A 288358-nucleotide genomic window follows, 5' to 3' on the forward strand; every position below is an offset into this window, starting at 1 on the left:
TGTCCAGCTAATTGCCACACTTGAGCGAAAGCTTGGCCTCCTCACATCCATTTATTAGGCTATAATTGAAACTAAACTAATTCACTTCCCCAGCCTTGAGATCGTGATTGTAATTGTCACAAACAATTTGTCACTTTTAGTCGCCGGAGTCTGTCATCTTATCTTAATTTCAGTTTCGTCAGAGGTCACTCGGTGTTGGCGTTTGGGTGGTTTGAGACAATTGTGAAGCTGCAGCGGTTGCGTTTTTATTTCTTTCATTTGATCGGGAAATATGGAAATTACATAGCAAGACTGGGAACAAGATCACTGTTTTTTTTTTGTTTTTTTTTTTTTAAATAAGCACACTGTAGTGTTCCTCCTGATGCGTGATTACTGCGTGTCATGCGGTCCCCGCTGCTGCTTTCTGCCGTGGAGTGGGCGAGCCCTGTTAACAGGCATCGGATGAGGTGCGCTTGCGCAATCCCTCGGCGACCGCATACACGCTCGACAGAGACGCGCGGCTTTCTCAGTCCGCGCAGACGGTCGTTTGAAATCACCCCGGAAAGTGGCAACATAAGAAGGAATTAGTGTCACAAAATTGAGCAAAGTTGGATTTAAACCCATCATATTTGCTGGGAAACTTCTCGTTGTGCTCGGTTTAGAGACAAACACACACTCCGCTTGCCTGGAAGTCTCTGGACTACATCTGGGGAAATACTTGGACAAATTGTGTGCACCTCTGAATACCAAACGAGCTCCTTACGCATAGCCGCGAGCGCAATCAGGTAAACCAAACGATGATCAGATTTACGCGTGTCGAGTCTTCGCACCCCAACTTTGCGCTTCCGTCGCTACTTTATTTTACTGTTGTTTTGCAGGAGTTTTCGCCATGAATCAAACTGCAGGGGCGACAAACGCGTACCGCAGATGCTCCAAGGGAGGAAAGGTAAGGGAGACTTATCTGGAGAAGTTGGAATATGGTGTAAACGCGCAGATTCGTGCGTCCATGCATTGCGCAGGACGAGGAAGCGTGGCAGTGACACGTTTGGGGGGAAAAAAACAAAACATGTTGGGTTATTTTCGCAACTGTGTGCTTTGGAAACATTCTAAAACCACTGCGGATAGAATTTATGGCCGGGAATACTTGGTTTGATGAAAGTGAAATATGTTGGTGGACAGTTTAACAGGTTGAAAGGTTGTGGAAGCAAGAGTAAACACATTTGTTTATACACTGTATTTTTCTGTCTCCCAAAGCAAATGGGGGGTAAATAGATGATTGCAATTGAAGATGTCTCCCGCAGTAACTGAATAGTCACCTACTCATACCAGCTGTTTAACCAAGCTACATTATGAAGCTGTTGCTGAGTGGATGCAGTCAATGGGAAGGAGAAGAGGAGGTTTTGAGGATGGTGAGGCGATGCTGGAGAAGGTGGGAGGAAAGAGAAGAGGTGAAGGCATGGTAGAGGCTTTCCACTGAAACCATCAGAGGAGGAGGAAGAGGAGGGGGAGGAGGAGGAGCGGGCTCCTGTGTGCGGGGGCTGTTCCCATTCCCAACACATCTGGCTCTGTCAACATGTACAGTGTCAGTGGAGATGAACTGTGAAAGCTTATTTATAACCAACGACAGCTGACAACACGGAGCATCCCGAGCAGGCTTCCCGGTGTTTACAAATGTTGGTGTAATATTTGGAGCTGCCATGCAGTGGTGGGAAATGTGATTTTAGTCATAGAGGCGTTCAGGATCATCCAGCAAATGAGTTCTGATCGGCGTGAATGAGCACACACTGTGTTGCATTGTGTTGGTTAACAGTTTAATTGAGGCTGACAGATTTGTTTTCCTTCTCGCTGAGATGATGCAGGCCGTGATACTTCCCGCTGTGAATCAAGGGACTCGAGAATAAAGCATTTGAATCATAATCAGGCAGTGTGCCTGCAAAACCATGATTTATTATTTTTTTTTTAATCATGCATATTTAACAGCATTGCCAAAATTCAAAAGTTGGCTTTATAGATAGGATACACGAAAAGAAAAGTTAAAAAGATTTCATTTGTGTAAATATATTTATTTCATTAGTAGTTTCCAAACTGTTTTTGGCAGCTACTTCTGTCTCACATTGGAAAAGAAGGCAGCCAAGCGCTAATGTAATGCCTTTTGACGAGAGCAATTATGGACAAGGTCAAAAATGAAGTCTGAAATGGACGTAGCTGAAATGAATAAGCTGAGCTAAAAATAAAGAAAATAACTAAAACTAAGTTAACCACAAGTAACAGATATATGACACAAATGGTTCCAGTGGATACATGCAGAGGATAAGCGATTGATTTGGCAAGTTGGAGTTAAGGAGTTCTGAAAGAAATGGAGAAATAACTAGCTAGCTTAAAAAGTGAGCTAACACAAGTTAATAGAATAACTTGTACTACTGAAGCAGTTCAAATCACATGTAACAGGCCCCTCTAATAATTAATTAATTTTATGGATAAATGGCTAAAACAGTTTGGTCTAAATAGCTAAATGTCACAAAGATTAGCAAGGCAAAATGAATTGATGCAGTAAATGCTTGAATTAGACGTCTAAAGGTGATTAGTTAGCATTAAAATTAGTTAGCAGAAAACAGACAAAGAACTGAAAGAATTAGCTAAAACTGCAAATAACAAGGTATGCTATGGACAAAGGCCGAGCTAATGAATTAATATGATGCTAATGCGTTAAAATCTTTCTACAATGGTTAGTCAAAGCTACAGGATAAATGTTTATGTATACTGTATGGACTACACATCTAAAAGTAGTGGACAGACGACTACAATACTCTAGCTAAAATGAATATATCAGTGTCTAAAAGAGTTAGCAAAAACTAGCCGTAATAGGCTAACGTTTTGCTAAATGTGATTAGCCACGTGCACCAGTCGTGAAAAGTTATGGATTACAGCGAATAATGAATATACAGTTCATCTAAACATAGTAGTTATATGGCAAACGATGTTAGCGAATAGCATGGATACATTTTTCAAATAGGTAAATGTAATGTATGAACGACTAACAAGCTAAATATAATGGATATAGAGAATGGCAGGACAAGATTGCTGGACGGGTTAAGCGTCATAGATAAATGACTCGAAATGACAGATAATAAACTGGGTTTGTGAATAGAGAAGTGGAACATTGGCAGAAAAGTTACTGACAATAGGTTGAGTTGAAAATATATAGTGTTAAACAGCATGCGGGGTAAAAATGAGTGTGTAATGTGACGGTCAGGGTAGATGAAACCTATATGAGTTCATCACACAGATGGTTGGAAAACATGTCCATAACAGACCTTCCAGAAATAATATTTAATATATGATTTATTGATGGTTACGAGTATCTATACATCCTTTACTTTCTGTCCATAGTGTCTGTCATTCCAGCAGGTTGACATTGTCGTCCATGCAATATTTATGATGTCTTTTCTCTGAATGCTCGTTCTAATTCTGGGGGGTTTGATCTCCTCTCACTATCAACTTTGTGAAAGAAAATAGATTGAGACTAAACAGCTCTCCAGACATCCCTGTCCGTTTCTTTATCTCTCCTGTAGCCTCTCTTCGCTTTTAGCGGTCTGCAATTTCAATTATTTATTACTTTATTTATTTATTTCTTGTAGTATTTGTGCTGCAGAAAAAATTCTCTTGGATGAGTGGCTGGCCTCTCTGTGGAGTTGTTTCTATTTCCAGTCGCGTTGACAGTCGGCCACTGAGGCATTTCATCCCGGATTAATGACACTCTGATTAGGTCTGCATGTGTTCTGCCGGCCTCCCAACAGGATGAGCCTCACATGGCCATGGCCATCAGCTCGTGAAGAGATTTGACAGGTTTATAAACACCTCAAATGAACGGAGAGAAAAGTGCGCTGCGTCTTTGGATTATTTTGGGATCCTCGAGTATTCGGTCTTCACCTAAAAGGAGACTTCGAAACATTTAAACAACATAGTCCGCGGCCTATGCCGGTGCGTTTCTGTAAGCGGAACGGAGGCAGTGGGAGATCACAATGCGATATTTCCACAACAGCTTTATAGGTCTTTGATTGTGTTATCTGTAACGCCAACAGGATTCCTCGCCCTTCTTATCGCAGATCAGCAGCTTTTTTTCGAGGCTCAGGGAGAATCACAGAAAACGCGGAGAGCAGCCTCTGTGGACTGTCGCACAGTGCAGTGACATCTGGGAGATTTGTGGCAGCGACAAAGCCGCTCCTTGTAGTAGTCTTTCAGTAATATTAACTGTCATATGTTCTCATTTTTCACGCGAATGAATGATTGGCAAAACATCTCATGGCAAATGTAGGAAGTTCTCTTGCCGGAGTTGATCAGGGTTTAATCAGTCATGATTATACATTACTTTTACAATCCATATGTTTTTGCACTTCACGCTACTACTCACGCTGCCATTTAGGAGAAAGTTGAGGACCTAGCTCTGCTTATTCATTCCACCCACACACACATTTATCTTCCTGTAAGTCCAGGGATTCAAACCTGTGTTCGCTTCTTTAATCATAATGCCCCCATAAGGGCAACACCAGTACAAATGTTTTAAAGGGGTTGACTTTTCCTTTTAAGTGCACTTTGATATTAGAAAGGCAACATTTTTTTGCCTCCTGTAGTATGGCAATTCCAATGTGTATTTTCACTTTAAAAGAAATGAACTAGCACGTCACCGTTTATGAGCACATGATAGGTGCTGTCGTCACAGAGGTTGAGAATAAAATTTTTATGCTGTGAATGATGAGGTAAGATCGTCACTGTGTACTGCAGTTATGCCGTGATGCAGAATATACAAACAATCACTAGAGGGCAGTGTTGCACTACATTGCCAGAACTTAAAAGGCTGCCTTTCCTTTGTCTTGGTGGAATATTCACTCACAGAGCACTTTATTAGGAAGTGGAGAAGAAGTGTTCCTAATAAAATGTATTTTAGAACATATTAAATAATGCTTTGATGAGATTTTTTTTTCTTTTTTCCTTGCCAGGAGCATTTTCTTTGCATAATTTAGTTTTGCGCTTGTGTTTAATCCTTGTCTTTGGTTGAGCGTTTACAGGTTTTCCATTTTAATAATATGCACCAGTTACGCAATTTTTCGAAGATTTGACTTGAAGTAAAGTCGTATTTCATCTCGAGTTTTGGTGCTTTTGTGATTCTCACCGGTCTGAGATGATCTTTTTTTGGTCTCTGCAGTTCACAGTCATCCCGGTCACAGCAGGCTAGTTTGATTATCTTGGCCTTTGACAGCCCCGCGGCCCTGTGTGTGCACTAAATCCCAATTAGCTCCCCTCTCTCATTTTCTGGAGCTTTTGCGACAATCTCTGCATCAGCAAAGCCCAGACAAAAATCCCCCAATTCCTGTGATGACAGACTCGTAATGAGAATATGAAAGTTTAATTCGTGCAGGTCAGATGGGGACGCGGGGGAAAAAAAAAATAAAATAAACCGATTGTCTTATGCGGTGAATATGTATTAAAGTAGAAATGGATCGCTTGGCTGAATCTGAAAGTTTTGGACATTCGTGTTGGAGTTTCCTCAAGGGGCTATTCATGCATCTTATTCGACACATGGGATGTTTTAAGATAAATCTCTAATCACTGAGCTTGTGCGGCGCGCAGCTATTCTGAAAACGGGATTTTAACGGAGGTAAAGTGAAAGGTGTTCGGATCGAGGTTTGACTCCTTAATTACCGCAGCTTCGTTGGCCAACAGCAGGGCAAACACCGGCTGGAATGTGCCAAGTATTGATCCCTGTTCTCATTATGCTCGGGGTCCATTGTAATGCACAGTTATCACTCCTACTCCCTCGCCGGAGTCTATGGAAATCACGATTGATTTTTTTTTTTCCCCCTCCCCCTTCTTTTTCCAGCTTGGTAAACTGGCAGGAGAAAGCCCGTCTCAATCATCTTTGCACTTTGAATTCCTGTACTCGAGGCTCACCCGCTCGCCCGCTCATTAGCGCCGCAAATTTTTTCATTCTGCTGAGTCCGGAGCCGCACCGCCGGTCAAACCGAGCTCCTTCCTGTAACGTATACGGGCCCTTGCGAGCCTTTGCTTTTGATGATCCCTCTTTCATGCCGTCCTCCAGCGCGTAAAAGCTACCGTCTGGTAGCGATGTGATCAGGTTCGCCTTGGCCGTGTGTACAAGTGGTGGAAAAAAACAAAAAAAAAACAACCTACAAATCCACCTCTGCATTTGTACGGGAACTTCTTTAGGGTGCACACGAAGAAAAAGCATTTGGAGGCGCATCTGAGAGCCCTGCCTGTTTAAAATGAATAATGCAACACGCAGAGCGATGAGACTTTCTCACTTTTAACACCAGAAGGTGAAGTGTTTTTTTTTCTTTTTTTTTTTTTTCTTAAATGTGTTACAGATTGCTAATTCTGCTGCAGCGCCGTTTGTGTTTGTAACAACCCACTGGCGTGCGCGCTTAATCACCAGGTGCTGCCGAGGCGCTCCCCCCTGCCCGGGCTCGCGCACGGAGGAAATCCTTGATGAAATTGGAGCTTTATTAGAGTGTGTGAGGGTGCAAGCGGAGCCCGACGCTCGCGTGTTTGCGCATTCGAAGGCGACGCCGCGTCGGTGTCGCTCGGGTGCAACAACTCAGCTGTGGCTCTGTGTGATTTTTTTTGATTTTTTTTTTTCCTGGGGATGATTGACACCGCGGGGAGCGTAATTGCATGAGTCACCGAGACCTCCCGAGCCCTTTGAGTGAGCGCTTGGCTCTGCAAAACGCTGGGGTCATGACAGTCCATCTGGTGTTGTATCACAAGCAGTCAACAAGGCCCGACTAGACAAATGGTGCCACAGCAGTAAACAGCGGCCGCTGGTCGGAAGATGGACACTTCAGCCGTATCTGCAATCGCGCCGTGTGCCCCCTGGAGGCTTCGGCTCCCATCAAACCAGGCTCAACTCAAAGCACCTCCCGCTGCCAGACGCGTTCATTTCTGACGCCACTTTAACGCTCACGTATGCAAATGAGTCGCGCTTTAGTAAAATGTTGCAGTGAAGTGCAGGAGCCACGGGAGCCTTCAGGTTAAAGTTCGTGAGCGTCCACGCCGACGTCCCGCATCTCTCACCGAGCAGCTGCAAAAGGAGGCATCGGAGACCGTTGGATGAGTGATTTGTTAATGGCGAGACTTGAGCGGAGACGTCGCCTTATGAAGACTTCAGACGGAACGGAAGATTGTTTTTAGAGAAACGGTCATGACGCTTTGTGGGATTGGTAAAGCGATAGCCTGGCATCACTCTGCTGTTTAATAGAGACACAGCGGGACTTTTCATCCCATCATGCAATAACAGCAGGGTCCCAGTTACTCTAAATAAACCATCATTTTATTCTTCCTTTCTACCGATTTTCTGTTTTTCTCAAAGGGGAACGGAATATAAGATTCTCTTGTGTTGCCGGCGCGTTTGATCCTGCAGTTGTATCGTGTTGTGTTCTGAAAATTCAGGTGGAAAAACAAAGGCCACTTTCTGCTGCTGCCACGTTGTTTATTCTTATATATATCCTAAAACCCACGCAACAGTGCTCAGGGCGAACTTAGGTGTTGAATGGCCTCGGTCAGTTATCCTGAGAGATGTGTACAAACAGTTGTATATCATACCTCTTTATGTGTTCACTCTGCCGGCGTACCAGTGCTGCGGAGGGATTTCTACAATATCGTGCAAGGGATGCGGCGAAAGGAAATAAAGTCAGAATATAAATATTTATGGACTCACAAAATTGCATGCAAATGTTTTAACCCCGCCGTCGGAATGCATTACTTTAAATGCAATTTAATCAGGATGCTAAACCTCTAAAACAGCAAAGACACAATTGAACACGTTTGAAATTGCCTCTCGAAGGAAGCTTGACGCACATAGTGACATTTCTGTCTTCCAAAGACGTGTCACCTGTCACTGTTTCAACAGCTCAACTTGTACTCAACGAGTTCTGAGTGTCTTATTCCGGGATACCCATCTGCATATATCTTTTTTTTTTTTTTTTTAATTTTCCAGTCCCGTGTCGGTGTGTGCGCATCGGAAGCAGCTGTCGAACATCCTGTGAAGGGAACGGCAGACTTTCCTTACAGTACCTCATTAGTAGTTTGCGAAACACTAATTGCTGTGTTTTATACCGCGCTCCACGAGGTTTCCACTTCTTCTAACGCCTTATTTGCTGTTACACAGCTTTTACCAGTGAATTATGACTGTGCCGCGCTTCCTTGTGTTAAAGAAATATGTCAGATTTTTTAACTGTGTGTTAAGATGATGATGACGATGATGATTTGTTTTTGTTTTTTTTGAAGCGCAGTGTGATGTCTCTCTGGAAGTTGCCGATTCAAAAAAAGGGCAAAGTGGTGGAGCGTGAGGGAGCCGATTATGCCAAGGCATAAACCTGTCACTCCAAGCAACCGTGTTCCTTAATTATGTATAATTAATTGATATAATGATATATTAATTAAGTTTATACCTTGATATTGTTTAAACAGACGAGTTACATGAAAGTTCACCCCTGGTACAACTTTCATGAGTTGAGAAATTAGCTTCAGAAACCGAAATTAATGCTGAAAATGTTCACTTTTGCTGTGAATACTATTATTTCTCTCTGTATAACTCAGTCCAGCCTTTTTATACTCCTAAACAGACTCAAATGTCTATACATCTGATAATCTTTTAAGGAAAATGGAAAGAACTGAGCAAATAAAAGGTTAATTTACAGCATGCTAGATGTACAGATAATGTCTCCACACCTTCCTTCTGGAAAATATTCTAAAGTTGGATATGTTTCAGAGTTTTTGAAGTGTCCCGAGGATTTCCTCATCTATGTTTGCGTCCCCATAGGAATGAATGAACGTCGTTTGCGTCCCCATAGGATTGAATGAACCTTCATGCTTTAAGTATTACACCGGAAGGATGTGAGTGACGCTTTGATTGTGTTTGTTTTAAAAGAAAGTGGGTCATTTGTGGAGAAGCTGTTGTTGTAAAGCAACATTACAAATGCTACGGAGGTAGATTTGAAGATGTGCTCAGGACTTGGAACACACAACGTTTCAAGCTCCCGGATCCCGATGACGTGTCGCTTGGGCCAGTTGTGAAAAGTTTGCCCCACATTGACGTCGTGCAGTAATCATCCCCCTGAAACGCGTTGTAGATATTAACGCGTTTTAAACAAATGGAACCGATGGAAGTAAGGTCAGTGTGTGCAGCCGATTTGCTGCACTTCTGCCCATCATCCCAGTGGGAGCCATAACTGTGCCTCAGGCTTATTAAACACTGACAGTCTGAGCCTCTCCAGACCACAATAAGTGAAGTGAAATGTGTGCACTGGCTTTTTGAGGTTACTGTAGGGTCTGCTTCAGCGCGTATGTGTGTCCAGTGAGTTTAGTCGGACGTCTCTCATTGAATTATTTCGAACATTTTTAACATGAGGAGGAAACCTGTCTAACAAAAACAACCACACAAGCACATTAACAGGCCTGCCATTTGAAGATGAATCTGATTTCCTCCCCTGATCTATTCTTATTGATCAGTGGTTTGTTTTGATTCGTTTTTCGTTTTTACTTTCAGGGTTTTTTTTTGCAGTTTGAGTTAAAAGTTTTGTTTCTGCTAATCCTCGGTGTCTTCCTAAGGAGCCACCAGGGCTCTCTGCAAAGCCGCAGGACCTTTCCACATTACAGCGATTCCATAATTCCTCTTCTTCATTATCGTCCTAAGTGCGTTCCTGGGAATATTCAGGACTTTGAAATCCTCTCTCTATCCCTCTCCTAAGCTCTGCCTCTCAGCTTTAAACTCTTGAAGACTCGGCGTTAGCTCCCGGTTACCCATGCGTGTCTCCGCGCGCCGACAAACACCGAGCAACAAAAAAGCCTCCGGGTCAGATCCGTTAATTAGAACCACTTTCTTTGATTTCAGGTGAAGGTGCGTTGGCTCTGCGCGAGCTTCCAATGCGATCGTTTAAAACTCAGAGTTTTAAAAATGCGCTGCACTTTCCGGGAGTTTTAATTTCCAGGCTTGAACGCAAAGAAATGTCTTAAGGTTGTGGGTTATTTTATAAAATGCACTTGTTATCATGTAATACAAACCATCTGTGTAATAATGGAACAGATTTAGTGTCACTGCATGTGTTTAAATTGTCGGTTTAATAGTGCGGGGATTTTCATTACCACCTTTAAAAGCGAATTTAGGCCTTTTATATGCGCCGCACATAAATACTCTGGCATAGACAGTCATTTAGCCCTATTTGGCCTGATTTCTTGGCACGCTGCTGGCTTGGCCGTGACTTTACATATTGTTTTCTGAGCTCCGTCCTTGTCTCGCCGCATTTCCAATCTGCAGCCTTTATTGAAATGTATAGCGTGGCCCCCGCCACGGCCCATTTTCATATAACTGGCGGAGGCAATTTTACTGACTTATTGCGGAAAGCCGGTGTATAACCGATCGCGCCAGCCTCATCTGTCCCCGCGTCCCTGGCAGTTAAAACGAAATGATTTGTCGTGTTAACTGCAATGGCGCTCTACGTTGCCCTAAAACAAGACGCTGCTCCCTTTGACAATGAACACTCGCCGCCTGAACATAAACAAGAGTTTTATTGTGCTCCAGTCTGTGAGCTTCCAAATCAATGCTTTGTAAATCATCCTCGGGAGGCATGCAAACACAGATCCATTCTGCGTAGCCAAAACATCTATGGCCACACTGGCACATTAATACAGATGGATAAAGAGCGGCCGGCCCGATGCCGTGTACTGTCTGCCAATAATAATGAGTGCTTTTGTGGCAAAATGGCAGGCAGTCTGAGAGATAAGGGGATCAGTGAAGCCATCAAGCGTCATTTCAACTCAATTCTACACTTGAGCCGTCATTAAAGTGCAACAAAACCGCGATACCTTCTGATATTCCACAACTGCTGAACCTCACCTTGTTGCCTGTTTGTATTAGTTTCACTTAATGGGTTTTGTGCCTCCAGAGACGGCACAATCTAAAATGAGCAGCAAGCTGTAGACAACAACAGAAAGTGGGACAGATATGCAGGTGCAGCGTAGGAAAAAAAAAAAAAAGCCTACTCAGCCCTCTTCCTTACGGTTAGCCAGGTTTCGTGTTTGGCTGTGGACTAGCAGCGCGTACAAGTGTGCGGTCTGTTGCATTGATATTCCTCTGGAACCTGGTGCTTCAGGGATAAATCTTTGAGATTCATTAACTCTTTTCTTAATGAGTGCACGGTGGCACCGGTACTCTGGAGTTTAAAGTCACAGGCTTCCCCAGAGGACATTTATAATGTGATCTGTGATACTTTCTATAGCCCAGTTTTTTTTTTAAAACATTCGTCAATGAATGTGTTTCTAACGTATAATTGTGTCATGTTGGATGAATTAACGTGTCAAAAACACTGCGGTGATGTTATTTATAAAACTCCCAGTGAAGTGCTGTTTCATTACCAATCGTTAAAGCTAGGGAGGCCAACACAGTCCTGAGAATCCCAGCATGCTCTAATTGGTCAGCTCCAATGTGGTAAGCGGCTTTCATGGGATGCAAGCTTCCTACACGCCCCCTAGTGCAGCATGAGTCATCAGCGTTTTTTTAACATAGTTTTACAAGAAATTACAGGTACCATTAAGAACACCTGCTGCATTTTTTAATTTATTTTATTTTATTTTTTGTTATTTTTGAGCCAGTTATAGGTGACATACAGTGCAAAACGTCATATAAAATCACATGCAATTTTATTACACAGGGATCAAAACAATTTGATGCATGTTTTCCGGTGCCTTTGGGAAGTCCAAGGAAATTTGAGGAACTTACTTATTCGCTTTCTCGGTGAGACTTGGATGAGATGATCAACACCGAAGCCATGTCTGTAGAGAAAATGTAAGCTATGGGCACCATCGCTTTACTGCAGCTTAGCGCAAACACTGGCGGTGGGAAACCCCTAGTTCTGTCCAGAAGTAACAAAGTCTGCCTGCTATCTTAAATATGTTTTATCCTCATTCAACCAAAAGCTAAAATGAGTCTGTTGCAGCTTTGCAGGGGTTATGTGCAGAGCTAGAGTAAAATGTTTAAAAATGAAAGTCCTGCGATCCTCTCGCATTGACCTGAGACAAAGATGTTTAGGACTTCAGATGTGGGTCAAAAGACCAGTTCTCACAGATATTTTCATCTGAATTTGAAAAACATCAAACTTTTACTACACAGGTGTAAGGTGACTCTCATGTAGCCTTGTGGATATTTGCGCCGAGCGGAGGGTGTCATGCTGTTACTAGTGTACTGTTGCATCTGAACTGACCACATTGATGGAACTGTTCCATCTGCGCCCCCGATGTGTTTACTTCACTCCGTAATGCACGTACAATTTTTTTCCCCACCCAGCTTAATCAGGTTCTAGTTTGATGTATTATCTCGCACGTGGGAAGCATACCCATCACACGCGCACACAGTCTGCACTCAAGATCCAGCTTTACAGTGTTATTTACCAGACGGTTTCCAATTTTTCAGGCATGTACACACAGGCGGCGTGTGAAATGTGACACTAATTTGCATGCTGACAACGATTTCGAGTAAGATTACACTCATCTGATTGATGGCCACGCTGTTGCCCCAGAAACCACCTTGGGCGATGCGATACGACTGCCGTTATCAGACACTAAAGCATATTCCTGTAGTTAATCTTCCCAAATGGGCGTTCACAGGGCGATATCTGGCATCCACGGGCTTTGACTGGTAATGAAAGCCAGCCTTTCCCCCGTGGAATGTATGAATGCAGTTCATTTTGAAGCAGGAAAAAAGGGGGGTGACGGGAAGAAAGTTTCATTACTCACTGATACAGAGAAGAAACTGTACGATTTTAGCATATGGCTGCGCGATGAATACAATGCATTGATAAATCGCCGTGTCAGTTGGGCACATGATGGTGTGCTGAAACAAAAAGCAAAAGGGTAAATGAGAAAGAAATGGAGTCAAAAGGTATGCACACACCACTCCACTTACCAGCCCCCGTGTACTGTGGCCAAAACCAAAAAGAAGTAGATTCCTCAGTAATTTTGCTGTTGAAAATGTCGACTACACTGCACCTGACCTGACCTCAAACCCATCCAGCATCTTAGGATCTAGAAACTGATTATGTGGCCTTATCACCAAAATGCAGCGTGAGAACTATCAGTGCAAATCTTTGCAGGCAGTTTTCAGATTATTTGCACTGTAATAATACAGGGATGTCAATATTGGCCATGTGATGCACAAGCAAAATCCAGTTTTTCACATGGATTTGGGTTACATTATCCAGCTTTAAAATCTAGGCCAATCATTCACACCATATCTCGAGGTATACTGAATTCATCAAAAAAAGGGGGGAAAAGTGTTTTGAAAATCAGCGGCCTGCACTTTTCTGATGGATAAATGAGTGGCCCGTGCACATGCAGAGTACAGCCAACCCCACGGTGCCATCAGTCAGCCCTAATGGTTGTTAGCATTACTGAGTAACCAGGTCTGATCATTTTACAGTCTGTTGACAGTGGAGAGGGACAAACATATAAATGTTGATGAAGCCTAGATTCCAGGGAGAAGCTTTTTAGTGTGTGTGAAAATTGTGTTTTCCCCCACGTAGCCACTCACTGTGGCTAATGTGCCCACGGGATAGTGCACCGGAATAGCAGAAAAAACATAAATATGAATAATTTTCTTACACTTGTGATTGATACTGAAATGTCTGACTGACTAACTTACTATCAGGGGCAATAATTAAGTCTTTATTCCAAAGCCAGGAACTATTATCATAATTAAATACATTAGTGTGTGGGTCTCATTTTTTGTTGTTGTGCGTAATGTATGCTAACTTTAGCAGCTAACACCGTCCACATCCGCAATCCTTTAACATGATCACGTTACTAAAACCTATAAATATATACAAAAGCTAAGGAATTACATTTTTTTATATTTATTTCAGGGTGCTAATTTTCTTTTTTTTTTCTGTGACATGTAGCTTTAGCCTCCGACATTTAGCATTAGCATTGTGTACTGCATGTAGCCATGAAATTCATAATGAAATTCTAATAATAAGTTGTAAAAACATTAAAAAGTCAGCCACTAACTCTTTTCCGCAACACATGGTGCTAATAATAGCTTAATTAGCTAGTTAGCTAGCTGTTGCTACATCTGCATTCATGGTGCACCAAGCTAAAAATGTAAGAAATTAAAGTACCACCTTTTTAGAAATAACAGACGAATTATGAGTGTTAAATACTGTATGTTGTTTCGGTTGTAAACTTCTTAATCACATAAATGAGCCAGGGCCTAAGGAATGGGCCATTTTTTTTATTTATTAAAAGAGTAGTGACTGCATACAAATTTTCAGAGAATAATGCTGACCAGTCACAATGCAAATGTTTTTAACGTGGTAAAAGGTGTTATGTGTGAAGACCACGGACTGTTGAATCTCGTATGCGTGTATGTAAATCAAAGGAAAAGCAGAAAAGTCTTAACACCACGTATTGTCATTAAAATTCAAAATTAAAAGTGTTAATGCTGGTTGACATTGATTTTCCTTTCTCATACTTTCTCCCTGGCGCTCACATCCTTTTTGAATCGTTGGAGTGTGAGTAGCGGAGCTGGAGCCAGCTGCTGTGCTGTGGGAACTCATCATCCGTCCCTGAGCGGAGCCGAGCAGGTTAAAGTGATGAATCTGATCCAAGTTCCTGACAAACGCCTGCTGTTCAAGGCAACTGTTCCATTAATATTCAGATGTGCTTACTGGCTCCGTCATGTTGTGGAGGGAAGTAAAAGTCCCCTTAAGTTGGAAAGTAATTGCTGTAACTTTTTCCATTTTGTGCTGCCAACTGCTACTGAGAAGGGACTGCCTGCATGGTAATACTATAGTTTGCAATTCACCTTATGTCATGTTTTGGATTTGAACTGCTCAGATCTGAATTGTAAAAGACTCTGGCAGCACTTGCAGCACTTTTAAACAAGCTTCATAGTCGGCATAAAACCTCAAATTAGGACAGTAAAAGTACTTGCCACATTATATTTCTAGCGCTGTATGTGACGGTGATACCGCTAATAGGCCTCCTGCATAACGGCTGCAAGATTGATATGCACTTTACGTGCCTGCGCTCTTTTTTTCTTTTACAGCCCTCGAATTCATTAAGGATGCTAACAATCTGTCGCCCTAACATTCAGGGGCAGGGAAGGTCACCACAAGCCTCTTATCTACATTATGGAGGTCCCCACCAACGTGGAAGTGCACCCGGCGTTTTGGAGAGAAAGTCGTTTGAGATGCAAATCAGTTGATAGCGTATGCGCTGAAATCGTTGCTTCCTGCTGCTCGGTAATGGTTTTCAAACACAGCCGTCGCTGGCTCACTCATCACTCTTAACCTGTAGCTGAAATGAGTCACATTTGAACTCAGAAATCACCCTGAGCCGTGGACTTTTCCAGAGACTAATCATTAGCGCTAAACATTGTCTCTAAATGATACAGATCAGTTAAAGACAGTCCACTTGTATCAGGTCAGGGATTTAGCAGCCGTCTCGATTTCCTGGATTCAATTTAGTTTGAGGGCGATACCGCTGACAGTAATTTTATTCCTCTTTGAAGCAAGTCCAGTATCTCTCGGGCTGTCATTAAAACGGCAAAAGACAACAGTGACAGCAGTGTAGAGGATATCACCGTATCAAGTAATTAAGTTGATAATGAAACCATCGATTTTTTCCCGCGAAGGTCTCGGCGGAGTTTATTGTGCTGGATGACTGCCGTCACCAGAATGAAGCTTGTTCTCTGGACTCATTCCACTGGGGATCCAGGCCAATCAATCCTGGATTTGGGCAAGTTTTAATCACTTTTGTCTAAAAGGCTTCTCAGTTCGTCAAAGAGGATTGGCTCTTGGAAGGCACCCGGTCGCGAAAATACTGCAAGTTATACTGTAGACCCCACATGTTAAACTCGAGGCTTGCGGGCCAGATATGGCCTGTGGGACAATTGTATCTGGCCCACTAATACAAATCCCAGACTGCATTGCAATAGCTGAACTTTTGGCATGAGGCAGGTATGTCAGTCGGCTCCCCACAAAGCAGAACTAACACACTGCACAGAGAATGCATATCTTACATCCATATTATGTGTGTAGGCATTAGCATTCATCTTAACTGCGACTAGCAAGCAGAAAGGTTAACTGAATGGATAAATGGATGTATCAAAGCCCATTTGTAGGTCTATTAAGTAGATAGGCTTGTGCTCCATTAAACCCTCTAGTTTTATTTCCGTTTTCTCATTATGTGATGCCTGTGGCTACGGACAATATTTCTTCAACCGGAATAAAATCGATTAATCTGACTCGAAATTTCGACACAGCTGTTCAGATGGGCACTGATTAAAAATGATCTGATGAAATATGCGCGTGTTTACATGCCCCAAATCATCAGAACAGCACTTGTTTTGAACGGCCAAAGTGGTTGAGGCCAGTGTTCACCGTTTGATCTAATGGAAATATTGCAGATGATCTTTCTTTCCAAACATTGTCAACATCGGACACTTGTTGGAGCAACTGGTTGTTTTGTTAACGCCTGGTTTCATTATCTGATGTTGACCACATATTTATTAGAACCAAAGTTAAATGGTGTTTACATGGTGTTTACCTGGTTATTAGGAACTAATCTCTTCCTATTGAACAGATTATCAAAGGTTTACACCACCTTTATTATTCTGGTTGGAAAACTTGTGGCACATTTCAGACTAGTGGCTTTATTATGTATGTCAGTATGTCACCAGATATTACTTCATGTCTTGTTTGGTTGTTTAAAGTTTCAGTCATCTCCTGTTAAATTTAGATCTTCTAGGAAAAACAAGAGTGTTAACATATCTAAATTTATTTTGTGTTTCATCACAAGGTGGAGCTTTACCTCCAATTTTTTTTGGCCATCAGAACAAGCGACTAAATTCACATTTCAGGTTGAAAAGGTATCGACAACCTCCCCTCATACTTGACAATTTGTCCAGGATCAATCTGGTCTGAGATTGGAAGGTTGAATGTTGTGTATTGTTCAAACCTGCAGCAACTACATACAATATACCTTTAAAAAAAAAACAAAAAAACAAAAAAAAAACTCATCCGAGGGCTGTTGAAAGATGTCTATACAACTCTTAGGACCTCTCTGGTAAAGAACGTAAATATATACTGTGTATATATATATATATATATATATATATATATACATATATATATATAAACCTTACTTAACCTTACTTTCAGAATAATGTCCATTGAACAGTTCAAGACCAAAAATGTTCTTACATTTCTTGTGTTTGGTGGGAAGCAGCGCGGGAAGCAGCGTCCTCCATACGAAGTTCAGCAGAGAGCTAATTGTGTGCAGATTGAGGAAGGCAATAGCGACGTGACTAAACTGTGACAGCTTGTGTTTAGTTTAGCTTAATGTAGCCCTAAGCATTTGCCATAACCATACACTTTCCCCTTCCCCGCTGCTTTGTGTAGAAAGGAAGCGTTTTCACCGTGCATAATTATCCGCTTTCATTGCTCTAGTAAAATCAAACATTTGCTTCTTTTTATTATTATTATTATTATTTTTTTTTTGCATTCAGGTCTCCGTGTTCTTGTTTTTGCAATTTTTGCCTCCGAGCTGCAACGGCAAAACATTATAGATTTTCGATATTTGGTGCGCCATGCTTCAATGGTGTAATGCCATGGCGCTCGGCACTAAAAAACCGGGCAACAGCCATAAACACTCCAGCAGATTTCCTCTCCCCAGCAGAGCTCCCATGCAGCTCGGTGGCTTTGGCTCTTTGGCTGCAGTCTGCTCTGTGACAGTCGAATGCCTCTTGTGTGTATATTTGCGTGTTTGTGTGTGTGTGTGTGCGCGGAGCTCCGCGGCATAGTAGCACTTACCCGTCCCAGCCCAGCCATTTTCTGTGAGTCCTAACATCAGGCAGCTGCTGCATGCTTCTGCAGAGCCAACATTGTTGTTACAGATGTCCTTGGCCGGCGTACCTGTATGCGAGGAATTCCAGCGTGGTCCATTATGTCTCGTGGAGGGAATTAATAACATGGGGGAGCATGGGGGGGGGGGGATTAAATATGGCATTATGTGCTGTGTTGGATACATAAACTCTGATGAAGCATGGAGCTCATATTTACAGGTGTTCCTTAATTATGTGTCATGTTACCCTTTAAACACATTTTTTGACTGAACTCGTGGAGCATTCATAGAGGAAATCTGTTGGAGTGAAAAAAAAAAAAAAAAAATGCAGTAATGAAGCAGCGCAGCCAACTACCTGCCTTTGAAACTTCTGCGTTCTCCCTCTGTCAGCAACCCAGCTGGTGCCGAGGGAGCCTGATGCCCCCATTAGGTTGTTTTGACAGCCCTATCCACAGTAATTAATACCAGGCACTTTTAAATGAGATTTACATGAGACATGCCGTTTGCACTTACCAGTTGGGGAAGCCTGCTCTTAGGGAAGTGCCGGTGTGAGTTTAGGACACACTGCTCGGCGTCTGAATCATCGGCACACGGCATTTTATTCAACGCTCGGGTGTCGAGTCTAAATTCAGGATTTCAGAGTGATATTGATTTGTGAAGCTTCAGAGGGAGACAGACAGAAGGAAGGTAGCGTCCCCCTTGAAAGCTGAGGGAACATAGAAATACACAGGTGATTATTAGCTGAAATCTTTTCACATTACAGACTGGAAATACAAAATACTAATGACACAGGATGGTGCTGATCCGTACTAATAACATCTACGTAATTAGTTCCGTTATATCCACGTCTTTTGTTTTCAATAAAGGGAATCGATAAAGCAGATTGGTTCTGTATTCATTATCTCAGGGATCCATTAATGCCTCTATTTCAGATGCAACAAACAAGACACCTGCTCGAGTTTCGTCCCTTGACTTAGTGTCCACTACTCAAAGTCAACAGCACGGGGAGAAATGTTGAAATGTTCTGTTTGTGGGTTGCTAAGATGACACACTATCTCCTAAGATTTTATGTTGAAATGTAATTCTAAACCATTACATAACTGGTATATAATTTAGCACTTAAATGACATCTCATTCTTAATCCATAGGTTTTAACATGGTGTCGGCCCACCCTTTGCAGCTATAACAGAGTGTGTTTATGGGAATTTTTGTTCTTTCTCCTAGAAGTGCATTTGCGAGGTCACACACTGATGTTGGACAAGAAGGTCTGGCTCACAGTCTTCATCTAATTGATCCCAAAGGTGTTCTGTTGGGTTGAGGTCAGGACTCTGTGCAGGCCAGTCAAGTTCTTCCGCACCAAACTCACCCATCCATGTCTTCATGGACCTTGCTTTGCGCACTGGTGCACAGCTATGTTAGAACAGGAAGGGGCACCAACAGCACCAAACTGTTCCACAAGGTTGGGAGCATGAAATTGTCCAAAATCTCTTGGGATCCTGAAGCATTCAGAGTTCACCGAGCTCCTGAGAGTGACCCATTCCTTGACAAATGTTTGTAGAAGCAGCCTGCGTGATTTTATACACCTGCAGCCGTGGAAGTAATTGGAACACCTGAATTCAGGTATCTGGTGTAGGACTTGATTTGCACGAGTCAAAGGAGGAGCGTCTGTCCGGACAGACTTCTAGTGTCTCCAATGTTCTTTTCATAACACGTGCAAAGTGGTTCTGCCCGCTGTGGATTATTGAATCTGCTGTAAATATAACAGCATATTAAGCATTTCTTTTCACAGCTTTGATCTCGGCACTGTATACCAATCAATGGGAGAATAGGACCAAGGTAAAGCCACGTTATCAGCTTTGCTGCAGACGCCAATTCAAGCTTTCTTAGTCTCCTCAGATACTTTTTAGAACAAGTGTTTTCTTTGCTACTTCCGTGTTTCTGTCCCCACTGGAAACTAATTGCCTGACGTATATGCTATGTGGGACAAACATGCAGAAAGAATTAATTTATTCCAGCCACCGAGAAACGAACGGATCAAGTGTTTACGTGAGTGTTTACAGAAGCGGAGCTGATGCTTTAAGCCACTGAAGTGGACCACATTTGAGCTCTAATTTACCCGCCGATTACTTTGTCAGATGGAACATAGCGTGTGAGACAGGCTCCGGTTTTCTTAAAACTTGGAACATAATTAAGCACAAAGAACCGAGGAAAAACGTTTACCTTCCGGGTGGAACACCTGACCCGTTAAGGATTAGTTCCCATTTATACATTCAGCCCTCAATTAGACGACTTAATCTGACTGAAAACCCCTTCCAGTCCCACCAGTCCATTCTGAATGAGGTGGTTAATGAGGCATGAATGTGATTTAATATGTGTTTGTGTTCATGACGTGTGTGGGGGACTCGTATACGGCAACACATCACAACACAAACCGTAATATCTCCGGTATCTGTTTATGTGTATTTTGTGTCTCATGTGAAATACAAATGCATGCCACTTCCATTGTGTTACATTTTCTATCTGTTATCTCCTGACACTAAACTGTTTCCCCATTGTGGGATAAGTAACGGAATATCTCATCTCCACCAGATAAAGACAGGGACACGGTATCACCGAGACATTTCTTAACACAAGAAAGGATGGTAGAGTTCCACATTCTCAAAATAACTTAATTAAGTTATTAATAGTTAATAATTTAATCAAGCCACAACTACACAAAGTGTGATGGTCTCAGTTTTATGGCGTAGTTTAGGGAGTGTGTTAACTGTGCCTTCCAAAACTTCCAATGCAAGTAAAGGAACACATTTAAACAAGCTTAAAAAACGTTTTCTTTTGCCATAGCTGCCCCGTTAAGTCAAATTTATCTCCTGACACCCTTCAGAGCTCCACAGCCACGCAACAAATTGAAAGTATTTAATGACACTGCTGTGAATTTGGCTGAGTTCATCTAAGGGTAAGAAGCTGTTTTTTTTTTTTTTTTTAGAAAAAGGGGACTTAATATAAGGACAAAGACAACGGTGAAAGCACAAGACGGCAGGCAGTTCACTAAAGATCATCGCAGGCATCATTCTCTCTTATCTGTGACCTTTAAGATTCTACATGTCTTAGTTCAAAAGTTTGTCCTTCATGGACAAATGGGGAGTACGTAAACGGGAAGGAAGGAAACGCGGGACCTCGTTTTCAGTATCTGTTTTCCAAGCACGTGAATGTAAATGAAACCGCAGCTGATTGCAGCTGATCACAGCTGGACGGGCGCCAGTTTCTTCTGCAGACTGTCTCGCAGCCGCCGTCAGTTTTACGCGCTGTCCATCACATTTTTCCGTCTTTACAGCGGCTCGGACAACACACGCTCCGGCTGTCAATTCCCCAGTGGCGAACACGGGAGAGGGGGGATTTTCTGTTTCCTACATATTAAGAGAAAGAAAACGCATCTGCGTACCTCCCGGCCGCAGAAAAGCGTCGATCTAACACTTACTCATCTCCTATCTGCGTTCACGATGAATTTCCACTGCGAGATCTGCTGCCGTCTTGTGTGAAAGGACGGAGAGCCTCATCGAAATACATGATTTCAGCCGTACCCGCACACTGAGGACAGCACAGGTTTTTTTTTTTTTTTAATAATCAATCCGCGAGGTTGTAAGCCCACCCACTTATGAGCCGACTCTCTCCGTGAGGGTCTGGTTGGAAACTGGCGGGGACGTAGCGCAGACAGAAGCTGTCAAAAAAAGTCCACAAATTCAACCCTTCGGAAGCAGCTCGGGAGCCGGGGGAAAAGGGAGGAAACATGAAGGAGAAGAATCTGATTGAGACTGCAAAGATGCAGGGCAACATGATGGTAAGGTGGATTTTTGACTCGTGTGCGTTTAATGACGCCAGTTACGTGATTCTCGCTAATTAATTTAAAAAAAACAGGAAAAAAACAATTGCGCTTATCCACATGCGCTGGGACGCGCGTCCTTTGTAACCCTTTACCACTACCATGTGAGATTGTTTCTAACAGTGCACGCCCTTTTTCATTAATTTATTTATTTATTTGTTTTTTTATTTCACGTGTCCTTCCCTGCTTGCGTGTTGTCCCGATCCGGCCAGTTTGGATGTGAATCACCGGGAAAAGGAGTTGGAAAGTTTTGCTCCTGTTTTTATGGAGGCCATTCATAATGACTGCTGACTTTTGGCTTTTGTCGCCTTTGCCTGGTGAAGCTTCTGAGGGCAGAGGTAACCTTTTGCCCAAGGAGGGTCCTATTAATATTTTACTGCATCTAAAGCTGTGAGGTGCAGGATATATTACCCTGTCTGTCGTTCTGCTGGGAGCTTCAGGCAGCTGTGTGGATGTACGAGGTGTAGGGGGGGAGTGAATATCAAGTGTGCTTTGGGGCTCTCTCAGATATTAAGGCCACTATCATGCCTCTGAAAGGCTTTGATCCTTTAAATTGTGATTTTGGGAATATTATACTTCACTGTGCATCAATAGATTATTAAACTCCTCCTGCGGTGTTCTTTGTCCACGTATGACCCGATGGAATTCTCACCTGACCAAGTTTGGTCATTTTTTCCCTTAAATTTGCCCCCTTGATTGCTTTATTTATAGCTGACTCAGCTCTGCAAACACTCAGGGCCATTCGGGAAGATGTGGGACACAGCTGTGTGTGGAGTTCGACTTTTCCAAATGGTCCCTTCGCCGAAGACCGTTGTTTCCCTTCGCCGTGGCCTTATTTTGTGCGGAGTGTGTTCATCACTTTTAGCCCTGCCTCATGAAAGGTAAACAAGGGCTTATGATGGGGATTTTGGTCAATTTCCAAATCAGAAAGGCACTCGCTGAGAGAGGTGTTAAGTGTTCTTTATTTTCGTTGGTAATTGCACAGCAAACAGGAAAATAAATAAATAAATAAACTAATCAGAAGCGCTCTAATTAAAACAGGAAGCTACTGTTTTGCTCAAGATGATGTTCAGTGCATCTTGGCTAACTCAAAGGCTCCTGAAAGCCAGGTGTTTTGAGCTCTAGTCATTCCGTTAAGCCTTCTTTCACAGAGCGACACACGTCACGCGTTGTGATCTACAGGTGACGGCGACACGACACAGCGAGCTGCAGTATTCCAGCGTAGGCAGAGAAGAAATCGAAGGTCGGGCAGCGAACACGGATTTAAACGATTAAAAAGTGTCCCTGCAAACGGTTTATCAGGAAAGAAAGTTCAACACATTTGTCAGAAATCAAGGAAGCTGCCCAAAAGCAATTAGCAAGTACAAGCTATTAAAAGAAAAAAACAAAAAAAACACCTCTATTATCGATTCATGTCTGAAAAACTTCTTCTACATTTCTCATAAGAGTTTTGTCTAGAACACAACCAGGCCTCGCCGCTGCAGAAAAAAAACTCTCTCTTTATACTCCCACCTTTAATTTTCTGATATCGATTGTTGTTTCCATTAACCGTGTCCCTAAACTCACTCTTTGATTCATTGAGTCAAGAGTAAAATTCTTCAACGTCGAGCGAGGGTGCGATTTGCCAGGTAGCAACGTGAAAGTCATGTGACGGCAAAAGCAGGGCAACGCGCTGTGGCTTCAGCGTGACAGGTTTATTATACCAAGTGATTGTTTCCTGAACAATGAGCGCGTACTCACGGGACGGAGACAGACTGCAGAGCCCTCGGTGGGAAGTCCTCTCAATAACAGGGAGGAATCTGCACAGCGTGAGTTCTGACCACCGAACACGACAGTCAGCCATTGTTGCCGCCCATCGGGGATTCGGTCTGCGAGCGAAACAAGTAGTACTCGTAAATGGGCAGAAATACACCCCCAAGGTGTGACTACACAGGAAATTGCACCTAATCAAGTCAGCATCCAGATGCCTAAGGGGTAATGACAGCAAAGATGTTACCATGGGATACATAGGCCATTATCCCACTTGCGGTACAGTGCGTGGAGCTCCGGATGCCCTTGATGTCTGCAAATGTACGAGCTCCCGGTGAAAAGTGCGACAGCGCTCTGAAGCGGCCCGGACGCCCGCTCTCCAGCTTACACCGCGTTTCTGTCTTCTAATTGTTCTCCGACATGGCAAACACCAACTCCCCCCTCTTCTTCAAGGGCGCAGACGGCAGTGCCAGTGCTACTGAACAACTAATAATTTGTTTCTCCCGGCTGGAAAAAAAAGAAGAAGCAACGAAACGGGAGATTTATCTCTGCAAAAGCGAAGAGAGGCGTTCAAAAGGCTAACCAGGACCAGGGTCCTGTTGTCATGGTTGTATTTGAAGCTGTTTTGAGTTTTGAGTTAAAGTAAACACTGGCGCTCCTCCAGTGGGGATTTCCGTTGTCTCATTAGTGTGTCTGGCCGCATGATGTAAGAATCAGTTTATACCACTCTGACTCTTTAGAGGGATGCTGTTTTGTTTTTAGTTTTACGCTTCTGCCGCTCGGTAAAAGAATGATATTATAAGATACTGTGGATTATCTTGCAGTCCCGCTCCGGCGTGTCAGTGTTAACCTCTCTGCTTGTCAGGCTGTAAATAACACATGAAGTTACTTTAATGAGCTGGTTTGACCTTGGCTGTTCTATCAGTCTAAATCTGTTTACTACTGTAGTAGGTGTCCTTGTGTACTAGAGTGATTTTTTGGACGCCGTTATGCTGTGGCTTCCAAAATGGACGTCGGGAAGGTGAATGTTAAGATCGGCAAGATAATTAAAAGAATTACAAATCACATGTCGTTCTCAATTTTCCTCTAAAATTCAGTTTTTCGTGGGAGCCTGTGAATGTTGTTGTCTTTCCTTTTTTTACAAACTCAAAAGTTTGACTTTTTTTATCTACATGTTGTAATCGCTCTGTTCTTAATAAACCAAACAGGGTTAGAGTTAGGGTTAGCCCTAACCCTAACTTATCTAACCTTATCAACATGGTTGAATAAATGATAAATCTTCTTAAATGCAACACAACATTCCACTGGTAGCTATTTACAAGTGTCGGCCCGTTTCCGAGCCTTTCCGACCATAATTTTTTGTGGTGCGTCCCACAACATCCAGCTAGTCGGGTGTTGAGCCGGTTGATCACGTTCAGCCTGTGGCAGAACGAGTGTGAGAGGTCACTCTGACTGGCTGTACAGCTTTGCAAACCGGTGCACGAGAAGCAAAACAGATGGGACAAATGTGAGCAAACCACCAGGTCGAGAGGGAATGCACAAACTTCTCTGACGGCCTAAGGTGTTGTGTAGAGGGTGGTGGACAATGTTCATGGTGGGCCGGATTTTGTTGAAGGTCCTTGCCTGGGCCACCGATACCAGGGACTCCGGCTCTGCCCCTACCACAGAGCCCAGCCTGTGCATCAGTTTGTCCAGCTGTGAGGTGTCCTTCTTCTTAGTGCTGCCTCCCCAGTACGCCACAGCATAGAAGAGGGCACTGGTTACGATAGTCTGGTAAAACATGTCCAACAGCTTCCGGCAGATACTAAACGGCTTTAGCCTTCAATGGAAGTGGAGACAGCTCTGACCTTTTTTTGTATACTATCTTAGCCAACCAGTCCCAGTTTGTGGTCCAGCTGTAGACCCAGGTACTTATAGGTCTGAACCGACTCTGCACACTCCCTGTTGATAGCTACAGGCTGCAGGTGGAGCCTGGACCACCGGAAATCCATTACCATCTCCTAGGTTTTAACTGTATCGATCATTAGTTCTCTCCTCACCGTGAGACGGATTTTTTCACCAGATTCTTGTACTCCTGCTCTATTCCATCCTTGATACACCCCGCAATTGCAATGTGGTCTGAGAACTTCAGCCAGACAGTATGCTCTGTGTTGGAAATGACAAAGAAATACTGGGGCCACTTCACGGAGCGGTTGTCGGTGTCAATCATCACGATTTCACATCCTGTTTTTGTAGCAGAACAGAAATCATCCTTGAACATAATATATTTTGCTTCTACCGTAGTGTCTTAATTTGGCCAAATCCACTAACATATAGGACGTGTATTGATCTGCACTTTAGTGGCTTCACTTTTGAAGAGCTGTCATGGTGTCCACTCTTTTTACAGTCTATGCTGGTATGCTAGTTGGCCACTGGCTGTAATAAACAATCCTAATAATCTCAGCAGCACTGCATGCCAACTTTCATTACGTCATATTTAATGGCAAATGTCAAGATCAGATGTGTTAATAAAGTTGCGATACATTCTTTCAAGATTCTTCAGATAGTCTTAACCCTTAGTAATGTCAGTAGATGTAGACAAACTAATCGTGTGATGAATTTGTAGTTGTTGCCGCAGCAGTAATTCACAGAATAACCCTATAAAAACTCCCAGCGCCGACAAAGGCTGACTGCTGTAGCTGTTAAACAGCCAAAGATAAGATTATTCCTGGAGACAACAGTGATAAGCTCAGCGTACAGACTGTCACCTTTATTGAGGATCAGCCTAATGTGCTGCCCCGCTACTATTTTCCCCATAGCCCACGCTGGAAGCAGCTGTTTACACGCCGAATGCTGCTGTTCCGAGCAGCTGTTTAGCGCATTTGCAACCGCTTGGCCGATGGGTGCATTTTGATAGAGGACCACCGTGCGTGATTTGGTGCGCCGCTACACAGTTAATGCCTTTTCAATACAAACCTGATGGCCGCGGGCCAACTTGTAGGTGTTATGTCAATAGCTCACTTCGCTTGTTTTCATGCCCGGCTGTTTCAAACCACGTTGTTTGACCTCCTCCGCATGCACGTTGCGTTATTGATTGCTATGCAACGCCTGCTGCACCCAGCGCCGTGATTTTCCAGACATCTGCTATCTGTGCACTTGTTACCCGCTGTCTTATAGTGAGTGAGTCAGCATTACAATCACAGCCTGTTTGACACTGTTGTTGCTGCATTCTGAGGCATCTGAGGATATCAAACAGGGTCTGGAATAAGGGGATAGACATTGTAGTAGAGACATTCAGAAACAGCACAGTTATTTGGAAGAAGAACTCTGCCTGTTTGACTGCAACTTAAGATTGATTGAAATAATTGATAAAACATATTAATAATTAATGGTCAGTCTGTAAATTCTTAATAAAAAGTGAAACATCTCCTTGCATTTAATGATTTTTAAACAGCACAATCTTAAAAACCAGGAAAACGGAACTTCAAAATTAAACGATGTCACACTTAAGCACGTTTCACATTAATTATTCTGCACAATTATGATTATATAGCGTATATACTTAAGACGGATCTTAAACTTGTGCCAGAAAGCAAAGCTGCAAAGAGAATCCTCTTATTTTAAAATGATCGCTGGCTCCTCTCTGTCTTTTTTTTTCTTTTCTTTTTTTTCTCCAGCCAAATCAGAAATGCGGCAATCTGGCACTGAGAGACTTCATCTATAGTGACCTTTTATTCAGGCCACAGTTTTTTCGGCGGTGCCAGCGTAGTGCACAACAGCAGCATTTCATTAAACACACTGGAATCCATCATGCTGAGTGTTTCCCCTTTGGCTACATTTGTTTGTCGAGCAGTCAGCTGAGGCCGGCAGAAGGCTGGGGTTATCATCTTCTGCGGCGCAGTAACGGAAATCTTACGAGAAGAACAGCCTGTTTTATTTCGTCCCACGTCTCCGCCTTTAAAAACAGTCGTTTCGTTTTCCATTGTTTTTTTTGTAGTTTGTGTTGGACGTCGAAGAGAAAAGGTAAAGAATCTCAAAATGGCTGAAATTTGGCTTTGATGGAGCAGCCGATCAATACCAGTGATTCAAGGATCACTCAGCCTGGAGTTAAAATCCTGACTTTCAGAGCTCACTTTGGAGCTTGTGATGTGTTGCAGAACAAAAACAGCGACCTGCGCTGCTCAGCAATCAGAGGCTTTACTAAACGGTACTTCAACACAGTCAGCTCTCAAACGAAGAAAAGCAACGGCATTGCACCTCTTTCGGTTACAGCCTTTGTATTTTTTTTTAGATTTGCTAAAAATGTGTGACATATTTGTGATTACTTCAGCCAATTACAGGAAAACATGAGGCCAACTTTGTTTAGCTTACTGGCTAACACTGAGAAAACACATAGTCTGGTTCTACGGAGATGTATGTGTTTTGGTTATTTGTCATTTTTTAGTCATGTAATCTGTTTCCATCTGTACCCGGCTCCAGGCTACACCGTCGTTAGTTTCATATTAAACTGACATATGATTTGTATTCTTATTTGACACCGTGTCTACGCCGGGTGAGCAGCACATTAGCAGAGCAGCAGCAGCTTCAGTCCTCCATCTGTGGCCCCACAGGAGGCGTTCAGGCATGGCATCGAGGTGTAGGTCACCTGTGTTTTGGCAGTGCTCACAAACCAATCACTGTACAAACCTTTTTTAAAAAAAAAAAAAAAAAAAAAAAAAATGCAGGGAAAATAAGTTTTTAGAAACAAGTAGTTCATCCAGCTCGGACCTTTCTGGGTGGAGTTTGCATGTTCTCCCTGTGTCCCTGGGTTTTCCCCAGGTACTGCAGGTTTCCTCCCACCTCCAAAGACATGCTCATTAGGCTGATTGACCCTAAATTGATCCTTGGTGTGAGTGTGAATGGTTGTTTGTCTCTGCGTCAGCCCTGAGGACAGGCTGGCGTCCAGTCCAGGGCGTGCCCCGCCTCTCGGCCAATCACAGCTGGGATAGGCTCCAGCAACCCCCCGCGAACCCTAGCGCGGATAAGTGGTAGTAGAAGATGAGGTGAGATGAGATAAGTAGTTCGAGTAAAACTTCTGGACTGATGGAGATGGGCGACGACTCTTGTCAAGAAAGCGAATGACTATTCCTTTAAGTGGCTAAATCCCACAAACAGTACAAATCCTAGACGGCCATTACAAGTTAAAAATGTAAAAGTGATCCTGCTTTTATTGTATCCCGGGCTGTTTGCTCGTATAATACAACCTCTGAGGGGTTCACAGAGTGGGATCGATATCTCCTAGAGCACGACTGTCTGGTCTGTGTAGAGCATTCATGCATCTTGTGTGCACACAAATTGATGCTCTGCTGATTATTTTCTCAATTACTTATTGGTCTATGAAATATATCAACTAGCAAAATATCAAATATTGTAGCAGGCAAAGATGTTTTCGAATCTCCTGTTTGTTCCGACCAACAGTTAAAAACCCAAAGATGATTACATAACATGGACTATATACACTACAAACCGATCAGCCACATCATTAAAACCATTGACAGAAGAAGTAAACAACTTAGAACATCTTGTGACAATGGAATGTTCTGTTGGCAAACGTCTGGACCTGGCATTCGTATGGATGTTACTTAGACCACCCACCTAGACCAGGCACCCCCATAGGACCCAATGGCCCCCACTAACATGTCCATTCACTGATGAGTCACAACTGTTTTGGAGGCACAAGGGAGACCTACACAATATTAGGAAGGTGGTCATAATGTTACCTGATCAGTGTACATTAATGGTTAAATAATGACCATATATAATATATCGAGCCATCATTGTTACAGCTGTACGGTCCAGGACCTTTTTTGTGGAACAGGACCACTCTTCATGCAAGTATTCAAGTTTCCTATAGTTTAATGTGTCGGTTTTTGTAAAATCCTTGACAACAGGTACATAAAAATGACCATGCAGTAAAATTCTCTTTTGTTTTGGGGGAGTATTTACTCTTCATTGGAAGGCAGCAAGGCAGCCCAATTATTTCATCCTGCCTGTTAGAACAGCTCATAATAAATCATCTGGTTAGTTTGACGCCACCGGACATGGCGGTTTGTTTCAGTTTGTCTTACGCCGAGAGGAAACAATGTTTTATTTTGAAACTGCTGAAAAGACACAGCAGAAAATATCTGTTCAAAATGCAGCCGGGCTCACGGTTGCAGAAACCCGGTGTGTAACTTGCATCGTCGCTGCGTTTCTTTTAATCACACCGAGGAGTTAATTGGATATTTGGATATCACTGAGATATTGAGAAGCATTTTGTGCATACAGTTTATGTTGCCTCTGTCTGCCGCACCCCCTCCTCGGCCCCGGAGCAATCAATCACCACTTAGCCAGCCTACACCGCGCCGGGTGCTTCAGCTAAATAATGAGTATACAGTAGGGGAATATTTCATCCAGCCCACCCCTTCCATCCCTACATTGTTTGCATCTTGAGATTAAGGACCCGTGCTGTTAACGTCTGATTGCGGTGACGTTCCTCTTTTATGACGAGTATGGAGTAATTGGGCTTGCTCAAGTGGCCGTGTTGATTTCTTTCTCTTCTGTTTCTTGAGCAGTAATTCATCACAGTGAAACTGAGATAGCCTCGGTCTGCTCAGCGAGCGCTGATAAAGAATGCAAGTGACGCACAGTCTTTTCATCAAGTGCACTGATGAGATGAATCCAGCTGGAAACGTTACCTCTTATTGATTTCTATGATTTTCCTTGATTTGCGAGTGAGTCACAAAGGAGAAGGTTGATATATAGAATATTTTACAGGTTACACTTTTACTATAGGATCTATTAGGTATGCATATATGTAATCAAATCCCCTACAAAGCTTTGATTTTAATATGAAAATACATTTTCAATGCCACTGAATTGGAGTCTAATAATTATTAAGGATGGCAGAATGTCCTAGGGTAAAGAATTCAAAGTCTTTACATTATTTACATCCCCATATGTATAGCATGTGACCACACGATTGACCAAATGCACTATTAGCAAGTCAAACAGAGTCAAAAATCTATTTCAGATTTCAAAATTTCTCTTTTTATTTTTCCGTTTATGTATGTTTAAGAAATACTCTTATCAGCCCGATAAGGTCAGGAGCTCATATTAGCATGTGAGTTCAATGCCAATGCGCTGATGTTAGCAGGAACAGTGTTTACCATTTTAGTTTAGTGTACAGCTGACGTTACTTCGCAGGTATTTGCTCATTAACTGTCTGGCATTTTGGCTTGATGATGGCGCTAGTGGGGAAAAAGGATTTAGATCATGGCAATCCATCCAACAGTTGCCAGCCGAGACAATTTACTGTACCACAAATGTCAGCTTCATTGCAGCGCCAGAGGAAAAGTCAGGAGGATTTATCGTCCACATTTGACTTCAATCCATCGTGTAAAAATTATTTGACCGGCTGGTGATCCATAAAAAGCAGCCAGTCACAGCCTGATGATGTATTAGGGTTCATCAACACAGGACCATGAATTTAACTGTAACAACTCATAGATTAGTCTGGATTGAAGTGTGTGATTGGCCGACATAGAATAGCTGTGTCCCATCATGGAATTGCGCATTAAAGACATGCTACTTGCAGCAATGCATTTGAGACTTCTGCTACTGGATTACAGCTAAGAATTGGAGAAAACTGTCCTTCATCAAGGTTACATGGCATTAAACAACACAAAAAGCACAATGTTAGTCTGCACATGATGTGGTCTGTTGAGCTTTGTATATATGTACATCTTTGTTAATGCTACATTTAAATCTTTGTCTAATCTAGGAAGTGGTCTACACATTTATACACCAATCAGTCACAACATTAGAACCACTAATGGGAGAAGTAAATGACATTGACCGTCTTGTGTTAATACAATGTTCTACTGGGAAACTTTTGGAGCCATTTACCACCCACCTAGACCTGACCAGACACCGTGACCCATAGCAATGGCACTCCCCAGCGGGATGCAGCCTGACCGAGACAGTTTAGGAACAACTCAGAAAGCTTGAAAAACAGCACAAGGTGCTTACCTGGCCTCCAAATTCACTAGATCCCAGACTGATCAAGAATGTGTGTGATGCACTCCAGCAAGCCTGATCCATACAGACTCTTTCCGTCAACCTGTAGGACCCAAAAGCCCCCACCAACGCCGCCCAGACACCACAGGACACCCTCAGACGGCCCATGTCCATTCTCTGATGAGTCACAGCTGATTTGGAGGCACAAGAGAGACCTACACAATATTAGGAAAGTGGTCATAATGTTATAACGGAACCAACTGAGGCAGAAGGAGGGTGAGCATTCAGTGCTTGTCCTGTCACTGCCGGACATTTATGAGGAAATGCATTACGCATCAATTTTCTGCATTTTCTGACTTGCACAACATACTACGGCGAAGGGCATGAAGTTAGTCTTTACCTACACCTAGATTCAGCGCAGAGGTATAAATTCAGACGTAGTCACACACTAATACCAAGCTGGCACACACCAGTCAATTGGATTTTAGATGACTGAGTGGTCTTGAATGCATTGTCAAGCTTCCAATACAGAGAGTTCACTGCTGAGGTGCAGTAACTTTTACAAGAAGAGGGAGGGAAAGAGGAGATGCAGTCAGGACATTTGTGGAAGGCTCTTGCTTACATTTCAAAAACTTTGCTTATGCTGCATGTACAATACGGGTGTGACCAGAAATGCTCCAAGAGATACACGGAAAAAAAGGGAGACTATTTCAAAAGTTTCCTCGTATTTAAAGTGACGTCTGAGTTTTTCCCAAACAGTTCCTTCTGGCTGCTGCATTCCTAAATAACCTTCACAAAAAAAAAAATAAAAAATGAAGGTGAAGGTGAAGAAACAATGAGGGTGATGGATTAGCATCACTAGCAGGTTGCGGGTTCATTTTCATGCATTCCAGGGAAATGAAACTTAAACTGCCTGCGAGGAGGAAAATTAATTTTAAAGTAGATGCTACTCTTTAGAAAGTGGACAGCAATGACCGTGTATGCAATTTCTATATAATGGGGTAAAACCGCCACAATTAAAGAGTGCGATATCAGTTTGGACGTGGGTAGTGTTCAGATGACGCAACACAGAAACGGGGAGATTTAATCCAGAATTTTAATTATCCTGATCTTTAAATGAGAAATGCTCACGCAGTAGCCTGCATGAGGAGAGGTGAAATAATAAATGCAGCGTGTTGTAATAAGATGCTAATTTGGCAGTGTGATATGATACAGAAGTGGAGAAGTGGATCCCTTTCTCTCACTGTAATTATCCCGAAGCCCGGATTGTTAGTACAAAAGACAAGTCTTTAAGTCTGGCTCATGAACGCCCGTTTCCTCCCCTCGCAGAGCAACTTTGTCTTTGTGCTCAACGTTAATGATTTCCCTCAGTAACACTCGTTAAGACCCTGACATGATAAGCTGGTTTCCACCACTTACTCATGGCGTTGAGTGTAATTGCATTTCACGGGCGGACTGGGTGCGCAGAATGAGCAAGTGGACGCTTCGACAGCTCAATTTATCTAAAATCACTGCATCTCACCGCATCAGCGATACCATCTCGTACGCGCGCATGCCCTGATGTTTCAAATGCGTGCGGCGTTGCAAAACAAGGCGCTCGGCGGGACGCGCGCTAAGATGAATGACGGAAAGAGACAAAACGAGTCAGGGCCGGGCTGACAGACAGAGGGGCAGATGGAGATGGGGAGAATAAGGTACGGAGCCAAGTTTCTGACTTTCAGATTGGACCGCTCTGTCCAGGGAGTTTGGAGACCTATTAAAAACTGCGGGAAACCTTTGTGCCAAGATTAGCCACATTCTGTCAGACTGGGCACGTAGACGTCTCTGTCGTCGCCGGCTCTGACTGACTGGAATCAAAGGTAGCAGAACTGGCCAAGTTTATAACACTGATGACAAAACCGAGTGGAAATGAAATCTCGAACTCCTCGAGATGGAGTCTGTCTGGGAAATACGAGTTGACATTAACCTTCAAATGTCATTCAGCCTTTTTTTTTTTTCCTTTTCTTATTGCTTTTTGCTTTGAGCGGCCGACCTGTTTCATTCATTCATTTCATTTTGACTATTGACGGATCTGTCTTGATTGATCATTTGTTCTTTGAAATGTCAGAAGTAGTGGAACAGGAATAATGAGAGCAGTCAGAAATTCCGAAAGCCCAATCTTCAAATGTCTGGAACGTGAACCCCGAACTATTTAATTCATAGTGATATAAAGGGAGAGAGAGAGAACAAATCCTCACATCTGAGAAGCAAGAAACTCTCATCAGGGATTTAATTCATTGAGGATAATATGACCTTTATTTTTCTTTGTTTTCCTTCGGGCTAAATTGAAAGTTTAGTCATTTGCTCTTTAATTTGTGATACTGAGAGAGTATAATCCATCTTAACACAACGTATTGTGTGCAGAAGCCTCTTTAAAGACTGGCTGTGTGTTTACCAGTTCATGAGCTTTGTTCTTGAGAGGAGCTCTTTTCTGCTATAGGAGTCTTTTTTGTGGAAACCTAATGTTGCGCCTATAGAACCATTTTCTTTCCTCCTCCATTGCCGTTGGGAAAGCTTTGATAAATCTGTGCCATTTGATTCCTGGCAGCGGAAGTTGGGGAAACTGCCGGCTAGCATTCTGGGTAATGATGTACAACTCAGTCTAACAGGGTGCTTAGCTCGCCTCTCCAGCCTCCGTGCAGCGGGCAAGGCTTTGCCCGCGAACGTACACAAGGAATTCAATTAGCCTTTTCTCTTTTTTTTTTTTTTTTTTTTTTCCCAGCACGCTCTCAGAGTCGTGTCCATCTTGTAAGTAAGCAGCTTCTAATACATCAGACAGATGTCCGGCCTGCCTGTTACGCACTGTTGTTGTACTCCCTGTCGTGCGGCATAGGTGCCATAGGCGGTTCCCCGGTTAGAGTGGCTGTCTAATGAGATCATTAAAGCTAGCCAGACAGAAAATGAAAAAGCACCTGTTGTAGAGGGGAATGTTGTGTATTCCCTAAACATTAGAAGAATATTACCTCACGGCGCGCCGGGAGAACGCTCGAGAACCCTGCAAAATTAACTTCTGCGCATCCATGCCTCGTGCGACTGATACATTATTAATTATAACATGGATGTTAAGGATTCATTCGAATTAATTGGAGGGCTCCTGAATGCCTCACGGACTCCTGTTTCCTCCGCGCATTAGATGTAACACCGAGGGCACGGTCGTGCCGTGCATAGTTGAGCGGAAGCCACGGAGAGTTTGATTTCTGCAGACAAAGAAAACACGACGCGATGCCTTCGTCTCAGCCGTTCATTAGGAGCGAGAATCCGTAAAGACCTTCAAAACGTGGCGTTTGATGGGCACGGCCCGACACACACTTTTGCATTTGATAGCCCGCAGTTACACTCGCAGAAGCCGGAGTCGTGAAATGAAGCGAGGCGGAGCGCGGAGTCAAGATGAGGTGAAATGCCGCCTCGATGTAGGCAGATGCAATTCTTTCAAGGTTTATTATTTATCAGGTCTATTATATTGCTGCCAGACTCTGTAACTTTGCAAGGTTGAGGTTATCAAAACTCCGCAAGTAAGACTGCGAGTCTCTTTAATATGGTTTACGTGATTCACTGTATTCCAGAGCAGTGAACGGTGTAAAAAAAAAGAAAAGTAAACAAAATAAAAGCAGCACCGTGAGCTGATTCAACAGCAAACCATTTCACAAATTAAATTTGTTTTTAAGAAACAATGATCGGTACCAGGATGCAGGTGAAATACAGCATTACATTTCTGCTGCCACCTCCATAAACACTAATGCCTCAGACTGTACAGGCAGCTCACTGAAGCTGAATTAATGGATTACAGTAGCATCCTGGGTTCCTTTGCCAGTCCCGACTGATTGGGCAGATGCTCCCTGGCAGGTATCCACACCGGCAGTACATTATGGGCGTAGTGCATCACACTCATACAGGCACACATAGACCTAAAATACAGGTCCTACAGGACCATAATAAAGATTTAAAGCGTCTGCATTAGAGCTGAGCTGACTACCAATATTTTGAATCTGACTGCACCGGAAAAACGTTGGTACTGATCATATCTTTAAGGTGATTGGATCGATATTTAGTCAGCTATGGGCCCTCCTGCGGTCTTGTGAATTAGTGCATGTAAACTCCCTCTGTGAAACTAACAGAGAAGCTTGTTGGATATGACAGCTCACGGTTTTCCTTGTAACATACATTGATCAGAGACAGCATTAAAACCACTGACATTGATCATCTTTTTGATTGCTCCTGCTGGGAAGCGTTTTGACCTGGCATCCGTGTGGAATTTACTTGGACGTGTACCGCCTACCTAGACCAGACCAGGCACCCCTGCCCCATAGTGATGACACCCAACAACTCAAAAAAACTTGAAAAACGGCACAAGGTGTTGACCTGGCCTCCAAATTCACTAGATCCCAAACTGATCAAGTATCTGTGGGATGCACTGGAACAAGCCCTTCCCCTAAATGTCTGCCTGATTCATCTGTGTGTATCATGTTGTGAAAGGTTCTCTTTTACCTGTCACCTGTAAATAATTAGGGTGCTGAACAGAAAACCAAACAGAAAATTAATAAACTGAAAGGTTCATCCTATCCTCTCTCAAACTATCACAGTCTTCACTTGAACAATTCCATCTCTTATGTCTGTGGCCCTTCAAAAAGTTCAAAATGTTTGCAGACAATGTCTCATCTACACATTTTGGCTTGGGCTTTCTTCAAATGTCACAGTGCGAGGGAGGCTGGTCCCATTTAGGGACTCGCTTTGGTAAAATAACCAACGCGTGACCTTATCCAGATGTTAAACTGAATGTCTAAAATAGTAGATTTTCCTTGTGATTGTAGAGGAAAACATTACTTTCACCCATGTCTGTCAAGGTTTCCTTGAATTTCTAAATATGCTTCTTCTTCTTCTTCTCCTCCTTCTCCTTCTTCTTCTTCTTCTTCTCCCCCCATGCTTTTAAATCTCTTGTGGGGTTCTTGGGGCTCGTTGAGGTTGTTTGTCCTGTGGATTCTTTTGACCCATCTTTTAAAGCTGGATTAACACGTTTTTGTCCACTAGGTGGCAGTGTAATACGAATTAAACAATATAAGCTTTGTGAATCCAGGAGGCTACTGACTGAAAAATCAATGCCGTGAACTGATGGTGATTTTTAATCAATTTTGAGATTAAGACTTTTCTGAATGCCTTTAATCACGTCCGCAGTTTGTTTGTTTGAAAGTGTGTCCGACTTTTGTTTGTGACTCTGTCCACTGTGTCTTTGATTATAAACTAAAGCCGGACTCAGCAGCCTTTTTTGTCAGTATGTATTGATCGCGAGGGAAATACCTCGAGTGTGACACGGCCGATTTGTCATCAACAGCAGAGGTGCACACCCAATGCCACTATACAGGCCCAATTCATCACACTGCATTGACTCACCTCAGCTTCTTCCTGGCCATCAATTATAATCTTTGGTAAAGGCATCAGGGCAGTGCTCAGGTGATCCCTTTGTGTTCATCACGGAAGCATGGAAAGTCGTTTTAGCCGCTAGATATCGACTCATCTGTGTTTTAGTGCTTAACGTTTCTGGGGATATGAATTCGTTGAGAGTAACATGCAGCGCATCGAGTGCAGCGTCCACGTTATGATTCTTGCTAAATCCCATAATACAACATTCAGTATTCAACATTTAGACACTTCTCTTTCAGTGACATCTTCCTCATCCTGTACTTCTCCAAACCCATGGCATTTAAAAAATCCTTGTGAACAAGATAAAAAAAAAAAAAAAAAAGAATCTCCTGACTTGACTGATAGATTTGGGCCATAATGAGAAGGCTTTGACTCGCGGGCTGTCAGGTGAGAGTGTAACTCAGCGCCCCCTGGAGCTTCGGAAAGGTCAACGTGCCTCTTAATCAAACATCAGGCAAGCCAGCCCCACTGTCAGCCGAACGCCGCTGCTGCTCTCCCTGCTGAGTTTAAAGTTCACTCCCATCTGCTCCCTGGAACTTACCCTGAGCCACAAAATGGCGGCCGTTATGCTCTCGTAAAGCTGTCGCGAGCCGGATTTGATGGTCGCTTTTGGAGGGGGGCCTATTGATGAAGAGGCTTAATGCTTTGAAAATGAGCCCATCTCGGGCCACTGTACGTGCCGTGGCACAGGACAATAAAGCGTTCACGCTTAAGGAGGTTTTCTCTTTATTGACTTTCTGGATGTGCGCTTCACTTATAGGCTGTCGTTGCACATAAAAGATGAGCGGCGCAAACATGCGACGTACACAAGACTCAGCGCATCCTTTTATCCTGAAGCCTTGATATCAGCGCTGTGGTGGGTGGGTAGAGCTGCTTCGTGAATAACAAGGTATTTGGCTTCTTTTCTCTTCTGTAGCCAGGCTTCAAGACATGCTCGATAAAAGCATCCTTACCTTTTTTTTTCTTTAAAAAAAAAAAAAAAAATGAATCTAAGTGCCCCAGTCTAAAAGCATTTCACCTGTGAAACTGTGATGTCCCGTCTCGAACCAAACAGCCGCGTCGTCAGAAGTGCCTCTTTGAAAATCAAACCCGAAACGCTTGTCGGGGAAGTATCTCAACAGCCTCGACTTGAACACGTGGAGCTCATTACTCATTTATCTTCTGACACATTCTCCTCCGCCAGCGCAAACCTCCTTCTCAAAGAGTTTAAAAAAAAAAAAAAAATAGGAGTCCACTCCAGTTTTGAGTCCTTTCCAGACAGCGTTTAATATGAAGACAAGTCATTCTCCTACAAAGCCTTGGCTAGGAGAAATGATACATTACTTTGAGGCCTAATCAAGTTCGGTGTGGCTCATTGGTCCTCCGTGCGCCGCAGCACACTCAAGCACCACTATTTTCTGAAGGCAAATTGGTCGTGGGGATGATGTCCCTCTAATGATTGTTTCTAATGTAAAGCTAATGTAGTGGTGATCAAAGCTTGCCTCTGGAATTTAAATTGTGTGTGTGTGTGTGTGTGTGTGTGTGAGGTGGAGACGAGATGATAATTGCCTCTCAAAAGTTTACAGGAAAGTAATTAGGAGGAAAAAGTTAAAAACGCACAAATGTGTGGTGTATTAGCCGCGGTGACGACCGTGAGTGTACGGTGGGCAAACAGAAGCTTTTAACGCCTGATTCACTTTAAGCTCGTGCGGTATTAAGGACTAAAACGTATTGTTATAATCAATTTGAATAAATGAATGATAAATAAAGCGAAAAATAACGGCGGACGTGGAGCATGGATGACGATCGTCCTTAAAGTCCATTAATATTTTCACCAATTCATCCTCATTGTATGACGAGCAGTTTTTCACATGTCTTTTCTATAAAGACGTCTCCGTTCATAGAAGGGGAGACCACCAGAGCTGCATTAAATTCAAATCCCCGCCTATACACAAGGGATTCATAGGAAATGATGCAGCATGTACGTAAGCACGGATCTACGTAGTGGTCTGAACCGGTCTGAACCGGTTTAATCTCAGTTGCCACGCTGACAAAACCATGCACTTGTGTGACATCGTTCTGATGTTCTGGCAACTGAGTGGCTCGTGTCGGAGTTGCAGTTAACAGACGTTGAACAAGAGCTGCTTTTAAGGAAATCCATGCTATTCACAAAAGAGAGAAGACTTCTGAGCAGATGGTTTGTAAGAGACAGGAGGAGGAGGATTTTCTGTGTTTGTCTTTCCACTGAGACGTTAACAAGGAAATGTATTACAGATCAATCACAACTGTTGCTGCCTTATTGTGTAGTTACCTGTGGGTGAGCCAGGTGTAATTTTCAAGGTGGTCTATAATCGTCATTACAAAATATGCTGAAAGACAGCCATCAGAGGAGCCCCCTTCCTCAACAAACAACAAATATACTTGTCTTGCCTTAGATGTATCAGTTCAGTTCAATTCAATTTTACTTTTATAGCGTCAGTAACAATACAAATCAAGATGCTTTACAAAGTCTGTCCTGAAACCCCCGGAGAAAGCATGAAGTGACAGAAGGCAAGGAAAAAGAGTGCTCAGTGCATCGTCCTCCAACAGCCTGGGCCTTTCACAGCATAATTGAGGGATGGTTCAGTCCAGCCCTAACTTTAATCTTGATCAAAAAGTCTTAAAACGTCTTAAACCTGATTTTAAAAGTAGTTTGGGGCAGGATGCATAAAGCAGCATAATTTTTCAGCCACTTAACTGTTCCCTGTTGCTGCAAAACCTAATGCAAGGTTTGGCTGCTTGTGTTCTCAACACATAAAAAAACACTGTGGGGTGCACATGGCTCACATTAATACAAAACAAAACAAAACAATTATTCATGAATTAAAAAAAAAGAAAAAAAAGAAATTAATACAGGAGGGTAGAAGCTGCAATTAACTTCTGCGATGTACCAGAGATACCACTTGATTAATTATGCAGACATGTCACAACCTCTTGAATAGATTTCCATAACGTTAGCTGATGAGATGACTTGCATTTTTTTTTTTTTTTTTGCAGAGCTCTTTTAAACTTTTGCAATATTCAGATGGCAGCTTAAGTTATGCGTGTCTGCGTGTCTTTCTGAGTCAAAGTCGAAGTGACCAGCGCCGAGGACAGCGGCCATATTTCTCAGCTGGTGCTCTGGCTGCAGTGAAATGAGCCGGTGCCAAGTATTTCCAAACCTCCCTCCCTCTCTCTCCGAGTCCGTCTCTTGCCCTCATCTTGACCACATCCTTTCACTTTGTAAATAGCAGCTCTTACTCCTCTTTGCTCTCTCCCTCTCAGCCTGACTTTACTACTAACCACTTTGCGAACGCCGCTCTGAACTGTAGCACAATAAATCATGTGTAATCATGTAACCACAGATGCAGCGGCCACATTTTTTTAAATGGATGCGCGGCCCTTTACACTCGATACCCACTCCATGGCCAAGAGTGTGTGGATTCCCCTTGTTGTTTATAGCTTGGGCTTGGCCCCAATTCTAATTAGAGGACATCTGTCCAGAGACATGTCTTCCATTTTTTTTTTTTTTTTTTTTTTTATTGGTTCAGTCTCTGGTTTCCCCCTTTACTCAAAACATAATGAGAACAAATTTGGAAAAGCTGTTTGTATTTTTTAGCAAAAAATAAATAAAAAAGAAGGGAGAAAAAGTTGGAGTAGTTGTGCCCTCTGAAACACAGCACAGCACAGCTGGCTCTTCATAGATAAGCAGAGGTAAAAAAAGAACCACTCTTGATTTGTTAGTCATGTGACCACAATATCCGACAAACATGTTTTTTTTTAAAAAAACATTTAACAATCATTAGAGCAACTAGTTGTGCAGCCAATTTATAAGACAGCCCAGATGAAATAGCGAGTTAATCTACACAGCGAATTGCAATTAAAATAAATGAAAAATGTGGCACAATAAAATGAATCGTTATTGAAGTTTGATGGATTCGCTGGAGAAATGTCAGTGAAAAGTTTATTCCCGCAAACCAACATCTCGGGGAATATACCAAAAAAGAAAAAAAAAAAAAGACTCAACTAAACACAGACTCTATAAGAGCATAATGAACTGACTGTAGATGTATTTCTGTAATTATGGCATGCAAATGCTATGTATCTGTCAGCGGCTGCTGGGTTTTCGTATGCTAAACAGTCTTAGCACTTAACAGATGTCGAAATGTTTTCCCTTCGTCGTGATTAAATTAAAGTTTTGCATTTTCCGTGATAATGAAGAACCAACGTCAAGCCACCGTCCCATCCAGTGTATCATGGCTCTGTGGACATGCACTCAGCTCTTGCAACATCTATCATTATAAGAAGCGATGCTTTTATAACTAAATGTTCACTTTTGTGTACAGCTCACTAATTGCCCCCCCCCCCTCCTAGTTAGTCTGCGGCGTAATTACAGAATTAGCTCTCATCTCCGTGTAGATTTCACTTTAACTAAGGCGCTCATCGAAATTCACAATCCGGGAGCTGAGTTTCGGGTCTAAGTTTAGCAAAAATGTGTTCTCTGTGACAATTCCTGCGGCAGAGAAAGCCGCTCGGTCCCCGGGGAAATATCTCAATGTTTCTGCGGCGCTCCAGCTAAAACGACTACGCGTCCGCGGGACGTTCGCGCTCGGCCCCTCTTTGGCTCTGCTCTGAAATCCGGGCGGAGGTAATGGCGCCGAGGCAGATCCGTCACTGACATTTTTGCATGTCTGTCTCACACAGAAGGGAATACAAATGAATGCGGCCGTTCCCGTGAAGGCTGCGTTCGTGCCGCGGTGGCTGCCGTCTTGAGGAGTTGCTCTGACTGCGCCGGCTCTCAGTTGTCACCAGGGGGAAGCTTATGAGCCTTCGGTTTACTGTGCGTGTTTATTACTGAGATTTACATTAACACCTGGAGTGAAGGATTGTCACAACTCTGAAGCATTATATTGAAGCATTATATTCTGCGTTACGTTTATCCGAAGAGAGAGAAAGTGTGTTGAAGCTTGATTTAATGCTTTTGCTGATGCGTTCAGTTTGTATTTTCAACTATCGGCCATTAGGGCAACGGTTAGGAAAAGGGAGGATGATTTCAAACTGTCAGGTTTATCTTATTTGTAATGACCACGGGGGCCTTTCGTGGGCGGGTGAAATGCTCGCTGCTGTAAAGGCGAATGCATGAACAGAAAAAAAAACAAACAGGTGACGCTACGACGCCAAACTTTGTTAGGGCTTCGCAAACCCAGGCAAATACGCTTATGCCTTTATGGCCTGGTAAAGCCACAAATAGCGTGTCGGAAGTGCAAACTGAGCAGTTGCCCTTTATTGCTTTCAGTGGTGTTATGGTGCCTTTGAGTCTCCCTCCCGCTCCGCAATAAACGAGGAGCTGCTTGCTAACTCAGACCACGTTTACCTTTGGGGCCTGTGTGACTGAAATGCCCCTTTTATCTGGGAGGGATATGTCTGTCTCAATATCCCCATGGTGCTTATGGCACTGCACACACACTGGAGGAGGAGAGAAGAGATAGAAGGCTGTGCTTTCTGTTTGTCCACCATACCATATCCCTGTTCGTGTACCCTCACCCCTCTCCTAATCTCTGGGGGGAAAAGTGGAGAATGCAATCAGGACGCTGGGGGCATCTGGACCTGTCTACAAGGAAACAAGGGGATGGTTGACTGGCAACCCTCCTCTGCGACCCTCCCCCGCCTCTCCTTCTTTTTCCACTTGTACCTGTCAGCGGTGCAGTGGTTGAGTTCTCCGAGGTTCGCCGGTGCTCACACAATATCTCTTCATCCTTCGCCCCAGTGGAACCCGAGATCGAACCCACACGGCGGTTTGATATGCTAACACTTTTTGTGCTCGGCTCGGAAGTTTTGACATTGTCTAACTTACAGCAGGTCTTCCGAAACACACGCGGCGAGTTTGGAAGTCTGGCTGAGGATGATTTTAAAAAGAACGTGAAAACACAAGGACACGTCCGCTCGTGAATCTCTGACTTTCTAGGGCCTGGCTCTTGTTTGTTGTGCTAAAAATTTCCTATGAGACCAGGCCACATGCAAATGGTGAGTCATCGCATCCGAGGCAGATAGCAGAACACGTCAGACTGTGGTGTCAGCCCTGCATATTCAAAGCCTAATGCTTCTGTGTGGATTTAACAACTTCCATAAATCAGAAATTAGGAAGCTAGATCATAAAATATCTTAAGCCTCAGTAGAGCCATTATAGCTGCAAGTTGCAAGGTGAACCGAGGAAGTTTTTTGATTCCCCTATTTCTTAACTGGAAAAGCTCTGGCTCTCTTATTGCTGACGTTGCTCACTTATGTGAAAGCAAAGACTTGTCGTCTGTCATGTGCACGCCCGAAAACACCAAATGAAGTAGAAGGAGCTGAGACTGCCTTAGCAAAAGGTGGATACGCCGACGGAGGAACATCCATCATTATTCCTTGTGTAAGAGACGCAGAATGCGAAAAGGAAGTTTTAGTTATTTTATATTTTGACAGTTTATTGTGAAGCTTTCCATTCAGGATGAGGAGTGGTGATGATGGTCCTGAAAGGGTCGTAAGGTTTATGATTTGAGGTTGTGGTTACAGGGTGATTGGTGGAAAAAAAAATATATATATATCTTGGCATAAGCAGCAATGATGAGATTTTTAGATTTCAGCGAAGAAAGAAAGCAAAAGCTTGTTAGATTCATGGCGCTTCATTCACACATCACCATCATAGCAGCCAAACTAACAAGGTCATGCTTCAAATTTGAAATCCAATGCTGTGCAACATGTTTCTCTTCCACATTTTTTTAATCATCTTCCTGAAATCAGCTCAAAAAGGTCAGCGTTGACCAAAATGTCAAAGTAAAGTACTCCTTTCCTTCAATATAAGGTTCAAAGTAGTATTCATGATTAAGTGATTTTTTTAATGTTGCATGCTCTAATCAAATATATAATAAAATTTGAAATGGAAAAGATCTATCCAAATCTGGCCAGCTATCTGAATGGGAAGTTGTGTCAGGATAATAAACTGCTGTACAAACAGGAACTTTTTCCCCCATTGTTCTTGTTTGTAATCCTCTTTAAATTTGGATGAGATCCGTTTGTCTGGCCAGCCGGCGGCTCGACTGACGCTGTAGCCGAGCAGATGCAGGAAGCTACATCAGCAGGTACCGCGTCTGACAATGCTGTGGGAAATTACATTCTCCCTCCCGGTTCTCCTGTCATTTACCTTGAGACGCCGCGTGACGAGCCTTTACATTATTAAACATGGTGCACACGCTCAGCCATCTGTCACCATATTGGCCTCTGCTGCCTGTACTACCTGATTGGCTCAGGTTGTCATCAATCATACGCTCCTGAATTGGCCTGGCGTTCAGATCAATGGTCGCGCCGATGAGCGGCTCTGACCTTGGACTCATCCCTCCCGTTCAAACCAAACTCCATAGTGGCTGGAGGGAGGAATTCAATTTAAAAACTAACAGATGAGTATTTATGACTGCTGTAAAGTCCTCGACCTAAAGCATTAACTCTTTGCCCATCGCTGTCTCTCTTCAGCATGGCATGAAATTAACTATACACCAGTGAAGTAGGCTTTTCTCCCTCCAATTTCACTATTGACAAGCTGAGGCTAATGCACGAGGTGCTTTGGATTAATGTCTCAGTGTTTTGGATAAAACACTCTCTCATCTGTGTGAGCCGTTGTTTGTTGGTGTCAGTGAATCGCGTTGCCAGTCTGCACGAGGCAGAAGTTAGTTTTAAAGGGCAATTAGTCAAAAGGAACATCGGTTTCGGCCCATGGATTGTTTTACTGAAGGCAGCATTAACTTAATCTCTTTCTCTGTCTGCAGACTTCTCAGTGGATTAATATTTTGTCACTGCTGAGCTTCTTTGTTTGCTTAACGGGGGCTTAATCTTACGCTGAAGCTTTGAGAAATTGAGACTTTTTTGGGACTCTGTGTAGGTTTGAAATATTAGTATTGATTGTGGCCTTTAAAATCTCATATAGTGGAAAACCTTAATGGATAAAATATGCTGTAAGCTACACTGTAAAACTGCTGAAAATGTCAAAGGGTTCAAAATGAGCTGTGAACATTAGAACAAACTAGCGGTGGATGGATACTGTACTTCGGCATACAGGTTGAGGCTTTGCAAGTTTGTATTGTTCACCGTGTTCTCTCACTGTGCTGTAATTCATTGCTCTCAACAACCTTAGTGAACGTGGCGTGACGATGCATTGTGTAGGCATTGAAGGCACTGGTTTAAATCTTACCTCGCAGACAGATCCTTCTGTGTGCAGTTGGGGCAGTTTTGCTCCTCAGTTGCCCCTCTGACCTGTGGTGTCCCCCAGGGGTGAGTTCTGGGCCCTCTACGGTTCTCACTTTATATGCTACCCCTGGGGTCCACATTAAGGAAACATGGTATACCTTTCCATTGCTATGCTGATTATGTGCAGATGGACTTGCCATTAAAGGTCCCTTCTTTGGGAACCCTTCATGCCGTGTGCATTAAAACACGGATGGACTTAAATTTTGGATCTCATAGGATCGCAAAGAATCTTGTGATTGGTCTGATTGTTGAAGGTGTGCTTAAATTGGACAAGAAGGTAAGGTCAGTGGTTAAGGCTAGATTTTTTCCAGCTTCGCCTTCAATCTAAAGTCAAACTGTACCTGAAAAGGACTGATCTAGAACAAGTTATTCATGCCTTTATCACATCACACTTAGATTATTGCAACTCTCTGTACGTCAGCATTGGCCAATCTGCAGCTCGTCCAGTAGGCAGCAGCTCGTCTCCTAACCGGGACAAAGAAACAAAAACACATGGCACCAGTGCTTACCTCTTGTCACTGGCTCCCGGTTAGGTACACGATTGATTTTAAGATTATTTTATTTGATTTTAAATCTATGAATGGGTTGGCCCCAGAATACTTATCTCATTTTGTGAACATGCATCGTCCCTCTAGAGCCCTTAGGTATTTTATCCTGTTAAGCACTTTGGTTGGCATTGGCTTTTTAAATGTGCTATATAAATAAAAGTGACATTGACATTTGCTGTTTTTTAAATCAAACCCAACAACTACAGCACATTTTATGGCTAATTTAGCAAGCCAACGCTGACAATAGTATTGTGGCACATGTAGAAAAATAAAAAAACACCTTGTGTACACATGTGTTACAGTTGTATTTTGATTTGTCCGCCATTCAATATCTGCTGCCTTTCTGGCCATCATTTTCAAAACTGGTTCACGGCCATTGAGGGTGAGAAGTGCCCATTGTTTCACGTTCAATGTTTAAGCCGATGTAAGTTTGGCCATTCAGTATTTTGTTGATACGTTTAATTTAAAACCTCACATATCAATCTCATTGGGAAAAGACCCAGGTTCATAGGAGGTTTCTGTTTTGGGAGCCATGAATGTCTGTAGAATATTTTGTCCCACTCATATGCTTGATGTGGTGCATACGACATGTCCTCCATGAATATTTTTACAAGGGCAATGAGTAGGCCACAATAATGAGATATTTCAGTCTGGGCAAAATGACACAATTAATACATTATTTGTGGCCTTCTCCCGTCGTTTCCATCGATTTTCTGCTACCTTAATCCGGATTCTAAAACACAAAGCAATGTGGTGGTGTAAAAATCTTGTGTTAAAACAAATCAAAGTAAAAATAAGCTTTTATCTATTTTTAAAAAGCAGGTGAAAGGACGTCACAACCAAAAACTTAAAATGTTAATGTTTTCACTAAAACTAAAGTGGTATAGCGAATAGGCTTCATCTCCTGAAAGAGACTTTTGCTCTTCGGCTATGATCGAAGTGTTTCATGAGACTGGAGCCTCTTTTTTTTTTCTCTTTTTTACTGCTCAGCGCTGCGTAAAATGTAGGTTGAGCCTCTCTATATTGAGATGCTGCCCTGTGTTTGGGGATTTTGTCGCTTTCTGAAGTGTCAGTCATTGTCCTCAATGTATTAAAAAGGAAAAATTTCTTAGAGCGTTCCGCATCGTCTCCCCTTTAGAGTGCATTACTGACTCCGTTCTCCTCTAAAACGCCTCTGTGGTAATTGAGATGAGCCACAAGAGAGACGAAACTTGGAGCCGAGTCAAAACTTTTCATCTTTTATTCACAAGCCGTGACATGAACGGCATTTCAGACGTCTTCATCTTCTCGAGTCCTCCCTAAAGATTCCATTTCACTTTACTGTATCTCTCCATACTATGGACATGGTGTTATATCCTGATGGTCCTATTAATAACAGTTCCAGGAAAATATAACGGCAGCGAGTCATTCAGACATAGGTTTTATTATGAGCAATGGGGCAATTTGGCAGAGGAGCACGTGGGTGTTCAAAGAAGGCCCATCACTTATCTAAATAGCACAGAGTCATAGGCTGAATGTCACGTTATTAACTATGGCTGTAATACAAATTCAACTCAGAGGCCAGATTAAATTAGGGAAATGCTGAACTGCTTGCTAATCAAAAAAATGGAAAGCCATTTTGAAATGGATTCGTACTACATCACGGTCATTTTTCATCCACATAATTTCGAGCAATATGTTTTACTTCCTGTTTCATGCCAAATGATGCTTGGATTGAATCTGCCAGTTGGACATTTTGCCCTATTAAAAGCTTGCACCGCGCCTTAGTGTGCAAGTATTTTTTTTTAGTCATTTCACCACTTGAAATGGCTTTTTGGTTTTCACTTTAAGGTCCGTTTCTGCCCTTAAGCAGAGTGGTCTTACCTGGCTGGCTCCGGCTCCATCCAGCCTCATCCTCGCAGAAAATCTGTTGAAATTGCCTTCAGTGCTTCCTTAGACCTCGGGGGCTTTTCTTCATTTTGTCTCTTCACTCCTTTCTTGTAATCTAGGGGAATTGAAAAGTCGGTGCTCAATAATGGAATAAATGGGTTTTAAAGGGTTGAGGTGGAGAACAGTGTCCTTATCCTGGTATTAGTTAACAGCCCGGACACAATATCCGGCAACCGTGAACTCACCATTCCTCCGCTGATATATGTTCAGCTGTTTGTGTTGTATTTTATGTATTTTTTTCTTTTTTCCCCCGCTGGAACAGATATTCTGATGTTTCCCGTAGCACTGAACCAAATAATTAAAACACCTAATTGTGTTGTATTACGCCAGTGGAATTATTATGGCTCCAATTAAGCTCAGACACATAAATCTGACACTTGTGTATTGATCAAATGTTTTCTGATCCGCTCCATAAAAGACTGAGAGCCTTTCGGCAGCGGTTGATGCGCATTTGAGACGTTTCCCTTCACAGTTTGTTTATTCACCAGTATAATTTGATACGCAAACACATAATCTAACCAGGAACTCAATCGAGAAAGTTAATTTTGTTACTTCAGCTTCTATGATTGGAATCCAACTAATCACATGCTCTAGTGAGTCTGTAAAGTATGAAGTATAAGCAATTTAAATCCAAGCACTTGAATGTATGTTGAATGCGTCTTTCATGAAATGAAAGCATCTGATGTCAAGATGACAAATGTCCGGCCGCCATAGCTGCTGAAGAACCACACGAACCTGCTGAGCTTGAACATGATGTTGCTTAGTTGGTTTTACACCTTGATATATTCATATCCTATGTACCATAGCTTCCAAAGTGGTGATCAACGCATTTATTTACTTCAGCTGAGTAAAAGACTGTTTTTTTATTTCTGGGTTTTATGTACAATTTTGCCCCTCTTTTTTATGTTTATTTGATCATATTTTTCTAGGCTCCCCTATTCCCAGATCTCGTTTTTCTTGCAATCCACATTGCTCGACTGCTTTTGATGTCCTTGTGTCCTTGTACTGGAGTTTCTCCAGTATAAAAAAACACAGTTTAGAGTAAGTTCTTTTCTTTCATTTTTCAACAAAAGTTTAATTAACATCGGTTTAATTCAACAGAATACCAAATTGAATGACCTTCATTGCTTATCAGTCATAAAATAGTGCTTTCATATTGTAAATTAAGTCTCTCCAGAACGGCCCTGCAACACTGAATGAACAGAAGGAAAGGATCCGATACAAACAGCGATCGAGTTCCGCACTGCTATATTAGTCTACTATTAATGACCGTGTGGTGCATGGATACCATCTGAGAAGTCTTTGTTGAAAGCAGTTTGGAAAGGAGAGACATTTTCAAACAGATGTTAAACAAGTGAATAGACGTCCTGTCCTTCTAAGAAAGAATCTCCCATTAAATGCCACGCAGCTGTCCATAGCTGCCAGCGGCTTCTCATAGGATGCCCATTGGTTGGACTGCTGGGGTTTGGCCACAGGTGCAAAGACTGAAACCTTGCAAGATGGATTCTCTTGTGATCATGCAATTGCACGAGAATCTTGATGTCTTCCTCAAAGTAAGACAGTTTGGTCTACAGTCAGCTGTAGATTCCATACTTAGATGCTGTAGATTGTCCAGATAAAGGTCTATTTACTATATTCACCATCTAAGTTCATCATTTTGACCTGTGAGGATTTACTCCTGCTGTATTTTAAACTGATGATGGCACTTGATGGAGGACAAAGAACCTTTCTGAGTTTTGCTTCATCATAGTGGGCCACGATGTCTGCTTTGGGAGCTAGATGCATGAGAATGAGAATAATGTTGCAGAATGTTGTAGAAGCTCAACTCGTGGGCCGACCTACCGATCGACAATGCTTCAAATTTGGCAGCCTTACCTACATCTCCACACACCTAGAAGCGGCTGCACGAGTTGGCAGCAAATCTTGATGCCAACATCCAATTTTCATCATCAGTGATTCTAGATGGGCTTCACCGATCCAGTAACTTGGTTCAGTATGAGCACTAGGTGGGCTGGGTATTAATCCTTCAGGGGGAAATGGTTGTAAATCTGTATTAGCTGAATCGGTTTTCAAGTTGCTGTTGAGGCAAAAAAAAAAGTTGGACCGGTGCATCCCTTTTAATTGCTCTAATAGATTTGAAAAATAGGTTTCATTTAAGAGTGCGTGCTTCATAGCCGAATGAGCTGGCATACTTTTGTGTTCTTTTGTGTTCTTTTCTCTGTCTCCATAGTAACTAAACCAAAGAAAGGTCGCGTTACTTGCATTTTTGTTAGCTTTGCATTGTTGTTCATCAGTGGCAGCCGCCTTCTTGTCCCGGCTTTTTTCTTAGACTAAATGTTGTCGCCCTTGAACGTTTGCAAAGGTGGCACAAAATTGACCAAGCAGATTCAACGTGATAGAAAACTTTCTTAGAACTTTCTTATCACAAAAGTTTCTCCTGCCCCAGGTTAAACCGTTCAGCCTTTTCCAATCCCGACCCCGGTGCCACTCTTTCATTGCCTCTCATTTACTAGCTGTTGGCCCGGCCGGTGCTGGGCTAGTGTACAAACGGTTGTTCCACTTACCAATGCCGCAGCTATAAATCCTACATAAATTTAGATCGTTGGTCGTCCCGGGCAGCGGTGCTGGACCAATCTCCCGGAGAGGTGAGGATAATTCAGGATGTGCGATTCGGGGCACGAATATATCAGCGCCGCTTTATTACAGCCCATCAGAGGGGCTGATTAAATTGATCTGCAGATTTTTGGACGGCGGCAGACACGTCGTTTCGACGGGAGACCTGACCCGAAGGAGCAGCAACTTCTTTGTAAAGTTTGGTATTTAATAACCAGACCCATCCAATCAGCTTAGAACAACCTTTATGCGCGCGGTTGCCTCTGTTGCATTTCTGCTTTTTGTTTTAGCGGCACAGACGTGTTTGTTTCCCGTCTGTCCTTGTGTTTTCCCTCGCCCTCCTCTCCTCGGTCTTCTTTGTCTCTTTGCCCACCTGCCAACTCTAAGCAGACGCGCACACACACACACACACACACACACACACCTTCGCCTCACTAAAGCAGTGATGGAGATGTAAAGGACGCTGTTTGGCTGTGCTTGCTGGCAGCTGCCTCTCTCGCGGCCAGACCAACAGATTACATTTAAACCTCCAATTTAGTTCAGCTGCCGAACCCGTGAAGAAAAAAAAACACAAACAAACAAACAAAAAAAAAACCAGCCTGCCTCTTGTGGGGAAGAGCTTAGCGGGGAGGGAGGAAGGTAGGGATAAGACTGAAAATGAATCAGGGGAGGGAGAGAGTAGACAAACACGCACACACGCCCACACCGCATGTGTGCGCGCTACTACGAGTGAGAGTTTCGAGGAGACGACCTGTCTCGGGGAGACAAAGACTGATGGACCCTGTGAGGGAGCGGCGTCGATAAGAAAGATCGAGAGGCTGAGAAAAGTCAAAGAGGGATCGGCAGAGCACAGTAGAGGAAGAGGGTGAGTAAGGAGGGAAGCGCGACAGAGGAGCGAGCGAAAGCCGGGGAGCACACGTTCCCGAAGAGCCCGTCCTGGTGAATGGATCGCCGTGCATCAGACGGGATCCTCGCCGCCATGTGATTGATTGGCCGACGCGCGAGCGAGCTCGGAGCGTGCCAGTCAGCTGACAGGAGGGTCCTCGGGCTCGAGGGAAGGGGGCTCCTCTAACACACTCACTCTGGGTTAAGACGCCCCACTCTGTCGGCACTTGTCCAGAGGACTTTTTTCTTTTCTTTTCTTTTTCTTTTTTTTTCCCCCACCGAAGAGACGAAGAGCACAAGAAGAAGAAGAAGTGTTGGCTGAGGTTTCTGCTGTGAATTCAGTCATGTCAATGCTAATTGTCACCCAGAAGATCGATACCACCACCTCCAAGATGGTAAGCTTGAAGCTGCACTCAGACTGTAGTGTGCGTACTGAGGAGCTGTTGAGCTGGATCGTTGACCGAGACTGCGCCTCACCGTTTATCGGCATGTCTCGTCTTTACAGTAATTAGGCCTGTGTGTTTTGCATGAAACCGTCTCTACTCTATTGTGCTTTATTTTTTCAGTCCTCCTAATAAGAATCATATTTAAAAACATTTGCACGCATGACTCCCGCTTTAAAGAACATTTTGATCGTGTCTTGTCAGTGGACGTGAGTAGCCAGCCCGGATCAAACCGCAGGACCGAGAGTGTTGTATTGTCCGAGTGCTATCACCTGACAGCTGCGTTGTTGATGGCTAGCGCTGCCCCCCCCCACGGGCTCTCCTTCATAACTCACTCACCGTCTCTCAAGGCTTCTGGGCAAAGGTGGAAGTTAAATCTGGCTCCCCACCTGTCTCATAAAATCAGCCTCCCCTCCGATCCTCCCCCCATTCGACCCCTGGAAAGCTCATCAAAGTTTTGTCACATCAGTGGGTCTGATAGGACTTGGCTCGGGCCAGAGGTGAGTCATTTGGCGGCTGTGTTGGCTTGTTTGGGGAGGCGGACGGGCAGGGGAGAGGGTGGGGGTGGGGGGGCAACACACTTATCAAGTGGCCTTGGCTGCAGCGGCTTGTTGTGTGAGTGAGTGAGTTTCAGATTAGTTGGAGGATATACGAGCGAAATGTTTCAGGGTAGCGAGCTGGATAGCTGCACTCTAAAGATCAGTAGCTTAATCCTTGTGATGACTAAATACTGACAGGCCACGTGTAATAAAATTAAGGCGGCAATGAAGCAAGACTGAGCATCAGTGACATAAATTATGCAAATTAGCTACAGTAATGTACAGTTCTGAATAACAACGTTTGCATTTTTAAAGTCTCAAGTGATCAGATGACTTTATAGGTGAACATCTTGTACACTGAGCTTCATTTTAAGGTGCATGGCAACAAAGACAATGTGCAATAAAATAAAGTGACGCTTTTATCGAAGCAACTTAAAGATTTTTTGAAATTCCAGAAACCCTATACATGTGTGATTAAGAATCGCTGATCAGTATGTCCCATCTTTCTACAGCTGTCCTGGCTGGTTCCTGCACAGGTGGTGTGTCTTATTCCTGTGCAAGGACCAGTTCAAATGATTGTCCAACTATGTGCAACAATAGAGCAGCTCCTCTGTAATTCTCCTGGAGGGACTTTAGAGAAAACAGGTGCAATATAATTATTTATTTATTTATTTTTTAACTCCTAATTGATACTTAATTTTTAACTCTTAATAATTTAGACACTTGTGTAACGTGTTTTTTTTTTTACAATAGATTTGGCTGTAATTTTGCAATATTATCAGCCAGAGGTTGCTTAGAAAAACTGCAGTATACAGTTTACAACTGGTGAGAAAATCAACAAAGCAGATGTTTTTTTTTAATTATTTTTTTATGCAAGTTGGTAAAAAAGTTATATCAGTGCTTACATTCCAGTTTCACACTGAGTCATATCCACACGTTTCTCAACCTCAACCATGATCTCTCCCTGTCCTCTTAGCATTTGAATACTTTAGTCCCTGTACACCTCGTCAAACAGTCTCAACCAATACACTTTAGCACTGATGCACTGGATCCTTTTCTCTCATCCCTGGTGTCACAGAGCCCGGGGTCAGCCTTTTGATTCGTGCGGATCAGATGATTTAGGCCCGTCTGATGGGTTTGATGTGCCACATTTTAATGCAAAGTTCCCCTCGTACCTCCTCGGGCAGGCAGCACACAGCACCACTCCATGTAAAGATGTCTCATTTCCCAGCTAACGTGTCTAATTCCAAACGCCCTGTTACATTAAAATGGTTTCAGGCTCATGACCTATTATCCCTGATGGAAATTCCTCACTTTAAACACCAGGAATTCTTTACTTGCTACGTGAGAAGCTAGAGGTGAGTGCGCTGCAGAGCGTAGGAACCTTTCAATGGTATGTTGATGGAAATACAAATATTATTGGAAAACGCATTTCTGTGGTTTGAAGCCGATTGGTTCTGCAAAAAAAAAAAAAAAAACGTATGTATGAGGGGGGAAAAAATAGATTCACTATTGATTCTTTTTGAGACGACAGATGATTGACTGCAACACAAGGCAAGGGCTAAAATATGAATAAGTGATTTTCCCTGCGGACATTTGTCTCCTCTATGGCATTTAAGTCGTATTTCTCCTTAAATAAATCAATAATTCTTTTAAAGCCAAAGGTTTTCTATATTGTTTTTTTTTTTTGAAGCCATTCACACAACCTTTTCACTTTTGGAGCCAAAATAAAAAATATATATATATATAAAAAAAATGCATAGTGGAGAAATGACTAATGTGGAATTGAAGGTATTGACTTTTCGTGTGCTAATTGAAGCCGTGGCTAATGCATTCTGGCCAGTTCACTTGGCCTTGAGTCAAAACTGTGGCTGAAATCCGCTGGTAAAACAAATTAAAAAGCCATCAGATAATGACGGCAGGTTGCTGTAGTAATAGCAAAGCTTTTTTCACAGTCATGGATTCGAGCTGTACGTGTGTGGCAACTTTAAATGCCAGCAGGCCAGTGGGAGCAAGTTTGTGTGAACTTTTCATTCCTTCCACCCCCCTCTCTCTCAGTCTTTTGGTCCTTTGCTCCATTCATTCATTCATTCATTCATTTTCTGTCTTCTCTGCTCTTTGCTTCCCCCCCACCACAGGCTTGCCTTCTGCAAAACTCTCACGATTATAATTTGAAGACATCTGTGGGTGCAAATAAGCAGAGGGCTGGAGTGTGTGTGTCGTGCTGCAGTCAGCAGCGGTGGCAGCCAAGCAACAGCAAGAAAAAAAACAACAAAAAAAAAAAACGATCCGCGTAACAAATGAGGGAGCTGGACGCCTAAATTCTTAGTGTATTTTAATGCTTCTCATCTGATAACTCCCTAATGAAGCAATTGGTACAGCAGCAGCTAATTGGCTCATGCTAAACAGCCAAACATTGTTCAAATGCAATCTGCAAGCTTCAGGCTCGGAAATTAAAGCCAACGCAGGAGAGCCAAAGCCCGCACTTCTCTCCGATGACCACACGAGGAGTCAACACGGCAGAAATAAACATGTTTACAGCCTGGTGTGAAAAACTCTTTCGGTTTCTAGAGCTAATTTCGCCAGTTCATCAATCGTTGCGGTCCAAATAATTAATATTCTAGCGTGAATAGCAACGTTATTTGTCAGGCTGAATTTGGGGGTAGATATGAATAGAGACCTGAGTTTAAAGTTGTCAGTGCAGCTGAACACAAAAAGAATTTTTTTAAATTCACATATTTATCATCTATCTTCAACAAGTAAAAAAAAAAATCCGAAGTTTCTAATTGGTCGTGATTTGTACCATAAGCCCTACTCCAAAGTATCCAATAAAAATGGGGGAGCGGAGGTGTAATTTATACACTGTTTAACCTTTAGAGTTTATGTTAACAGCACATATATCAATGTGTGGATTTTAACAAGTTTAACAAGCAAAAATTGTGCCAAACTTCATGGTACTCCAACGAGCTCAGAGGCATGATGCTACCATGCTAATGTACAACAGTCTCACGTATTAGCCTGCTGACAGTGTCTCTGAAGGTAATGGGAATGTCACTAGTTTAACGGGATATGGAGACAAAACAAGCATTGGACAAGAATGAAGATGAAGTCATTGGATTAGTAGAACTCTTACAGCTCATCTCATGCAGTCATTGGTAAAAATAAGGTTGTTTTCTTAACAACAAAAAGGAAAAAAATCTGCAAAGATCCAGCATCCAGAGCCTTGTATCACCTTGTCGTTTTCAACTTAGGCTTTCCCGTGCCTTTTTTCAGTCCGTGCTACCGGATTTGTTGGGTTATTGCTGAGCCGCCAGAATGACAAATCAACCCTCCGCAAACAGACCTTTTCTACTTGGACCACCACCTCCACCACACGTGAAATTATTCCACAGGGCCTCCCTGGGAAATGGGATCCGAGCCAAGAGAGAAGCACGAGATAACTGAAACGCATTTATTTTTTTTCGCTTCCTTCCCTCCCAGCGTTGCATCTGCAATTGTGCCTCTTACACTTTATATATGCTTGATGTTTCACCCGTCGCTACGGCCCACGCCCTGCTCACAACTCCTGGCTCTCTCCAGCCCTCCTTCCTGCTCACACTGTCCCCCTAAATTTCCCTGGGACTTTATCTCGCCCGTTTCAAATAGGATTTCGACTCAATTTGCCATGCTTGGTGTCACTTTGCTGGTGAATTCCACAGTTGATAGAGACGCATCATAAAACTGCAGAATGAGCAAAATATGATTTGTCAAAACTTTCTCCTGACTCTTGTTATTTGTCACTCCCCGAGATGTGTTTCTCCTCCGTAATGCCCTGATTTGTGGTGAGGGATCGGCCCCCTGGCACCGGGCAGATGGTGGGTGTCGATCAAGGGGGGGGGCGATGCTGCTGGAGTGGTGCGCTGAGGTGGTTGCGCGGCGGCAAGTGACAGCACCTATTAATTTGGCCGTTTAATTTTAAGTCCAACAGCGTCAGGCTCCAGCACCTTCAATCTCCCCCTGTCATTCAAAGCAAGCCTCCAGCCACCAGCCACAAACACACACTTTCACGCGCATGCACTGAGGACGCACACAAAAAAAAAGCAGGCTTTTAATCTAAAGCCAGATCTTAGCCCGTACCGAGTACCCGGGAAGAAGCCTTTTAAATCAATCCCACGTATACCCCACCACGTTCACGCAGCGACATCTCTGCGATACTTGGAGACAGATGTCAGGGTGTGTAAAACGAGTGCAGCTGCAAATTGGGTTCTCTCATCACGAAGCAGAGGTCCAACGGACCCGAGCATCTCTGGTAATGGCCAGATTTATTTCCCCTCCCCCATTGTGAACCCGGTGATGGAAGGTGGAGCTTAATGACGGCGCTCCCAGTGAGGAACGGCCCACAGCAGAGAAATGTGACGCGGCGGTGTAAATTCTACGAGTTCTCGCTCACCTGAACCTTTGCTCCCGCTGTGACGGCCCCGCTCCCATCACAGCTTCCGGGGGGAGGATTTTCTTCTCCTCTTTTGACAAGGTGAACTTGTCCTTTGCCTCACACAAAGCTGGGGAAAACTTTCCGCCTCTCCTCTGTTTCAAGTTTACCAGCTGGGCGGATTACGCGAGCGCCATATGTGTGAGTGTAATCGCAGAGGCGGCGCCATATGAATCCCCTCGACTGAAGTTGCCAGTTTATTTATTCCTTTTAAGGTATCCGTTCACCTTCATTACAAAAGTTTTGGTTGGATCTGTCTTTGCTTCGAGAGTAAATTTGGCGCGAAACCGCTTTCTGTAAGTGCTGGCGGTGATATCTGGGGACTGTCAACTTTACAGCCACACGCAGTAAAAATGACCAGGGTCAGCTTTCCCTTTAAATCATGACCTTTTGAATTTTTTTAAACATTAATTCATCCGGCATCAAAGATATTGATCCTCTTGTTTAATTCATGTAACTTAAAGCTTGTCAGAATGATTGACTCCCTCCCTCGGCAGACATTAATTACTGTCTGGCAGCTCGAGATCTGCTGGGAGTACCGCGGGCTTTTGGAAACGCTGCGGCGGAAGTTGACCCGACCGCAGTCTTTAGCGTGAGCAGCTGCCCTCCCCGACCACCTTCCCTTTTACGGTGGAGGGAAACGGATATCGAGACCGCGGCCCTCCAGGGCAGCTCCAGTCCAGTACGCCAGAGGCGTGTGGCCCCGATAAGAACAGATCTCGCGTGGTTGCATGAAATGAGAAACTATCAATCATAAATGATGGAGGAGGCCGGGTGACAGAATGAAATTCAGCGAGCGGGTTTGAGTGAAAGCGCGGATAGCAGCTCGGAGACGCCTTATCCGGATGAAAATGAATGTCCGCTGTTGCTAATTTAGCCACGGTTTTTGTGCACTGGTTAGATTTATCTGGAAATAATATCTTTTTCAAACGTAGTGATTTGTTTCAGCATGCTGACTTCTGTTTTTGCTTCTTTCATCCGCTGTGAGGCTGATTGTTGGTTAGTCCTTCTCCCCCACCCCCCCAACACACACACCAAAGGCTGGGATTAAACCATGCAGTTCTGCCCTCTGCTGCCCAGATGCAGTCCTGACCGGCTTGCACCCTCCAACGTTTATCTCCTCATCCAGCAACAGGGCGGGCTAGGAATAATCTCATTAAATTCTTGCTATGTCGATATGATAATCTAATAAGGTAAAATGGGAGGAAGACCAGATGTAGGAAGCTTCTTAAAATCACTTTTTTGTTTTATTAATAATCGGGTTGAAGACGTTGCACACGCTCAGTCCACCTGAAAATACACTGCGTCAGTACCCTCAGGATTTTCTGCCGTTTGACAAATCCTGCTACCCAGGCTTTTTCTTCCTCTCTCTCTCTACTTAATCACATCACTACACTGCCTAAAAATTGAATTTTGTTTCTGGGTCCTCAGCCAGAGCCTGAGATAGATTTGATGAATTGAAACACATGGAGGCATTTTTTTTCTTTTTTTTTTTTCTTTTCTGTTATGAAACCTTCCTTGGAAATCAATGGCGCACCGTGTGCGTCCGTATATGCAGGTTTCGGAGCGGAGCTATCAAGTCATGCAGCGGTGCGGCGTGTTTCCAATCTGTTTTGGAAGTAACCTTAATTAAAAGATAAATCTGAACAGATGTGGCTTGCCTTGCTGCAGGTAGCCTGTGAATGTAAAAGAGCAGGATGTCTGCAGTTCATGCGGCTCCAAGCTTCTCCCAGAAGCGCCCCGTGCCTGCTCCTGGAGCTTGAGAGATATGTGGGCGGTGGTGAGTGGACGAGTTGTTCCGTGTCTTCGACCCGGCGAGGTACAAATCCCAGCGTGCTCTGTTTGTTAGCGACACAGACAGAGGTGATCTGTATCCTGTGAGGCTCCACAAAATCCAATCAGATGACAGATTCTGTGTCTGTTGTGTGTAAAATGACTCCTCCTGAGCTGTGACCGCAAGTAAAGCTTCACAATGCCAGCCAGGGACACGGAGAAGCATTGTGGTTTTGTTTGTTTGTTTGTTTTTAACTTCTCACTCATTTCTATATAAATTGCATAATTGTAAGGTCCTATTCACTTGAACTGTTTTGTCAAGCAAAAATTGCTAAAAATTCTGCGGATTCTGCAGATTTAATGTCTTTTTTTGTGTGATATGTGATAATAAAGTCTGTATCTTCTGTTAGACTATTAAAAAAACAACAAAATAACAATAAGCGGTGATAAACAATGGGCTCTTTGAAAAGTCTTTCTCTATTTTCTGGCCACTCTATTAAACAAAAAAGTAATAATAACTAGTTTGTTCCACATATGGACTATTTAGCTTCAGGGTTAAAATGCAACTTTGTCTCTATTTTATGCAAATTGACAAAATCAGTTTTAGTCCATCCAAACAACTTCACCAGTGACTCGCTTTATTAGTGAAAGAAAACAACCAATTCATTTTAAATGGCAAACTAACACGTTTAGTCACATGAAACCCAGAGGAGGCAAAATAAAACTGAGGATTACAATTCTGTTACGTCTTGCTCAGTGATGTCAGACAGATCAATCTTCTTATTTCATGCTCTCCGAGAACCAGGCTCGCTGAACATATGCCTGTCGCCACTGCGCTTCCCTCCACATGAGGGCACTCTTGCTCTCCGAATGGAGAGCCTGCAGATCCAAAGGCAAAGATAAGAAACTAACAGACACTTGAGCCCACTCTGTGTGCTAAGTCATGATAAGTTTCCGCCGCAAACCTCCGCTATCTGATGCGTAAAGGCTGTTCTGTGTCAGTCGTAGCTGTTTTGCACAGTAGCTGTTTTACATACTGTCAGGCAAAGAGCCATTAGTCCCTGAGCGTTTATCAGCGGCCACTTTCTTCTCCACCACGAGGGAGGGAAAGAGAAGCGGGATATCAGCCAGCTGAGGCGGTTTCTCCGTCATTCGGCTCTGGAGTGCTCCGTCCGGTCTCCTCTTATGCGCGCTCGTTTGTTTTTTTTTGCATCAGTTCGACATCAAGTTCAGAAAGTGTGGAAACTGTGTCGCTGCAGGATCGCTGAGAGCCGACCGGCGAGCCTGAAAGTACGTGTTGTGAATCCTGAACACAGCGAGGAGTGATTTTTTTTAATTTTTTTTCCCCACTTGAACTCGAGCATCGTCTAATCGAATTACTCCAGCTACTCCAGATTGACCTCCTCGAACTTTTCTTTTCTTTTTTTTCTTTTTTTTTGCATTTATTGACTAAGAAGAGAGCTTCCAAGTTATCCTTTCTGTATTCAGTCGACATGGCGTCACTGTATCAGCGGTTCACCGACAAGATCAACACAAACAAATCCTTTCCCAACCCTCCAGAGGCGAGCCATCTCCTCGGGCAAGGTGTGGAAGGGGAGAGGGCGGCGGAGAACCAGCGACCCCAGCTTCAGCATCAGTACCGCCGGCACTGCGAGGACGAGGATGTAAGAAACTGACGCTTACATGTACACGAAACCATTTAGAGGAGCGATACGTTATAACATGCAGCTCTGGGCAGAAGGGTATCTATTATAGATTGTCTACTTAATTCAGTTTTGCTTTTAATTACACCCCTCCCCCTTCGTTTTTTTTCTTTAATGGCAAACTTGCACAAACTCATGCGTCATCGCCTCAATTGGTTGACCTATCTGTCAATAAATGACGCGTCGGTTACGCCTCTTGAAAAGCAAATATACGCTCAGTGGCGCTGTCCGGTCACTTTATAGAGCTAACAAATGACACGCCGCTGTATTAGCACCACAGTCTCCTGTTAGATGACGGCTGACTACGTGCTACATTTACATGCGTAAAACGTCTACTCCGCCCTTAAGATTGGACACAGAGCTGCCGGTTTTAGGAGGCTCTGCGTGATTTCATTCCGCACGACTAACCGAGTACCGTGAATTTGCAAACGATGGCTCATTCTGCTTTCTCCGTATGATTTGTTAGTGGAAGGATTTTTTTTGAACACTTTGCTTCAGGGTCACCTCGGCTCTCTATAGAGGCGGAACTGTGAGCCGTGTTTGGTTGTTTAAAGCTCCTTCCTTAGACGGGGAACGGACCAATGGCGCTGTCCGTGGTGCTGAAACACTGACCACCCAGGCGCGGCTGTCGCTCTCCTTGGTCCTGCAGCATCACACAGACATAGCAGCTTTCCTGGCTCAATTTTTATTACTTTTTAAACTGCAGCTTTATGAAACACATTGGTTCTTACTTGTATACACATTTGAATTCATCTATATTTCTTGAAGTTTATGTGTAAACAGAAGGATTTCAAACTCTTCTCACATAGTACAGCTACCACTATATAAACAAATACTATGATAGTTCTATAAGATTTTCATAACTTGAAGACACGATAATCTAATATTGCAAGCTATACCAACTAAAAGTACAAGAGATCAATATTTTATTAAGCTTTTATGCAAAACCACAACCAAAAAACACCTGCTACTAAGATGCGATCTACCACGTCTAGATCCAGCCGCATACAGCAGCAACTCAACCCCGAACATGTTCGACTGCAATATATTCACTGAGAGACTTTCACCAACAGCTAAAAAGTTAATAAAAAGTTCCAGTGATTATTTATTTATTTTTTGTTGATGCTCCGTCTCCTTTTCTGCATTTTGTGCAGCAGCTCTCCCTGTTTTGGTTTTTCTGGGCTTTTTGTACGTTTCACTGGGAGTCTGTTGCAAAAGAAGCAATATAATATAGTAATAAGTAATACTTTCTAACAATAAGGAAGAGTTAAACTGCTTTTTTATCACTCTAAACTTAGCCTGTGTTTTACTTTCCATGAAATCGTCAGTTTTGAGTTGGCAAACACTTTTCCACCTACTTAAGCTCATTTGCTTTCAGTCAGTCACACCGAGGTGACTGATGAAGAAGCTGGATTTGACTGATCCTCCCGTTTGCAGTCTGAGCAACGATTTGTGCTTCATAGGTTCATGCAGATTCAGAAAAGATGAATTCATCTGGAGGTTGAATACCTTCTGTTGTCGCATTTTTGCTCTGTTGATGTTTAAAAGTGTAAAGTAAACATGCTGAGGTCATGCCTGGTTATTGAGTTTTGCTATATTATTACAGTGTTTTGTATATCTGTGTCTCAGGTATTTCCTGCTAGCAAGTGTGGTGCAACTCCAGTGCTGTAGTATGTAAGGTGCAGGAGGTAAAACACTGGTTGAGGTGCGCATGAATATAACATGAGGTTGATTTATCGACTGGTGGTCTTGTCTTTGTGTTTGTTGGCGCTGAGAACTCCTGAACATGATCTGAAATCAATACAAACAGTGATGTATAATCAATATTCATCAACCTAAGAGCATGGTGGAGGATACTGTGGAGAAGAAGAGTTGTGATTACAGGCCTGCAGTGATTATCACGGGACAAAGACATGATGGTGAAATCCCGCTCTCGTTATTTTCATTGATGCAGTTTTTTAGGCGTCCTTTTTAAGATGCCCACCCATACGCTGTTTCTGTAACCTGCTCTTATCCCGTCCAGGGCTCATTTTTAATGTCAGTCTAAGCTTTGGCATCGCTCCAGCTGTGTGGGGCTTTAATGAGCGAGCGTGTTTGAGGTGACATTTACATCACGCTGTGCGGAAGAGAAGTTGAGCCCGCTGGGATGAGGAGCTCATGCAGGCGCTCGGCCTCCCTGCAGCGCCACCGCGCAGGCCCTCTCTGCCACTTCACCGCCGCCGCCGCCTTCTCCTCGGGTGTCGATCCATCGCCGCGCACCTGTGTCACCTTAATTCTGGGCTGAGAGAACGAGTAGGGATTTACGGTCTCTCTGAAGAACACTTGCTATTGATGAATACCTCCGCTCCCCATGTCGAAAGGGGCTCATTCGGATGGAGATCCAATAGTGGGAGAAGTATTCACGCCCTTGAGGGGTAAAAGTACCGATGCTGCCTAAAAGCTGAAAGTCCTACATTCAACATTTAAACCATCGACCCACTTCTCACCTTTCTCATTGAAGAATAGGTTTTAAGTTTTTCACTTTTAAAGCATGTCCTTATGAACAGACTTTTAGACTCGTGTCCCTCATTTGTTCCAGATTGTTCTAAAGTTAAGGCTGAATCCATAGGTGACCGTTCTTTTGCCGCCAGCGCTCCTCAGCTTTGGAACAACCTGCCCGAGGAGATAAGGCCGGCAGAATCACTGACTTCTTTTAAATCTTTTCTTCTGACTTATTTTTATAAATTGAAATGAGGTCATCTTAACACTGCTCCGATTTCTTTTACTTATAGTTCTTCATATTGAGCATTTTGTTGCCTTGTTTTAACTTAAAGGCCAAACAAAAGCCAGACTACGTTAAGTTGAAGTTGAGATAATGTCGAAGCAATTTGTATAGTTAATTTCTAAAGGTTAGGCTCTGGAATAAATCATGATAAATAAAATGTATTAAGAGCAAAACGCAGCAACAGTTATCAAGTAATTGCTGCACTGCTTGCACTAATGTGTTGGTGTGTAAGTAGCATTTAATGTTGGAAGCTTTAGATGTTTAATCCAGTGGTTGCAAACTTAGGGCTCAGGGTCCCTTCAAAGGGTCACAGGGTAAATCTGGAGGTCATGAACTCATTAACGAAAAAGAAAACATTTTTTGTAAAGTACTCGATTTGCGTTTAACAGTTATTTAAATGTAAGCATCTGAGAGCTCTAGAAAATTGGGTTTCTTTGATTGGGAAGGTCGGGAACCGCTGGATTGGTATTATAAAATGTCAAATCTTAGTCTGAGTTTCTAAAAATACGCCGGGGATTAAACTAGAGACATTTTCCTTTTGAACTGTGGTGAAGAAGTGGTATGAAGAAGCTTAAAACGGAAATAAAGACTCGCGTAGACCTCATAACTAAACCGTATTTGAGAGGTAATGTACTATCAGAGCTTTAGCTGTAGTGGGCTGCAGCCAAAGCAGAGACAGACAGACAGATAGATAATGTACATAGAGCCCATATATATGGATTTATTACAGAAGTTAAACTCATTATCATGTGAAACTGCGGACACAAATCAGCACAAAGGAATGACAACAATTATCTTAAGTTATTACACACTAGTTTAAACTTCCACTCATATTTTATGCTACTGATCAGTTCAGACGGAGGAATCATTCCTCATTAAATAAACAATGAATTAAAAAAAAAGTGATTATCACATTTGTTTGGTGCGAGCTCGACTTATTCTCCATTGTGGGCTAAATCCTTCTCTGTCAATATGTTTGATAGGGATCTCAGTCTGAAATCCTCTCTGATGATGATGATGGTTCTGGCTCGACAGCTCATTACAATCTAATCAAACATGTTTTGTTTTTTCTACATGCTTTGTTGTCTGCACACACACACACACTGGGCGCTGCCTCTCATTCGTTGTTGTTGAAGTCCCACTGCCAGCTTATGTGCAGACTTCACTGGCAACATTATCAAGGGCACCAGAATAACAGTGTGATCCATCAGAACAGACTGGCCTGATCAGAAGGAGAGATGTGGTGTAAGCTATTTATTATGCGTTCAATAGGAAAATAAATTCACTGATTGGTTCCTTCGGTTGGAACAAATCCATGCTTTCTGAGCATGTTTTTCTCATATGGGGTAAATATCAGGTTATGACTTGGAGAAACACAGAGGTAGTAAAACAATGAGTGGTTGGAACAAGTGTTTGAAAAGGTGAACAATGTGGACAGTTGCCAATCACTTTGTCAATAAAGTTCTATTCTGACTTAAATGTTGGGGAATGTGAACATATATATATATATACAGTACTGTGCAAAAGTTTTAGGCAGATCTGGAAAAACATAAACTAAGACTGCTTTAAAAAAATAAATAATGATGCTTATTTTAATCAATTTACAAAATCATGGCAAAGTGAGGGAACAAAAGAAAAAATCTAAGTCTCATCAATATTTGGTGTTGCTACCCTTCAAACCACCATCAGTCCTTATAGGTGCACTTGCTCAAAGTTGGGGATTTTGTAGGATCGTAGACACAGTGGTCGGCCAAGGAAAGTCGGTACAGCAGATGAAAAACACAGCATATTTCCCTGTGAAATCGGAAGATGTCCAGCAGAGCCATCAGCTCAGAACTGGGAGGAACCAGTGGGATTTATGTACACTCATCTACTGTCTGGATACATCTGGCCAGAAGTGGTATTCATGGAAGAGTTGCAGCCAAAAATCTATACCTCTGACACGGAAACAAGGCCAAGAGACTAAACTATGCACGAAAACGCAGGAGCTGGGGTGCAGAAAAATGGCAGCAGGTTCTCTGGACTGATGAGTCCAAATCTGACTGTAGCAAAAGGCAGTTTGTGACAAACAGGCAACGGTGAAGCATTGTGGGGCTCCATTTCCGGAGATGGAGTTGTGGATTTGGTCAGGATGGATTAATGGTGTCCTCAATGCTAATAAATACAGGCAGATACTTATCCATCTTGCGATACCATCAGAAAGGCGTATGATTGGCCCCAAATTTATTCTGCGGCATGACAGAGCCCCCAAACATATAGCCAAGAACTATCTTCAGCGTGACGAAGAACAAGATGTCCTGGAAGTGACGGCACGGCCCCCACACATCATTGAGTGTGTCTGGGATTACATGAAGAGGCAGAAGGATTTGAGGAAGCCTACATCCACAGAAGATCTGTGGTTAGTTCTCCAAGGTGTTCAGAACAACCTACCAGCCCAGTTCCTTCAAACACTGTGTGTAAGTGGACCTAGAAGAACTGATGCTGTCTGGAAGGCAAAGGGTGGTCACCAAATATTAAGTTTTTGCTAACCCCGAAACACAAACATTTTACTTGTCCATTTGTTTATTCAGGAAAATGAGCCAATATTATATATCTGTACGCTGAAAATGAAAATGCACTGAAGCAAGCAGTTTAATGCGAAGAGCCTAAAGCAGTTCTGTACTGAGACGTTTGGGCTGAAGTTCGTCTAAGCAATTACCGAAAACTTTTACACGAGTGGTCAGTGTCACACCACATACTGACACACTTAATCAACTCACAGATATGTAAAAATGATTGATTTGAAATTGGAATATCTGATCAAACTGAGTTAGGCTGTGTTGAAGCGCTAATGTCTATGCTAACCTAATAGTTGTAAAGTACATTTATGAGGGGTCTCGTATGGTGATGGTTTCCACTTGAGCTTTTACGTTCCCCAAAAAGCTACATGCAGCCTTGGAGCTCAGCCGTCATTAAATGAACATCCTCCATGAAGGCATTTAAACCAGCAAAAAGACGGACAAACAGCAGAGCTGGATCTTCACTCCCGGCATCAAAGCCCCGTCCCTGTGGCGTGATTTTGTTTTTCCTCCACAGACTCCATTACAAGAGTAAACATCTCTGTTTTGTGTGTCTGCCACGATCAGCACATTCGTAACGAGACTCCGGAGATATCTGGCCGGCGTTCAGACCCCTAGCACAGAGGGGCAAATATTTTGGTGTGTTGCTGTGGTGTGTGTGTGTGCGGTTCAAGTCACGTAGCCCCACTTCTTTTTTTCTTTTCCCTCCACTTTCCCCAACTCATCTCTCTTGTTCTGCCTTCTAATGGCTCTTTGCCCGCACTCTGCATTAAGACGCATGAGAGAGAAAAAAAAAACAAATCCACAGGCACGCATTAATCCACACACCCCGTTTCTCTCCCTTTGTATCATCTCTCAGTAAAACGCACACGCACAAACAAAAAGAGGATATTTTTCCGGGTATGGATTATGAGACAGCCATGGCCCGAATGCCCTTTTAATAAGCTGGCTCAATATCAGATTCAGTTTACGATAACACAAATAATAATCGTGAACAGTGGAAATAAAGCTGTAAAGATACAGTATATCACAGAATACGCTTTCATATCTTTCTTGTTTTCTTTTTTTTTTTCTTTTTTCACTGGGTCAGCAAATGTGGAGGTTATTTTGGAGTATAATAGGGCTCTGAATAAGTCATGGGACCTCACTGCCAGATAAAATCCACAGTTTCCTATTACATTATACAGCATTGTGCTTATAATTTGAATGTATTTTTTTTTTTTTTTCATCGCTCTCAGGAGACAACACAGTGGTGGCTAGTTTTGCTATCTAACGCAAGAACCGCCTTTTCAATGCACCGAGAGGACGCCTCACACAGCAGCAACTCTGCGTCGTGTTGATGCATAATTTATAACTTAATTTTTCTGCTCTGATTGCAATGACCAACGACAATTAAGGTGTGTATTATTCTGAACAGTTTGCACACTGGAGACATGAGTCACTTAGAGATTTATCGTCATGGTAAACTACTGGCAGTACCATGAAGTACCAGTTTAATTACTGGAGTCAGTATTGGGTCCATTTGCTAAACTGAGAGAGGACAATATGTCTTCGATCTAATAAACTAGAGATTCTCACTTAAGAAACTTACAGAAATGTGAAATAAAATGATCTGATACCATATTATGTATGTGTTTTGTGACCAGAAAGGTGCCTTTTGGGCATCACATCTGTCAGAAATATAACAGTGTGTTATATACGATGTTTTTCCCCAATTATGGGTTGATAGAACATGACCAAGAATTTTTTAACATCACTGCTCACATGGAGTCTACCTTTTGTTGTCAAAGACTTGTTTGAGCAACTTGCTGTTTCGCTGCCTCAATTTTTCAGTTGCCGCTGAAAAATGCTCACGGTACAGTGTTGTTAGGTTCTGATATTTCTCTATTGATCAGATCTTCCTCTAGTCACACTTTCTAACACACTTCCCTGGTTCCCAGAGGTTGGATCCTGCTGTGACTGCCTGGATTTCTTCTTTAACCCTGAAGCTCTTTGTTTAGTATTTCATTTCCCTGCTAAATGGTCATCCCATGAGCCCCAGCTGCACACACACTGAGCATCACAGGGTCACAGTTTAACCCACTGCAGCCTCAACCAATTTTAGCCACGCATGTTCTTGTGCATTTCCTTGTAGTTTCCTTGTAGACTTTGTTTATTGGAAGAAAAAGTGATGAAAGGAAACCGGTTCATTATCATCCTGTTATAAGCTGAAAAGAAGAGAAATAGTCTATATGTAAAGTGCCAGACTGGCAAAACATTATGACCACCGAGGAGTAAATAACATTTACAGTGTTCTGTTGGGAAACCTTTGGACCTGGCATTCATGTGGATGTACTTAGACATGTACCACCCACCTAGACCAGACCAGCACTGACACTCCTTGGTGGCAGCAGCCATCCCCAGCAGGATGCAGCCTGACACAGGCCCACACACAAAAAGGGTTTAGGAACAACTGAAATAACACGGAGATCAGCACAAGGTGTTGACCTGGCCTCCAAATTCACTAGATACCAAACCTTTAAAGTATCTGTGGGATGCACTGGAACAAGTCTGACCCACAGAGGCCCCACCCTTCAAGCCATAGCACCCAAAGCCCCCCACTAACAACTTTCTGGTGCCAGACACCACAGGACACCCTCTGGAGACCTAAACAATACTAGGGAGAGGGTTATAATGTTATGCCCGATGTATGTATGTATGTGTCATGTGTTGAATAGTAATGAATTGTTCATCTTAGTGCAGCAGTAGTGTGTAAATGCATGTAAAAAATATCTACTGCCCGTTTTCTTCCCGTTATTAGTTTAGAATCACCTGCAGCCGCTTGTTTTACTGTATCTGATTTGAGAAGCTGTGCGTCTCTGGGTTTACTTTATTTGGTGTGGATTAGTGAGAAGAACAGAGTCGTCACGTGATTCATATCCGGACATCTGCGTGCGCGTGTTTAATGCACGTTTGTGCAAGTAGTTGCGAATGGTGAGCGCTTTTCATATCCCCTATTCACCAATCAGAGAGCGGCCGATGTAATCTTGTCTCTCGTCGACGAGCTTGATTACTGTCTTTGTCTAAATATCCAGTGACGAGCGCCTTTGACCTCCGGCGCTGTTTCCTCGCCTCTCTCGTTTCTCCTACGGCACATCAACAAATTCTCCAACGCTTTGCGCTGATCAAACATGACACGCTCACATGTGCACCATTATTCCCCGGCGATGAATTATGCAGCCAGTGGGGTGTGAAATGGCAGTATGGTTTATTTATCGTCGGCGAGCCGGAGCCAACCAAATGACGAGCACGTCGGGCGGAAGGGCGAGCTGCGAGTGGCTAAGTTGGCAGCCTCACTCGAAGACCAATCACGGTGCACACAGGGAGGTCAGGAGATTAGGTGGAACTCACTTCATATTCCCTCAGCCATCCCTTCGAGTCTCTAACGGCCAGTAAATATGTAATTTTTGAAACAGGACGCCGTTTCTGCACTCTGCCCCATCGCCGTTAGGCTTTTGTCTCATCTAGTTGAGCCTTTGTTTTGCAGGAATGGAAAAGAAAAATATCTACTTCTCGGCAAACAGAGGAAGCGGAGTATAGATAGCTCAGAAAAAGGCTATTCATCAATACCGAGGTGGCACCGCGTGTCTCACTGTCCACGTCTGCAACTCTCCAATCGGTGGCGCGTTCCTCTTTGTGTTGCCGCCGCGCGTCTGGCAGCTCGCTGACGATAACAGATGGTGGGCATTAATAACTTCATCTCGGCGTAAAATGAATTCATATCCGGCCTCTTCACGAGGCATTCTCAGTGCGGAGGAGAGGCAGGGAGGAGGCGGAAGAGGAGGAGGAGGAGGAGGAGGACGGGTTGAGGCACTCGCCAAAATGTTCCTCTGCCGGGGTTTGAGCAGGACTCCTTTCGCCGCGATCCATCTCCCTGACACGTACACGCGGCGCCGCACAAGTGCGAGGCCTTAAGAGCTGCGCCGCGTTTCAGTTTTATGGGTCAGGGAGCCAGAGCGCTGATTTAGTTTAATTTAATGACTGGACGCGGTGTTTCTTAGATTAGGGAGGAAACAGCAGCGAAGCAAAAAAAAAAAAAAAAAAAAAACTGCTGAAAATAACAATCATGTGATTTACATGAGAGGCATCAAACGCATCTTGTCTATGTCGTGATGGGTGCTCTTGTTTTGGAGGAGTTTGCGAAGTGATTTTGTTGCCGTACGTGGTTTAAATTTAGCCTTGTGTGTTGTTTAGTTCTGCAGGTTTTTTCAGTCTTTAGATGTGACCCTTTTATATGCTTATTTTTTTTTCTTTAACTATAAAATTGGACATAAAAGTCACTTTTATGTGATTTGACACAGACTAAAGTTGCAACTTTGATTTTGTCAAACACACTAAAAATAGACTTTTATACACCTTTTATATGTTTTCTGTCAAACACTTTGTTGTCACGTGGCTGTGAGTATATGTCCATATCTCTCAGCCTTGTGAGGGGGAAAAAAAAAAAAACGTAATTTGAAGTGCCCCTGTTGCGCCACTAGAGGCTGTCCTGTTCCTGTCTCAGAGTTTGTCATCTTCCGAGGCTGAAACACGCCGTATATATATATCGTTCAGGAGGTTGAATCTGCGGGGGCTGAAGGCCAGTCATACAAAGTGAGGTTAAATCAATGATGGCGAGGATGAGAGATGATGAAACGAAGGTGCAGAGGCAGGGGGACAGAGGGAGGAAGGGTAAGACAAGATGAAGCATTAGCCTCTAAGACGACGGGACAGACGGAGAGGTCCTTAGGATAATACATTATTTAATGAAAGATGAATGGCGTTTTCTTCGAGTCGGGCTGGAGGCCTGGTCAATACAGCTGGACTTATCCACACGACTCCCTGCCTTGTGATCGTCCGTGTTCCCCACAGCATTTGGTTGTGGGCGGGTTCACAGAAGCTAACCGTCTCTTCAAATCTCAGCCAAGTTGAAAAAGAAAAAAAACTGATTATCAAAGGAGCGCAGATGCAACATTCTCCGCTGCCGGTAGCAGCCGTAGTAGCACGCGCATGAAAAATTGAGCAGTGTCGGTACTTTGCTCATGAAAAATGAAGAGTGGTAGACATCACGATCACATGCATCACAATCAGTTTAACTTTTAAAAGATGGATCTCGAAGCTCGTCCCAGAGCTTCGTTCGCCTCCGGTTGTAGTGGTTCGATTCTCTCCTGGAGCAAGAGCGTCGCGTCGTCTAATTGATGCTGCTTTGAATTTTGTTTATTTTATCAGATTTGTTAATACCATTTAGGAGCAGAAGCACTACTTCATGAGTGTGTATTCAAAGCTGCTTTCCATCGACGGTCCCTCGGTGGGCCTCGGTAAGCAGTCATTAAAACACATATCACCACACATACATATTACAAGGACTTAAACTGTTGGGTATGTTTTAAACTGCCAGGTAGTGAATTCCACAGGGTCGGTCCTTTTAATTAAAAAAAATGCAGCTCCTGCAAAGGAAGTCTCACAGCGCCTCATTCTGCGGTTTAATTTTGATATACAGTGTTTCAGACGTTAATGGAGTGTGTTCGAGTCGACTTATATTAAAAGAAAAAAAAAAAGGTAGATAGTGGAGATACTAAAATATAAGGTTGGAGTATTTCATTAAACTGTCAAGCTCCCGGAACTTAATGAGTTTAAAGAAATAGTTGCACTTCAGATTAAAAAAAAAAAAAAAGACACGTACATAACAGCGATTTTTTTCCCCCCCGCTGCGCAAATGGACGGATGTCACCGCAATTACAACGCTCACTGCAGAGGTGATTACACAGAACTGCTGAAAGGTATTCTGGGAAATCAGAAATTGCTAATAGACTTTGATGTGGAGCCGAAAAACCATTGTCCGGTTTAATTGATTCATCGCCGGCAGGAAATTAATTGTTCTATGACTGTGCGGGGTCTTTTTAAGAAAGCAAAAGGCGCCAACAGCTCTAACTGACAAACAGCGTCATGGACAGAATGATTTATAATAACTGGCAGAACAGTTTTTAAAGTAATGGTTCGTTTTGCAGAAAAAGTTCTCCCGAAATATGGGTGTTATAGCTGTTTTAAATGGCCCTTACAAAATCAACAGAGATGGGGTTTACGGCTCTTTGAGGGGATCTTGTGGATCTGTTCCTTTCGACAGACTGGGTCACTGTACCACCAATGCTAAGACGTTCTGCTCAATCCTGCGCTTTCTCAACCATCTGCCTCAAATGACGCATGTCCTCCCTCTTCTTCATGCACTCCTATTTGAAACAAATAAGGCAAAAGGAACGTCTCAAAACTGCGGATTGAATCGGTTCCCATCATTCGTTTTAAAGAGATGGTTTAGGATAAATGTCTGGATTGTTCTGTATCTGATAATAATGAGTGTGGCACACGAGCGGATCATCGTAGCACGTGACGCGCTATGGAGGGCAGAGCCTCCCTGTAGGTAATGACAGGTGACAGAGACACGGGTTTGTGTGTCCGACCCAACCACCCGCAACTCAACAAAGTCTTTTCGCAGAATAATAGAACACTTCACCGTACCAAACTTCGCTCTTTCAGTCGCAACCACCCCGCCAGGCGTTTCCGTCTCAAGCGCTTTCAACCGCCCCGAAAACCCCGAGTGCCGAAATCTCGGGAGCCGCCTTGACGCTCTTGTTCTTTGAGGTGGAAGCGGAGAGGAGAGGGGCCGCGGCTCGCCTCGCAGTTCAGAGGCGGCTTGGGAGCAGGATAATGGCGCGCCTGTGATTGTCGGGCCGCCCGGAGGTGCGCGCGGCGGCTGCGCGTCGAGCTCGTGATTGACAGACGTGCGACTGTGCATTATTGATGTGGGCCGTGTGAAGAAACAAAGTGCAGAGATCTTACAGGGAAGGATCTTAACTGTCACTGCGGAGGGAATAAAATGCCAGAGGAGAAATGTCAAAGCAGAAACACTGCGGGGCTACAGTTGTGTTCTGCACATTTTATTTTTGTACATACGATCGAAACGTGTGCGAAACAGCGTTTCCTCCAAATGAACCCATTGTTGTCGTCGTTGTTCTCGCTTTGTTGCGCCGCCATAAACAAGGTTATTACTTCCAGCCCTTTATGTTTTGAGCATAATTGCTGCCCTCCATCATTCATGTATTCCTCGTGCGCGTGCTGTATAACAAATACAAATTTCAGCAATTACACTTCATAAAGATCTAAATTACCCTCATCTGCTGCTGCGGATTTTGGAGCTCGTGGCATTTTGAAGCATGGCCTTGTTTTTTTTCCTCGTACGGCTGCCAGGCAAGTACCCGGAAATAACAGCCGCCGCCCTGGAGGTAAAGTAAGGGTGCTTGAGCTCAGAAATAATACCGCCATCATTCAATCAAATTTAACAACAGCGTCTCTCCTCCTGCGCTTGTTCAGACGACGCTCTGCTACCGACACACAGCGCTGGTTAACAAACGCCGGTTATATTTATCCTTTGATACGTTACTGAGTCGGGGTTGCTTCCAGAGCTCTTCACAAACTGGAATTGCCTTCCTTTCCTTTCCACTGACCTGTTCAGGGCTCCTGAATAGAGCCCAGTCACCTTATCACCGCCACAGCCTCTTCCTCCCTCCTTCGATCTATTTCCTCCCTTTCTCCTCCCCGCCGCCTCTTTTGACCCGGCGCGCCGCCGGATTGTGTCGGCCGACTCGAGTGGAACGTCGCATCAGCAGGCTGGCCTTTTGTCTGAGACGTGGGCTCGGGTCGCGGCCGCGTAGCCCGATCTGAAATGAGTCGCATTGACTGGAATGTCTGTGTTTAGCTGGATGAGTTGAAGCCGGGTGGATACGTTCAAGTTCACGTACGCTACATCTTCAGTACCGTGGCCCTCAGCTGATGTTCTTATGAAGTTATTTATCTGAAATTCTATTTGACACAATGCTTATTTATTTATTTAACTGTAGCGTTGCCATTTCCCAAGTAGCACAGTAAGATTAGACGACAAAGGACAAAGTGAGAATGCACCTCACATTCTGTCACTTCCCTTTGACTGCAGACACTCGCTATCAGTGTGGGACGCTGTGTATTCTTTCTGCGGCGAGATGAGGAGTAAAGTTTCCATCATAAAAGTCATTTTTCCTCTGTTTCACGGAGTTAAAGAGAGATGTGTAGAGACGGCAGCGGAGACAATGTCACAGCTGTAGATAAAATCCAAACAACATAAATGGGGTAAGGCAACCTTGCCCATTTTTATTTTTGTTTTTCCAGCACTTTTAAAAATTGTGGACTTAAAGGACACATGGATGGGGCAGATTTAGGTTTTGTGAAGGGGAAGTGCATTTTAAAACTACATGTTTGATTTGCACATTTTCTCTGACCTCTGAGGCGGGTGTTTTTGTTTATAGGTTGTACAATTTAAGCCATCGACTGTACTGCACACATTATTATTATCTGATGTTAACTTTCTCAAATGGGTTTTAACCAAACGCTAAGACTCCCAGTCCGGACTCCCTCCGTACACACTTCCAGTAAAGTGGTGATAAGAGGCTGTTTAATGTCCATGAAAATCAGCGATGATTGATGGGAGTATCTCGTACAGCCTTGTAATACCAGTGAGTCCCAGCTTCTAATTTATTCCACCATGGTCTCATAACAAATCAGAAGTGTTTTTTATTTATTTATTTTTTTGCATTTTTTTTCCACGTACATCTACATCTACGAAGGACTAATGACAGGCTAACACATGTTCTTATTTGACGACAGAAAGAGCGGGTGAATTGTTAAAGTTGAAGCAAAGGCTAGCACAGTTCATACACTGGGAACATTTAAAGGTTCATCTCGGTTACCTACGCAGTCAGAGCCTCAAACTTCCACTGAGCTGATCTCTTGGGCAAATCTCTTGAGGACCGGGCTTGAGGCTGGTTCAGTTCAGGTCGCAGCTATTTGCATCTTTTACTTATTTCCCATTCTCTCGTTTTTCCACCGTTCCAAATGTGCAAAAACTGTGTGATAAATAGCTCATTTTAATTGGTAAAGAATTGCATGCAAATGACCCACCAGTGACTAACACTGTATATAATGATGCTGCGGGGAAGATTTGAAATCTGATCCCTCCAAATGCTTCGCTCAGTGGTTTGACTAATCAAGGATGTCTGAGGAAACAAAACAACAAAGTATGGTTCCAGGTCAGGTTTAAATGTACACTGACAAATTGCATCTGAATATAGTTTCATTTAGTGCCAGTAAGGCTTAAATTTGAGTAATTTAATGTTGTGTGATGAAGCAGCTTACAGCATTACTCTCTCAAAGGAAACAGTACGAGGGTCTCTTTCCCCCCATAGGCGCAGACTCAGTGATTCATTTCACATTTGCAGTGATCATAGATCAAGATGTTACACGCCCTCTTATCAGAAGTAGTTATTTTTTCCTCTAAAGTTTCATCTCTCTGTGTGTTCACGGCCCTTCACTATTAATATCATAAGAGCTCTCCGCTCATCTTCTGTCACATACGGGGAGCATCTGTTCCTCACCGTTGCCCACACCTGCCAGTTCCAGTTCTCAACTCACGCCCGCACATGCACGTGACGTCCAGGCAGCCGTGGGTTCGCAGCGTGACTTAAGTCTGTGACAAATGACCTCAGCTCTTTTTTTTTATTTGTTTTGAATCCATACGGCCATTACGGGACATCGCGAGGTCGTGACTCTGCTCGCGATAAATGCTCCTTTCTGTACACGTGTGAGGAATTGCTCTGAGATATGAACCGAGGGAATGGATAAGATTTTTTTTATATTATTTTTTTTTTTTTTTTAACCGAGAATATTGCTTTTCTGTGGCCCGGACGAGACGTCTGCACTTAGAGCGAAGCTGCCTGGGGATGAAAAAAAAAACAACAACCAAAAAAAAAAAAAAAAAACGAATTTATTTGAACAATAGAAATAGAAAATAAAGTGATGGAATGGTGGACATTATTGTGAAATGAGTTCATTTTCGACAAATAGCTCCTGGATGCTGTTAGTGGAAAGACTGAAGAGCAGAGGATGTCTGAGGGTTCATGGACTGTATGGATTTGAAAAGCAATAGAAGGAGTGCTGCATTAAAAAACAGCGTACAGTGTCCAGAAACAGGCGTTATCCTTCTTGGCATAACTGCTCCCCAACGAAGATAACCAGTCTACAACGAATCTGAATCATTTATAACGCTACAAAACACCAAAACTATTCCTTTCTCAAACCCTGTGCGTTATTATTATTTGTCATTAAGCGACATATTTCAGCAACAAAGTACAGACAACTTGTAACCAACTAAATTGAATTCAGTTCATTGTAAAAAATGTATGTTTTCGGCGCATGGCATCATTGTAAAGAATATCCAGGAGGTAACATTAGGGAGATAAGAGCTGCCGTTCTCCTGCGCTTTAAGGAGCAGTGCTCTAAAAAGGTCACGATATTGCGTTTAAATGCTTATCCGTGAAGCATGTGAGGTCTGCAGATGAGGTGGTAATTAACTTGTTACAGCATCCTGTGTGTGTGTGTGTGTGTGTGTGCGTGCGTGTGTGTGGTACCAGGGTCGCCAGGGGGTTGAGGATTTGTAAATGAGCTTTGTGCAGCCTGGTTCTGCAGGAGTCATTACTCTGCCGACGCTCCCATGTGACGGGCGTTAGGCTTGTGTCAGCACAATTTCCAAAGCAACACGGCATGAAACACGCGGGAACGCTGAGGCACATGTGTGTGCAAAGTGCGGTGCGGTGCGGTGCACGCGGCTCACGTACCCTTGCTTTGTGTTTTGCCTTGCGGACACGGCTCCCTCTTCACTTCTGATTTGACCAGAAACAACAGGCAAAATATTCCGCTTTCTGAGCGCTGTGCTACCTCAGGACCTTCTGTGTGTTGCTGTTTGTCTTGCCTATCAGGATGAAGGGTACAACTCGCCTCCCACTCCTCTCTACCCCAGAGGGTTTCTCTCCCCGAGGGCCTCTAAGCTGTGCATTCACTAGACCTCTAACGTGCCTCTGGGCCTTTCAAAAGTGTCACTTTGTCATGGTTTCCCATTCGTTTCCCCCTCTCTTCTCTTATTGTGTGTCCTTCCCAGCCTCCCTCTCGCTGAGCCCCTATCTTTATTTCCACTTTCTCTTTTTCTCTCACTTCTCCTGTGAAGAAGACAGGCAGTGCCCTCCCCAGCACCCCCCTCCTCTTCATGCGGTAGTTTGTCTTTTTGGCTCCATCTGATCCATTAGTAATACATTTCAGGGGTTGTCAGCCATGCAGCAGGTACAGAATGCAGCCTGCACGGTTTATCTGTCACCGTCTGTCAGTCCTGTGCTGACCGGTGAAGGCCTTGGATGTGGCTGCAACAGTGGTTGGGCAATGTGTGAATTATACACACTGTATACTGTAATGCTGTAGGGTCCAATATGTCAATGTGAAGAAGACGGAAAGGGCTTGTGTTGTGGGGTTGGTCTGAGAAACAGTGTGCTGAGGATGCAATGTATATTTTGCAGATACTTTTATGTGTGTTAGTCAAAATGTTGCACTTAACACACCTAAAAAAAAAAAAAAAAAAAAAAAAAGACAACCAACTGGCACATGCACCAATCAGTTAAACCGTTAAAACCACTGAGATGAGAAGTAAATAACATTGACCATCTTGTGACAATAAGATGTTCTCCAGGGAAAAAACAGCAAAAGGTGTTGATCTAGCCTCAAAAAATTACCAGATCCCAAACTGATCAAGTATCTGTGGGATGCACTGGAACCAGCCTTGATCCACAGAGAACTATCCTCTTAACCTGTGGGACCCAATGGCCTGATTAACAACATTTTGACACCACAGGACACCCTCAAAAGGACCATGTCCATTCTCCAATCAGTCACAACTGTTTTGGAGGTACCAGGATGACCTACACAATGTTAGGAAGGTGGCCATAATGTTATGCCTGATTGGTGTACGTTCTGTGTCTACCTGAAGAGAAATAACTCTTTGCAGACGACAGTAGTTTGTGGGACATATTGCAAAAACTAGGGTCAGACAACACAACCGAAACTGGCCAATTGTCAGCTTGGTGTCTCACAACCTTTAGTCTTGTGTCTACTTATTTATGCCTCTCTTTCTGGTAGATGCGCTGGCTTCTGAGTTCAGTTACAGTAGCAGTACATAGTCCCGCTGGTTTCTGCACAGAGTGCCAGAGAACCAGTTTTCCCCAACCTTTCTTGAGCCATTTCAGATGTTTTACGTTAGAAAAATCTCCCGGCACGCCACCAAATAAAACTGCCACAAAAAGTATAAATAATGAAATGATGATCATCTGCTCACAATTTATTCACAATTTATTTACTCGCTGTGAAATCCGGGCCTGTTTAGTTAAACACAAAGCTGACGTGCTCACAGGAATTGAAGAAAGACAAACACAATGATCTTCCTCGGTGGCTCTGGGTCTCTCTTTCTGTAGTTTTTACGGCAGTCATGCTTGAAAAACCCCCGACTTATTTCCAGGCAGGTAGTATTATTATCTCCGCTACGGTGTGTGGCTGTTTTAATTTGCAGATGACTTCAGCAACGTGGTGGCTGGCTTTGAGAGCTCTCTCGTTCATCTCTGTGGCTTCCCTCAGTAAAGCTGCATGTTTCCCAGTATTCTGTAAGTATTCTGTGTTTTTGTTTTGAAGCACTCAGTTGGTTCCCCTGGTAAAAATGAATCCAATTACAATCCAGCTGTATTGTCTTTTTTTTTTTTTTTGCTTTCTTCTGACCACTACTCAAGCTAGGACCTTCATCTAGGTCAGAATTTTCTTCAGGACCCAGTTCAAATTGTGTACTTTTTCTTGTCAAGTATTTATCCTCGGTCTCACTCGAAGCATCGTGGTTTATTCTGTTGTTGAATGGTGGCAGATAGACAGGTTAATTATCTACCTTCTGCCATCTAGTGGAAGAGTATTTAATTTTTCTGACTATATGTCACCGGCATAGACGAACAAAAAATAATTATTTATGGAAAATAAATAATAATTTTCCGACAAATTAAGTGAAATTGGATAATTGCCCGCCGCTCCAAAACCCAGTTTTGTTTTTGTAAGAGAAAACTTAATTTCATAAGCAATCGGACCTATAATTTTCCACCCAGAGCTTTCTCCGCAACAGCCTCACATCGTCTGCTAATGTCAGCCACAGGTTGCTGCAGCTGACAATGCCGAGCCTTTTAAATGACTTAATGGCCCCTCTCCACTCACTGCTGCTGTTATAATGCATTTTAGAATGCCAGAGATATACAGCGCGTGATGGTGCCCTTAAAGCAGCGGGCGCATAAAGGCAAACTCAATGAGCCATTATCTTGTAATTGTGGCCTGAGTGGCTCCTGTTCAGCAGAAATGACATAGCCTCGCTTTAAGGTTTCACTCGACGGGGGAACAGCTGCTCTGCATCGAAAGCAGCCACTGTTTTTTAACCATATGCGCTAAATAAATGCTTTTAACACACATGAAAAAAAAAAAAATGTCTGTGTGGGGTTTCAGTCCCTTTGACACCCGCTATTCTCAGGTTCTTGGTGTGCAGAGTCTTGTGAAGCTTTAGATTCCAGGTTGTAATCCTGACTGAGTCAATTTAACACACAGCTTATTATACATCACAGTTAGCAAAAGGTTGGCATTCTGTCATTTTCAGTTTTGCATTTGTTGTGCTTCCCAAAACAACTGCCGCTATGCTCCACAGACCAGCATTAGCATAACTTGTTTTGTGGTGCAATTTTAAGAGACGGTGTTTTTTTTACAGACATGAGCCAAAGAGCAGGTTTCCACGCTCTCTGACTGTGACGGCCTTTGCAGTGACAGGGGACATAAATGTGAATTTTCTTTGTTATTGCTGCCGAGCGTGTTATCGCCATTAGCCTCGTGGACCAGAAGAGGCTCAAATCCAATTTAATCAAACACGACAGCAATAGATATTTGATGTTCATACCCTTCAAAACTGACAATCTAAGGTTAATGTTTAATAATAACCGATACGGTTTTAAATGTATGAGTGGGCAGGGGCATGCAAATTGTTCTCATGTGGGCAAATATTGCAATTGTGCACCGTCGACACACTCGTACATCTACGCAATGTTTCTTTAATGTCTCTCATTGGTTAATACAGCTGTCTGTGAAGGTTCTCAGTCATTCAGGCCTTGGTAATCCATAAAGCGGTTTTGTAGAGATTAGGGCTGCATAATTCTGGAAAAAAGGTGAATCGTGTTTTTTTTTTTGCTTAGATTTGAGATCACGATTCTTTGTCATGATTTTTTTTACAAAATGTTTATTGGACTGATGAACTTTAACAAAAAAAAACATTCAAATGGTCATTCAAGTAGAGAATAAAATTGAGATTTCCTTAGAATGCAGAGCTTAAGTTTTTGGTTCGGTTCGGGTCTGTGGGTGACTCTCGCCACGACCACCTGGAGTTTCTTTGCCATCCATTTAATTCTCCTTACCGCTGACTTCTCTCTGCTTCTCTCCTTCACTGTTTCCTCTCAACTGCAGACTAGACTTCCTCCATTGATGGAGTCGCGTGTGTAAAAACGCTTTACCATAGGTCGAGGGAGGAGTCAGCGGCAGCGCTGCCTTTAGGGGCGCTTGAAAAAATCCGGGAAGAAATGGGAGCATCTGTTTGTGATGCCGCTCGTGAAATAAAATGTTTGAGATTCGTTGTGTTTCGAGATGAGATCACGTGTATGTGAGAATCGAGATCCCGATTTTTTAACAATTTATTGTGCAGCCCTAGTAGAGATTCAAAACTCTATAAGTCAAGTTGTCTTTCTTTTCTGGGTTAATACAGCTGTGAAGCCCTTACTAGAGGAAACATCTCCTGGGTTCGTTTCAAGCAAAAAAGAAGTCTTGCCTCTTGTCCGTGCAATTTAACGACGACTTCAATGGACATCAGAAGAGGATTTATCACATTTTACTAGTCCTGTCATTGTGAGAAATGAGGTCCTGACAAGGCTTATTATTGACAGTCAGCTGAGATTAATCATGTCTGCGCGCATTTGGACTCAAATTGGTGACACGACGGAACCAAAGTTTAATACCGAAATGAACGGTTTTATGCAGATTTTATCTGTTACTTGAGGTTAAGGAGGTTTTGATGGTAAAGAGCTTGGCTGTTTATTGTTGTGTGAAATGTACAGTACATGCTGAGTGTGTGCGCTTGTGGTATATGGTAAAGCTAAACACCAACGTGGTAGAGCTATGCTCTGTGAACGTGCAGGGAAGAGCAGTGGCCTTAGAATCTAAGTATAGGAAACCTAATTGTTTCTAATTCTGCACAGCTGCATGTTTTCAGAGCTCCCACTTTACAGACACGTACTCCCAGCTGCAGGCTTCTGATCTCAAATCAGCCACTTACCTGCCGACGCACCCCGCTATGCTGTAGCTCTAATGGCTGAATAAACAGTTTAGCACTGATGCGACTCCCAGTCGCATCTCACACAGAGGTGTTGAATTACCTGCATTCAACCTCCACCACCTTCCTACACTCCCGCTGCATCTGTATCTCCACACTTTTCACCCATTAGCCTAAGTCCTCCAACCGCATCGGTTCTCCGATAAGCTAAATGTAAATAAGTTAAGTTGATGTTTATGAGGATTCACCTGACGTATGGTTGCCTCCAAGCAGAGAGCGAAAGCTAATCTTGGCTGTGGCTGTCTCCAGCCTCCATTAGGGCGCGTTAATGTGCGGGCCGTGCACCTCTGGAGACAGGCGGACTGGGGGTTGTTTTTGTTTGCGTGCAGTTGCTCGGAAGTACAGCAGTGTAATGGCCCAGGGTGTGGCAGCGGCATCATAAGCGGGAAAAAAAGGCTGGTGCGCTGTCAAATCAGACAGCGGCTGGCCGGTGGAGCGGACGTTCCCAGCGGTGAAGCAAGTGGCAAGATTAGCAGGCAGAGAGGAACTAACTAGCTGCCCGGGGCTGCTTCAGTATGATGTTCGAACATCAACTGGGGACATCGCTGGGTCTTCGCAGGAAGCCCTCCAGGGTGGAGACTGCCAAGAGATTCTGGAGGGTGAGTCCAATTTTAATGGAAGGAAAGGGGATTGTACTGGTGTCTAAAATACGCTGCACACGGCACGGAGAGCATTTACCCTGTTAACGAATATAAAGTGCGTGACTGTTAAAGAGCTTTTTGAGAGTGACTGCAGACAAAGCTCCAAGTAGAAGAACTTGAGAAGCACATCTGCAGTTCATGCTTTGAATGGGATTAAAAGACATTCGTGAATGTGCCCTTGTCTTACGTATTCATCTCTTTGGTGTGATTTAAAAGGGGAAGGACAGGTTACTGGTGTTTCTGAGAAATATAGTACCGCTCTAGGTGTTCCTTAAATATCTCTAAAGTCCACTTTAAAAGGCTTTGTTGTTGTCTAGAGCGCCGTCCCAGCTCAGTGATAAAGATGCGCCCTTATCGCTTTCAGTGAATCAGTCTAATGAGCCTCTTAAACACTGTTAAACTTCTGGTCTCGGGGAAAAGAAAAGTTTCCCGAAGAGAAGCCAGGCTCAAAGTTTGTCCATGTCTTTAAAGGTTACACCAGGAGATGTGAGAACCTAATGAAACCCGTTGCTGTCTGGAGTTTGGGCTAAAATGCTACAGGGTGTGTTGGACGCCCGGTGGAACCAGTCAATATTGCATTCCCCCGAGGACGGTGGCTTTAAAAGGGTACAGACAGACTCTGGCTGCTCAAAGTCGGGCGCTGAATACTGATACGCGCAGTTTAGTCGGCGCAGCTGGGCGGCTCCCCGGAATGAAATCGGAAGTTAAATCGGGAGTGTGTCTTGATCCTCATCATCTCCCTCCCTTTGCTTTCTTTTTCTTTCAGCCCGCATCAATCTTTCCGTCTTCCAACACCCAGGAGCTTTCCCTTCACTTTAATCTCGATCAGTCATCGTGTGCTCAAGCTAAACTCTCTCCATCTCACACTGTCGACCTTTACTCCCTGCTGTTTGATTTGCACTGTGTAGTGCTCCACCGCACTTGGCTCCACTCTGTTGAGTGTCAATCAGGACAGGTCAGGACAGACGGCAGACTCTGCACTCTCGCCCAGACCTCTTTAGCACCTCTCAGGTCTGCATTACTCACATTCTTGCAACTTTCGGATTTGAAGCGGACGCTTTTGGGATCTCGTGGAATGGTCATATATGCCCCCACAACCTCCTGATGCTGTGCAGGAAACTCTTGGCCGACAACAAATTTCGTCTTTCGCCTAAATCAAAAAGTTATTCAAGGGCAAAAAAAAAAACAAAAAACAAAAAAAACAAAACACAAAATCACATTGAAAACTTGATAAATAAAATAAAAGGCTACTACACATGTGGCTTCTCGCGTTACGCTCCAGTAAACAGCCAGTAGGCTAACAGGGAAAACCCAAGACTCTTGAAGGACACAGCAAAGACCAAAATATATTTGCATTCAAGAGTGGGTCCACCTGTTGTTTTTACAGACTGAGCTCACTAAAAATTCTTACTTCGCTGTCTCTTGCAATCCTTGCATCTTGCATAAGAATGCAAAGGGATGATTATATTCCATTACAAATCTCACCTGTCGTAGATTTTTTTTATTTTCCCATTTAAAATGTCCTCTTAAAGTTACACTGATCTTTTTTTTTAATATTAATAAGAGATTATATGACTGTATGCAATTGTGACATTGTTTGTTTGGTTGTAGGAACAAATCCAGACAATTAACTCTCAGTTTTCTTTTGTTTTTTTGTTTTTTTTTAGCAGCTTTCGTGTTACTGGTTTGATATTCTGGCCCACGACTCTTGTTCGTGTTCTCTCTCACTCTCAAGTGTGTTTCCAACCAAAGAGCTGACATTAAACTACTGAACCCTTTGCCAAAACCAAAGAGGTGGTGATGGTCCAGAGTTAGCAGATCAATTTGATCTGATTTAGATCAGAAAAATCTAAATCGAAAATTATTGAAAAACCATATTTGATTGCAAGCAACAGATTATCTGCTCATCTCTTATTCTTGTCGTGACACGTCGCTCTCCCACAGTCGTCCTCTTCACAACTAAAGTGAAATATTAAATCCTGAGGTGTTTTTCTTTTCTTTTTTTCTTTTAATGTGAAAGTTTCTGAAATGGCTGCATGGATTCAGACAAGGGACCTCGCATCTCGTGAGCCTCTTTGTCAGAAAACAAATGTTCGGGAGTAGGAGACAAGTCGATTCAGGGCTGTCAAGATTCCTGCACACCCCTTAGAGCAATTGCTGTGCTCCAGTCAAACGCTGTTTAGTGTTTGTCTTATGACAATTTGCTTTGGTTGTACACGAAGTTTTCAAGGCAACACTCAAGTCATTCTCGGGTCAGCCCAGTTTTCTTTTTCCTCTTCGGCAAAAGTTTGCAGGCTTCGTCCTCTGTTTTAAATATTTTTCTGCAGTTTGCAGTAGTTCTCCCTAAGACTTTTTGACTAAACTAAAATAGAAGACTTCATTTTGTCCCGTGCGTCAGATTTGTGGGGGTATTTTCATAAGTTCTGCAGCCTTGAAGATGTCAGCATGAAAGTCTGTCTTGATACCGTTCCCGTGCAGGGCGGTTGGATGCGCTGTCCTGTAAAAAAGAAGGTCACGTTTAGTTTTCACTAGCTAATCCGTGTCGATCAAGAGGTAAATAAACACACACCGAGCAGAACTTTACTTTTTCACATTGAATTAAAATACTCTTTGCATGGCCTTTGTCCAGGCAGAAATTAAGGTCTTCTTAGAAAACCTGAAGAGCTAAAACAGATTTGTTTTCTAATTTGTCCTTGATGTGTTTTGCTACATTTTCCACTTAAGCCCTCGCTGCAAATCAAAAGTCAACACCCCTTCCCTTTTGAGCTCGCTTCCTGCTTTATATTTGATTTTTGATTATTTTCCATTCGAGCAGTGGCCTTGGAAGAGGAACAAGAGCTGAATTTAAGCTTGTGGAACACAGATCAGAGTTCACTTGGCAATGTTCCCACCGACTTTGGTGAACTCAACTGCGGGAGCAGAAACTCTCCGGAGTTCAAAAAGTCCAGCCCAAACTTGCTGAATGACGTGCGATCTGTCAGCGTGGCATGAGAGTGCCCATGTACGCCAAGTGAAGGGGAAGTTGTGCTCTGTCAACATGTTCTGGGAGTCACTTAAATGTAGCACCAGATCTCAGAGCCTCTCTCCTACAGGAGATGAGCTCCCTCTAAGCTCTACTGAAGCCCAGCGTGATTTCTAGGGTTGATAATTACAAAAATAAAACGACCACCTTTTCTTCTCTGCAGGAAACTATATTTCTTTCTGTATTCGTTACATGATCCAACATACACTTGATTTGCAATTCCAACTTGTTTTTCACCACTTTCCTCCCCAGATGTATGCATTTTATGCAAGGCGGCTCCTTGTAATTTGACTGAAGCAGAGCACCTTGTACCCCGTCTTGTCTTCTTCTTTCATCAGCTCATACAACAGGAACAATGCGTTTTCCCTCATTTATCAACGCCTCCCCTCCACTCCACCCCCTCTTTCCTCCTCACTTTCCTCCTTCTCTCTTTCATAACCCCCCCCCCATCTCTTGTTGGAGCTGACAGGTAGGCATTGTGCGTCTGATTGCGGGGAGTCTGTGGCAAAAATAAATAAATAACTATGAAAAAAAAAAAGAATTCAGTGTGTCTCGGGTTTTCCTGCGCAGGAGAACATAGTAACGGCTGCAAAATGGAAGCATGTGTACCACTGCGTGGTTATAAAACTCTCGCTGAAATGAATACAATGATTATTCAATCACTCGAACAGTCAAACTGCAGAAAATTAGCAGTTGTTTAATTGGGAAATTGATTACTCGTTTAATGAGGCGCTTCACAGATTTTGCGCACAATCAGTTTACAGATCAAGTGAGTGGTGCTGAGCTTGATTCTCACGACAAGTGAGCTAAAATACTAAACACGGCTTGTTCCCGCTTCTTAAAAATGCCAGAATGTTTCTTTATTTTGTAATTATATGTATTGACTTTTTTTCAACCCGTGTAGCTCTAATCAAGAATGGGATGAATCATTTATTCGTCTGTGCATTTCTCTGAATTAAGCATAGCTGCGTGTGTACCTCACCAGCAACAGAGCATTACTATATAAAGCTACATTACCACACTTACAGCGAAAGCATCCATCATGCTTTAGCTGTTAAGGGATGTTGTTGTCCTTTTTCCTCCATTGAGCCAGAAGGCCATAACTCAGCTGATATCAGACTGAGAATTAATGTGCACAAGTAATTTATGACCCACTTAGACAGGGTGCTTTACAGCTTCATACAGTATTTATACACATTGTATATTAAATCTCACTCTCAGGATGTGGTCAGATAAGGAAAGCCACAGTGGATATTGATGGAGCTATAATGAGGAGGCAGAGCTTTTAAGACTCCATCATTGGCAGCACTGTTGGAATGTGTCATTTTTTTTTTTTTTTTTAAATAACTTGACTCAAACTCTCCTCTGAAACTACATCTACCGCATATATTTTTTACTATTTCCCATGAATTAGAGTAATGAACACGGTGGAGACTAACAAAGACCAATGTGGTAGTTTTTGTGGAGCTTATAAGATAGGTAGGGTATAGAGGAGGAAATCAAAACCTAATTGGCCTCACAAAACTGGAGAAAGGAGTTGTTACCTGAATTCCAATGAGTCAGATTATAGGCTTAGTTCAGCCATTTATTTATTTAATGTTTGTTTTCATAGCAGCAAGGCCACACTACAGCATTTATAACCTAATTTAAAATGTCAGCCCATAGATGGACCTGTAGAATACGTGGAACTACATTTTTACGATACTGCGATTTTAAACTCACTGATTTGAGTTTAAAATCTTTCCAGTCAGGAGCAAGTTTTAAGTTCGACGGGGTGAGAAGTCGATCCGATAAACAGAAAGAGCAATAGGTTTACACCTTAAAGTTCTTGTTGTTGGTCTGTGATGTTAGATGAACCACGAGGTCACCAGCTATGTTTACGTGAACAATATTTATTTAATTCGACTGAAATTCTGATTCTGGAGTTTCCAGCTTATAGATGATTAGATGAGAACTCCTTTGATGTATTATAAATTTAACAGAAATATAACAGAAAAAGAAGATTATGACCACGACCGGCCCCGTCACCAGACGTTTACCCCACATGGGGCAAAAATCTGTCAAAAAAAATGTGTCTGTTTCAACTAGAGATAAACAGTCAGATCAATCATTTATGTGGTTAGTTCAGCTTTTTATTTCATCCAATTGATTGAACTTTCAGTTGTTTACATCACTACTCTCCTCCGACTCTGATCAAACGTTCTGTCTGATCATCCCGGTCTGTTCTGATTGAACATGAGAATTTTTATTCTGGTGGCATTTCTCTGCTGAAGACTGATATTGCAGTGTCAGATGTTAGATGAGGTGGATGTCTGAGTGAAAAATAGGATCAGTGCAACCCCTTTATTATTCATGAGCAGGAGACTCTGGTCACTGTGAAGAAATTTATTAGAGGGCAACTCCTCCAACCTTTTAAGCAGAGCTCAGTACTCTCTCGGGCCGCGACTCTCGTCTCAATATCCTTCCAGCAAAATGGGATCTTGGCTTTGTGTCTTTATGCAAACTGCAGGTGATAAGCGGCGTTACTCGGGGCTAATTTGTTAGAACATTTGTGGTGGTTTTTTTTTTCTGACTACTAGCTACACCAAAATTGCTTTTCACAATCTAGGTCTTTTGCTCATCATCCCCAATCTGAAGAGAAATCCTCTAACAGAGTTTAAGAAACAAGGTCATCACACAACCTTGATATAAAATAGAAAATTTAGATAGTTCTGCTATAAAACTGGAAAGTGTTCATCTTTTAACAGAGTTAAAATGAAAAACCAGTATAATGTACTCTACTGATTATTGGCATGTTTAGTTACTAGTTGGGTAAAAATATTAAAAAGTTGAGTCTTTTCTTGCCCGACCAACAGTAAGAAATTCAAAGATATCGAGTTTCAAGAAAAGGTCTATAACCTTGTTTAGGTTATAGACCTCTTCATGGCCTACGTCACTGTAACGTCAAAACAGGAAAGTTTGAGGTGAACACTGTCACTTTTAACCCTGAAACTGTTGTCTTGCTGTATATTTGGCTGCCAAAATCAAAAAATCAACAGCACTAACTTGGAAGTTTTATCACACACCAGCCATTGTCAGTCGTAGACAGCGTTGGTTTGGCTTTGCTGATTAAAAGAAAGGATACTTCATATCAGTTAAGATTAATATGTAATGCATCATCAGTTTAAGCCTGGAAAACATTACGGGTTAGAAAAAATTGTGAATGAAATCCCGTTAAGTTGATTATTATTTAAGAGATTCTTGTTACATGTTAAAGCTGGCAGCTAACTGCTAGGTAGCACAACGTTAGTTACGTGTTTCAGCGGTGTCCAAGCAGAAGTTGCATTTGCTACGTTCCACAGTGACTCCGCTTAGTTCTTGTAATATCTTTGTTGGAGAGGTTTCAGTTGATAAAGACAGACCAGACTTTGTCCCCTTTGTGTCCTCCTTTGGTCAAATCGTCCATCAAGTGAGTGAGAGTGTAGGGGTCGGTGATTATAGTCCCATCAGTCAGAGTCAACTTTTTAAAATAACGCTCACGGTCTCAGGGGAGTGAGTGTATTGTATATTCCCTAAAGTATACGTTTCTCTCGTCCATTCTTGCCAAAACAGTCTCTTAAAATATGCTAACCGCTGTTTACAGGCTCTAATGTTAGAGACTTTTTGCCTCCAGTTAAGCCCCGCCCCTCAAAATACGTCACATTGTTTATCGCTCATTCTTTTACTATTTGCTGAACGCATGAACCCAGAGGTTCCATAGTCTGTCTCCTTATGTCCTTGTCAAGGCTTCTTCTATTTAACTAATGCTCAGGGGCTTTTATGCCTCCATGTCATGTTATCTTTTCTGGCCGTCCTTCGGTCCCGTTGTTGTGACTGTAATATTTCAAAAACGCCTGAAAGGCTTCAAATTTGGTACATTCATCTGTTTGGTTTGGCAAAGGACACACTGATTCAAATTCTGTGGCCAAAGGGGAAAGTTGAAGCTCAGGAAAGACATGTTTTTGGCCTTATCTGAAAATATCATGCACCAATTGGCAAAATTAAAAATAAATGTCTTAACAGAGTGAAATGATGTTTTATTTTTATTTTTTCCAGCAGTTCAAAGAATAGTTTTATTGTGGCACAATGCTCTTGCCATTTTTCAAGACTATAACAGGAACAGAAAGGGAAGATTTCTTTAGATACTGAACTGTATCTCCAGTGCTGCCTGGTTGAAGACGTGTTTGAAGTGTCTATATTTAAGAATCTGTAGATTGTTCATCCATTTTCGTAGCATAGTTTGTTGTCATGGCTACAACATCAGAATCTTCTTTATTTGGCAGCTTGACGAGTCGCTCGACTACTACGACCTCACGGCAGTGATTGTACTCGCTGAAGGAGCTGAAATGTACTACAGCTTATGAAATAAAAGATGTTTCATTATCCTCGAGGTGTTCCGTGCTCATATAATTTATTGGCCTTTTTTTTCCCTGAAACACTAATGAGATTTTTTTTTCATGGACATGCAATGAAAATGATGAGCTCGATGTCTCCTTTTTGTACACTCATCACGTCATTTAAAAAAAAAAAATACATTAACTTCGCTGAGTGCCCTTCTGTGATCACAGCGTTCTCATCAGTGCGTTATTGTGTATTCGTAAAGCGCACACACAGCAAGAACGGCTCTGGATGTAGACATCATAAATTGATGAATACTTCCCAATTCTGCTGTTATGTTCTCATTAGACTCTGTGCATCAGCACAGATTTCAAGGATCTAGACCACAGCAATCAGTGTAGATTAGGAGATTTAGCAAATGCATAGTTAATATTTAATGAAGACTGAAGAACACATTGGTTTTATGCTCATCTAAAGCTCTGGCCCGCTGTAGTGCCCTGCCACACTAAGAATAAAATCCCCTCTTTGTATGCATGGCCTGGCTAACTTACAACAGAGACCTTTTATGTTGTAATCAAATATTTATATTATAATGGTTTAGATGACAAGGCTCCTTTCTTTCTGCAATGTTAATGGCGCATTTGTCTGGTTCCAGGCCTCTGTTACATTCGAACTGGACAAGCTGTTGAAAGTTAGAGAACACATTGTGAGACGGAGAACGACACTCCGAAATGTCTAGTTTACAGTAGCAACATGGTGCCTTGACGGGGACAATATTATGAAAGGGATTTAGAGGAGCGCTGGTAAACAGCGCTCGCTGTCCTGGTCTCTTTAAAAACAACAAAGCTTTTCCTTTTTTTTTTTTAAATGCGCCAGCTCCTCGTGTCAAATCCCCATCATCAAATGTTGGCGTCCTCTGAAGTGCAGTGTTTGATACAGATAGAAGCAATGCGGGGGCTTTTTTTGGAACGCACCCCGAGGGGTCCTCTTGAGTAAAAACACATATATGCAAGAGTTTTTACATCATCTGAATTGGATTAAAGAAAGGGCTTCTCTTTGTAGTATGAATTAGACGACAGCAGCTGAAAGTACTCATGTCCGAACGCTCATTTTCCGTGGGAAAAAAAAAAACTGTTGTTCTATAAAAAGAGATCATTCGAGCTACAGGCTATGATATGGATAAACATGATAAAATGTTTTTAAAAAATGGTTAGAATAGAATAGAAAACCTTTATTTGTCCCACAGTGGGGAAATTGCAGTTTGCAACAGCATACATAGTGCAGAAAAGTAACAAGAATAAAGAGTGGACTGTGTAAAAGATAAATAATAAGATTTAAAAATAAAGTAGAATAGAATAAACATTATGCAAGTATTGGCATATATACAAAAAGTAATTGGATTGTAACAAAAAGTGAAAAGTAAGTAAGTCAAAAAACTGTTTGAGTACCTTCTGACACTGTGACTTTTAAAAGCTTTGACCCAGAGCTGAGAAGTTTTCTATCGCGACTTTTAACAGTTTACACTTTTGTGTATGCGAAAAGAATCCAAGACTACTTGCTTAAGAAAACCTCATTCAAATGCACAATGGAACATTTATTAATGCAAATGAGGAAAAAAAATGTAATCTCATGAGAAAAGTTGGAGGATTCCAGTTATTCACGCTTCCACCCCAAACAACGCTGTTCACGCAGCATCAATGCCTGCGTTGGTTTAATACATGTCAAACAGGCTTCAGACAAAACGAGACCAATTTTCGTAGCGGGCGGATGATTATTATTATTTTTATTTTAGCAGTCTGCTCAAATAGCAAAAGTGTTTCTAACGAGTAGAACTCGCACGGGTTACAAAACGGTGGAAGGAAATTGTGTGATCCTGTTGGACCAATTTGCTCAAGTGAGAATGTGATTGAGGAAATTGCATCTTTAAAGGTTTCGAGAGAGGATAACCTCCCATAAAACCCTTAAATGGACGTTTAAAAAATGTCTTCTGGGCTGTTATTGACATCTGCAAGCCATGACATGCTGTATATATATGTGTGTGTGTGTGTGTGTGGTGTGTATATATATGTATATATGTAGTGTATATAGATAGATCTCTATGGCACCTTTGAGCCGAAGGCATTCGGTATTGAATGCTGACTTTACTGCGGCAGATAACGGCAAAAATAGTGAAGGCCGACAGATGTAAAGGTTGATGAAACTGCTGCAAGGTGATAAGGCGGAAACCTCAGATAGTCCGTATCAAACTAACAGAATGAAGATAGATACTTTATTCACCCAGTTTGTGATGTAAGCTGCCACGCTTAATGGAAAGAGGAGACGAATGTAACACGTTCGCTTTTAATGTCGATCGCTCTCCCGGTCGAAATGAACTCCGCATGATGCAAATGTTTTAGATGGGATTTCTTAATTTAGGTTTTCCTTTATGTCATGTGTTGTCACATTATAGCGCCGGGAATAAGGTCGCTTTGACCTCCTCTATCCTGAGAACTGAGCGCATGAAGAATCAGTCGTCCTCCGAGACCTAATCCACTGCCTCTGTTTACTCGAGGAATCTATTTCCCCTCTGATCCTCTGGCACAGCTGCCGCCTGACTGTCGAGGGTATGATATGTACGATTGGCCCACAGCCTCCCAACAGCGTCATTATGCATTCCCTCTTTGGCACCAGTGGCTAATAATGATTTCCCTTCTACTGCGGCTTTCCATTCGTTTTACGGCGAGTGGAGAGAGAGAGGGAGAGGGAGAGGGTGGTGAACTTCCAGTCTTAGTGGTGTCACTGCGGATTCCAAACCTACGATTGGCACCAGTTGCCGGAGGGTATTTTTCTTGATTACAATATCACAGCTGCCTAATGCCTTTTTCATAATTACATCAATGATGAGTTGCTGTTGTCATGCCAAGCAGGAAAGAAGTCTCTCCAGCAAAGCTCTGGGTGAATAGTTTCTCTGGCTCGTATGTCGGAACAGGTATTTTTGTCTCAGTGATGTAAACAGATGCCGTGAGACAATAGGCACATACATAGAAAAGGCCGTTAGCGCCCCCCGCTACACAGCAGGAGAAAGAGTAAAAGACATTGTAGTCACTGAGTGTCTCTGTTGATGCTCTTTGTGGTCAGATTAAATCTGTTTGTAGTTGTTTTTATCCCATTGTTTGCTCATATTTGAATATACTGCATGGGTTTGAATGAAGAATCTTTCAAGTTGTTTTAACTCGACTATACTTAACACTCGTGTCATTGTTTACTTACTTTTGAATCACTGTGGTTGCTTGGATTGTTTGTTGAAGTCTATACGTGGTTGTGTTCATTTCACAGTCATTTTGAGTGTCTCTATAATTGATTCACGTCTCTTTTCGGTCACTTTACAGACACTTTGAGTTTCTTTATCGTCGATTTTGCATCTCTTTTGTACGTACATTTGTCCCGATGTTTCCTTGTTTTTGAATCGTTGTGGCTCCTTGGAGGGTCTTCGCAGTTGAGTGAGTCTCTCCGTGGTTGTTTTGTGTCTCCTTGGGTGTTTTAAATCTCTTCGTCAGTTGCAATCTCGACTGTATTGATGTTCGCCCCTTTCATTTTCTTTATTCTCAAATCCACGTGGGATTTTTTTGTGGCTGTTTTGAGTCTCTCTGGTTGTTTCTGAGTGACTTTGCAATCAGTTTGAATCTCTTTATAGCCGGCTTGCATCCCTTCTGTACGTGCTTTTGTCTAACGTTATTTTTTTATGTATTATTTTGTGAATCTATGTGGCTCCTTAGAGACGTTGTTTATTTTATGGTGCTTCTTCATCGGTTTGACTCCTCCACATGAGGTGCTGAGACTTCTGACAGCTCGGCCACTTGCCTGTGATAATAGGTCAAGTTAAAGTGTTCCTGTCTTTGCTCAAAACCTGCTCATCTCCCTCTGGCCCTCCCGCCCTCCCTTTGGATTCGCAGAATATCAAGAACTGTAATTTAATGTTGGGATCCGGTGGTAATACTGTGCACTTCATAAGTTCATATTTCATTCATCGTTTGGATTGATCAGAGGAAGAAATAGAAACAGTGATTGAGTATAATTAGAGCATCGCTGTTACATGAAATCTAAAGCCTTTATCTAATAAATAATACACAAGAGCAGAGTAATCGTCTCCATCTCTTCTCCAACCTTTGTTCTGTTTGTCTAGGGAAAGTATGTTTCGCATCGGAAGGCTTGTCTGTCCTCCCGAGACGACGGCGCCTGCACTCCAACAGCTTGTATTGCTGCTCAGCAGGAAGTGGCGGAGTCTCACAGGTCCTCATTGACACTTTGATCAGCCAACCATGCGCTGTTTTGATTTCCCTTTGATTTGACAGTCTGGGTGCACTGTTTCCCCCCAAGAAGCGTAACTCGCTCGCTGACACGCGCCCGTGCATTGGTATTTCCAGACTGTCATTCTTGGGCGACGGCAGGCGGAGGCGTCCAAACGCAGCTCAAGTTGTCATTTTTGTTTCAAACACCACTTTCTCATTTATGACCATCATTTCTTCCCCCCTGAAAGCTCAGACCTGAGCGACGGTGATATGTGAACCACACCGCGGCGTCCTGTCAGCACACCAGACACGCACCGTGAGAGCTGGTAGGAAAAAAAACAACAAAACGTCTTCAATGGATTCTGAGTCTGTGGTGTTAATTAAATTGGAGGCAGATTGCCGACTTTTCTACCCCTGTTTGCGAAACACGAATCTGACATATTTTCACTTGGCCCTGTTCCACCAAGGAAATGCTCCGAGAGAACCCAGCCTATTTATCTTGTGTTGCATCTGCGAGAGCATGAATGTGGACTTGGAGCTTTGTCCTGGAGGGAGAAGCGGATGGTTTAGTAATTCAGTGTAGAAAAAAAGCACAGTTTGCTGTAAAATGTGTTGACCTACGCTTTTATCTTAGAATGTTTGTGGCTCCTCTTTGGATGGCCACCTGGACACGGGTCTCCTGGAGGTGTCCCGTGGCATCTGGTGATGGCAGTTTGGGATCTAGTGAATTTGGAGGCCAGGTCAACAACTTTTGAGTTTTTTTTTGAGTTGTTCCTAAACCATTTTTCTTTTAGGCTACATCTAGCTGAGGATGGCTGCTACCATCAAGGTGTGTCATTGCTATGGGGTGGCAGTGCCTGGTCTGGTTTAGGTGTGGTCTACATGTCTAAGTAACATCCACAAGAATTCCAGGTCGAGACGGCCGATGACAACATTATGACCTCCTCTCAGTGGTCATAATGTCTGATCGGTGTACGTATTTAAAACTTCAGCATACGTTCATTCTTAACACAAAAACATTCTGGTTTGACTGAACTATGAAAGGTGTTGGAAATGTTTTTCATCGGTTTCTGCAGTGACAGAATCACTGGTGCTGATTTTACTCTTTGGTACAACCGAGTTCTCACTGGTTGAAAATACCACCGCGTATCCAATGAATTAATTTGGTTCGTTTTAAAATATTAGTCATAAAAGTTAACTAATCGAATTTGTAAACTCACCGTTTGTTTTGTCTCCGTGATTCAATGTGAAAAACGAGAGATCTGAGAGAAGTTTGTAAAACCAAAGGATTGCTTTATCTGTCTCACTTACATTTTTATAGATCTTCCGATGAACCATAAACTGTCTTTATCCTAATTGAAATGTCTTCCCATGGATTCACATAATTTTATATTAGCTTTTAAATCCAGGTTAATGGTGTATTGGCTGCAGGATGCCTCCTTTCTTCCCCCCCGCCTTTCTTGTTATCTTTCGTTCTTTCCTCTGCCTCCTGATGTCAGACTTTGTTCCTGTCCTTTACCGGCTCGCCCTCCGCTCCGCAGAGCTCTGCCTGCCAGGCCTGATATTTGTCGCAGAATGCATTTGCTCACGAATCCGTTTCAAGTAAATTAGTTAGGCAGGTTTTGCCCCGGCCAATCGGAAATCCTTCTGCAGCTCGTGTCCCTTGCTGGGGAACAGTAGAAGGTCAAGTCATCCACCCCGGGCGATCGAGCAGCTGGCCTGTTGCTTGATAAGAGAACGAGAGAGAGGCAGAGAGAGAGCTGGCTTCTAGCGGTCAGAGATTCTCTTTCCTTTACCACCTCCCCTGTGCTCTCCTGCTGCAAACAAAGCAGGTCGTTATGTTCAGTTGTATTGGGCATCTATTCACCAATTAACCTTCACAGCTTACATGCTGTCGCGTAAATCTTTGAACAACTACTTCAGGGAGCAATGGCAATTGACCCGAACGTTTTTGAACCCCATTCGTCATGATCTATCTATTGGAATGCTACCGCTAGCAGTAGAAACACACACATTAGAAGACGTAACCATGACGACCAAGTGTCTCAACTTAAAATAGTTACTTTGTGACTTCGTAGGTGTTTCATCTTATGCCTCAGAAACAGTTGTGCTCTCGTAAGAGAATGGACACGGGTCTTCTGAGGGCGTCCTGTGGTGGCAACAGGATGTTGTTAGTGTTGGGGCCTTTGGGTCTTGTGGGTTGTGCTGTTATCATGTTTTTTTGACTTGTTCCTAATGTTTTTTTGTGTGAGTGTGCCTGCTGGGGATGGCTGCTGCCATCGAGGAGTGTCATTGCTACCGGGGTTGAGGGGGTGGGGGTGGGGGGGTCTGGTCTGGTCTAGGTGGGTGGTACACGTCTAAGTAAAATCCACATGAATGTCAGGTCCAGAAGTTTCTCAGCGGGACATTGAATTGTCAGAAGATAGTCAACATTATTTACTTCTCCTCTCAGTGGTCCTGATGTTGTGGTGAATCTTTTGTACTTCTTTATGATTCTGATTAGTGATTCCAACATAAATGTTTACGCTTAATAAAAAGAAGTGTTAAATGCCCAAAAAACTTCAATCAGAATAAACTTTGAACTTTTGATGTGGAGGCAAGTGGTTCTGCTCACTGTGCACCGTTAAATTTTCCAATAATATAACAAAAAGAAGTGTTTTTTTTCCCTTCAACGTCATTGGCAACACACAATACAACAAGATGACAAAATATGAACTTAGATTTTCAGCACTACTGCCCAACTCTGCTTTGGGTTGGTTCATTTTTTCATTCGCTTGTTTCAATAATTGGTTGTGTTACTGCCTTCATGTTCCCTGCTGGAAACTCGTCACCCGATGTTTACTCTAAGGAACGTGCACAGAAAGAATGGATCTATCCCAGTCAGAAAGAAATGAGAATCTAAACTAAGTGTTTCGTGATTGTTTGGTGCAAATCAGATCAAATGTTTACGCCACCCCTCTCAATCTGGCTGAAAACTCTGTCCCATCAGACCTGTAGGATTTGATTGAGGTGGTTGCATGAAGCGTTTGTTATTGTGACTGAGCTATTATTCTGATTATAACTGGAATATATAAATAACAAAAAAAATCAATTAAAAAGACCTGTTGAAAAACAAATCCTGTTATTTCCTGTCTTTTAAGAACCTCCCGAAATGGCCCCTACCTGGTTAGGATTTATTCCTACGCTCTGGTGTGTCACGGAGCAGCATTGGTATGTATAGCAACAGCCAGCTTTGTCTTTCTCTGTTCCGCGTTTGATTTTTGTGCCAGGCCTCCTATAAATTTGCCAAAACAAAAGTCTCGCTGCAAGGAATGAGTCAGACATCAAACACAGACATTTTCTTTCAGAGGCTTTTCCATTGGATTTCACCCCGAATGTCTGAATGTAAACTCATCACAGCGAGTGTATTTATTTTTATTTCTTTGCCCGAAATTGGTTTTCAGCAAATCTGCTTATAGGCGCTGGTCTGCACTGGTATTCAGTTCGGGGTCAGCGGAGAGCGCTCCGCGGAAAATGTCATTTTGGGTACGCACGCGCTCGCAAATTGTTCTGAGCCTTCTGCACTTTATAATCAACTCAATTCAGGGAAAATAAAAAATAAATCCTCGTTATTAAAATCCACGTCATTACTGATACGCTGTGCGGGATTTGACATTGAATCAGAAAAGCTCGATAAAGGGGGTGATTTTGATAACCAATCTCCGCTGTCGGGGTTATTTGGTCTGCCTTTGTCAGGCTCTGCTCTCATCACCCAGTTGCTTATCTTCTGTCTTAGGAGACGAGAAGTTTTAATGAGTTATTTTATTGCCTGCTTCGAGGAAGTATCCCCCCGCTGGAAATCTCACCTTTTAATATTTCGAATCATCCTCACCTCATCCCCACACAAAAGAATACTCCTTGGGCATAAGCTGCATATCTGGAGCACCTTTACTTCTGTAATTACTTCTTGAATCAACTTGTGATCTGAGCCGATCTTTCCCATCTCCAAAGCTTCAGACGGAGGCGCTGACGTCTAAAATTAACGGTATAGATCCGTATTGACTCCTGGCTTTGGGATGCGGACGGGAATGTGTTTGCCGACTTCACTTTGAGGCCTCTCTCTAGTTGTCTGACGCATTATTTTCAAGTGAAATAACAAGGCACATCCGTTAAATCACGGTGAGCTCGGTTTTTGTCTGTTGCGCTACTCGGAGGGATGCGTCAAGTAGGATATGGGCACCAGCAGCGCCTATAAAAGAGGATCCAATTACAGTGTTACCCCCCTCTGGGCATTACTAAGTCCCCCTTCTTCTTTTAGCATCCATTGTAGCGTACTTTTTATTTGTCTCTTCGCAGCACTGGTATATGTCTGTATTATCCGTCACCATTTCATTGTGGCACATGTCCATAAAGTTTCAAATTTCCCCTGTGGCGCAACTGTCAAAAGCCTCTCTGCATAACCGTCTTTTCTTCGTCTGGCTCAGTTAGAGAGCACCCCACCAAGTTCCACCTCTTTGTCGGCGCCGCCACGCACCGCCAGGGCCTATTAGCAACCCAAGGGCACGGCCAGCGCGGGCACAGAGGCTCCGGCGCGGCAGTGACAAATTCACAACAAAGCTTTTCTGTGAGGAATGAAACTACCGTGGAGGTTGAAGGAATGAGAGGCGAGTGGGACCGGGCGAGGGAAGGGGAGAAAAAATAAAAAAGAGAGAGAGAGAGAGGGGGACCTGGTGTGATGAAAGGACATGTGGCCCTCTGTGACAAATGTTCCCCCGGCTCGTGATTTATCATGGTCTAGAGACTGAGGGAGCAGCATCGGCGGTGGAGCCAGCTCAACCAGTGCAGTTGTGGATAATACAAATGACTTCCCAAGAAAAAAAAAAGAAAAGTATTATTGTGATTTTGCATGCGTTTCATTTTTCTGAGCCACTACTACGCAAACTGTACTTTAAGGCCATAAAGAGGTCCTTTAACATTGGTCACTCTTAACCATAAAGCCCATAAGTCACTTTGGAGCATTATCTTAATACCCCCGTTGAATGAAGCAGTTGTTTACACGATTAGGACTCACTGTTCTATTTCTCATTCAGGCAGAAGAACTAAACTGCTGAGCCGCACATTTTGGTGGCTCTTGTTTATTGAATAAGCCTTAACAGAGCACACTGCCAGAAAGCCGGACCCGCGTGTAATTAAGAATCAGGTTGTGCATTTGTGTTTAGACTCACATGTAAACACTCAAGTGTGCTCGTTATGTGAGGGAAAAATGTGCCGATTTCAGTTCTAAGCCATTTCTGCCTGGTGATCCCTAAAAATGAAGCGATTTATTTGCAACTGTTTTCTTATTTGAATTATTAGGGGTTGGGCTGCATCTGTCCAGTCACTTGAAAAGGGGAAAGAGTCCAGTGGAAATACGTATTTTTTTTCCCCCCTGCAAGACTAGATGTTGGTATCTCATCGTTCCACTTTTGAGACAAGTCTCTGCTGTCTGGTCATGTAAGTACCAGCATCTTCTGAATTATTAACCGGGCCCCTTTTTTCCATAGTTGCCATTTTTAATATTTCTCTACTGATCCGAGTAAAAATGCCTCATGTGACCACTTAAATCAGAACAACCTGAAGGTCTTAACCCGTTTAATCCCACTGGCAACAATAGTTGCTGCTTTTTGGAAGCTCTTGAAGTGTTAGTTTGACTTTGGATAGCTAATTAAAGTTTTAAAATGAAAGAATACGGTGTCTCCTATAACTTATATCAATATCATGTAACTAGTATTAATGGTCACATCACTTGGCCTCTTTACTTACAGTGTGCACTTATTTTGCAGGGGGGGGAAAAAAAATGTATCCAAATACTGACTATTAGACAGATCAGGCCTGACACCAACACGGCAATTTTGCTGAAAGAGCTTTCGACAACTCGACAACATCCACGTGGCCTGGATGTTAATATGTCACCATTATTAGCTTGACACCTAGAAGCGATCCATGTTTCACTTTATTCTATAACTAAGTAAAACCTCTGCCAACAGAAATACTCCCTTGAAACTGAAAGACCACAGAAAATAGTTGACAGTTGAAACCAATATTTTGGTTTTGATTTACAGTGTTAAGGTCAAGAGGTCAAACTGAAATTGAGACGTTATTTAAATGAATATATAATATAGGCATCTTCTCGTTTGCATTTCACGAAGATAAACGTTAAACTCTTTAGCATTAACATCCACTCTGGGCAGTTTGGTGAAATCACGCTACATATGGAAGTTTTCATGGTTGCAGTTATAATCTGAGCTTTGTGCATGTCTCTAAAAATCTAATGCCAATCTAATAAATAAATTATGACATGACACTTCCAAACAATTTGCTTAGGTGTTTATGGGCGGGGCAGCACCTGCAGTAAACATCTGGAGACATGACATGAGCTTCCAGGCAGGACAGAAACATGGAGGTAGCAAAACAACCCGTTGTTCAAACTTGAAGATGAACAAAGCTGGAACTGATTAATAATGAGGTCCATCTCGGACATGTTTTTTGATGAAGTTGGGGAAAGAAAAGTTTTTCTTTTACTGTTCTGGTAGAGTCCCTGTTTCCATAAAACCACATTGACACCAATGTTATATTCTGATTGATGTTTTGGGGTATGAAATTGTGATTACGTTCTTTCTGTGTCCATGTAAACTATTCAGTTGGATCTCAGAATCATTTCACTTTCATGCATTGTGAGAAATGCGCCTTTGTTGTACAAACCTCCTCGTAGCCGGCTTTGACCGGCCATACGTTTACTCACGAGCCACGCTGTTGTGCCTTAGTTACACGCTCAAATCTTAATTTTATATTAAATGGAGAGAAAGACATGTAGATCCCTTGATTGAAAGGTGTCAGTCCTAAGAGCATGCTCATTCAAGAGGGTCATGTTGTACTGTTTAGTCTGCGGCGTTATCATGGGGAACGAGATGTTCCCACTTGACATGACAGAAAATTGTCATCCCGCTGTCCTGTTTCACACTCAATTTATATAATTTTCAATAAAAAAAAGTAGGTTTCAGTGGTGAAAATAAATTTATTATGACCACCTGCCCCATATTTTATGTCAAAACAGTTCTGACTCATGAGAGAATGGACACGAGTCTTCTGAGTGTCCTGTGGTGTCTTGTAACAGAATATTGTTAGTGGAGGCTTTTGGCCCTATGGGTTGAGGCATCTGTGGATCTAGTGAATTTGAAGTCAACACCTTGTGCTTTTTTTTTCTTTTTTTCCCCCCTAAACCCTGGGGGCTGCATCCTGCTGTGTCGTTGCTATGGGGTTGGGGCGCCAGGTCTGGTCTAGGTGGGTGGTACATTTGGTAAAGTCCAAAAGTATCCCAGCAGAACATTGTATAGTCCCAAGATGATCAGTGTTATCTATTTCACCTGTCAGTGGTCATAATGTTACGTTTGATCGGTGTAGATTGCGTGGTGCTGCCATCACATATGTCAGCATCAGCAGATTTTTTTAAAAAAAAAATACCCCTCTACCTTCGATAAAAGCTCAGTAATGGGATTTTCGAAATGAAGATTACCGCGGTGTTTGGAACATCCAACCTTGAACAATTGTCCCTATGAGAGCCGGGGCTGTTTTAAAAGTTCACCGAATATCGATTGCTGCACTATGCAGTTAATTCATCGATTAAAATATCCTGTTGAATTATTTCGTACATCATCTCTGCCTCGCTTTAAGTGGCTAAGTCATGTGCACGATCGCCTGTGTTATTCAAATAGTTACCTTCCCTCACCTTATGAAAGCTGCCATCATACAAGAGTGACACTTTTCCGGTCTTGTCAACTCATAATAAAGACCGGACCCTGATGACATTTGATGCCTTTTCAACATCATTTTCTCATGGCTGCAGCTCTCGCCATTTCCTGGACAAGCGGAAGATGCCCATTGTGCTGGTATTTTTCTCTCTGGGTTCCCACTTCCCCTTGAAAGGAGTCCTGGATGTGGCGGTGAAATGCACCGTCGGAGCTGTCCGTTAAGTGGTGCTGAAATCTATTTCGGCGCAGCGAGGCTTTTCGACGGTGTCTGGATCAGTATCGGGTGCTCTCCTTTCGTCCGACGCCGAGATGCGTTGCAGTGTGCCGGCCTTTTAGCGGGGACCCTAAATGTGTCAGCAGGTGGTGTTTTGAAAGTGGGACATCGTTGTGGTGTGAGTCCTCGGAAGAAGTGACACGCCACTGAATCAGCCTATTGTCATGTGAGGAAAGAGCATGTGAGACAGTGATTTTAATCGCATTTTGCTTTGATTGCATTGTTTTAAAGTTTCCCCTAAAAATGTATAGTTTCTGCGTTTGGGATATGTGCTGCACGAAACAAAAAGTCATTTCTTTTCCATCACTGACATTTTTCAAAGGGTAATTTCAACAAGCTATTCACAGTCGGATCAGTTTTTGAAGCATATTATGCGATTCACAACACAAAGAACTGACAAAAAAGCAATCCCGAGCAAACCTCATTTAATGCATGAAGCAGTTCCCGTTGTCATGACAATGGAGCCTTTCAAAAACAAGATGATGTTCATGCGGTACCTGTTAAGAATATGTCATTAGCATTTATTAGCTCTGGGAAAAAAACAGGATTGTGAAGTGGGCAACGAGGAGCGAAACTTTAGGATACGAACACAAAGAAGAATTAAGACTGTGTGCCAAGGAAAAAAAAACACACACCTCAAGTGTGTGTTTGAAGACATCAGCGGACCTGATTGGCTTCTGCTTCTTAAATTTAAGGTTCCAGAGGGTAGAAGATGAATACACGGAGTATGGTAACAAGGAACAGGGTGAAAACTCATTCACCGCTACAAATACGCCCAGTGCCGGAGACAGAGGCCTGGTTGTAGAATCCGGCTCTGTTGACATTTCACGGCTGAGTGGTGTGAAGGCTGATGAGTCACACCTGGCATAAAGTGCTGTATGCCGCCAAGAGGAGAAACTACATCCTGATGCACCCGCTCTCAGTCAGGATGATGGTTCGGAGCTGTATTTACGCAAGGACCTCACAAAGACTTTTTCGCAGGGAGAGTGAGCAGGAGGGAAAGATGGAAAAGCAATTACCTTTCCCCTCCCTCAGATATCCCAGTGCTTGCTGTCGTGTGTCAGACAAATAAGCGCGGAAAAATTGAGGCGCCCGGTCGCATGACGCACCACCTGCTGGGAAGCCGAGCCTCGGAGAGTGAATCTCAGACCTCTGGTCTCGCTCTCTGTCAGTGCCAGAGTAATCACTTAGCTGCAGCATGCTCGACCTCTCTCTCCGGGGTGATATTGGTCTTATTTTGTGAGCAAACTCCCTTCATCATATACAAGATTTTTCCATATCAGAATGCACTCCCCAGAGAAAGAACACTGGAGCCCGCAAGGAAACAGATACTTCCCCAAAACATTTAATCAAAACCAGTCATGGCGTGTTACAGTGCTGAGCAACTTTTGTTTTTGTGCCATTCCATTACACTTGGCTATTCCACAGAATGACGACTGGGCCCGTTGAAGGGTTTGATATAGGAATTAAAGTAACGCTGATAGATGGTTTTGGCCATTTGCAATGACAGAATATGTTCTGGGACAGTGAAGCTGGCTATAACTCAGAAAATACATTTTTTTTAGATTCCATTTTCTCTACAAATGGGTGTGCAGGGACACATTTTATAGATGGACGTGTGCGTGCATAAACTTAAGACCCATCAAGGGGACTGTATGTGCGTGTGCGCGCAGGCGCCGGAGAAAAACAACACAATATGCTCGGTTCTCTGAGAATATACCGCGCTGCTGCGCTCATTCCGTGTGCGATTTCTCGCTCCGGAGAGTTTCAACAAGAGAGTTGATCAAAAAACACACCAGATTTTCATGTAATGTGCATGATCCTCCTCGCACCCAGTGGTGTTAACGGGGATTTAATGCTTTAGTTCCCCAAATATCTCAATTAAAAAAAGCTGTACAAGTGGAGCACTCCAGGAAACGCTGTTTGCTTAAAGGCCTCGGACAGACTTTGCTTTGGTTTCTGCTTCTGAAATCAAATTAAAGGAAGAAAACAGAAGATGAATTCAATCTGCGAAACGATTTCTGGTGGCTTTGCAGACAGGCTGCCCTAGCATCTCCTCGTCTTATTTTCAAGCCTCCAGTTCTCCTGTTTGTTCATATTCTTTTATTTTATTTTTATTTTTTAAATCATGTATGTGTAATAAGCTCTGCAGACCTGGTGCGTCGTCCAGTAAATCTCTTTGTTGCATTGAAGCAACCTAAATATAAAATGTACAGGGTTAATTGGAAATCCCTCTTTAACGAAAGCAATTATTTTTATCTATATAATCATAATCAAGCACTAACCACAATTTTGTTTCCATTAATTGTGGAGCTACAATCAGTACCAACATATAACTCATCGAGTGTATAGGATTTTAAGATTGTGGCAAGTATTGATTGTGGTGAAGTTTTAATTAGGCAAAAGCGCTCGCAGTTCATTGGGTTTTCCTGTTAACTCGGCATTGGCAGTGAAACGATGAGGCACAAGTGAGTGGATGACTTCATTTGTTTTGGCAGGTTGGCACTGCCAGTCAGTTAATTCCCAACTTTCTAGGCATGTGTATTTAAGCAGGGCCACCCTGGGGGGCATTCATCACTGCCGCCTCTTGTCCATTTGTCAGCATCAGACGTGAGGTCGGTACACTCACTCTGCAACACGGCCGCCGTGAGGTAGTTATTCTGTGTTCTTGGCTGCGGCGGCCTGACCACACAGCATCCGTCACCAGCCAATGAGGCTTTGGCCGAAAGTGTCCGTCATTAGTCGGGAGCTGATTGATTGGCTGTTGAGAAGTTGTTTCGGTTTCATACATCATCCTCTTGATGGTAAGCGCAGGCTGAGTTGGGGAAGAATGTGTTTTGGAGCCACAAGTGGACGGTTCTGGGTGGCTTTCGTTTTTTTTTTTTTTCGTGTTTCAAAATTTGCTGCACAACCGTTAGGTGTTGTGTGACGTATTTGAAAGGCAGACAAATACATTTTGAAGGACCAGGAAGTTGATTTCTTAATTAATATCATGTAGAAAGTAGAACTTAATGCAATACAGCCAATGTGTTGCCAGTGCATCCATAGTCAGTACATGCTTCAACATGGCCAGAGGAATAATGGCCTGTGTTTTGATTGGCTGGCTGGTCCACCACTATGGTCCGGACTGACATATTTCAAATATGAATCACAACTATTTCTTAGGTCCTGTTATGTTGGACTGTTTTTTAATGAAATGTCAGAACACTAATTTTTTCCTTGCACTTTGGTCTAGTAATAGTTTGTGTTGCCACTCCCATTGCTAGGGTTAAACAATCCTATATTCTACACAGCTGATTTCATAATGTAGGCGCAGTTGGTTGAACCAGCAATAAATCCAGAGATGTTGATCTCCAATGAGTCTCCAGTTGATACATTGTAGAATTTAGAGTTATTGCCAAAAAGCTAGGAACTCACTAATGAGGGGTGTTCTGATTGCTGTGCTGCCCAATTTCCCACGGGTGAAACAAATTACCTGTGTTACTTCATCACAGAGGCTTTGTGGATGAACAAGGACAAACTTCTTTTACTCCCATTATTTTAATATTAATAGGTCAGCGATTCCTACTAACTGTACAGTTATTCATAGCCTCCTCTGACCTGTGTTATGTAAAGAATATATTGTAGTGGTCTTCTTTGCAGGCTACTAACAGACTCTGGACTCAACCTTCTAATTTATAGACTTAAACAAATCTAAGTGAGTTGTCATACTGCTTTGCTATTGCTAACTAGTAAATGTAAATATTTCACAACAGAACAGAAGCAGAAGTTCTAGTAGTACACCTCTAAACTGAGACTGAGGTTATTACACCAACTTGAAACTGAAGGGACATGATGGAAGCTGGACCAGTGTCTTGCATGTCCTATGAGGTCGGAGTGGACATATCATAATTTGACATTTGGCTCATGTATAAACTAATGTAATTCTAGTGCTGTGCTGTTTTGTTGCACCACTATTTTACTCCAAAGTCTTGTGGACTTTAGCTTTTATTTTTTAAACAAATATGATCAAATGTGTCAGTCAGTCTATCACAAAGCTAAGTAAGCAAAGTGCCACTGCTTGGTGCCAAGCTGTCTGTCAAGCAACGCTGAAAAACATATTGATAATTTATTAATCTGGAGGCTCTGGACAGTAAAACAGTGTGTCTGGGTAGGACACCTCTGGACACCAGCTTTGGGAATGAATGACTGAAGATCTTGCGCATTGTGTTTTAGGAAAATTAAACATACTCTATTTACTTGACATAGTTTCTTTGGGTTGGTCATAACCTTCTGTTACTGTTTTGTTTTGTACCACTATTTTATATTAAAGTCTATGGAAAAACAAGGATCAAGGATGTGTCGATGCCATGCAATAAAAAGCTAGGTCAGTTGTCAGTGGGACAGTGGTACTGCCACCTAGTACAGTATTTGTAAAGCAGGCAGATGACGTGGTAACTTGCGTATGAATGCAGATGTTGGGTTAAGATACCCCAGACATCAAACGGTGCTTTATTGGTTTACAGTAGCCACCACCACATTTACAGCACAGACAAATCCTTTTCCCTGAAGACTTCTGAAAGTCGTTCATGCGAATGCAGAGAAAACCGAAACCCATTGAAAGTGAGTTAGAAAACCACATCTTGGCGCAAAACAACAAAAAGATATCTCATTCAAGGGTATCTGAAAGTGGATTTCTCCTTCGAGGCTGACTCTTTTTTTTTTTTTTTTAAGAGCAGGCTGTTTTCTGCCTGTTGTGCTCTGTTGGTCACATGAAGCCCCGTTGCAGATATTCATTTGGGATTGGAAGGTAATTGACTTCACCCGGTTGCCACCTGATTTTAATTAACAGTGCAGCACATTCGGGCTCAAACCTGCAATATAAAGATTCAAACTGGTGACTATGGTATTAATTAACATTAAGTACATCTCGGAGCAAATCACAGCAAGTCATTTCCTGTCGGTGTTTAATGGGGATTGTACAACGCCTCTTGCAGTCGTAATTAATTGAACAAGCTCTCGAGAAGAACTTTGGTTCTTATCGTGAAATGTAGACAACACGAGAGGCTTTACTGCAGTTCAAACTTTTTTTTTTTTTTTTTTTTTTTGTTGCTGTTTCAGTCTCACAGATGTTAAAACCTCCAGCAGGCTGAACTTTATTAAAATTAGTTTTAGTTTTTTTTTTCTTCTTCTTTTTTTCGCCAGGCTACTTACGAAACCCACTTTACTGCAACTACTTCATCCTCTGGCTCATAGCTTTTTACAACCACTCATGTCTTAAACATAATTTCAACATACCCACCACTCAGTGTTATTACCCCACTGCTCCTCTATGAGCCTAATATTTAATCCTGGTACATTACATTCAACCTACTTGGTGTTTCGGTTCCATTACTGATGCGTCCGTGCAGCAAAGCACTGGAGTTTCGTTTCTATAATTACTGCCTGAAAACTAGGTAATTTCTACTCTCATAGATTGCCAACTTTAACCACAACACTGCCTTTGAAATAATAAAAAAAATATATGTTGCTTAATGACATGGGGCTTTCTTTGGTAACATAAATACCCACGCGATTCAGCGTGTGATTAAAATGGTTCGTGTTAGGATGTCCTTGTTGTTCCCAATGAATATTTCATGAACTTGTGTTCCTCGCGAGTTCACTATTAAAATTTCAGTGCTTAATTCCGGAGTACATGTTTAATTGCTACCATTCGCCTGTTTGGCTGAGGGTATATGTATATGTGTGTGCGCGCCCGTGGAATATTAAATGTCTCACGCAGAGTCCCGCATCCACCGTTTAAAGAAGAGATGCGCGCCTCTCTCTCTTCCCCCCCCCCCCCCCCTCTCCCTCTCCCCCTCCTGTCTCCACCTCCTCTCTTTTTTCTTCTCCCTTGGAGAATCTTTTGCCTTTCCTCATCTTCAGCAGCGCGTCCTTCCACCACTTGTTATTTCACACCTTGTTCGCCACTAACGTATAGCCTGTGGGCGCCGTGAACAGACCTTTATTCTTTTGCCCATTGGTTCTCTCCCGCTGCTGCTGCCGCCGCTGCTTCTGCTGCTGCTGCTGCACCGGTGTATCTTTCCGTATTTGCATTTTCTCCTCCATTCTTCCTCCTGCCGGGGAAACAACAGTTTCTCTCAGCTTTGGGGGAAATCATGACCACCGCGAAGGAAGGCAATGCACCGACGAAAACGGCTCATCAGCAAGAACAGGTAGAGCTTCTCTCTTACATGCCCCTCGCATATTAATTTCACCATTAACCTGTGTCACCCCGCTCTGGTTGTCCAGCGCTGAATGATGTTCGCAGGAGACGCTGCGGTGACTTTTTTTTTTTTTTTTTTATTATGACCGATTCAAACGGTGCGTTTTGGGGGAAAATGTTAACACGTTCGCACTAGGCGTTTGCACTCACGAGTCATTTGGAAGTCACAGCTCTCTGTCCATCACGACTGTGGGATTTTAAAGCGTGCTCTAGTCTTCGTCGTCGTCATCATCATCATCATCGTTGTTATTATTAGGAGGTCATAATTATCTGGTCACTTTACGCACGGGAGACGGCGGGCGGTTTTCTCATCCGGCGCGCTTCACCTTGCAGCAGGACGCGCAGATCTGTTCAATTAAGCCAACTTGAATCAGACTGTGCGTGTGGAAAGGCCTGCGAAAGTGCGATTGGCGATCATATCAACAGTTTCCTGCGCATTTAGATGAGAACGCAGCGGACGTTGTTTCCGAGTTTTCAGCCGGCGACCTTATTACATGTGCGGAGTTACTCCAGTATGAAGGATGGGGACACTGTTGCATTTTGCTGTGGTGCAGGGCAGCTCTTCTCTGTTTCATTCCCAACCTCCATCAGTCAGCTGGTAATGATGGAGCATCTCTTGACCAGACTGCGTAGAATAACCAACTAATGAACAGTTGAATTTTGAGCATGAATATTTAAAACGATGCTAATGTCAAGGTTAACATATAATACACCTCCTCCTACAGTGCAGATCCAGCAGATTGGAACAATAACTCAATCACGAACCACCTTCTATATGGTTCCCCCTCATTGAAATGTCACTTAACATTTTTTACTAACTGTACCCTGAAATTAAAAATGCACCAATTTCGCAAATATTTTTTTTTAAAAGCACAATCAGGACTCTGACCTGACTGAGTATGACGGCCAATTTCTTCTGTTATCCAATTAGGATTTGATTTTCAAACACGAAACTCATTTCAGTTGAGAATAAAGTTTTGTTTTTGTTTTCAAATTCCTGAATTACGCCGCTTCATGTCTCCGTAGTCAGCACATCAAGACATCTGTCAGTGCCACCCTCCACCTGTGCGCTGCACCTGTCCAGAAATGACAGAAAAGGTGAGAGGGACACTTGGCTTTATCTTGCCAGGCAGACAATCATCCCCTGCTGTGATTTAGCAGCAGACTGTCCGTCAAACTCTCTGAGGGACCCAGAGGACCACTAGTCACACCCTGCACATGCATCGCAGACCGCACAGCCCTAACTAAACCACCACAGAGCTGATCATAGATTGTGCTGAAGTGATTAATTAGTCAACATACATATAATAATGAAGTAATCATTTGTCATTACTGGAAGTTTTCTGGCGGCAGCTTCTCAATGGTAAAGATTACAGTTTATGGCTTTTTACACCATTTCTCGCCATCTCTGCAGGAGCTTTATTAAGCTTAACAGCAGCAAGACCTCGGCCCTGCTCATCAGCTCCAAATCCACACCTCACCTCAGCCCCACCCATCATCACCATCGACGGATTCCCTGCACCCTTTTCCCCCCATGTCGAAATCCTCAGTGTCATTCTGTACAGTGCCCTCTCATTTGCTCATCATATTTAAAAAAACATCCACCTCTGCCCGTCACTGTCCCGATCCACCGCTGAAATCCCGGTCCATTAATTCATCACACCCCGTATAGATCACTGTAGCGCTCTCCTCGGCGGCCTTCCCACCAAACTCATCAACAGACGACAAATCACCCGGAACTCTGGCGCCCGGGGTCATCACCCGCACCAAATCATCTGAGCACATCACCCCTGTTCACATCTCACTCCACTGGTTCCCTGTACAATACCACATCCAATACAAGAACCTAAATTCCAACCCGCAAAGCCCTCCGCAATCTGGCCCCAGCTTACCTGTGTGACCTACCCCAGGCGTCCACCCTCCCCCCGTTGCACCCTTCGCTCAACATCTGCTACTACTCCCTCTGCAACTCGCTCCCCGCTCACATGCGTCAGTCAGACTCCTTCTCATCATTCAAATCACAAATAACTCAAACCTCATCTATTCAAACTGTCTTACTCGCTATAATTGAACCCCGCTTCTTGCCCTGCATTGCCCTCCCTGTCCACTGTTTGTTGTTTTTGTGTGTTGTTTTAAAATGATTTTATTCTTTGTAAGACGACCTTGGGAGAAATTAAATGGCACCACAAAAATAAATTTTATTATCATCATTTATATTTGTATTGTATTTTGCAGAATAATTGGAATTTACTGAAAAAGATCAGCCTAGCCAATAAATGCTAAGCAATTGCAGCCTTAATGTCAGCTTTTTCTTTTTAGCTCAGTGGCTGCGCTTGTGTATTCATGATCTTTGCCGAACGGCTTAGTTTTTAGGCTACTAAAATAGTATTTACCATCAGCACAAAGTGACCTTTTTCTGTAATTACTGGGAAGATTAGAGACCTGGTGATGCTAGAACATCAGTAGATAGTTAATGGTGGCTGTCAGTGGATTTTCCTGAGGCGTGAAGCTCCAGCAAAGTGAAAAATTGCTTCAGCCACATTAGGCTGTAAAACCTGCAATGTAACAAAGACATGCATGTCTGCACACGGGGGCCCCCGCGCGCGTTGCATCCAGGCACACAAACATACACCGGCCGCTGTGATTACGTGAGGTCCTGCTGTGGCCTGCTGATTGATGGTCTGCTCGCAGGGCTTATGGACCAGGGACAGAGGACGGAGATAGAGGGCAGCTCCCTGGAGATAGCAGCAACAGCTCTCCAGTAATCAAGTAGCTGCAGCACACTGAGAGCGTCACATCACTAACCCTCATTACGGCGACAAGGTGCCGGATCTGAAGGTGTGAGGGGTCGAGTTGAGGGAGATGAGGTAATGCATTTGTAGACAGAAGACACTTTGGGCTCATATGAGGCTGTTGACAAAATACACTTATCTTTGGGTCATTGCAAAGAAAGGGCTGTACCGCTGGAGTGCTGCAATTGGGAGTCTGAAGGTAGCGACGCCATCAAAGAGGCGAGGAAATCCGACTGTACTGCCTCAAGGCGCCTGTGTCTGGACCAAAACTTTGCGCTTGAACACATCGCAGAGACTAAAGCCAGCTGACACGTGCAGTGCTTTCTGTGCCTGCGTGGAAGCAAACGGGTCTGTGCAGCAGCAGGTGGCGGTAATCTGTATTTGTCAATCACAATGGATAACTGGAAAAGCTGCTGTTAGGAAAAGGGCTATGAACTGTACTGTGGAGCTGGCCTCTTCTGGATATCGTTGGTTATTTGCTCTGCAGTTCATTTATCATAGATGGCCGTATCGTTGTGACAGTCTTTGTGATTCAAAGAGACCGTGGTCCAACTAGTGGCAACGGTGTTGGACCCACCAGTTACCCACCATTATGGATTCTTCACTAACAAAAATAACTATTAACGATATGATATTCAGGGATCCAGGGAAGAACATGTTTTAAATCTCTAATTTCATGAACTTGCTGGCTTAACATACATGTGCCGTGAGCAGTTTAACCGATGTCTCATTTTCCAAGTTCCGATTCCTCAGTTATTTCGTCACATTGTGGCACAGTGTGGCTTTAAAGCGTGAACACGGCACCGAGCTTTTAATGGGTACGAGACAACAGAGAAGACGCCTCAGCCATTCGGCCCAATAACAAACCTTTTCAGAGCGTCTTTTTCCGCTCTCTTGGTAACCGGCAAACCTTGGAAACCTTTAGTGAGAAAAGCAAGCTTCGGGCAGAGGAACTGTGGGAAACGGAAAAATAAAATGTGCCCTGTTAAAATTCAATTTGTAGCCTCTCGTAGTAGCAGAGCAATAAAGGATTTGGACGGGAGGAATTCAAAGCGAGAACCTCAGATCATGCCATTGCGGCAGCTTGAGTAACAGCCTGAGCGGAGCAGCCTGCGGGGGTTCTTGAAGAGAAATACAACCAACGGCCAAAGACAGAGAGAGAGTCACAGAGTTGGTCAAAATGCTGGAACTCACTTGTTATTCACTCTATAGCTTTGTGTTGGTACCATGTCATTAAAAAAAAAAAAAAAAAGTTCTCTTTGCATTTGTGATTCATGAATGCCACTGAAAGAGGAGTAGCTATTATCAGCCCGCTGAGCTGTTTGCTGGCAGGTGACTGGGGGTGGCTCTTGTTATTATATGTACCAGATGATGCATGTGACTGTCTGTGAGCGCAGTGCAGAGTTTTGCTATTTTGAGTTAAAGAGAAAAACACTGTGCAAGAAAAAGTCCTCGTAAATTTGTTCGGGGCTTATAATGTGTTTCCTCCGAGGAAAGATACCCACGTAGTAACCCGATAGCACCCAATGTCACATTAAGGTTTCTGAGCGTGTGCTTTTGTCAGATATTGATAAAATGTTGTTTATTTGACATGGAGCCCATCTGCCTCCAGCTGATAAATTCAAGCAAAAGATTTGATGTTCACTTGAAAGTCAAACCGAAATATCGACAGGAGGAAGTTGAGAAGGGGAAGGCGGTCTTTTTAGGGTGGGGGAAAAGTTTAAATAACAACCGACTGACGACAGGAGTCTGCGTGCTTTCTGTTTCACTCAGCTCGCTGCGGTGGAGCTGCCACCTCAGTGGCCTGCTGATAAATAGCTTGAGTGATAAGTGCTTAAACAGATGTTAATTAAAGAAGCAACAAGACACACAGTGGGGCCGCGGTGGCATCGTCTGCGCGCCACCTGCTTTGGCTTTTGTGTTTTAGCGGGAACGTGCCTCTTGTATACAGTTTCAGCGGTTTATCTGTACATAAAGTGACACTGTTCACCAGAGCTTACAAGCCCGGTTGTAAAAGTCACAGGTTGAACAGATGAGACAGATTGTAATGAATACGACAAAGTAACTTAATTTTAATGCACTTGTGATAATTAGTGGAATCATTTGTTTAAGAGGTGTTGTGAGATCCAAAGTGAAGGATGCTAATGTAGCTTATTAGCTGTGTTTTTTTCATTTATTTTTACCTTCTGTTGGAGTTTAAACTGCTCCACGCAAGAGAAATGGTTTCCAGACAGTTAAGGGGCTTAGGTCTCATAAATGACTGAGTTAATCACCTTCTGCAGAGAAAACCAATTCAGAAGAGCGTCCTTGTGCTATGTTTGCCATATGGCCCAGCAAGGTACCGAAAGTCACACCGATATACTAAACAGAAACAGTAGATGCTGTCTGTCTCTGTCATGTCACGTGAATGACAAAGGGGAGGTTTAACTGAAGCTGTAAAAACAGAAGAAAAACACCGAGACAAATTCAGCAGAGATGACGGGGACAGGTACTTGGCCAAGTTGGTCGCTATAAATGATATCGATCCGTTCGACCTGAGAGCAAACAGCTGGAGCTCTGACGCAGAACTGCTGCCTCCAGCTTCTTCCCTGGACATCACAAACTATCTGGTGTATGGCATAAGTGCTTATACTTTGGAGGAGTTTACAAATTATAAAATGCTTGCTTCTCAAATGACTGGGTGCAGGATCTGATCTCATTTTGACCTGATGTGAAAACATGTCTGTGTCATAAACCAGAGAGTAAGGGCTACGAAAGGTGATACAGATCATCAGTTTGCACTACTGTTATACATAGTTGTTCTCTAAATCTCACTTTCATTTGATTTATATCCACTGTTGGCCTGTCAGCATGTTGAAAAACAGTATTCAATAACACCAAAGTTATGTAAACTGTTATATACTTTATTGTTAAAGCAGTTTCAAATGCATTAAAAACTCAAACATTGCAGTTGCACTGTACAAAGCCAGACAATTCACTTCACATGTTCATTTACTATTCTGCACACTTTGTGTACAAGGTTTTTCATCTGTGTGTGGAATTTTCTCTGTGAAGAATAAAGTTTGAATCAAGTTTCTTGATTCAGATGTCATACCTTTAAACTGTAGCTGGGCACTGGTTTGTGAGCTGTTTTTTCTAGTTTCCTCCACGTCTCTAAATGGCGCTAATGAGCCAAAATGCACTATAGCTCTACGAGTGCGACGTCACTAGACGATAGTCGAACAAGGAATGACAGCACAAGGGACAGGATGTTGTAGCTCAGATATTGGCTATAGAGGAAGCCCTGAAATGTAAGGCTAAAGCTTCATTCATTCTTCTGCATCAGATCTGTGGTGTAGGTATGCTGTATCCCGACATGTACCTCCCGAGAAATTAACTTCACGTTGTGGCGATGCAGACCACAACAATTGCGATTGATCCGAATTGCCTTTCATTGTTCGCATCTCTTAATGATCGAGCACAGTAATTCCCGCTCCTTCGGCCTCCTGCACAGCATCTATTCTGATGTCTTGTCTCCCTCTCTTCTGCACTGCAGTTATTTCAGTAAAACTGGCTGTTGTTCTACATTTATTAGCTCCCGCGTCAACACGAGCCACTCGGTTCCGTTTGCAATTGTTGGAGACACCAAAAACCCCCTTGACACAGCTGACAAGCCACAGATTAGCTTTTTATTAGCTTAATTGCACAAGCACACGAGTGTAAGTGCTTGCTTACTCACATAGGCTCTGAGTAGATCAGGTTCAGAAGCGTGAATGTAGTTGAGGGAAGACCCTGGACCACCGCCTTATTCCCTCAGAGTGAGAAGCAAAAATGTAAAAGACAAAACCTTCATCGATCTCAAAGGGTGCACTTTTTCCCATATGTATGAGCTTCTACTTTATGTATTTCCTCTGCATAATTTAAATTTTTGCTCCATTTGCCAGGTCCCAGTAACTTCCTACTCAGATTGACCCACGAGAGCACATTTCCTTCAGAGACCAGACTCTTTTTTTGTCATTCTTTCCTCACTTACAGATAAATTTCTCCCGTTGCTCCGCAGCTGACACGACATCTTATGTCTTCCACTGTCTTTGCCTTTGCGTCTTCCTTCTGTGTAGCCACATTTTAATGAGAGCGATAAACAGAACCACCAGCGTAGAACCGGAAAAACAAAGAGCGATCGGATTTTTCACTTTTGGAACGCTAATAGATAATAGGCCAATTCCTCCTGTTTCCCGAGTGCCTCGACAGATAAGAGGGATTGGGAGATGGATTTCGAAAGAGAATTGGGTGCCCCTAATGTTTGCGCCATAGTTCATCTTGAGGGCAATTATTAACAATTGAGCCGTGATGCTGAGGTCTGAAGTGGAGATTAGCGCTAAGATTGCCAGGCGGCCGCAGACAGTGATTCATCACGATTGTTGTCATGATTCAAATGTTCTCCGGCGTAATGGCTTATAACGCACGGGGGGAGAGGTGGGGTGGGGCGCTTTAATGCGCCAATAAATATTCAGTGTTTGGAGCAACGGTCAAACTAAATGTCATGACAATCCTCCGTCTCGCTAATAGTCGGCGTAGACATCAGGTGTGTGTGCGCGTCTGTCGGCGCGTGCCTGGCGCTTTTCGCGAAAGCACCTCAGGAGGAGTTTTCAAATAGAGTGCAAAACCGCCTCATTTAGGAAAAGGTCAGCAATTTTATTTTCCTGTCAGTTGTTTAAAAAAAGTATCCGCATCATTGTTGCATTCTAATTGCGACTCTGAGCGAAGGGAGCCGGCATGGGATATGCATATAGACTCCCAGTCATGTTTTCATAAAGGAGGGAACTCACCAGGAATGCTAAGCCCTAGCTTTTCTTTCCTCTACCTCTTGTATTCAAGCGAAAATGGGGTAAATAAGATAAATGCATCTAGAATAATTTATCTTTCTGAGTTAGAAATCTCCGTAGCTTGGTGCCTTTCGCATGCACGGTGAGAATGGTCTGATTAATCACGCTTCTTTCTGCCTGTCAGGGGTGCACCAGCCCGGACGCGCGTGTGCGCGTACAGCACGCGGCGTGTAAGTTAACACATCTTTGTATTCTCGTCCTCGTTTGCGCGGGTTTATCTGCACCCAGCCCCAGTCCGTTTCGAGCTGTGTTTTCTGGCCTTATCGAGCGGCTGTAATTAGGGGCCCAGAGCCGTGGAGCAGGGAGGCGATCAGGAGCCGCCATGTTCCACCGAGCCCCTAATTGAAACGCTGAGCGGTTCCAGGTTCACCGTCGGCCCCCCTCGGGTCCCGCTGTTGTCTCGTCGCCACCTCCACGCCGGTGACAAACATTCAGAAGAGCGAGTGCGAGTCACGAACGATAAGCGGGTAATTGCCTGTAGGCTCGGATGCGAATTAGGAGAAGCTTTTGCTCCGGCTTCATTGGACATGCTGCCAGGGGTTGTTTGTGCCAATGTCGGGGGAAGTGTGACAGCTCAAAGTGATACACACACAGCTGGGGAGAGCGCGGAATGTCATTAGCTTTGTCTTATTCGAGCTCCGGTTTCTGACGCCGGCCGTAACGTTCGGCACAGTTCGTTTCTGCAGAGTTGTCATTTTCCCCTTAAAAAATGTACTCTGACGAACAACAAATACTTCTACGCTTGCCTCAGCGATGCAAATTGCCCGATGAGGCAGCACATAGAGCCACTCAGTAGCCTGCAGGGGACTAAAGAGGCTGTGCCCAGATCTTGGCATCTGGGTGCGCAGCCAGGCGCACACCGAGGAGAAATGAGTTTGCTTTTCAAAGCCTGGGCCGGTCTTCCTACCACTGTTCCTGCTGACATTTATCGCCCGGGACCTTTAGTGTTATTGTTATGGCTGCAATAATTCTTGCCTCCGGGGAATACTGATGGTGCTCCAGATTGACCAGCTCGAGGATTTTAATGTGACAGCTCATCGCATTATAGTAGCGGTAGCGTGAAAGTAGGCGGCTTGATGCAGTATCATCTTTCTCTACTTGAAAAGCATGCATCCCCGTCATCCGTCTGGTAGTCAGGTTGTCAGCTTCTATTTCCTGACATTCATCCCACTCCTGCTTTCTCCTTCTATATAAAAAAAAAGGGTGAAAGGGAATCGGTCAGAGGTAGAAAGGTCAACCACTTGCTGAGTTTCTCCGCTCAAAGTATTGCCAGCCATTACATGTCTCCTCAGCGGTGCTTAGTGCCCATGTCTGAAATGCTGACTTTCATCGTGACATTTGCTGGGCATGCTCCAAATGCCCGGCGGTAGCCTAGTTTCTATGGAGATGCTGTAGCTCAATATGCGGCGCCTGCACAAAGAACACACACACAGATTAAATCAGACAAAGTGCGCGGGCATAAAGAATATTGGTCATTAATTGCGGTGCCATCTTGTTTACGGTTTTTCTTTGTTAACTAGCGGCTGAAATTGAATCAAATGCTCAGCTAATGTGCATCTCGTCCAAATGAGCATGCAGCCCTAATTTAGGAGTGTGCTAGCAAATGAGCGCGCAACTTTGTTCGAACATCAAACACCCCGGGAAGCGTGATTGGGGCTTTTGATTTGGCCATTGTTCTCTTGATACGAAAATGGTGGTTCATCTGCACTTTGACAGAATTGGCGTTCCATGCAGGGTGCTAATTACTCCAGAAAGTCTGTCCCCGCACACATTTGATGTGTTTTCATAATCATTCAGTCCCTGGAAATTTAATTTATGGCTTAATGGAATGTGCATGTAGACAAGCTGATTACAGTTTGTGCTACACCATGGAGTTTGCTTGTTTGTTGCTGCAAATTATAAATATATAAAAGAAAAGCCTAGTCAAGTAATCACCCCGACAAGATTTATTGTTCATGTGCATCATGCAGCCGTGTAGAGATGCTACAAGATTGTAAGTGGCATTTGCACAGCAGGAGGGAATATACCATCTTTAACGTTTTGGAGATTAGAAGTCCACACAGTCTTCTGGTTTTGCACTCTGAAGTTTATTATCTCATTTCAGTGATCCTCAGGGTGCTGTCAATTGCCTCTGAATTATATATGCTCTACCCCTGCTTATATCAGTGAAATACGGGTTTCCCCCCCCACTCAGTCATTTGCTATCTTTTTAGAGAAGAAGAAAAATTACACTCCTGGGTAATCTGTGACTGTGAATGAAGCTTAGAAAGCTCTTCAATGAATTTTTCATCTCTCATTTATTATCACTTGTCACTGACCCTCGAGTTGGCTTCAGGTCAGGAGGATATCAGAATTAGCGGTAATTGTTGCACTTGACCGATTTCACTACTAGCAGAGAACACTTGCGTTTTGAAGATACAGGCCTCTTTTTGAAAGATTGCATTCTTTAATAGCAAAAAAATCTCACTCACTCAGTGAATGCTGACTGGACCGGGTCTGTTTTTAAGGTGAACTTTAGTGATTACCAATGTCCTTCGCGTTAAGTTAAGCCTTAACCCCAAACCTAACCCGATAAAAATGGCCGAAGAGCTTTCAAACACAGTTCCTCAACGGTTTTGACACCCAACGACTTGCATTATTCAACGGCTGTTTGTTGCTGCACCAAGCAGAGCACATATGTACCATTGACTGCTATGCGCTGATCAATAGATACAAGGGATCAGGTCAGGCGTTGAAAGGAGAATTTAGAATTTTAGAATTTCTTGAAGCATGTAAACCAAGTTTGAAACTGGCATCCAATCCAAAGTCCAAACTCTAGACCTATTTATGTTTCTACAGAGATGCACAATTATACGTGATATTCATGTTACATTTATTCAGCATTTTTAGAGGATGATTACAAGTTATGTAATCGAGCTACAGATATTCTGAAAATGGCATCCACTTTGCTTTGATCCCAGCTGAAAGAGCGGCCTAAATTTGCTATATCTGAAAGAACATTAAGGGTTAAGTTTCTTTCTCTCTGACCTCCAGTGGTTTGACCTTCTCACTGCAGTGTTTGGGTGTGTGGGATATTTCAACCAGAGATGGCTGTGAAACACTGCTTTTCAGCCTGCTGATGAATTACTCTTAGCAGGCAGTTTAATCATCACTTCATTTTAGTGGAGTCTGATGAATGTTGTTGGAAGGTAATTTAAATTTCAGTGGATAAAATTTAGGTTTTACAGAGTCATTTGACTTTCTGTCCGGTGTATTTGACGCAACTCGCTGCATAGATTGATCACAGTCCGCTGTCGATGTGGTCTTTAATTTTTATGTTTTGGAGGCAACACAACAACTTGTTTGGGGGTAAGATTTGGATTGGGGGCACACGCTTGCTAGAGAGCAATTGGCTTCAATAAATGAAAGCTCTGATGTGTTTTTGCCAAGGGGGAACAAAGGAACACGTTGAAAATCAATTTCATCACACTGAGAACCTTTATGCCGATGTCTGCTTTGTGACAACAGAATGCATTAGAGAGCATTAGTGAATTAAGACCATTGAACAGCAGCTTTCCACCGTGCGTTCACACGCACAAAGAGGCCATGGCAACGATTTTCAATGGATCTTCAAAACACGTGGTCTCTCGTGGTGCTGCGGCTTGAGTTAGTGTTTATATGTTTTTACCAAAGCCAGACGGTTATGAGTCGGTGTAAAAATGTTTCTGTAACCGGTTCTGTAAGGAGAGCAGCGCGCAAGAGCGATGGCATCGCAACAAGCTACAGAGCATGAGTCATAACTGTTTATGCCCAGATTAAATGATATCATTCTGTCGCGGTGCCAGAGGGAACTATGGAGCATAACAATTTTGCAAAAAACTCTGGCAAAACATTATGTCCGGACCGCAGTGATAAAGTCTTCTTGTTCATCTGTCTATTTCTCTTGGCGCCCGCTAGCATGGCTTCAAAGCTATCTGTGACAAGCAGGTTCCACGACGTAAACAAAACAAAATACGATTTCATCTCTTCATCCTGTCTTCATGTTTTAAGGCGAGTCTGAATAGGAGGCATACTGAAAGCCTTATTGATGTTTCCTCTAATGTACTGAAGTGCCATTCTAACCTGCATATGAAAGTCTAAGCCCTTTCTCCTCAACATTAAATTCTGATGAAACTAATGAGGGGTGTTTTTTTTTTTTTTTAAATGAGAACAACATGTTGTGCATCTTACAGGTATGCAAAGAGAAGCTCCCTTTTCAGTTACTGACTTTGCAACCGGAGTTGTTTCAGACCTTGCGCTTCAGTCGTACCACCGAGAAGCTCGGTCACAGCACGAGAAAGTTTCGCTCGCAAGCCCGTGTAACTCTCACTTCACTGTGCCGCTCAAACTTGAGATGAACCCGCAGACAACCAGAGGTCCATTTTAATAGTGTTCCACTTACTGCAGCAGTTGTAGAGAAGCAAACCGCTTTATATCCAAAACTGCAGAGTGTACTACATGGCTGAACAATTCATTCTGTGACAGTTTGTGCTGAACAGCGGTGCGAACTGTTTTGGCCGCTTCTCTGAAATGAAGCAATGCAACAGAAGCAATATATGTTATGACCTTATCAGGTTTCCGAGCCATATTGCAGCTTACGCTAACCCGCAAATGTACCCAGGCTGCTCTGTGCGCTCTCATTTGATGATAAGCCCCCACAGTGCAGAAAGTCAGACTCCCTCAGTCCACACCACATATCAGAACAGGGTCACCACTATGCTGCCTTAGGATTCTTATTGGACAATAATAGTGTCTGAGATACCCAGCAGGTGGCTGAATAAACCCTCTAATAGAGCAATTATTCTCAAACAAAAGGTCACCTCAGGCATGACGACAGGCCCGGAAATCAATAAAGCTCCCAATTACAACCCAAGCACCGGGCCTATATTTGGTCTCCAGCTGCCTGCTCTCCAGGAGAAGATCGGGTTTCAAGGCATCCCCACTCCTTCACTATGTCTTTGAGATTAAGTTACCAAATTTTATTTAAGGAGTCTTTGCTTTGCCTTTTTTTTAAAAACGCATAATTTGCTTCTGAAGTGATCCCCTTGACAGCTGATGCCCAGGGAGCCGTGTGGCCTTCCCTTTTCTTAGCTCACATAAAAGATTTTAAGTCTACAAGAGGAAAGTCAAATCCCTCTGAGTAGTGAAGGATGCTGCTAAAACTTAAATAAATTTGCATCCCGCAGTGCCTTAAACAAGTTTGTACTTAAAGGACCAGTGTGAAGAACTTAATGCCACCTAGAGCCGAGGTTGGAGATTGCATTCAAGGGAATACTCTCTAAAATGTGGTGGACTTTATTCCATTTACTTTAATGGATCTCCTAACATCTTACACTATGTTCCATTAAAACTGATGTTAAAGCACATTATTGAAAGTAGATTATATGTGTTTGAACATCACAGTATGTTTGATTTTGAGCTTCTGGAAGTAATGTAGTAATGTGCCCTCCCCTCATGCTGAAGCAGCATTGATTTTGAGAATGGTTTGTGGGCTGGCTGATTGACCAAGCTGTTAGAGTTAAGAGCAAGCCTTTTTATTCAAGATCATGACCAGACTAAATTGGAAGACATGCCCTCTTACTCAAGCATATGTCAGTCATTAAAATGGCAGCCCATCACCCCGACATCTCACTTCAGCCTGAGCTTTCTCTGAGTACCAAACTAAATATTTAGTTTCAGACGTTCTTCTGTATCAGTACCCTTCTATAAATGTTCACTGTGCACCTAATGTCCTACTGTTTCACGATCCCTCCCTCAGTGATCTGGCAGAGGCATATTCTGTCTTTACCATGTTCCTCTGAGCCAACGAGTTTGACAGCTGGTTGACAACCTTCCAATAAGTATTTAGAGAGTCTGTGTGCAAGCAAAAAGCAGCAGAATGGATTTATAAGTTCATATTTTGTCATATCACTCATAACAATGTGTATTAATTTCGCAGTGGTGCTTAGAAGTGTCAAATGCTTCAGTCCTTTATTGCTACCCGCTCACTTACTTCATCAGTTTTTATAGCGGGCAGTATCTTTTACAACCTCTGTGTCCTTTGGAGCAGCAACTACTTAATGAAAACGAAAAAGTTTGGAGTATTTAAACACGAATAGATGTCTGATTGACTAATTTAGTCTGTGCACTGCAGAACCTTTGTATAAAACTGTAAAAATGTTTCATAATACTAAAGATTATCAAGAAACAAGTTTTTTTTCTGACTATTAATGAATCAAAAAGTTGCTCCAACCCAGGTTTTAATTATATCATCTTCATAGTAACTGCATCTACATATAACCGTGTTACTATGTAAGATTGAAGAGTGCCATGGAGTGTGGCTTAATTAGCTGACAAATCGACTAACAGCAATATAACATCAATGGCTTTACCGCAAAGTAATTGACATACACTATTGACTCCGGTGCAATTCTGCATGAACAAAAATCTTGTTAACCATTTATTTGTTTATTTATTTTCTGCGCGCATTGACATTGGCAATACGCATGGGTGCATGCAATCCCGGCTGTCTTCGATGTAATTGAACGTCATGCGCAAAAACTCTCTCAGACTCCCTCTCGCTGTTCACTCCTCTCGAGTTCTTAACAAGTGTGTTAGATTTCTGAAAGTGCGTCCTTGATGTATTTTTCTGGTTTTTGCTGCAGAGGCATTTCTCCCACGGATTCCCTCCTTTTATATATATATATATATATATATATATATACTATCCACTGTGTTTGAGAAAATAAAAAGGATTTAAGGAGATAATGAGTCACTGTTAAGAAGCTTCTAATTATTGTTGACCTGACCCAAAGCTTCTTTGTGTTCCTGTCGCCTGATGTTTATCCCATGTGGGCAAAACAAGGGCAGAACGAACGGATTTATTCCAGCCATCCAAGAGAAGCAATTCCCCCAAGTGTTTGCATGGTTACAAAGCGACAGTAATATTTTCCTGTTGTATTTCCAAAGGTTTACACCACCCCTCTTGTTTTCTGACGATGGTTATCCCAAATGGGCTAATATTTAGATTATTCCAGTTATTAGTGGAATATTGGCATCCATTTAAACACAGCATGTCAATGAGTGGTGAATGACCGACGTTAGGGGCACAGAAGTAGTGTGTCCAGGGATCAACTGTCCATCAAGAAGTAGTGCCGACATTTATCTTCCCCAGAGTAGTCCGTTTCCATTGTGAATGCTAAGCTAGGCTAATCGCCTCCCATCTCCGGCTTTGAAAATACGGAACACAGTGGTATTAGCGTTATCTAACTCTCAAAGAGCTTAGGACTAATTGTTTTTTCGGGTGCCGAAGCGTCCTCCGAGCCCACCTCCACTTATTGATGGACACATTACATTCATTATAAGGACAGCCGGTGCGGCCTCTCCTTTCAGATTTGATGCACACGCAGAGGCTAACACACACAATTTCTCCTCTGCCCGACACTTTAGCCGCAGACATACTTCGACCTCTCCTTCCACTGCTGACAGCAGAGCAAACCGCTCCCTGCTTGTCAGAGAAAAGAGCACTTTCTCTGCGCTATTTTCAGGTGAAGCAGCCGCACCGAGGTGGACGCGAGATGGAGGAAGAAAGGAAGGAGGGCGGCGAATGTGTGTTTTACTTTATTAAAAAATCTATTCAGCAATGGCAGTGTTTCTGCCTGGTGATATTAAATTTAAAAAATGCTGCATCACGCAATTTGCGGGGCTTTATTGATATTTTATTTGTGTGCGACTTCGGTTTTGGAATACATATTGTTTAATGGCAAATTATGCCATCGATCCACCTTCAAATGGAATCCACCTAAGATGGGGAGCAAAATTAAAGGGAGGCTGAATTCGGAGCACACGCACATGCACACGAGCGAATGTGGTAGCGCAGACTGGGCTCTCCGGATCTGGTCAGGCCCCGCTTCCTCGCTGACAATCCTCAACCCTCACCATCAGGGTTCATTTGCCACAGCCCGCTGACGGCGGCTTTGTTCATCTCCTCGATTGCCCCCGAATTGTCCGTTCAGGATCGCAGATTGGTTCACTGGTGGTTCTTGTTGTTTGAGAATGCTCCTTATTCCGGCGCATTCTCCTCATCAGCAGTTGTCTGAATTGAAATGTCAAGCCTTGCGTCGGAAAAGACAATGTGAAGAGAGTCAGCGGAGGAGCATAAGCTGAATTGATGGGGATGGTTGAGCCGTTGAGACCATTTTATTGTAATAGTGTTTGTAATTATCTTCAGCGTGAGCATGCAATCAGTGAAGGAAATGGCCTTGTTATTGTCCTGCGCGGTGAGGCTTCTACCGCGTCCGTCTCCGCATGCAAACTGCGCATATAGTCAGGATTTTACACTGTGGAGAAAGTTTCCTGCATGTTTTATACCGTCTTTACCTTCGTGTCGTTCTTTCAACGCATGCACCAATTCTGCTGCATGCTAAACTTTTTTATATGCATGAAGAAAAGCAGCAGTCTGAAGATTAAAAGCACGCTGCTGTCTTGCAGATTAATAGAAAGACTGGGTTTGACCTGACCTGAAATAAATTAACATTCATTCATACAAAAACACTAGTTGTCTTTCCTCTTTTTTTTTTGAAGGCCCAAGTATTAAATACCTTCAGTACAAAAACTTGAAGCCAAGGCAGAGTTTAGTGCTCTGCCGTAAAATTAAAATTGAAAGATACAAAATTCCAACCGTGTCTTCTTTCACAGAAAGTGCCATCAGCCTTTCATGTTCTAAACTTGGCTATTAGTTTGGGGCTTCATGAAAGAGGTGAGGGACAGATAGAACAAAGTTTTACTGCTTTTGGATAGCAAAATAAAAAATAAAAAACCTATTCCATTCACTTCTGCATGAATTGACCAGTTTTAATATATTTTAAATTAGTTTCTTAATTGCAGTCCAGTACAGAACACCAAAGCTTAGCTGCTGGTTCTCTACTGAGTAGACATATACTACACATATATAGAGCAGAGTCTACTCTATATATGTGTAGTGATTTCTAACCTTATTTTAACCTTTATTTGACCACAGAGGATTGACACTGACTGTAACACTCCCCCGGCTCTTTAGCCAGGGTCTGATTAACATTCACACTGCTGCACACATTTTACACCCGGGAACTGACCGATTTCGCGTGCAGTTTTACAGGCCGAGGTCGAAATGTACTGAGCAGCACGGCCGAGGGCGCCAGGGGTTAAATGCCTCGCCCTCTTACTTTTGTCGCTGCACTTCTTGAAGGTGAGGAGGTCGTTTTTAATTTACTGTCTGGAGTCTGGAGTTGGAGGCAGCAAACTGTTTGTGTGCTGGTATGGGACCTTTTCTTATATTGCCATTTGATAAAAACACACCTGCCTGCACAGCCCCCAAGAGGCAGGGGGAAACAGCTCTGCGATTTACTAGTATTTCTGGGTTCACGTTCACGTTGAATGCCGTCATTTTGTAATGAATGCTTATTGTTATTGCTTTTAACGGAGACCTTCCCACAAGTGTGTGTTTTGCTAATGTTTTGCTAATTGTGGCTTTCAAAAAGTGTAGAAACAGCCAAAGGTTTGTCATTTCAGCCCCTCGGGTGTCCCCATGATATGTTCTTGTTCCTGTTCCTACTCAAACAACCAAATGGGTCGATTTGCTGTTCATCCAACAATAAATATCAGTACGTGTGGGTGCCTTAGATGTCGGGTCATCAAATGTGTGTAATTACCAAGACACGGCCACCAAGACGACATTCTTAAAAGCAGCTGCACTCACATGTGAGCGTTTTCATGCTCTTCCACTGGTCTCCTGAGAATATATTCTTTGCTCGTTCCATATTATGGCACCTTACTAATTGGCTTCATCCAAGCAAACTTAGCATATGCTTCTGTACCTCCTGTAGAAATGGCGCATTATCACTAAACTTCGTCTCGTTTCTCTTCATCTTGATATGGCGGCATGCTTGTATCGACCCTTTACACGGCCGTGCTACATTTTCGCAGCGGAAAGTACGGCGTCAAGGTGGCTAGTCAGCGGAGCAATCTCTCTACTGTGAGTCTGACAAGGTGCTCCACTAGATTTAACAAGACTAATTAGACTATTTGGCAAAGTGCAACACTGTGACCCCGGAAATCACATAACATAGACGTAGGTTGGCGTTTTCTGCCGCATTGGTTGAGACGGTCTGCTGGTGTACTTTGACCCCTCAGTGGAAAATATTGATGGAGTAATGACATTCTAACTGCAGGTGTAGATAACCAACACAAGGACCTACACCACTTTCGCTGCTCTGTTGTAGTAACAGAAGCTTATGCTCTCTCCCTTTAGGTGGAGACATTTTAAGGTTACTGGGGGTTTTATGTTTCATACTCACAGTGGCTTTGCATTGCGTGTGTTATGTTGCAGAAAGACCTGATAAGAGTCAACTTATCAGGGGAACAGTCCTTCAGACATTTTGTATGTTTGCTTTGAAGCAGCACTTCTAGATGTAAGTGCAATACTGTACACGAAATTCTCCTCAGGGAAAATTGTCTTTTGGTTATCGTTATTTATTCAACAAAAACATCAAAACCTGAAGGCTTATTTTTTTAGATGTGGATGAAATTTCTATTCCCTCTGTACAAAATGCCTCTCGTTGGAAAGCTAATTCTAACCCCCCACAATGTTTTAATGGAAATATCTAACCCTCCATTTCCTTCTTATTTACCCATTCCTTGATGGATTTGTCAGTGTGCCTTTCATCGTTATTGAACAGTCCACTTACTTTCAGCTTCTGGAGAAATTGCCTCACATCATCTTCCAGGGTCTTTATGATTTGATGCATAATTTCTAGTTGAATCAATGAGAGCAGGTTGTCTAGTCTTGGAGCCAGCATTTGCTTCACCGTGCTTCACAGTCAGTTTGAGGTTCTTCTGAGTGAAAAGTTAATTTCGTCCAAAACTGATTGTAGCATAGAACTTTTGGACCATACGCTTACTAACCCATAGCTGACATGACTCAAGCAAGCAGGGTACCTTACATGGTCACTTACTACTACTCACTTACTTGGATGACAAGACAAGATGTAGAAAACAAACTATGGACAAAAATGGATGGCACATGAAGTTGATTTGACAGACTCATGCTCATTGACATCAACAGTTGCAGAATTGCCTGCAGATCTTCGGGGTTCTTGGAATCTCCTTTTTGCTTCAGATGCTCTTGGGCTGAATTTACTGGGGCAAAGACTCATTATCACATCTGCTCCACTTCTTGGTGATTTTCTTGACATGAATTATTCATTTAATCCTTTTAAACCCCATAGCATAGTCACAGACTAACTTTTGTTTCCGAGGTCCTTAGACACAGGCCTCTTTAAATCTGGGCACGATGACACCACACACAGAGAAGCTTAAATAAGACGACTTCCATTTATCACTCTCTGAGGAGCTGATCTTTGTCACCTTATCTCCAACCCATGATTCTGATTTTACAGAGTTTAAGGTGTGTTAATAAAAAAAAAGGACCTCTTTTTATCTCTTTTATCTTTTACGGTTTTATTGCAGGAAGAGAGAAGGCAAGAGATGGCGAGAGACTCAGAGTCTGCTGCGTCTCTGACTTTTAAAGAGAATTAGCAGTACTTATAGGTTCATCTAAACAGAGGAAGTGCAAGGTTCAACAGTGCCATATATGGAACTGTTTTTCACTTGAGATGTTAATCAAATCCCCCTATCGTGTCTATCTTGACATTTATGGCAGGCGCATGGAAGCCATCCCGCATTCCAAGTGTACCCTCCTCTGTAGGTTCCCACACAAGTATACTTATCTAAAAGAGAATACAAAGGATGTATGGGATGATTTCAGACTCTTCTGAAAGAGGATCAGATGTGTCGTAAAAAGCCAACCGTTTCCATCGTTACGTACTTCTTTTTTCACATGGCTGTAGTTATGAAGTTATACTCTATAACTTTTCACCTTGTCGCAGCAGTGAGTGCGCTGGTAGTCGCCCTCTCCTCCCTCTCAGATGGTCAAGTTCATGCTCCGACAACTCAAATAGCTGGCAACCTTCAAACAGCATGAGTCCTTACACAGAGGAAGCCAGCATCTATTAAACCTCCACAGATGCTGAGCAGTTCTGGCCGGTGATTTTTATATTTTTTGTTTTCGCTGCAGCCACCGAGGGCTTTTTGCTTACACACCGTAGTAAAGCTGGTGTCAGGCTTGATGCTGTTGCTTCAGCTATATAGCTACATCGGACTGCTACACTTACTGAACAATCTGAAGAGTAAACACACAAAGCTCAGCTCAGCTCTTTAATCTCATGTTCTTAGACAATGATCTTTTCTCTCCGAGCTGCTATAAAGGTCCTCGATAAAACAAAACACGTTTATTTAAGTTCAAATATTTAAAGTCAGCATACATATTGAATGCGGAGTCACGTCAAATATGAGAAATGGTTGTCCTGTTCAGCCCTTCAGATTAATCTCTTTTACAATACCTGTGAATCCAGCAGTGGTTAATCTCATCTCATCTCATCTTCTACTACTGCTTATCCTCACTAGGGTCAGGGGGGGTTGCTGGAGCCCATCCCAGCTGTCATCGGGCGAAAGGCGGGGTACACCCTGGACAGGTCGCATGTCGGATGCAATTTTTTACTTGAAGCAAATCTTTATTAAATCGTGATTAAATCGCAAAAGCAATTGAGCATGTGGCCCACTGAGTAAAGCACTGCATTGTTATGATTGATTATGATGATATTATTATAATTACAAACTGGCTGTCTGAGTTGACATGCCCAGAGACAATGCTGTATAGAGGGTCATCAATCTGGAAGTCACACACGGACAGAAGTAGATCGTCAAAAATGGTGAGTCATTGCCGTCTTTTTGGCTGTACCAATCCGACAGACTGTGAAGAACATTTGGAATTTTATAGATTGCCAAAAGTTATTACAAATCAGGGAGAACAATGCCTCTAGATCCTGGTTTAGCTTCGCCAACCACAAGCACCTCTTTTCCTCCAGCAGCCTATTAAATTCCAGATGTTTCTTACGGTCTGCCTGATTGGTACAGCCAGAAACGTGGCAATAATTCACCATTTTTGACTACTTTGTTTGCTTTTCTGAGTGCCTCCAACGTTGTGACTAACGGATTCATGATGTACCGTGAAAACCCTCCATTACCCAGTGGCTAATATGAACACAGAAAGAAAAATGACCAGAGAGTAGCCAGTGAGTTGAGAGTTTGCAGGTAATGTCAGCTGAACATTTCCTACTGCTTCACATTAAAATCACTGATTAAATCTGAGTGGACTACGGCCAATTTAGAATAGCCAATTAACCTAACAAGTAGGGTGGAGGGTGGGAGGAACCCAGAGAGAACCCGGGCAGACACAGGGAGAACATGCAAACTCCACCCAGAAAGGCCCCAATCGGCCGATGGAGTCGAACCCAGAACCTTCTTGCCGTGAGGCATCAGTGCTAACCACCACAACCACAACCACAAGTAAAACTGAGGAATTTTAGAGAGAAGGAAGCTTCTCATCTAAGGTTTTGATTTGATTTAGGTGGTGATGATGTGGAGGTGGGAACTGAAATGACGGCTCAATGACAGCAGAGACAGAGAGAGAGAGAATACTTTTAAATGTGACAGCTTACGAGTTACTGGTTCAGGTGTGAGTAAGTGATTGGCTGAAGACAGGTATGAGTTGGTGGAGCTCAGGGACCCTGTGAAACTGACTTAGGTGGGGTGCGCACAAATATAATCTTCCTGACTGAAGCCTCGCTAAGTATCTTCTGACAACAGTTTAAAATATGAGTGATGGAGCGACCACAGTAGCTGGTTTGAAAAACCACCAAATGAAATAATTTTTTCTAGTGATATTTGAGAGGTTTTTTCGAAGTGTAGGTATTTCCACCTGTTTTTTATTTTCGATATTTAGGTTTTGCGCATTTCCAGCATTCCTGAGCTGTTAAATGAAGAGCTGCAGACAACAGGCTGCACACCTCCAACTAAGAAGACAGGGAAACATCTCCTTTCACTGTCTCCTGTTGTTAGCCGGCTGCACCTCACACACGATGATGGGAAAAGGCCTAATTATTGCTTGACACAGTATGTTTTGTTGCCCCCAGAATTATATAACCACATTTGGTATCATCATTATTAACTACAGATGTTGCCCAATCAACCAAAATGCTGAATAGCTCTGTGCCTTCAATATTTAAGTAACAACAACAACAACACAAAAAATGACACGTATCTTCTAAGATGTAATTTCAGATGATTATCAGGTTAGTGTTGCAGCGTTAGTGGCGTGTGTCATCTGAAGAACGTCTGATATTGTTTGTGAAAGCCGCGTATCGGTTTCAAGGGAGCGAGCCTAACCTTGTGCTCCTATTATTTGCTGCTTGCTAATTGCTCATTGTGGTTGTTATGGCAAGCGATGACGCAAGCACGAAGCTTTAAACGACAGCAGCCATGAAAGAATTTGACACTTGCGACATTGTTGCATTGTGCGAGTGACTCACCGGTTCAAATGCGCGCAGGTCACATGTCGTACATGCAACGTGATACTTGTATACGTGCATTGATACCGTGTTCAGTGTACAAGGTCACTACTCCAAGTCCGATATTACAGTAAAATGACACAAGCGAGCATTAACCACTAATTATTAATACATATAGTGCTTTAAAACCTGTTAAATCATTCAGTGGCCACTCATACAGTATATGCAAAGCATGCACCCTTTCTTCCATTTTCATCTGAATTGAACTAACAGTTGAGTTGCGGTAATAACAACAGGTGGCCAGATAGAGGGTAAGCGGTGAATTATTTTTGCACTTTGGCAAAGTTACCATGGGAACGCATCAAGAGGCCGCTGCGTACACACGCTCCAATACCCCGGGGAATTCATCTAGGATTTTGATATATCATTCTGAATGTTTTTTTTCTTCTTCTTATTGGAGTCCTCTGGGTCTGTGTGGAGAACTTGCTGAGTGCAGCCGCCGGGGTGCTGTTGTGTTCATAATACATGAAAATGCCCGTCAATGTCCTGCTCCTCCTGTCTCATGGCGCATGCTTTTGTAGGTGGAGAAGCTGCTCCAAGCCATTGATTTTTTTCTTTTTTGCGCAAACCAGGTGATTTTATATATTTATTTTTGGAAAACACGTGAAGGCTGCTCGTAAGTATGGGCCATTTTTCATCGTGAGAGCACTTCAGCCAAACATTACCCCAATGAAAGAGGCCGATGGTCCATTCTTTCTACATAAATGTTCATATTTTGGCAGAGAAAGTGATGAAAAAAAAAAACAGCAGCGGGCCAGAATACATTAGCCTCGGTAAACATCAACAGGAGCTGCAGCCTCTTTTTATTAGACCCCCGCGCCTCGAAGCATTGGGCTGTGTGGCATTTTATTTCCAGGAACGGAGCGCGTCTGCTGGTGCATATTGTTTCCGTGATGGCAATTTATTTTGCCAGAGTGGCACGACAAGAGTGCGTTATGGAATGGAGGCTGATAGATAAGAACAATGGGAAAGATACTTTTCAATTCTTAATGTTCCTGGGAGATGCAGCGCACGCTAGCGCTGCCACTTGGCCGCAGTGAATACCAATGGCTGTGGGTGTGGGCTGAGGGGACACGCTGTGCTCTGCAGTGAAATCTTCCCACCCGACTTTCTCTCCTCTCTTCCCTTTCTCTGCTGTCTGTATTCTCCCCGGCTCTCCTTCGGCACAGATGACTTTCTAGGTGGTGTGCAGCTGGGAAGTTTCCATGCAAAACACTTAAGTGAGCCTGAGCAGCAAACCTGCATCTCATAAAACTCAAGTAGCTACAGAGTGTTAACTGATCTTTATGCTCTGGGTAGTTTGAGTGGCATATCTGTCTGTAAGGTTGTTTGCTTTGTTCTTAGCCGAAAAGACAAACTAGCGAGTGACAGATAGGAGAGTACACAATAACAATATGACATGAAACTTTAACTTAGCTGGCTGCTCAGGCTGGCTCGCTTGCAGGGCTGTGGATGTGGAGAGTGAAATGTGACAAGCATCTTCTGCTGGTGGTGGTGGTGGTGGTGGTGGTCTTGCACGTTAACCTATGTCACCTGTCAGCAGCCTGAGAACATTTTTGAAAGGGTACCAAAATGTCTTCGAGATAAAGGAGGCTAGGCGAAGGCAGTTTCTCATTGTACGGCAGCCGACTTCATCCATTCAGACTTTTAAATGTGTAGTCATCCATTCAGACCACACTGAAACACTCATAGTTTCAGTCAAATATGACATATGAAACTGTTTCAAATTGTAGCCGTTGTATACAAATTTTTGCAGGAGATAAAATTTAAATCTTTAATACTTTGTCCCCACCCGCCCCCTTCACTTGGGACTTGGGTGTTTCTTTTTCTTTGTCCTCTCCTAATGTTCCTGCTCTTTCCCCTGATAGATTTGTTTTGTTCTCGCAGCCCTGGGATGACCTGCTCCGGTTTTATTTAGAGCTCCATTGAACGCAACTGCTCCGAATGCAGCTGCCGCACTCGGGAACCACTCCAAGCCTTTTTACGTGATTAATGAAAATGAATGAAGCGACGTCTCACCTAAAAACAGCTTTTGAGCCGGTCGCTCAATCGCGTCTGGTCCAGAGAAAACGAGGGGGCTGCCTCCTGAGGCGCTGTGAATTCCTAAACCCGTTCAAGTTAAAGCTTAGAGCCTGCGCCGTAATACCCATATTTTTTAAATATCTAAAACTAGCCGTAACATCTAAAATTGCAGAATTGGTGTCTGTATCCAAATACATATGAAGCTCACTATATTTATCCCCATTTTCTAAAACTAGTCTTAATTTCACATAATGGGGAAAGCTGTATTGCAGTTCACTCTTTGCCACAATTTATAAACCTAATTTTGAGTATTTAAAAAGAAATACCTGAGTGAATTACTCGCATAATTATCACATGGGTCTTAAAAGCACTTACAGATGTTACATTTAGCTAAAAGCACTTGTTGCCTTCATGCGACAGAAGCAGCAGTCAGGAATAGCTGGTGGAAAGGTGCTAAAGGACTGTTATGCTCTTTATTTTTGTATGTCCCAACGGCTAATTGATAAGGACTCTGCCTACCTAATGGCCTGTATAAATATCCTACTTAAGTCTTTAATCCGCTCTGTAAAATGCCCCGATAAAGGCCCCCCGCGAGTGTGGACTCTTCCAGCAGTTCACTTAGCCAAGATATTTTTCACATTCGGTTTCCTTTGCTAAGTGTGCTCCCAGATGGTCGGTGACATAGTAACGGCACACTCTTTGTACAGCGGAGATGAAGTTGACATAAGAATAACCCACTAATTAAGTCCAGAAGCAGAAATTATATGTACACTCGGTTCCAAAGAATCTGTTAAATTAACTCTTTAGAGTGAACAAACAGAGGCTGGGAGTAGAACCCATTCACATTTAATGTAATTTAACACTTGAGATTAGATTTCTGAAGTGTTTAAACTGTGGAAGGAGTTCTATTGACTTGAAACTACTGCTGCTTATTTTAGAGTTTGTCACTGACGAGATATGCGTACTTGGTTATGGCTCCAGATACTTGGTTAATGATATGCGGGAATGTTTCCCAGCGCTACCTTTGAATAGGCATCAATGAGGCGGTGTGAGCTTCAAAAAGGGATGACCGTACGAGCGTGGTTTTTTTGTACCTGCAGAGTAGCAGATCTCTTGCCTCCACCAGAAGTCATTCATCTTCGGTGTGAGTTTGTACCTCTGCTGAAGTTAAAGGGACGTAGGTAAATCTTTCATTCTGCAAATCCACAGAAACATCTGTGGGAACGTTTCATCTCCCTTGACAGACGCCTAGACGCAAACAGCATTGGGGAAAAAGTGATGAAATGAGGGTGAAACTCCGAGTGATTTTTTTTTTTTTTTATTGTTTCCTAAAGAAGACTTTTGTCTCTAGACTGACAGATAGAAATTTGCCCTTGTGCATTATATATGCGAGGCCAGACGGAAACTGTCTTCCCTCCCTCGTGTGCTTGCCTCATTGCTTGTGTAGTCGTGTCATAATGCGTGTTAGCCATGCAGAAGATCTATAGCTATAGGGATAAATACCCCATTCATTCTTATTCTGTTTCCATAGTGACCAAGGAAAATAATTCAGAATGGATGTGATTGCTATTGTCAGCACAATGTACTTGCATGTTAAGAGGGAAGCTGCATCAGAAACCATGTGTAGAGTATGATCAGTTATTATGATCAGTGGATGAATGGCTTCTGTTCGGGAATATTTTAAACCACAGCTGGTTTTTAGGTGTTACATGTCATAAGAACCCACGGGCTTGTTTCCATATTGTCACAGCAGCCCCATCCCACATTCACCGACTTGTCCTGCAGCAACAGTGGTTATTCCGTGTTATTTTACAGAGATGTGATTTAGTGCAAACTCCGCAGAGAGGGTCAGCTGGCAACGGCGCCCTCCCAGCATCTCTCTAATGGACTGGAAGAGATTCACTCGCGAATCAAACAAACCAGGCGGAAGAATCTCGAGAGCAACATGCGCTCGCACACGCGCGGTGACCAGTTTGAAATTAGTTCTCCTGTCGTGCCGAACAAACAAGACGGGCTTGTTTATTTGCGGCCTTATCGCCGCACCTCGCTGCACGGCGGCGACAAGGCTGTCACAGTGTGTTTCGGGTGTAGCTCTGAATATTCTGGTGAAGCGCAGAGCTGCAGAGGCGCGCTCGGTTTTGGAACCTTTTCATTCAAAGATTAAAAGCCCGATGGAGAGACGGAGAAAATCCGTCTGCGCTCAAAACCGGTTAGACAATAGGGGGAGGATTTGAACCTGAGATTAATCTGCTCGCATTTTTGCAAAAATGAACTCTGTTTGAGGAGGATGAAAGAAGCACGGGTTCTAAATCCCTCCGTTTGAGATGTGGATCTCAGCTCTGCGCTGCTAAAATGAGCTCAACTGATTTTTAGGCACTTTCTGTGTGTTTGTAGAGAGACGTTTTCGGTTTGTGGAGTTAAATGCAGTATCACAAATTAGACTTGGATCCACAAGGGAAATTGCTTGGTCACAGTAGCTTAGTTGCACATGTTACTCCATTCGCGATTGCTCTGATCATAAGTATCTATGGTTGCGTCTATGTGGACAACGTGACTGAGGTCATTATGATCAGAGATTCTTACTTGACGACTGAGACAGACCCACGTTTTCAGTATTGCAGCCCACATTCATTTTGTTTCCATTCACTTTGTCATAACTTGTTCGAACAATTCATTGTTTAAAACCTTTCACACCGTTAAACAATACGTTTCCAAAAAAACAAACCTTTGGCTGTTCTGTTTTGCTTGCTACTATGACCAAGCAATTTCCCTTGTGGATCATTAAAGTCTAATATGTGATACTGCCTTCCTTTCACAAACCAAAAATTTCTCTCTACAAACACAAAGAAAGTGTGCAAACAAAAATCAAACAAAAAAACCTTTGGCTGTTCTGTTTTGCTACTTGCATGTTTCAGTCCCTCCTCGAAACTCATTCATTCCGTTATTCATCAGATCAAATGTATACAATATTATAAGCATATAGTTATAGTGGTGCTCAGCTATCCACGCCCAGGATTAGATGCTGGGGAGGAGGCTGTGGAGGTGTGAAGACTGCAGCTACTGGCGAGCAACGCGAAATCCAACCGCTCAAGGGGAACGGGGGATCGCGACAAAAGAGTGTAACGGTGTGCTGAACTGAAAAGGCTTATCAGGGTGTCAAAGTGATAATTTAGTTAATATTTTCCTGTTGAATGGATTATCAAAGGTTTACACAACCACTCTCAGTCTGATCTGAAAACGGGTGCTGATGCCGATGTGGATTCCTCTGATTTCATCTAAGTTCTTCTTGTTCTTGTGAAAATCTGTTGTTGTCGTTGTCGTTCATGCCTTAAACATTTTTTCAATGGCACGCGATCTACCCACGCTACCTCCTCGACCTACCGTTCAATTTCGATCTGCGTATTGAGCGCCCATAACAGTAGCTTTTACTGAAATCACTTCAGCAGCAACAGAAGACATAGAAGACATCTGAGCAGATGGTGTATGAGCCTGACCAAAGGAAAACTTTGTGCTCGTCTGGCCATTGAGTTACAAGACCAAGGCAAGGCATTTCAGACCAATCACAGCCGCCATGGTCCCGTCTGGGGAATGCATGGCAGGTTAAGGCGTAGGGTTTGGAACTATGTCATCGATGTGATGCAGTGCTGTAACTTATGCTTTACTCTCTCTGGGCTGAATAAACACTGATCTGCTCTTCAGATCTAAACACGACAGGCACTGAGGACTAGAACACACCGGCATGTTGTTTTTATCCGAGTTAGGACCAGGATCCCACCACTGTGCTGAATCCCATACTTCTTTACTCCGTGTCATGTTTTGGTCACGCTTTAAGCCTTCCTGTCAGTGAAGTCTCCCGCAGCCTCGCTATATTTTATTTATTTACTCTTCCCTGCTCCTCTCTGATGTCTGACTCCTTTGCTGCCCGTTTCAAACCTCACTTCGCTCCCTCCCTTTCTGCCCGTCGCTTGCAATCACCTCGACATTACTTTGGCGCAAAAGGTCTGACTAATTAGTCCCGTCATTATTATAATTACAGATCACAGAGGCATGATCGCGAAGGTTGGGCAAGGTTTTGGGCCCGTGTCTGCACCGTGGTCTGCACCCTACTTGCACCGAATAAGTGATTATCATTATTCCCTCCAAGCCCAGTAATAGCGGAGAGGTGACATAAATTCTTGGTGAGGTTTCTGTCCTTGCTCTTTGTGGCTCGTTTGTGTGTGGTCATTGATTAGCATGCTTCACCTTGAGCAAGTTCCAACTGTATGCAAGAATACTGCATCTGATCTTAAGCTTTGCATAGTTCCCAATGTCAGAATGTTCCCGCAGGTATATGCACGAAATGCTGTGGGACTCATTAGTCATTTTAGTCGCAATTGCTGTTCTGCAAACTTGCAGAATTTCTCCAGTGTGTATATTTCAGTTTGTTTTACAGGAGTAGAGAAGAACATTTACCCCCACCGGGCTGTTCTTCCTCTTGGTGCTTATCTCTGACGGCTAAAGTCAAAAGGGCATTCATTTTTAATAAAAAGTTTTCGTCTTCGTCAATTCCAATGTATATTTATTTTACCTGGAAATGAGCTGTCTGAGAGAGACAGTGGCATTTAATACTTCGCTGAGCAGCTACCATCATTCTTGTGTAACTGATAAGAAAATTGCACGGATGTTTAGATGAGCCCTTTACCTTCACCAAATCATTTTTTATTTTTTTTTTTTTTCGCACAGCATGAGTCATCCCGTGGCCCTTCCAGACAGAGATCTGCTTTAGCTCAAGTCGGCCTACAGTCTGGACTCCTGAAAATACACTCATGCAGATAAGTGGGCTAAATTTAAGATGCCAAGATGGAATCGTTCCCAGCTTTTGATTGTGTGATTTGCATTCGCACTGAGCGCATCATCAACTGTCACTTCTCAGCAATGCGTGGGGATTAGTCCTCTCTTTTAGTGTGAATTGCACAGATTAGCCGCTACGTCTTCGCATAACGCTATTGCATCCAAGTGGTTGCTGTCTGTAGATCAGCCACACAGTCCCGCACTGTATCGACCCTAACAATCAGCAGTGACATGCCACTCTTGTAAAATCTCCAACAGGTTTGTGATTCGATTGTACTACGGAGTTGGTCCAGCACAGAATTATGCAAAGTAAAAATCAAACTGCAGACCGTCGCCTTCGGTGGATCTCCAGAAACATCCGCACTCGTGGCTGTTGTTCATGCTCTAGATCTTTTTATTGCAGCGATCAACCCACCACGATATCTGAGGAAATTTCCCTCAAAAGAGTTTTTTTTGCTTTTCATATGTGATGAAAGATTAGAAACTTTCCTACCAAATATAACTGTACAAATATGAATTATTCTGTCTATCTTTGGCATAAGTGTCTCCGACCAGATCTTCAAGTGGGGTTAAGTCTTACGTAGCCCACGTCTACTTCTTATTTTCCAATCATTTATTGTCGATCTACTGTAGAAGGTTTGTTGTGGATTTCAAGCCGTGGGATCGTTCAGGTTTTAGTCACTAGTTAGTTGGTATTCTAAAGTTCATGCCGAACAAAATCAAGACTGGAGTTAGGCTTCCAGTGCTCCATGAATGTTTTATATAGATAACCTTAGCGGACGGTGAGTTGAGGCAGGTCTGATGTTTCAATTCTCATGTAACTCTTACGTTTGAATTGTGAGCATAAAAGAAAGAAATGTGTGATTATATGGCTAATGAAACGACACATAAAACGCGCGGGAGACAGATTCCCGATAACAATTTTAGACTGAGCTGAGCTTCAAACTGCTATATCACGTTCGTCAATTCTATTTCAATTTGTTTTCGTGCCCCCGATAGATTTTGGACGAGTCCTTCAAGGTTTTTCGCTCCCAATCACAACAACAAATCATTCAAAATTTACTACATGATCTGATTTGTCTCATATCAATATCTAGAGCTATGTGTAATGTCTCTGATGGACAGATGAAAATATTTAATGTAACGGCTCCACCATACATGCTTTCATACATACTTTCCTAATATTGAATAATCTGGAAGAGTGTGTCTGTGTACGAGAGCATCGAGGAAAGTGGAACCTCTCCACAAGTCCATCATATTTAAGCTCTCCAGTCTCACTAAATGAGAGTGAATTGCCTTCCTTCTGCACGTCTGTCAGATGCAACATTCATATTAAAAATGTGAAAAGCCTCAAAGTTTTTAAGGACCTTTTCCATCCCGTCTTTGCTCGGGGTGTCCTTCCTCATGGCCGCCTCACAGCCACGCGGCTAACTGACTGGTTCCTGGTTTTAATGAACGCTGGTAATGGGCAGCCTGGTAAATAGCCCTGATTGCTCTTATCTCGTGGGCTAATGATGTCTTGGGCTCTTTTCAATTAAGATGCGAGCGAGGTCACTAAAAGGTTTGCTTCATAGCTCAGCCATTCAGCTTCATTAAAGCCTTAGCGTGTATTCATTAACGCCGCCGCCACAGGTCCCCGAAGCACATGCTCGCCTTCGCTCTTTTCATCCTCCATAAACTAATTAAGAACTTATTAATCCTCCACTAACAGTTTAGGCTTTGGACGCTTTCTGCAGAGTCCCACTTGGTTGTGGTTCTGGCAGCGGTTGCCTGGTCTTAAAAGTCACACAATGAGCTGCACAATGGATTTTCCTCTTTATTTTCTCAAGTGTCTCAGCTTCCTAACCGAATCTGAAATATCTCATAAAGGTGTTCACACGTTTTTGTTGCATTTTATATATATATATATATATATATATATATATTTCTTTCAATAAATGTAATCTTTTAGTGTTTGTGAAAGGTTTTTGCAGGTATTTCACCGGGCATGAACAAGAAGTAGCCTGATGCTGCAGCCGCACAGTCGCTCCTGCGTGGCGCATCCTACGGAGACGCTTTGTCGAGCTGCACATTCAGAGTTTCACTGAGAACAGTGTTAACTTCAGTTGTTTCTGGATTTGTGGGTCAAAACAACAACAACAAAAAAGAAAAGAAGTGAAAAGCCGCCTCAAGGTTGCTCATAACTCAGAGTGGTTTTGCCAACCGCAAAGCTTCTCCCTGCGCTGTTGTCAAGCATGCAATTCACCAATGTGTCGCCGGCTCCATTTTTATCTGTCACATTCGTTTGCGTGTGATGGCCGCTGATGCTCGGCTCATTAAGGATTCTCCCCCTCCTCTTCCTGCTGCTGCTGCTGCTATCGTGTCTCCTTGAGAGGGAGGCTGTGATTCTGTCTCACGTTCGTCCTTGACTTGCACCCCCGTCCTCTTCTCTTTTTGCCATCTACACAACCTCTGATTCCCCCTCTCGCTTCAGATGATACCTAAAGTCAATATCTTCAGTTTCAGTAATTTTGCCCTCCTTTATTTCCTTGTAAATTGTCCTCCGATTTACTCCCCCGATAGTCTCTCCACTGACCATTTCTTTTCCCTCTGTCACTCTCCAGGAGCTGGTGGGCAGTAACCCTCCGCAGAGGAACTGGAAGGGAATAGCGATCGCCCTCCTTGTCATTCTGGTCATCTGCTCGCTGATCGTCACCTCCGTCATCCTGTTGACACCAGGTACACGCAGCAGAACAGGGGTGGGCGGGGCCACCACACCGCACGGCGCCCTGTTTACACAGACATTACCATGCGCAGACGTGCCCGTTAAGTTCCACAATCAGTCTCAGGCAGTCCAGAGAATCCGACGCCTCGATCCCATGCGGTGTCGCCCACAGTAATGTTTCGGTTAACATCCGTCCACGCGGGCGCGTTTTAGTGAAGGTCGGCGAACCTCACTGAAGTCAGCCAGCGGAACATTTCTTTCGTCATAAAAACTCCCCGCATGTCTCCTTCACTTTGCTCCCGCACGCGTTTTTGGACTCCTGTGTTTCCCTTCGTTATTTTAAGGAAGCCGCGTTGCAGTGCCGAGTTAAAGTGACTTTCAAAATTTCTGCTTGCAGATTTAGATTAAAGTTTAATCGATAGGCCATCTGTTTATATTCAGGCTCATAAAGCTCCTTGATACGGTTTTATGCACTGCCAGAGTCGAATCAGTCAATGCAACTGTCAGTGTATGTGCACTATAATTCAGTTACAAAGACACTAATCACTGTGCCCTTGTTTATGATCTCCTCTCTCGCAGCAAATTTACAGGTAATATTTCCTGCATGGGGGCGTGTGGCAAAGAAGGGTCAGCGATTTTAAGAGAAACTCAATGATGGGCGTTTCTAAATTATCTTTAGAGCCGTAGACAGGTGCCGAAGCAAAAACACCACGTCGGTGTAATGGCGGGCGTCAAGGCAACGAGGCCTGACTCCTCTCGTCACGTCCTGACTGCGTCCTCTTCCTATCCCGCGGCTTTTGTTATGGACTTGGATGAACTCGGGCTTCATGTGCCGCTTCCAAACAAGGTTGGGCCAGCGGGAGTCGGGCAGGGGAGCGGAGGCCGAGCAGGTGGCGCCTCCATCAGCCCGCGCCTCGCCCTAATCTGTCCCCCTCCCTGCGTCGACTTTGTGCGCTCGAGCGGAAACTGCTGCTCCGAGTCTTGACACAAGCCAGGTCGTTTTACGCCACTCTGTGTCCGGGAGCAGACCGCCCCAATAAACCTGAAAGAAGACAGCGGACATTTCGGAGGCGTTTGGATATTAAAATACAATCTGGCCTCGTTAAATGCGGTTCTGGAGGAAGCTGTGCTTTAATTAGGCGTCTTGAGGAGCTGAGCTTCAAGATGTTGCAGCTTTGTGCATCATTCCTCAAGGATGATGGGCTTTTTTTTGTGCAAAAAGTTTATTTTGCTCCTCCTTGTTGTTATGACGTTTGGGATCGACAGTTAATTGAATCCCTGGATTCTGAAAAGTTTATTTCTAAAAGTAAAAAATATTCTTTGAAACGGAGGGTTCAGACCACAAAACATGACTAGTGCTCACTTGGAATTTACATTTCTCTATTGCAGTTGTTTGTACTTTTGATGAAGCGCTGCGTTCCACATTTACCCTCCGTTACTCCTCTTACAAACCATAAATCTGTTCAGCCACACCCTCCGTCCTCCTAAAATCCCTTTCCAAAAAAAAAAAAAAAAAAACAGTTATTGTGTTATTAGCAGACCCTAGTTTTGTATTTTTAGATATACCATTATCTGGGTAGCTGACAGTTGTGGCTTTACAGCAGGTCATTTGCCAGAGACTCTGCCAGGGGAACCCATGAGGAAGGTTGTGCTCAAACAGCGTGCACAGGTTTACCCCGCTCCCAAATCCATCCGGGGAGGCTTTCCAGGAGACTGGATGCTTTTATAGTTGCTTATTACATTTAAGATGTTCTGCAGTAACATGTGGTTGCAAGGACATCAGTATTCTCCAGGCAGCGCTGTGATCGGAAACACACACACACACCTTCCTGTCATCAGGTTTTTAATGAGGCCGCATCTGACAGTTTTTGTGCACTATTACAATCAACCAGACATTTAAGCTTTGAGCCTCTCTTCAGAGTCTCAACCCCTTTATGTTCAGGTGGTCTTGTAGCGTATCCCCTTTTTTACGAGTTTCAGTACCTTATGCAAAATGATGCTTCACATTTAATAGTTTAAGTCATAAAAAATATTGGATTTCACTTGCTAAAGAACATCAACATCTACTCATTTCCTGTTAACAAAAAGAAAAACAGCTCTGGGGTTTAACTTTCAAATTACATGAGTTCATATTTCATTTCACACATTGCTGATGATCTTCATGGATAGATATGGATGTGTAGAACTCATTGTCTCTGCCTCTGAAGATGAATTAATCCCTTTAGAAAATAGAAGGCCTTGATTCTCCGTTGCCGTTGTCACTGCTATTGTTTACTTAGCCGCTGTAAATCAGTCGAGGAATATTTTCCTGCTCTGTTTGAATAAGATGAATTTATCACATGGCGCTGTGTCTGTCATTTCATTTTCAAGCCATTTTTTAAGAGAACAATCTAAGTTATTCAAGATATGTTAAACTCTAAACTGACTAAAGGCAGAGTAAAGTAGAAATAATGTTAGTTTCAAACAACCGCCTACTGCTTTTAAGAATTTTAGGACTAGACAAAAACACGTAGTAGGAAGGAAGCTTTTTTTTCCCCCTTGAGTCCAATTCTTTAAGTGCTTTAAGGAGGATTTTCCTGCTAAAATGTTAAATCCAGTAGTCTTTCAGAACAACTTATTTGACTCTAATTACACTTCAAAGAGCAACATTTGCGAACGCGGCCCGCTCTGAGCGGCTCACTGCAGCGGTGCAGCCCGTGTGAGGAGTTACGAGACGGCGGGCTGTTTCCACTCATTTCGGAGGGTTTCGTTGATGGATGTTCCCCTCCCAGACAGGCCGGCCAGTTTCTAACTGTACCTGACAACCACTTTGTTCTCACACACACATGCGCACGGTCGGCACACAAGCACACCGGCAGAGACTTTTCTGCCTCTGACAAGTCGAATCTGCTGTAACCGATAGCTCCATATTGCTAAGAGGTTGCTCTGTTTCCCGCGTCGGTACAACTAGGTCAGATGTTCGCTGTTGGCATCTCGGTATTCCTCAGACTGAGGGGTGTCAGTCTCGCTGACAGAGTGACAACTGACTGGGGCTGTGGGAGGATCGCACGCTGTATTAATTTGGTGACTGAAAGCGAGCAGTCACAGAGATTACTGCGAGATGCTCAAATTACACCCTCACAGCCAACAAAATGTGGCATAACATATTAAAGCATTTAATGGTTAGCGCCGACGCCTCACAGCGAGGAGGTACTAGGTTCCAAACCCACTGTGGATGGCAGGGGACGGGCGGTGAGTGTGAATGGGTGTTTGTCTTCCTGTGTTAGACCCTGTGGTGACCCTTTGTCTTGTCCAGTGACTGCTGGGATGGGCTCCAGCTCTCCCACAACCCTCTAGAGGGAGGGTGGTAGGGGTAGGTCATGTGCCGTTCAAAACAAATGTTTTAAATGTTAGTTTGTCATTTATAAATGATCTAATGAAATTCTTTGGAGGAGATCAGGCTTTCGTTTGTTTATTACTTTGCTTTTAATGTGGTAGAGGTTAAACGGAGTCTCAAAATGCTTGAGTTTGCTTATAAAAACACATTATTTGCAAGTTTGCCTTTTGCCCGTGTTGCTAAAATCCACAAACCCAAACACTGGTCATGTCCGGAACGATAAATGCATCTGAGGGTGAACACATTTTGGTTTCTGCCTACCCAAACTCGCTCTCTGCATTCTCTCTTTTTCTGATTTTTGTCTGATTTACCAGCGTTAGACTTCCAGACTTTTACCCGGAGATCTGTGCGATCAGGAGGTAAAGAGCACACCTCTGAATTTTTGTCAGCGGTGATCAGAAATTTGGACGTTGACAAAATCTTCGTTTCCAGTCGGAGCTGTTCAGCCTGCATTATTTATTATTATTATTATTTTTTTAAACTTCTCCAAGCGAAACCTCTAACAACAGACAGAGAAGTTTTCACAGATGCCCACAGTGGCAGAAAACTCCACTCTAGTTGTGAGACTTGACAGAGTTAGACTGAAGGCTGTCGAACCGGTGAGATGAACAATGCATACACGCTTATCAGAGCTGCAGGTTTTCCTCGCAGGTATTACGCCACGTGTAATCATTTGGATAATTGTTCATGTGGTTTATGACATGAGGATACAGTGCATATAAAAAGTGTAACCGTTAAAGCAAAGATAAATCATCTTATTTGTTTTTAAAAAATTTTCCTGAAACAAATTCCAGTAAAAAGATTTTAAAAAACGTAAACATGTGAAAATTCCACAGGGGAACCTGAAGAGGGTCATGCATGCATGTGGATTGTGTTTTTGCAAGTGTGTGGAAATATTCCCAAGTCAAGAGGTGCTGATCTTATTCAATTGATTGTTTGCTGGAAGAAAATCAATGAATGCTTCAGCTAAGTATTAGTTCAGGACTGTGCACTCATGCAGTTAGAATATTCTACATTTTCTTATAGCTTGTTGTGGTTTTTATAATCATTATGTGGGTTGTATCTTTTAAAGTAAATGTGCAGTGGTTCTGATTTTTTTTTAACATTATAAACATCTGCAAATTTGTATATTTAATCTTTTTGTATCAGCTTCCTTAAGATGATGCAGACACAAATATCTTACCCGGATACGTATCATTGCCCAAGAAAATTCCCTCTTTTGCACAAGTCATGTGTAGAGCTAATTTGCCCAGTTTCCAGTGCTGAATGTATAATTGTATCTCGAGTAACTTCCACAATCAGCCCCCGATTAGATGGCATTAGCTTTAATTTAGCAGTCAGCACTGAATTCTTGCTGTATGAGGTTTTTTTTTCTTATTATCAAATGTGAGGTTCAGTGTTCAAATTCCCTCTGCTATTCTTTGCATTGAAAAAAAGAGGTTGTGCCACATTAGCATATAAACTGCTCATTTGAGCTGACCCTGCTGGGACTGACAGTTTTTTCTTTTTCTTTTTTTTTCAGAAATATTCAGTGTTTCTGCCAATGATCACAGCGCTCTGTGAGGGCCAGATAAAGACATACTTAACTACAGAGAATGGATTTGTCTTTAAGGGATTGAGCCATGAAATAGAAATTTAAATTTAAATGTAAACTTTGACATGTGTAACTTTGTTCTCCTAATGGTCGACTCCGTGTTCAGTGCTGAAACCTAGCTGTCATAACTGATTATGAATTCAGTCTTTAGCCCCTCTAAACCTCGCCATCTGACGGGAGGCAGCAACTTATGTGCACGACTATGTTCCTCCCGCAGCCTATACACAGTCTGGTGACTCGGATAATGACACTCAGAACTTAACTGATGCACCAAGCAGATGCCTTCAAAGGTGTTTTCTTCCCCCACGATGAAATCGAGGAGGAACTGAGGAATCAGTTGGTGTCCGTCCATCTGTTCGGCGCAATATGCCACACACAGCACAGCAAAAGTTTGGAGAATGATGCAAGTCATTACTGGGTTCTCCTAATACTGTATACATAAAAATCCCCTTGACTGGTGATAAATGGGATCTCAGTTTGTCATTTAGGAATTTTGGCAAAAATAAATTAATTTTGATTTTGAATTATTTAGGGCAATGGATGAGTTGAGGTTAGACTTTTTTTCATAATTGAGGTGGCATATAAGAATTTAAGAGGCAACACATGCAGTAAAGTACTGCTTGGTACAAAACTAGTGTTTGATATATTCCCCTTTATTACAGTATATTTTATTCTTATTATTATTTAAATCACATCTGAAACTCTGCCCTCAAAACCCATCTGTTTAGCCAGGCTTTTTGCTCATAGTCAGCCAGTCTTCACATTCTCAGTTAGCTCACCCTGTGCTGTTCATCCTATCCGTTTTGTCCAATTTTTTTCTAATTTGTCTTCCCTTTTTCTTCTAAAGCGTCCTTGGGTGTCTAGAAAGGCGCTATATAAATCTAATTTACTATTATTATTATTATGATGATTGTTATTATTTAACTGCAGCAGTCTGAAATTGTTCCAGTCATGGATAGTCTGCTCATAACACAGATAAGTGCCCCGTGAAGAGGAGCTGCAGGTCTTTGTATCACGGAAATGTCCAATTTCTAGAAAGTTACTCGCCAAAGCTATTCTGTGATGATTTCTTTCTATCCTTAGAAGACATAGCTGGTGTTATTTTTGGTCTAATGTTGAGTGAGAAGGCTATAATCAAAAAACAACCAATCTAACAATGAGGTGTAATCAAATAAGGCATAGGTCACAAAGTCTTTGGTTGATTAGACATTTTTATGTATTTTTTTTTTTTTAATTTCCCCCACAAGTTTAAATTTATTTAAATACACATTAACATAGACCCAACATATTTTAGTAAAGAGATGAGGGATTGCTTAATATAGAACAAAAAATGATGCTAATAATGTATATTATATTATATAGCATATATTATATTATATAGCACCAGGCCGAGTTTAATATAGAACACATATAGTAGGTAGGAGGTCCCTACTTTTCATCAGTTTGGGGGTCCTTGGCCTGAAAAACCTTGAAGACCACTGAAATAAGGCATTTGTCCACAGTCCAATAAAACTGCTTGATTCTTGGTACATGCCTCTGGCAACTTTACGTCCTCTCTGTAGGCTGCAGGTTTCTCTGCTTTTGGAGCAGCATTTTTCTTTATGAGAAAATGCTTTGGTGTTGGATTTCATGTCTTGAATTTGGTGGGCGTAGTTCTATCATTTTATGCTTCAATGGGATAAATGTATTACATCAAGGTCTTGCATAATTTATACTTTTTAGGTTGGCAAAACTAACAAATGGCCAGTTATTTATTATTATTAACTGCTGATGATGACTGAAATACTTCATTCAGATATTCTCTGCCAGACTGAAAGGTCTCTGCCAATGACCTATGCCTCTGGCTTGGGGGGTCTATCAGGGCCAGGATGCGGGAAACTGTTGTTTCATTTTCAGCCTGAAACTATAACCAGACAGAGCTCCTCTTGCTCCGTCTCTGTGCTGTGTGTAATGCGCATGTGCTGCTGCTGGCTGGTAGTGTTGGGTAGCACTTGGTTTCCTGGCGACGCCAAGTCACGTGGCGGTACAACAAATATGGGACAGGTGGAAGACGAGCAAAGTGAGCTTTATCTGCTCTGTGACAGCTAGTAATGGGCAGAACAGCTCTGTATTTGGTGTCGTTTATAGACTAATATTTTAGCCCAGCACAGCAAATATATACAGTTTGTGTGTTGATAAGCAGTGGAATTCAGCCAAACATTTCAGTGTGTGATGCTAGTGAGCAGTGAGGACACTTTTAACACACTCACTCCTTTGAGAACAATAGAACTGTTGTGTCTGGGCTATTTTGATGCCACAATCAGCCACAAAGGAGAGGATTACCTATTCACGGCTTATGTAGTTTATGGACACAGAGTTAACAATCCACTCAGTCGGACCTTATCAGCGAGGATGTATCTAGAGAGGGGAGTAGATGAGGTAAAATTCAACACCAGTCATCTGCAAGCCTCTGGTGAGCATGGTACTCAAAGAACTGAACCTGTCAAATTTGAGTTAAAGGATGATGCTGTACCATATGCTGTTCACACTGCACACCGTGTGCTGTTTCCCATGCTGCCGAAAGTCAAAGATTAACTAAAAAGGATGGGGAACAACGGCAGTATCAAGCAGATAATACAACACACTGAACGGTGTGCACCCATGGTTCCAGCTCTCAAAAGGAACTCGGCCAAATCCAGGATCTGTGTAGATCTGACAAAACTGAACAAGTCAGTAAAAAGGGAGCACTACATCCTGCCGACCCCCGATGAGATAACAGCCAAGCTGAGTGGAGCAACAGTATTTTCCTGTCCCGATGCTGCCAGCGGATTCTGGCAAATTTCATTACATCCAGACAGTTGCAGACTAACAACGTTTATAACACCATTTGGCAGGTACTGTTTTAACTGACTACCTTTTGGCGTAACAAGTGCACAGGAGATCTTTCAGCTGAAGATGTTGGCATATTCATTGATGACATCTTAGTCTATGGGACCTCCATGATGCCCAGCTGGAAAGTGACAGGTGTTTGAGGGCTTCAGGTCAAGGTGTCAGCGTCGTCTTGTCCCGAAGTCCACAAATCTACACGAAGCAAAAGACTGACACACATAGTGATGTGGAATCCCAGCATCTCCTAGCAGAATGGAGAACGACAGAGCAGCCACAGCAGTGACCTGCAGGCTGTCATCAAACTCATAAGAAGCAGATGGCCAGAATATCATGGAAATGTGCCACTGAACATCCGAGCATACATGAAGGTGAAAAATCTATCACAGGCTAATTGTTTGCTCATTCATGGGAAAAGTTATTCCACAGTCACTAAGATCTGAGGTCTTCAAAAAAAGACATGATGGGACATCAGGGTCTAACTAAGTGTAGAGAGAGGGTGAAATCATCAGTTTGGTGGCCGAGACGTTCGACAAAACTCAAAAACACATATATATCGTGCCATACTTGCCAAGAACAAAAGCGTGCCCAGCAAAAGGAGAGGCTTATCTCTACGTCTCTGCTTGATTGTCCATAGAAAAAATTAGGCCTTGATCCCTGTCACACAACAAAAACACCTGCCTCATTGTATTTGGCTACTACTCACAGCTCCTCGAGGTGCTACACTTCCATCCACTACCAGTACTGAGGTCATTCAGAGACTTAAGGCAACCTTTTCAAGGTTTAGGATCCCAAATCAGGTGGTGAGCAACAATGACCCTTAAATCTCCAGCACAGAAGTCCAAGAGCTGGAAAGACGGCTTGATTTCAGTCATATCACGTCTAGTCCTCACCATCCTCAAGGAAACAGTCATGCAAAAGCAGTACAGACTGCAGAGAGAATCCTCTGTCAGGACGATCCACTAATGGCCTTGATGTGCTACAGATCAAATCCCCGTGCCAGTACGGGAGTCAGTCCAGCAGAACTCTTAATGGGGAGGAAAATTAGAACAACACTCCCTACACTGGGGAAGAATCTTCAACCCAAATGGCCTAAAAAAAAAAAAGATGCTAGTGAGAAGACAAAACAAGTCTCCTTTATAATCTCTATCGTGGAGGCAGACCTCTACCACTGCTATGACCAGAAGATGTGGTCTTCACCAAACTGGATCAATTAATCATTATATCTTTAATATTGAAGTGCCTTGGTTGAGTTTATGAGTGACATAAATGTTGCAATATGTTGAAAACCCTAATGATGTGCCGCATACTGCCTACTGCCGTTGGCTAGTTAGGTAGCTGGTGTCTTGTTGGTTGCTACCTGGTAGCTGACTGCTAGCCTCAGTTGGACTGGGCTTCTGAATGTGTTTTGCCTGGGATCCTGCTCAAGGGATTGTAACATCTAATCCTGTGTAATAATGAATGATAAGACTTCAGACAGAGAAATTGCATTTTGAACTAGACTAGACATGATTACAGTTTACTGCAAGTTAAGTTTGTTTACGTGATTATTTCAGTTGCAGGGGAAATGTTTACAGGGTAATATCTGGGAAACAAACACGTGTTGTAAGGCCCCTCCTGGCTTCTTGCTGACAGCTTCCAACTAGATCAGCTCGTGCTGAAATTTGTAGCAGCGTATTTCTGTTTCATTTAACATGTAATAAAACATTAATGTTTTGCTGGTGGAAACAAAGCTAGTCTGCAGTACAAGCGAGCTGCAGGACGGAGTTTCAAGACGGATTTCTAGATGTGGAGACTAGAAATCCAAGCTGAAACACTATTTTCCAAGAATCATTTACCTTCGTTGCTTGTAGAAGAGCAAGTGATGTAGAAGTAAGAGTAAGGGAGTAGCGGTGCAGCAGATAGGACAGGACGGATGTTGATGTTGGTTCAGTGATCTATGTTCTGGCAGAATGATTCAGTGTCTTAGAATGTAGATTTGCCAAACGTTTTCTGAATCAGTCAGCGTTCACTATATATTAGAGCTCATAACCACATAAAGGCATCATGTATATGGGCTTAAAGCAAGACATATTTCAGATGCGTGCAGTGACATTTAAAGTTCCATTTCCCTGCAACTGAAGGTACGTATAGATACGGTGAAACCCCCCCGCTGACTCAGACGTAGGAAAAAGCACTGACCAAGCTGAGAGACAATTTTTTGTCTGTACCGCTGCCGGCTGTGTATATGGCCCTTTGATTGCTCAGTCCTGGAGTTTCATTTACAACCGAACAGCAAGTCATCCCACCTTACCAATCTTCAAACTCACCTAAAAGCTTTTTTTTTATTATTATTATTATTCTTGGATTCAGAATGCATACAGCAGCGTCTCATAATGGTCTTCCAGCTCGAGCTAAACCCAGCGAGGTGGACAGCTTCAAAAGAAGCACTTGTTAGCTCTCACTTTTCTGGCATACGAAGGTCATATTTTACCAGAAGATTCAGCTGAAAAATGTACTCACTCGTCTTTTGTTGCCATGGCTTTCTCTGTCCTCTCTGCAATCACTGTCTATAGCCTGATCCATGGCTTTTAGCCTAGCGTGCACCGCAGCTGAGCGTGATTGTGTTTTCTTTTCTGCGTATTCTGCTTGAGGGTAAATGTAGTGACCTAAGAAAAACGTACTTGCAGCCAAAAATGTTACCTCATACTGAATGACAGAAGCAGCATGAACAGAAGGCTTAGCAGGGGGATTAATCGTCAGACATTATAAAGACTGTCCTGTAGCCAAATATTAGAGCTTTGATCCCCATAGCAACCAATCAGTCCAACAAGTGTTTTGGCAAAGGTTTGTTGTGCAGCACACGGAATCTCTCAAACCGTGCTGTGACCCACTTTTGACTTAAACTCAAATGAAACTTTTGAATGAGAAAATGACGAAGCTCAACATATGCTCCTTTTTTATCCTCCCACCATGTGCAAGGAGGTGATATGAGTCACATTATGGAGCAAGAGATGGTATGACGAGCATTGAGGGATGAAATTAAGCTGAAGCGAATTGCAGGAGGCATCTGCCATAAATACGGACATCTGGTTTGATTATCAGAAGCAGCACAAGTCTTAATCAAAGGCCTGAGGGAGTGAACGCCCCGTCTTTGCCATTACATTTCTTTTTTCCCCCGTCTCTTTCTTCGACGAGCCCTCTATTCTTTGAAAGGTGAACAGCCGGCAGGAAAAGTTGTTAAGATGCAGTCAGAGATCAAGATGTGTCAAAACGACATTATATATTCTCTCTCTTCTCTCTCTCCTCTATAGCAGTAGCAATACCTACTTTGTGTTCCTTGTACTTTCTGTTTTCACAAATTGTTTATGAGATATGGTACAGTTCTGCCCCCATCTACAGCATTTATGAGGTTATTTTTTATTGGTTGGTTGCGGTTTAGTCGCGGTTTAGCCGTCGTGACCGGCCGACCAGTTCTCATGCATCATATTCAGACGCTCTAAAGATGACGCCATCATTTGTGCACTTTGTTCTGGATCACTCAGAGAGCACAGGAGCGGAGTATCCCAGCCCACTCAGACTCAGAGATTCAATCATGATTCATGCTTAAGCATTCTTACGTTTAAGCGTTGTTCAGTGCAGTCGCCTCCAGCCCCTCTCTCACACATGATTGCAGAAATCACTGAATTATTGCACTTTTGCACTTCTTGTTTGGTTCATTAATTTGATGCATTTTACTGTCTTAAGATGCTCGCTGTATTTTGCAGTGCCAGCATGCATGTGGATTCATGTTTAGTTGACGCTGTGGTTGTTTCCTCTGCAGGTGAGGACGACCGTCTGGCTCTCAAGGGCAAGGTGACAGTCGGAGACCTCTTTAGAAAAGACTTCAAGGTCCATGATCCCAACGCCAAATGGATAAGCAGTAAGTATTTGTCTTCAGCGTGAGACTACCATCCACTAAAGCAGACAAAAACAAATAGTTTAGTCGTTTTTTGATGCGGAAATTGGCTCCTTATCATGGCAAAGAAGGGGGACGTTTGTGTTTCCCAGTCTGGGTAGCTCTCATTCACTTATATAGTTTAGATATACTGAGTCTTGTCAATAGAAACCAACAGGATTTATGTCTGTTTTGGAGGCACAAGGGAGACCTATACAATATTAGGAATAATGTGTTCAAGCGTCATAATATTATGCCTGATCGGTGTATATTAAACCACTGCTTTCCTCAAAATTACTCAAAATTATACAAATGATCTGTTCTGACACCATCAAAAACCCTGGAGAGGGTTATATAAAGACAAATATGAGAGTGCTTCAGAACGCCTCATTAAACAATTTTGAACTGTTCATAAATGCTAATTAATAACAGTGATGTATGATTTCAGCTTCTGTATCTATATTATCGGCAGTAATGATACATTTCTGCTTTTGTCGACTTGGCAAATGATGAATAATCAGCGTAAATACCAGTTCAGACGGCAAATGTCAGATTTGCTGGAGTGATCCGTCTTGTTTGTTTCTGGTAAATCACACTGGCAATCGTGTGCGCTCCCGTTGTCTGACATTCCTCCAAACAATTAATTCCACGTGCTTCGATAGCTGCCCAATTACCTGTAACTCCTGTTACTCCTCGTTCCTTTTTGATAAGTAGCAGAGATTGGCAGCCGCTACTGTTTATTCAATTCATCACCACCAATTTTCAAACGCTCGCTTTTTTTTTTAATAGCAAGAGTGTGCAAGCATATACGCTGCGAGCGCCTTGGGGACCCAATGAGAGAAAATTATATACTTTGCTTTGTATCAAAACGGTGCCTTGAAGCAGCTATGTGTGTCCCGGTGTGGCATTTGAAGAGAATGATCACAGCTTCGATATGTGAGGGATTTGTACAGCTGAAGGTTTAATGAGGTGGATTTTGTCTTCTCTCGTGCCCGGCGAGGCTGTCTCCTCCAATCACAACATCTAAGATGGCTCCCAGGAAGAACACAGCTGTTACATCTTCTCTCGAATCCTGAAATTGCAAAGCCTTCTCCCCCAGTGATCGGCAGTAATTAGAAAGCTGAAAAGCCATATATATCACAGTAGGGAAAAGAAGATGCCGTTCGTCGGCCTGAGTCATTTTCAGTGCCCTGTGTCACTCTTTCGGTTTTAGCCCCTGCATCCCAGATGTGCTCAAGTATGAGGCTCATGTGGCTGATTTGTTGTGACCCAAAGGTTGGAGATAGATTTATCATGCTTGAATGAGCCCTGATGAACATCACAAACTGCTGTGGTACTGTACACATCTGGAAGCAAACATCTGTTCCCAGCGACGCGTCGTGCTGTGATTAGAAACACATTCACGAGAGGAGAGGAGAAGCTGAATTATGTAAGACCACTGTGATTTCTGAAAATTAATACTGCACATTTTGAGCTTGAAACAAAAATATTTCATTAAAAATTAGAGGGTTAATTAAAGATAGACAAAGAAAAGAGAGGCACCGTGGAGAAAGGAGCCTTCTTAGGATTCATACATGCGGCAATCACCGCAAAACATGAAACCAGAAAACAATCTGCTCTTTCTTCTCCTCCTCCTTTTTTTGTGCTATTGACAGTCCATCGTTGATCCCGAGGTATTTTTAGTGTATCATTAGATTCGGCTCAGAAGGAGGGGAGAAAGAGGAGGAGAGATCTGATTATTTTGTCTTCATTCAATGCATGCCATTTTACTAGACCCGGCTCTCGGCCAGCATGTACGCTTTTCAGGACTGTCTCTAGGATTTGCAATAATAGCTTCCCTGGTTGGAGGCTGAAATTGAATTTTTTTTAAACCTAATTTGGCTCAGTTTTATGTTTTCTCTATCCCATCCTGACTTCATCTATCAATCAATTCCCCGCAGAGAGACTGAATATAACCTCGGCAATCCCTAATGATCATGTATTAGATTATTTTTTTTCTGCAAGCCCGAATTGCTTCCTTGTATCTTGTCCAAGAGTATCAGCTTTAATATACATTGTGCTTGAGCATCATTAGGGTGCTTTTATCTGCTTTTCAAAGAAGACGCTGAGATTGGGATTCCTGCCTGTGCTGCCAATGGATCATCGTTTTGAAGCTCTGCTTAAATTCGGTGCAACTTGAATGTTGTATTTGTGCTGTATTTTGAAGTTCGCCGCTGATTTGCTGCTAAATAGGGAGAAGTCAGAAATAACTCCCCAGGTTTTAGACTTGAAGCAGCCCCAAGTGTGGCGTTGTTTCAGGTAGAAAAAAGTCCATAGAATACTGTACAGGAAGGCCGGTGTTATAAACGTATCTTTGAGGACTTGTAAGATGCAAATCCCCTATTAAGCAAGGATTGTTCACTCAGACTCTTTTAAATTTGCAAAGCTCCGGCAGATGTTGATGAAGCTAACATTTTCGCTGGCCAGCCGCAACGCTCTTCCTGGTGTTGTCTTTGTTGTCATCTACTACTGTGCTGTCGCAGCGGGGTGCCCCAGCTCTGTTGTTTGCTCAAAAACACAACTGTGTTTCCAAGCGAAAACATGGCAGACAGGAAAATTATTATCTGAACTGTCTGCGGTAAACATCCATTACATTCTCCAGACCGACTACCTGGTTTTATCTTTGACCCGCTGTATTTATTGTTGAGTTTTCCTCTGCACTCGGGAAACGTTTCAGACACTTTCAGACTTTCTCACTTCCGCTTTTGCGGTTTAAAATGCGTCTGAGTGGCCCAAATTACAACTTGACTCATCATCTCACAACAGTTTTATTGGATCTTTAGACTTTGTTGTTCCCGTATTCTGCGCTGAAACAGTGTGCGAAGCTATAAACATTTACTGGCATACATTTCCTGGGATATAATTATAGGTACGGATACACCAAACTGAGGGTGTATCAAACTGATGTTGCCTCACTTCGCTTGTGCCCTGACCAAAAACGTTGCGCTTGAGCACGTGATAAAACCTACGGTCAACTGGCCCACGCGTGTCTGCGCATGTGAGAAAGAAAATAACGTTTCATACCATCAGACAGCAGAATAGAATAGAATATAGAAATACTTCATTCATCTCCCGGGGGAAATTCGACTGTCCACAAACATACACATACATCAACATAATACGCCAACAAAATCAACAGTGCAAAAGGAAAGGAAGACTGGAAATATGTATAAGACTGTATTAACATGTAAAACTATGTACAGTTGGCCAATTTACATTTTTACAAGTCCCTTTGAGTTCCTTTGAGTAGTCTTTGTTTTTCCTGAAGAAATACTATTAGCTAGGAGGCTAGGAAGCTAAGACCAACTGCAAACCATCATAGAGTACTGCCTCGTACGTGATCATGTCATGAAAATACTTGTGTATATGAATTTGAATTTGTCCTCGTCTTGTGTGTCAGGGCCATAATGCCGACTCTATAAACTCTTCATTAGTACTGTAATCATGTTCTGAAACCATCACTACACACTGATGAGGCAAGATATCAAAACCACTGGCAAGAGAAGTTAATAAAGCTGGCTGTCTTGTGACAATGCAGTGTTATTATTGGGAAACATTTGGACCTGACATTTGTGTGGAGGTTAGTTTAGGAACAACAAAACAGGAAAAGCAGCACAAGGTGTTGACCCGGCCTCCATATTCAGTAGATCCCAAACTGATCAAATATCTGTGCAGATTGGTAGACTGCCGTGCTTCTCCCTGGTTAGGTAACTGCACAATTAGCATCAGACACATCTGATACCTCACGTGTGGTTTCTTATTCCTCCATCGAAAAATCCTACAGAGCCAGAATCAACGTCATTCTCACACCACCAAGGTGAAGTCATCCCTGCGGGACACGTTGTGGGCGCTCCCAGCAGCTGTTTGCCATTTTAATGGCCCCGTTCCTCTTGTTTGCCGCTTTAGGATGCCTCTTGTCTCGATGATGTTTGTTAAATATGGTGAAGGGGGAGCCATTTGTAAAGCGGTCGACTGTGCAAAAGTGTTATCAGCGTGACTTTGAGAGGGACTTGTGACTGTGATTTAGATATGAGTGAAGGACATGATGTTTGTTTTGTCAGTGTGCGGGCGCTTATGTATGCAGGGAATTACCTTGTTCCTGAGTGATGCACAGCCTCTCATCTCTAATGTTTATGCAAAGGACTCACTTTGGAGAAGATTAGCCAGTTGTCCCGCTCCTTTATTGTCTTTTCATAGCTCTGCTCTCGCGGCGCAGCATGAGTAATGATGTGAACGTCATTTGTTAATGGAGTTCTGCAAAGGGTCTTTTTCTTACCAATGAGACATATCAAATTAGCATGTTTCCTCACTGTAAGTATCCAGTGTTCGTTCTTTGTCACAGACAATCAACTTTTCTAAAAATCATAACATCACATGAAGCAGCAGGTGCAAATATTCCCTTTAGGGATGTCCCAGTTTTCCTGCAGTAATGTCAGATTCTTAATCTGAGAGGACGACATGGCACTCGCTGAAATCTTTCTGTCCCTTTCTGCCTCCCGAACATAGTCTTGACAACTAATCTTTTGACAGAAACAAGCTGTAAAATGTTCTGATGTTGTTCAGCGTTTTAATATCCGGGGGGAAAGTGGGATGTGGAAACAGACTTTGGAATTTATACAGTCGCTTCAGTGCATCTCATGACAAATACATCAGTCTCTTAGCTCCTTAGCTGCTAACGTCAAGGCACCGTTTGAAGAGCTGGATGTCATCTTTGATCCAAATCTTAAGGAACAACAAAATTAAAAATACAGCTGTTCCGGTTTTGGTTGGTCCAACTTAAGAAGCTTGTTAAATTTAGCGTCTTCTGTGACACAGATACGTGCTTTTATGATTCTTATCTTGACTTGTGCGTTGTGTAACTTCCTTTCAAGACAGAGGCAGTGACAGGTTCATGGTGTGCGAAATTCTCAAAAGCTTTTTTTCAGAGCTTCAACTCATTAGACAGCCTCACCTTCATTTGATGAACGGTGTAGAAGAACTCAGATATTTATTTACTATTTTCTTATGTTCTAACGTTCAGAATCAGTATTTTGAATTGATCTGTTGATGGGCCTCAACGTTCAATGTCAGTCATGATGAAACCTTTGGATTTATTAGGTAGTGCAGGAGCTTTTAAGTTCTAGGCTCCATGCTTATAGTAGTGTATGTTTCTCGTTTGATCAAATAGTGAAACCCATTTCGCTCCACCAGCTTCACGCAAGTTTCTTGTAACAGTTTCATCTTGGACTTTAATGGTGAGGTTGATTAGCATGCTAGCTAATTATGGTAATTCTGCATGGAGTTGCCGTCAGATGTTCACTGACTCCACGGGGCCACTTGTGGCTTTATTCCCAGCCTTGTTAAGTGGAAAACGTCACCTGAGTTTGACGTGCTTGCTAGCATGTTATAATTTAGTTGTAGGGTTTCCTTCCTTGCATTAAGATACCTGAAATCAACCTCCATGGTTGTCAGCGACAACAGTTGCCTAGCAGCAATTGATGTTGTCATTTGAGCGGCAAACATTTTGTGTAACTGGTAGCTGACCAGTTCTTTTAGAACGTGGCACGATGCAATCTCTTGCTGTTGAACCAAAGGTGACAAAATCATTCTCAGCCACTCCAGTTCTCTATTGACTATTTAAAACAAAAGACGTCAATGATGACCACCCAGTTAACACGTTGGCTCTATCAGTTAATGCTTACAGCTCATTATCCTTTTTTTTTTTTTTAGATGTTCCCATTCGACTAAATCAATTTAACAGTTTTCGCATGATTCTCCTCCGTTTAAAAACAAAACACTTTTTTTTTTTTTTTTTTTTACCCTTAAGTCCCACAGCAGAACAGTAATGAGCAAATCTGCCTGAGAAGAACCTATTGTGTTGTCTGTTTCTGGCTGCAGAGATGAGAGAAGACAGAAGTGGTGTTAATTAACAACAGGAGTACACCCCCCCCCACACACACACCTACACACATAATATACTTCAATGGGAATGTAAGCATACAAGTACACACATTGGAGGTTTATTTTGGTCTCCTATGCAGCACCTACAACTAATGCTACTTTCCTTATTCAGAGTCTTTTCTCTGTTTTGTCTGTTTGGAAGAAGAATACGCAGCAAACAGGCTACATCATGGCGTCTTTCTGCGTTAAGTGCCACATGTTAAGACAGTCACCACTCTTTTGGCGCTATATATCCACGAGCATTTCTTCTGCTTAAGTATGAAATTCCTTTTGCAAAAGATATTCACATGCAGTCTGTGAAATGGGCTTACAGTCCTCACAATTCACTTTAGCTCTGTTATCATTGGGGATTTTTAGCTTAACTGTGTTTGTTTGTGCTGCAAGCTTTCGCTCGCGGCAAGAGGCCAGTTGGCTAATACTGTTGCTGTGATAATTTACAAACACGTTGGTTTAATTTTTTTTTTTCCTGAATCCATGTGCAAATATTGTATGATTTTGTTTGCAAATTATGAATAATTACTGCAGACTGTTTACATATAGTGCGTATTTGAACAGTATGGTAAATCAGAGAGCTTGGATTAAAGTGAGCCCGATCACTGCTGTGGTGACTATTGTCGTAATTATTCTCAGTTCATCTTCTATAACCCTCTAGAGGGTCACGGTAGGGGCTGGACGGTCATGGGACTGGAGCTGTCATCCCAGCTGTCATCGGGCGAGAGGCGGGGTACACCTCACGTTCGCAGGGCGAATACAGAGATAGACAACCATTCGCACTCAAAGTCACTCCTACACTCAATTAAGAATTAAGAATCACCAGTTAACCTAAGGAGCGTGTCTTTGGACAGTTTGAGGAAGCCAGTTTAACCTAATCTCCTATTTTTTATTGGTATAATTGTTATTTTACGGGCTCTAGACGCCAATGATTTTAATTACTTTGAGATTGTGCACGTTTTTGTCTTTTGAAGTGCTGTGATTTGTTTTGCGACTCAAACAGCAACAGCGGTTATGGCTTCGCGAGGAGAGGAGAGTGTGAACAGCTGGGAGACACAGATGAAATGACCGTCACCTCACAGGCAGTGAGGTAAATCAATAACGCTGAGGTTTTAAGCCAGTTAATGGAAGGGTTCTGAGGACACTTGCATGCTCCCTAGGGAGTCGTCTGGGAGGGAATGTGGAGATGGATGAGAAGTGGGAGAGTTGATAGACAGCTAAAGATGTGGTCTGATGGCAGCACGGTGGCACAGTTAGTTGCACCTCAGCAAGAAGGTCGAATCCCTTGATTCTCAGGGCCTTTCTTTGTGGAGTTTACATGTTCTCCCATGTTGACCCAGGACAGGTCAGGTTAGCCATCCCAGCATCCCACCATGTAATTTCATTGTGCAGTAACTGTACTTAATTTACTTACAGTTCTGGGGGATAGTGTAGAGAGATTGTTGTTCTTTATTTATATATATTTTTAAGGAACTACATTTTTGTGTGTGTGTCTGTGTCTGTGTCAGGCTACATCCTGCTGGGGATGACTGCTCCCATCAAAGAGTGTTATTGCTATGGGGTGGTGGTGCCTGGTCTGGTGTGGGTAGGTGATACATGTCTAAGTAACATCCACACAAATGCCAGGTCCAAAAGTTTCCCATGTTGTGGCTGACCGGTATAGTTTTCTCTTTTAAAAGCCCTTTCCAGTCAATTATATGTTTTCTTCTTCTCCAAACCTTTTGCTACTGAAAAATTAAACCAACGTGGAACTGGCAAAAACTCCCAGCTAGTTCCAAAAATTTAAAAAAAGAAGATCGAATCCCATGGATGTAGAGGTTAAAATCTTACAGCTGATATAAACATTTCGTGCACAATTAAGGGTCGCTTTGGGTGACAGGTGGCTGTCTCGATCATTCCAGCTCTTTGCCAATTTTTCAATTAGTCAGGAATTAGGTAGAGTCAAGCGGAGCCAAGATGGCGACGGCTAGAGCTACCGTACTGAGACTGAAATCTGCTCTTCAGAAAACCTGTGGGTGATATCATGTACAGTCAATGAGACACATTATCTAAGTACTATAGTATTTATATGCTGTAATGTGTGGAGGATCTCTAAGGTCCGTATTTTGCCTGGAGTGAATTAAGGAAGCCAAAGTAAATTGAATAATGAGAGGCAAAAACTGTATTTTTAAGTTAAACAGCGTGAAGCAGAAATTGTATGACAGATATTTCTCCAAGCCTTAATGGTGAATTAAGATGCCGACCAGTCGCTGAGTAATGAAGCCAGCAGGCAGCACTGATTGGCGTTCCTGATAAACAGAAGTGACTTCCACTGTGAAAACCGGCCAGAAGCAGGTTGACTGCAACCCTGGGTGGTTTCATGTTTTGTCAGCAAGTTCACACTCTGGATTTTTTGCTCATTTGTTTGCTCTGCCACTCATTTATTAGCATGCTCATTTATTAAGTCCGTCAGAAATAGAAATTCCTCAATACAGCTTTGCAACATTAATAAAGAATACCCTTGTCTATTATAGGGAACTCCCTTTGTAGAGCCATGCAGAGGAGAAAAAAAAGCAATGTATAGGAAGGGATTTTTAACCCCTATTGAATTTTATTAACCTATATTTTACTGCACATCTTAGCCAATGGATGGCAAAGATGTAAGTCTGTATTACTGTGCTGTGGATTTTATTTAGTCATTGACAGACTATAATTCTCTCCGGCAGCTTCTGTCAGTTTCATGAAACCAGTCATCATCTGTAGCTTTGGGCATAGACGACTGACCTGGAACCGACAAGAAAAATCCCATTTCATCCAGAACTTAACATCGCAACCGTGGCTCACCTCGTGGCTAATAATACACCCTACAGAAAATGCCCAGTTTAATTGCCGCAGTGTATTTTGTATCACATGGTGGTGTATTATGTGTAGAGGCCACGGTTCGAGGTTAGAGTCATTAAAGCAGTATGTCTGCTGTGATGTACAAGTTATTTCTCTCTTACCTGCTTCTATTATTTTCATACTCAAGATGAGAGGTTTCTGATTGTTGACATTTTCTGCCTGATGAGCCGAAAGAAATAAAACAACACGAGTATTTGGGGTCAAGGGTATTTTCTTTTTCTTCCCGAGATCAACTCTTAGAACATTTTTCACGAGATGCCTGTTAAGATAAGTGTAAGAGCCTTTGTGTAAAAGGGTTGAGTGGGAATGTACAGAGAGCACTGCAAAGACACAAGAATAAACAAGATGGTCAAAAGTCAATTACGCTGCACTTGAAGGTAATTTAACTTTAAGAATGAAGTATTATTAACTGGTCTTTTGCACCGTTTGGTCTTTCTAATTGACTTGTCATATTGCACACGGGGTGTAAGGCTTGGTTGACGCAGTTCTGAAGTACTGAAAAATGGAGAGGTGAGCTATGTACAATGGTTTGTACGTCTTCCTAGCTTCCTAGCACCATCCAAAGACATGCTCATTAGGTGAACTACTGCTTTCAAATTGGCCGTAAGTCTGAGCGTGGTTGTCCGTTTCTCTTTGTTAGCCTTGTGATGGACTTGGAACCTGTCTAGTTTGTACCCCGCATCTCGCCCAGCGACAGCTGGGATAGGTGCCAGCCCCGAACCAACCTCTAGCGTTTACAAAAAATGAATGAATGACTAGTATTAGAATATAATACAGACTACTACCACCTGTTTGAATGCAGATATATTTATTTTCATGCAGGCTTAGACCACATGTGCCAGTGGTGGTTCAGACACAGGCAACGTGAGGCAATGTTATTGGTAACTCCTTGACTTTGGTTCTCCGACATCTAGGTCATACTATATCCGAAACAAGGGCAACAGGACTTGTTGAGTTCCATATTCCCACTCATCCAAGTAGCTTCTTCAGTTCCGAAGGACCAGTGGGGAGTTTAAATAGGAACATCTGTGGGTGTTGCCCTTCGAAAACTGGCATGACTGCCGTCAACATACAGAGTTTCTCCAGGAAAAGACAGATGGTCTCTAAGAGCAGTAAAAGAAGCCATCTAGATATAAGAACACAGTCTCAGCATCTGTCCCCAAGAAGTTCCCACCATGAAACTGGAGTACCTGACGGAAAATGGGTCATTAAGGGTACTATTCATTAGAGAGAGAAAGCAGAATCAAAACAGATTCCTCTACCTACAGTACCTTAACTTAAATACCTGGTCATTAACAGACTCTAGTCATGCAATTTTCAAACACTGCTATTTAAAACCCCATTTCCAACCAGTCTTTCAGAACTGAAGAAACTACTTGGATGAAATGTCTTCAAGAAACTGTTCGTGTACGTTGTTTCAGCTTGTTTGGTCGCGTCCTTGCTGTTACTTAGGCAGAAAATTAACACTATTAACACTATTTGAGACCTACTTTCTGATGCAGATATAGTCTACCATATATTGTGTAGGACAGAGGATTGACAAACCATTAACACACAACATGGTGTTTCGGGATGGGCTGAATTAAGTTTGATTGGCAGCAGTTCAAACTTGGGCTTGTTCACAACAGTCGATTGCTTAGAGACCGTAACACGTTTGTAACACTGTAAATCTATGCCATCAAAGGTTGGGTGTGTCAGAAAGGAAAACTAGAGAATGGGAATGAGCGGGTAGATCAAGGATGAGCTGAAAATCTACTGCATGGTGAAGAAAAAAAAAACACTTAGAACTGCACGGGGAGTCAAGAGTGCTCTCCTTGATGTGCATGTTTTTCTCCCAACGATCAAGATTTCATAATGATAACATCAAGGCATTGCCCCCAGATGCAAACCAAACCAGAAAGGCCAGGTTGCAGTTTTCAAAACTCATGGAACCCAGTAGAGTTGTGAAACAAAGTTATACAGGGCCACCACCACCAGTCAAAAGTTTGGACACACTTTCTTATTCAGTTCAATGAGAAAGTGTGTCCAAACTTTGGACTCATGAAAGCGTAATCGGCTTCTATAACATGACGGAGAGTGTAGAGGAAAAACAAGAACACTCGTCACCTGTCAAACATGGCTCCTTCTACAATGACAATATGTCTTCAACTCAATTTAAACAATTCTCTATAGAGAATCCAACTCTACTGTTTACACGGATACTGAATAAAATCATCAGAATACAGTTTCTTTTGACATGTGCAAAGAGTTCTGCCAGCAGTAGACCGTCAGATCTGACAGAAATATAACAGAAGGTTTGTTTTCCCAACTTTCTTGACAACACTGAATTCATTCAATATAAAATGATGACAATGTGGATGCACGTTGCCCAACAACTTTGCTACCCTCATTGCCTGTCTGTCTGTCTTTTAAAGTCATCCCAATGTTAACACTGCGTTCAACAATCTCAGGAAAGAATGAATTTATTCCAACCAGAGAGAAACAGCTCATCAGTCGAGTGTTTACACAGTTATTAGCTCCTAATATTTTCCTACTGAACGGATTATCAAAGATTAACTCCACCACCTTCTCAATCTGTTACTTCAGATCAGGCAAATCTGTTCTGACTGAGGTGGACCCATGAGGCATTTAGTGAACGTCCATGTAAACACAGCCATAGACGGCAGGATTATTCCAAATAATTAGATATGACGGTTTTGTTTGTGTTTCTATCCAGCTGCACATTTGGTCACTTATCACGTACGCATTGTTTTTCTGTGATGCTAAAATCCACTCAAATAAAACCTATTAATTTGTTTCAGACTGAATATTCTGATGATCCACTGCAGTGACACCTTCCACAGTGAATGACTATTCCCCAAATATACAGAATATACATCTGTGATAGGAGGGCCATAAAGATAATACACACACAGTTGTGAGCCCCCCCTCCCTCCCTTCTGCTGCCTCCCTGGAGTGAGGTTGGGTTAGGGCTGCGCCCAGGGCAGGAGGCTGTATTAATAAGACATACTGCCATGGAAGGGTATAGATCACAGGAGAAAACAGGGCCCTGGGCTAATGCACAAGAGAAGGTGGAAGGGAAAGCAGGAGAGAAAGCGAGTGGAAGAGAAAGTTAGAAAAAGAGACGCTGTATGGAAGACATAATGCCTAGGGTACTATGCAAGAGCAGATGGCTCCATGTCTTTGAAAGAGCAGAAAACAAAGAGGTGCAGAGGTGAAGGATGGGTAATAAGGTCTAAAATGATGAAATCAGCAGGAGACGTTCTATAAGGGCAGTGGTGGATGGATTTGAGTTGAGAGATCCGTGGTATATCTGAGGCGTCTTGAGGCGTGTGGTTAAAGGAGAAGATCAGTGATTTGGTGGGGAATAAAGATGAAAAGGTTTGCCTCAAAAATATGCAGGCACCTGAGTCGAAACCAGAGCCCAACTGTGAAACGTGAAGTTAGCAAAATAAAAACCAAGCCGACCCTCTGACTGTATTGTCTCCTGCAATTACCATATCATCTGCAAAAGTAGAGCATTTATCAAGACGCCATGCAGAGTCAAACTAAAATAATGACTCATAGTGGGGGAAAAAAAGAGCACCCTTTTATTTATCACCATGATTTCCATGAAGGAGTCCATTCTATACCCTTGTTAGTATGCGGATGGTTTTTAACAAGGAGACAAAAGCTGTTGAGGGGGCGTTTGGGTTTGCCAATCGAAAAAATGTCTGAAACTGCTCTCCGAAGCACGTTCTGAATTAAAGCCATTGTGATGGTAATTTTGTCACCTCTAATGGACAATTAGATATGCTAGCAGATAGAGAGCACTCTGCATAACAATCTCTGGGTTCTAATTACCTCGCCAAATGGCGTGGTTGCTCGTGCGCCTATGGATCACTAAAGCAATAAGACAGGCGAGCGCAGATAGATTGAAGGTGAAAAGGGGCAGTTGCTGTATTAAACTTATCCGTCCCCGATAAAGGCCTGATGGATGAGGAGCTGTTTGAACTTTTCATATATCTGTCAAATAATAGCTCCCTTCAGGGTTTCCTGAACTCACCACCAGTAGCTTTTGTGTTCGGGCACATTGCAAGCCGCATCTTTTTCTCTGGATTCAAACAGATCCGACTCCAGAACGAGTTTGTTTTTAGTTTGGGTTAATGTTGCTCTCATACTGGGGCACCATGAAAAATAATGTAAAGATGGATTAAATGCTCCAAAAAAGATTCAGACTGCACGAGCACCCACTTTCCTTTCTCAGTTCAGAGTTGAGAGAAACAACATTGAAGTTGTTTTCCGTAAATCAGATTTTATCAGTATTTTTTGAGTGTGAAACTCTTCAGCTCAAACATAATGACTGATAACTGAGTGCTTTTTGGGCCAAACTTGAACTCTGATTATTGTTAATGAGTCATGACTATTAAATGGTGCTGAAGTGACCACCACTTGTCACCCTAGCACTAGCAATTAAAATGGTTTTATTGCAGCTGAATGGCCCCAGTTGGCATTGAACCTAATAATACATTTGAAAAAGCTTCTTTTTCTTCCCCCCACAAACATTTCATGTGAGAAGGCACATGCAGTCCAGTCTTTAGTGTTACAACCAATAAAGTTTGACTAATTGTTGTAGCCAGAATAGTGATCATTTAACATAAAATTCTGCAGCTTTGCTCCCTAAACCCTGCTTCATTTCCCATTCATGTTTAGGTCATTAAATGACCTGTTGACAAAAATTGCACTATTTTTCCAAACAGGATGAAAACCACATGCTCATAAGTCTCCCATAAATCTTGCTTTTATTCTCTTGTCTCACCGAGCTACATTTGTTCTCCTTATATTGAGCGGTCAGCGGTCACCTTTTTTCTTTGTAATTACTTTAATTGTTGCTGTCTTGTATTCAGTTGTAAAAAAATAAAAAAAATAAAAAAAGATATTCAAATATCTCTTCCCTCTGTCATCTTCTTTCTGTTTCTTCACTTTTCCTTTTACAGGTAATGAGCTTTTGTACCGCAATCGAGATGGGAATGTCGTCAAGTTCAATTTTGACACTAATGAGGAAACCATCTTGGTGCATAACAAGAAATTCGTAAGTCTGTTGCCGTCTCCACTTCTCTTTCTGTTTCTGCTTTCAGGCTCTCGCAAGACTGCGGGGCTAACCATGGCTGCCCCCTGAATTAGATTAAAACTTTTCTTACTGTCTCAGCGTATCAAGGCCCCCCCCACCCCCAACCCCACCCAAGGCTCTATTTTTTAAGCTTAATCAAATGATCCGTTATTACTATGAAAAGTGAGCTGCATATCTAACACTTGGGACTTGGGTTATGTGGGGGGAAGATGAAGATGTAGCAACTGTAGCGCTGCGACAGCTTGGTTGACGACACACAACATTATGTCCGCCATCAAATCGCCAAGCCCCAGTGCAAAGATGAACGCAACTCCCATTTGCTCCAGGCGCCAAGCAATCTGTCAAACGCAGCCATTTAAGGGAGAGTTTAATGAAAATATACCACACATGGTTAGACGTCTCCTCTTTTTTTTTTTGTCTGTTTTTGTTCTTACGTCTCCCTTTTGTTCTCAGGAAATGTACAAAGCCAGCAAGTATGAGGTGTCTCCTGACATGAAGCATGTGCTGCTGGCCTACAACGTTGCACCGGTGAGCTTCTCATTTGTTTGCTTGTTTTTTGAATTAGCAAACTGACAGCCAAATATGTCAGTCGCCTCTGCCAGGGTTGGGTAGAGGCTTGTAGAGGAGCAGAGGCAGGAAGGGAAGGAGGGAGGCAGGGAAGGGAAGGGAAAGTAATCATGGCGGGGTGTGAAGGCCTGTCGCACACCACTGCCTGTCAGCGGTGGTGGCGGGGGCTAGCACAGCGGAGCGGAACTGTAGCGAGGGAGGCAGAAACACAAACAAACCCGTCAGCGCTACACAGGCTCTCAGGGAGGGAGATGAGATCGACAGCTAGAACAGGAAGTATTGGCTGGGAATTTATCATTTCTCTGCAGCTCTAAAATAAAGAGCCCCACGACTACACCCTGCAGCAGCATCATGTGCATCAAAGCATTCCACCTCCTATTATGGGTGCTTCAGATACATTGGATCATTTGGCTGGCCAATGTCTGTGTGTTTACCCTATTCTGCCTCACCACTGCAGATAGAATGTGTTGTTAGCGTGAGAAGGAGGCTGGTAGATGCATAACCTTGTGTTATTGCCTGAGATGAATAGAAAATATTACGACACACTGGAGGGTGTTGGACTGCATGTGTTTGCATTTATTATCCATGCAAACCTCCATCACCTTGGCTGGCTCGCTGTAACAGGGCACAGTCCCACATTCGCACGAGCACACTCACACGCACTTCATTATGTTACATGCAGTTTGGTTATAGTGTGTTCATTTAACACAATATTTGCAACCCCTCCTTTGAATGCATCTCTAGCGGGCAGTGACTTCACTTACTTTTCTGCATTATTCATAAATACTCAAAGTGATGTATGCAGAACGTAGGAACATGCGAAACCATTTTATATCTTGCTCATATCTTTTTAAGATAATAGGGTTATGTGCAAGATCATTTTATATTTTAAAGGTTCGGTATCCTTTCCCGGTTGTAATTAATCTGCATTTTTGCTAATCTGTCCGTCTCTGCGGGTCTGCAGCTTAGTAATGACTGATAGTCAACATATTTATGAGCCGCGTTCAAATTTCATGCACGCATTGTTGCCTGACAACAAACAGAAAAATAAGCAAATCAGAACAAGTAAATCAGGGAATTAGACTCCATGCTGGCCACAAGCCATCCTTAATTTACAGCACTAAGAAAGATCCTCGGCAGTTTCTGGTGAAATAGGAAGAGAGCTTAACCTGTTCCACTGGTGATTTAATACCATCCGGAAAACTCCTCTCTGGCTGAAAGTTTTAAAAGAAAAGGAAATGTCATGTTGTATTTCATGGATTCTACAGAGAGATATTGAAGACTCATGTATGGTTCTGAGTCGGTGACGCTAAGCGTAGATGAAAAAGTGATTGTTTAATAGCTGGAGCCTGAATGGGAAATGAATGAGAGAACAAACATGAGAGAAACAGAAACTATGGATGATTAGAAATTCCATAATATGTCCAGCAGTAGAGGCAAAGACCAATAAGGAAAAATGAAAAACTTCTGTTTCCGTAAAGAATGGACAGCATTTTTTAATGCTTTCAGTTTGTTGATGACCTGAAGAATGGACCGGTCAAACCCCAGCTCTTTCAAATGGCTGCTGATATTCAAATAAATTAATGTGTCCTGCACAGTGCCCGATATCTACCACTGAATCTCCTCTTCTCCTCGGATGCAGAGCAGCTTGCGGATCTCACGGTCTTGCCAGTGCTTTGCAATGATCTGTTTAAAAAAAAAAAGTGTGCCAGATAGTTATACAAGCTGTATATAAACACAGTCGCACATGCTTTCCCCGATAGGTGCAATTTCCCGAACATGTAGTAGGGCTAATTCACCTGTGCGCTTCCATCAGCGGCCATGTGACAACACATTTGATTTGTTTGACTGAAAAAATGGAGATCTCATGTCTCAAAACTCTGTTTTTGAGCTGCTCGCAGCCCTGGAGCTTCTACAATGACACAGTCTGACAGGCCGTCCAGTGACAAAATCAGAATGTGACAGATCCTGTTCACATCGAAGCCAACCTGAGCTAATAATGAACAGACATCGGACGAAAAACAGTGTCACATCGGACAGAAAACCTGGGTCAACGCTGGTTTTCTGTCCAGTGTTAAAGGGGCTAAAGATAAAGACAGATAATCCCTGTGTGATGTCACTCGCAGGCTTCATGAAGATGGTTTTGAAGCTCACTGTGGTGGCTCCAGCCAGCGTAATCTTGGTAGTGTCTGCTCTTCCTAACTCCTGTAATTGAAAAATGGTCAAAAAGGTGGAACGTGAATGGAGGTGAAGCACTCAAAACAATAACACCACAGCCACACCCTAAATTTAGGCATACCTTTAAGTCTTAGTATATTTGAAGTGAATTGATGTGACTGCAGGATTTAGCTCCAGAGGCCAAAATTTATTTTTGCACCAGGCTGTTAAGCTGGACGTTTTTTTTTTTTTAACATGGAGGGGGGATTTATTTGCTTTTAGAATTTGCTTTTAGAGCCACCCTCAAGTGGCCATTGGATTAACTTCAACTGTGTGTTGGTTTCATTTTTAAGCCCGGGCGGTTGCCACTTGAAGTAGATTTGTGTTCTAAAATGTGTGTTATTTGTTGTGATGTGAAAAGGACCAATGACATGGGACAATGTGGCTTTTAGAGACCAACTACCAACACAGTTCAAAGCTAAATGTCATATCCTTTCATGTTTTCACTGAGCCTACCAAAAAAATCACAAATTAAAATGTATTTTATGTTCCTACACTGTCTTTCAGGTGTACCAGTATTCGTACACGGCCTTCTACATCATCTGCAGTCTGGAAACTCCGTGAGTAGGCGTTGTTCCATTCACTCATTCATTTCATTTCGGTTTATCTTCCCAAAATATCTCCCCTGACCTTTCTCACCTTACCCGGGAATCTGCAGGCAGCTTATTTACACCTGTTCTCTCAGCTATCTCCCGCGATTCACCTCTGACATTATCTGCAGTGTATCCTTCCAAACTTCAACAAAAGCTGTCTGTGAAGTTGAAAGGGGTATCTGCTAATCTGTGGCCTCAAAGGGCTGCCAGCGTTGTCACGGGACATGCAGATGTTATCCTCGCCTACCTCTGTCCTGTGAGTTCGCCTTGCGTCAACAGACTCTTCAGCGGAAACAGTGAGAAGCTAAATTACAGAGAAGAGGTCAGAGTCACTGTAGAATTAAATACTGGTAAAAGTGCTTTGCCATTTGTCTAGCCAGTGATCTTGTTTACAGTCTGTGGCCGCTGTCTTGTGTTTTGGTGTTGAAAATACCAGGAGAAAGACACAAGAATGAACCCTTGTGTAAGTGTCATTTATTTTCTTGAAAGTATGAAGTGTCTAGGAGTAATCATACATGTACTCCACATTTCTAAAAAAATAAAATAATTAAAAAAATGACAGCCATGACATGCATTTGCAAAATAGTAATCAGGCATTTTAACATGTGGCTAAAATGCCTCTGCAACCAAAGCCTAGTAAATGCACTTTTCTCCCTTTTACTAGACTTCTACACCACTACAACATGTCTCTATTTTCAGCGACTCCCATGTTTAAATCCATCTACGTGCTGCCACCCAGTGGTGACTTCCTACAGAGCGCCTCAGCTATGACCTCATTCATCCTCAACCCCAGACAAAGACATAGAGGCAGTGGCACCTCTAATTCTGCTGCCTGCACTGCGCAGCACTTTTCCCAATAAGGAGAGGTGACACTGTTATAGAGCGCTGGTATTTATGGATACACTTAAACCTTTGTTCTCAGAGGTTCGGGACTTGTCCCCGTGCTGCTGCAGCGCCAGAAACAGACAGGCAATGTGTTTGTGTTTATCTGATAGTGTTGTTCTTTCTGTCTTGTGCTTCCCCACCCTAGGGAGACGTGGAACCTGAACCCTCCAGAGGTGCGAAATGCTCAGCTGCAGTATGCAGGCTGGGGACCCCAGGATCAGCAACTGGTAAGTGTGGACGATATCCAGCTGGCCAGTGATGTTTCATATACAAAGTGGAAACTTGTCCTTTATGTGGAAAAAAGCAGAAAATGAATTAAGCCTACACACAAACAAAGCAGTATACGATGTCATTGACTCCCTGTTTGTAACTTAAACAACTGAGGGAATCGATTGGTTTTGAAGGTGTGCTTTAGTCAGAAGGATATTGGCGACCCAAGAGGGGGAGCTGGAAAGTGATGAATGGCATTGAAGGGTCCTCTTTTTGTCCTTGTTTAAACTTGCATTAATTGATTTTTTTATGGTCCTGTGTGGCTATAAAAACAACACCAGCAGATTATCACCTTATGCAATTATAATGGCAAGAATGCAGCCATATGCCATATGGCTTATTTATATCACGGGGAGACCTGAAACTTTAGTACCTATTAGCTGTTCTGTCTCCATGTGACGAATTTGCAATTTATTCACCTTTAGAAAATCTCTGACTATTGACTAAATGTTCTGCTGTATCCAGTAAAAGTTGCAAAACACTGTGTGTCTCTTGGGAAAGGGCTTTTAGAAAACCTTAAAAGATCTGGAGGAGACGCTGGGGGACAGCAGTTTCAGCACCTTTATACACACCAAGTAATGTTTAAATCAGGAAAAAAACAAACAAAAAAAAAAAACACTGGCTTGGTATGGTTGCCTGTGAGGGGGGAAAACAATTGAAGCTTTGTGGAAACGCTGTTACAGCATTTCATAGTTTTCTTGAACTGAGCTTAGAAGACGAAGAAGAAACACAATGGCAACGACAATGCATTTCAAATATAAGGAAGCTGGTTCAGAAAGACAAGCAGTTCATCATTTTTCTCTTCTGTGGTTGACTTTGTGATGTGCGCAGAGATAGCGTTATGGCTGACTTCCATTATTCACATGCTCTGGTGGCTGTTCATTTGTCCATTTTATGTGATAGATTTACCAGTGATTGATGAACAGCCTGATAAATACGACATGGTTACGTAACAGTGAGTGATTTTACATGATCACTCGGATCACCTCAGTGCACCGTTGCTTTTCCTATTTGACCGGTGCACAATAGATTATAGGTTTCTGATGGCTACTGAGCACACACCAGTGTCCTTCACGAGTGAGTAAAACAAAGTTCTCAGCTGCATTCTGAGATTTCTTCGAAATGGGCCAAGCCTTCTGGGCCCATCGTGACAATTTCACTTCTGAGAATTTGGCTCCAAAATTGGGACACAAATAATCTTTATCTTTCAGAGGCGGCGGTTTCCTCAAAATCATTAATAAGGTGCAAGTTGGAGTACTCGAAAAAAACAGTACGCGCAAATAGTTGCATCCTTCAGGGTAAAAATCATCACACGAGTCACTGAAATTTCCCAGTAAACAAATTTCAAATTAGACACGAGAAGCGGCGCCCCTTCTCAGCTCTTCGGAATCACTTTCCGTCTCCATCATCACACAATCAAACTTGTCAGAGCATTAATGAGCTTCAGTGCGCCGGTTTGCGGGCCAGTCAGATTGTAAGTGATTACTTCCTGCAGCACAATGCTATTAATTACCTGTTATCTCGTCAGTGGATTAATTAACACAGTTGCTAGATTGATATGGCCTCAAGTTTTCCACCATCAGTCACTGAGGTAGTTTTACTTCGAGCAGGCGTGTTACGTTAGCCTAAAACGGAGCAGCTGGTTTCCCTGAAGGTTCACATGTTCTCTGTCAAAGAAGGTGAAGTGAGTCCGTTCCTTAAAACATGCTAACGCAGACTCCAAGCCAAGGCATGTGTTGTCATATGTACACTGCTAACACGTATAATTCATCACACCTGCCATCTCCTTCCCACGTCCCTTATGCACTTGATTAATTGTCTTTTATTTCCTCACGGAGAGCCCTCACATACATGCACAAACACAGCTGTTCAGCCACATGCTAAGCCACATGTTAGGCTAAAAAGTCAGTGTAGTGCGATGAATATGTGACATCGTATTTTCACAGCGGCACTGTGGAAAGCAAATCCCCCACTGAATGGAAGAGTTTCTTCTTTTTGCTTCCAGCAGGCGGCTAATCTTCAACACATGGCTGACGCATATTCACACGAGTTGGGACGCTTAGCCCAGGAGGCCCAGCCCTTGTATTACATTGGAGAGACTTGTGTGATGTTTAAAGTGACAGGGAAACTGTTGCACAAACTTTGACCTAATCACTTAGGAGTACAATGCTCAGTCTTTGCTCTTACACTCTGCCTAATTCTACATTGTCTTATAATTTTAGGTTTATGTTGGCCACTTGGGGATTAAACTGTTGTAAAGTAACACCGCACATCCTGCATTTTAAGGGGCTCAAGGGGGAGGTCCTGAAACCAGTCTCCAGTCTGGATGCAAAATCCCTTGGAGCTACATTTCCCACAATGCATCCTCCTTTCCCAACTCTTCCTCCATGTTTCACATCCACCTCTCTGAACCCGTTTTCAGGTGCAAAAATGACAATTTGCACCCTATTAACCACGCCGGGAGCACAGCCGCGCCGTGGTTAGCACCGTTTCCCTCACGGCATGAAGTTTCTGCGTTCAGAGTTGCCGAGGCGTCTGAGAACATGCAGCCGATGTTTCCACGCAGTCAGTCAAGTCATTTATTTAGTGGGAAAAACAAACTGTCTCAGGACACTTGACAGCATACAAGTGCGCTCACTGGGAAATGCATTTCCTTGTATGTTTGCGCCCATAAACATAGCAAATAAAGCTGATTTGATTTTGATGTGATTTGATCCACTTATGTGGGTTTTGTCTGGGTGCTCTGGCTTCCTAAATGTCCCACTGTCCAAAGACAGATTCTGATCCGGATTTAGTTTATTTGCGATTTGCAGAATTAACACAGGGCTGACAGTGCAAGGTGGATGAGGGAACTGGTCAGCTCAGACGTAAAGACCAAGAGCAAAAACTAAACAACAGTATAATACTAAACTTTCAGATAAGTTATGTGTTCAGGATCCAGAGTCTGGTAGAAACTGTCCTTCAGTCTTTTAGTGCATGTAGCCAACTTCCTATACTGTCTGAATGTTAGTCTAATTGGTGATTCTAAAATGGCCAAAGTGCCTCTGAGTGTAAGTGGTTGTTTGGCAGCCTGTCCAGGGTGTACCCCCCTCTATCGCCAAAGCCACCCTTAAGCAAATGACAAGCTGAAACGCAAACACCAGCTCATACTTCTACCTAAACTGCCTAAACTGCACCACTGTTTAACAGTTGCGCACTTTTGTCAACGTGCCGGTAATCTCAGCTGAAGCGGTGCTCGTTCACTGTGCCAAACAAACCTCCAGAGTCTGTATGATTCTCTCCAAATCTTCTCGCCGACCTCCGTCCCTGGCGGAGTCGTACCTTTCTTCGTAGATCTAGGCCAGGTCTTCTGTCTGTGCTCTGGCCTAGATTAGCTTCTATACAGGGACTCCATCTGCGACCGAAGAGACACCGAAAGCACATGGGCCCGCCGCCCGCGTCTCCTTGAGAGAAACTAATTGTGACAGAGGCTGTGTTACTTTTGAAAAGATGCTGCGTTTGCTGGAGAAACTTGTACCGAGCAAATTTGTCACTGTGTACTAAATGTCACATGGCTGAGACCCAGTGTAAAGCAAAAATAATGCTGTAGTAAATTCCTAATGATGGTAGAGGAGTTCTTTTTTTGTGTGTGTGGCTTATGCCCCTTCTCACACTGAGAAGAAAAACTTCAACATTCAGCAATCGTAGACAGCTATGAGTTCCTGCTGTGCGCGGTTTCATCATTTGAGTGCTCGCAGTGAATATTTGTTGGAGGAGTGTTCACAAACCGATACCATGATACCTGCTTGAGGCCAAGAGATTCTGTAATCCTTGAGATAACAGAGTGAGCCTTTTTTTCTGTAATAGCCTGGGATTGATTTCAGCGTGGCATTAAGGCTATAACATTTTAAAATTCCTGCCCTGAGAGTGTCCCCGCCCTACCCCGCTCACCGTGGGTACTGATGATCTATTATTCTCTGTAATGAAAGAGTTGACCTTCAGTTATCTTGAAAGCCCGGAAGGCCTGGGGAGGGGAGCGTCAAAGTCAAAATCCAGTCCCGACGTTTGCCATCTTATCAGAAACTGAAAAGACTTATTTTTTTTCCCCCCTTTCTGTAGCTTTAACAAAAGCGCTGGTTTCCCTCTAATCAGAAAGTTCCAATGTGAATGTTTGTCCTGATCTCTTGTGTGTGTGTTCTGACTAGAAGGCTGATCTCGCCAGTGATATCATGACTCCTGTCTTTCCCAGTTCTCCCACCTCTTATGTTGCGTTCCACTTAAACTACAACACTCAAGTTTTCTGGTGCATGTGTTTTTAAGAATATCCAGAACAGATTATTAATTTTAAACAAATGCCCTGTATGAACGGTGCCTGTTCGAATCAGCTACACTCAGATGTCCTAAAGACAGGCAGGGATTCACTGTCAAGGCCCTCCAGTAAGACGGCAGGGATTGTCTCAGGTGTTTTGGCATTCCTTGATTTGATTTCAGCGTATTTTGTCTCTTTGTTGTTCTTATAGATCTTCATTTTTGAGAACAACATCTACTATCGGTCTAAGGTTGAGAGCCGCTCCATTCGCCTGGTCTCCACCGGCAAAGAGAATGTCATCTTCAACGGGCTCAGTGATTGGCTGTATGAAGGTAAGAAACACTGGCATTGAAGTTGGACATTTTTAGAGTTTTTTGTGAAATATCTGTCTGTTGGATGTGTAACCAAAACCAAGACATGGAGTCATGCTAAGCAAAGCTAACTCCACTTAAAAAAATACGACCTCTCTCTTCTACTTAGACCAACTTTTATTCAACCTAAGTACACAAAAACCTCTTGCATACCCACAGAGACGTTAATTAAGAAATTAGAATCCAACAGAGGCGAGCATAGGTCACCCACTGCTGCTTTAAAACTCATAAAAGAAAGACTTCAGGATGTTACTATTCCTGGCCAAGAAATAGCCCTATAAAACTTTAGTTTTCATATGGAATAAAGTTTCAGATATTTTGTCCCTGCCTGATTTGCCCACACACTTATAAGCGATTTAAGAACATCACAGAATTTTGGGGGCGCCAAAAAAAATTCAAAACATGATTTTGATAAAGAAGTCAGACAGTTGCTGTGTTTCCATTAGCCCTACAAATGCGCAAAACCCAAATATCGTACTGGTAGTTGAAACACCTACATTCTGAAACACCTCTCAAATATCACTAAAACACTTTCACGCTCTCATGAGGTGGTTTTTCAGACGTATCGGTTTAACAGTTAACAGTTTAACACAAAAGTGCAATGGAAACACTTTTCCCGCAATTCCCCATCACCAGCGTCACTTGAGGTGACCCAGGGGGTCATGTGACCAGTTCTTTTAGAGTCCATTTCCTCAAAGTGAAGTCTCGCAAAGATGGGACTTGACGGGAGTTACAGTTCATTCGCAAAACACCTTTCAATGGAAACACGTGCAAAGCGCAATTGTACTTTATTGTTATTTCAGAAACATCACTTTTATTTTGCGAAAAAGCTAGTGATTGACATTTTACCATTATTCTTGTGAGCAACTGTCTTCTGATTTCATGTTCCACATGGCATGGATCTTTGAATATCAGTATACAGTGAAACGAGAAGTTGGACGCGTGTAGCCTGTCCACTGCAGCTGTTCATCTAACAGCTCACTGCGGCTGCTCGTCCTTCTTGTCACCAAGTTAATCTGCTCTCAGGAAGGACAACACTGTCAGTTGTCACATTTCTGACGATGATAGTGGTAATCACTACATTCCCTGATAAAACACAGCGCGTTTGCTTTATGATTGAATTCAGCAGTTATACATGTGAAATGCTGCAAGAAGTGTTCAGTTTGCATCAACAGAACTCATAAATATGATGACAATTTACCATTCAGGATTCACATCCAGATATCTATTCATAGAGATTACATTAGCAATAACGAAACACAGCTTTTTCTTTGTGATGTTGCCACAGGCACACTTTCATAATATTACAAATGCAGCATGTACTGCTATGCATTCATTAGGCTCAGTAACCAGCGTGTTAGCTCATTTGCTGATAGATATTGATTTAACATAATAATCTTCGAGACTGCCACTTTAAACAACTTGACGCTAAATCGATTTTCTCATCTTACTCTCAGCCGACGAAGTGCGTAGCGCATATAGGCTGATGGATACGGAAAACATGCGCCCTCTTCCTGTCCTGTCACTTCTCCCCCGTCCCATCACTCTAATTTGAGCAATCTGAGAGTAAAAACATGAGGTGGTACGACTCCCCAGTGTCTGAAACTACATTAGCATTTTAATATGTACCACTTGGTTACCTGCAGGTAAATTAAAGCTGGATACTCTGTCACGTTTCTTTACATAGCCCTGAAAATGAATGAATGTTCTGCATGGGCTGATTTGCATTCATTGAGCGGAGGTGAACACTGAGATACAGATGTCACAGCGCTCTCCAAGCGTCAACACCACCGATCAAAGCTCACCTGTGTGCCTGACAGCGTAAACCGGGACGGGGACTGTGTTAGCATTCAGCCAATGAATTTATATCTGCTGCAATGGGCGCTCCCTCTGCTCCAGTGGAACGGCGTTTTAATAACAGCGAGAGGGAGACGGGAAGCAGCAGATGCAGAGATAGCAGATAAAGAGACGCGCCCCCGAATCCTCGAATAACCCTAAGAAATGTCTGTTTGACAATGTAAACGGCTGCCACCTTTGAGTCCTCCGAGATGCTTTGACATACACACGTTATCTGAGGTCACCAGGGCTTCGGGACAAGAGCTGCAGAATGTTTTTTTTTTTTTTTTATTTACTCCCGCAGCTCCGCTTATCTCTGCATTAACCAGGCTGAAATTTAAAACCATGTCCAACAATTCTAAGGCGCTCAAACATTAATCAGAGCCTTACCGCAGCGTCTGACCCCCTGACTCATATTTATTAGCTGCTGAAGGCCTGGTAATTTATGCTCATCATTTATTGACCACATGAATCTTTGCAATCACGGAGAGATAAAACACAGGTTCGGCTCGGTAATGCTGAAATAAAAGTGAATCATAGAACAATAGAAGTGCGTTTTGTGCTTCAAGTAGAAGAACAGCAGAGCTACATCACACACTTCAAGTGGCTGTAAAAATGTTTACTGATGAAAAAAAAACTGTATAAATATGGACAACGTCACATTTTTTTGTGTGGGGTAAACATTCAGTGACAACTTTTAAAATTCCATTCTTCTTTTCTGTTGTTTCGGGCCAGGTATACATACTGTATATATCCTAGTATTTTATCTTGTGTCCATGCAAACAGTTATATTGTCATCTCTAATCAGAAAGATTTCTGATAGACCGTGGTAAACGTGGACCTCACCGCTGCTCTCGTGGCCAAATGAAACCAAATCTCCACAACCAGGGTCCAAAATCTGGTGCAAAGCTCATGCCCTCAGGAAGGCGTTTTAAAGCTCCACCTAGGAAAACAAATCGTTATTTCAGATCTTTTATCCCCTCTGCTATTAGACTTTTAAATCTAAATCCGTCCATGTGGGAATGAACCCCTGATTTCTTATCCAAGCACTTTTAATACATACTTTTAATGAGTACTTTTTACGATATTGTTCATTTTCTGTTAACACACCTAGCGGTTGTGCGTTCTTGGGAGACGTACGTGCATGTAATCTCTGATAGTGTTAGTGTGGTTTGTGTTATTATTGTTGCATGTTGAGTGTTGGTTGCCGTCTATGTAGGCATGGGCACTGCTTATTTCTTTAAAACTGAATTGCCTTTGGGGCAAATGAAACCTGAAAGCCTGAAACCAGAAGAGTGTAGACGGTAGAATAATGCCCCTGGTTATAGGCGTTTAACAGTCACTGTGACTTCTATGTGTGTGCCAATGTTGCTAATTTAATTTTAGCTGGGTTTATGTCTTTACTTTTATCAACGCTCCAAAGGTCCTTTACACTCCTATTTGTGATAAAACCCCAACTGAATACGTAGGCCTGTAAACAGATTTGACCTTAGCCAAGTGGTGATGCATGCATCTGCAGGGGAGCTCAGGAGCAGTGCCAGGTTGTGTAATGTTTACATTCATCAGAGTGAGCGTGAGTCTGAAGATTTTCCATGCTAATGACTCAGGCTCTCCTCTGGCCAAGGTCAAGCTGAGACTCAGGTTCGGCGCCGAGGAGAAATGAGGTCTTAAGCTCTGCCTGTCACTGTGCGGCAGATTTCGAGCCGAAGGGTGAAAGGTTGGCGAATAATCTCCCAGGCTTGAATATCCTCTGGCTCGCACCGCCGTGTTAATCTGGGAATGTGCGTGTTTGCGGAACAGAAAGAAAGAGATGGGAGAAAGGAGGAAAAATAAAAACAAAATAAATAAATAAAAATGAGGAGACGCAGCCAAGAGCCCTATCGGCGGTTTGTGTACAGTCCAAAACGCCTCAGGAGAGTCTCGAGTGCTCTGTCATCTGTCTCCTGTCTGATTATTGAGGCTGCGCTGATACCGACACGTCCTGCAGTGTGACGCGGCCCGAGGAAACAGCTGTTTATTGGGCTCTGGCGCGCTGAGATAAAAACCCGGCGCCGCTTTGATTCGAGTCGCGCTCAGCCCCATAGATATTTGGCTTGATGACGGTTTGGAGAGGCTTGTTCGCGGGGTTGTTTGTGTTTATCGCTCTGTTTGTGTCGGGGCCTGCGGGCCACGGGGTAACCACATAATCAACACTTGTGCACTGCAAAAGGAGAGATTAATAAACGGGAATGAAAATGTTGGTTTTAGTGTGGTGTGAATACAAGCTGGGGCCGATGATAGAAGGACTTTTGTGGAACTTTCTTGGTGAATCAGAGACGTGCTATGTGTGGATTATCACACAAACATAGGAGAGGGGAAGTCGGTATCTTTCAGCCCTCTCAGCACAAGGGTAACTGGCGTGTGGGATAAGCATACACAACCGTGATGGACTGGAAGTGAAATCGTGTCATTTTGAGCATGGCTGGCTAGTTAAAAGACTAGATCGGACCAATCAGGCGCAAGACAGGAGAAGTGACCCATCTTGTGATGATCCAATATTCATATAATATTCTGCTGGGGAATTTTTGGTTCTGGCATTCGTGTGGATGTTAGGATGTTACTTGGACATGTACCACCCAACTAGACCACCCAAGGACACCCTCAGAAGGCCCATGTCCATTCCCTGATGAGTCCCAACTGTTTTAAAGGAAGCAAGACATGAAGTCCTACACAGTATTAAGCAGGTGGCCACAATGTTATGCCTAAGAGGCAGGTTTTTTTTATGTCACAAGGATTTAATTTGTGCGAAAACACCACTTTAGGAGCAGTCCTGGAACAAGATTCAATGCAGATGGATACAAATACACTGTGTCACGTACATTTAAGCGCGGTGGCAGTCAACGTGGGAGGGAGCGCAGAAGAGGCTGCTGTTTCTAGAGGGGGTAAAAAAATAAAGAAATAAATCCCGCGGCTTGTGTTTCCCAGGATGCAGTGGTGTCTTTCATCGCCGTGACAGTCGTGACAATATGTCAAAACAAACCCCTGTTCCTCTAACTTCAGCGCAGTGTCTCGCTCACTTCTTCCTGACAAAAAAAAAAACAGCATATTCTTGCAGGTTATCGTCTGTATTCTAAGAAAAAGCTGCATCCGCTACTATAGCTACAGCTCTTTCTAATGGGGAACAACGGGTTTCGCTAAATTAAACTTCTTTACGGGCAAAACAAAAAACAAAAAAGACCCCCTGAAACTGATGTAGGTTGATGCAACCAGAGCCTCTTCTATATCCATAAAACTCACTAGCACTGTCTTTCATATTTAAAAGCAGTCACCTCTGCTGCCTAAATGGAACAGAAATATGAAATACGCATGGTTCAAAATATAAAAGTAGGTTTTGTCCTTTAGTTATTAACATCTGTAAATGAATCCTTCACTCTGCGGCATTACTGTTATTGTTACTCCTTTTTTTTCTCTGCTTAGACGGTGGAATAACAATTTCCTCCTGCGTCATCTAAGAACCTTTTCACAAACTTTAGATGAGGATTTTTTATTTAGACGCTCAGTAAAATCTCACCTCTCCGTCATGTGCCTCTCTGCTAATGCTTAATTATCACTTGCACTGTATTCACAGCCGACGCAGCGCTAACTCTACTGTATTTATAGTAGCAGCTGTTTGACGTGCTTTTTGTGACGCTTTGCTCGTCCTGTTTGCCTCTCAGCGAGAGACTGATGAGCGTGCGTCAAGTTTCACATTAAATGGGATTTGGCTAAATGATACGTTTTCAAAAATCTGTTAACGGGGCCTTTATTTGCCCGGGGACAGCTCTCCGAAGGCTTCATTCTTACTGGCACTAGTTAGTGGGCTGCGGGATTGATGCGAACGTTGCTCCCGATAAAACGACACCACCGGATTATAAATGACAAGAAAAGAAGAGGAAAGTAGGTGGGTTAAAATCTTAGAATTAGTAGTCTGGTCTGAAAGGTTGACAGTTGAAAGAATAAAAGCCACATTTCTGAATCTCCTGCACAGCTGTTGGACTTCAAAGTTTTATCATGAGTCAATTCTGCCCCCTGTTGGAAGCATGGGGTGGGGTTTTTTATGTTTTTGTTTTTGTTTTCTGTAGGCCTTAATCTTCTTCTAAATAGATTCACAGTGCTATTATTATACTTGACATATAACTAATATTTGCAGGAACTTATCTTTGCATTTCGTTAATAGTTACAAGTAAACTAAATGCAACCTGGAACGTTTCATTTATTTTTTTCTCATTAGTCTCCCTGAATCTGTCACCTGGTGCTCATTATTTCCCACTGGCCACTTGACTCATGGTATCTCATGCATTAACAATGGCCTCCACTCAGTGAATAATGTAGCCTGCACAGCAGGACGGAGAACACGGGACGAAGAGATGAGCGCCCGACAGCTCACCTTGGGAATCACCTCAATGAGAGAAAAAAAAAAAAAAAAGGAAAGGGACACCGTCTCATTACTTAAGAAAGAAAGTGAGAGTTAGCTCATTAAAAGTGGGTCGCTTACACCTTCTTCTCCCATGATTGCTTTCCCTTTCTCCTTTGTTTCCGCGCTCATATTAGGACACATCTAGAAACTTTCTCCTTGACTAGCCAAGGTGACTCGGCGTCCCAGAGTGGATCCGACAGCCCGGCGGTTCCACTCCACGCGTTTTTTTTTAAGCTGCCACCGGCAAAATCAGCAGGCGGCAGTGGAAACCGGCCATGCAGGAAATCATTATTTTATTCTTTTGGTTTTTCTTCCGTCCTTTTGGAGATGCTCTTTAATGCCGCGCTGCTCATTATCAGACAGGGAGATCCAATCATTCCCCACTGAGCGCTACCAGCAGGGTGCGAGCGGACTCACCGAGAACGCTGAGAGAGCAAAGACTAAGTGGACTAAGTGCGGCCATTAGCCCCGTTTCTTCTCTCGTCGCTTAAACAAAGACGTCTTTAATTATTAAACAGTGTCCAGCGTCGGAAAGAATTGCGCGAGAGAACAAAAGCACATCAGCATCTGTACCGAGAGTGTTTGACAAATGACGCTGCATATCAAGTATTTCCACAGAGCGTGCACAGTTAATGAAAATGCTAATTGGTAGTCGATGTCTGTTAATTCCCCACAGCCGGCACCCAGTCTCAGAGATAAACAGCATTAATGAAAATTTAATTGCAAAAGTAGAAACAAATGTAGCTGGCGGCAGGCTGCAACAATGAGCCGAGCGGTTTCGGATGCCGTCTGCGTTGTCGCCACAGACTTAATAATGGAGTAAGATTGTCAAGGCTATGCTTCACGGTGTCAGAAAGTTCCCTCAGCGAGATTTTGTTTGCATAATTCCTTCATGAGTCACGGTGTGTTGACAGGAGCGTTTGTTGTTCGCGCCGCGACGGAGACGGAGGACCCGGGCCGCCCTCGTCCCCCCGTTGTTTTTCCGTCTGCCTGTCGAACACGAGCGCGTGTGATTGCCGCATTATTTTATCCAGACTCACCTGCGCACAGAAGGACACAAGGGAACCCTCCAGGTCAAAAGTCTGAAATGAGTTTGCAGCTGAAAGTGGCGGACGCGGGCAGTAACGACCCACAAACTCAAGTTCTCTGCCGGGTTGCGCGGCGCCGCTGTGAGAAATTGCTTTTTGGTTCATTTCTAGAAACCGCGGCTCCACGAGTTCTATTTTTGGTCGTTGCGTTGCTGCGCTGGGATTAAAAGCCGTAGTAATTTCTGACCTCAGCATTTGGTACTACGTGTGGTTTTGTGTGTAGGTTTAAGAGAAAGAGACAGAGTGAGTGAGAAAGCAGGGAGGGGAGTGCTTGGTATTTCACTCCAGCTTTGCCAGATTAGGGAGGTTTGTATCCATTTAGGCGGGATTCACACCTTAAAAAGCTGAGAGACAAAAGGATCATCCAGCTGAATTCCCACCTTTCTGATGCAGTTTCAACACAAACATTAAAAAAACATGAAGATGATGCAGCACTGTTACATTAAAAGGCATTTCTTCTTTCTGTAGTACATAGTGTTTTGCCAGTTGAGTGTCTATTGCTTGGGAAGGTTCGGAAATCCCAGTGTCTAAGTAACATCCACGTGAACGCCAATTCCCAGCAGAACATTGTACTGCCACAGGATAATCAATGTTATTTACTTCTCCTGTCACTGGTTTTAATGTCATACCTGATCTGTATCTTTGACTTTCGGATTTAAAAATGAAATCAAATGTGCAGGAATTTCAATTAAAACAACAGTGTATCTCATAGCTGTGGTGGAGTGAAGACTCTCACCTCCTCTAGCTACTTCACTGGCACAACTTGTGGGTTTTTCAAAATGAGTATATTATATCACGTTTGATTTCAATGAATTATGCATGTTTTACTATGTCTCTAAGCGCCTAATAATAAGCTGCTGCACTGCACTGTGTCCGTCTGTATTGGCTGCGGCTCAGACACATACTGTCATCCACTTTGATCTCCTTGTAGACATTATCAGACTCTTGTGTGTCTGTGTCAGGCTGCAATACCTGCTGGGGGTGGCTGCTGCCATCAGCATTGCTCTGGGCTGGGGGTGCCGGGTCTGGTCTAGTTGGGTGGTACGTGTCTAAGTAATATCCCCATGAATGAATGCCAGGTCTAAAAGTTTCCCAGCAGAACACAGTATTGTCACAAGATGATTAATGTTATTTACTGCTCCTGTCATAATGTTGTGCTCGGTCAGTGTGTTTCACCAGAACACGTGTTTAATTCTACAAAGGGTTTGATGTTGTCCGCTTGCAGCTATGTGTCCTTGCTGATTGTGATTAATGGCTGTTTTGTTCTCTCTCTTCTCCAGAGGAGATTTTCCAGTCCCACATTGCCCACTGGTGGTCTCCAGATGGAGCCAGGTTAGCATACGCCACCATCAACGACACTCTGGTGCCCAAGATGGAGCTGCCAATGTTTACAGGCACTGCGTACCCAATGGGGAAAGAGTACCATTACCCTAAGGTACACGTGTATTTATTTAGGTACACTGTTCTGATACATTTGGAATGGTTTTAATTGTGTTTCCACAAGGCAACAACTTCTCTAACATAAAGTTTCCTATGAAGAAATTGGATTTCGTTTTTCATTTCACGTAGCTCGGTTTTCTCCATTTACTTCCCTTCCTGTCCAGGCTGGTGAGGAAAACCCGGTCATCACTCTGTATGTCGTGAACCTTAACGGCCCCCTGCACACCATCGAGATGAGGAGACCCGACGATCCAAGAATAGGGTGAGTCGGTCTCTCAGGCAAACGATGCACGTCTTACTTGTGATGGATTTGGCCCTGATTTATGTGTAAAATAAAGTTGATGTTTAATATATTTAGAAAAAAAATGGTCGTCCTTTGATGCGGCACCTACAGATGTGGATGATATAGTATGAATATATAGTGACGCTGCAGCCGAAACAGCTCTGTCTTTCATTCCTCTGTCCAAAACGCCTTTGGCAAACTGTGCTCAGATCTTTCCAAAGGCTTTTCTTGGTATCCAGGTCGCATTTGTCCAATTTCTTTCTGACTGAAGACACAGAACTTTGACACCAACGGTTACAATCACCTGCGGATCTTGTAATGAAAGCCGATGGGCCTTGGAGACGTCTTATTTGTTCCGTTGTTGGGTTGATTAAGTGGCCAGTTGTTGACAAAAATCGGCCATTGTTTGAAGTCATCATCCACTTCTTGATTATTCCTCTGCACAGCGGAATGATTTCTTTCAACTAATGTGGAAACAATTTGGGGATCTGATCTTTCAATTATGTTTTTTTTTTAACGAATGCTGCTGTCATTATGCAAATCCTGCAATGGGACTAAATACTATTTATCTGTTGATAGTTGAACTTAACACAGCCCTGTGTCCAGCTCCACAAAGTTTAATGCCTCCATTTAGTCTGTTCAAATATACGCACTGTGCATACGTCCATTTTTTATTCTTTCCTCCATGTCCTTCTTCATATGCTGCTCCAATATTTCCATTTCTCTGCTAGATATAATTAACGTCTCACCCTCATCTAGTTAATGTTAGATAATTTGCAATTAGCAAATGTAAGTATTTTACACATTTTTTTTTACCTTTTTCATTTACTTTTATCTCCCTGAGCCAGTCATTTGCTCATAATCCACAGACACAGAGCTTCATGAACCAAGCTAACCGCTGAATCCGTTCTCTGTGTTTGTCAGTGAGTACTACGTGACCATGGTGAAATGGGCCACCACCACCAAACTGGCCATCAACTGGCTGAACAGAGCTCAGAACATCTCCATACTGACGCTGTGTGAGGCCACTACAGGAGTGTGCACTAAGGTATGTCTGTTGCCGTTGCACATTATAGAGGACGTGCTGAGCGTATCAAAGCCCGGTCTCCATGTGCCGACTGTCAAACTGTTTTCACAGAAACACGAGGATGAAAGTGAGGGCTGGCTTCACAGGCAGGTGAGAGTGGCAACACACATCTAAATTATATCTGGAGTGCACCGTTAAGGCTTTGAATTATTTTCCTTTGTAGTCGTCATTAAGTTATAATCACTGTTTACTTGCAGGAATTATAGATCAGTGTAGCGCGATAATTAACAGTTGTAGACTTCTGTGCTGTCTTTTGTAAACCACAATCATTTTTCTACTATTTGATCGCCACTTGTTAAGATAAAATGTAACTATCCTATTCTGTTTCTTCAGAATGAGAAACCCCTGTTTTCCAAAGATGGTCTGAAGCTGTTCTTCACGCGGGCCATTCCTCAAGGAGGCAGGGGCAAGTTCTTCCACATCTCCATGTCCATCTCCCAGGTGAGAGGAGATTTATGTGCATGTAGTTTGCATGGCTTGGTGGAACATTTTATGCATCCAAATCTGCATTAATTTTGACTAATTTTGACATTTGACTTACAGTTAAAAATAAATATTATTCCGCCGCTTCTGTCCTCCCAAAGCCCAACACCAGCACAGACACGCTGCAGTCCATCACGTCTGGAGACTGGGATGTCACTCAAGTCCTGGCCTACAACGAGGACAGCCAGTTGATGTGAGTATGCACAGACCATCATTACCAACAGTCAAAACACCCAACAGTGTTACACTAACTAGTACCCATTTACATTTAGTCTAAGTAAGAATGTTCTTTTTGCTAAACAGCAACAATCCCAGCACAGACATCCAGACCATAATTAGGTCATTTAAAATTTTCAGCACATATTAAATGTGATCTATACCTCCTTTCTAGCATCAGTGTTATATTCTCAAACTGTCAGTGCGTTTACATGCAGAGCTTAATCGAGCTATGCTTTCTGACTACAGTCCTTGTCCCAGTTTACATGCAACAGAGAAAATCGAATAGCTCACGCGAACATGTTCTCCTCCTCCACACTAGGTGGTGATATGTGTCTTGTTAATACCATGTTAATACCATGTTAATACAATCCGTTTTCCGGTTGATCTGTTACATCATATAATAAACAAGAGTCGTTCATGGGGCAGACCGGCATTTCAAACAACAACCATAGGGATAATAGTACATTTTTTAATCTCATACGTGATGTTCGCGCTACTTCTGGTGCAGATAAGATGCGCACTATCCTTCAGACGGTTCTTCTACCGACTCTGTTTACCTTCTTCTTCTGCAATCTGCTTTCTTGGATGTTTTTGTTCCGGGATCACACGCCAGCCGTATACATGCAGAAAATAGCATGTATACTCATCCCCATTTCATCTCACTCCCACAGTTCAGGCCACGAAGCAACTGGGAACACGAGTTTCACTTGTACACACCTTAATCAGAACACACAGGTGTGTACATATAGGAGTTCACTCTTTAGTTCTCAGAGTTGTAACCGTTCAAAAAACCCAAAAACCTCTTCACCTGCAGAGTGGATAAATTGTTGTAGTTCTGTCCTAAAATAATTCATCCCACTTTTTTAACCCCATCATTCATTTATGAAACATCTATTCTGACTGTGAGGTCAGTGCTTGTGCGTTCCAGGTATTTTATTTCCACTCCCCAAGCTGACCAGGGAACCACCATCTACCAAGTTCACAGAAAAAAGAAGAGCAAACATAGTCTGTGTTGTTTTTGTGCAACTGTGCTTCACTGATAGAGGTTACAGGTTTCTTTCTTACGTCGATACAGATACTTTTTGAGCACCGAAGACGGTCCAAAGCGGAGACATCTGTACAGGTATTGATTCTAATCCCATAGTAGTTGCTGTCTTTAATTCAAATGAAAACGTTAATGTGAATGTGTTTGTCTCTGTAGCGCTGACACCTTTGGATCATTTAACCGCCGCTGCCTGTCGTGCGCCTTGTCCGACAGCTGTGGCTACATCAGCGGCTCCTTCAGCCACAACATGAGCTACTTCCTGCTCAGCTGCCGAGGTAGCTAACACGGCATCTCTGACCGCTCGCTATCCATTTCACAAAGACACATGGGAGTCTGTTGTAGAGTGTTCGTGCACAAAGTCAGAGAGGGTGTATCCAAGGACACCGGCTACTACTGTGACGGCACAGCACGCTATCTGCTAAATGGTCAGCTAAGACGCACACAATTAGGAAGCTGTTAATAATAACCCTTTAAAGAAAAAAGTGAGGATCATAAATGCATGAGCGCACATGCAACACAGTATGTGTATATAGGTCGCATACGATTTAGTTTTTCTGAAGGTTTCAGGGGTGCCTAAGATTTAGAATGTGGATGAGTTGATAATGCCAACAAAAGGCTACAGATCTGAAAACGAAAGTTTCACCTTTTAACCATGCACGCTGAGCCAATTAACAAATATATATATATTTTTTAATCTGTATTTTTAAAAAAGGCGCTCATGTACTTTGGTTCATGAGTGGGAATGGTTGTGCTATGTTTTAATCTAGACAGTGTGGAGACATTCACGCGATGATCTAAGGCATAGGTCTTCAACAGGGGATCTGCACCCCCTTCGGACGTACTGCAGGGGGGTCTCAAAATCTTTGGTTGATAAGACATTTGTTACATATATTTTTTCCCCCCACAAATTTAAATTTCTTTAAATGTAGATTAACATGAATCCAACATATTAGTTAAGGGATAAGGGATAGCTTAATATTGAATGCAAAATGATAATAGTAATGTATATTTATGAATAGCACTAGGCCAAGTTTAATGTAGAACACATATCATAGGTAGGGAGTCCCTACTTAATCTCTCCTTCAGTTTGGGGTCCTTGGCCTGAAAAATGTTGAAGATCCCTTATCTAAGAGACGATCTAGTGACGTTTCAGTACATTTATCAACAACTGTAAAGGAAACAAAGCCATTCATGAAAACTGTCGCACTGGGAGCCACTGTAGGAAGCTACGATAGGAGTGATGTGTCAGTCAGGCATAATGCAAACACAACTAAATTTTAAGATCTATTATTGGAAATCTAAGGCACAGAAAGGCGGAGCTATGTTGCAAATAATAATTTAGCAGCAAACCAGAGGTTTACCGCTGTAGTCCCTGCCGCCCACTGAATGTAAAGGTTTTACCGGCTTAACACTTCTTGTTTTACCGTTGCTATGGTTGCACTAACTTTTTTTTTTTTTTTTACCCCCACATCAGTTTAATTTTTTGCACAGCTGTGGAAGGAGAATTGTGCTAATCATCTTCAATACTCCATTAAAAGTTTCCCAAGGAAAACACATTAGGAGCAAAATTTTTTTAAAGTATTATAAGTGAAACCAGTAATTAGACTATGCACAATGACCCCTATCAGTGCTGTATTACATTATTGGCTCATTACCATTGAAGCAGAAACCTCTAAGTACTACATTAAGGGTATAATTAGTCGTGGCACAGTTTATTTGAAATGCTTGATTCGCTGTCAGGTAGTTGAACCTTTATCAGGTTTTAGATGCTGATCATCGGTTTTGCGTTGGGAAATGTTAATTTGATAAGTAACTGAGTCGCCTTCATGAAATGTATTACAGCTAAAACACCATAAAAAGGAAAGAAAGTAAAGAACAATTGCAGTGCGGTAGAGTGAAGTAAATGTATCTTTTTATGCATTCGCAGGTAGAATCGTTTAAAACCAAAAAACAGACCCAGTTCTTGGATCTCATCGCAACGTCGCAAAGCTTCTCCGCACCGACAAACCAGGAAGTTGAACTTCTCCTTCCACCTTTGATCCGTTTCTGCTGCGCTGAGCATGAAAATAGCAAAAGATCGGCCAGAGCGCTTGTCAAGATCAGAGAAATATCAAAATGCCACGGCACAGTCGCCACGCTGGAGTGAAAACAGAACTCACAACTGTTGTTTCAGTCTGCGCGGAAGCTTGTAGCTGCGAGGTTTAATCACTGATCCGTCATTTCACCTCCTGACTGTTGTATCGTCACGACCATGAGGCCGCGAGGCGCCCTCTGCTGACCCCAGAAATCACAAACAGCCGTTGATCTTGTACCTCGTATATTTGTAATCCACTTCTCTCCTTCGCAGCCCGCCTGTTATAGTATCATTAGGAAGAGGAGAGGGAGGAAGATAAAGGAGGGAAGGAGGGAGCGGCCAGAACGTCCACTGTGTCCCTGTGTTGTGTTCTCAATCTGCTAAGTGCATCCATCACTTCGTTTGCCGCCCCTCCTCCCTCCGCTCCGAGCTTTGCTTCTATTTGCGGCCCTCGATACAGAAAAGCTATCTCAGCTATTGAGTTACATAAATCGAATAAGCAAAGAATTGCCTCTGTGTCCTGCAGAAAACAGATCTCTGTCTCTGATTCGTCCGACTGCGCACATCCGCCGGAGGAGACATCAGCATGCGCTTGATGATGAGCACAAACTTTGCCTTCGCCACAAACTGAACTTAGCAACCCACCTGCTTGTCACAAGTTTAGCGTCTCCAAGCTACACAGCAAGAGGCTGCGATTGAGTTAGACTTTTTTCCTTTTTTTCGCCGCCGGCTTTTATGATGAAAACAATGCCTTGTCAAGCAGGATTTCCTTGTGTCGTGCGTCAAATACAAAAAAATGCACAACGGTTTTCTTTCTGATTCCCCCTCCAGGGCCGGGCATCCCATTTGTGGCCGTGTACAAGACGCAGAGAGACGCGGAGAGCAAGACGCAAGACAGAGAGAGTGAGTATCTCAATCAGCACAAATCCGAATTACGTGGAACGTCGTGAGAGACCTTGTGCTTCGGTGGCACGATGCCCACATCTGAAGTGACCTTGTCGAACGGCTCGGCCGTGTTTGCACTATTTGTCCACAGTGACGGCAATAATCACATTACTCCTCACGATTGATGCCCTCATTATGTTATAACCTGCCCAACAGCAATATCAGCATCATGTAATTTGATTACAATAGCGTGTGTGTGTGGCTTCGTCATCTTTAAACTATAACATCTCCCTTCCCTCAAGCCTGTACATGCTGTAATTCAATTTCATTACTTTACATTATACGATATAAAGTAAACACTGTTTTTGCATCCATGTCCTCCAAATTCTCACCTGCCGCGCTGCCGCGTCCGCTGCATTAAAAACGTTCGGCTGATGTGCATAAAGTATGCATTAAGCGAGTTCACTGCACTTAGCTCGCGCAGGAGGCCGCAAATGCAATATTTACGGCGCTTTTACTTACCGGGTGGGCGTGGTCGATCTCGCAAGAGCCGAATTAAAAGTTTCAAGGCGATTGATCCGATATGTCTTTCCGCGTGAGACTCAATAGCGAGGAGCAGTGGCGGAGTCACGGTTTGTTGTGGGTAATCCAGACAGGCCTCCTCCTCCTCCTCCTCCTCTTCTTCTTCTTCTCCTCTCAGAAGGTTTAATTGAAGTTACCCTCCAGCATCCTGGCAGGTTTTATCTGAATTTGTGAGCACAGACGGATGGGTTCAGGCGGTCTGTTGATTTCCTCCGTGCATTCGCCGCCTTTTCGGCCATTTACACAAACCAGCACTAACACACAGCGTGTCCCGCAGCCCCTTAGACTTTGGGCAGCCATGGCAACCCAGGCTAATAAGTTAGCGTTTGAGTAAACCAGATGTGGATAAATAATAGGTACAGCTGTGGGGAAAACTCTTCAGGAATTAAGATGAAATTCCAGGTCGCTGGAATAATCCCGTGAATGTCGTTGCAGGTATTGCAGAAGTGTACAAACTGGAGGGTAACGAGAACCTGCGAGACATCCTGGACTCCATGCAGATGCCCACGGTGGAGTACAAGGAGATCAACGTGGACGACTACAGTACGTGTCTGAGGCGCAGTCGCACGGATGGAGACAGTGCAACTGCTTATTATTAGGCGCTTAGAGACATAGTCAAACATGCATAATTCATCGAAATCAAACGCGCTATAACACATTCGCCCGTTGAAAACCCACCAGTTATGCCAGTGAAGTAGCAAGTGGCAGGTGGGAGTCTTCACTCCACCATAGCTAGGTGATACAGTGTGTTTTTTAATTGAAATTCCCATTGATTTGATACAGCTCAAATACACACAGATCAGGCATAACATTAAAACCATTGACAGGAGAAGTACATAACATTGACAATCTTGTGACAATACGGTGTCCTGATCGGAAACTTTTGGACCCAGCATTCATGTGGATGTTATTTAGACATGTAGCACCCACCTAGACCAGACCAGACACCTCCCCACACAAAAAAAGCTTGTGGTGTGGGTGATGTAAATAGAACTAAGGGATGCCATGCAATTTTTCAGTGTTGATGTATCACCTGACCCAACTGGGAATTCATTTACAAGCTTTAAAATATGTTAGATTTTGTTTGCTGAGTGAATTGGTTGTGTTTTTTCTTTTGTTTTTTTTTCTTACAGCTTTGTCGATGCAGATCCTGAAACCCGCCGGCTTCGTGGAGTCGGCGCACTACCCGCTGCTGCTGCTCGTGTACGTGACACACGTCCAACACTTCCCTCGCGCCGACACCTCTCTCCGAGCCACGCGAGGACACACCCGCGCTTATCGCTGGGAACCGAGCTGAGTTTTAATCAGGAATATTAATCTAACTCTGGCTCCAGCTGGATAATAATTACATTGCTGAGAACATGGGAAACTTAACCTCCTCTCATTAGCATTCCTTTCTTCAAGCCTTAGAATGTATTTGCTCTGCAGCTCACATTTAGGCTTTTCAAAATTGATCCCTCTTTCTACATGTTTCAGTGAGGTTAAAAAAAAACAAAACAAACACCCATAAATTCCTGTGTAGCTGTGTATTCATATTAAGCTGAACATGACTTGTGCTGCTGGTACATCTTTACATCTTTCTAGCTCTCAGTTATAATATCTACAGCAGTTATAAGTTTGAATCTGAAGTAGTTTTCATCTACATGAGTGCAAATAGATAGAGTATCTTTAAAAAAAAAATAATCTAAAGCCTGTTGATTTCTAATGAGTTGTAAATAATTCTTATTTTCTTATCTTATCTACCCTGCCAGTGTTGGTTTTTTGCTTTTTACTGCTCAATGTAGCTCGCCAGTTTCATTTTAAAGCAGCTTCCACATGAACACAGACTCACTTTATATCAAATCTCTTTTACAAGACAAAAAAACAAAAACAAAAAAAACAAGTGCACCAGCCTTGGTCTCAGTGTTGTGTTTGTCTGCGGTGCAGCGATGGGACACCTGGTGGCCAGACGGTGTCGGAGCGCTTTCACATGGACTGGCCCACGGTGCTGGTGAGCAGCTTCGGCGCCATCGTGGTGCACTGCGACGGCCGAGGCAGCGGCTTCCAGGGCACCAACCTGCTGCACCGGGTCCAGAAGAGGCTGGGCGTGTACGAAGAGCAGGATCAGAAGGATGCCCTCAAGTGAGTTTCTATTACTAAGCGTTCATCAGTCAAACTAATTCAGATCAATTAGACGGCATCGCGAGCCACAGACACTAGCAAAAAAATATAATCTCAACTGGCTCATTTGAAGATAAACTGTGTTTATATTAAGCATTTTTAACCTTTAAGTTCCCTGTAAACAAATCAGAAAGTTCCATGCAAGCACCCCCTCTCATTACTTCACTTACTATGACAAGTTTGGATGGATTTAGGGCTAAAAACATCAGTTTTCCTCTTCATTGTAAATCAATTTATTTAATGTTAGAATAAAAAGTTCCTTGCAAACAAAAGTTGAAACTGTGAACAAGACACAACTTCACAGAACCAATGTTTTGTCTTTTGCAGTTTTATTCTGAAAGAGCCATACGTGGACAAAACCAGAGTTGGAGTTTTTGGAAAGGTAAGAATGAGATTCACAATAGATATCTTACTTTGCGTTTTTACAGCTTAATTTACGGCGCATTTTACTCGTTTGTGCAACTTTTCCAGATTTGTGGTTTGCCACAGTTGCACCAAAATGAATGGAACATTAGTTTTCTCAAGCCATACCAAACAGTTAATAGGAATATCGCATTTTTCAGAATAAACCTGAATATTTTGTGCAGGTAAACATGTACCTTAAAGAATCATGCCTGTCAGGTTGGGTTATTACAACGTTTAAGTGGATGCCTCAAAGCAAACTAGAGGGCTTTGCTCTTTGATAACACTCGTTTGTCGTACCTCAGGTGTACGGGGGCTACGTGACCAGCCTGCTGGTCAGCGCTGAGGACTCTCCCGTGAAATGCGGCGCCGTCCTCTCACCCATCACCGACTTTGAACTGTACGGTAAGCCCCAGCCGCGTGTGGTAAACAAATATCTCTGCACAGTGATTCAGGCTAAGGCGACGCTGTCAGAGAAATGTTCAAAGGGAGAAGGAAGAAAGGCAGAGTGCAAATTTGGAGCCTTTACCCCCGCAGCCGGGTAGTTTCTCTCGGTGGCTGCGTTACCCATGTGCGCGCTGATGGTGCAGATGCAGACACACCACGGACTTCATCACGGCGGCGCCAGACAAACGCAACTCCACCAGCCTCACCTCAGCCGCCTAAGGAATAAGACGTGTGAAGTGTAGAATTGGTGTGCACCGGTAGAGAGGCGGCGCGCTGTTGGAGCTGCGGGCTTTGCCGAGGCAGGAAACTGCAAATTAAGGAGGAGCTGGGCGTTGTGGTGTGACTGATTTCCCATCTATCTGATTTCTCTCGCTTTGCCGGAGGGGGGGTGAGAGAGACATGCCATGGCACTGTGTAACTTTGGAATTGCAAATGAAGACGGCCTGTAACAGCTTTGAGACCAAAGAATATGGGGATGGCTGAATATATTTAAATGCGGGGGGGATGGAGGGGTGGGAGGGACCTTCAGTATGAGACGGAACTGATGCGCCAGTCTGGTTTTTATTGGATTTGATTGTATCAACTGAAAAACCTCTTTTCCCCTCCAGCCTCTGCTTTTTCTGAGAGATATCTCGGGCTGCCTAAACCAGACACAAGAGCATACACAGTGAGAATTAATTATATTTATTTATTTTTTTTTTTTTATATAAATTCACATTCCTGTTCCACTAACTACCTGAGTATTAATTAGATTCGTGTTTTTCCCCAGATGGCAAATTTAGCACACAGAGCATCTCAATTCGCGGAGAAGAAGTTTCTTATTGTCCATCCGACGGCCGATGGTGAGTCGAGCGCCGCTACTTCTTGACAAATAAATTTTAAAAAATGTGTAAAGACGAATATACTAATATTCTCATTGTGTCTCATTCGGTTTTGCCAGAAAAAGTCCATTTCCAACACACAGCAAAATTCATCTCCCAGCTCATCAGTGAAAAGGCCAACTACACCTTACAGGTATGTGGGTTTTACCGTCACCCTGTAATTACTGCTGCTGCTCATCCAATTATCCTGCTCGTCTTTCCCTTCCCCGGTTCAGTTCTCTTCTAACCTTTGGGAGCCCCGTGGTCCCACAGCAGACAGAGGATTAGCGCCTCACAATGCCTCCATCCCCCATAATGAGATTATGAGACCTTCTTGAGGAATCCTGAATTAACACCGGGACTAATCCATTTATGAGACAATGCTCTGCACCTGAGTGCCCATCAGAGCTCATCGCTGACCGCCACACAGACGCGTCACCATGTGCACTGCATTAACGTTTGATGTGCTGGCTGCCTATTCTGGTAATTGAGGGTATGTGTGCTGAAAAACAAGGTGAGAAGTATCAGTAAATACAGAGAGACCAGGAAAAAATGTGGATTATCAGATCAAATTAAGGACAACTGGACTCAACAATGATCCATATGAACTACCAAGTAACAAATGTTCCACAAACATTGACATGTGGCCAGAAATCCTGATATGTATATGGACCTGATTTCAACACCGGGAAATACTATACGTATCCTAAAGTATGACCTTTTGATACTTTATACAACACAGCTCCAATAGCTTCGTAATAGAGTTCCCCCTTATTTGGAAAAGTGGATTCACCTCAGTTTCTGTTAGTTTAAGTTAGTTTTAGTTCACTTTAGTTATGATAAATAGCTAAATAAAAGATGCTAACGCCGTTAGCCACAAATTCCATTTATTATTTTATTGTTGTTGTAACTGAAATAGTTACTGTTGGCTGTCACAAGGTCAAAACAACAACATAGACAAGCTTATCTGACAGCCCTCCAGAATGTAACTTAAGAAGTAACTTAAGGCATGACTTCATAAGAAAATACATTATAAATTAATATTACCTGACACTAAGCAGGCAGCGAGCCATTTACTTCTTTTTTATTTGGCTTTCGGGAGCTTGTAAAAATATATCTCTGACTACTTATCAAATCAATCGCACAGCAGCTCTTCCCTATTTTTTTTAAATTTAGTTTTACAGTTTAGACACTATCGAAGTCTATGATGCAAACTAATGCGGCTAATCTCCATGCTCAGCTGTCACTTTGTGCCACTCGGTGGCCGTAACCACGGAGACGTGGCTTGCTATGATGTCACGTGCATACCCTCTATAGCCAGTATTAATACCGGTCTAAACAGAAAATCACGTGGCCATCCATGACTGACCACCTGACGTCCTAATAACTATGTAAAAGCTTGATGTGATCATTTCTGTTCAGCTGTAGTCGACACACGTCGCAACCACTTGGTAAAACAAGTGTTTCAGTCAGGTTGATGAAATACATCAGTGCAACCATTGACCCATTTCTTTTTAAAGCTTCTACTGCAAACAAAACAAAGAGGCTGATGGTTCAGTTAACTATTAAAACTGGATGAGACGTGAGACCATTAAAGGTTGAAAAGTGTGAATCTCAGTTAGAACTCCCCAACGCTGCTACAGTTTTAATAATTTCAGCACTGAATGCGCTTTGGTTTCACGTTATTGTCTCAATTAAACAAGACGCTTTAACCCCTGGCAATGGCTGCTTTTTTTTTTTTTTTTTTTTTTTTTTTAATTTTTTAGTGTGATTGTAGTTGTGGTTCCCACTCATAGATTTTGGGGGGACAACCCTAATAGAAAAATAACACACTACTAAAGAATTTGTGTCAGCAAGATTCACGAGACCCAAACCGATTTCGATTAAAACTTTCATCAGTTTGTTGCCAGATGTTCCTTACTCCCTCAAGTTTATCGACCTATTCCTGTAAAAAAAAAAAAAAAGAAAAGAAAGAAAGAAAGAAAGCAAACACTGCATTCTGCTCAAACTCTCACCTCATTCTCTGTGTCTCAGATCTACCCAGATGAAGGCCACTTCATCCACAGCGAAGCAACGAGGCAGCACCTCAGCCAGTCCCTGGTGAACTTCTTTGAGGAGTGCTTCAGGCTACCGGAGAGAGTGTTTGAGGAGACTCTGGAAGAGGAGATCGAAGACGAGGGTTAGCTCGACGCTGCGGGGGCTCCTCCTGCGCCCCAGATCCTCCCCCACCACCCATCCGGTCATCCACCAACCTTTCATCCAACACCGGTGTCCGCGATATGCAACTCTCATCCGTTCTTGTTCCATTCGTTTTGGTACAACTCGCTGCATCTGGGCTCCCCGCGTCCACACCTGAGACTGCCTCTCCAGGAGATGACAGATCTGCTGCCCACCCCCCAAAACCCCCGCCCCCTCCCTCCGCCCTACATCCATCCCAGCCGCCTCCCTCATCTTCTGCAGAGTTGGCCCTCCAGAGAGCCGAACAAAGACTGATGACCTGACATGAAGTTTTGGAATATACTGACAGGAAGCAGTCTCCCCTCGCAGCGGGAGGCAACCAGCTCCTCAAAAGCAGTGGAGAGAAAGCATCAGCTCTCGCACAGACTTCTGAGCTGTGAGGAGAAGGAACACCTTATAGCACATAACTTGCGGGCTTGTATATTAATGAAAATCAGCCCCCAGGTGAAGGAACACTGGCTGCCAGTGTTCGTAACGGGAAGTCTGGAATAGTGCGGCTCCGGGAAATGTTACTATTTTTAAAGTCGTGCAGAACTTTTCATGTTGGACCGTGGTTGTGTCTATTGTTCTTACAGTATGTAAAATAGCACACAAACATTCACTCAGCTATTAAAGGTATATTTTCTTTCGGTATTCACGTTTGCCCCGATGCCGGTTTTGATCTTGTAGTTCCATTTTACGTGTTCAGTGATGCTGACGGAGTTCTCTGACTGGCAAAATGTGTTGTTGAAGAAAAAAAACAAAACGAAAACATGGGTTTCTTATCGTTCATTCGAAGCGTTTTTATTGTGGCGCTGCTTCTTCTTCTTTTCTTTTTTTGTCTTCTTTCCAGCGTTGTTCGAAATGCAGAAGTTGTTTTAGTCACTGTGCCTTACTTTGTCAGGAAACATCCGGCTGCGGGACTATATTTATAGAGGACGGTGAAGCAGATTTTCACGTGATACACATTTTGGGAAATATGCCTCTAAACTTTCTTGTGAAGAGTTGGGTGATGCCACTTCTGCCCATTACATGTCAACACAGAGTTAGCAGCTTGTCAGCTTAGCATAAAGATAGCACAGTCGTTTAGCCTGCTAGCTTCTTTAACCCCCACTGTTAGCATGTTATTGTTAAGGGTGAGCCAAGCGTACATTGGTGATGGCAGCTGACAAGGCAAATAAGTCCCAGCGGTGATGTTCCCATTTGGCACTGGCTAAATGCTGTGTTTGTTACTAGCAAATTCACAACCCTGTTCATGCTTTTATTTATTACCCGTTACATTTGCTTCATCAGAACTGATCCATCCCCGTCTTTGAGGTGGCAACAAAGGTTCGAGAACAATCATTATTATTGTGTGAAAGGTTTTACAAAAGCTCCTTTCATAAAACTGCATGGTTTAATTCCTGGACATTCAAAGATGCATATGCAGTGAATATTGTGCTGAGCAAATATTTATTTTAAAGATCAGAATCGGCACATCCCTGGTTTTAAGTGTAGAAATACAGTGGGTTAGGGTCTGGGCTACTTCTTGGAGCAAAGATTACTGGAGTCCCTGTATGTGCTGTGTAGGTATTTAGTGTAGCTGTTGTGATTTAAGCTTTTGACACAGGAACACAAGCAGAAATTAACCATCCCCTGGTTCTAACAAGTGGTTTCAGCCCCTTCGCACGACTCGCGCCAAGAAATGTATAAGCATTTTTCCCACAATGCCTTTGGGACTTACAATAACGACGATTTATTTATTTTTATTTTTTTAATACCTAGATTCAACTGCTAACACTTGATTCAGAAACTGAGAAGGAGTTTTCAAACTTCACAGGACAATACAAAATCATTCTCCAGAAAAATACCCACACACCAAATGACATAAAGCTAAAATGTACAGACTCTGCATGGGCGACTGCTTATAACGGGTTTGAGGCCGGTAGAGGAACTAATCAGTGGATATACTGCACAAAGGTTAACGTCAGAAGCCTTTAGGATTAATGTTCTGCCCTGGAAAAATAATGCATTTGTACATAAAGGGGAAAGAATATGTCATATTAGCTTCTCACCAGAAACGATGAATTCTAAAAGGCACAATTTTAGTTTGACTTTGTTTTTATTTTTGTTATATTTATTTGAATGGCCATTTGTGTTCCACTACAGTGCATGTTCAGAGGTAGTTTGTGGCACTATCCCTGATAGCTCAGTTCAACATAGTCGTTTTTGACATCATGAATGTTCCTTACTGGATTGCATAAATTACATTTCCAGTAGTATTGTGATTGAGATCCCGGTCTCGTCAGCTTGATGTGTAAATGTTATTCAAAATATCATTTTATCCTAAAGACTAAAAAATAACAATATTACCTGAGTGTTCTTTGTGCATAAAGCATTTTGGGAAGTTACATTTGACTATTCATTTCTGTTCTCCTGTTGCTGTCCTTGAGTTGAAAGTGGACTTTATAAAATGCCGACGGCAGCAGCTAAAACTTTCTAGCCAGTGGTTGACGACTTTTTCCAAGATGCTCAACTTTGTTATCCAAAGCATAGGAGGAGATCAATGGCAGATTGTGGCATGAAAGTAAATGTTAATAAGAATAAAGAAAAAATAGATATTTTATCAGTCTTCTGTTCTTTGACATGGTTATTTTGTGCATTTTTAAAGCTGTGTTTTGTTGTTGTTTTTGGTCACTTGAGGGAAGCAGCACAAACTGAAAGAATAACACATGTTTTTCTCCATCCAGCAGGTAAGGACCTACAATTGATTCCCTTTTTCAGACATCGCCAATTCATCCTGAGGTACATGTTCTTGCTATTCTTAAAAGGCATTAAAACGGCTCCTCTGTTTTCACCGAGTACAACTGCAGACTCAGATAGTCGGGTAATTACTTGGTGAAAAAAAAAAAAAGAAACATTTAATTACAAAGCTGTAAACCCAGCAACAGCATCCACACAGCATTATTTGGCTTTTTTTTTTTTTAAACAAAATAAAAATCCTACTCTGCTCTCACTCAATATTTATACTGCGTGAGAGACGGAGGCAAAACACAGAAATCAAACAAGTAAAATTATCTGTAAACGCGCTCAAGTCGCGATTAAATCAGCCGCTGGAAAAGGAAAAGCACTCAGAAGAAGTAGATTTGCTCAAAGGCGCTCTTGGCCCCGGTGTAAACGGCGTCGTGGTTGTATATCAGCGCGTCGCTCTCCCCCTCCTCGGATGCGAATCTGTGGAAGTTCTTCCTGGCTGCAGGGAGAGACAAACAATGGCAGGTGCGGAGATGAGTTCGCTGGATATTTGCGGCTACCGCCTGGAATTAAGAAACCAAACATGACGCCGTGGTCCCACCTTCACTGACGAAGAACTCGGCCATGTAGAAGGTCGTCTTCACCGCCGACGGGGAGTGCGGAATATACGGCCTCGTCCACTCGAATGCATTTTTCTCTGGGTGCCACTGCGTCGCATAGATCGGATAATCATACGCTGCAGAGAGGTAAGGGGAAAACGTGTTATTGTCCTGCTGTAAGCCCTACAGTTTACATGTAACATATATATTACATGTTGCAACTACCTTCAATTGTTGACACAAACTCTGTGTTCCCATCTGTGTTTGTGGAGAGAACTTTGTAAAACCTCCTCAGGTCATCATTGGTATTGTATGTCTGAAAGAAAGCTTCATCACTGGGATGTTTATTGTCACGTAACAGGGGAGTTATTTCACAAAAAACCTACAGTTCGCCACAACGTCAGTGGCTAAACTCTTCTCTCACAATGCGACCGTGATGAAAGACGTACCAGCGTAGCCAGACTCCACTGGTGAGAGTTTTCTGTCAGCGGCTCAGACGCCAGAGCTTTCACGAGCTCAGGAGGGAAGCCTTTAAACATCCTGCTGTTTTTGGCTTCTGGAAACGGGACGTAACGTTAAGCGATCAATCATTTTTCAATCAAATATAGTTAAACTTTGACAAGAAAACCAGTTAAATTCTCCCTAAGCTCATATAATACAAATTTGCAACTCTATAATCCAGCATCCTAATCATCTAAAATCTCAATAAAGAAAATAAAACCATAGAATCTTGACTTTCAGACGTGACAGTGAATCGTACCGCTGGTGAAGTTCAGAGGCAACGCCACGCCGCTCGTGTTAGTATGCGTCAGCAGAGACTTTCCACTCGTCAAATAGGCCAGCTGTTCGAATCCGAGGCAGGTTCCCCACACGGGAAAATAGTCTCCTCGCTTGTTCGCCTGAAAACGTCACACGCACTTTTAAAGCAGCGCGATCCGGCGTCAGCGCGCCACTCGCTGCGCCGCAGTCAATGCTTATTTTACCTCAATAGCGAGCTCATAAAAGATTTTTGCGGCCCTTTCATAGCCAGAGGAGACGATGCTGACGCCCCCGCCCGGGTAAAGGATCCTGTCGGCAAAAGAGACAACGCGCCGAGGGTGAGTCACAGCTGGCGGAACATAAAGGAAACGGAAACTCAGGCTTGAGGAGGATAGCGTGGAGGATAAACTCGGAGGTTTGTGCCAGTGATGCAGAGAAAAAGATCTGGGGAATGTAAATGTGCCTTCTCTGTGTAAACATATCCACCAAAACACTGCGTATTGTAATAGTAACACAAGACTCACAAGATTATATACATATATATATATATATATATGAATTAATCAGAACATATTTAAGCTCATCGTATTTAAAGCTAAAAGTTGAAGTTATAACTTCGATTTTGACAAGACAATTTATCAGAATAAGTCTCCTCAAACTTATGAAATGAGCATTTGAGCTACAGTTCACATAACACTGCATTTAGTGCATCTTTTTACGATTTATGTACCACACAACCATATTACATCATGGCTTCATGCTGTGTCTTCTGCTTACAAGTCTGTCTGCAATACTGTGCATTATTTCTGATTACTAATTTAAAAAAGAAAAAAGAAAAGGCAACTTGACCTGTAAACTAGAACCTGCTGAGCAAGAACAAAATGTAATTTGCTTTCTCAGACTGAGCTTAACGATTCCCTATATACTGGACTCAGCCTCAGTAAAAACGTACATGCCAAAACATAAGGTACAAGAGCGAAAGCAGCGCATTCCCAAATAACAGGGCTGCACTAAATCATTAAATCCTCCTTTGTGACTGTTAAATGTCCAGTTTATGCTGCCGCAGCGTCGGAGAAGAGGTGATTTACGGATCACACCAAAGGTTTTTGTTATTCAGCCTTGCACACGGACTATAAATCGCTTTCAATTTTAACACTGTTAAATTACCACCTTTCTTAGATGTATTTAATGTTAAACCTTTGTAAGATCTGTTCCTAGTTATCCCTGACTAATGAGTTATTTATGGCGTAAGTTGTGACTGTAATAGTCATTGTAATATATGCCAGCTATGACTAACAATAGCATTTTATTTTTAACATTATTTGACCTATAATGTATTTATCTAAAATTTAGAAATATAGATTTCTAAAAGCTGCTGTTGAAACCTAAACAGGACCCTGTTCCCTGCACTGAACCAAAACTATAAATTACAAGCTTCACCCAAATCCACTGCACAGTATAATGTTATCATAGAGTTATGTATATTTATGTGTTTGATCTATCATTTATGAAACCCCAAGTGAATGTACCTAAGCAGTGTACTTTAACACACATACCCATTAATGGAGTTGAACAGTGCCTTGTACTCCTCCTCTGTCCGGTTAATCCTGCAAACATGAACAGAAAAACAGCTTCCACGCTTAGTTCAAAGACACTGGGAGTTACAAACGCTGATCGTATCTAGTGCAGGAATGACAGTTACTGATTAGATAATAAACACTCACATGACAGGGACAACCCTCGCTCCTGCGGACTCCAGGAACTTGACATAAGAGGCAGCAATGTAAGCAGTTTGGTTTGGTTTTGGTGTATAAACTTCCTGAGCCAGGACACCTTTGGAGAGAAAAGAGAGCCGCCTTTTGCTACAGTTAAACGGGTAAATAAACTGGTTTTAGCCTACTAAGCGCCAAGCTGTAAAGTTAGCTAGTTAACTTACTGCTGCGGCACATAACGTGTCAATAAACTTACCAATAATTGGTCTGTCGTTTCTCTTGACATCTCTCTTAGCCGACGTGTAAAACGGTAGACAGGAGAGAGAAATGCAGAGCAACAACAGCAACATATTTCTATAAGTAAACCATAACCTCGCACGTCTGAGTGTCGCCATTCAGCTTCTGGTCATCTGGTCGTCCACCGCTTCCGGCGGATGTTCTTCAAAATAAAAGCATCATCAAACGACTTCTTTTGAGTACTAAATAAATTAATTGTTAATTAAGAAGCAGCATTCAGCATTTGTGTGAGACTTTTTATTTACGGGAAAATATTCCAGGTACTTTAGTAAAAATACAGAATTTAAACAGAGATGTCTCCCACCCCACTGATATACTCTGTATTATTTATTTTATGAGCAGATCTCAGGACTGTGCACATTTTGCTGCTTTTTTTAGTCTTTTAAAATAAAAAGTGATGTAAATATGCAGTTAAACTGAATAACTCGATTTTTGACATTAAAAAAAACACACATACAAGTGAGAAACTATAAATTATTCCATTGCCATAAAAATGTCTATTAAAAGGGGGATATACTAAAGCTGGGATCCACAATAATACTACTCATTATTACTGAGGATTCTTTTCAACTTCATCTCTAGTTGTAGTTCATTTGTTTTCTTGGTTACTGACTGTTTCTCAGAGGCTATGACCATCACAGTCGGTCTGGTTGGCTACTATGAGCTGGTTTAAGTCCACGTTAACAACAGCCATCTTATCATGTAACTGACTGATGACCTCTTCAGCGAGCACACGAGTGCGAGCCAGGATCCAGGCAAAGTCGAAGTGGAAAACTCCATAGTAATCAGAACAGGCATAGACCAACGAATATGTCTGGTAATCTGTGGACAGCACCCAGTACGGAGCATCTGAAACACCTGGATGTAGAAGTGAGTGGTATATTTGGTTAAATTAAACCATACAGTATGGGAATTTGCAAAAAACAATAAAAATAATAATAAAATAAATAAATAACTACTACTGCGGATTATTTACCTTTAAAGAAGCTGATACCGAGAATAGCAGGTTGAGATGGGTCTTTAACTTTTGCAGTGCCCTGTATTGAGTTTACCTTCCCATTAGGCCTGTACAAAAAGGAAATAATACATTTTAAAACACTCATCAACACAGTAAAGTTTTAGCCAAATAAAATGTTTGTAACACTGAATCCTTACAGAAGTTCTGCATTGCGAATGCTGACCGTCCCGTCAGAGAGAAGAGTGTAGTTGGCTTGGATACATTTTCCTTTTTCATGTATAGCTGGCAGCCTCTCTATTTCATACCAGATACCCATATACTGGAACAGGAAGAAAACCAATCTGGCAGCTGGCGTTTCATAAACTAAGACGCTCTCTATCTACTCATTTCCACAAGATACATAACCTGTCATATCAAATGTATATCCAGTATTTACCTTTGCAACATCGAAGTCCTCTTGTACAGGTGGTTGTGGGCATTTGCCAATATGGAAAGACTGAGCGTCGGTTGCAGCGGCAGTCAGGAGAAGCACAGACAGGACCTTCACATGGAAGTTAAAATGAAGGTTGAGAGAGGTCATACGTTTACAAAGATCATCTTTAAATGGAAAACTCCTTACAGTACCTGGAATGCCTCCATTTCCAAGTTTTTGACAAAAATGAAATAAAGGTAAAGGTAAAGGTAAAGCTAAAGCGTGCTGTGAACACCACTGGCTGGAGCTGAGAACAAACGGGGAGAGGTTTGTTTTCTACCCATGCAAGAACTTTGGACTTTTGAAGAGCTATATTTAGATTTAGTTTACAAAACTTCTGTGAAAAAACAACTTTGAATGTCATTCGGTACAGCGACCTTAAAGGTACAGTATAATAAGTTTTTTTTATTCTTTATTAGGATCCCCATTAGCTTCCACCAAGTGGTCACCAGTCTTCCTGGGGTCCACACAACAACTTCAGCAAAGCTTTAATACCACGGCAGCAGCCAGAAAGCAATATTATGATGCCACAGATTAATTTTTATTTAATTATGTACCCAACAAAATATCTTTTCTGAATTGAACAGGGAAAATGAAATGTTAACAGAGACCAGAAAGTCTCTCTAGAATTACAATATGTAGTCCTAAATAGAGTTCATAGATTTCTCCTTGTACCAAAAAAGAATAAATCAGATTCTTTTACTACCTAATGCTACACTAAAACCCAATTTAAGCTCATTATAAATTTACTACTATGCTTACTCTGTGTCCTAAACCAACACATTTGCTGGCGGGCAAATACTGCAATAAGGCACCAAAGAATAAAGCTGAGATAGGTTTTAGAAGTAGGCAGGATCAATAGGTTTATGGCTTCTCAGAGTATACATGACATATTTTAGAGGCTAATACGCCAGATAACCAAATTAAAGGCAACACACACTCACACATGTACCTTATAAAATGCAATGACGAACTTGATACTGCAGTAGGACCAACACAGGACCAAATTCAAGCCTTGGTTGACTCATCATGTAGATGTTGTTGGCTCTTTGCTGACCAGACAGAACATTTTGTGGGTATTAATCCCAAAAACAGAATTAACAAACTCTGAGCTGAAAGACTTTGAAATAAAAAAAAAAAAAAAAAAAACGAATGAGTTTATTTTACATCTTCAATGACAACGATGCAAGTTATGAAAAGAGAATTTTTTATTCAACAAAGCACCAATATTTATACAAAACATGTGCTCTCACTTTTGCCCCTGGACTTTTTCTCGTAGTCCGATATAAAACTGTGTTGCTTGTTTCTATGGCATCTTCACACTGGGTGGAATATACTTAAGACTCAGGTCTACATTCTTTAGAAATATTTGAACTTAGTCGAAAGACAGAGGGACAATGTCCAAAAAAAAAAAAAAAAAATAGGAAACAGGCAAAAAGTGAGAAGAAACAGAAACAGGCATTTGACAAACAAATAAACAGATAAATTACATTCTTAAATTTAATCATCTGATTTCATGTTATGTGCTGTGACAGTATAAATAATTCAATGGATTTAAATTAAATAGCCTTCTAAGAGAAAGAGCTGCTAAGAAATGAGATCACCAAGATGTATGAAAAGCTACAACACAAATAACACTTCCACAAATGAAGATGTTGAGCTAGAAAAAAAAAAAATGAAGTACAGTGCATCAAAAATGACTTTGGTGGAAATACTGGTTGTCTGGTCATCCCTTTGTTGGATGATTGACTATGTAAGTTGTGGAACATTCTTAAACATTTTTTCCTGAAATTCATAAAAAAGTTGCTTAAAAAATTTCATGACAACCTGTAAACAAAATAAACTTTTACGCTTCTACCACAAAAGTCTTTGGGCTGCTATGCTTCAGGACGGGCGCAGATTCTGCAGCCGTCTTCAGTCTCGTCTTTTGGTCTTTTGAAAATAAAAAAAAAAAAAGACAAAGAGATGCGTTATCCTCAGCACATCTGAATGACTGCAGGGAAAAGCCACGGTTCTTATAAAGTGACACCAAAGTGTATTGTTGCAATTGAACTGACTTTTCTGGAACAGCAGTTAAGGTGCTGCGTGTATCATTTTAAACATGAATAAATCATCACCGTGCAGCTTTTGAGATGTTAGCGTCACTGTTATGAATACTGTCTGCTGTCGGCCTCTGAGTTGCATTGTAGATTACAGTATGTGCCACGAGGGAACTAATTTTACCCGCTCTGTAAGCAATCCACAAAATGATTCCAGATCCAGAGCGTAGCATCGAATTCACATTAGCTCATTAGCCTACCTTCCCAGAAGATACTTCAGGCTGCTGTTAAGGGTTTGATACTTCCTCTAAACCTCCTCGCTCCTCGTAAACAGAGCGACACTGGATGAGAGAAGAGAGCGACAGCAGTAACACTCTGTTCTCAGAATAAAGCAACAAAGGTGTTAATGTGATCCCCGGTTTTAAAGACAGCAAAATGCTACACGTAGCACCAAAGATGTGCTGAAAAAGACGGCCTTCTCTACGACAGACACTCAAATGTTTTCCCACAGATTTTTAACATTTCCGGTGGCTGGGACGCGTTCCTTGGTGGAGTGGTATGGGAGGGCTTTAATGGATTTTGTGGGTCTCGATGCAGAGGACGATGTACTCGTTGGAACAGCTTCTCGTCTGCTGGCCCAGGAGCAGACCTGAGGTCAGGCTCGACGACTGGCCCATGACGGACATGTGGTCCGCTCGCCACGTCTCGCAGTGTTTGTCCACCACTCGGAGACCCCTGCTGCTAGAACCGTGCCAGATGCTCTTCTGAGGCCTGCAAGACGGAGGACAAGATATCACTACTGTTGACTGACGAACAGACAAAACGATTCAAAGAAGTGAGGAGTAAATCAAGTTCACAGACCAGAAGGGGTCAGCTAAAACATCCCGGCCATCAAAGGAGTAGATGGGTATCCTAGCATTGATTGGTCCCCCATTGCCACTGAAGATTGACCGCCAGTTCCTGAACATCACGTCTCCCTGAGAGGACACGCAATGGGTTAGACACACTGCTTCAGGAATGATAAGGCTTTGGTCTCAATGGTTTTTTGACAGTGAGAAACTGACCCTGAGGTTGGTGACTGGCAGAGTCTCCCGGAAACCGGGATAAACGACATGGACCAGGTCCTGCATGTGGGTTGAAATGAAGGCGCGATAGTTGGGAGGCAAACCCATGGCCTTGGCCTGCTCGTAACACATCCGGTCAGCCGTGTCCAGCCCCATCATGTCCCCCGAGTGGGGCTGGTTCAAAGCCACCAGGTTGAGCTGTAAGAGGAAAGGGGGAAGCACAGCACCATACAGCACCATGAGGTATCTCTTCAAGAATCAATCTGCACCAAAACCCACATGCTGTGCACAAATTAAAACCAACTCCAGTGGTAATACTCACCCTCTCTTTAACTGAAGGTATTCTTTCCATCGTGTCTCCTCTTACGTGATATGCAACTCGAGGCTAAATGAATAGTTGAAAACAGATGTGAAATCGGCAAATAATTCAAGATGACATGTTCCAGCAGTATTTTTATTCAGCAAAAAGCCATAAAAAATACACGTTAACTACCTCATCTTGTGGAATAACGTTATTAGAGAGGTAGATCAGACTGCCAAGCTGTGAGGACAAAACAGAAACATCAAGGAAAATAGATTCCATATGGCGCTATTGTTCATATTAACCTGAAGTATCACACAAGAAAGTCGCTAATAAGCATTTAATTTGTTATTATACGATGCAAATAATTGATAAGGCTTAAATTTAGCTAAACAATAGTAATGTTATAAACTGATTTTGCATTTCACCACACCAATAACCATGGTTTATAAAAATCACTGGAGAGTGATTTGAAGTTTGTCTCTAACCTTAGTATTTGATCACATATACTTTTCAGAACCTGTTAGTACCTGTATTTCTTTCCATCCCTGGGAAACCTTGAGGAAGAGACTTCCTGTCGTCGTCACCAAAGCTAGCGTCCCCTCGGCATCTCTGGCGGTGTTCTGCATCATACTCTCACGAGTTGAAAACGTTTTCAGCTGAAGAAGAAACACAGAGAAGAACGAGTGTACAAATCATTGTCTTCAAGCGAAAATGAATCAAGAGTCTGAGAGTTCAGAGGTTAATCCTTCAACATTTTATGGCATTAATATGCAGAAGGGCAGAAGCAGATTAACTTACAGATGCTCCGTTACTTGAAGGACCAGGAGGTCCAGGTGGTCCTGGAGGCCCGGGTGGTCCAGTGATGGTCAGAGCTGTCATAACAAAATGTCAAAGGGTGTCACCGCCTTTCATCCAGCTCATATATGTAATAAATTTACAAATGCAATGTGTTCAATGAGTCGTACCCGATCCGTATCTTGAAGATGGCCCAGGGGGACCTGGAGGCCCTGGTGGGCCAACTGCACCAGGTCTGCCGTAGCCTGGGATTCCAGGAGAGCCTGGCGCTCCAGGGGGACCTGGGGGCCCGAGCACTGATTCTCCCTTGGGTCCCTGTAACATGTCATTGAGAAGTTAGTGATCACTTGTTTTCTTAAAAAAAAAAAAAAAAAAAGAAAGAAAAACAGCCACAGAGTTTTTAACTCACCACCAGTCCTGGTCTTCCGGGGATTCCTGGTGGCCCCTGAAACCCTGGCTCACCTTTGTCCCCCTTCTCCCCCTTCATACCCTGGTCACCCCCTGAACCCTGTGAGTGCACACACACAAAACTCGAGATGAGACTCAACAACAGCATAAAGTCATGTCCCAAAACAAGAACAACAAAAAAGCTTTTCTGTGAAACTTACCCAGCCTCGTCCAGGAAGAAATGGGCCTAGAAAAGAGGAAACAGATATTTAAAAAAAAAAAAAAATTACATACACTATTCTCTTTTTTTTGTTGCAAATTTTCCTTTTTATCACAGAAATTTGTTTTTGTATTAATAAAAACAGAGAAACTTACTTGAAGGAGCTGGCATCCCAGGAAGACCCCTCTCTCCCTTTTCTCCTTTAGTTCCCATCTGACAGTTGCCTTGGAGACAAAAAGCCAAGTTCTCTTTATATTTATATTATATTAAATAGTGTTAATATAAATAGCAATTTTAACAATATTTTGACAATAAAAGCAGTCTGTGGAAAGATATTTACTGTGGATAATTAATTAATTAATCAATGTTAAAGCTGATCCAACGTACCAGCTGCAATGGTTCCATTTGGAAAAAGCTGAAACAATGAAACATCCCATTAACAGCAGTCAGTGATCAGAATAACTTGTCCGATACATCCAATCTGTAATTTTAATGTTATATTTAACATGCAGATGCATGCAAATTTTTAGACGGTCTGATTTCAGCACTACCTCATTTTGTTTTTGGCATTTAGCCGTCACCTTTCCAGACTGGACATGCAGCATGCAGGTATATTTTGGAACTGCCCTTAAGATGTTCTGAGTAATAAGATACATATTATATAGATATCACCAGTGTTACTCAGTAAACATGCAAGTTATATGTACACAGAAGGAAAGAGTGAGGCCCGTGTAAAGGAAACAGAGATTTCTGAATGGGAACAACCAAAAAAAAAAAAAAAAAACTGGATTACTGTAAAGTGGGCAATCAAGTCATGAGCAGGCAACTGAGACGTGATGATGACAGGCACTTAAGCTCAACCTAAACTCTTAAGGCCTACAAAAACGGATTTCAATACAGCCTGTGTCAGAGCATTTAACAATCAGACCCAAATCGGTCTTTTTCCTCCTAAAAGTGAAAACAGTGTCACAGACCACAGCATTAATTTCACAAATCAATTTCAGAAGATCTTCTGTGACACAAGCTGTATTGAGAGCTGTTATTGTGTTATTATTATAAGGTGGTACGGTCCGAAACCTACAGCCATTTTACAGTGGGGTCTGGGAGGGATGGGGAACACGGTCTATGTACACCAGGAGAAGAGAGAGAACAATAAGCATAAAAAAAAAAACTTAAAATAAATGTAATAATTGAGAACAGCTGAGTCAGGGCTGTTAAAGAATAAATGTGAGTTTACCCCTTTGGGGCAGTTGAACATTCCTGGGCGGCCTGGTGGTCCAGGAGGGCCTGGAGGTCCCTAAGAAGAAGACAAAGAAGAAGTCCCCATGAAGTCAAATTCAATATTTTTGTACTATCTGTCTTGTACTCTTCACTTATATTCAATAACTTCCTCATCCAATTTAACAATGTGACATTTTCAGATTACCCCCCAGTCATTTTTACACTATTTCACATATACAAACTGCTGCAGTGCAGCCATGTGACACTCACTGGCAGGCCTTGTGGGTCCCCTTTATCTCCTTTGTGTCCCATCATCCCTGGACGACCCTACAAGACAGAAACAGAAGCATTAACCATGTGCCGTTTTCACGCTCGACAACGACCACACACACCACCAGAAACAACTCATAACGTCTGATTTAACAACCGCTGCTCAGGAGTTCATATGCTGAACCTTTCAGTCAAACTGCAAATGTTCGGTGGATTCATGGTACTTACTGGGCGTCCAGGGAAACCAAATTCTCCTTTAGGTCCTGTTGGTCCCATTGGCCCCTGTTGGGAATGAAATATTCAATTAAATTTATCTTTCATTTGTAGAAACAAGGGAATTAAACTGTGCTGAAACATTCTCATATTTGCTTTTGTCGCTTGCTGTCAGCACTCACTTGAATTCCAGGGGGCCCAACTACGCCGTTATCTCCCTGTGAACAAAGAGGCGTTTATGTGTGCTGCGCTGCAATGTGATGTTATCACCGGACTTGCATCCATTAATAATCCTGAGCAATTCCATAACAACGCAACTTATTATCTGGATCTGGAATTAAAACGATGACGGGAAATCTAACCTTATCCCCCTTGGGTCCGGCAATGCCTGACATCATGGATCCATCCGCCGCAACAAGAAACCCTGGCTCACCCTTTTCACCCTGCATGCACACACAAGCAAACAAACATAATATGTCAACGGAGAAAGGCGACATGCATATACACAAGTCACACATCATTTTTGAGTAACATTATACAAAATCTCTATTTGCATGGAGAACATACTTACTTTTAGTCCTGCTGGTCCTTGAAGACCAGGCAACCCAAGGTCACCCTTTGGACCTTGTGGACCCTGCAAACATGCAGAAAGTTAAACAAAAGACTATTTCTAAATGCTTTCTCATAACAGGGCTTATAGTCATGTTAGTCATATCCATGTTTGTGGATTCATTTGTACTGAGACCATTATTTGTCATTGTTTGGAATAAGAACCCAGACAGCTGAATTCATTTACTGAAACTCCAGGCGGCTACTGAACCGCAGTGTTTTTATTTTCACGACACCAAGATCGTTTGGCCTACATTGTTTTTTTTTTTTCATGTGATACTCACAGCAGGTCCCTGAGCTTCAAATATCCCTGAGAAGTTGAAGGCACCATCTGTATCATTGAGAAGAAGCTGAAGACACAGAAAGAGAGCTTTGTCAATAAAAGCAGGCAGACGAGCTAAACAGCTTCGCCACTCTGTCGACTATACTGCGTGAGACGTGTAGTTGAATGGTTTTTTAGGTCGGGATCCAACCACGTTATTTATTACTTCGACAAGATGGGACAGTACAGCAAATTTATGGATGGTACGGATACACAAAACCCAAGCGAAGACCACTAATTAAATTAAACATTTAAGTGGCAAAAGTGTAGGAACACGTCGAAAACCGGCAAACAGACAATCATCTTCTCAGTACGCCACGGCCTTTAGCCTTGAATGAGCTGTGTAATTACATCCTGAAGATTGATAATGGGTCCTGGAGGTCCAGGCGGTCCTGGAGGGCCAGGTCTGCTCAGTCCATCCCGCCCAGCTTCTCCCTGAAAAAACACAGCTGTCTTTTATTCTTTTAGAACATACAAACACAAGCCCGTACATCCACTCAGTGAGAGTTTCACCTTTTGTCCTGGGTCACCTTTGTCTCCCTTTGGTCCCTGAAAGACGTAAATGAAACTAATTAGTGTTATTCACTGCTACATATTTAAGGCTTTCTTGTGTAGTAGAAATATAGTACTTTAGGTTACAGGAATAGACTGAAATCAATAGCATTTACTCAACTATGGGTGAAAACACAATGGAAGTCAGAATAATGTACCATACACACCTCTGGCCCTGTAAATCCCTCTACACCTGGAAGGCCTGGAGGTCCTGTAACACCTGGCTCCCCCTGCAGAAACAATGAAGTAAAATGATCAGTAAAAGTAAATCATAAAAAGACAATACCAATATCTTTCTCACGGGTAAAATGTAAAATCCCTGCGTACTGTGCTGCTATTGATTGTAAAGCTTCACTCCTCACAACAAGCCAGGTTGTAAACCTATAAGAGGACAGCATCTCCATTCTTCATCATCCATTTCTCAGTCAAACGTCTATATCCCTTCTCACCGTGAGAGCTTTCACTTAACAGACATTTACTGATCTGGAGTCTGTCTGATTTCTGATGAGATATTCCTAACATCTTAAGAAGCACGACAGAAGGAATGTTGAGATAACAGCAGACTTACCTTTGGACCTGGATTTCCTGGGGCACCATCTTTTCCCTAGGAGAGACATGTTTGGGGAAAAAAATACTCAGAAATATAACATTTTAAAAAAAATTAACATAAAGCTGTCTCTAGAAAAATAAAGAAATTAAGAAAGAACCTGATCATAGGCCTAAAAACAATAAAACGACGCACACAATCAAATATATATATACCTTAGGTCCTAGAGGTCCGGGGTTTCCTGGGAGGCCCTGTGAAAACCAAGCTAGTATGGTATCTCAGGTGACATGAAAAAAAACATATGATGATACTATGACACAGTCATTGTTTTGCCATTGTACCTGTGAACCTTTGGTCTGTGCAGCTCCCAAACGAGTCTGGATCCCAGATCCTTCCAGGTCCTAAAAGCACAGCACAGTGTGTATCCAACATCTCGAAGATTTTCCACAAAATGATCATGCCAAAAATTAAAAACTAGTTGGATTCATGTAAATGTCTATTTAAAGAAATTTTAAATTTTGAGGGAAAATTTAAAAAATATATAAAAAATGTCTAATCAACCAAAGATTTTGCGACCCCCATGCAGTACCTCTGCAGACCTATGAAGCCCTATGCACTAGAGGGACCCAACACACCTCAAAGTCCAGGGTGAAGCCTCTTCCTGGAGGCCCCGGGGGACCAGGAAGACCAGGTGGACCCCTTGGGCCAGGCTGTCCTTCTGGACCCTCTGATCCTGGAGTGCCTGGGAACCCTGGCGGTCCCTGATCTCCCTGAAAGAGACAGAAGATGTTAGATAGTTGACGCATGCACGATTATGCTGAAGGATGATGGTTTATTATTCAATCCTCCTACAAGTAGTACGCTAAGCAGAGCTTACCTTTGGTCCTGGGTGCCCACTCAAACCAGGCTCTCCCTATTCACAACCAAATAAAACATAATAAAATCATATTAGCTTCAGCATTGACTGGAGACACATTGTTTTTTCTGGTACGAATTTAAAAAAAAAAAAAAGAAGCAGAGAAGCTATTGCTATACAGACTTGTTTACACTCAAGCCCGCTGGCTTTATTAGTCCATGGGGTCACCTCATTAAGAGCTCGGCTCTTTGTGTGTGGTGGTTGTTTAGTTTTGTGTGTAATTGTTTTTTTTTTGTGCTAACAGAGTACTAAAAGGCCTGCTCAGGGGAAATCAGAGCGGTCTCATTGAAAAAGGCAGCGGGGCGGCAATCAAACACACAAGATCAAGGTTGGTGTGCGTTCACACATGAGCATTTTTAATCCTTACTGAGTAAGTTGGTGCGTGAAATCGCCATGTTTACAACGGCAACTGTGTAAAACTAAATGGGTTAAAAGAAGTCAGCGTAATAGCTCTTATTCATTCCATAAAACCAGTACGTTACGATTACTATCAGCCTCACCTTGTCTCCTTTCTCTCCAGCAGGCCCTGGGTCGCCATCCTTCCCATCAAGTCCCTGCAAGTTAACAACACTATATTTGTACTTCAGAAATTCATACGTGCTCATACATGCAAGTATTCCTCAAATATTGAGAAAGTATTGGTAAAATATATATATATATATTATAAACTTGGCATGGTTGTTTAACTGATTTTGAATAAAGGTGGCTGCTATGTGCAAGAGAACGAGGTTAAACAAAGCTAACAAGCTGTCAGCGACAAGCTAAAAACATCTTCATTGCAGCAGCCCAGCAGTAACTACTGTAAACCTGTGAGCAGTCCATTTACAGCGTTAGTAATGTCTTCTAACGTTTTTAAAAAAGACACATTTCCCCCAACAGATGCTACAGCTGCTTCCATATTCAAGCTCTCACAGTTCATTTCTTTAGGTCCTGCCAAAACGCTGTCAGCATTGGGACAATGGAAAAATGACTTACATCTCGGTAGATAAGTGCTTTTAGATTTAAACTAAACTTTGGTGAAGAGTCCCAATATTTATAATGGAGCACCATCACACGCATGCTTCCCTACTTCATACTCAAATGAATGCATTCAGAGAACATCTTTCCAGAAAGGCCTCACTCTCTCTGAGCTACACACTCCCCTAATGTTTGTACAAATGGTGCAGCAAGTAATGGCAGGAAATCAGTAAATGAACATGGAGTATTCAGAGTTGGGGGCAAAATCTGTCTTTTTTGGTCCCCCATATTTATGGGGACCAGATGTTAATACCTGACCAAACCCTGACCCAGAACCAGAGCCTGACCCAGAACCAGAGCCCGACCCAGAACCAGAGCCACTAAACCACTCCTCAAACACCTGAAAACAGAACTTGGGTCAGCAATGCGAGGGTTCTGAGCTTTAAAATAACTTCAAGAGGTGCAAGCTACGTCTCCCCCTCCTTTACTAAAGAAAAATCAACAATTAAATTTGCTCATGGTACAAATATACAATATGCTGCTGATAAATGATGAAACAAAACTCTAAATGAATGGTGGAAGAAATGATAAACTCACGGAGAGTCCAGGTACGCCATGCTTTCCATCTTTCCCAGGAGCCCCAGGTGGTCCAGGTAAGAGGTCCCCAGTTGGGGTACCTGGGGGCCCAGGCTGTCCTGGGGGGCCTGGAGGCCCTGGGGGACCCTGACAACACAAGACAAAAGGCCTCACAAAGGGAAAATGATGGAGAAAATGATCAGATCCTCATATCTTAATGACAAACTTACCCGGATAATCTCCGCATCACTGTCGAAGTCTTCAAATCCAGACCCCTCCTGATGAACACACGCCATAAAACCAGACAATTAGCCAATGAAATTCAGCCGGGTCTCATCACTAAAACTGAAGAAGTTAATGTTCCTTTCGGGTAGATACTCTCATCTGTAAAAATTTGTAATTACCAAGAGAACATGTAAGTTTTGCTTTCATTTATAAATAAATGATGCAATAAAGATGCATCACAGCACAAATGAAGGAGACATTAAATATCTTATTACACCGGCTGTAACCTCAGCTGAACAGAGCAACTCAGTTATCCAAAACCTGAAACCAAATTTCCATTTGACCACTACTTGCATTGTATTGTTATTTTAATTTCATGTTAGAGATTTTACATTTGACCAGCCTCAGACAAAAACAACTAAGAGGCTGCAATATACTGTAGCTTAAAAAATAGAATTACAGGTCAGTACACCAGTTTTATATACAAAAATAAATAAATAAAAAAAAAACTGAACATTGTCAGTAAACAACTAACCAGAAATATAGAAGACTTGCTAAGTTGACCTGGAGGTCCGGGAGGTCCAGGAGGGCCAGGTAGTCCAACACCGGTATCACCCTGAGACACACAACAGTGGGATGTTTGTTCACTAATGTATCTCTTTTAGTTTTAAGAACCTATTTAAACAATGGCTCATTTATACATCCGTTACCTTTTCTCCCTTCGGACCAGGGTCTCCTGGTTGTCCAGGGAATCCAGAGGGCCCCTGGAAAAAAAACACAATCACAGCTTTGCTTATTGCCGCATCACATATGAGATGTAACACAGATAACAGGACATGATTACTGACTCAAGGTACCAGTGCAGCTCACAGTTTGGATCAACATTTAAAATGAGCTGTACAAGTAAATTAGTTGCTGTATGTTGAAAACGGTAACACCAGAGCATTTTCCCCCACAGACACTGGATAATGACCCCGACAAGACTAGGAAAAGGTTTTACTTACTGGCAAACCAGTTTCACCTTTGCTTCCCTGGACAATAGAGAGAGAGAGAAAATGAAAACCAGTTCATCATTTCATTTTATGAGTCCTGTAATCCTGAAATAAACAACAGAAGTGTGCTCCGAATAGCTCATCTCTCGTCCGTAAATAGAAAAAGATCTTCATTTAAAAATAGACCGCTTCAAATTCAGGCAACAGGCAGATAAAACTCACAGGCTGTCCATCCTTTCCTGGGAGTCCGGTTGGGCCTGCAGGTCCTTGTGGTCCTTGTGGACCTCGTGGTCCGGGCTCCCCACTCGCCCCTTCTCCCGAAGCTCCTCCCGAAGGACCAGGGGGACCTGGTGGACCGGCTGGACCTGGTTCCCCTCGCTCGCCCTTCTGTCCCGGAGACGCCTGCAGGGACTGATCAGTGACACAACTTAATTAATTTATTCCTTCGTTCACTGGAACAGAGGGTTATTATAGTTTAATCAGATGAATAAAGAGTGATATTTTGTGATAGGTTCATCATTACTATGTTCTGGTTTTATGTAACCACGAAACCAGAATTCCAACTGGGACAGTGTCCCAGATGTGGTAAGTGGGTCACAGTTGTACATGGGCTGGGTGCGGGGGTTTATTTTTAAAAGTTAAGCAACTGAACATGACTGAACAATCACACGGGTGAATTATTTAAAATCTTTAAAAGTTTTCGTGGTTAAATCCTCATTTAACTTGTAGCAAAAACAAAATCTGTACTCACTGTATGAGTGGTGGAGGCTGGAGTAGTTGGCTGAAACGATTTAACTGAAATAAAGAGACAAATTAAGCTCACACACAAAAAAACAAACACTAAATCAGTGTTGAGTATAGAGAGTGTATGATTTTAAAAGGTGGGACCATATTCATGGTTGCTGGTATGGCATTGAATAAGACACAGACATTTAAATACAGTCAAGTCAGAGTGCAGAGGAGAGGTGGCCACACCGCCTCTCTAGCGCCATCTGCTGGTTAATTAGAAATACAGCAGGTATGACAGCAACACTTCTATGTCAGCACACATGTTTTAATTAAATTAAAAAACTAAACAATGAGAACAATAATTAATGATTTTTTAAAAATTTTTTTACCTTTTACTGTGGTCATCTCCACATCATGTCCAGAAATTTCCTCAATACCTTCATCTTCATCATCTACAAATGACACCTCAGTGGGCGGGGCTTGAACAGGGGCGCTGTAAGTGGGGTCCAGATCTGGGTGAGGCTAAAAAAATAAATAATAATAATAATAACTGTACTATCTTACAAAAACCTGCAGTTAAGTCTAACAAACCAGTAAATATTTGCATTGTTGAATAAAAAAAAACATGAAATTACAGTAAAGTCAAAGACTCCCTATCTCTCTTAAACATTCTCTTACTCCAGTTTTTGTCTTTATGATTTATTCATTAACAGCTCTTCATTTTCTGTAACAGTCCAATAAAAGTGGTTGCTCTGCATGTAAAAAAAGAAAAGAAGAAAGTGTGAATGGCTTGCCACAGACGGTCGGAACCAGATCCAACTACAGTGTCAGACTCCGACTAAAAAGCAGCATTCCTCACATGGCACCGAGCCAGTCTATTTTAATAATACTTATGCGACGAGGATAAACTGATAAACTATCTCGACTCCGTGGCCCAGAAACTGTCCTGTCCACGAATGATCTGTGGAACTGACAACTGCCAATGAAAAAGCAATAAATATTTTCCTTTTCCTCGTGAGCCTTTGATTTGAATCCGACTTCGGTTTTATGGCGCTCAGGCCGGCTGGATAATGGCTTTCACTGTCATCCGGAAAACTCTTCCCTCCAGTCACTGCACTAAGGTCACCGAGGTGCTTCAGGTAGAATGAAACAAACCTCTCCATCCTCTGATAGTGTGTAGACTCTGTCAACATGTAGCGAGTCACTGAAGACTTCGGTGGCTCAGATGAGGATGAGATCACGCTGGTTGGATCCTCCGTCTTTCTAGAAATGAGTCATTTGTGTCCCAGCAGTTTGAGTAGAGTCTACAGCCAATTAGTTCAGAATATATCGGAGGGCTCCCGGTTTTGTAACTTGGAGAAGAAAAGATGACAAAGTGGCTTGTCAGATAGTCAGGAAGAGATCTTTTACCATTTGTCTGCTGTTTCCTTGATGTTAGCCAAGTGACTGTAGATAAAGACTGTGACTCATAGTTATGGTCTCAGTGTCACATGTTTGGCCCTTTCCCTCTTCCCTCTCTCCACAGGTGTCACGCAGTTCCAAACTTGGAGCGGCCGCCGCAACTTCCTTCATCGAGTGACAGTTAAATACGGGAGAAAGACCAGAGTACAGGGCCAGTTGAGGCTTCAGCGCCGTGCGTGATTTCCTGGCTCGTTTTCCCGAGAAACGATTTTAAATGTTCCTGTTGTGAGATATTAGCTACAGAAATGCGTGGTTTATGTCGAAAAAAATAACTTTATTTTGAAGGGTATTAACCACTCCTCAGATTAGAACGACACAAATAAAAGTCTTTTAGATTGTGTCCTTCTTGTGTTTACTAAATGCCAAATCCATTGTTGGATTCACTTGAAGCCTTTCGCGTTTCATTTAGCCCCTCGTCCAAACTGGGGGACGTAACGCTCACGTCTGCCTTAAGTAGTTTAAGTGAGCGCGGTGACAGGAAACGGATAGGCACCGAGTTAAAATACATCATCCTGCGTCTGTCCGAGCAACAGTGTGTGTGTGTGTCTGCGTCTCTTTCCTGCAACCGTGGCACTGCAGTCCCCGCTGGCTGCCTCGAAGTCTCACGGTGACAGCAACACAGAGCCTTGTACAGCAGATTTTTAAGAAATTTGCACGTAGCCAGTGTGTCTGTGCCCTGCCGCTTCCAGCCTGTCTGCTCAGCTAAGCTCGCTGCTTCCAGTCTTTGCATGAAAATGACAAATGTCCCGAGCTGTGGAAGCATCTCTCTGACAGAAACAACCTAGTTGTCGTTGTGAGGCCTGTCTCTCCACACTGTCCCCTGGTAGATTTTCTTTCTTTATTTATTTATTTTAATCTTATTTCAGCGCGCATGGAGCTGCCAGGGAGCAGTGCATATCACCGTGCTCCAGTCTCCGCCAGGCCTAGAAGGATAAGAGCTGTTTCCTTTGGTCCGTCTCCAGCTCCAGCCAGACATGAGGAACAGAAGGATAGTAGTGAGGGATGTGTGTGTGTGCGCACAAACCGGGGCAAACTCTTTTTCCTCCACAATCTTCTTCACTTCGTTCATGCCTTCGGCGTCTTCGTAAGCATCGTCTCCGCTGCCGTACCCAGAAGCCTGGATGGAAACGAGAGGAAACAAAGGGATCGGAAGATAAACATGGAAAAGGACGGAGAAAATTAACGGGCAAATTCCACCGAGTTCAAGCTGCGGGATGAGAAAATATGAGACAATTAAATGAGGGAACAGGCCAAAAATACATGCAGAGTCTGGTTCCCACGGTGTCTGTCATGACCCTTTTTTGTACACACTGTGGCTTATCTTTAAAAAACACTGAGTATCAGCTGATTAATGTACTTATTATTCAGACTTATCATAAACAACATTGTATTACTCAAAGTTGACAAAAGTATGTGGACGTCTCAACATTACATCATTCTGGTTTGAGTGCGCATTTTTTCTGCGTCACATATCTAATGTAAACTTTTATTATATGCTGCAGTGACATTTGTCCACCAGCAGAGGGAGGAATAGCCACAGATTTTTCAGTGCAGAGTACCTCATTTCAGGCAATTTCACAGCATTAATGTGATGCAGACTCACATAAGGATCGTCCTCCTCACACTGGTCAGCCGGGGCCGTGGGATCTGATTTCAGCACTAGCTGCTGGATGGAGCCCTGGAGAGCGTGAAGAAGGAGAAAAAGAAGAAGGAGAAGGGGCGAGCCCGTGTTACATTATCTGGTAATTTAGTTCATTTTGTCATTAAATTTTATTGAAGCTAGGCGGACATTTCCCACACACCAGGGCGACCTCTCCGTCTCTTCTGCTCGGCTGTTTATCCGTCTCTTCCTTCCTCATTACTCCACACATAATTTAGCACATATCCAGACACATGCGACATTTTCTCACACTGCTGCAAACATCTGGCTGGGTAACAGGTGTCTGCTCCGGAGGCAGTTTTCGCATCGAGCTCAGAGCACCAGTCAGGCATTTAGGTGAGCAAATGCTGTCAGGCTTTGGATGGACAGCGCGGCTATATGTAAGGTCAACAAAGCTTTTACAGCCATATCTATTTCCTGAATGCTGAAGTCTGGGTTCGTGTGCTAGCTTCTTCTTTCTGGCTTATAACAGCTGCTCGTTGTTCATGTCAGTGGCTGAGCGAAAGAGATCTACGGTGGTGATAATAACACTTTAACACCAACAAATCGCAAGTACGTGAGCTGAAGGGCAATGTCAGAGCTCCAACAGGCCAAGATTTATTACCTTGTGCAGATATTTGAGGGTCATCCCAAATGTGATTAAACTTGGGTTACACAGAAAATTTCACCTGAAAATCTCCTGCACCATTTTGCATTTTAAAATTAAGCACTGTCTTGTTAAAAGTTGCCATTTTCAATCAATCCCCAGTCACTTTACAGACTACAGCCATGTGTGTTTCAACATTCGGAGAAGAAGCGCCCTCCGTACTTTTTCTGCTGTTAGGAAAAATTATTATCATGTCTCGTGTCGACTGATGTGCGACGTCTTCTGAAAGTTTCTCTGGCTGCAGGTGACACAGGAAGAAACACACTTTTCAAATATGAAGAAAAATTAGAGGACAATGTCAGTTTAAGCATTTATGAATCAGACAAGCTATCGCAATTCTGTTCAGGTGGGCGAGTGTAAACACTCACACTACCGTAAATGCTCCTTTAAACCCGAGCCTCAGCGGCCCTGCCTTCTCATTAGATCAGCAAACACTTGCCAAGTGAGGCTCTGGCCAAGTTTACTGATAACTGACATCAGGCGGGAGAACAAACACCTGTTTTTAATGGAACGGAGCGCAGCCAATGAAATTCAATGGTGGCAAACGAGAGAGAGAAGCGGAGATGGAGGGAGAAATAGAGAGCGAGAGGAGGGATGGGTGGATGTGAGTTGGGACAGCAAAGTAAATCAGAGACATGTGTGTGTTGTAAACAACACATCTGAAACAAAGAATGCGCCACGCAACCCTTTAAACAGCTTTAACATGTGAATTCGCCCTCGTCGAGTTGAACCACGTGAATGAATTTTACAACTGGTCACTTTTTAAAGTGTGAGGTCGTAAATTAAACAGAGCAGGTGAGTGTCAGCCTGCTTGAAGGACCATAGCGTTCACCAATGTGACACACATTACTAAATCCAAACTCAAAGGTCTCCGAAACACAGACGTCGTAAAACATAAAACTCAGGCAAACTGCTTGAGGTATAATCTGGCTCAGGGGGCATAAACAGTGGCATTGTGGGGAATCAGTGGTGGCATGCCTCTTAGTTCAAACTTCACTTGACTTCACAGAGGCAAGCTCATTGGGAATAAAGTCAATAAAATTTGGTCTAAAAGGAAAAGGTGGTTCAGTCAGTACCACTTTAGTCAAAGATTTATTTCCACTTGCAGTAAGTTGTGTTTTTGCTGTACGGCTCGGTTCTGGGACTTGCCCGCCCTTCCTCGTGCCTACACGGAAGACCCAGCACGCAACGGAGCAGCTGGAGAGGAAACGGTCTGCAAATCAACTTAAAGACGAAGCAGCAGGAGTAACATCAGCTGAACCAACGCGCTCTTCATGAGATTTACAGTGAATGCATCAGCTGCGCTTGACCTTAAAAGTCTGTCTGAATCTACGCTGCGCCCACTTTGGCTTTGGCTACTGTCTGATGTATTATCTTTTTTCGTCATGAGGTTACGAGGCCGTCGTCTTTGTATTTACCATGGCGTGGCAGTTAAAGACGAGGTTAAATGCTTCCTCGTTCATCGATAACGGTCGTAACATTCTCAAGTTGATGTTTGTGGTCAGATCGAAAGTGATGTGCCTCAAACCCTTGAAGCTAATACACCAGATGTTGTGTATATTCTGGAGTCTGGGAGTCATCCACAGACTGGTTGTTTTCAGATGATGAGATATGATTCCTTCCTTCACAAGAGGGCCTGATTCTCAGATGAAATCTCAGCATGTACATTACTAAGTATCTTTAATTCAACCACAACACTCTTCCTAAAAAGCTGCAAAAACACACCGGCATAAGACGAGGTATTTATTCCAACTCTGCGGTTCTGCAAATTCTTCAAGATCATCCACTACAACTGGGAAACAATTTCACCTGTGAGAGCAAAAGAGAAGCTGCTTTGAGGGACGCTACACTTCATAAACTGCTCATCCGGAACCAAACTTTCTGCACTATGAGATCCAGCTAAGCATTCATTGTCTCTGGGAGTATGAGGAATGCCAAAAAAAAGATGTGAGGGAGTGTAGCACTGCAGAGAGCTTCTGCTGCATTGTGGCTGTTATTAGTCTCCCTGCAGCGGGAGCGGGAGCAGGAGGAGGAGGAGGAGGAGGATCTTTGACTGAGCTGCCAGTTCAAACATTGAACAGCTGGAAACAGACGGTCACCTCTGGTTCTCTTTGTCTGAGAGAGAAGGACGATGTTAAGAGTTTAGTGAAAGAGATGCGGCAAGAGAAAGAAACTTTTAGAAGTCCTAGGACGGATATGTCGCAGCTTAGCATGGCCATACTCAAGGGTTATAAGACTTAAGCAATGGTATATGCCACATAGGGATCCCTCTCGCAGTAAAGATTTTAAAATATTTGTTTCCCATTAGCTAGCAGTACTGGTCTATGGATGGTATTTTATCATAATAAGATACGATGTTGCAAACCCTTGTGCCAAAATCCCAGGCAAAACACATTGAGAAGCCCAGTCCAACTGAAAAAAAAAAACAAAACAACCAGCAGGCTAGCAGTCAGCTACCCACTAGCAACCAACAAGTAGACACCAGCTAACTAGCCTAGCCAGCAACAGTTGGCAGTATGTGGCACATCCTTGGGGTTTTCAAGTGGGCACCTGAGTATTTTATTAAGATAAATGAAAATTTAGAAGTCAAGTCCAATTGAGAACCGACCAGCAGGCTAACAGGCAGCTACCAGCTAACTAGCAACTACCAACCAACAAGAAGACACCAGCTAGCTAGCCTAGCCAACGGCAGTAGGCAGTATGCGGCACATCATTGGGATTTTCAAGTGGGTACCTACATATTAAAGATAAATTTGTAAATATAATGTTTTGTTTCCACAAAGGCTTTGGCTGAGCACCAAAATGAGATAAAATAAGAATAATTTTATCTTAATTAAACAGAGGCTAAACTCTACTATAATACTATCTGGAAAATAAACCTCCTGTCTTCTTTATTACTGATCTATGTTATCCCCTCAAAGCCAATTTGAAATCTCCAAAAATACTTTTCATAGTGAAAAAAAAAACTGAGACAAAATAAATGACACTTTTCTTGCGATCACGAAATAAGAACTGGATATATGTGACATTTTAAATGAAGCTCCAGGTGGGTGATTTTGGTCCAGAAGGAAACTCGAGCTCCCCATGGTGTAAATACTGTAACGTCAGAGTTTAGTTTTAATCCATGCTAGTTAGAGAAACGTGTTTGATGGATTGTTCCAGCAACAAAATGGACTTCCCTCTGAGACTAACAAAAACCCTAAACAAACACACACCCTCCCCTCAGTGGCTCGCTGGATTTCTTTGAAACTCTCACATTTCTTTAATAAATGCTTTCTTTGGAATTTCTTTCCACCGGTTAAACATCTTGTAAGTTTGTCTGTGGCAGGAACACATAAGAACAAATCATAGAAGGAAAGGACAAAAGGTTGAAGAATACCATAAAAGAGGATTGTTTGACTGTTGCTCTAGTTTCACTATTAATCAGACAGGTTTTATTATCCTAATGATTTAACAGAGATTAATATAAACTCTACTCTTCTTAGCCCGTGCATATGGTTCACAGGTATTCACTTTACACTGAACTATTTTTCTTCTCATCATAGCTCCATGAACATTGGGGCAAGCAAAGCCTCTCACTGGTTTATTTGCTTTTATAAGAGCACTAAGAGCAGAAAGCAGCATCGCTTGTGTCACTACCTCTTCTCCTGGATCCTATTTCTCAGCACAAGGATATTTTTAATAGCGACTGTGAGGAACGGGATCCTCCACCCTTCCACACTCACCATTGTTTGATTCTTATTAATTGAAGAGCTGGCAGTTGCACACAGTTGCACTCACTGTAAGTCATTCAAGATGAGACGATCGTCCCGTATTCCAGAAATGTAAATCACTCTCAGCCCGTCATTTATGAGCTCTCGTAGGATAAGTCAGCGCTCATAAACACATGCGGTCATTCATTCCTTGTCTCCTGAGGCGGTCGTAAAGCTGCCAGCAGAGACTATTGTGTTCATGTCTCAAATCTAAAGTAGGCAACGGCCCAAACTCCACGTTTGTTTCTGCAACTTGATGTGGATTTCATATCCATTCTTAACTCATTGATCCAAACACAGTGACATTTGGAATGAGGAATAAACTAACAGCGGTCGCAGAGGGCCAGACGGAATAGGAAACTACCTAAGTGTTGTGAGGAGAAATGATACAGGCTTGGCGCGGCATTTAGGAACTAAAACAACAGTGATTTAAAAAAAAAAAAAAAAAACACAAAACATCCAGACTCACCACAAACCGCGCTAGGCCTGTACCCCCAGCGTTCCCCACAAAGATGCCTGAGCTGGTCTGGAAGGTCAGAGGCCGAGCACTCCTGGAGAAGGCCACTCTGTGGTATTCCTCACAGTCCATGTAGAGACGCACCTGGAGGGACAAGGGCGCAAATACTTCAACTCAGAAACCATAAACCGTAAGAAGATCCCCTGCAGATTTCAGATAGTATACATATCTGCAACAAAAGTCAACATACAGCCTTTTTAAAACAGCACTTTCTGAAGATTACGTGTTACGCAAGGGGTGAAAGCAACAATTTCCACAGGGATTGTGTTCTCAATAAAACCTGTGAATAAATAAAAGCCACGGTGACTTCAAGCTAATAAAACTTATGGCCCTGTGTGGCCAGGCCTCCGTGCAACAAAGCTCCGTTGTTGTCGAAAAACAAACACACTTCAGGACACATTAATGACTGTCATTATGTAGATATATTAAATGGCTAAAAAAAAACAAGAATCCGATAATAAAGCCATAAAAGTTTATATTGGTTTTTCATTTTTTTTTGAAAAGTCAAGTATATTCGCCGTGAACCATCTGACATTATAATGATGTACCCAAAATGTTGTTTTTCTCTGTTTGTTTGCATAGAGGATCTTTTTCAAACTGAGCATTTCACTATCGTGTTGTCGTAAAAAGTATTTATTCTCATATACTCCAGTGCATTCCTGATGAGTATATGAAAAAATAATGTGCCCCAAATAAAATTTTTAAAACTCAGCAGTTCCTATTTCGTTGAAATAACGGTTTATACTTATAACAGGACTCACCTCTGCTCCCTGTACAGTCAGCGTAAACCTCGCCCACCTTCCTGTCATGTCTCCCATTTTGAAGGACGCCGCTTCCTGAGTGCCGCCTCTCATTTCTGAGTCGGTGTAGTACAATATGATTCTCTGGGAGCCATCCTCCACTTCGGACAACGCTACACCCAACTGTACAATCTTAACAAAACAAAACACACGAAAGCTTTACATTTGTTCTATTTAAAAGGAAAAGGAAACCACTCAAAAGACAGAAGGTAAACGCAATCACGCTGGCTCACTTTCTGGTAGGCGTCGGTGATGGCGAACAGCGTGCCGCCGCGCCGCGTGGTGGGCTTCGCCGTGACAGTGATGGCGAAGTCGTGATAGAAAGGGTCGGGGATGAAGGACTTGGTGAGTCGGCCCACGTTGGCGTCCGGGCCGAAGCTGTAGGCAGGGTAGCCCTCGAAGCCCGTGACAAAGGAGACGGAGGGAGGGAGGGGTACGCCGATCAGCTCCGTCAGGTCAAAGGCTCCCTGAGAACCAGGGTCTGCAAAAAAAAACAAAAAAAAAAAACAAGCACAAACCGTGTTAGTGGAGGGGGAAAAGAAAACACACATCTCCTCCGATCAAATCTATCGGAGTTCATCGCTGACCCACTGACTTCTTTACCCTGCAGGAATAAATTGACCCGCGCGTGATCAAACAAAGCACTGCGAGAAAACTGACTGCAGCCATATGGAAACAACGTGGCGTCGGGGGGTGAGAGTGGTGCAGAATGTGGGGTTTCATACATTTGTTGTCTTAGTCGCCGCAATTAGTGTCTTCGTGATGTATGACAAATCCCGCTCGCCTGAGAGCACCCAGCCTGATCCTTCAGAAACTAAAACATTTATTATCTTCTCGCACTTTTTCTTTTTCTTCCATCCGCAGAATTTCTCCTGCTGTTTACGCTGAGCAGAGCAGAAAGGGGTTCTAAAGTCTGTCATGGAACAGCTGGTTTGAAATATTTCAGGAAGTGAACAATATAAAGAATACATATGCTTCACTAAAATGGCGAAATGATAAAGCCTTGAAAGGTGGCGATCACTGAGGGTATTGTTGATGATTTTCATGAAGCTAAGCTCTTTTTTCTCAAGAGGTTGCATTTAACTAAAGATCTACTTAACAGAAACAAGATTACAACAATGAAAAACATTTAATCCACACACATTAAAACACAAGTATCATAAGAAGTAGGAGCCAGTGAAGCTAAAGTTATTTTTAGGGTTAGGATGGTCACCTAGCCCTAAAAATAATTAGATTAGATTAGATTCAACTTCATTGTCATTGCACGTGTACAGAATACAGAGTCCACACAGAGCAAGGGACAAACAATAGCCCTGCCTTGTTTTAACTTACAGTATATCCCCCTAGTGGGTTAACCCAGTTTAGGGTCAGGACTGATACTAAGAATCTGGCTGTGTACATGGCATGTACACCTATACACATGTACACGCTTTCAGCATGAGGATAACTCATGTGTCATACCAGGCAGGGACACAAACGTAAACACCAATGGAGGGAGGAGAGAGATGCGCGTTTTCAGTATTTTGAGTTGGCGTCAGCTAAAGAAAACAGTATTAAAGTTCACTGTGGACTCTGTGTTGGAGACAAAGTCCTATCTAGCTTCAAAAACACAACATCGAGCTTAAAGATGCACAGCACGGTGAAGCTAACCGAGCCAGTCCCACCAGGTGGTGTGAAGCAGAGAGCTGCATCTGATACAGGAGGTCCCCCACCAGCAAACAACAAAGTCGGACTTTGGTGCAAACATTTCTTCAGCCTGACTGAAATCATTCTGATCAGAAACTTTTCAACAAACAGTTTCCAGGGACCTTAAATAAAGTGAGATATATACTGTATATCTACACGCTTCAAAACACCATTCAGCATTCATTCATACAGTTTTGTTTTTTGGTTTTTGGTTGTCCCTGCTGCGGAGCATTAAATCTGCCAAAAAATATAACAGAAGATGTTCTTGAATTCATTCAATAGAAAATTGCATCAAGAAAGGGCCACATTTCAACAAAAAAGTACATCCCTCTGGGAAAATCCCCACATCAACTGATACTTACCTCACGTAGGGCACATTGCCATTAGGAGCTAATATTTCCTTAATGAACACATTATGAAGAGGTCTACACCAGCCCTCTCAATCTGATTTAAAAATCCTTTTCGACCAGGCCAGTCTGTTCTGACTGAGACGGTTACATAAAGCATTTTTAGCTCTGACTGGGCCGTTATTCATATATTCTGATTATTAGCAGAAGTGTCTATTTGGACGTAGCCAGCTAGGTCCATCAGTTCCAACCTCTCTCATTTCTGCCTTTAGACATTTTGACTACATGTCAGATACACCCCATAAAGTTTGCCAAGAGAAGGAGCATCCATCTGTCTGAAATATCTTTACTTGTCATCATATTCGCATACATTGACCACTTCTGCACGCTCGGCTGAACGCACATCTGCATTGTTTTCTGCCTGTCACACATAAAAGTTCTCAAGCATGTAAGAATATACGTCCGCTGACCTGCCGCAGCACCTTTTCTCTACGTCCTTTCCCTCGTCACAAACACACTCCACACAGTCTCCTCTACACCTGGTTCTCCTTAGTGGGAAGACCCCCGAAAACAATTGTCTGTTCTTTCAGCGAGTGTGGGCAGCGGGGTATAGGAGCTGATCATCTGGAAAGCATTAGGGCTTAGACTAATACACACATGCTGTGCAGTGGCAGCTCCTGTAAATTCGACTCACCGCGTGGCGTGTGTGGGTCCACAGAGCCAAAAAAAAAAAAAAAAACAGGGACAGACTGAGACGGGGAGTGCAAACAGAAAGACTTCCACAACTACTGTGTGTGTGTGTGTGTGTGTGTGTGTGTGTGTGTGTGTGTGTGTGTGTGTGTGTGTGTGTGTGTGTGGCCTCACAGGAAGAAAGGCACACTCCTCCCCCCATGCATTAATTGGATTGAAACCCCTACAGGCTGTGGCAATTAAAAGGAAAAAAAAAAAGCACAATAACCTTTTTCTGTTCAAATGTGCAAGTTGGATCCAAAAGTACAGAGATGTACTTTTAGATTTTCCAAATCTATTTTATTACATTTCCATGTATTATTGGACTCTTCAGACTGGAAGGGGGTCAATAAACAACTGAAAGCTCGATGACAACAGTTATTTTAAGTAGCATTAGCTCAAGATAACTGTATAAAGATTTTACTGACTGTCTTAACTTTTAGGCACTTTAATCAAAGTGAGCTAAAACAAGCCGTTTTCCCAAGTACTCTTTTGACCCACTTCTGATTCCAAAGAAAAAAGAAAAGTCCTGGAATCAAAAATTGGTGACTGTCTCGTTGGCCGCCTCGCCTCTAGACACGAACTTCGCTCTGTATCTCCTCCGTGTCGTCAGCGGTCGGGTCCCGCCAAAATTCCCCAAGCTCAGCCTGCCACTCCGCTGTCTCTTTGCCCGAGAGTGACTTCACTGCAGATGTTCCTCTGCTGGGCCAGAGACCTAACAGCTGGACAGATCGCCATGGAAACGCAGATACAATGCTCTCCACTTTAGCTCCAGTTCACATGATGCAAGCGCGGCCGCGAGCAGACGGACGGGATTTTTTAGATGACATGCAAAAACTCGCAATACTGTAAATAAAGAAAGCGGATCGGTGAAAACGTAAAACACGCCTGAGTAAAAAGAAAAAAAAAACATCAATAATAAAAAAATCGTGTAGCTGTGGCAAACTCTGAGTAATTCGGGTCAGGGAGTGACCTCTCGGAGTAATCAGCTTTGGCTGGGGTTGAGCACCACCTGCGCTGGAACAGGGTATGAGAAACAGAGCGGAGGAGGGCTCAGGAGATGCAGCGCATGTCCTCCAGCTAGTGATCACAGTAATAAGTTCAAGGTGTATGAACGGAGAACAAGATGCTGCCATGTGAGTAAGATCTGAGCCACCAAGAAATAACACTGGTTTTAGTAAGGTAAGCTCTTTTTTTGTCTTAGGCGACAGACTTAGACATAGTCGGGTAGAACTGGGACAACACATTTCATTTCTCACAGCTTTCTCTCATAGCGCTCCTTGGTAAGATTCACCACGCAGCATTTAGACCTTGTATAATTTGAACTACTGCTGTTGCTTCGTCGTGTCTCGTGCAAGGAGAAAAGTTTCCTTCATGTTCTTCGGAAACGGCAAATCACAGAAATGTTTGTGCCCGTCCATCAGAAAAGTTAGTCAAATGTGTAATACATTTACAAAACGTGTAACAAAGCACTCTAATGTCGCCATATTTTGTACAGTTTGTGTTCTGATAAGAGGAAATAGACACAAATAAATGAGATTTGTGCGTCTGCTCCATGTGTGTGCAGCGTGCCTGCTTTCTGTCCAAAACGAGGAAGAGTCAACCCAAACACAGCTGTGTTTCTGGAGTGCGTCTCTGACTGAGAACTTCAGAAACACACTGTTAGTATGACTTAAGCACCTCTTGAAGCACAAAATGACTGTCATTGGGTTGGTTAATATCACAGGAAACGTCCTAAGTGTTATGAGCATTTAGCTGGTATTAGTATAAAAGAAATAGAGTTCAAATAGAAAATGTTTAATCTTAAGAAATTCAATTTTTAGACAAAGAGCGTTTGTATTTGTCGAGAGATATGAGAACGTTGTGCTCTCCGATCAGCCACTAAATCATTTATTGCTTAAATTAAAAACCAAGTTGAGTGAAATCCAACACCACATCTGGCCGGACACAGCAAAACTCATTTATATTTATACCACCAGTTTACTTGAGAGTAATAAACCAAGCACACGCTCACACCTATTGATACTTACTGGTGGTGGGCACTTCAGGTCTGCTGGGTATGCGCCGTACTTTCAGTGTGGATATAAAAATTTGATCTTTTAGACTTCGGGGTCGTAATAACGTGGTGACGACAGATCTAAACGGCGCCGGCCAGAGTCGGTCTCTCAGCTGTCTGTCAGTCCACAGAAGTTTTGTAATGAGCCGTCACATCTGATGAGGGACTCTGGAATCCAATCAAAGCGCCGTCACAGACACCGTGAAAGATTACTCTTAGGCAAACTGTGTACATCTACATGTGCGCGCAGCAAGCAAAAGTCGAATTTCACACATTTCACAATGATCCAGAACGAGCGACTACTTTCCGCGGCTGCCGTCTCGCCGCATCTCACGAAAACCCCGCGCCGCCCTCCCACACACACCGCATAATCACTTTATCCCTCATCTGTTCCCGAACATCTTTCAACTGGATTGACGTGAACTCATACGGCGAGACGTTCGCCGTAACTCACAGCGAAAAGCTGAGACGATCTTGATAAGAGTCAGGCCTAAAAAATGAAGATAAAGACAATCAAAGCCAGACAACAAACAGATACAGAACACTGAACCAGTAATGGAATTTTGATCATTTACTGCATGAAAAGGTTGGGCCTTGCCAGCAGATTTTAAAATATCGAATGTCTGGGTGTCCCGTAAATGAGGCGAATGCAGCTGCAAACAATTTGTGTTCCCCGGCAACTATAAGTCATTTGACAAAAACATTAAGGCAATGAGTTTGTTATGAGAATGACGATCACATCTTGCTTTGAAGGTGAGGAATCAATCATACACACGCATGATTTGAAAATTATTAGTAGCAGTGTTAACATTTGTTGTTAATATAAAAGTGCCTTTTAAGTTTTTACGGTCCGCAGCAGCCGATTAACATCTGCTCCACTCTTGAATGGGCTCGCAGCAGATAACGAGACGTAGTCAGATCTGCGCGATGGCACAAATTTCAAATAAATAGTCATTTCCTTTTCCCCGCTCCGCTCCGTCGCTGCAGACCGGCTCTTTTTCCGGTCTAACCGGCCTCGTGTTTTCCCCTTCAGACGGACGACGCGAGGTACCCCTCAAAATCCTTTCATCCCCGATTCTCAGCGTTTAATTGGGAGGGCTGAAGTGTTGCTGGCCGCGTGCTGTGGCGAGCAGCAGGAAGTTCGAGGCAGAATCGTGGAGACCACACAGCCCGCGCGTTTAATTTGGGAGGGTTGGTTGTGCCTGCGTGAGACCAGGTGAGCGCCGAGTCTGCGCCATTATTAAGAAAAACACAGCAGAATTATGTCTCACGCGGACAGACACAATGGCACTTTCTCTTTTGTGTGAGATTTAGCTTGGGTTTTTAAATTTAGCAAAAATAAACAGATTATTGCAATTACTGAAAATGATGCACTTCTCGACTCTAATACGTCTCACTTATGTTACAACAACACCTGGAATTGCTGCCTCGTGGTTTTATGCCAAACAAGCAAGTTGCAGTTTACTTCCATGTCCGTTCGCATCATGTGGTGTATGCCCTGGACACGAAGTCTAATCGCTTCCTGCTTGAGACTTTGAAGAATTGTGCCATAAAAGGAGCCCTTTAACGTTCCGTTGGGTTGTGTATGGGACGGCAGTAGCTTTTTTTGAACCAATCAGAGCTCCACGCACGAGTTGTGGTTGAGTAAATGCCGCATGAAATATGTTATTTTCATCTGATTTCACTGATAAAAGTCGTTATAGGAAGTAATCAGGAAGGAAATCAGGCGAACCCAACAACTTCTTATTTTTTTTAACTGTGTGCCCACTTTGATTGCTCAACAATACCTGACTTTTGCGACAGACATTTCCGAGTCTTGGCTTTCAAATGAGACCAAGAGCATGCACGGGCTCCAAAACATTCATGAACAGCATTCAATTTACTTTGGGCATGATCTAAAAAGGCGATTTTTGCAAAATGGCTGGAATAATAAGTAGAATTAATTCTGTTGCCAGTGAATCTAATACTAACCGTAAACATACAGCAATCAGTCATATTGTCTAGGTCTCCCTTGTGCTTCCAAAACAGTTGGGACTCTTCAGAGAATGGACGTGGGCCTTCTGAGGGTGGAGAAACCCCCAAATTTGAGTTCACTGAATAATCTAGCAGTGGTCTGGTAAGCGTGAGACAAATCCAAAGAATCAGAATGAAAATGATATTGCAGTGTTGCTATCGTGCACGAGAAGAACGTGAGGTGGACGTATCTATGAGGCAGCACACGGACATGTGACCTTCCTGTACGTTCGGAACAGCTGACAGTCGAGCTCCCAGAAATAGGAAGCCCGTGTGCGTAAAAACAAACAATCTGACACTCAAAAATGTCCCAAAGTCAGCACGCTACCAGACTTGCTCAACTCGATGCAGCTTTCCAGAGATTTCATCCAAAACAGACTACTTGTGGTTGATATTGCAACCATATTTTTATCCCGATGGGAAAACGACATCGCATGGTGTTGCAAGCACCTTGCTGTAGCAGCTGAACCACATGAGCCACACATGGAGAGAGACGCTGCGGAGATTATGATTTGTATGGGAAAATGTCCTACTGTTTGCAGGCTTGGTTCCCCCAAAATAACGGAGAGAAAGAAATATTTCTACAACTATGTCACTGCGCATTTGAGTTTGTTTTTGCTTTTATTTATACAGGATTTAAGACACGCCTGTTTCCGTCTAGGGATCAGAAACGAGGACGGCAACAGAGTACTGTAAATTCACACTAGATCTACCTATTTAGTTCTTCGGAAGCACGGTTTCAATGGAGTCCTTCACTTACTGAGAAATGCAAACACGTATCTGGAGCCGCCATGCGTGGGTTTAGCCCGTGCAGCTTTAATGTACACAAGAGGAGCTTGTTCTCGGTTTGGTCTAAACCTGAATGATCAGGAAGCCTCTTAATGTAAAGAGATGGCAGACTGGTTTGAAGTCGTTTAAAAAAATAAAAAAATAAATGGCAGAAGACAAAAGATCGTATCATAAAGTAGATTCACAAATGTAACAGTCAAACAGTTGGCTCCAGCAACTGCTCTTAGTAGAAGGACATTTTCCATGATAAAGTCAATGTGCTCTAATAGCCCAGCAACAGCTGATTATCCTCATAAAACGCAAAAAAGCTTTTACAGCCATTTAAATTTCAACAGCTTGTAAGATGAACCAGATGGTTTACGTAATTTGGAATAAATCGTTGCACCCATGTCAGCAAAGTATATTTCTGCAGGTATTTGAATTCATATTTGAATAAATCCCTTTCATTTCTCTTATTAAACCATAAAGGGGCTTCATTTGGCCTTTCTTATTCAGCCCAATGGCAGTTAAGTCAACAAACCGTAGAGCAGAGCCAGATTCCAGCAGACAAGTCATGAGAATGGCTCTGGGCTATTTCTGGCTCAAACCCATTTGAAACTTTTGAAAATTTGTTTTAATGCAAGTTTTACAAGAGCCTCTCTCCAACCGCAGTCATCAGTTGATTACTGATTAGGTGTGCTCCACATTCATTGTCGACGGTTGGTTATATAAACAGAGCACTCCTGATGCAGCTGCCGAGAACATGAGTCACAGCGATGTGCAATCATCACCGACTACAGAGGAGAAGAAAATCCTGCCGTTACCAACAACATCTCCACCAATCACATCCAAATTCTGCGTGCATGATTTCCCAACAAATCAGTTTTCCATGACACATTATGTTCTTGGCTCGGCAGCACCGCTCTACAAAGGCAGCTGAAACCGTCTATGTCCCCAGATAACCCCCGTACAGAGTTCTGGTCCCATTATAAAACGAAAAGGGCTACTTCAGCATTGTGCTAATAGGCTGATTATTCAGGCATGAGCTATTAGTTCCCATGCCTGGAAAAAATAAATAAGAAAATGCAATTAGCTCATCGGGTAGAGGGAAATGAATCCTAAACATTAAATGTTTTTCAGGGAAATTCCACAGTAGCCAAACCTTTCACAAATCCACAGGGAGGAAGTGATAAGTTGGATGGAGAGTTAAGTGGCTTCGGTCGCCGACTTAGTAAAACAGATCACTCTGGTTAGAATCGTCTGAGGTTGAATGGATCTATTCTAGTTTGAACAGATATATATGTTAATGAATCATCATTTCATATAGTTGTAATAATGTAAAATTCTAGAAATTTTAAATCTCTGACTTTCCGTCTATGTTTAACTCGCCATAATTTGTTGCATGCTGCCTTGAAATTAAGTGGAAACACCACATTGCATCTGCAGTCCAAACAGACACACCTCTTGGTGTTTCTGTCAAACAATTGAAACTTAACCAGCTCCAATGCATCAATTTTAGTTCAGATCCAAGAAGTGACTCGGCGTACCCACCGCAGCAAAATGAGGTAGTGCACTCCCGTCTCATCCTTATTGATGCCAGCTGCTGTATCGAAACCACCGAGCAAACCTCCCAGATGAGGGGAGATGGAATACATTACTGTTAAAGTGGTGCACACATATTCTGTTTGCCTGCAACTTTTTTTTTTTTTTATCAATAGAATTGTCACCAAAGTTGAGAAGTGTCCAGACTAGTGATAACATTGTATCTAGTCTTTTCCCATCATTCAGTAGCGGTGGGTGAGACCGGGATCATTTTAAGTTGGGAGGAAGTTGGTGCTGAAAGCAAAGGGAACAGGTTCAGTGTCCAAATCAATGCAACGGTTTAAAGGATATAATCATATATGAATGAACAGACTCTCAGTTAGATTAACTGAATGTAGGCATCAAAAATAAGTGATAGATTCAGGTGGCAAAGACATAATAAAAACTAAGACCAAGAGCAAGGTCAAGAGCTTGGGACAGACCCTGGAATAGTGTCAACATTAAAGCCAGTGACAGGTGACGTTGATACAATTGATCATCTTGTTATAAAGCAATGTTCTACTGAGAAACCCAGCATTCATATTGATGGTATTTTGATATTTGCCCTTCACCGAAACATAGTTTAAACACACAACCCACCAACCACACTTCCTGGCAGCGTCATACTTCCTCAGCAGGACAGTATGTGCCACCACAAAAACTGCTTGGGAACAGCTCGAGGCCCCAGATAATGTCTCGCCTCACACCACAAAATTTCATTTGCCATGCACAAACAAGGAGATAAGTTATACAAACAGAAAAAGCACAACTACAAAGAATGTAATGTCACCAGAAAATCTGTCTGGTACACTTTGTTGTCGAGGAGCGCGACTGAGGAATTAGTGACCAAGTATTGCCTTATGAAACTAATGTTTAATGCTGGTGGATTTAGATATTCATCCATCATATTGAGTACTCAGAGTTCTTTGTTACGCACTCAATTTGCAACCATTTGTGCTCCGAGAAGACTCCCCGCCAGTGGCCAAATCCTATAAGAAAATGTAATTCTAGAAGGGAAAATGGGGGTAGCCGAAAGGATAAAAGACTGAAGCGCCATCTTTCAATGCAGCTTTAAAAAGGTCTCTCTTTCTATGACTCCCAGACACAGAACTACACACTGACATACAACGGGAGCCTTATGTGTGACAAGTAAAGTGAGGTCTGGATTGGGGTAAAAGGGGCTGGGTGGCAAGCAGAGCGCATTCTTGTGTTTCATCCAGCATTCATCCTTGGGAGCAGGGTTCACGGTTTCTCAGTGAGTCGGACCAGCTTTTTCGCCGCCGGTGGTCTTACAGACTACTGTCCACTTAATATATGATAATGTATACAGTGGAAAGCTCTTACTCTCTGAAAGAGTGTATATCTGCTCTTTGATCAACTTTGTGCAATGGTCAGTTGTGTGTGCAGTTTTGTGCTAACGCAAACAGTTTACAGACGATATGGAACTTAGTGAAATGTTTTATGTACATACCACATAGTAAGCACTGATACTACTTTTAGAGTGTGAATATCCTGCGTCCTCAGCACAAATAACATCTACCCCGCCTATAAAAATTGCAGACCCTCCACAGCCTTGTTAATGCTAAACTGGGGCTTAGTGGAGGCGCTGCTGCAGGTTTCACAAGGGGTTAAAGGTCACTGTGTGACACCAGTGGACCATGGAAGAGGAGTATATAATGACTACCTAGTGAAAACAGTGTAATTGCAGCATCCAGGAGGAGAGGGGTCAAGGCAGGTCAGGGTTGAAAGAACTTGTCAAGTCCTGATTGATGTTATAATGATGTTTTTCTTTTTATTTTAATATATATATATATATATTAATTTCTAAAAGTGTAGGCCCAATTGTTAAGAACTGAGCCGCAATAAATCGCAATTCAAGGAATTTGTCTTTGTTTTCTACACAAGATTGGGGTTTGTATCCTGTATCAAGATACACTTACACTAATTTCTTTTTGTCAAAACATTAAATTGGGCAACGCAGCAGATGAAAACTGAGGAATTTACATGACAGTGTAATATAGACCCCTTCAAGGTTTCTAAAAACAATTGTTTTGAGGGGCGGGGCTTAACTGGATGCAAAACATCTCAAACACTATAGCTTGTAAACAGCGGTTAGCATATTTCAATGGAATGTTTTGGTAAGAATGAACAAGTAAAACACATATTTTAGAGACTATACTAATACATTCATTCCCCGAGACGGTGAGTGTTATTTTAAAAAGTTGACTCTGTCTGATGGGAGTATATTCACTGACCCCTACACTGTCACTCACTGGATGGACGATTTGACCAAAGGAGGACACAGAGGGGACGAAGTGAAGCCTCTCCAACAAAGATATTACAAGAAGTAAGTGGAACCACTGTGAAGGGTAACGTAGCAAATGCAACTTCTACTTGGACACCCCTGAAACATGTTCCGTTACCTAGCAGTTAGCATTAGCCTTAACATGTAACAAGAATTCCCTAAATAAGCATTAACTTAGCGTAATTTCAGTCATAATTTAGTCTAACCCACAACGTTAGCTAGGCTGAAACTGATGATGTATTACAATCCTTTGTTTTAACCACCAAAGCCTAAACCAAAGTTGTCTACAAATTGCGGTTGCTGGTAGGCAATAAAACTTCAAGTTAGTGTTTTTGATTTTTTGGTTTTGGCACAATGACATAGGCCATGAAGGGGCCTATAAGAATTCAGACTGAGGATTTAACGTTGTTTTGGTGAGTGTCTAGGCCAGTTATTCAAACAGATGTAGTGTGCCCAAATAAGCCAAGGGACTAGACAAGACCCGGGTCTCTGATAAAGGGCCTTTTCCTCCGAGGCTGGAGAGAGCCAAGAGCTAAACAGTCAGGTTAGTGGAGCCAAGTATTCCTCCTGTCCATCTCACCCCAAACACACTTGCAGGCAGACACACAGCCGTCAGCTTCCTCCTCTTTCAGTTCTTTCTTATCTTCCATCTTAATATGGGGAACCAACATGGCAGAGTTAGCGGGAGAACAGTATCACCTTTGTAAAGTGAAAAATTTGAAGTATTTTTTTTTTCTTAATATTTGACCTGGATTCCCTAAGGACATTTTCAGCTGAATATCAAGAATTACACGCATCTCTGAGTAACAGCTTATGTTAACTGTGTCCTAAACCTGTGCACATATCATGCCGCCTAAAGAGCTCATTCAACTTTTAAAAGGATCTAAGAATTTACTTTTGAAGCACAATTTACTGAAACAGACATTCGCTGCAATTCATCACATATTTGTCTGATTAAACAAGCCAAGAACAGCTCCGGGAGAATCTAATGTTCCCGAAATGTTGTCGTGCTGAACCTGAAGTTTGCTTATTCTAGGAAACCTCAAATCCATAAAAAATTATCGATAGCCGGAGTGAGCTTACACAGGGATGCTGGCACAGAAATTCCTTAAGACATAAAAACTTATCACAATATTTTAAGTGACACAGAAGGACCAAATACAACAGAGCCTTGTCTGGTTATGCACCCCTAACAGTTTTTTTTCTGCACACTATGAATGACAATGAAGACATTTAACCTGACAAGTCTAATAAAACATCAACATTGGAAAGCCACATTAAGATTTTGTGTCCTGAAGTTCACATCCTTTACGTTACAATCAGTCGTAATAATTTGGATCTTTTCAGATAAGATATAGCTCTTACTCTGTCTCCAAGTTAATTAAAGCAGTCTGATAAAATAATCTGATTAAAAGAGGATGTCTATAGGGTTCAGAAGTCACGCGGCTCAGCGTAAACGGCATGTTGCTCAGCTTACCCCAAGCTGTGTTTAACCAGCTGTAGAAACTGCACTCTGACCAAAGTGTCAGAAAAATGATGGGCTGGCTAAAAACAACACGGCCCATTTTTGGCAGCTTGCCGCCACAATGTCCAGTCTTCAACGCAGAACCTGTGGAGAGACATTGCGAAGTCTCTTTCTTCATTAATGGGTAGGGAGAATGATGAATTGAGGATTTCTCAACTGAAGTGCCTGTGATGAATGAGCAATGTGGAGAGTGAAGACCATTGAGGAAGCGCAGCCATGGGAACGAACTAGAGGAGACAATTAATCGTCAGCTAAAAAGAAGCTCAGTAGAAAAATATAAAGGGCTTCTTTCTGACTCAGTCTTCTAAGTCTAACCCTAACCTTTTGACATTACTATAGTTCGTCATAGCTCCTGTCCAAAAGGTGGAAAAAAAAATGGAGAAAGGCAATGGAAAAACGCATACTGGTTAGAAAAGTAATAAAGCAACCAAGAGAGACATGAAAGGAGGATGAGGAAAACTATAAACTCGGCAAATGTACTAAGCAACATCTGCAACAGAACACGGTCCTGTGACCTTTTCATCTTCATCCATATCAGCTCCAACGGCTGTAAAGAAACCTCTTTAGATCACTTTTTCCTCTTTTCCAGTAATGAATGCCAAAACTTTGCAGTGAGGCGAACGTTTTACATGTCTGTATTCATCACACAGCAGATACCCATGTAGCTTATCCAAACTGTTCCTACAGAGTGAGGGTGTAGAGGGGTGGGGGGGGCGGTCTGAGTGATACCATCTGCTTTGGCTGCGTGAACTGTTCGCTCTAGTCTGAAGAATGGGACGGCAGCCAATCCACTCGCAGTCCAGTCCATTCATTCACTCGAGTGTGGCCGCGTCCAACAGCGCCTGTTGACCATCACTGCTTCAAGAGTCTTGACCGGCCTGGCCGACCCAGACAAGAATGACCCAGATGACCCAAGTAGTTGTTTCAAATATGAAACTGTGTTTACTCAGTGGATGCATTCGCTCTATTCATGGACCATAAAACTGGTCTTTCAATAACTAGGGTCCATAAAAGAATACGTTTAGTCAAGGGCAAAGGAAGACAGAGTGTTTGTCATGCTGAGAACATTGGAAAAGAACACCCTGTCTGTATCCTGCTTCTGAATTTAGCACATGACAATATTGTGCAACAGTTTACAGTCATATTTAGTGTGTGTTTCGGTTTCTATATAACAATGCACCATGTACAAACTTGGGAGGGGGGTTTAGTGGAAAAGTACTTGACCTGTCTCCACAGAGACCTGGCCTCATCCAACACCTTCGCAAAGAACTGGAGAGCCAACCGTGAGCCATGCTTTATTCCTCAGTTCCCTATCACACTAATGCTTCTGTGGCTTACTATAAAGCTGATGTTGAGTTTTAAAGCCCTTGTGATTTGAACCTCTGCGTAGTGTAAGTACTTTCTGGTAAATCTCCTACCCACGGCTTTACTGCAGAGGGTTTTATTTTGACTTCACTGAGGCCTGTAAAGCTTTCTGAGTTACCGTGTGCGATATTGCTTCTAAACTTCACATCATTTGTATTTATAACTTTAGTTGGCTGCAATACACTTTCCAATGGCTGCAGATAACACAAGTGAGTCAAAGAGAATAAAAGTTTCAAATTTGAAAGAAAGAACTCCTTGCTGCTCATGTGAAGCGTAATTTTCTTTGTTATTATGCACACCTCTCTTGAACAATGCGGTATAAAACCACCCCCATGGTAACTCTCTCCATCACAATAGTTAACATTACTACTGTGAGTAAAAACTAAGTGCAAAAATGAGCATCAATTGCTGAACTCGATCAGAATGCGGTCCAGGTTCACCTTGGGGAGGAAATGAGCCCAACCCTTGATCCCAGTGTCCTACAACGAGTGAGAACACTCAGCAGCTGTTAGCATCATTGTCAGGTCAAAACCAGGTCAAGCTCATTGGCTTGTTAATTCAACAGAAAATTCCTCCTCGTCTCCCAAATGCTTCGAGCGCTGTGGCTAAGCCTTTTTAGAAGTACTTGTTTGCTGATGGACAAACATTGCGGGGTGGGGGATTAATTGGAATGTTAGGGCAAACTAAGAAAATATGACCATAGATCTATTCTGCAGAACACCATACAGAGCAAGTTTAGTTTGGGCTATGTGACATGCAAGAAGATACAGAAAGACAGGAGCACTTAGCCTGAAGAACAGAAGGTCTGGGGAAGAGAAATAAATGAATAAATAAGGAGGAAAAGATAAGAAAGAGAATGAGGGCTGGTCAACCGCTGGTCAACTGGTCAACCGGTCAACCGTATTAAAGGCAATGACAAACACTCAAAGGCAAATACTTGGATCCTTCAACTCTTATTCACCTCGTTACCCCTGGTCTGGAATTAAGTGTGAAAAATCTACACATTTTTGGTGTAAACCTTAGGACATTAAAATAATAACAATGTTAGTGTCCCAGTTTTATTACCATTATCCCAATTGTGTAGTTAACTAGCAATATGCTCAATAATGGTGCAACGCCTTAAGTGGACAAAAGTCTGTAATTTCTCTGCTCCAGCTGCTGCTGCTCTGCATGATGGAAACATCGTCTGTGCTTTTACAGTCAAGGCTCGTAGCTTCCAGCATGTTTTCATTTGCCATATTCTCAGTGTGTGCATATTGCTCCGCTGAGACCATCTTTGTGTATCTCCACAATGTCAGCTTGTCAGTGAAATACTGACAGGTTTTGGATGTTGGCCCAACAAGTGGAACAACTGAAGAAAGTCCTAGTACTACGAGGCCTTTACTTCACCCTTACTGTCTTGTTTATTGGAGCAGAAAACAAAGGTTTACATTTACAGCAACAGTGGATAGTGAAAAGCTACAAATACATTTTTAAAGATAAAACTTGATTAACTGGTCAGTGAGATGGCTGACAGCTGAATTTCTGATGAATGGCTTTTCACTAATAATAGCTTCAGAGGGAACTCAGACACGACGGCGCCAAATTCAGACAGCAGGAAGAAGCGGCGTGACTTGTCAGTTGTGGCATTTCAATGCACTGTTTAATCAGCAATTCATCGTCTTTGTTCTACACAGAACTGATGACCCCGGTGAAATGACATGGTCAATATCAGATCATGTGTTCCTGGTGTTCAACCCTGTGTGGATGCCTTTTTGAGAACCTCTAGTTATCATGTGCGAGGGTTTAGCAAGTACTCCAATCAGGCATAACATTGTGGCCAACTTCTGCTGGGTTGGTGGGGGTGCCTGGCCTGGTCTTCACTTCCGCTTCTGCTGTCAGTGGTTTTTATGTTGTGGCTATTCCGTGTGTATTCAATTTATCATATTAATCAGATAATTTATATGACTTACAATCATTTATGGGTGGGTTTTCTTACAAGTGAAGAAAACACACCAGAAACAGTTGCATCCTGAGCAGCTTAATTGGTAACCAATGGAGCTGAAAGGAAGTAGTAAGCACTATGTGGCTCTTTGCCTGAAACCTAAATGACTGAAACAGTCATAAAACTGTAACAATTATTAAGACGATACTCTGACTTACATTAATGTCTTGGAGGCTTACCTTACCACGTCATTGCTTAACCCTAAACCTTAACTTAAGCCTAATCTCATAACAGGTCTTTACCATGTAATGGTAAATGGTATAATGATTGACCTTAAGGGGACTCCCCACAGCGTAACTGTGTAAGAATCTTTTTCACCTCTCCAACCATGAACTGCCTCAGTGCTCTCCAGAATCAACGGTTTGATTTACAGAGCCGTTGCTGAAGTAACCTAATCCAGAAACAAATGTTACAACTCAACCTTGGTTCAGCTGGTCTGAAGATGTGTGTGTGCATGTGTGTTGGGTGTGTGAGTTTATACATGGGTGTAAAGCTCTCCAGATTTAGAAGCTGGCCTCTCTCCTCGCTGACAGTCAACCTATGACAGAGGAGATTGCACGTAGCTGTTAGCCTCTATAAAAACCCTCAAGTACCTGCTGGCGCTCTGACAGCGGCTTTGATCCTCAACATCTGACCTGAAGCTGATTTCTACATTCATAACATAAACCGACAGTATGATAATCTTAACAGGTATTTGGGATTTGGCTGTTGAGTTCAAGTTTCAACTTTTGTCATGTTATTCATCATGAAATGAAAATTTCGCTGCCGAGTGATATTTGAAGACCAAACTGTTTCGTTTGGTTTATCGCTAACCATTGCTCTGAACAATCACATATGCATTCCTGCTCAAATACTAACCGTTTCCAGCCCTTCAGGAAGCAGTTTGCAACATAAAAATATGATTTGTTTGCAAAGTAAATTAATTTCAGCACTGACAATGCATACAAATTGGTAACAAATGCTGGAAAACCAAAACACCTGCTGGGATAGTTTGGCATGAGCGGCCCACATGCTACACAGTGTAGGAAATACTGAAGACCTTGCTTCTATCTGATTACACAGTTCTTCTTCTGAGATGGTCTTATGTAAAGGAGGTTAAACTTTCCCATCTGTTTATCTGGCAGCGCCATGTGTATCCTCAAGAGTTTGACCTGGCCTGATGAGGGTAAAAAGATACAGAGGAAAACAGAACAATGGCGACAAGAGACAATGGAACATTACTGAATGACATAAGGATAATTTGCCTCCACCTAAAGGGTTTGTATCCCCCTCTATAACTGACATGACTAATGTGTTCTTCATTTTATGATACCATGAAGAAAAAATTAATTGTCCTTCGTCTAAATACTTCCACACAATTAACTGGTACAATCTCTGGCTAGCTCCAACTCAGGTACAGAGTTCATCGTTGCTCTTTTGCATTCAGTGAATCTGCGTGAAAAAAAGGATAAAAACTAAAGGTAACATTTCTGCCAATGTTGTCAAAGAAATTGGGTGTTGTGCACTCAACGATGCATTATAAATAAAGCAATTTTCCTGTTGCCATTATTTGCCTAAAGGATTTTGGAGTTCATATTTGATTTCTGCTGCCAGTGGGAGAGTTATCAAATCCAGGGTTAGCTGCTAAATGAGTAGAGGTCTCCTCAGGCAAACACACCATCACAGTAAATTGGATCTCTTCCCCTTGGCCATGTTGCCAGCTTGATTCAGCTGCTAGCGTGTGCCGAGAAGGGTCTATAACTGGGCATTGTTCAAATTCAACGAGACAGAACTTTTTTTTATTGGAGCAGCAGTTTGGCAAAAGAGATATTTTGCTCTAGGTCCAGTCAGAAGCTATCATGTTTAAACATCAATGAAATAAAGAGTCCTTTACTAAAGTGCATCATTTTATCATGACTGCATCTATATATCAGCAGAAAGTGCACCGTAACTGATATCTACGAGCACAAAACTATCAGATGATAAAACATCAAGCATGCCAAAAAGCAAACCATACAGCTGTGATGGATTAGAAAGTACAACACAACAAAATCAACTAGTTTAAAACATCTATGTAGGGCCCTGTTAGACGGAGACCACGAGCTTTGCCAAACAAACCACAGGCAAAATTTACCAGCATTTTAGTGTTGCAGTTAATCCAAGGCCCTGTGTGCCAGAGACATCCTGCTAACCGCCATGATTTTCCATTAAAGCTACTGCCTTCATCTTTTCGCCAGCGCCAACTTCCATTCAGGTTATATGAGTAAAGACGTCATGCGGGAAGGGATCGTTTTTGCTAAGTACCATAATTACTTATGCTACATATACAGAAAAAGCAACTAATTATTTCATTGCATTCTGGTCAAAGTAACTCAGCTTCTGGCGGAAACAACCCCTTTCAGAAAGACAGAAAAAAAAATCATTTCACACAGTTTGACTTTTGCCAGGGCCGTCTTAGGGATCTGACTGAAAATGCAGAGGAGCTGGTGAAACATTTTTGGTAGAACTAAATAAAGGCTGACCTTTGCTTTAATGTCTGCGGAAGGCTGGATCCGTTGTTTTCTTTGCACTTTGGTAGAAGAGGCCGATGACAAGTTTGGAAGCTGGAATGCAGCTCAATGGTGGTCTCATGAAGGGTACAAAACTTCTCTGTCTGACCCAAAGTTTGATCATTAATTTCTTGAGCCCAATTAAGCAACCATTCTGTTTTTGTTTCCAGGCCAATTATACCCAATAAGCAGAGATTTCCAATTATGTGTAATAAACACATCAAGGCTTTTTTTGTGGTGCTGAATAGGTGTTGAACTAGGTCTTGACTTTGAAAGCTGTTTGGAAAACTGATCTGTTTTTCTTTCTTCTCTGGTTAAAAAGAAGCTGCTGAAAGCTTGAGGGGTCTGAGGAGCAGAATGGGATGTCTGGTGTCGCTGAGGCATTGAGTGATGACAGCATTATTCAACCAAGTCCTGAAGAAGAAGACAAACAAAGCCCTCTGCACTCATCTAGCTTGTCTCGGAGCCAAAATTGTTCTTGGAAACTCAAATACCACAAAAGGCTTTTGTGAAGACTTCAAGAACTGTTCTACAAATCCTCATTATGCCTAAGATTTTTGCCTACTTGGTTCTATGAGGTATCAACCAGAGTCACATTGTCACGACACAAGAGCACAGTTGCTTTGCCAAATGGCAAAACTGGAAAAGATTACCTTTAGCTGCAAAGAGTTATCTGATATATGTCCTGTCTTAACATTAAACCATAGAATTAATGTGAGAGTACTCCGTAAACGCGCCAGGTTAAATGAACTGATTTTAAAGTCATCAGTATGCCTGATTACTGCTGCGTTGCTTTGCTTGACAACGCTGATACACAAATCTGTTTCTCATTTTAAAGTCAAGGGCTCAGCAGAACTGAATATACCGCTAACATACATCTAATTACTGTAATGGGGAAACACGCAATTCATCTCCGCTGTGATTTGATCCAATTTTCCCTCTTGTAAGACCACAAAGTGAAATAATAAAAATCACACCTCTAGCCATAATCGCATCGAAGCAAAACTGTCAAACATGTTGAAGTAAAATCAAGTGAATCACCCAAAACACTTCCTCTCATCATCACCGAAGCATTTTGGGATGGATATTTCAAAGCCCTTAGGGAAGTTTCCAAGCAGTTTTGAGCATTGCAGTGTCTTTTTTATTGCAGACCACTGACTAAAAATTCCACAGAACTCATTAACTTGGGTCACGTCATAACCTCATGAGGCTGGACAGAAGAAAATACGGTCCATATTGCATTACATGCATCAACCAGAGACACACAAAACGAATGTAATTTATCACAAGCCCACTGCTGTGTTTGACTTGTTTTCTGTGACCACACAGACTTGAGGTCATGTTTGCAGCCGTCTAGAATCCGACTTTATCTGACCACAAACGATTTCTGAATCAGAATTTTTACTGGGGGACACACCAGTGAATCCCAGTCAGAAGCCACAAGCACGCTAGAGTCAATAAATACATTCTGTCACTGTGAATTGCAGTGACAGAATGTGTACAGAACCAGACAATAATTTATCAACATCTTATCCTTACAGCTCTTCCATCTTTAGTCCCAAATTCTCTTAGAGAAAATACAAAGATCTAGAGGAGGAAAAAGCAGATTTACTACCACATTAGTTCCCCTTTTTTTTGATGGAACACTGAGGCCTAATTATGGTTTTGGAGCTTTGCAAAAGAAAGAGTGTAGCACTTCCAAATAGGAGAATTGGTAGTGCTAACGAGAGGCCAACCAAAAAAAATCAAAGAACAAACCACAAACTGAGGTGTGAAAAAGACTGATTTTGAGTTATTTCCCACATGAATTTCGCTGACTAATAGCAACGCTACATACACCACTGCCCCCTTTATGATTTGTGCTTCAAAACAAAGTAGAGAAATTGAAAATGCAAATGAACAAGAACGAATAGATAATATGCGAGAAAAGAGGCTGAAAGAAAAGACGAGAAAGAGGCCGATGTTTGTTGATGTTTACTTGGCTGCTGATGCGCTGATGAAAGGAAGTGATCACCGCTGACAAGTCTTCTCTCTAACACTCTCCTTGTGTATGTTTTCTCATCTCCAGGAACTCCACAGTTATAAACAAATTAAACTAAAGAGACCCCTTGCATCAGATATTTTACAGCCAACAGCTACTATGGACTGTTTAAATAAATGTGAAGGAAGGAAACATTACATGGTAATAGAGGGTATGAGTGGAAGATATTTCATTATACAGAGATATTATTATCAGAGGTAACGTTGTTATAGAAAGCTAGTAAGTAACCTTTTAACCTTTGAACATATTCAGTAAACCCAGAACCAAAAAGAGGGACAGGAAGAGGATCATATGCTACACTGCACTGGTGAAACATATGGGATACACCACCCACGTGAAATTTAGTCACTGGCCAAGCACTGCTGCCACCACGCAGCACCTGAAAACCAGTCACGCTGGTGTGTTGATGGAAGTTTGGGGTTTTCAGGTGCTGCGTGGTGTCTTTGCACCTGGCAGCGGTGCTTTGCCGGAATATAGTCCCAAATCTATATCTGCTCTAGTTAATCCCGTCCTGTTAATTGCATTGACATTGACTTGAGTTTATTTATCACTTTTCTGAAGGACTGTCTGATTGGCAACACTGCATTACATCGCCTATGCTAAGCTAAAGCTAACAGCTGCGCTGCTGCCTGGACTGATTTAAAAACACTTTTCCTCACTTGTCTAACTCTGGGGAACACTGTGAGCGACTAAATTTCACATAGGGGTGGCGTATCACTTTAAGGTTAATTGAGACCAAGCCACTGATTGGATTTGTGTTGAGACTTTCAGGAAGCATGCTCACAGACAGCTGCAGGCCAGCTGAGTGCACACAACCACGACACCACCACTAATCCCACCTCCCACTGAGACACAATCAAATCCTCAATGCAAATGGGAATTCTTCTCCTTTCACTCTTCCTCTGACCCTGGTGGAATCTTCTCACCGAAGATCCCGCAATTACAATTAAATTCACCAGACTATCATATAAGCGCGTCGTCTTGTCCTAGCACGATGTTCACATCGTTTACATAGTAAACATGGTCCAACGAGATGAAAAAGTTCAAGTTTCTACAGTGAAAAGTTCAACCGTGACACTTTCTTTGAAGTCTTCTTTTCTGCTGTGCTGTTGACCACCGGTGATCCATCAGCTAGACGGCAGAGGCACCAGGGGTCAAGGTTGAGACAATATACCAGCACCAAAACCCAAAGAAACCTTGTTAAAGATTGTCCAGCGTGACCACAGATTAGAAGTTATCTTGACTCAGATTTAATAACGTTGAAATTACTAATAGCAAGAAATACCTTGATCCCACATCAAACAGAGATAATGCAGAATTTTGGTGGGGAAGAAGCAGGCTGCCCCGCACAGAGGCTTATCGCCCAACATCACTGGCCAGCCTCCCTTTTGCGCTTTGATAGAAAAGGGAGAAAATCCCTGCAGCCGCGCTCTTAAGATACCGTGCAAAGCCTTCGCCGAGAAGCAGAGGCAGATAAACCGTTCCGGAAATAATGTTCAGTCGATTCAGGCGAAATCCCCCAAATATCTTTGGACCATTTTCAGATGATTCGCTGGTTAAACATTCCATAAAAGGCTTCGGGGGTCAAATGCAGTGTTACCTTGAGTTTACCAGTATTTACGTTGACTGTGAGCAAACATCATCTCCAATGCAAACATCCTGGTTTAGAGGCAGCAGACAGAGTAAACGTGATTAGAGATTAGAGGTTGGAGGAGGGTGAAGGAGATACAAAAACACCTACATCTGTCCCCACTGACTCCAACTCCTGCAGCAATATATAATCTATAGTATGTGAACAGGGTACACAATATATGACCAATATTTTTGGTTACTATCCTCACATTATTCTAATTCAACATGGGATGGTGTAAACAAAGGACATTAAGTTCTTTCGTGCATGCCTATGTTTGAACCACAAGCTGCTCCGTGACCTCATCACACTCAGATGTTCCTCACTGTGACAGCACGTCCTTCTCCACACAGCTAAACAGACACCTGCCTGTTTCTGCTCCATCTTTCCTCCCTGACAGACAATTTCCAGACTCAAAAAAAAAAAAAAAAAATCCATGTTTTCACCCACTGGGGCTTCTGTGGCGCAAAAGACAGGATGGCGGCCGCTCCCAGAAAAATAAACATGCTAATTCAGACCACTTCGCATTATTGTGAAGCGGGACTTTTGATGCACCTCTAAGCCTGTGAGCAGGCTATTTCCTAAAGGAAAACTCATAAGTCATATCATGTGTCATATTCTGCGGAGCACAAAGCGCTCTTTGTGCACAGGATGCAACGCGGCTCACTAACAGCGATTCACAGCTGTAATCATGTTGGTGTGTCGTGATGCTCCAACACAGCTCCAGAGAAGAATTTCCTTTGAATCGGGGATGGTTTTCGGCTATTTGCCTGTGCACGGGTGGGCGGGCGCAGAGTCAAAGAGGCTTGCTCGTGGCTTCTTCATCAGCGGCAGCAGAGAAGAAAGGTGTTTATCAAACATTTCAGGCCAGTTTGTCTTTTAAAGCTACATGCCAACAGGCTGTGGAAACATCAAGGGATCAACAAAGTCACTCTGATTAATCATCTGTCACCGCGACGTGTCTAAATGTGTATGGAAATCCATGCAGTGGTTGTTCAGATACTTGTCTGACATCAGGAACTTTGACCCGCAGGTGAAAAAGTAGAAAAAGGCAGGCGGATTGCTAAAGGGTTCGTATTTATATACACCATCTAAATAAAATGGGGTCCAATGGATGTTCTGGTGAATGTGCGTCATCAATTTTAAAATAAAGACCAAGAAAGGGAAACGGTTGACGAGAAAGTGCTCCAGCATGTAGCATTTAGCATGAAAGTCCTTTGATGGCCAGACCTTTGATATAAATGAGCGACAATGGACATTCAGATAAGAAAGCATTAATGGGCGCTTAAGCAAAGATACGTTATCTCGTGAGTTTGGGCTTGTTAAAATGCACCATCAATTACAGTTAAAGGGGGTTTTAAGATTCCTGTGCAGATGTGTTTACAATCGCCAACAGTTTACTAAAAGAGGACAAACAACATAAATTGTAAGAGGACAAAACGGAGGTCGGAGTGACGTTTGGCGTCACACCTTTATCCTCCCATACATTCCAAACACATCCTGTGTTTGTCCTCGGGTTTCATGCTTTGAAGAGAGCCATTTATCTCACCCAACGCTGTCTGTCTGTTTGTCTGTCACACTGTGTTCGCCACTTAAAATAGTGGCTTGTTTTGTCCAGGACATATTTAGCCATTCCTGTTTACCCTCCAGGATAATGCACATGTTTTTGGTTTAGGGTTTGCTTCAGATTATGTGCAGATACAAGCCCAGAGACTGCAGAGCAGCTGCCTTCAAACTGTTATGTCAGCAGGATGAACAGTTAGCGACCCTCAAGCTGCTGATTTTACAGGCCTCCTCATCCTTTTAAAGGTTTCACTGGAGTTTTTATTTATTTATTTATTCATTTTAAATCTACTATTAGAGGAATTAATAGCGATCCATATAGAGGTAGCTGTCACAATGGTCCGAGTCTGGCACGTAAACAGGAATGACCTGGGACGCACAAGCAACTCACGGCACATCTTGAATCGGTTTGAATTCACAGACACATGAAAGCATCACCGACCACGAGAAGAAGGGCTCAAGTCACAACCACCAAGACAAACTGAAAAACCCGCGACACAACGAGCATGGTTTAAAATGTTTGGGTTTCACAGACAGAATAATTAATGTTGGACTAGAAACGTCTGGGTGATAGTGATTAGTTTAGCTCAGTATTGAGACTGGAGACACATAAACAACATCAATGTCACCTTCTAGGGTCATGCAGCTTCGGTTTTTTATTTTTAGCAGTGGAAATAATGGTGTTATTCATCTTTGAGTGATTTATTAGATAAACTTTCCTATATTGTGTAAGGGGAACTCTATGATTCCAAGCCAACCAAAAAAAAATAAAAAATCCTTGCTAAACTCTCCTCCAGCCAAACAAGTACACGAAAAGGGTTGTAAAATATCGGCGTGAAACTGATATTATTTTTGGCACGGTGATGTATCCAACGGTTCACTGGTTGTCATGCATGCATCTGCAGAGTATATCGGATGTAAACATTGTATCATTACCTCATGCGGTAATTCAGCCGATGCAGCATTTATTCTTTATTCTGTAAAACCTCACACAGCACATTTCTGTGTTTGACATGCAGAGTATAAACACACATTGATGTGGTCAGAGACACATCTGGCAGCTCCTGCCTTGTTTAGGTGAAATGATATCACCTGCTTGTTTTCTTTCTTAGTTTGACATCTTTCCACAAAATAGTTGTCTAGTATTACGTGTTTCAAATACAAATCCAAATAAAAAAACAACTTTCAGTTACTGGATGTAAGCTGACTACCCGGTGTGTTACATCATATCTTGCAAGCTGGACATTCATTTATAGGAAAATGGCACACACTTTAAAAGTTTTTTTTTTTTTTTTTTTTTTTTCCCTGTCTTCGTGAAATCACTGTTGGCCAGAACTCTATTGTGCTAAAGTTGAAATTAGTTTAATCGTTTAAGTTTAATCAAAACCTGATCTGGCCTGCAGTTCAGATGACCTACATCCAGCTGAAGCCAAGCCAGGCTCATGTTGGGGATTGAATCAAGACCAAATGGACGTGGAAGGACTTACAGACAACTTCCTTAAATTCAACATCAGCATGCGACTGTCGATTAACATGAAGAGCTATTGTTTTTTTTTGTTTGTTTTTTTTGGTTTGAATCAGCCTTTCTACCTCCTTCAGTTGTCCTCTTTCTTCTTCACTCTACAATAATGTGTCACTTTTCTGCCCAGCTTTTGTTTGGGCACAAGAGAAAATGCTATCTGTGATTAGCCCCCAATATTCAATCAAGGAGTTACAGAAGGAGGCTCATTGCACCTACGGTAGCTCGGGTAACTCATCTCTCTCTGTAGAGCTAAGACCACAGATATCTGCAGGTACCTCTGCTGCTACAACTTCTCACATCTGCTCTAGTATGAACCACCCCGAAACCTGTAAAGATACTCATTTGTAAAACTGGTGAAGTACCACCTTTTAAAGTATCATTCTACCAAAGTTTTTCATCTGAATCTTTGATTTGATCAGTGATGATCTAAGGGTTGGTTATTTAGACAGCAGCGAACATTTTACAAGGGGAAGTTGAAAAAAAACAAAAAAACAACCACTGTTGACTTTCACTGAACATCTGTCTGTTTAACTGAAAAAAAAAAACAGTTTCATTTTCTTTCAAATAGCATTCTTTCTTTTTTGAGATAGATTTAAATGAACTTGAGGTCCATCCATGACTCAGAATGTTCAAAACGCCTTCACCCATAAGTCGAATGTTGCCCACGTTTGAATCAGTTAAAATCAGTCACACCACCCTTCAGTGACCTCTGGGGACTTGCATCATCGCAATCCTGCCGTTTACATTGTCACCCTGTCCCTTAGCGTCCAGTTCAATGCAATCCGCACGGCATCCGCCACGTCATAGCATCCATCCTCCCCGGCTGCCAAGTGACTCAGCGCATTGGTGTCGTTTCGCATAATTAAAAACACTGTGATTTGTGAATAATCAACATGTGTACAGCAGATGGACAACACCAGGAATGAGATGCAAGTTTGCGTGTTCTTTTTTGAAAGGTGTGGTACGAAGGCGTGACCGTGCGTTCAGACGTGACGCTGCGCTGCATGCCGTGTTTGCTGACATGCTTCTCGTTAGTGAAGATTCAAAGCAGCTAACCCCTTGAGGGCAGGCTTTTATGGTTCTTGTTTTGGTGCTTGGGCCCTTCTTAACTCGTGTTGTTGCTCATCAACAGATACCATGTTAACTTCAGCACTTACGCTACATGCATGAACGTATGCTGAATACACCGTATTTTCCAGCAGAACAGAGCTCTGAAGCTCCAGTCATGGAATTTCTTTTGTCCTTCCGGCTCTCAGTTCCGCCGCATCCACGTGAAAACATCAGGACGCACTCAGAGCCGGTGCACTGCTTCACACTGAGGGCTGTGTCAATTTTATTTCTACAATCACGCACAGAAATGTGAATGTTGCCACGGCTACAGCTCTGTTTTCAAGAATATTTACAGCATGCAGCCTGGAAATATTTGTCCCTGGTGCTCTCTCTGGCAAGCGAGCCAGCATGCGTGTGCGCACACACGCGCACAAACACTTCTTTTACCCCTTCACACTCGCAGAGTCTTTTCTCCTCTCTTGAAAAAGTGAATCATAGTGGAGGATTAGAGTTATGGCAAATGTACAAACAGCCTGAGAGTGGAGCCTCTGGCCTAGCCAACATCTGCAGGAGTTACAGTAGAGGAAACCGGGCGAGAAAATCACACATGCAAAACTTCTCTTTAGTTGGACATGACCCACCCACTCACACACATGCACCCTCATGCTCTGCTGGGATGCTGATACTGTGCTTCTGACTTCAGAACATGAGACGACCATATTAGCTGCAGAGATCCTGCATCCGTCAGCCTGGGTCTGGACAATGCCGCTAGTGTGACATGGAGGTCTTTGTGGTCATAATAGGTCAAGATATCCACACACATAACTGCAAATGCCAAACTGGATTCCAGCACACTGACGAGAGCAGTGATGGCAAACTGGCCTGTCTGTCAGGATGAGGGCTAATAAAACGGAGCTCTCAGACACAGCCGACGTCGACCTTCACCTCTGACAAGCACCTTCCAACACAATTACATCATCTTCGCTGCCTTAATTACGCCAAGCTACTGATTGCGGAGCTTGTCTGTCAATGTGCAAGCTGTCAGGTTTTGCCTGTTTCCAATTGCAGTGGAAAAGAAAATCTGCAGTCCTTCCAGCACTAATTGGAAACATATTGACGGGTTCTAATTGATCTCTTAATCACTTGGGAAAAGTCTAGTTTTAAGCTGTGAAAACAATCTGCAGAAACAGTAAAGCCTGACACGCGGGCTCTGATAATCATATCGGCAGAGAAATAATTGAAGCCATCACACAGCACAGAAGCCCACCGGTAACTCCCCCATTCACTCTGATGTCATGACAATAATTTAAGAGCAGCGGTCTGCAAACTTTCCAAAGTGTTTGGAGAAAGCCACGTGACACAGGGCATCTTGATACCGTCCCATTTCCACTATTAACATTGTGCCTTCACGGGACTAAAGTACAACATTTTTTATCATTCTTATTCAACTCATGAAATCTCCTGAGTCAGCAGAAAGTTTACAAAAGAAAATCAACTCCAGCAAGAAATAGTGCACATACCGTCCAGCAGCTGATAGGCAGAGGAGCAGCAGAGGGTGAGTAGAAATAATCCAAAGAACCAGGGAGGAATGCTGCACAAAAACAGAAGTAAGGAGAAAGAAAACTAACTAAAAGTTCATTTAAAACAACTTATTAATAGAAAATAAAGTAGGTTTCATTTACCGTGAAGTCATCTTCATGGATGGTGAACTTAGGTCCACACTCAAACTCCCCTGTTCATATGTGGTAGTGATATTAGAGGGATGGAAACCGCTCTGGCGCTCGCTCTCTCACTCACTCTCACTCCAAACTAAAAGCCTCTAACTCTCCTCCTCCTCTCTCTCTCTGGTTCCCAGTCAAACAAAGGCAGCTTCAGTGCGTCGAGACTCAAGGGGCCATCCAAATGTGAAATCCGACTCCCTGCGTCTCTCTCTACGGACCACCGCTTTCTAATCCAGCCCTCCCCTCAGACATCGCAACTCCAGATACAAATTAACACATTCTAGTTAAGTCCTCCTTCCCTGCTTCTCCTGCTCCTCCTCACTGGTGTGGTTTCCCTCACTTTCCCGGTGCTTTAAAGCGCTTTTCTTGTGTGGCCTTGACTTGCTGGGAGGAGATTTCTTTTAAGTATGCCGAGGAGGTTATCAATGGATCATAGAAAATACTTGACTGCTAAAACTAAACCTCCCATTATCTACTGGCATTAAATGTGTATTGGATCTTTTTGTCAACTCTGGCATCAAAGACATGATAGCTTCTTTATAAAAATCTGGCAGGCAACAATATCCTTTCATTTTACAACTTTTTCCCAATAACTAACGCCGGACAACTTGGTTCACATAAGAGTGACTTGTGGGAACAAAGCCGACTTTTCCTGGTGCTAATCATTTCAGACTGCATTGTTGTAGGTCTTTCCTGGGCTCTGATGTGCCAGAAAGCACAGAAATTGGGCTTGTGTGACATCTTACTAACCCTAACCCTAGTCCTAACCCTAGCCCTAACCCTAGCCCTAACCCCTAACCCTAAGTACAGTAGAATGTCACTTAATGATAGAAGCAGTTTTCTGAAAGTGTTAATGAAGCAAATATTTTTTTCATTTTTTATAATGAGCTATTTGAGCTCATTAAATCACAATTTGGACCCTATAATAACCCTTTAACTGCAGTAGTTGTAGTACTAGGACATGGTTTGAATAAAGGAAAAGTACTACATCATCAGCAAAGAAACGTTATTCATAGACCACCAAATTTCACGGAAAATTCTCAGACAATTAGTCCTTAAAAAGTACAACCTATTATTTGATGGTAACACTACAAACTATGTTGCAACAAAACCACAGAGAACTTTGCAATGGAAGAAATTCTGACCAAGTAAGAGTTTGATTGATCAACACGTTTGCAGAATAGGCTAAACTTTTAGACGTTTTCTGTTCAGAGATATGTTCTCAAACTTATCTTCTTTATTATTATTATTCAGTTTTCTACAGCCTACATATTTAAACAGAATTACAGGTATAATGAATTAGCTCATCTTTGCTGCCAGTGATACCACCAGTGATTCATCTGCCACAATGTCTGGAGCACTTTGCGCTGGTGCCAAATGGAATCTGTCTGAAACAAACACACACCAGTGTGGTAGCGGGGAGGACAGATAAGGATGTGTTCAGACCTCGTCTCCGACGGCTCAGACAGATAAGAGCCACCGTGGCCTGTGAGTGATGCTGTTAGAGAGGCGGCATTCGCGATGAGCTGTCTTCACTTCTCTGACCTCACGCAGACTGACCAGAGGAGCTGTCAGGCGACATTCCTCTGCACGGCTACCTGACGCTAGATAATCAAAATGCACCTTTAGAGTCAAAATAGGCAAAAATATACTCTACAACTCATCTTAATTTGCACATTTTTTAATCCATTCATAAGTTCCTGCCATTTGCTTCCCACAAGAGGTGGAAAAAGTTCATTTTGTCCCTTCGATAAAAAGGGACAAGTTTTACGAAATCAACACAAAATCACATTTCAGAGCAAAAACCCAAACAGTCCTTCGCTTTGCGGCATATATAAATTTACAGCAGGATACAGTCAACTCTTTGCTCTTTTTGTAAATGTCTTGTCTGTTATATAGCTGGGTGATGAAAGTCGTGGTCTACTACACCAGCATTAAGTACTTCTTCCAATATTTTTTGTTAAGCTTAATGGGAAGTCTTCATATTCCGGCATGGAGGAAAATGCCTGCAGGTGTTCACTTCACCTAACAGGTGTCTCCTTAGTCTGTCTTTGTCTGAGTCGGAAAGGATGATGGAGTTCTGTTTTGGTGAAAACAAACATTCGGCTGAGAGGCCCACACATCAGAGTGTCGCGTTTTCCATTGATGTTTTAGGTGACTGATCCTCAGTCTTTTTTTTCTTTTTAACCGAACCTTACTATAGTACTTTAGCAGTCTACCTGAAACACAGGACTGCAGGACACAGTCGAGTCTCAACAAAGCACCTATTAATTAACAAGACTTTGCACTGATGTGTTTTGAGATCTCCATTGTATGTGTCTGTGTATTTGTAGGAGAAAGAAATTGAAAAGACTAGTCTTTGTGATGTGAGCGACAAGAAGACAAAGGGCAACAGAGTGCCGTTTCTATGCAAAGAAAACATTAACACAAGAGGAGGGGGTGTGAGCAGGAGATTTCAGTCTGTGGGTGGCTGCAGATTAAAAGGGGTCCAGTCTGAGGTCTATGAGTCAGTGAGATACCAGATCATCGTCAGGGTTTAGCTGACGGCGGTGAGAAAGCAGGCTGAGCTCCGCCAGCTGACATCAAAACGCACCAACGCACAAAAAGAAAACACATCTGCTAACAGTGCCTGGCTTTGAGTCTGAAAAGGAGCTCACTTTTTTTCAAGGGAATTTCCATGTTGTGAAGCTGTTTGCGGCGGTAATAGACCGTGGTGCTGCTAAAAGACATGCATGTTTGCGGAAAACAAAGTCACCAAGAGATTTATTTGATGAAATTCATGCAGATATGAAATCGCTTTTAAAGCCTCCCTCAATTAATGAAGAGAGGGGATTTAATTAAAAAGCCATTAAAGCCGAGTGTTAGTGTATAATAAAGCAAATGTGCTGAGAAATGTTGAACAGAGTTAACCTTCCTCTAGATGATTTTCTCCTGCTCATATTTGGAATAGTTGTCATCACAGACACTAGGATTCCTTACACCACCTCAGATCCACTGCAGGGCATCTACTGACCTTCAGACAACAATACAGGGAAACTGTGATAAATGCTGTGCGAGCAGAATGAACCCAGTGACGAAATGGATTTATATCTCCATCACTCCACAGTTGCTCTCAAGATCTTTTAACATCGTCTCTTTTCGGAGCCACGTCTTGGTGAAAGTGGTTTACAAAAATGAATTCTTTAAGGTTTGAGATACCAGCTTATGTTGGCTCAACAGATTAAACAAAGCCAGACTGATGTTGCAAGACTGCTCCGATCACCACTTTGACCATATATGCAAACAACAGGAGAGGCAATGGGTCTTTAACAGTGGATCCGCGACCCCTAGAGGGTCTGTGGAGGTACTGAAAATGTTTGGTTGATTAGACATTTCACATATATATACATATATATAAAATTCTTCATTGAAAACCCCTGGGATAGGCCGTGCATTACTTTTGTGAGCAATGTTTGCAATACTGTACAAATGGCAACTGACACTAAATGTAAACAGAAGTGGTAAGAATACAGACCAGCATGCTGTATTGCTGTCATCACGCTGTTATTTATCAAATGATACGTGGAAATATGCCAAAATTATTTGGCTTCCTTGCATTTCTAACATCTCGTCTCCCTCTTTTCTTGGCTTCTCATTTTCACTCCTGACAGGACTGACATAGAGTAAACAGCCAAAAGTTTTAGGAGCAGAGGTCTCCTCTCGCATTATGAAGCCTTAGTCACAAAGACAGGGGGCGCATTGTGGGTTCAGAGGTCACACTTCGTCTCCGAGGGTGGGACGCCAGCAACGGGCAGCATGTGCTCGTGTGTGTCCTAAAGTCAATGCAGAAAATATAACGAGTGCTTCTGGTGTTCTTTAAGCTGAAATTCAAAACGCTGTGCTAACAAAGGGGGTGGACCTGCTACTGAAAAGCAAGCAAAGGGTTCACCGTCCAGACTCAGCTTGATTGGCAGGAATGAGAGCGGCAAGGTCAAGCTCTTTTAGAAAAGGAAAAAAAAAATGCCTTTAGACGGGGAAAAACAGATATAATCATTTGCAATTGAACAAAGAAAAACCACAGATGCATGCGTAAATAAAATAGGCTGAAAATAAAATCGACTTAAAACGCATAAAGATCTTGTGATGTATTTTACTTTAATATAAGTTTTTCACACATTTGATTAATGTTTAAAAGGTCAGGATGCTGTTTTACCCGACACAGCATGCCTCCAATTCAAACATAGTTACTAGACTCTTATTGTATAGCTTTTTTACAACTTATTTAAAACTCCTTAATAAGTTGTTAATATGTAGATCAAGTTCTTTGAACAAAGTGTGCTACTGGAAAAAAAAACATCTTGAGATTTTGAAAATTGCCAAATTATTATCACTGTCTTAACCCCTATTTAGGCCTTTCCTTTCTATTCTTGTTACTTTACAGGAACATGGCGTGCTTACAGGTGTTGGAGCTGCTGGATCATTCCCAGCACTCAGAGGAGCCAGCGTTGTCAAGTTAGATTTTAAATCCCATTTATCTTTGCATTCACTGCTACAGTACAGACGTAATTGCCGTTTACAGGTGTAATTGTCCTTAAAATAAGTTCCTTACTGCAGGTGTCAAACTCCAGAGTTTTCCCTGTAAGAGCTCGACCTCTGAACTGGACTGGACTGATGCTCCTTGGCAAAGCAGGAGGAGAGATGTTTCGCGTGTCTGAGCGAGACGGGGCTGCGTGGCAGTTAGGATGTTAAATTGTCATACCGCGTTAGCATTTTGCTATGAAATTTAAAGAGTGTACGCAAGCAGCCGGGGCGTAATGGAACAGCCAGTCAGGGGAGGGTTCAGTAGCAACTGCAGCCAGATATTGTTCATTCATCCTGAGCTCGGCTGCAGCTGGGAGGAGAAAATAAGGTGGAAAAATGAGGAGTCCTAAACATGATGAGTGTTTAGTTTTCGAGCTGGAACATTGTGAGCCTATATTACATCTTATTTTTTTATTATTTTTTTTATTTTTAGTGAAATTACTATGTGAACCAAACATTTAGCTACAGGGTGTTTACATGAATTTCCTTCCTTGTCCTTCCAGCACATTTTCCTAAGTTTAGTTTATAGCTACTTTCCACTTTAGTCCAATAGCAGCTTACTCATCACTGAAAATGTCATTTTTTTTTTTTTTTTTGTGCACGGCTCATATTTTAAGTGGTATTAAAATGTCCTCTTGTTAACCTCTTCTGTCCACAATCTGAAGTCAGGGAATTAACAAAATTGAATATATATAAGAAAACATGTCACACAAAAGTTCACGTTTTCAAGAGTGGGATTATACGTAGAGGTCTATACCTGTTTTCCATTATTTGAGCTTAACCTCAGATGCGTAGATGATTAATGCTGGCGGGCAGCAGCTGGTTTCAATATAAATTAGGTGCATTCCTTTCCTGCCCCCTTTTCTGATCCTCACCAATTCAGTTTCACTGAAGGGGCTATAAATTTTACACTGTTGTAATTGTTTAAAATCAGTCCCAGAGGTCATTCTCAAAGAGGAGGAGACCAAGCTTTTTGGGGACCCAACCAGCAGACATTTGAGCTCCTCGTCTTTAGCAAATAGGTCTTCAACAGCAGCCCCTAGGGAGTCCACGGGGACACTGCAAAATCTTCTGTTTCATTTCCCCCAAAAATGTATATTTGTTTAATTGCACATAAACACAAATGCAACATATTTTAGTAAAGGGATAAATGGAGGAAGAAGACGCTGTCTTTCAGTCAGTACTTCATTCATTCAGCGATAGGGGAACTGTCTCAACAGTGCACCTTTTTATCAATAAGACAAGTTTAACATAGAACACATATAGTAGGTAGAGTCATAATGTGGCTACAGACACACATTATATCACAGAAAACTTAATTATTAACACTAACGTAAAAACAGAATACGTGTTTGAGTGCATGTAGTTGCTCTTATATTTTTTGCACGCCCTCCTCGGCATATGTTCATTCTGCCGACGTTCAAGAAAAACACGGACGGTAAACACGGAGACGCGGTCGGGCCTTCAGCCACGACTCTGCCTCTGCCATATTTCACTCTGCAGACAGGAGAATATATTCACTGGGTTTTCTCACATACAGTACTGTCAGCGGTCTGCCAAGACGTTTTACAAATCCTCTGGGTTTTTTTACCCCCCTCCCTCATAGAGCAAACATTTTTGTACATCACCACCTTCGTGGAACCGGCGGTGTGAGAAACAGGGTCAAGAGGTTTATTGAAACCCTAATCTCTCTGAATTTGTGGCTGTGTACAGTTAGGGTTTCTCCTCTGGCATCGCAATCTTTACAAAACAATATACATACGAATGTATACTGTATATGCGGAGCTCCACGGGCCGTTTCCGTCTAGTTTATTTCTACATCAGAACATGTAAACACGCTCATTAAGAAGGTGGGGCTGCTTATGAACATGTACACACCGCAATCAAAGAGTTTACTCTCACACCCCTGCCCCGAAAAGTTGCGAGGAATGCATGAGCGAGATTTTAGATTTGCAAATGTTTTCAGCAGGGAAATCATTTCTCAAATACTTTCAAAATTGTTACATATGTTTGAAAAGGAGACACGATGAATCCATTATCTACAGGGTTGCATGCACAACACTGGGCTGCCCTGGGAGAAAACCTGTCCTTGTACACTCCATTAAAATAATATTCAGGAGAACACAATTGCAAACATTTCTTCACTGCGTCACTGAATTGCCTTGAGGGAACTTTTACTTCATGCAAGACGGAGTTCGGGGAGGTGTTGTCCAACAGTCTGGTATTAACATCTGACTTGGGACTATCCGGACTCTTCTCATCGTGTTTGCCGCCGTGACAGAAGCCCCTCTGACCCCAAACAATCTCCGTGGCTCTGTCCCGTCTGTGATTCCTGTCAGACCTCTGATGTCTCAGCTGTGGGAGGGTTCATAGTTTTATTCATCTTTCAAAAGTCACTTTTCCAGATGGAGAGCAGAATTTCAACAAGGGAAGAAAAAAAATACACAACCTCCTCTCTGAATAATTTATAGCGCGTATTGAGCATTGCTTTGTTTGGGCCAAATTCAAAGTTCAACTTCAATGCAATGCAGTGATGTGTGAAATGAATCTAGTGTAAGTGCGGGTTACTGAGTGAACCAGTAAAAGGAGCAGGTTAAAGATAAAAGTCTATTCAAGGCATTCATGGTGGTTTTAGTGTAGTGCTTTCAACGTAACTCAGCTTGGAAGTGGAAATCAAGCCCGTTGAGTGGAACATTGAATATTTAAACTTCAACTTGTATCTAGTGTCTTACTAACAGGCAACATAAGTTTCTTTGTACTACACTTGCCATATTTCCCTAAGGCCAGACACAATGTTGCTCTTCATCTGCTCCTGATGGCTTCTTCAGAAATTAAAGACACATAAAATCCAATGCAAAGGCAAAGTGTTGTAAGGGGTCAGCAAAGCTTGCAGAACAGCTGGCGAGAATCAAAGTTGGTTGGAAAGTGTAAAGGTAACTAAGTCCAAGACCATTACTTTGGTGCTCTGCATAAAATGTTGGATACGCAGTCAGGGCAGCAGATGGTGTGTTATGTCCACTGGTCATCAGATGTTCACTGGGAGTAATTTTCTACAGAAAAATTAAATACAATTAAATACAGCTATGTCAAAGTTTTTAGGCGTGCCTTCTAGTAACATGTGTATTACACAGGCAAGAATGTGGTTGCGTCATAAATGAATGAGCTGGCTCCCATAAACAAGTAGATTTTGCTCCAAAACTGGCATTTCAAGAACAAAAAGTTAAAAACAAGTAAAACAACAACAAAAAAAAGGCAGAGGATAAAGGAATTGTAAAGGGTAAATGGTAAAGAAACTGCATCAACTAACTACTGGCATCCTGGCATATTTATCGGGATCTTTCCACAGTGATGTAAGGGGCTTCTTTAACACAGCTCAGTACCAGCCAACACCCTTTACCTCATGGAACACCAACACAGTGTTGATGCTGGATGCCGAACCTGACTGGAAAGAAAATTGGTATGACACTCTGCCCTTGCCTTTCCTTATGTAATTGCACGAATATTTTCTGTTCTTTAGTCAGTGCAAGTTTCCTTACCGGTTTTATTGGTGAAACTGAGTATTTACTGGACCCAGAGTTTCCTTATTGCTTGCGAAGGCAGAGAGTAGTGATGGTCAACAACAGCATGAAGTCATGCACAAAGTTTTTCCCACATATCATCACCACATTATGTCTGGTTTTCAGCTGGTAAGACAGTGACTGCCTGTCTGAACAAATAGGTGTGATGTTAGCAAACTATAATGGTCAAATTCTTGGATTAACCAGTAGATGTTGGTAACAACCCAAGTAATTCATACATAGAAAGAAACCAAAACAAATAAGTTCAGAAATTAAGTAAGAAAGGGAGGTGGAAAAGGGCATGGAAAGCCAAGGCACCAGTTGAAGTCATCCTGCCCCTTGTCAGTGTAAATGAATATTGGTTGGCTCAGACCAAATTGATGGACTGTAAAAAGGTGTGTCATTACCAAGGTGTCGCACAAGGAACATCGATTGATGGGTAAAAGCAAAGAACTCTCCCAAGACCTTCACAACCTTATTGTTGCAAAACATTCTGATGGCATTGGTTACAGAAAGATTTCTAAACTTCTGAACGTTGCATCATTTGACCATAAACCGGCCACGACCAGGTGGAGAGAAATGAAAAGAATTATCAGAAGAGTTGTCCAAGAACCAAGGACCACTTGTGGAGAGCTTCAGAAAAGACCTGGATTTAGCAGATACAATTGTTTCAAAGAAAACGATAAGCAAAGAACTCGACGGCCATGGCCTGTACGCATGATCACCACGCAAGACACACAAAAAGCATGTTGAAGCTCGTTTAAAGTTTGCTGCACAACATTTGGACAAGCCTGTATAATACTAGGAGAACACAATCTGGTCAGATGAGAAAAAAACTGAACTCTTTGGATGCCACAACACACACCATGATTGGAGGACTTAAAAAACACCATACCGACAGTAAAGTTTGGAGGTGGGAACATCATGGTGTGGGGCTGTTTTTTTGCATATGGTACTGGCAAACTGCATATAATTGACAATGATCCCAAACACAGAGCCAAGGAACCTCTCAACTGGCTTCAGAGAAAGAAAATAAAGCTGCTAGAACGACCCACCCAATCACCTGACTTGAATCCAATTGAAAATCTATGGAAAGAACTAAAAATCAGAGTTCACAGAAGAGGTCCATGGAAGCTTTAAGATTTAAAGATTGTTTTTATGGAGGAATGGGCCAAAATCACACCTGAGCAATGCATGTGACTAGTCTCTCCAGACAGGAGGCGTCTTGAAGCTGTCATTACCAACAAAGGCTTTCGTACAAAGTATTAAATAAATATCAGTGTGCATGTTCAATACTTTTCCCCTGTGTCATTTCACAGTATTACACATAACTTAATTTCTGAACCTATTTGTTTTGGTTTCTTTCTTTGTATGGATTACTTGGGTTGTTACCAACACTTGGTGAACATTTCATGTCAATAGCACCTTTAGAAATATGTTTACCATGAAAAACTGTGATGTGTTCAGTACTTTTTTTACCCACTGTATATATCCCAACTTGACGGGACTTCCCTGACAATTTTCTGTATTTCTGTGGAATGTCTTAATTGGGCCTACATTTGTTTGTAATTTTAAAGTCCCCAAGCATCCAAGTATGACTAAGAAGCTGAGAAAGGGCTAAAAGCACAAAAAGCTTTCTCAGACATGAAGGATTTTGCCTATAAAAGCTTCCCTGAAGCTTCTACACACATGTACAACAAAACACACACACACACACGGCAGTCCATCCAGTGATGACACTGGCAAATAATCAAAAACAAAGAGGCCTCTTCTCCGCTCTGCTCGGACTGATGTCTTCTTTGTTCCTGTGTGTAGAAAACCTTCACAATCCCTGACCACCGTTCAGCTTACTGTCACCACTACACTGCGCCCTATTATCTCCTCATCCCTCTTCAAGGACATGCCTGAGTACATACGGTGGTATGTTATTGTATAGACAGTGAGGTAAGACCATGATGAAGCACTGGGGAGGCCGCCTCAGCTTTCAGCAAGGACATGGTGGAGTCTGCATATGGTCCATCTTCTGTCTCCTAATATGGGGCAGGTGAAGGAGTTTCCATTTTCAACTTTGACAGCCAATTAAAAGTGGATGCCTGATTTCGAGAAGATTAAACAAAGGTTTCTTTCTTAATGCAGGTCGCTGCGGGGTCAAGGTTTTCATCATTGCAGCTGACGCTTTTAATCAGTGCGGAAAGATTAATGGTTTGATCAGTCAAGAAATACTGCAATAGATTATTGCCTAGGATTTAATTTCATTTAATGCATTGACATGATTTAATTTATTCTGATAGATTATGCTGCAACAAGTTGCGTTTCTATCCACCACCACATATAGCACGCACAAACACTTTGATCGGCCCAGCAGACCTTTGGCAGAAACTTGCTGGAAATATAACAAAAGAAGAAGCTGTTTTCCAAAATTACTGACTTCTTTTAACAGAAGATGATGACGAAGATAGATCGGGTTTGCAATTAATGTTCCTCCCCCCATTGATTCTGGCTTCCTTCCACCCCCACACACCACGCTGCATGGTTGTTAGGGGCTAAAATGTCCTATTTGGTGGATTAATAACGGGAATATCCCTTCCAATCAGACCTGTGTGTTCTCACTAGTATGAAATTAATCACTTACGTAACAGTCAGTACTGAAGGTTCGTCGCACCTCACAAAGAGCACTAAGTAATAAAAGACTTTCCACAACGCTCCCCCCACCACCGTCAGCCTTCTGGGAGGTCAGATAAAGTTGGAATGTGAAGCGTGGCGGGGAATCCACAGTGTATCAGCTCAAGGGAACGAAATTTTCTCTTTCAGAGCCTGCTTCTCGTCAGTTGACTTACATTGTGACACAAAGAAGAAAGACAAGCTTTCATTGTGCTACCCGTTTACATCCATCAAAGGATGGGGTCTATTCATATGCTCTGTTTGCTTTTGGTAGCAATTTGCTAAAAGGATTATCACCCCGAGGTGCCCAAGACGTTTTAGATGTATTGATAGGCGACACACATCATTGTTGCCATGGTGCCTTCCCCTCTTTCTGTGCTTTTAGTCAGACTAAAGTGACCTCTTCATTCCTGGACGACAACAAAACTGACAGTTTCTTTGAATTTCCGCAACACACACTGCATACATCAAGACAAACACGGAAATAATTGGGGCCTCGGTACATATCAATCTCAGGTTGTCTTTCAGGACGTAAACTCTTTGTCTGGTGAGATCATTATATTTCGCAACTACAACCAATCTTCCCTGTTCCCATTATCTCCTGTTTGTCTCTTAATTTATCTACTTTCACCTTTCAATGGATCATACTTTTTAAAGACATTTCAGCTCAGCTCTCAGGGGTTTCAGAGCATCGATACTCGATAAACATCTGGATTAAGCTGGAGATCATCAGTCTCCATCAGGAGTGGTCTTCTGCCTTGCTGGCTAAGCTCTTTTCCATGGAGGCTCCATTTCAGACCGAACTCTTTGGACGAAGCAACTTTTTCTGCTGGGTTGCCAGATTCGGGACTCAACTTGGAGAATATTTTCCAAACAATTCCAATCAATCCGCACTACCATTATGCTTTTGCCAGGTGTTATGTAAATGTGTTTCCATTAAACTGCTGAGTTGCTAGGATCTGATTTCAGTGTTTCCTCCAAGGACGTACGCCTACAAGCTGGCAGATATTTCTATTTCTGGTAAATTGTTTCCCAACAAACCTCTGTTTCCATTTTTTGGGGGATAATTTGTCAGGAGGAGCACCCACGTTGCCAGGTCTAAAGCTGGACTAGCATGTTTCTTTCCACAGGAACTCCTGATGCTTTTCTTTGTGCTGATCAAACGACACGCCTGTGGCTGCTGATGTTTGACATGGAACACACATGGGCCCACTTACTCTGCAGCAATTCACACAGACTCATAAAAAAAAGAACAATCAATGAGTTTGGAGTTTTTTTCCCCCCTTTTCTTCTTCCTGCCTTGCCCAAACTTACACTAGAACAGATGTTAGCTGGTGCAAAGGTTACTTACACCCACCACTGGCTTTGCATCGTTGTTAAATTATCCACCTGCAGACCTTGGAAAGTTTTAAAAACAGATTTTTCTTCACCTTCTGAGTGATATTGTTAAGCGGTGCAAATGCTCAAATCAATTTGACTGCGACAACGTGTCAACTGCCGTTTTGCTCATTGTATAAAATGTGACTTCATGTAATCCCCTTCAAGTGGAAGGAGATTTAATTCAATTTAAAGGAGGGCATTAGTCAAGTCAGGGATACAGATGGTTGCATAGTACAGTAATTGTTCCTAGGGTGACCCAGACTTTCCACTACTTTAACAATAACAGAGTCATTAATCTCCTATATCTCTTCTTATCTCTCTCACCAGACTAGAAGCTAATACCTCAGTGGATGTGTCACTATCCACATCCTGCTTTGTATATGTGTGAAAGGAAAGATGGGGCATTGGTGGTGACTCCTTCTGTAACTACAGGCGATTTATCTACATAAGCCAGAGATTATATCATCGGTCAACGTCATCTTTATATTGAAACAGATGTTCAATGTCTCCTGTCAGCAGACCACTAATATTGCTCCTCACACAGGTAAATTAAGATGAGTAGTGGAAAAAAGGTGTATTTCCTGTAGTGAGGCAGCTGGTGATCAAGGCATTGACGGTGCTGTTGCGTTAAAGTAAAATCTATTCAGTTAAACTAAACACAAGTAGTTGTTTGGCATTGGCAGAGAAGATGTGGCAAATCTTCCATGGGCGTAACTCGCATACTCAGCACTGCTGGTCATTCCACAAATGGATGTTCCTTACAAATTTGGCATTATTTAAAAGGGAGGTAATCAGGCTTTCCACCGGTACAAGATTTGGTGCCAAGAAGCATTAAAGAGGAAGTATTCAGCATTGTTCTAAGTATTGGGGAAGTCCAAGTCAACTACTATTCTTAAACTGAAGAAGAAGACATCTGCATTACTAAATCCATTACCTAACAATAGGTGATAGATATGAGATAGATATGGTACCAAATTTTACTAAGATTGAACTAAAATTGTTACAGCAACAAAAGAAAAAAAAAAGTTCCCGACAATCAATGTTGCTTTTATGATTGAGAAATCACGAAGTATGTGCAAAGAAAAAGCCCCAGGCTTTTTGGCACTCTTTTGCATGTATAACTACACTCGGCAGACACTGAGGTGCAGCACTAGAAGGTCAAACTTGTTCAAGACCTGTCACGTTTCTCCTCATTCAATCTCAGTTGTGCCGAACAATTCTGCACATTTCAATTTAAAGTGCCACAAAACGTGTGAAATGCAAAGATCAAAGAGAACAATACAACTAAGACAACTTCAATACGGAAAAGTGGAGAGTGCCATTCAAAGAAACAATGAGAATATCAACCACATAAATATTAAGTAAGCCTACAAAGATCAGATTTGTCTTTTCATTTGTTCCCACGGCCTTATATTTCGCAGTCGCTTTCGCTTTATCCCTCTACAAAGCTACAGTGCTGCTTTAGTGGCAGGATTACCCATGATGCTTCACCTCCCCAGAGTATGCTCTGGAGGCAACTGTTTAATGTTGTTTAATATTTAATAGAAAAGACACCAAATCCAAACCCTGGAGACGTTTACCCATTCTGTGCAGCTTAAAGATTCATTGCCTTGTTCATAAAGTATTCAAGACCGACAGAAGCCCTTTTCAAAACGTTGTGGGTTTTTTTCGAGACGAGCGCCAAAGACGTAAATAACAATGTCCGTGTGCATGTATTATTATTTGTGGGTGAATTCCAGGAGGACAAGCTGAAATCTTACCTAATCCAGTATTAAGATGAGATGATTTGGAGTTGATTTTAGAAAAACAAAACCTATACTCCCTCTTTACCTCAGGAACATGACACATCATCACTCTTCACAAGAAACACCTCCCGTCGGTCTGTCCCTGATGAATCTTTCCTGCCTCCCTCATTTGTTCAGAGACGCTCTTTCCTTCGAATACGAGGCACTCCCTTTTAATGTTCTCCGATTTCAGTTATTTCTCTTACATTGTCAATTCTCCAGAGTCGGAAGAAAAGGACCTTTGAAATATTTCAAATGGAAGCGAGAAATCGGTTAAATTCTAAACCCGAAACCCTTTTCAAGTTCTGCAAATCACACACTTTCCAGGCAGCACCTTAACCTGAACGCAGATAAACTCACCGACAGTCAGACCCCGAAAGCCACGGCCGACCTCTCCTCTATCTCTTTTGCACACATTCGTGCTGGCAAACACGCACTTCCAGTCGCACAGGAACGCAAGCTTTACAGCACAATAAATTCTTGCACATAAAGTCATATGTAGGACGCCGCCGGTGCCAACTGTCCCCCGAAAACCTTGAGCTTTTCCAGATTAAAAGCATTTATCTGGATGGAAGCCAGTGAAAGCAGCCCTCCATCCCCCGCTATCTTGAAGGCAAGAATGTCTCCACATTTCGTACCGCCGCAGTGTTGCAGCTGCATGTCGCCATTCAGAACTGCAGATTTCTATTTGTAAATGGATTTCTATTTGCAGCATTAGGTGCTGAGGAAGCTCCGCGTGTGCTGGCGTTTGATCGTACCCCGCAGTGTGAGGTTGTGTTAAGGATTTTAAGGAAGCCGCTACCATGAACAAACACACTCCCCGCTGTTGAGAACACCAGGGAATCTTCCCACACACACACACCTTTGTGTAAGGCCTGCAAAGCTAGTGGCACACAGATGTAAACCAGACCTCAGCTTGGTGGCGCAGGGAGGGACACTCTTCCAGCCAACAAAAGCCGTGTTTCATTCTGCTTTGATGCAAAGTGACGATGGGTATTAAAATAGAATGGAGAAGGCAACGCTGGGTAAGGTGAGACGGTTCTTTTCCGGCGCTTCAAAATACACAAATCATCATGTCAAATTATCAGAAAGAAAAGTTCACTGTTTTTTTGTGGAGTGGCTGAGAAAACACACCTAATCATTGCATCATCACTGGCTTTATAGGCCTGTGCTCAGAGACCACAGATTTTTATGAAGAGGATCAAGAGATTTCAAGCTTCACACATGCTAGGGTTTCTTGACCCGGGCACCCCCACTCCACAGCCACAGTGACACTCCTTAATGGCTGACAAAGACACGCAAAAACGCTTTAGGAAAAGCCGAACACCGCAAGGTGTTGACCTGGCCTCCAAATTCAATTCAGTTCAGATCCCAAACTGATGAACTATCTGAGATGTACTGAAACAAGCCTGATCTCAACCCATAGGACCCAAAGGCCCATGTTCATTCTCTGACGAGTCACAACTGTTTCAAAGGCGGGACGAAAGCGAGGCCTACACAGTTATAGTTAATTGAAGGTATGGTCACTTGCTTTATACATCATGTTTACGTTTTGTGCGTCGCGTGCGCATGCATGGTCAATCGTTGCATGTCGAAGTCCACCTCTTCAAACAGTACCATGCCCAGGATGGCACGGTCGGACTAAGAATCCAGACTTTAGAAGGAAAGCATGCTTGGGCACGGAACGATTGCGTAGTGTGAGTGCGCCCAATAACATTTGGTTGTAGGAGAGACATGCGCGTTTCCTGATGACAGTGGCTACATTCACATGGACAATGATATTCCACTAGGAACAAAACTGTCTTGTGCAACCACCGCAGTAGGAACAGTCTGAAAGGACTGTGCAGAATTTTCAAATCAGGGTGAGAGGCGTGGTGTAAACTTTTTGATAATCTGTTGAATCAGTTCCTAAAAAGCATGTCAACATTTGAGCAGATCTTTCCACTCTGGCTGGAATAAATACATTCTTTCTGCACATGTTTGCTCCACATAGGGTAAACACCAGGTGGAAACTCAGTGATGTCAACGGAGACGAGAAAAACAACTTTTTGCTGTATTTCGGCAGGTCTGACGCTCCACAGTGGGCAGAACCACTTTACCACACTAAACTTCACACAATTGAATTCTGATTGATGTGTTGGGGCACGTAAACACTCAGGTCAGAGAAATAACCATTAATGTAGCCCGTGTCCTGCAACTTAAGAGAAACACAACAATTAGCTATGGACCATAACACAATAAACGACAGGAGATGACTGGCCTGGTGGAAAAATGCCATTGTGCTTACATCATCCCATTTCACCTCCACCTTGTCTATTGTTTTCATGTATCGTGGCACCTGGTTGTGCACAATTGCTTACTCATGGGGGCGTCTGATGGAGTCCCCATCCTGGAAATGCGTGTTACTCAGCAGAAATGTGGGAAATCCCTGTCCCCTGTCTGAGTCAGTGTTGAGTTTGTCTGGTTCTCACGGCGCCTGCAGATCAACGTTTCTGTCGGCAATAGAGTTCTATCCATTTTTCGTCTTAAAGAATCGTTTTCCGCTCAACATTTCTGCACATTCATAATGGATTTAAAAAGGTATATAACTGGTAACAGAGGAGAGCAAATAAGATTTGTCAGGGCCTTTCCTGTTCCTGGAGAATTACACTGAGGCAGAATCACAATGTCTAGACAGTCCTGTCTCCGTATGGGGACCGAAAAGAAAATCCTCCATCGTTGATCGGTGGAGATAACGTTTGGCGGCTGTAGACTGGATTATTTTAGGAAGTTGAAGAAAAAGTGAAGAAAACACTTGAAAAATGGATTCTTAAAGATGTGATAGGCTGTTTTGATAGGAGTTGACATGTTTATGTCCCGTTATTCGAACGGAAATTCCCTAAAACAACAGCAATTGATTGGCAAGAATAATGACGATACTGTCACTTGTATTTGGTTAATTGTAAAACAGATCTGTCAGCGTTTCTGCAGAGACGTGTGTGCCAAACAGACAAAACCACAAACTGGTTCCAGGACACTTTTTGATTGCAAGAAAAAAGAAAAAAAAAACTTTTTCTGCGGTCCAGTTTTTAAACCACCATGTGTGACTGTAAAAATAAGTCATGATGAATATACTCTTTTGTAGTGGGTTTAGCTTTGTTTGCGAAGCATTCACGTCTAGCCTATGTCGTAATGTCAGAAAACTGGGTCCCCTCAAAAAGCGTTTATCCATAAGCAAGCATCCTTCATATATTTTTAGTAAATAAATGTGCTCAGATGTGAGCGCCACAGAAAACGGCTGCAGCTGGTTTCACTTGAAATCAAGGCTCTCAAGACGAGAACAGCGGCGCTCTGACAGAAAGCTGATGACCCCCCTCGTTATCTGCCCACGTGGCCGCCTGTTTTTCTGCAGGATTTTTCCACTCCACCGCTGAGAGGAAACGTCAGCAGGAAAAGCGGACGCTGCAGCCGACAGGGACGGAGCGGGACGACACAGGTGGCCCCTCTATTTTAGTGGGGGTGGAAATAAAGAGTCGCAAAGCTCATTATTCTGAGCACAACATTCCTGCTACACTACACTACATCTTAACTTTACATTAAAATGGTCATCCTGTACAGCTGTGACAAAGGTCAAATTCAGCTAGAGTTTAAAGTTTTCAGTTTTTAACCTTCATTATTTGTGAATACAAATTGGAGAAAATAGCAAAAACCTTCCCATCCAACAGTCCAAAAAAAAAACATTAGTTGTCAATGAATTACCAAGCTAACAGGCGAATGTTAACATGAAAGAACCTGACTGCAGATGTCTCAATACGTAATGTAACAGAATAATCTCCTGGTCAAAGTCCACTTCACAAAAGTTATTTGCTGCCTCCACAACAAGGTAAAAAAAAATCTATTCGACAACACTGTGATGCAGTTAAGTCGTGTCTCGTCCAGTCAGAGCCTCCTCTGTTTGTGTGGAGACTTTTCACCCTGACTCCTGAACCTCAGAACATTATGCTAGAACACTATGCTAACATGCAAACAATGGACCGGGTAAACAAACCGCTTATAAGCAAACCTGTAATAAAAGTGCAACCACAGGGAGCTAGTTAGGTATCAGATGAGCTACAAAGAAGCATAGGTTTGTCTTTTGTTTACTGCAGCTAGGTAGGCTAATTAGTTTTCAAAAGCCTGATGGCATTAGCTAACTTTTTACAGTGCTATACCTTTAGTCCTTCAGTATCTAGACCACCATGTTTCTAATCAGAGGATACCACCCTCAAGTGGTTTCCACCTTGGCTAAAGGCTGCTTCTACTGCGCAGGCATATCGCTCAATATTAATATGCCCGATCAACTACTAATCTGGCAGAAAACACTGTGTAGAAATAATGGAAAATTCATATTGAACATTTTTATGATGATTCCATTGATTTTCATTTGTTTCCATACTGTATCATGTCCAGGCCGGGATAAAAAGGATATGCTTGTTCTATACAGAGCACCACAGAGCAGATGGTCATTGGTGGTCTGCAAATGGCTGTCGTATTGGAGGTGTATCTAAGTATAACTCCTACCAAAAAATATGATCATGCCACCACACATTTTCTTACAAAAACGGTATGGTCTCATATTAAGAAGGAGCTCGGTAATGTATTTGCCAGCGTGTGTAGTTGCATTTATTGAAAATATGAAAAAAAAACACAAGGAAATATTCAAATGTATTCTATTATAGCAGTCGTGCACTAAAACCTGGGTTCGTGAGGGTTGTGGTATTGGTATAAAATAACAGAGAGAGCAGTTAAATCAACGTTGATTTTATTTTGGGGGCCATGGTTTATAGTGCTATTTCATTTTATTGAGTTGTACTCACACATGTTTCTATTCTTTTGACACGCACATTTTAGTCAGTGGGCTAGGTGTTTAATTCTATATAGTTTAGCAGAACCACAAACTATATCCTGGTAATACAGTTTAATAATCACCCTTCTAACACTGTTGCAACATAAACTAATAATTATAGCAGCCATGAATGGAGATTTATTGCAAGATTGCTATATTATAATGCATTTATTTTCTGTAGTGTGCCAAATGAACTGACGTATGTCTTCCAGCATAATTTTTTTTTAACAGATCATGAAAGGAAAAGACCATCTTCCCATTCAAAATCAGTTTTTCCTTTTTGGAAATGTGGTGTTTCACAGAAGCAGCACCTTTAAAGGAAGCAGAAGCAGGGTTCTGAGTCAGCACTGGTCTGGCAGCCTGATTTTTTATTTATTTTTTTTTTATCTGCGTGTGGACACAAAATAAAAATGCAGAACCACAATATTTGTTTCTCTTAGAATATTGCTGGATAACTGTGGAAATACTTTTCCGTTTTTTGAGAGAAAGGAAAGAAATGAGCTTTCTCTGACTCACAGTTAATGAAACAGCTAATTTGACGTCATGTCTGTACTTCAGTCTTCACTAGAAAAAATGTGTTGAATGAGTTTGTTTATTCTGAATACTAAGAAAATACCACATAGCATTATAGATTTAGCATTTTTTATAAAAGTCAAGTAGGGACTTTCTGCATTGCATGGCCCTGCAGACCTTAATTAAATTGTGCTTTTGGATGCCTACGTTCTTTTCTATGTTTCATATTTCCTTGTCTGTGAACTAGAGTACTAACAGGAATGTTTGCTGTCTCCAACTTTGAATTGAAGACAGCAGTTTGCATGCTCTAAACAAACAAGGCCTGCCACCAACGCTTGCAAAAGGTCATTAACCATAAGAAGAAAGCAGTCACTGTTAAATACAGTATTAGCTTTAACGAATGGTATCAGGAAACTCATTTGTAGTTGTTTTACTCAACCAGTGACAGATCGGGAAAAAGCCAGGAACTGTGTGGTCTCTGGAGCGTAGGAGCCATTCACATCCGGCCGGTCTTTATATCAGCTAACCTCCTTCCTTGCGTTGACATTTGACTCTTTCAAAAGGCCATGGTCTCAGCTAATTACCATACAAGGGATCACTAATGGACTTCTGAAACTTTCTTGGAAGTGTTACAGAAAACTTTGTGTTTCTTGCCATTTCTCTTTTTTCCATTGTCAGGACAGGCTGCCCACGTTCACCTCGCTGGAACGATTGCCAAGCTTGCAGCGCTCTTCCATAAACTTCAAATGAATCAAGTTGAAAGCATGCAAGGAGCACAAGCCTTCAAGGGAAGGAACCCTTCAAAAGGAACGGCTGGCTGAGATCCAGATACTTTATTAAACTCTGGGAGTAAGGAGGTAATGATGACTCCCTATTCTTTCTCTTATCTTATCTTGATGTTCATGCATTTGATGTTCAAGAATATTCTTCATTCCTCGATTCTCTTTTTAATACATCATAGGTTTTGGTTAGAAAAGTAGAAAAGTGAAATGGTATCTGTCTGGTGAAAAATCTGGCTTCCTGTGACTCATTTGCCACTCTCACACGACATACAGCTACCAGCAGACTTTATGAAGAGCTCTGACCCATGTGGCTACTCTGCTAACATTCTGGGGATATCGTTTACAGGTGGATGAATGCTCCCCCTATTTCCAAAACCTCCACGTAAACCCCTGCTGCTTTTCCCACAGGGATTACTGTACCCGTGTTGCTCTCTGTGTGTGTGTGTGTGTGTGTGCGCTATGACCTGATTCATCAACAAGCTTGTGTTATCTCCAAGGAAATGGTGAAGTTCATCTGGGAAACTGTCCCGTGAGGTTTGAGGCGAGAGATGTTTAGCAGCTGACACAAGCAGTGCTCACCTTCATCTTTCTGTAAAAAAAAAAAAGAAAAGAAAGAAAGCGCAAACCAAGTGAATCACTGAATAATCAGCAATGCTATGAAATGTGCTGATGCTGATGCTGGTGTCAGTGATGGTTAGCCAGTTATGGTGAGATTGCAAATGTTGACTAATTTCTCATGTGCTAACAAAAGGTACATGGTGAGTTAAGGATTGACTAACAGTATGTTAGGTCAGAGCTTCAACATGTTGTCCAACCACATTCGAATGGTCAATCTGAGGTGATTTAACAGTGCGTTTACATGCACAGCTTAATCGAGCTATGCTCGAAATTCAACTTTCTAAATGCGGTCCTTGTCCCAGTTTACATGCAACAGAGAAAATCGAATAACTGAGAGGAACATGTCCTCCACCTCCTGCGTACTAGGTGGCGATATGTTTCTTGTCAGCTTGACCTATTACATCATATAATAGAGTACAGCTCTTTTAATCTTGTACATAATGTGCGCGCTACTTTCTTGGATGATTTTGTTCCGGAGTCATACGCTAGTGCAGTGGTTGCTGTTAGGTTTAAAATCCGATTAAGCGTATGTACGTGTTTACATGCTCCTAAGTTGTCCAGTTAAAGTCGGATTAAGGCAATGATTGTTTGTTTTTTTCACACTGAGTGTTTGAGTAGTTTTGTTGCAAGCTATCTATGTGTATTTTACACTTGACATTTTTTCACATTAAGTCCGAACAAAGTAAGGTGAATGCACACAAAATGTGCAATGTAAACAAACTCTGGATGTAACACAACTCCATCGAGTCACATTGAGCCGCTTGCCTGGCTCTAACGGTCTAAATCTGACCATTAACTACAAAATATAGAAAGATAAACTGTGACATCGCCCAAAGATTTCCTGAGGAATAGTTTGTGTGGTGGGTCCAAACCAGCAAACTCAAAAAGCTATCATCCTGAGATGGCACCAACCTGTCACTCAAAGCAGCCACACCTTTAACTATGCAGAACTTTAGGTCTTGGTACAAGTTAAGCAGGTGAGTTATGTAAAATTCGACTCCATTTATTATAGATGGGTAAATTAGCTATTGTGGCCAAAACCATTTTTTTTTGTAAATTGCCATAAATATACTTTTTTTTCTGCTACAAAGTGCAATTTAACATTGAGGTTAATTGGGATTGACTTGCTTTTGGAACCAGCCTGCACAGTATTTGACTTTGGCTCCATTTTTCAGTCTATGAGGTTTTTAATGTGAATCTGACACGTTTCCCTCCAACAACAACAACAACACATGTCAATTCTTACACAGAAACAGTAAGACCAGCTGTTTGCTGTTGTTGTTTTTTTCGCCTCATTGTTTCAAACTGTGGACGAACATTAAAGTGGTATTGATCATCATATTCATTCTTGACCAGAAAGTAAATAAGCATACATAGTGTTCATGGTCAAAATATGGTTTCTCTGAAACAGCTTGAATCCCTATAATATAGTGGAAATGAACAGTTACAGTCTGTCTTTGTTGCTCACATATGTCAGATAGATCAACCTTGGCAAGTTGACATACACACATCCAGTATACGTATCCCCCTGTGACGGAGATCAACGTGTAAGCACCCACACAAGGAGGCCATAGCTGTCGCCTCCGCTAACCGAGATCCAAAGAAACTGAAACCTGAACATACCAAAAGTCACACAGTGTCCACAGTTTAAATTCAAATCAAATGTGTTGAGAGCCCTGCGGGGGCTCAGCTCCCGGTTCGGATGCTCTCCGGTTACCAGGACGCGTGGGTGCTCCCGCTCCATCAGACGTAAACGGACGTCCTCTGTGGTGACTGACGACATCGACAGCAAGTCGCCCACCGGTGTTACTCTACTCATGTTCCATCATCTGCAAAGTTTGACTGAGCCCTTGACCAGTTGATGTGGGTCTGTCTGTCTGCCTTATTATGAGACACATGCTTATAAGGAAAATATGAGCGGTTGGGCACACTTTTAGCGATGTTAGCATAACTGTAGTGGTGACAAAGGTCAAACTGTTGTTTGGGCTGTTCGTTTTTTTTCAAGGATTTACCATTTCAATTTGTGGCTTACAGTAAAATACATCAACAAGCTTTTTGTTCACACCAATTAGTTTAAATCCTCATGCCTTTTGGATGTAAATACACCATAGTTAAATTGTCATTTACCTTTCCTTGAAATATGACATATCCAGTAAACGGTTTTGAGAGACTTCTACTTCTGAAGCTACAGATAGTAGAGACAGTAGTTTCCGTGTTGTTGAACACACCTTTTATGCATCAGCAACATCTCTGCTTCCGCTGCTCTGTATTCCAGTATCGCTGACTGAAGCACGATGATGGATTTAGTCCAATGCTGAAAGGCACACTGGAAGATTATTTTAGAATTTATTGTGTGTTTTCTTTTCTTATCATTACAGCTAGATATGATGGGTGTCATTTTGCAATATGTTTGATTTCAAAGTGGATCAGCAAATACATTCTATGTTAATGGAAAAAGTAGTCACACCTGTTATCCTTCTTTAACTGGTTGTAAAGCATAATGTGTAAAATGTTCACATCATCCTGTGTTAGGATACATATTTTTATCCCATTTCATTCCAAGTCATTACCTCACATTTTAAACATCTGTATGCCTGTATTTATGAAAATATGAAAATAAACATAATTCAGAGGCACGTGGCATGCGTGTACGTGTGTGGCATAGGTGCGTGTCTGTACACACGTGCATGTGTGGGAGGACGCGCAACCTGGGGCAAGACCCCCCTCGAGGAGATGGAGAGTTCAATAACCGGCCAAACCCTGAGCTGCAGGCTGCCCCTGCAGATGATCCACCCCATGCAGATGATTTGGATGGTCCACGCCCCACAGATGATCCACCTGCAGATGAGCAACCAAAAAGAAAATCATAGTTGGCAGCTCTGAGGAGAGTGATGTCCCTGTCCCACTAAATAATGTGTCTGATGTAGAGTGCTCTGAGGGTGAGAGAAGTGATCCAGTAAACACAGAACTGTCCGTGGGTGACTTTGTCATAGTTAACTTGTCAACCAAACACAGGAGCATCCGTTACATTGGCATGATTGAGAAAGTTGAGGATGACAAAATACTTGGGGTGTAACGATTCGTTTTAACGACTCGATTGAATTCGTTGTTGCCGATACGATTCAAGGACGATTATAGTTCATTTGGAACGGTACGATCCTAAACGATTCAGTGACTTGAAATCGATTCAGTAACTTTTTAGCCAAAAATTAAACCAGCGTGACTGAAATAAAAACCTAATCAGTGTTTCCTCTACATTCATTTAGGAGTGGCAGGCCGCCAACAGATAACTATCTTGCTCAGTAGTTACTCTTTGGGGTTTCTTAATCTACCGGTTACCGTCACTTTTTAAACTCCTCAAGTGTCTCGATCTGCTGGACCGCGCTCGGTTTATCAATAAAGAACGAGGTTGTTATGGCCCAGATGTTTAACACCACATGTCCGTTTCTGTTTATTGTCTCCTCTTTTGAGCGCTAACATTCTTACTACATTCTGGTCTGTTGACAATATCACATAATGATGGTGACCGACGCTGCACATGAAATTATCCGACGTCTCATCGAGTTGTTTTTCTTTTTGCTCAGGTCACTGTGTGTCACTGGTGGGACGAGGCGGAGAGACAAGGAGACGTGAAGGCGAATGTTAGCATTAGCATATACATTGATTTTGCCATTGATGTTAGCCGGAAGCTAACGCATATTTGTATAACGGTGTTTTCGGTATGTAAAACTAATTTGTAAATTTTGTTTGTCCAGTTTTACAGTGTTTCTCAAGTAAATACTGTAAATGGATCCCCTGATATGCTTAATTTAATGCGTTATTTCCTAGTATCGATACAATCGATTGATTACCTTTTAAATCAATATTAGATCGATGTATGTCGTCCGGACAGCCAACTTGCCGAGCACAGATCGATCGTAGGAAAATAAATCGATTCATCGATGTAGTGGATGAATCGTTACACCCCTACGAAATACTGGTAAAATTTCTGAGAAGAATCCAGGGAAACACGAAAGAGTGGGAGACACCCACGTTTGCTATAAAGGAAAATGATGTGGCACCTGTTCCTAAAAGTGATATGGTGAAGAAGCTGCCTCAACTTAAAAGGCCTGGAGGAACCACATGGGGAGAGCAGCTCCTCATCTTTCCCAGTAACCTTCAGGGCTGGAATGTAGAGTAGGCCTAGTTTTAGAGAATGAGAGCTGATGTTCTTCCTGTTTTGTGCGTCCCAGGCTTTCCTCGCTGGCTCTAAGTGTCCTGTTTTCTGACTGGGTTCTAATCCAACATTTTGAATTATATTATATGGTATTTGATTTTGTTTAGAGTTACTTTCAAGTGTTTAGAGAAAAAAAGTGCTTAATTGACCAATCTCCACTTCTAAATGTTACAACATGTGTTGTTATGCTAGTGTCAGAGTGGAAAAAGTAAGTGGATCACTTTACCCCCTTGATTTCTCTGGTCTCACAAGACCACTTTTTTAAAAAACAATCATATTTTCACTGCCCTTCATCCTGAATACATTCTGATAATTCCCATTGATAGGAAACATCCTGAATTAATGGAAGTTGTGTACATTTTACTGATATATCATTTTAGCTCACTTCGAGGGGAGCAAATGTAAAAAATGTCTCACTTTACCCCACTCTCCCCTATTGTGCAAATACACACACCCACACATGAGTGCATGCATACTTGCATGAATTAGGATTATTTTCATAAATACAGGTATAAAAAAAAGTTTAAAATTTGAGGTAATGACTTGTAATGAAGTTGGCTAAAAATATGTATCCTAACACAGAATGGTGCAATCATTTTACATGTTATGCTTTACCACCAGTTAAAACAGCCCAGGTCAGTCTGAGCCAGGAGGACAACAGGTGTGACCATTCTTCCCATTAAATGATATTTTGGTTGCAAGAAAAGGCAGCAGTTTAAATCTAAACAGGATAAAAGCACAAAAACCTAAAGTAAACATTAAGTTTAAAAGCGCGTAACTAATCTTTTTCAAGGCCGCTAGAATCAAATGAAGATCAATAACCTCCAAGGAATTTGATATTTGAGATATTGCAGCAACTCTAGACCGTGTGCGTGTGTGGACCCTGCTTCCTTCCAGAGGCCTGCTTTACAAAAAGAGACAAACCTTCCATTGAAAAAGCCAAGATCCACACAGAGAGGCCAGGAACATCCTCCCTGCCCCCAGGGCCAATATCCTGATATACAAGCGTTTCCTCATAATGTTGCTCCTTGAGAGCTGGGGAGGCCTCTCGAATCAGCATTTTGACCCTTACAACAATGAAGCTCTAATAAAACACCCAGCAGCTTATTTAAACTTTAATAGGCCCAAAAGACAAGTCAGTCAACACGAAGGAGACTTATTGTTTTGTTCAGCTAATATTAGCTTATTTACTTCTCATGAGCACTTGAATTCAGTGCGAGTTTTCACATTCGTACCATGTCCTGCTACGTTCACCCCACAGTTCATTGACCTTCCCGTCAGCCACAACAGGCCTTGAGTGTTGCGTTCCAGATGAATGATACTGTGTAACAGTCAGCATCAAACAGATCAAACAGGATCAGCTAACGTCTCCTGTAATCATTCCATTTGTGCTTTCACCGCAGATGATCAGGCGCAGCAAGCCGACATCAAAGACCGACCGCCAATGATCGGCGGCTTTGACATCACCTCACGTCGCCTGGGCCTTAACCAAAAAGTTGCGCCTGAACACCACCGTAAGGACTTCAGCCACGGCCAGTTGGCACATACATGTGTTTTCTGCACTTGTGCAACAGGAAATAACTCTTCTGTAGTGAGTAGCCTGTCATTCAAAAGGGAGAAATGGAAGAGCTAGGACTAGCTGGGAGGCTAAAAGGAATACCTACAATCTGAGAGTTGACTTCTGCTAAATCATACTGACAGCCGGTAAACAGTTTATTCATTCTAGATGATCACGTCTTTGTGATAATATTTTTGTATTTGAATGTTCAGATTAGATAAGGGCGTAAAAGGAGAAGAGCCTTCTGTGCGTTCCCTCTTGACGTGTAGTTGGATCCAGGATAAGTGTTGCCCTCTGTTTCCTGTCTTTTGTATTAAGCTAACCTGCAACAACATTCAACACAAATTACATACACAGACTTAACAGTATTTGAAAGTTTCAAAGTTGTAAAAGCATTTTTTCCAAGAAATGACTGACTGATGTACTTAAATATTACTTGATATTATTAACTCTTTTGAGCCATTTTACCATCATGATTCAGAAAGATGTATCAGATTAGCTGGCCTGTGCTAAATCATTTGTCTCTTTGTTTCTCTTTCCCCTTCATGTCTCTCTCTTTCACCCCTCACAGCAGTCATTGCGTGTGTCGTCCACCTCCCCGCCCCTCGCATCGTCTCCCAGGGGAAACGACCTGAACGAGCCAACTCTGTGGTGAAGCTTTTCATTACCTTTCATCCTGTGAGCTCCGGCACCGATTTCCAAAAGGGGTTCTGCTTTTAGTTAGGTCGTTATACCTCCACGTGGCTTAAAATAAACAAAACACCTTTCGTGACCAAAGTTGGTCATTTCATCTCCCAGAAGAGACGTCACTGACAACATCAGGCCTCCTCAAAGGGGGGCATATGCATTTTCACATATGATTCAGTGTCTGTTTAAACAGTGTTTTAAGAACAATGGAATTTGGATTAAGTGACACAGTCATCCCCCGGACTGTAATAACGGCAGAGGCTGCTTCCTGTGGTGCGCTGCTTTAGCAACACTGAAAACAGCGCGCTCGTGCCAGGAAAGGTGGCGACTGTAAGGATTTTAATAGCAACAAATAAAATACAGTGCACAAAAACAAATGACTAATCCCCCAGGTCAGCTGGGAATAGATAAGAGTCATTTGGAAGATCGAAATTCCAGACATCTGATTTATTATTTTATAACCACTAACGACTTTACCGAGATGGATCCTATGACTAAACAAGGAAAGCCATAAAGGGCAAACACAATCCTATTCAGTTTCCTGTACAGATCTGCAGGGTAAACAATAGAACAGCACTTTACACTGGGGAAGCGCATGCGTCTTACAGAAGCGACTCACTGCTGGCAAGAGGATCAGTGCCTTATCAGAGAGCAATGCTTTATTTCAGAGCTGTAATGACATGGAGTAGGAGGCATGTGGAAAATTTGACATGAACCCAAACACCTCCTGGAAACGTTACTCGGATTAGTCATTTAATGGCTCACTAATATGCAGAGCGTTGGCAGCCGCGTTCACATTACACAGGACTGTAAACGTCTAGTTAGCAAAAACAAACTCTCGTAAATGCAGCGGGCTCGACGCCACCAGCGTCCTCACTTGGGCACGTTTTGATTGACACTTACAGTGATCTTGGCTCGCGTTTTTAAAGTGTAAAGCGCAGCATTCTCTGCTGCAGGAGACCTCTCTCAGCGTGTCTCTCTGAGCTCCAGGGAACTTTGAACCGCAGTTTACAACACTTAGTGTCTTTCCCAACAACCGATTATAATTTCAACAGAAACAGAACAATCAGTTAACTTGAGACAATGTTTACTTTGCTCAGCCTTAAAGGTGGAAACAAAAGAATGTGTAGCGGAGAAAGGGGAAGCTGGACTGATTTCTGACGAGCTGATTGTAGGAGGACAAACATAACTGACGCTTGGTTGATTGAAATTTAACTTTAATATGACAGACACAATAAATTAATGCTGTGCAGCTACTGTACCTTGACATAGCAACTTCAGAGTCACTTTCTATGGTACATTCTCCCCACCTACACTTTGTGAGTGGTTGTTTTTTACATTGAGTAACTTAGCTTGATCTGGTCCAATCACAAATGAGTATGAATGTACAGCTATTTATGGCACTATATCACACGTGATACAACACAACACAACTATGCGCCAGAAGGTGTAAGAAGAAGCTCTATATTCAGAGTATGGGCATCATCGTCGAGGAGCTGTGGAGACAAAACCGTGCGAGACAGTCTTGGACTGGGTTTTAAACATTTGCAGGAATGCCTAATTGGCCTCCCAGTCGTTGCGTGAGCTTTCTTTGTCTTGTGTCAGGGCACAAGTGGCCACAACAAAAGAGAAACACGCCATTAAACTGGTAGATCATCCACAACATTACAACCACTGACGGGAGAAGTACATCCCATCGACCATCTTGTGACAATTCAATGTTCTGCCGGGAAACGTTTGGACCTGGCATTCGTGTGGATGTTGCTTAGACATATAGCACCCACCTAGATCTTAAGGGTTGAGTATAAAAGCACCATATAGGCACTGAGAATGGAAATAAGGCCCACCACTGGCAAAATGTGCTGGATAAGGTCAGTGGAAGATAATGGTCAGTAGTTCTGTGCTTTTTTTTTTGGTGCTGTTCTCAGTTACTTGCCTAATTTGCCAGAGGAAACTGAAGCTGAGCCACTCACAGGAAATCCACAACCTTTAATAGAGGGGCTTTCCACTGTTGCTATGATACTAATGACCACAAATATACTTTGACCCCAGAGAAGTGAGTGTGTGTCCGACGGAGAAAATTATACATCAAACACTCTCTTCCAAGCTGCGAACCGGCCAAAGATTTCTGTGCCGCAATTTCTATTGACTGTGTATGTGTGCGTGTGTGTGTATTTCTGTGTTTTTTTGTGTGCACTTACAAAATGCGATGTGTGCGACTGCCTTTGGACGAGCAGATTTGTCCTCCCCGCCCAGCTGAATCAGCGTTTTTCCCCTGAGTGGGTGCGAATGAGGCAACACTTTGGGGATCTGCCTTTGTGAAAATGTTTTCTTAATCTGATTCGGCTTCACGGAGACAAGTTTGAGGAGTTTTTCCGGATGACAACCAAGACATCGATCATGAAGACATTTTGTGCGTGTGCAGAGGTCAGAACAGATCTGTGCTACGTTCTTTTTTGGGTCATTTAAAGACGGGAGCTTTGCTCATCTGAAAATTCATTGGAACATTTTGAAACTTGGCCATATAAAGGCATTCGTTTTGTAGAGAAGATGAAGGGAATGTTTTTCTTGAGATTTTTCAAAATGGAAAAAGACAAACATTTCTGCACACACACAGTCCTTATCCACACATCTGTCTTTAATAGGATGTTTTATGTCGGCAGATTTGTAATTACGATACGTGTTGCACTATATACACCGATCAAGCATAACATTATGACCACATGCCTGACAATGGGTAGGTCTTTAAAACATGCGGGACTCATCAGAGAATGGACATGGGCCTTCTGAGGGTGTCCCGTGTCTAGTAATAGAATGCTTTGGGTCCTATGGTCTGGGTGGGGGGTAAAAGTAACATCCACATGAATGGCAGGTCCAAAGGTTTCCTCGCAGAACACTGTACTCTCATGAGATGGTCGATGTTATTCACTTCACTTGTCAGTGGTCATAATGTTGTGGCTCATTGGTGTATATCACATCTGGACCAACAGTGATGAAAATGTTTTCGTAGCCAGTCGCCATGTCACACTTAGTTCGATTCCTATAAAATGATTTGGCTCGCATTTGCTAAATTGCTCGAAATATCAAAATAAAGTACAAAATTATATTTCCTCACACTGCCTCCCACTATAACATAAGTTTAAAAACGCTAGACTGGTAACTTTGTCGTAGTGACATGCTAGCTAATGGGATGTTTTAAGTGCCTAAGTTTGATGTCACTAAATTCAAACGCCTCTACGGCAGAATCTGAAAATAAAAAAAAAGTAATTTTGTTGATATTCCTGGTATTTAAAAGTTTATCGTTTTCTGGAAAACAGCATAAAAATGGCGATGAGTCATCCTGCACTCGGGGGTGCACACTAATCTCTACGTCTCTCCCTCCCCTTGGGGAAGTTTTGGCTCATTAGAGCCAACCAATCAAAGCAGCCTATTTTTATTTTTGGAAGCCCCTAGCTCTTTTCTCACACAAACAGCACACAGCCACTTGTTTGATGACTTTAAAGCCGACCAGTTTGAAATCTTTAGTCTCCAGTGGCTACTAGCGGTACTCCATTCATGATGTAACAATTCTGTCTTTTATTTCAGCAAACAAGGATAAAATGAAAATGCTCTTTAAATATCAGAATATATCAAAAGGGAAGAGAAAATCAATATTTGATATGCTGTGTCACATGTTCCTGAAATTAGCATACGCATACTAGCTAGGATAGTATGAGATAAGCTAAAAATTGACCGTGCAATGGTATTAGGTTAGAAAGTCAGGGGTTGCAGCAAGAAAAACCCAATTCAGCAACACCAGTGATTAGGATTTGTCCACTGGGGATTATGAATTTCTTTGACCAATGTCATGGCATCCAGAAGTCATTTGTGACATTTAAGTCTGGACCAAACCAATACCCAGGTATTGCTAAATAAAGCAGCTAGCTTGGCTACATAACAGCGAAACTGGAAAGCGGGTGGACAAGAAAATGTCAGTTTTGTCCTCGAGCCGAAGCGTAGCAGCTTTAATTGAACTGCAGTCCATATGAATCCACTTATTAATCCAGGCCCTGATGTCATGCCGAGCCAGCTCTTCACACGTGTTGTAGCGGTTGCGCAAGGGATGTCAACTATTCAGCAAATTGAAACAAGCTCAGACTTAACTGTCACACTCGTACGGACCTCTGCATCCATCGGCAGGAAGGACCTCACACACAACATGCTGATGCGATGCTGTCGGCCCTGCGCTTTGCTTGGATCACGCACTCGTGGAAAATGTGATCCGCCACGAAACCAGACCCAGCTGATCTCCAAGCCACATGATAAGAGGCGCCGCCAGAGGAACGAGCTGGGAGTAAAAGCGCATGTGGGAAGTCACAGCTGGCCGTGCTTTGCGGGGCCGAGTAGACAAGTTTTCATTTCGCCTTAATCGCAGTGTCTTGTTTTTGTCAATGAGAACGCGTCGCCAGGAAAAAAAACAACTTCTTCCGTAAGAGTTTCTGTTTTTTTGAATCCCTGCGGGTGAACAGCAGGTCTTTTCTTTTTCTGGTTACTGTTTGAAAAGACGCTTCCAGTGTTTCCCTGGAAAAAGGGAATCTTCGTTGAACCTTCATACTATTACGGGAAATTAAACGTACCAATTTAAAATGGGACAGATGAAATAAGCCAATCAGGTGTTCTCTGGTGCGAACTGTGAATAGAGCCAACAGAGTTCTTAACTTTGTTGCAACAGTATTAGAGCCCTATTCAAGGTGCAAGTTTCTAAATGAAACCAAACAGGCTGCTTGTTGGCAGACAAGGTAGGGGTCTCAGTGTTCTTGGGTGGCATTCAACGCTCTGCAAACACTTAGCTGTCACATTCGGTGCGTCGTCTGTCTGCAACACAACATGCTAAAACACTTTGGATGGAGAAGGGAAAGAGGCCTGTAAACAGACACATATGGCATAAACAAGACGTCGAAACAGAATAGGATGAAAGTTACCCCAGACTTGATTTGTTCCAGTTTATTTTTTTATTTTTTTGGTGACACACAGCAGACGTCTTTTGAATAATGCTTTTCAGCGTGCGGTATTGCGCCGCATATTTTGAAAGGACGCATTTTCACACGGCCGTGATCTTTTCCTAAAACCAACCAAGTGTGCCTGTGGCCTGAACCTAACCAAGCTGTGACCGAAAGCGAGGCGCGACAATGCCAAAGAAAACAAAGGCAGCTGGACTCGTTTGAGTCCTGTTGAAGATGTTTCGTTGCTCATCCAAGTGCCTCCTTCAGTTCCAGAGAACACCAACAAGTCCAGCTGCAGCTTCGTTTTCAGCTTTGTTTTTAGCTCGACCGTGCCCTGGATGATTGAGAATCTTCACAGACGTGCAGGAAATGGACCCAGTCCACCAAGTGAAACCCCTGTGTGTGCACACTTAACAATTATGTGTTATGTAGACACAAGCCGACTGCCATTTCTAAAGCCAAGCTCTGAGCGTCCATTGAAAAGAATCAACAGATTACACGCTGTGACCATTTCACAAAGAGCTGTAAGACCGAGTCGATGTACAACATGTGGCCAAAGCAAAGATCTGAACAAATATTAACATAAAAAGTCTCAAAATGAACATGAAATACAGATGAAAAAAGTCTTGTATTAAATTTTAAAGATAATATTCTAAGTGTAAGTGTGCTTTATTTCAATTTAAAATGAATTAATTTTAATTTACTCCACGTTGCAGAGGTTTGGCAATTTTGGAATATAAACTGCACTTAATATAAAACTGTAGCTAGTTAGTTTAGCATTAAGGCTGCAAACAGCTTTACCTCTCATTAGTTTGTTTATCTTGCGAAGAACCTAAGTGGGGGAAAAAAACTTTCTGGAAGGTTATGTTGCTATAAATGTCTGCTCACACTTGTAAAACAAACAAAAAAAACTTGTTCTTAATTAGGATTCGAGTTAAAGCAGTTTCTAATTTTGCGAGATATGATGTAGCTGTAAGCTTCCATCTGGTCAGGAAACTAATGTGTTTGTTGTAACTATTTAACTTCTAACTCAGACCTGCAACACGCATAATTTGCTATCACCCTGCATCGTGTAATATATGCACCAATCAGGCATAACATTATGACCAACTTCTTAATATTGTGATACTTGACCGGTATATTCCAGTCCATATCCATATTTTATCACCTCTATAGGAGAGCACAACACTGTCCAGACTATAAAAGGGCGCTTCTACCACTAGAGGGAGCCACATTCCAGGATAATATGATGGTGTAAGAGAAACACTGTTCCATTTTGGATAAATCCCCCATAAGTTCAAACAGGTTAGTGAGCAGGTAGATTTAACTCTTCTTCTCTGGAGCGTGAATTATTTCGGTTAAATACCCGTGCTCACACACCCTGCTGGTTTTTGACACAACAACAATTCAATCTTCAAATCCATCCATCCCGCAATCCATTGAGCATTTTTCAGTGTCAGCAACATTAATCCTCATCCATCTGCGAATGTTGTGATTTCCTCTCCGCGGAGCTACTTCTGTTCACAATCTGCGAGCGGCGGCATCTGGGCGATCTGCATCACATCAGCTATTCCCACGGCCCGCACATGTGCTCGTCAGTCCCTCCACCCCTCCGCCAGCATCGACACCGATGCAACAACGAGGGGAAAATAATGCAGGGGATCTGAGGATGAGTCACGGGCCCCGGAGAGAATGGGAGGGAAAGAGAGGAGAGGCGCACACACACACACACACACACACACACACACACACAGGGATGAACGCAGGAAAAGCAAAGAGGAGCAGAGTGGTTGATCAAGTGCTCTCGTATCAATGAGTCAGAATCATTATCTGATGAAAAAGGGAGGGAGGGGGATGGAGGGGCGAGAGAAGGAGAAGAGGAATCCGAGAATAGAGGCAGAGAAAAAAAATGAGGATGAGTCAGAATTTTGCTGAGGGGTAAGGGGGGTACGGAACGTATGAGAAGAAGATAGAACTGGAAGTTTAAAAAAAAGAAGAATGGGGAAAAATCACGATGTGAAAAGGACGAATAAGGGAATATGGAAGAAAGTGCGTGTCCATGTTTTTATTTTTAACAACAATGATGTAACATAAAAGACTTCTGTGGGACACGCGGCTCATGTTTCTAGTTTCTGGGAAGCTGCACGATAAAGCATGACGACAGGCCAGTGTTGCGTCTGCAGGATGTTTCTGCTTTCTTCACGTGGCAAATAAGTTTTGCTTAATACTCGTGGAGCCTTAGTTGGTCCAGTATGACCTGCGCAGGGGGTCACTAGGGGATTTAAAATGTTGGCGATAAACCTTCAAAGTGACTTATCGATATTTTTAAAACTGAGCTGTGGTTTTATTACAAACCTGGAAAATCACTCGACTGGTCTGTAACCACCGGACATTCACAGACATGCTGCTATATCATGTCCTTGTGCAAAATAAACTTTACTTTTAGGTAATTAGCATATTTTATTTAAGCTGTGTTGTCACAAATTTATCATAAATTTATGTATACATTTATACAGCTTTTGATGACTTGCTTTGGGTTTTGACACGGTGTAAGTGCTAAAGTGTCCTTGTAATAAAATAGATTCTGGTCATTTTATTTTAACTTAACATTTAAAGCAATGTTTTTGTTCTACACGGAGAATTATAATTATGCAATAACAATCTACTACGCAAAGGCCTTATTTTGAGAGTGTAATGTCAACTTCCTCCATGTGGTGGAGCTACATATCTGTGCTATCACACATGAACAGAAATGAACTGTGACATAAACGGATATAAAACGCACTAAATATAACAACACACAAACCACAGCGTTGAAAATAAACCAATAAATAAATAAATAAAAATAAACGAGGCATAGCTGCATATGACAAATTAAAATACTTAATTTCTTTGAAAG

General features: G+C 42.6%; 4 protein-coding genes and 1 long non-coding RNA gene across 10 annotated transcripts; 1 reads left to right on the plus strand and 4 right to left on the minus strand.

Moving 5' to 3' along the window:
- The first annotated feature begins 478 nt into the window (after positions 1-478).
- dpp6a (dipeptidyl-peptidase 6a) lies at positions 479-198185 on the plus strand. 6 transcript variants are annotated; one of them, XM_047568430.1, is made up of 27 exons: positions 479-764; positions 858-925; positions 139037-139151; positions 150775-150873; positions 164715-164809; positions 165302-165376; positions 168140-168192; positions 169256-169337; positions 173880-174000; positions 182679-182833; positions 183003-183100; positions 184046-184169; positions 184260-184298; positions 184542-184649; positions 184793-184884; positions 185986-186033; positions 186112-186230; positions 188861-188932; positions 189932-190039; positions 190630-190699; positions 191423-191617; positions 191984-192038; positions 192364-192463; positions 193114-193172; positions 193275-193347; positions 193446-193519; positions 195400-198185. In XM_047568430.1, the coding sequence occupies exons 2-27, from the start codon at positions 869-871 to the stop codon at positions 195547-195549; spliced, it is 2436 nt and encodes an 811-aa protein (XP_047424386.1). In that variant the 5' UTR covers positions 479-764; positions 858-868; the 3' UTR covers positions 195550-198185. The 6 variants fall into 6 exon arrangements, with proteins under 6 accessions (XP_047424386.1, XP_047424388.1, XP_047424389.1 ...); XM_047568432.1 differs by lacking the exons at positions 479-764; positions 858-925 and adding an exon at positions 20913-21724; XM_047568433.1 differs by lacking the exons at positions 479-764; positions 858-925 and adding an exon at positions 51010-51629.
- ggh (gamma-glutamyl hydrolase (conjugase, folylpolygammaglutamyl hydrolase)) lies at positions 197321-201791 on the minus strand. The gene is made up of 9 exons (XM_047568434.1): positions 201639-201791; positions 201395-201503; positions 201227-201277; positions 199895-199979; positions 199672-199810; positions 199361-199467; positions 199137-199227; positions 198914-199048; positions 197321-198811 (listed from the first exon to the last, which is right to left on the minus strand). The coding sequence occupies exons 1-9, from the start codon at positions 201775-201777 to the stop codon at positions 198693-198695; spliced, it is 975 nt and encodes a 324-aa protein (XP_047424390.1). The 5' UTR covers positions 201778-201791; the 3' UTR covers positions 197321-198692.
- Positions 201792-201901: 110 nt separating this feature from the next.
- LOC124995772 (apolipoprotein D-like) lies at positions 201902-203418 on the minus strand. The gene is made up of 5 exons (XM_047568435.1): positions 203262-203418; positions 203074-203178; positions 202835-202956; positions 202656-202744; positions 201902-202537 (listed from the first exon to the last, which is right to left on the minus strand). Exons 1-5 carry the CDS (start codon positions 203274-203276, stop codon positions 202299-202301), a joined length of 570 nt encoding a protein of 189 aa, XP_047424391.1. The 5' UTR covers positions 203277-203418; the 3' UTR covers positions 201902-202298.
- An 881-nt stretch (positions 203419-204299) lies between these two features.
- On the minus strand, positions 204300-253606 carry LOC124995769 (collagen alpha-1(XVIII) chain-like). Its single transcript, XM_047568427.1, has 44 exons — positions 253259-253606; positions 253097-253167; positions 225117-225364; positions 224845-225015; positions 224036-224167; positions 219112-219186; positions 218533-218625; positions 216437-216569; positions 216070-216113; positions 215541-215729; positions 215331-215357; positions 215037-215090; positions 214862-214942; positions 214332-214379; positions 214123-214248; positions 213069-213122; positions 212530-212565; positions 212288-212422; positions 211994-212053; positions 211868-211903; positions 211674-211709; positions 211273-211335; positions 211067-211102; positions 210905-210988; positions 210516-210581; positions 210194-210256; positions 209985-210065; positions 209805-209840; positions 209638-209691; positions 209410-209466; positions 209156-209215; positions 209000-209041; positions 208306-208333; positions 208074-208142; positions 207920-207945; positions 207721-207819; positions 207482-207626; positions 207315-207388; positions 207044-207172; positions 206706-206753; positions 206535-206597; positions 206213-206410; positions 206010-206125; positions 204300-205919 (listed from the first exon to the last, which is right to left on the minus strand). The coding sequence occupies exons 1-44, from the start codon at positions 253273-253275 to the stop codon at positions 205718-205720; spliced, it is 3705 nt and encodes a 1234-aa protein (XP_047424383.1). The 5' UTR covers positions 253276-253606; the 3' UTR covers positions 204300-205717.
- Positions 253607-273825: 20219 nt separating this feature from the next.
- Positions 273826-277076, minus strand: LOC124995930. Its single transcript, XR_007110778.1, has 4 exons — positions 276700-277076; positions 276245-276330; positions 275734-275889; positions 273826-273987 (listed from the first exon to the last, which is right to left on the minus strand). It is a non-coding gene; the product is annotated as an uncharacterized LOC124995930 (long non-coding RNA).
- Between the last annotated feature and the right edge of the window lie 11282 nt (positions 277077-288358).

The sequence above is a fragment of the Mugil cephalus genome, chromosome 18, assembly GCF_022458985.1.
Source record: "Mugil cephalus isolate CIBA_MC_2020 chromosome 18, CIBA_Mcephalus_1.1, whole genome shotgun sequence".
NCBI lineage: Eukaryota > Metazoa > Chordata > Actinopteri > Mugiliformes > Mugilidae > Mugil > Mugil cephalus.

Bases quoted from the DNA above. Each gene is read 5' to 3' on its own strand.
- dpp6a (XM_047568428.1), top strand. From the start codon at position 59,951: ATGGCGTCACTGTATCAGCGGTTCACCGACAAGATCAACACAAACAAA. The intron at 184,170-184,259 runs GTATGTCTGTTG...CTGTTTTCACAG, and splicing joins CTACAGGAGTGTGCACTAAG to AAACACGAGGATGAAAGTGA. The intron at 192,464-193,113 runs GTAAGCCCCAGC...TTTCCCCTCCAG, and splicing joins CACCGACTTTGAACTGTACG to CCTCTGCTTTTTCTGAGAGA.
- LOC124995769 (XM_047568427.1), bottom strand. The intron at 212,054-212,287 runs GTGTGTTGGGTC...CTGTGCTTTTAG, and splicing joins GCTTCACCCTGGACTTTGAG to GACCTGGAAGGATCTGGGAT. The intron at 209,216-209,409 runs GTGAGTGTCACA...TCTTCTTCTTAG, and splicing joins GGGACCCACAAGGCCTGCCA to GGACCTCCAGGCCCTCCTGG.
- ggh (XM_047568434.1), bottom strand. From the start codon at position 201,777: ATGGCGACACTCAGACGTGCGAGGTTATGGTTTACTTATAGAAATATG. The intron at 199,468-199,671 runs GTACGATTCACT...TCCCGTTTCCAG, and splicing joins GCCTCTGAACTTCACCAGCG to AAGCCAAAAACAGCAGGATG. The intron at 199,049-199,136 runs GTAGTTGCAACA...ACCTCTCTGCAG, and splicing joins GTTTGTGTCAACAATTGAAG to CGTATGATTATCCGATCTAT.
- LOC124995772 (XM_047568435.1), bottom strand. The intron at 202,957-203,073 runs GTAAATACTGGA...TTCCTGTTCCAG, and splicing joins AGGACTTCGATGTTGCAAAG to TATATGGGTATCTGGTATGA. The intron at 202,745-202,834 runs GTAAGGATTCAG...CTTTTTGTACAG, and splicing joins ATTCGCAATGCAGAACTTCT to GCCTAATGGGAAGGTAAACT.